This window comes from Sinohyriopsis cumingii, unplaced genomic scaffold (genome assembly GCF_028554795.1).
Source record: "Sinohyriopsis cumingii isolate HCF-2022 unplaced genomic scaffold, ASM2855479v2 utg000127l, whole genome shotgun sequence".
Lineage (NCBI taxonomy): Eukaryota > Metazoa > Mollusca > Bivalvia > Unionida > Unionidae > Sinohyriopsis > Sinohyriopsis cumingii.
In genome coordinates this window covers 940,632-1,192,944 of record NW_028315871.1, presented here as the reverse complement: position 1 = coordinate 1,192,944, position 252,313 = coordinate 940,632, and the positions used below count along the sequence as shown (strand labels likewise).

Sequence of the window (252,313 nt, the reverse complement as noted above, 5' to 3'; positions counted from 1 at the left end):
ATTTCTATGGTATTATTGAATTCTGCATACAGGATGACGTTCACTGTCTCGTCCAGTGGCTTTGCAAACTGAAGTTCCACACGAATCTGGCCAGATTTTATAGGGTGGAAATGTCCCTCGTCGCTGCCTTGGTCTGGAGTGAAATCGAAAGCCCACAAAGCGTAGCCTCCTGCATAATCCTCGTACGTAATGCCGTGACTGGTGTTGGTTCCTAACTGACCCGTGGCTTCGTACAGCGACAAGTACGACCTCAAGTAATTCTTCTTGTCAAAGTTAGGTTCGAAAGGTCGGGTACACAAGGTCTTGCCATCGCGACTGACTTCGATCTTGGACACGCCAAAGTGTTGAAAGTAGAAAGGATTTTTAGCGATAGCTCCGTTGAAGGCTGTATTCTCGACCATACCAACAATCAAACGTTTGGGTAACTGTCCTTGGAACAGATGATCTTCAATCATGGATCGCTGTCCCCTAGGAATGGTGAAGGTTTTCACTTCTACGCGTCGGATCGGATACTTGGCGGTCGTTCTGCTCAACGTCTGACTGATGTCGTTTCCCACTTTAGGTAACACTTCCACACGGCGTACGTAGAGTCTGGCTTCTAGGATTTTGGTTTTGTAATTATCTTCACTATCAGCTATTAAATGGAAAGCGGCACTGCTCCGATTCAGTCTCAGGCGGACATCCACCCCGTTCAGCAAATATTTTTCTTGCAACCACATGTCCAAATGCAAACGATCCATCAGTTCTAAACTGTGTCCGTCTTTGATTCTGTCTCTTCGTTCTACAAATCCCGCATTGTGGTCTTTGGCTGTATCAGTTTTGAATGTTTCAAATTCGCCTGCATCGTCAGCTTCCCATACCACACAGGCATTGAGATGAGTGTTCTTGACGTCTATTCCGTACGTCAAGAGATTTTCCAGGTACGCTCGATGAGGGTAAGTATCCATGCTGCTACTGACTAGTTTGTTATTCAAATACAAGTCCAATCCGCTAAACAAGGAATGCATGAAATTGTTGACGGGAGCTACTGGCTCAGTGTCTATAGCATTTCCATCCTTATCTTGAACTTTGACTTTCAAGTACAAGTAACTGCTATTCAAATCGATGTAATCTTCGGGCTGTCCTATGATTTCAAACTCGATGGGAGCGGAATCGGTCAATGAGGAGACGGGATGAAATTCCACCCATTGGGATTCTTGCATGGTCATCATGGTAGGTGGCATGGCAAACAGATCCAGTTCCGTCTTGGAACAGGCGCAAGACTCTCGGTGCATCATTTTTTTTGTTGCTGTGTCTCAATAATCGAAAACGTCTAAGTCTCGGACGGTTCTTCTTTTCTTGGCCTTTCTAGCTTGAAGTCTGGTGAAAGGGTGTTTTCTTCGTCGTCTCTTTCTGCGTTGTCCTTGCTGAATGCCTGACTTGGTAGCGTGCAGGGCATTTATAGGTGTTTCGCGTCGGCCCAAAAGGTCTTTGCCTGTTTGCAGCAAGACATATTTGCCTGCCCTCATGAAGGCTTCTTTAGGGTTTTGTTTGTCGATGATGACATTTTGGAGAAATTCTTTGCCTTGTATCAGTGCCGCATCTTTCAAGGCGTGCAATCCGCGTGTCACCATCGGTTTCAAGACTGGGGCCACCGAACGAAAGGCCGATTTTAACATATCTCCTAAACCGTGTCCTCGCTGTCGAGCAACCCCTCGATACACTGGATACATGACTTACGAGTCGTGAGAGAACCGTTTTCGAAAATGGAGTTTCACCGTGACTTTTCCTTTGGTGAATGGAATATTTTGTCCCAAATCTCCTTTTATAGCAATGTTGACCGTGTCCAAATACGACTTGCTGACAGGCAAATAATGAGGATGTGCAAATTCCCGGTGGACGTGGTAAGTGTTTCCACCTTCCTGGTCACTGGTTGTGGTACTATCCACTTTGAAAGGAATGGCACGCAGTAACGGCACAGAGGTGTGTCCCACCACGTTATACTCCACCACATCGGAGTACACGAACAACAAATTCAGTCCTTGGTTCAGTTCCACAGGGAATCGAAAAAATTGTAAAATTCCGTATTGCTGTTGATCTTCGGTTTAAAATTTGGAGCCATTTTTGTGTCTCCACCTAAAATATCAAACAAGTCACGATTAAAACTGATGGACAACGTTTGGGTATCCCGAAATTTCATCAGTAAGCGACGAGCCACTTTATGGTACTCCAGGGTGACACTTTTTTTGATTCTGTTCAGGGCTTTGCCAAAGGCTACCTCGAACCTGGAAGTAATGGTGTCCGCCAAATGTTGACCACTAAAATAAAACCCTGCCGGAATTTTCAAGGTGTAGATATTGAAGGGTGAATTGTTGGATGGTCTTGTGTCCCCTGAAAACCCGATGTCATTCTTGACTTCTTGTAATTGTTGGTTCAGGATTTCGACCTCAAAAGTGTTTTGCTTTGGATTTGTGTAGGGTGAATCATTTCTACCAAAGCCACTTCCCAATGGGCTTCGTGATCTAACTGGATGGCTTGAGGTAATTTGGCCGTGTAACAGCACAACGTGTTGTTGGGGAACACCTCCATGGAACTGTCACTGGGTAAGGTCAAGTAAAATTGGTTTTGGTGACTCATAATTCCAGAGTTCTGTGGCTGTCCGAGGGGTTACTGGACGTCAGAGGCGTGTCTCCGCCCAAAATGAGGTTCTTGTTGTGATTGTTGTTGGAGTGGTGACTGGCACTGGCACTGGACACAAGGTTCCCGTGGTTCCCGTTCGAGGAGAATTTCAGGGAGGGATTGGGAAGCAGGTAACCGATGCAGCTGCTCAATAAAATGGTCCACAATTGTTTGTCTCCTTGTTGCAAACTCAAATTGGCGATGGCTGCCCCGATGACACAATACACCACGAAGATTTGGCAGAAAAAGACGATTTGCGTTTTGGGCACACGTTCTCCACACCACACCCACAAGGGTTGTTTTTGTAAATCTTGCACAGAAGAACTACGTGAAGGAGGAGTGGTCGACGTAGCTGCGTCTGTGTGAAAGGGCATGATGGTCACTTCTTTTTATAGTCGATGACTTGCGAAGCGTCGATCCAAGAATCAAAACTGGGTGGATATCCTTTCCAACGTACTTTGACTTCTTTGACACGTCGTTTGCCCACTTTACGGGTTCTGCGTTCGAGAATGATTTCGATGTCGTACACGTCGTCTTCTTTTTTGGTGACACGTTGTAACTCGGGCAAATAAAACGTTCCTTTGAGCACTTCTCCGTTCATGTCTTCCAATTTATAGACGGCAGGATGACGGCCATGCACTCGTCCAGTGACGCGAAACAATTCGGTCGTCCAGTTAGGTAAGTAACCTTTGTCGAAAGTGCATTTGGTTTTGCCAATGCGCACCCAATCTCCTACGGCCAACTCTCCACTTTTCTTGGGGACAGCCCTCGTCGGGGACGTACCAAACAGGCGCTCAAACACCAACACTTCGTTGTCGGGAGTCACGTCTTGCGGGGCACGTCCGATGCTTCGATGGTAAGATTGGTTGTACGCTTGCACCAGGTGCGGTAAGATGTCGATGTACTTCAGAGTGTGGTGATGCGTAAAATATTTCCACATGCGTTCTTTAAAAGTGTGTTGAAAACGTTCCACAATGCTGGCTTTGGTTTCGGGATTCTCGGTGGTAAAAAAATGAATGTCACGTTTCTTTAATTCTTTTTGGAAAGCTTGGTTCAGAAATTCGGTGCCTTTGTCCGTTTGCCATCGAAGAGGGTGACGGCCACTTTGTTTCAACACTCGTTGCAGGGCTCGCACTAACTCGCTGCTCGATTTGGAAGTCAAGGGCACGACCCAGGCAAATTTGGAAAAGACGTCGATGACACAAAACAAATATTTGTAGCCACGATTGTAGCTGGCCAAATGAGAGACATCGGCTAAATCGGCTTGCCATTGATGATCGATGCCTTCCACTCGGGTGCGACTTCTGGCAAACTTGCGTCGAATGGGTTTGTGTAAAGTGTAGGTAGCTTGTTCTTGTAACCACCGTTGCACTTGAGGTAAACGGAGACTTTTCAGTCGCGTTTTGGCAGCACAATACAATTTTTGAACTCCTGCGTAACCTGCAGGATGGGAGGGATCGTAGCAAATGCTGGCTAAGACTTTCTCCATTTTTTGTGTTGGTTGGTGCGTTAATAAGACACCCACTCTTGGATGATGCTACTCTTTTTCTCTTGGGGTATTTTCTTGGATTGCAATGCTTTGCATGTGCGACCGGCAATAGGTGTTGAAGAGGAGGATGTCTGAGCGGGGGATATCGGTTCTTGTTTCACTTCTGTCTTCACTTCTGTCTTCACTTTCTTTTTCTCTTGTGATGAAGAAGGGGTGGCCATCATCTTTTTAATCCATCCAATTCTGGAGGTAGGTGGTGTTGTTAACTTGCGTACTTTTTCTGGTGGAGTTTGAAACCCTTCTTCTTCTTCTCCTTTTTCTGTCTTGGTCACTGGTAGTGGTGGTACTGGTACTGGTACTGGTACTGGTGATGGTGCTGGACTTTTCATCAAGGTCTTAAAATCTTTCAGAGTGGGTAGAGCTGTTTCGTCTAAAGCTTTCTGGTGAAAGAGTTGCAGTCGTTGCAAGAGTTGACCGTACTTTTGCGATTTTTCTGTTTCGGACAAATCTTGGCGATCCATCAAGGACTGCAATTCGTGTTGTAACTGGGACATCTCGCTCAAATGGGAATTGGGAGGTAAATGCGGGGTGCGTTGTTCTTGCCACCGATGGTATTCCATCCATCGTTTGTAAGGCACTAAAGCTAGTTTTCGTCCTTCCATGGGGTTGTCAGGGGTCGATTCTGAAATCTTGGGACTTCCGAGGGCCTTTTTATCTTGCTCCCACCAGTCCTCCCAACATGGTTCCCAAGACTCCTTTCAGTAAGGGGCCTAACAAGAGAGGTAAAACGCCTCCACGTTGGACCAACATCTTCTTTTTTTGACGAATCGGAATTTTCTTTTGAACCATTTGGCGAAGAACGTGACGATGTTTGCTTAAGCATTGTTTCTGGTGTTTGGACAAAGGAATCGTGCCTTTCAAGACGTTCAAACAACATTCGCACACGGTATCGATGACCTCTTTGGAGGCCGATTGAATGAGTTTTTTTCGTAGAGGTGGAGAAGCTTTGGACAGGACAGATAACATGTCCCCATGTTTGAGTAAACGTGGTGGTAGTCCTTTTCTTTTCTTTCCTTGGGGTTTTCTGGAGGGTGACATCTTTGAGTCTTCAGGAGCACCAAAAAACACTGATACCCTACTTGGTCACACACCATTTTTATACTGGAACGCGTCGCCACTGATTGTCTTTACGTCGTATCAATTTGAGGACAGGCATGACACGTCGTGCAGGGGTACGTAACGGACTAAATCGAGCCAGTTCTTGCTTGGACAAATCCAGTAAACTTTGTAACATGCCCGATCTTTCTTGGACTTTGATTTTGGGAGAAGGTACTTTGTGAGCAGCAGCCACTGCCACTAAATTGGAGGGTCCTACCACTGGGGAAGTAATTTTTGGGGTCATCAACGGAGAAGTTCTTGGTGTGATCAACATCTCCAAGTACTCTTCAGTTCTTGGTGTCATCAACGGAGAAGTGGATGAACGTGAGGCTGCCGGAGATGCGGTCACCGCCGTGGCAGGTCGTGGTTTGCGAGTGTAAAGTTGCGTCCTGGCCGAAGTGCCTCTCTTGCGACTAGTTTTCTTCTGTGGACTTTTCTTTTTCTGGGAACTTTTTCTCTGTTTCTTTTTCTGGGGGCTTCTTTTCTTTTTCTGGGGTGGTGTCTGGTCAGAGGAGGGTCCCGCCACTGGAGAAGTTCTTCTTGGGGACCTTGTCTTTTTCTTCTTCTTGGCGCTTCGTTGGACTTTTTTCTTGGGGAGAAGTTTGGGGGCATTAGGATCCCATCTTAAGAGAAAGCGAATGATGACCCCTCCTAGAGTACCGCTCCCTCCAGGTTTCAAAATGATTTGTTTTTTGGTTTGAGTGTCGATGCGGGGATCGGCCAGTTGGACCAAAGCGACTTTGTTTCGATCGAAAAAGCGTTTGGTTTGATGAGGAATCTGAATGATTCCTTGGAGTAATTGACGTGCCGTCACCGTGAACCATCGTAAGACTTCTTTGAGACTAGCTTCTAAGACACGAGCTCGTATTTGTGGATTTTTTTCTCGACTGATGCCATACAAGGCACGAATCAATTTGACGGGAAGATGCGACTGAAGGGACGTCATGTTGACGTTGTGTGAGACAGACGAAAGGGGTTTGAGGTTTTTATAGATTTTTTTGTGGAGTGAAATTAAGTCGAGGACGGAGACGTGTACAGGACAGGCCCTCCGTCTTGGCACCAGTGGTGAAACAAGTGGGTACGAAATCGCAAATCCTCGGGGGTCGTAGGTTTCAAATCGACGAGTAAATAGGCGTGTGGAGTTTGAGTGGCATCGTCGTACGCCTGAGTCAGCCAAGGCGTTCCTAACTGTTTGGCTAAGACTTGCACTTGCGATTTATCTCGAGGACTTTTAAACAAGACCACGTAATGCGCATTGGGTGATGTAAACGACACTGGCATTACGGTGATGCCCTTTGCGCGTGAACCACAGTTTAATTTCTTCTTCGTCTTCTCCTAACATGTCGTCAAAAATGACCAAATGGGTTAGACGGGAGTCAGAGACGATGCCGTCGTCTTCTTTAGGAATGCCTTCCACAAACACGATGGAATCGCCTTGACTTTCTCGCAAGAGGCTGTACGCCGATTGCCACTCTTTGTAACACCACACGATCCGTTGAGGTGGCCGATCGATCAAATGATGTTTATGTTCGATCAAACGTTTGACGAATTCGGTTTTGCCTGAACCGTTAGGTCCAGCAATGAGTATGTTAAAGGGATGGCGAAGATACAAAGCCTCCCAACTGGCACGATCTAAGTGTTCGTCGATGACTTTGACAGTAGAGGAAGAGGGAGCAGAGACAGCAGAGGTAGCCATAGTGTGAGAAATGTCATTTGTGACACGAAAACAAACAAGACAAGAGTTTATATACTTTTTTTCAGAACACGTTTATTGAATGTTTCAAACATGAATACGAAAGACAAAAATACATAAAAGCCAAAGGCTTAAGTATAAGGATAAAAGGCACATGATAACCATTAACGTGGAATAAACACAAATGTCTGTACAACATGTTTTGGGTAATGTTCTAACCAGTTCTATAGTAGGGGGTAAGGTCACACAAGTGTCCTCCCGAAAGGGTCTTTCAGGCCTGTCCACGACAGTCCCGTCCTGGGTGACGGGTTCTTCTGGCACCGTCACTAACACAGGTTGAAAAGTCGCAAGGCTCACAATCGCATTCCACTTCAGAAGCCCCACACTTGAATTGTGCCTGTCTAAACTTGTTTTGTGTTTCTCTGAAAGTATTCATCTTGTTCGCTCGGTCTTGGTAGTCACAATGAACTATCGATCTTGCCTAGGGTTTCTTTTTATATACAGACCAATACCGACGTGTCCATACGGTAAGGTGAAATGATTGGGAAGTCGCACGCGCTACTGGCACGATTTGATAGACTTTTTCCAAGGGTCGACTGACGATGTGGTGAGTGGGTAAACGTACAATTTTGTTCGGTTGATAGGTGGTCACTTTAAAGTTTGCATCCACTCCCGATTGCAAGGCTTCTTTCAATACCCCAAAGTTCACCACACGACTGGTACGATAATTCAGAGTCAATCCTTTCACTTTACACGTCGTGTGCAATTCTCCTTGTGGGTCCCGGTATTCGTAGCCGTAATTTTTGGGACCACCACTGACGAAACTTAGAATCTTGTCGTCGGGATGTTCGTCTGTCCAGGCTCCTGAACGGTCTGCTTCGATGTCAGGGTGCTGTTGACTCGGGTGATGGATGTAAATGCAACTGTCCGTGTCAAAGTACAGGACACGTTCCCCTAACAGTTCTAAAGCTTCGTACAATTTTAAGCGAGCATGAGCTGTCACGTAAGCCGCAATGATAACATTTCCAAAGGGATCGTCTTGTACAAAGTCCAGATCTTCTTCGTAATTGACCAAGATCAAATCCTCGCGAACGACGTCCACGTGTTTCATGTATTTGGTCTTGTCGTGAATCATCTGAAAGTAGCGGGAAGGTTCTGTCAAATATTCCGTCTTGGGTAAACACGGTCGTTGTGCCATTTTACCCCACAAGCAATTTAACATCACTTTGGCAAACGACCGCCTGCCTTCGTTTTTCTCGATATGGTCTAAAGAGATGCCTTCTTGTTCATAGTATTTCTCTTTGAATGTCTTTTCGTCTTCGGAAGTGTGACACCAGGAAGGATAGCCGCTGGCTTCTTGCTTCAGTTTCAAAAAGGCATCCACGTAGTCGGCGAAAATGCCTTTCTGACTGGGGTCACCCTTGTGGTATTGTTGTGTCTTGGGAAAGTGGCAAATTTCGTACACTTCTAGCAGTTGGTATCCCATGTCCAGAGCTTTGAACAATTCTACGCTGATCCAGGGTCCCGTCAAGGCACGTTATTCCTGGGTGTGCTGACAAGGTTGGTCTTGGTTGCACGTTTCGGCACAAGTACGGCACAATGGAAACATCAGTTTGCCTTGACAATGGTGAGGTAAGACGGGATGGTATAGGTTCGTGGGAGGCAAAACTTTACACTTGATCAAGCCTTCGTATTGTCGAATGTTTTTCAGGTCGATGTGTTCCGTGAACAATTGTGGGTGCCCTGCAGGAAAGGGACAATATTTGCACACGTAAGGATACAGCGAACACACGTCCAAGTATTTGATTTCTTCTCCTTTCTCTTCGTCGGCTTGGTACAGCAAACAGGTGGCATTGGTCCTTCCTCCGTACAAACTATCCCTCGGGTTTAGGGGGTCCATCAGCTTGTAACTTTCCACGGCACGTTTAAACTCGGGATCGGTTTTCATACGGTGATCGTACTCGTGTTCCCACATTTCCACCACTTGGTATCCTTGCTGTTCTAACTTTAGGCGTCGCTGACAAGTGTCCCCGTACAAGTCTTCCATGGTTCGTTGTAAAAACTGATTTTTAGTGCTATTATCAGGGTAACAGACGGGACATCCGTGAAATAAGCAACCGTTAAACTCGTACACGATCTTGGGGTTTTCTAAGTCCCAGCCATCGACCGAATACGTTCCGATGGTCTTTTCGCCTCCTCCGTTGCGGGCATGCTGAATCCATTTGTCTTCCTTGTCGCACAAGTAATGTAACCAACGTAGGGCTTTGACCGAGTATTGACGTTTGACATAGTGGGTCGTTTGAGGACTGATGATAGCCACGGTGTTTTCAGGCATGAATCGTTTTCGATACACTAAGGAACACGCTTTGGCAATGGTGCAAGCTTCTTTCAAAGGATCGACCCCTCCGTGTTCCATGAACAGTTCTCGAAATTTTCCACAGCAACGCCGTAAAATGTCCACGTCAAAACGACAATACTTTAGCATTTCTTCCTGAAAGTCGAAAGGGTCGGAGGCGTGAGTCTGGTACCAAGCGTAGAAAGCTTCTCGTTGTTCGGTACGCATGTTGTCGGGGTCGTAATAGTGAGCCTCAGGCAAATGGGGTAGAACGGCGTGTTGATTGGCTTCCGTATTGAAAAAGTGAGGAAAATAACCTTTAACCATTTCTGTCATTCCAAACGTTTTAGGCATTCGACTCAAAGGCATGGCCAAGTAACTCATCGAATCTTTAAACTGCACTTGTCCCACTTCCATGAAAATGATTTTGACTCCTTCAAAGTGACTTTAGGACGTTCGGTGCTATTTTCCGTATAGTACCTCAAAAGAAACTGTCCATCGTATCCGGAGAAATTGTGAGCCATCACCGTGGCATGACGATGACAATCTCCGTAACGTTCGATGTCCTCTTGGCTCCACGTCTTGTCGATGGGATCTAAGACCCATTGGGCAAAATCGGCTAACGTGTTCGGTCCTCGAAAGATTTTTTCACGCCCTCCGGGAATCTTGCTGCAGTGAGGGCAATGACTGAAGATAGGTTCTTGAATGCACTTCTCGCACGCTCGATGAGCCACGCAGAAATTAGGAATGTGAATGCCAGTCTCTTGCATGCATTCGAAATCGAAAAAGATGAAATTGCCTTTCTTTTTGTGACCGTCCTCTTTCTCTGGCGGGGGTTGGTATTTTTGCACGTAGCATTGGTGTTCCAAGTCCACGATGTGGTGACAAATGTGACATTTTTTCTTTCCTGAACATACGTGTGCCTTGGTATTATTGGTACGTAGGCCTTTTCGACACGTAGGGCACAATCTCAGCAGTTGACAAGCACATTTCTGCTGTGAACCTTGCGTCTTCAGATGTTGTTGGTAACAGGCAGGGCTGACAAACGTGCGCAGACAAGCAGGACATTGTACTCTTTCTTGTCCTTCGCTCAGACAGGGTGGAGAGGCCACACATCCTGGGCATTTCCATCCGCAATGTTTGTGTTGCTCTCGATTGTTAAAGCCATAGTCACATTTCTCACAGTAATAACTGTATCCCAGGAATCCAGTGATAGTGGTAATGGTATCGAAATGGTCATCGTGATAATAGACATGAATGTATTTTCCGTCCTTAAAGTCTTTCCCTCGAAACAACAGAGGTCCGCGCATTTCTTGAGGGTGCACTTTCAAGGTGTAGGGTGGAGCTAGGACATCTTGCAATTTCTGCATCTCAGGAATGCCACAGGGTGTGTCTTTGGACAGTCCGGCTTGTTGTAACAGGAGTTCTGCTTCGTTTCGTTGTTTGGCTCGGTCGGATCGTTGAATAGTTTTCCAGGTTCTTTTCCATTCTACCGTGTCGTTCTTGTTGGCATAGGTTCGTCCCACCACGATGGCTCGGGCTAAACACATCTGGTCTTGAGAATTGTGAATTTGGACGAGACTCTTTTGGTGCTGCGAAGGTCGTTCACCAATAACACCTTATTGCGTTGTCCGGTCCCTTGAGGAGGAGAGACGCGGGCCATTTTCAGTGTGGCTTTACCATCGGTGATGTCAAACTGGTCATTAGATTGTTGTACGTGTTGAATCTTGTCCATGACTTTGGAAGGGGTTAGTTCTGCGGGTCTGCTAAACTCGATCCAAACAGGGGATTTTCATGCTGTCGTGATCTATGGATAGTGTCAAGCGATCGTCTTCTTTGGGTTGACATTGTCGCTTGAGTGCGGTGAGCAAAGAATCCCACATCTCGGTGATAAACCCTTCTACTTTCTCCAATGGTACGTCGGACTTGAAATCTTTAAACTTCACTGTGTAGGTGTAAGCCGTGGTTCTAAATTTTCTAGAGGAGCGCTTTTCCGTCTCACGAATGGAATAGTACTTTTCAGGGTTGACTAAGAGTGGTGAACTTTGTTTAGAGGGTTCGGATTCTGGTTCACTCATGTCCTCTTCAAAATCACTGGCATGAATTTGTGCCAAGACTTCAGCTCTGGTACGAGGCGGTAGATCACGTTTCTGCCTCTTACTTTCTTCTTCTTTCTTCTCGAATGAATAGGATCGTTTCATCTTGAGTGCAAAACGTCAAATGACTCAAGTTTAAACAACATAGACTAATTTATAGTCATGGCAAACCAGCGTATACAAAAAGGGTGTGTGTCTTGTCCTTTCACTATTCATTTCACTCTCAAACCGAGCACAACGATGGAAGCGACTACCCAGATGGAACGTTTCATCAGAGCTTTGCGAGGGGTCATTAGAAAATTCTCTTCAGACCAGCCGACGGACTACTCTCCTTCCTTTCGAGATAAAAGTCAAGATACTTGCTATATCTGTCAGAAGAAAGGGCATTGGTCTTCAGAGTGTCCAGACCGTCAAAAAAGAACAAAAACAGGGGCTAGAAAAGACAAAAGTCAAGATACCTGTTCTTATTGTCAAGAAAAAGGACATTGGTCTCCAGATTGCCCAAAAAAGAAACAAGAGGAGTCGGAATAAAAAGAGGGATTCTTCAGAAGAAGAGAGAGATTCTTCAGAGGAAGAAAGCAGCCTGGTGAAGAAAAGAAGAAGGGAAGAAGGTGAGGAGGAAGAGGAGGAAAAGACTGTGACGGTGAAGAAATTGAAAAAAAAGAGAGAGTAAAAAAAGAAACAGAAGAAGTGAATGTAATTTATAAAGTGTTCTGTTGTGAATTGTGAATTGGATTGTAACTATGGAGAAAAGAATACATTAATTATATAAGGTAAGTGTCTTTGAGTTTTGATTTTAAAATAAGAAGCTACATTCACGCACTCATACACAGACATGTACTATAAAGGTAAAATGTTTTTTTTGTTGATTTTTGAGTTATTGGCAAATTGAAAGGCTATCTCTTTTCGAGAGAAGTGGGTGGCCCTGAAAAGGGCCTTTTTTGGTGTAGGGGTGAGTTTAAGCAATCAACTTTAACTGTCTTAAGCCTTTGCCACGGCCGAGGCCTACTTCTGATGATGATGATTGGGTTGAAATCACTAAGGGTGGTACGATAGGCTTAGTCACAGGGTTGGCGTGTTTAGCTCGGGAAGGTCGTATTCTCTTCGGTCGTGATAAAGAAGTCTGATACATTTGTTTCAGACTTCTTAACTCCGCTAAAATGTCCAACAGTACCGTAGCCGTTTGATTTTCACCCTCTTGTTTCTTTGCTGCTACTTCTTGTTGTTGTTGTTTTTTTCTTACCTCTTCTTGTTGCTGTTGCTGTTGCTGTAGGAGAAAAGCTTGTTCCGCTTCCTTTTGTCGTTGCATAAATTTCTCCAATTCTTCTTTCTGTCTCTGTCTAAAATTCTCCACTTGCGGTAATGAAGAATGAGACGAAGGTTCCGGAACAAATTCTTGCGAGGTAAGAAAATCCACAAAATCCCAATTTACCCCTTGTGAAAGTAAGTCCGGGTTCCCTTGGGCGGTCTCCACTGCTGGTGCACCCCAATGGATCGTTTTCTGAGTTTCCGTCATGTTGAATCACTGTCGCATAGATTGACAGCACACAGGCGCTAGCGAATCTATATAGACCACATGACGTCACAGACTGCTCTCTTCGGACTGGATGCGGACTGACTGAATTTTGTAACGCGTGTTCGGATTGGTGAATGAACTCAATCCGTTTCAATCCTTCCTCTACCTATAAATAAGCGCAGTTCACTGCATTGATTCACCTGTTCTCGTCGCCTCACGATGTGGACCACAGTTGAATCATCCAGCCTTGTGTCTTCAATGATGTTTAGGACGGACATGCTCATGTATGTCCGGTCCAAGTGGACTGCTGTTGGTAGGACAGATACTAGTCTATGGATGAGAAGAGTTTACATAGAAAGACAAGGATGCCTCAAGAGGGTACTTGTGTATGGACCTGCAGTTAGAAGGAGTTTAAGAAGAAGAAGATGTGACAGATGCCGTCTATGTTAATATTAATATTAACATAAATCCAAAGGCCCTTTTCAGGGCCACCCACATTTCTCGAAAAGAGATAGCCTTTCGATTGCCTACCACTTTATAAAAATTTAAAAAAAAAAAATCCCGTGTTCAATTCCCCTTGTCCCTAAAGTAGTTTTTTTTTCTAACATGTTCAATTCCCCTTTGTCCCTAGACAAACCCAAACTCTATTTCCATGTTCAATTCCCCTTGTCCCTAGACAGACCCAAACTCTATTCCCCATGTTCAATTGCCTTTGTCCCTAGAATCGATATTTTTTTTTCCATTGTTCGAATGCCTTTGTCGCTAATCTCAATATTTCCTTTTTTTTCCTTTCTCCAATGTTAAATTCCATTGTCGCTAATCTTACCCAGGGTTTTTTGCCCATGTTAAATTTCCATTGTCGCTAATCTTACCCAGGGTGGTTAATGTTAAATTTCCATTGTCGCTAATCTTACCCACGGGGTGTTTTTAATGCTAATTCCCATTGTCGCTAATCTCACCCCTTATACTAGTATGGTCACTTCTTTTTATAGTCGATGACTTGCGAAGCGTCGATCCAAGAATCAAAACTGGGTGGATATCCTTTCCAACGTACTTTGACTTCTTTGACACGTCGTTTGCCCACTTTACGGGTTCTGCGTTCGAGAATGCTTTCGATGTCGTACACGTCGTCTTCTTTTTTGGTCACACGTTGTAACGCGGGCAAGTAAAACGTTCCTTTGAGCACTTCTCCGTTCATGTCTTCCAATTTATAGACGGCAGGATGACGGCCATGCACTCGTCCAGTGACACGAAACAATTCGGTCGTCCAGTTAGGTAAGTAACCTCTGTCGAATGTGCGTTTGGTTTTGCCAAGAAAAGAAGAAGGGAAGAAAGTGAGGAGGAAGAGGAGGTAAAGACTGTGATGGTGAAGAAATTTAAAAAACAGTGAGACTAAACAATGAGACAGAAGAAGTGTATGAACTTTTTAAAGTGCTCTGTTGTGAATTGTGAATTGGATTGTAACTATTGATAAAAGAATACATTAATTATATAAGGTAAGTGTCTTTGAGTTTTGATTTTAACATAAGAATGTACACTCACGCACTCATACACAGACACGTACTATAGGGGTAAAATGTTTTTTTTTTTGTTTTTTTTTGAGTTATTGGCATTTGAAAGTCTATGTCTTTTCGAGATACGTGGGTGGCCCTGAAAAGGGCCTTTGGTTTTCTTCTTCTTGGTGTAGAGGTGAGTTTAAGCAATCAACTTTAACTGTCTTAAGCCTTTGCCACGGCCAAGGCCTACTTCTGGACTGCGTACTGTTGATGATGATTTGGTTGAAATCACTAAGGGTGGTACGGTAGGCTTAGTCACAGGGTTGGAGTGTTTAGCTCGGGAAGGTCGTATTCTCTTCGGTCGTAATAAAGAAGTGTGATACATTTGTTTCACACTTCTTAACTCCGCTAAAATGTCTAACAGTACCGTGACCGTTTGACTTTCACGCTCTTGTTTCTTTGCTGCTAATTCTTGTTGTTGTTGTTTTTTTTTTTCTTACCTCTTCTTGATGTTGTTGCTGTAAAAGAAAAGCTTGTTCCGCTTCCTTTGGTCGTTGTATAAATTTCTCCAATTCTTCTTTCTGTCTCTGTCTAAAATTCTCCACGTGTGGTAATGAAGGTGACGAAGGTTCCGGAACAAATTCTTGCGAGGTAAGAAAATCCACAAAATCCCAATTTACCTCTTGTGAAAGTAAGTCCGGGTTCCCTTGGGCGGTCTCCACTGCTGGTGCACCCCAATGGATCGTTTTCTGAGTATCCGTCATGTTGAATCACTGTCGCATAGATTGACTGCACACAGGCGCTAGCGAATCTATATAGACCACGTGACGTCACAGACTGCTCTCTTCGGATTGGATGCGGGCTAACTGAATTTTGTAACGCGTGTTTGGATTGGTCAATGAACTCAATCCGTTTCAATCCTTCCTGCCCCTATAAATAAGCGCAGTTCACTACATTGATTCACCTGTTCTCGGCGCCTCAAGATGTGGACCACAGTCGAATCATCCACCCTTGTTTCTTCAATGATGTTTAGGACGGACATGCTAATATATGTCCGATCCAAGTGGACAGTTGTCCACAAGTCAGACAACAGTCAGTGGATACGAAGAGTCTATGTGGAGAGACAAGGATGCATCAAGAGGACTCTGATTTATGCCCCTGCAGTAAGACGCAGCTTGAGGACAAGAAGATGCCGCAGATGCCCTTTATGTTAAGGGCATATTAACATAAACACAAAGGCCCTTTTCAGGGCCACCCACATCTCTCGAAAAGAGATCGACTTTCAATTGCCTACCCCCATTTTTTATTTTTTTTTTTATTTTAAAAAAAAAATAGAGACCCATCAGGTCCCGACCCTGTTCCATTTCCCCTAGTCCCTAGACAGACCCCGACTCTATTCCCATGTTCAATTCCCCTGGTCCCTAGAATTGCTTTTTTCTCCCATGTTAAATTTCCCTTGTCCCTAGACAGTCCCACTATTTATTCCCCATGTTAATTCCCCTTGTCCCTATATTGTCCCACGATTTTTCCCCATGTTAAATTTACATAGTCCCTATATTGTCCCAGGGGTGTTTTTAATGATAAGTCCCATTGTCCCTATAATATCCCTCTTAACTACTTGGAAGTTCTCCTAAAATCTTTTTTGTTTGTTTAGATCTTTCTGCTATTTTTTCAGCCTGCGCAGCAGTTCGTTTTAATACTGAAAGAAGACCCTCCTTCTCTTCATCCTTAATATCTCCCCATATAACTTTTTCAGTAACCTTTGTAACGGGTTTAAATAACTGTTCAGTACCTTCTGCGTATTCAACTTGTGCTTCTTGCCGCGCTTGTAGTTTTTTTCTGATTGAGTCTCTAACAGGAAGAAATTTCTTAATTGCTTCTAGTCGCTCTCGGGCTAACCTTGCTATGTGAGATTCAGGATGAACCATATTATGATATAACGTAATGATTTAATTATAACAGCAGAGAGGTCGCGACCTCAAGTTGGTTCGTTTTTTTGTAATATATTTCACCTCCTAGATGAGTTTTCAGTCAGAGAAATAAAATGAACCCCCAAGAGGGACTCTTAGAGAGGGACTCTTGGGGAATCCTCAACGTGATTAGTTATTTTGATTTTTAAGGTCATTAATCCTTTTTTTAGGAAGGCTTATTTCGGCTTTTGGACCCTTCTAAAAAGTGGTCTGTTCAACCTTTCTGCTGCTATATCTCTTGCCATTTATTGCCATTTTTACGTTGAATTTTGTAAAACTAGCTATAAACCTGACCTAATTAATCGACTGAACTGCTGACAGAAACAGTCCAAAGTAATATATTTCATTTCTGTAGCCCAGTGGATAAACATTACATCTTTTCAAAGCGATGCGCAGATTAGGCCGACATATCGCGAGTCAGGAAAACAGGGGGGTTGTATCCAATGTGTCCAAAATTTATATTATTTTGAACAGAATATTCTGGTGACAGTTGCATCTTTTCAAACGTTAAGCATTGCAGTAGTTTATTTTGTCAAACGCTCGAATTCCGTGTGCGTTTGCTTCAATATTGGAAACGAAAACCTTAGGTGCGCAGAAAATACCCGACAGCAGTGTACTTTACAGCATGTAGACAGTAAAATAACAATAGTCGGCGAGGAAGAAGAGCTAGTCACCCATAGCTAGCATAAGCTCTCAAAAACGGCTAGGAAGGCAACTATTTTGAATTGCGTCAATCTGTTTTGTACGAAATGTTTTTCAGAATGATCACCAAGGAAAAAGGCTTGTGGTTTGCTACACAAGGCGTCAAAAATGATCTTCAAGCAAAAATGATTTTGGATGGGATGCATACACTTATTTTAACCAGTGACCTTTAATATTCGGATAATAATATTCTTATGCTTTGGTTTAATTGAGGTATCCCAAAAAATAGACTTCTTAACCTCATTTGCGTATTTTATTATTTATTTTTTAAATACTAGGCAGGTGAATACTGCATTAAATTTGTGCATAAGAACTTTTTTTCACCCTGGCTTCAAATCGTAAAGAGTACGAGATGTTCCGATTGACATTTTTTGGTTCTTCCGGGTTACAATTCGGAGAGATAACCTTACAAACCATCAATCCGTAAGTTGGTAGGTTGGGTCGGGAAAACAGGCACTTGAGAATGGGAACCGTTTAGACTTTATCTAGTGTACGCTAATTTAAAAAAAGCAAAAAATAAATAACACAAAACACCATGTTTTATTTGAAAGCCACAATCATCTGTGCAACGCTCGCATGTGGTAAGTATAAAACTAACTAAAGGGCTAAGATACTTATAATAGAGAACAGGAATTGCACCAAAGATCTTTTAGGTTAAACTATCAAGTTCCATACTTTGCCTGTATTTGATTTTTAATAAAAAAATATAATTTCCAAGGTTTTCCTCACTAGTTATCATGGTTATTTTAAAAAGACATTATTTATCTTGGATAGCTTTTTCTCTTCGTTTTGGTATATGATTAATGCATTTAATTTGGGTTATGGTGTATACATCTTGGCTTTACTTCAGATATGATGTGTATGTCTCAAAAGACTGATGGCTATGCATGGTCAGTTTCACTTCCTTGACTTTAGAGGTAGATTACTGGTAAATGATTCTCAGTATCCACTAATGAGTTGCATTGACTATGATAAAAATTGCCTTTTTATACTTGACCAGATCTGTCATGAAATAAATCAGTTTTAACTTTTAATTCCCTTTATTTTCATGTATGAATGTTGGGTGCAATTTGCATTATCGAGTATATCACTTGACCTTACTTAGATGTGCATCTCTGAAAAGATTGATTGGTCATTTTGACTTCCTTGACATCAGGTAAATCATTAAAAAAAAGAATCAAAGTGCATGTATCTGATCACTTTGTTTTTTTTTTATGTTTATAATTTATTTATGGCACTTTCAGAAATTAATGTCTGCTATGGCAAATTCATTTTCCATATTTTAATATCTGCTTGAGTTTGTATACTCTGGACTAGTTGGGGGCCATTTCTAGAGCAGATGAAAGCAAACAATTTGATTAGCTGATTGTTTTAGAGGGAATGTTGTTTTTCTGACCCCACAAAAATAAATTTTAGTCAGAGTACATGAAAACAGTACAGAGGTATGTCAACAATCTCTTCATTGTTACAAATGCACACAAGTTCACGATATACCTGTCCCTCTGTAAGAAGTAAATACTAACTGTACATCAGAACCTTAAATGCGCAAGGCTTAAAAAAAAGAGGATCAGTTCCCCAAATCTAATGAATGGAAGCAGGTGTGTTTGCATATCAATCTTACACAGTAATTGTTTAAATGTGAAATGAATTAGGAGACCAATCCCTTCGGAGTTAGTATGTACCCATGACAGCTTTTGTACATCTCTGTTCATTTCATTGTCATTAGTTGATTTATCAGTAATTACGATACATTTGGATAATTTTTGTTGTAATTTCAGGAAAAAAAAAGTTTAAAAAAAGTGATTAGTTATGGAAAGCAAACTTCATGAAACTTTTGGAAATGCCCGGTAGCTGCTGTATGTATTGTTCAGGTCAAGGGTTTGACATGTAGAAGTGATCTACTAGTCCAGGCATTGTAAATTTCCAATTGGACTAGTAGTTTTCTTATTTTTGGTGGTCCAGTACCTAGTCTCAGTTATTGCCAGTCACCTAACAAAGAAGGACTAGACTGCATATTATTGAGCAGGACTTGTAAGTTTCTCAACCTCTATCCCTTTTGGCTATGAAGAAATGCATGGTTAATTCAAGACCTCAATTGTCACATTTTTTCATATATGTGTGAAAATGAAGTTAAAGTTATAATAGGTCATGATTTTACATCACCAATATCCACTTTAACATTTCAATTTGCATGCGCAGTTAGCAGTTTCCTGATATGTATGAAATTGATCATATGTGCAGAGTTTGTTTTTGGTCACCACATTAATTACCTTGTTATTTTGAGCTGCAGTTTCAGCTTGAATGTAATAGGATCATGTTGCTAGGTAAAACCATGCTTTCCAAACTCTTGAAATGCATTGCCCTTTTGTGTACATGAACACACTGAATTACAGTAGTGTTTTATGTGTTACCTGGCAACAGATTCACTTTCCTTATTCCAACTTGGATCTTTGCCATATATTTTCTGCATGTGCTCTTGTGACTGGATGTGGTATGTAATGTTGAATATATCACCTTTTCCATCACATGGAATGCAACATTGATGATATATTATGTTGCTCACTGGTTTCCAAATGGCTTAATTTTTAATACACAAAACCGTTTAAAGGTATTACTTTCAGTGCATAGGTTATATTTTCTAGTCTAATGTTTGGAAATGAGCTATACATCCCATAGTAATATATTTGAAAATAAAAACTAAAATGGCATGTGCAATTTACATTTTTTATCACATTTAGGAAATAATGACTTTTGTGTAGATATTTTGCAAACTGTATTTTTGGATGAACTTTTTCATATTATACATGGTGTTATTTTCTGTTTTGTATTATTTTGGATTTTGTTTTCCTGGTTTGGTATGTGCAGAATAACAAATAAACTGAATGGGTTGTTTTCACTGATGTCATGATCATATACACAAATACCCAAAATGCAATGTGTGTGCACCTTGTGCCTCCACTTGGATTCCATAAGAAACCATTATCAACATCAGTCATAATGTATATGCAAGTTAAAAATCTGATTTAAATGTCAGTAAGGCTAATTACTTCATCGAAATGATATGTTGATTAAGTGCTCCTATAGCACAAAACATAACAAAGCTGGATGCTCCCTGGCTTATATCAATAAAAAGTGAAGTTGAACTGCAAGCATGTATATTACTATCACATAGAAATGCAGTTGTCTCTGACAGACAAGGGTGTGATTTTAATTTTTTTTATTTTGTATGATGTCCCCCAGAGTATCATTGTTTACGAACATATCCGGACAATGATCTTCATGATGCAATATCAGTTATGAAATTAAAATTCATAGCATGTGTATTATGACAGAACTTTTATGTACCAATACTTTTTGCGGAACAAGTGCTTAACTGTGAAAGACAGCTGAAAAACCAGTTTTAATTATTATGGTCACCTACATTCATCAATTTCAGACGTGACACGTGACCTCTTTGCTACCATAAACACTTCTTTGTATATGATTAAAAAAGAAATACTTTAGACATACATGCAGAATGTCAACTTTACACCAGAAATTTATTACTCTGATTACATAATACCCATTGTTGCATATATCTCATGCATATACATCTCAACTGCAGACATATAGGAATTAACAAAAAGAGGAGACAAACTAGTAAAATCATATGTAATTGAGAGTCGTGATAAGATTTTTACTTTAAAATCACTGATTCCAATTAAACTGGGGATGGGGGAAAATTAGAGATTTTGTACATCTGATTTGACATCTGTTTTACGTCAACACTGTCTGGTTATGGTAGGTTTGGTATATGGATATGTGGTCTATCCAGTTTTCTGTCTGGTAAATGACTAAGGATCAGCCTGGGTTGGCTACCATGGTGTATCACTTGGCAAGGTACTTTAATCCACTTGGCACTTCTCAAGAGTTCAGAATATATACTGTTATCTAAATGCAACAAATGCCTGATTGATTTCTATAGTGATGCAAGAAAAGTTTGTAGGAAGTGGTAAAGCTTAATCTGTCCTGAAAGCAAAGTGTCTGATTGCAGTTATACCATGGCCTGGGGACAAAATTAGAGACGTTATACATGTGCTATGACATGGCTATGTTACATTAATACTGTTTGGTTATGGTAAATTTCATAAGTTTTGTGTATCAGTATTTGGATAATGCATTTGTCTGCCTAGTGAGACTTTATAAGTCTGTTTACATTAGCCTTGTTATATCAAGTGGATAACAGTCAAAATGTACATAAACTGATATAAGGCAAAATGTATCCAGACTGAAACATACCCAAGTCAACACATACTCAAGTCAAAATGTACCCAAGTCAGAATGTACCCAAATTAAAACATGACCCACACTTGCTTTAAATAATGAGATAATTTTAGTATATATATATATATATATATATATATATATATATATATATATATATATATTACAGACATAAAATATTATTTGTTCCTATAATGACAGATTACAGTATTATTTCATTCATAAACTGATGAAATGGAATATATGCATGTCACACAAAATAAACTTTTTTGTAAGAGAGCAATCAAAAGCGTGTTGATTACAAGTTATGACTGACAGATTTCAAATGATGGTATCACGGTACCAATTGTTTTTCTATGTACCTCAATGCTAATGTTTAGTGAAATAAATATACTTTCTATCCTACCTCAACATGCATGTCACACACTGTCATATAGAACAATGCTAGATTGTCAGTTTGACAAGGACAAAATCAGGTACTCCATTGCATTTAAGAGAGATACCTCTATTGGAACTATACAGGGATAAGAGTTATCTTGTCAAAACATACACATTTTCAGCCATGTGTACCACATTTAAAAAAAATCTTAAAAGATACAAAATATCTAGATATGAATTAACATATTCTCACATGTTGCCATGAGGCTCAACTTTTTTTAAACCTAACAGAAAGTATAACTCTTACATAATGCACCAATCACAGCTAGTTTTGTTATTTCTGAATAAATGTTCCCTACACTTTAAGCTCTGCCCACCCGGGTTTGTTCAGTTGGTACCATTATTCCTGATGATATACATATATATTTATCCACACTTGTCACTTGCCTAAGCATTACATCATTTGGTTCTGGTAAGCCGATTGGTATAAAGTGCTTGCATTTACTGATTACTGTCATCTCTCCTCTATCCATGTGGTTTGAGTCTTGGGCACAGCTAATGTGGGTATTTGATAAAGTATAAAAGTAACTTCCCATGGGCTGAGGGTTCTTCCCAGGGTTTTCACAGTTCTAAGAATTTCCTACACCAATGATGCTGACTGCCATGTATAGCCTATTGTGTGCTGAAGAATGGTGTTAAGCCCATAGCAACAACAATGACAACAAAACCATCATAGATTAAGACCAGGGCAAGACACTATGGGAAATGCTTTGACTTAGCCTAATGGCCAAATTAGGAAAGGGTATAGCCAGGACTTGTTTTCAATAAGAGAGTAAACAATTAATAGCCATGTTGATTGTTCTAATAAAGGTATTAACACTTGTATTATAAAGTCATCGCTATGATTTGCTTTTAATACAGTTATGCATTTTATGAGTAATACTAATGCAGTCATGCAGATTTTGTCAATTATTTGACTTGGGATCTGCTGTATTATCAGTATTATCACTTTTTGAGCATATTGTTAAACACTGAGGACACAAACAAATCATTGGTATTGTGTACATAACTCCATTTGATACGTACAAGTGAAGGAAAGTGAACAAAACTCATCACTTGGAAACTTGCCCATATCATATCGCCATGTTTCAGTTGCTTAATATTTTCATATTAGCCTGGGTCAGCGACACTGGGCAATGCCCCATCAATATCAACAATAATTTGTTATGTTTAAATAATATATGTATCTTTTATTAATTCAATCAAAATATTTAAAAGCCATGTGTCAGAAGTTCTTATTTCCCATTCTGAAAACATCACAGTTTTGCCAGCAATGGAATTTACAGTGTTAATATCCATGGAAAGAAAATCCATAGTAAGCTGGAGGGTATAAGGACCGAGGTATCCATGCTTACAGAAACAGAAATTTATGGCAGCCTCAGCTGCTTCTTTTTCTATGATGGGATCTTATTTGTAATGGTAGATTTTGTTGTTAGAGCATGAACTTGACCAAGTGCATCATGACAAATAGTTTGTATGTAAGCTGTTGGTGAGAAGGCAAAATATGTCACTAGGACACCTTTGATGAGGCATGTTACTCAATTTATTTGTGAGAAAAAGTTTCATTAGGGTGGACATGATTGGAATGCTGGCATTGATTATTTGCATCAGAACTTTTTTGCACTTCAGAGTCAGAAAACTGATTATGGTCTGACGTCATTTTTAATTGTTTCCAGATTTACCTTTGGTACTGTTAAATTCTTATATTTCTGCTCTGATAACTGCTTTATTTTGATATGCATCAGACAATTCACAACAGTAGCCAATTTTTCAGACACTGCTGGCCCTACATGATCCTAGAGCTGATACACGTAGAACTGTGATAATTCTGCTACAGAATGCAATGAAAAGCTTTTTGCAAGTTCATTTGTTTTACTTTCCAAACAAAGCCATTGAATTCATCCCCGGTGTTACCAGAGTGATTGTACCATTTGTTTGGTGGTGATGGGGGATTCATCATCACTATCATTAACTTAGGATGGTAAGATAAGAATAGAAGAGAGAAATATTATTTTGGGACTGCTTGATAGGAAAAAAGGCAAAACATATTTGAAATGCCTGCTTGTGCATGGACTTTCTAGAGGATGATACAGCCAACATTTGGTTTTGATGTGATGTGACATTACTAGAGAGTTTTAGCAAGAGATTAGCATGATTGCTACCACAAATGTAGTGCACTGATTATTTATCAGGTCTTTAAGGGACCATGTTTGTGTCACATGACCGATCATTCTGCTCAGGGCAAAGAGGGCAATACTAGCACGGTTTATTAAAATGACTCAAGATCAATGTTATTAACCACTTTCATACTAGATATTGATGCAGTGGGTTTCCTACAAGAATGTAGCCATTTGTTCTTCTCTACTGATGTTTCTTGCGGCAAGCCCTGTTAAATGAAAACTGTTCTGCAACCCTATGAGCTCCAACAACTTGCTTGAACTCATCATTATGACCTTTACTGATACTAAATTAGATATAGTTGCAGTGGGTTTTCTACAAGAATGAGAACATTTTGGTCATTTATAATCATGCATGGTCAGCCATAGTTTCTTTCAAATATTTATATGCCACTGGAACCTGCTTTTAGTTTTGCAGGCAGCACGTATGTTATCCACCAATGTGGTATTATAATTGCTCTAAGAAAGAATCAATGTAAATGTATGAAGGACACAGTACCAAGTATTATGACTTCTGTTTTACAGGAATCTTGTAAGATGAGAGTGAACCCCCTAATCTTATGGGTAGCTGCGAAACTTCATTAGTAGCTGAAAATGTAAACTGACCTTAAGACTTGCTTACTGACCAGCCATGCAGCCTCTGTGTCATCTCATGGCATCTCTTAGGCAACAAAAGGTTCACTAAAATTTAACTTTTAGACCAGTATCTTTAATTGCATGATTGACTTACAGGAATGCATGAGAAGTCTGTTGGTTTCCCATGATGCAAAAATGTTTGAAAGGAAGTGATTAAATATACCACGTTCTCAAGACAAAGTTCATCTTAGGACCTTTTGATGACTGTTGTCAAATTCTAATGGATGTAGTAATATAGAAGAGTTAAAAATATAAAGTTATGATAAAATATTTAACAGGGTTCCAATTAAAGAAGGCATATGGCTAAAGCATAATACATATTGTTACACAGAAAACATTTTGAAGTCATAACAAAATCCTCAAAATGTGTCAAATGATTTTCAAATTGAGAGACCTTTATTTCCATGTTTAAAATGATTAATCACCTTTGTTATTTAGTGCAAAATATAATGTGAATTTTGCAATTCATGTGTGTTCTTTTATGTAGGTGACAACATATACTTACATTTGGATTAAATTAAGAAAACTTGTTCAAAACATATGTGCATTGATCATTCATTGAAAGTGCCAATATTTATAAATTTCAGAGAGCAATTACATGTAGTTTTAAACAAGTGTCCTAAATTCCTTCGGATCAAGCCAAACAAAATGCAAACAAATAAAGGGGTGGCCAAGTGGTCTAAAGTGCTTTCTGTTACACCATCTCACCTCTGTCTGCGTGGGTTCGAGTCTTGGATTTGGCCAGTGTGGGTATGTGAGAAGGTTTGCCAGTAGCTTCTCATGGGTTGGTGGCTCTTTACGAAGTTTTCCCGGATTCTTCCTCCACCATTAATACTGGCCGCCATGTATTGCCTATCGTGCGCTGAAAAGTGTCCTTAAACCCAAAACCAACAACAACAACAACAAATAAATAATAAAATAAAAATATTAGTTGTGTTGTATTTTATTGAAATTGCAATTAATTGTGATTTCTTTATTTTGGTTTCAGTTGCTGCACTGACTACCCTGGAGCTACATGGTGATGCTGTGTATGGTCAATCCTTTAACTTGGTTTGTTTCACTGTCAGTAATGGATCATACCAAACTGGTGTTTTTTTTAGAAGTTTCAGCGCATCACAACCTGGAACTAGAGTTGCTTCTATTCTTTATATGAATTCCTGCAATACAATACAAGGAAGTTTTGAAAACTACACATACAGTTGTAGCAATGAGGGAAAGAATATGACTCTTACTGTACCTGCTGAAAATGAAGTTGAACACGACACTTTCTGGAGGTGTGCAAATCAAGGATCAATTAATGAAGGAAACAACAATGTCATCCGAGTTTTTGTCAATGGTAAGTGAATGTGAATGCATATCTGTGTGAATTAAGGCATTTATGTTGAGAAATGTTCAAGATATAGAGTATTGGTAGATATGAGAGGATGCCTTGAATAAATATAATCAGAATGCCTCTTTATGTGATTATTATATTTGCAACGTGTTACTGTTTGTGTAAAGCCAGTATGCATTTTCTACTATTTGAGCTGTGCATCAACTAACTCTACTAGTATTTCTAAGCAGGAAGTAAGTAATTCACTGACTTGATAAAACACATGTAAATAGAAATAATCAAGTACACCAATTACATCATTAGAAGTTGTAACCCTAACATAAAGCTCACTATATGCAAATTGTGAAACAACTTGGAAATGTTTCTGGTCTGACAGTAATATATCTGTATTATGGTTGCATCAGACAAGATGCCTGTAGTAGCATACATACGGTTACATATGGTTCCATTGAGGTATACTCCTTCTCTTTTCGTAGAAGTTTGAAATCTCAATTGGGCAGTCTCACAAAATATAACTTTCTAAATCTGCCATATTCTGCACAAAAGGTATTTTGAATTTAAGAGACTGGTATAATACTTATAGCTTTATTGTATTATTTGTACCTTCAAGTTGTAAAAATTTATGTAGGAACCTTTGAGTGAAGATTCCTTTGATAATCTTAGTGTTAATTCTGTTTTTCTTTTCTGGTTACTATATCATTATGGAGGAGAAGGAATGACATGTGTATGGTTCAACATTAGCTATATAAATCAGCTTCTCTTTTTTGGCAGCCTGGGTTACAATCTAAGAATCAGCTACCGGTACCTTCAATAGCACCACTTCCTGTTAAGATCATCAGTCTCAGTGGTATCTGCTCTGGGAAAGATTAAGATAAAATTCGTTGCTCTGAGTTATTTTAGGTGGCGCTCACCAGTTATTATGTACTTTTGAGAGTGCAATGGATGAATTACCAAATATATAGAAAGTAAAAAACGTTATTGGCATTTTTTTATACAATATTCCTCTGATGTAAGACCAAGCTGTATACTCTATAACCCATATTACACCCATCAATCATACACTAAAATATAGGGAATTAAATGTTCTTTGAACAATACCTAAGATATACAAGGTCTTTTTTTAAATAGGCAGTATAACCAATGAAGAAACCCAGAAAAAGTATTTTTCTTTAAAATTCTAACCCCGTGTAATGTATGAAACTGTAGAGTGCCACCATGATACAATTATGAACATTTATTCAATTATTTGTGTTATTTTCATATCATTGTGTGTGATGTTTTGAAGAAAATGATACACTAACATTGATTTTATCCATGAAAATTATGCTTATTTTGTTCTTGCTTACATAATATGTCTTGAGGCAGTATTGTGTGAGTAGTGACCTTAATTATTGGGAAACTAGAAGTCTTAGAATATATGAAAGAAGCCAACTTACATTTAAAGCTGTTACATTAAGTAAAAGAAATATATAGTGAACGTGGTTCTTTTCATTTATTTGCAGTGAAATTAAGTAATAAATGATGATGAAGCCAATTCACTTTCTTCCATATTAAACAATAAGCAAATATTTTAAAATTTGACCTTCATGAACTGCATCTGTTCCATCCCATTTCAAAGTGTGACATTTATTAGTGACATCTCAGGAATAATTCTTGCAAGTTTCATGTTCCTGTCTCTCAGCACATTGACTAAATGTAATGTGCATTTCTAAAAAAGCTCACTTTCATTATGGGGTGGGGGCTGGGCTTGTGTGAGACTCGGACACTATTGAATATTGTTCTGTGGGGGAAAATACAGGAAAATTATTCAAAAGGACTGTTTTGATGCTTGCAACTTAATTTTTTCAGCCATACAATCAAAATTAAATGATACAAGGATAATACCTATGTGCTTTTTAAGTGGGTGCTCATCAGTTATTGTGTACTTTTGAGAGAGTGATGTATGTAAAGTGAAGTTGTTTGCATTTGAAACATGCACATTGGAGAGAATGATGGCATATCTCTATGCTACTTTCATGTAATGTGGCTAACATTTCTTTGGATATTGTACTTGTTGAAACTGTACATGTTCTGAGCACACTGCTAACTCAAATGGCTGCTCCCTTGTGCTAAAACTAAAAAAATCACCCTGAATTAGTCTAAAGTATACTATCTTTAGCATCTACTAAAATTGGGAAAATGAATTTTGTGCAACTGGACATTATCAGACAATAACGTGCAATGGATGAATTACCAAATATATTAAATGTAAAAAAGGTTATTGGCTCTTTCTTTTTTTTACAATGTGCCTCTGAAGTTCAGGATGAGAAAATGACCAAGTGGAGCTAGCAGTTTTTTGAAAGGTGCACATCTGATGTAAGGCCAAGTTGTATACTCTATAACCCATATTACACCCATCAACCATACACCAAAAATAAAGGGAATTAAATGTTCATGGAACAATACCTAAGATATACATGGTCTTTTTTAAATAGCAACTGTAACCAGTGAAGAAAGCTGGGGAAAGTTTTTTCCTAAAGATTCTAAACCTAGGCAAAATATGAAACTGCAGAGCGCCACGTTATTCCTTCAAAGGGAGAAGTAAGGCCAGGATAATAGAATCAATCATTTACATCAGTATAAGATAGGAAAAATAGCACCTGATGGTCCAAATTTTGCCTCAGTCATGAGGTTGTGTTGATAATGATGGAGTCTTTTTTTCATACATTTCTTAATAAAAATTGAGGGCTTGAGCAAAAGTGGTAAATGGTGAATACTGCTGTAACTTTCAGTTGGGAAAACACTCTATTCAAGTTCCTTACCCTAAGACAAGGTGCAAAAATGATTCATTGTAAACTTTCAATAAAGTTTAAACACATTTTAGTGTTGGGAGAAAGAAAAAAATTGGTTGAAATTACTATAGTAATGGTTAAACACAGTGGAGGAGCACTGTATTACCAATATACCAATTTACAACTGTATTCTTTCCCTGTACAGTTATTAAGATTAGTTGCTATCGGTAAGTACTGTAATGTAAAGAACTTACAGTAAATAAGATTAGTATGAATTTTAACAATTGCAACAATTAGTTTTTTATTTCAAGTGGGCTAAACAAATTATACATGTTGCTAGGTTGATCATTCTGAACAGGACTGTTTGTAGGACACTTCTACAACTGCTCATTTTAGTATACAAATGTGATTGCAATAATTATCAGTTATATGGGAAATATGAATGAGTTTTTTCTGAGTAATACTGCACAACAGTATTAGTCCAATAAAGAAAGTTCATATTTTCCCATACAAATGCAGTAGCCTTTTTAATATGCACTCTTTTCATTTTCCTACCTAAGGCTTAACAATAAAGGAATACACAAAAAGAAACAAAGTTATTGAATTTATGCTGTGCTTAAAAAAAAATTCAAAACGTTACAGTAATCAATACACAGTAACAATATTAATGCACACATAGCAGTTGGCGAGTTTTGAACTTCATTGCATGCTCAACATACGTTTCAAAATATTTCTCCTTTCCTTTTTCATAAAATTGAAATGAGTCATATTTTGAATGAATGCGCATGAAAAATCTTTTCCAGTTGGTATGAAATGGATGGATTCTGTTTTTCTATTGCTCCAAATCAGTTTTGCATTTCTGCTTATGATGGACTGGATTTATTGGATCAGTTCAGTGCAGTAAAGAGAATGTGATTTCAGTTGGAAATATAGTCGAATTTCAGTATGTATCAGATCTTCCATGACATGGGTCATTCAGTTTGGATTTGTAGAACTAACAAAGTACATTTTGAGGAAATTCAAGTATAATACTATTGTTACAGTACCATTCTTATTTCTATCTAAAGAATAAATATGTTTATGCCCTGTCACTTGCATGCTCACTTTTGGAAGGACCCGAGCTATGACCTGTATCATGCAGTGTATGCCATCTATTGCTAGCCTAACATTGTATCAGAATAGTTAAATTGGGAAAATTGCAAAGCAGATGTTGTGTGATAGTCCATTTAATACTTTTCCATTGTCTTGGCTTTTTGGCTCAGAGGCTCATAGTTTACTACCAAAAACTGACAATGTAAAGTTAATGGAAGAAAAAAATGAGCTTACAATAAATTGTTATCTATATTGTCCAAGACTCTTCAATTGATGATTTAAATTGGGCAGTTTTTGCTAGTCTCAGTACACTCTGCATAGGTCAAATCATTCCACAAGTCATGATCAAACTATTCCACAAGTTATGATCAAATTGTCATGTGTTAGCCAGGATAGAACTATCATACACTGTGTTCCATACTGGAAAACATAGCCATATTCATACTTGCATGTGATAATCATTACTTTCTGCCTTTTAAGGGTTTCTTTGATATTTTGGTGACCATCGTTTCCAGGTGGATTGACCTCACTCTCAGGAGACCAGCAGTCCATAACCTAGATGGACATTTCCTTCATGATAATTAAAGCCCATAAAATCACAGTTCTTGGGCCTATGTGAATCACTCATCTTTGGATGTTATGAGAGACTCATTCTGGTCCTTTAATCTGTGATAAGTAGTGTTCCAGATTTAGTGATGGCATATAATCCATCTTTCTATCTGCATACTCAAGTTTAACACTGGTACTGTAAGGGTTAGTGTTTTTTATTTCAGTTTTGTGCAGGCAATCAGCCTTCAATATGAAAACTGGTAAATTAGCCATGTAATAGTAGCAGGTACCTATAATGTGTTACTGCTAGTAAATTGCAATAATTCTGTGAAAAACTAATTTTAATTACATAATACTTACCTGCTATTATTTTTGCAGTACTTCCTTCCTTTCACAGTTTATTTTTTCAATTTTTTATTGTGACATCACCGGTGACCAAAAGTTGTGGTAGAGAAACAAAATTTGTTCTTTGCTCTGTGTCCTATACGATAGGTCATAGTCAAAAGAGGATGATATTCTCTATTTTGGCTATAACTAAGGAGTCAGTCCAGGGTCATATTCTAGCTCTCCAGTACTAATTGGAGGAGGGAGTAATTATCTTGGAATGGGAATTTGGAGTCACAGAAAATCCAAGCCATTTAATAATAGCAGGTAAATATTACATAATTAAGATGCTCAGCTCATGCATACATACACCTTTCCATTCAAATTAGTATAAAGATTTACATAACAGTTTCCTTGAAACTAAGATCTCAGTTTGTTGCAACTTAGCTGATAAATTATTCTGCAAATGTAAGCTGTTATATTTGAATTTGTTGTTGGTGTAAAGCCACTATCTTTTCTGACAGTGAAGCTGTGAATCTATACAATGCCATTCCTTACAATATTTTAAACTTGTGAAAATTAATTGACATGATAAATCTTGTTGATACTTGCCATTTTGCTCTCCAAATGAATGGATTCAGCTTTGAAAGTAGTGATAAGTATCTGTGGGGGTGGTTATTCATTGGTGATGGTATTTTTCACTGCACTGACAGTTCCATCAAATGGTTATAGCTGACTTGCCGGTATAGAAACTAATGGGATGGCAGGTATCTGGATTGAAGCATCTCTACCCCAATACGAGGCAATAATCTCATATTTTGTTTAGGGACCACATAGTTCTACCACTGATTGAATTGATAGAACTGAGGAGTAAATTCAAAACACCTTGCCAAAAAAAGATTAAGAAGTTTTCATATTATGGGATATTATCATTAACTACATAAAAACACGTCCATTAAGATGGGTAAGTAGTTTCAATACTTGTAGCTTAAAAAATGATTATCGTCAGTTACAAAATCCAAGTACCACATTTTTACTTTTGCCATACACCGTTATTTCATTCGGAAACCACTGCAGTCAACAGTGATATCACCACTTTGAGGGTGACAATGCCAATACGCATGGATCGGATGGCCCTTGATGCCACTCAGCAGTTATTGCACAGTATTATAGCCATGGATTCTACGTTGGATTTCATCTCAATGACTATATTCCAACAGGCAGAAATAAGCTTGTTTTCTCCCACTCTGTACATATCTGTACATATCAGGGTATGCATGGGAGTTGGTCTCAAGAATGTCCTGGTGCTAAACAGACTCAACACACTTTGACTAATGTTGAAGCTGCAGCTGCAATTTACAGTTGGTGTAATGCGACTCAGTGCTCTCTGCCTGCAGTTTCCTGAATGATCAACATACAGCCAAACTGCAAGTACAACCTTTTCCTTTAACCATCTGTTTAATGTGCAGATTGAAGAAGTCCACAAACAAGCCACGAAAGCACTCTGCATCAGTTTCTACACTCACTCCTTCTCTTCTGTCCAGAGTCCAGACCATTCCAGTGGCATAAGTGGTTAAAGCATCTGCCTTGGATGCAGGGAGATCGCGGATTTGAATCCCGGCCGATTCATACTAAAGACTTATAAAATGATATTTACAGCTGCCTCACTAGGTGCTCAGCACTAAGAGGTTAGTTTTAGGATTGGTTGGCCTGGTGTCAGGATAATGTGACTGAGCGGTACATCATGCTACATGGCTGTGGCATAATTCCCCAGTGCTAGACACCATAAATTGCCACACTGCACACATTGTAGTGATATGACTGAAAAATTGTTAAATCTACATTTAAAAAAAGATCCCCAAAATTACAAATCTGTACAGAGTCCTTACAGTTCTAAACATCCCATCAAACCCATTAAAAATCATGACCTTGTGACAATAAGTAAATTATCTTCTCCAGAAAATGGAGGTAGAACACATTCAAAACACAATTCTCCAGAGATTTATTCCAGGCTTATCTTTGTCCCAAAGGCAAACGGCACCCTACATCTAGTTGTCGACCTCAACCCTCAATCAATTTGTTCACACCCCTTGGTTCTCTGTAGAAGCACCTCAGCACATTTTGAATACTGTCCAAGAAGGAGACTTTACCATCCGTGTGCACTTGAAAGACACATACCTTGATGTTCCTATTCCTATGTCTTACAGAAGTTCCTGTGATTTGCTGACATCACATACTAATTCAGGGCACTCAAAATCAGCTCCTGGGTATTCACTGGTCTCATGAACCAAGTAATGTTCAGATCATTTCTATGGTTGCATCATCAGTTTACCTGGATGACATGATAACCCTTGTGACACTGTTTACTAATCTGGGCTTTCTCTTCGAAAAGTAACAATCGGACCTAGTACCATGTCAGCAATTTTTCGCCTCGGTATGGATTTCAGTACACAGGTAAACATCGAATTTGGCATTGAAAATTAAAGTCCTCATGGACTCTTTACTTTCGAGGAAAACTATCCACACAGGAATTCCTTCACCTACTGGACTTACGCAATGCGGAAGTGAACCTACTTCTCCTATGTTGCCTTTATATGCACCCATTGCAATGATTCTTCTGTCCCACTGGAGGCCCAACGTTTGCCATTGGACATACTCTTTACCATCTGCACACAGCTGAGGCACCATCTGCAGAATTGGGGCAATCCAACTTAGCTCACGGCATGTATACCTTTGCAAGTATAATGACCCAAGGTTTCAAGCTGTATCGATGCAAGTATGGAGGGCTGGGGAGCCTAGTAGGATGTCAGCAGTGCCTGGTCTCCCCTGGAACAACATCTGAATATCAATATTCTGGAGATTACGACCTTTCATTGATGGCAGAAATATTTGCAAGGCAAGGGAGTTATCGTTCTCTCCGATTACTCTACAGTGGTGATCTATCTCAAACGACAGGGAAGAATCAAGTCCCCAGACCTTTGCATCCTGGTATGGGAATTTCTAAAGTAGTGTTGTCAACAACAAGTTCACGTACAAGTTCACCATTATCATGCGATGCCTAATCGTACTAGCCAATTATTTTTCCCCAGAACAATCACCTAATACAAATAAAACGGTTTCTCCTTCCCGTGGTTTTCACTTAGATATGTACCTGATTAGACCAACCGTTGGTGGACATGTTTGTGACAAGGTGGAATAACAAACTTTCAACCTTTGTTTCTCCAGTCTTGGAACAAAGGCCTGGGTAGATGACGCCCTATCGATAGATTGGGATGGCTTGGACGTATTTGCCTATCCTCAGACACCTCTGATTTCAAAAGAAGAAATATTCCAGTTGCTGGTAGATGAAACAAACAGATAAGCCAGGAAACAAACAGACACGCTGGAAACCATTTGGCAAGAAGCCTGATCTCAAGAGGTCACCTACTTCGGCTGCAGAAGTGAAGGCATTTCTTGGAATAAATGTCGTTTTTAGTGTAATGCAAATTCCAGAATATAAGATTGCTTTTAACATGGGTAACTTTTATGGAGTACCGGGTATTACAGATGTAATGACATGAGAAAGATTCAAGAAGTTGTGGAAATATTTTAATTTTAGCGATGTGACTAACAACCCTCCACGGAGATAACCTGGGCATGACAAGTTGTGTCATATTAGACCAGTTCTAAACACTGGCCTTACAAGGTGTCTTGAAAAATATAACCCACCCAAGGATCAAGCTGTTGATGAGGGTATGATATCATTTAAACGTAGATTATCTTTTAAACAGTACTTGCCACCAAAGCCAACCAAATTTGGTATAAAAGTATGGGAGAGGGCCTATCCAGCAGATGGCTATGTTCATGAATTTCAGACGTGGACTTGAAGAAGGTCGATATCCTGAACATGGCCTAGGATCCCAAGTTGTGACAGACTTGACAAGAATACTTGTTGGCAATAACCACCATGTTTACAGGGATAATTATTATAAGTCCAGCCCATTTCGAATCTTTGAAAACCGACAAAATATACTGCTGTAGAACTGTACGTGCAAATAGAAGTGATATTCCTGAAGCCATAAAAATCCCAGAAACTTTTTCAGTGGCCATAATCAGAATAATGCAGAAGGGAACGCTGACAATAACTGCATGGAAAGATGGAAAATTTGTCCATTTGCTTTGTAACAAAATCAGCTCTCGAGAAGAAACTGTAGCTCAGCGATGGCAGCTGTATTGTGTTTGCCAGCAGATAACTACACCTGGTGTGGTCACATTGTACTCCGAGAAGAAAATGGGTTTTTGACTTGGCTGACCAGATTAGAATGCAATATGGTACATGCAGAAAAGCAAAGAAATGGTGGAAGTATCTATTCTGATTTTTATTTGATATAATCCTTTGTAATGCCTACCTGACCATGAAAGAATCCCCAAACCATCTGATTGTCACTCTGAGAGGAAGGACCAAAAAGCAGCATCAGCTTGACTTTTGAAAAAAATCTTGGACAGCAGTTTATTGCAGGCTGCAGGGAAATGAGGAAGCGGTCAGTATCAGCTATAGATACTGAGTTTAACTGCTGCTGGCCAGTCAAATTTGACAAGCAGGGTAAATGCAAACTTTGCAGAATGGCAGCAAACATGAAGACTTTATTGGATGTGAAATATTCATAGTTAAGTTGTGTGTAGATAGAGACTGCTTCATACAGTATCATAAAAAATACCAAATACCAAATAAGCAATAAAATAGTGGACACATTGTTGTGCAGAATAGTGGTGAGAAAAGTAATCTAATATATATTATAAACACAGATATCTTGAGGTATATTTTTTATCATGAATATGTGAATATAAACATTGATTCCTGTGGAGTGTATGTACTTGTTGGTGGAAATGAGTGACACAAAACATTGGTAAGTGTTTCAAAAAATATTTTTCATTAATTACATAGTTTGCATGGGACAAGATTGATATAAGAGAATGTGGACAGCATGTGCATTGACTCAAGAAGCTCTCACTCAGGTAGCCATTTTGATGCTTTGGGGTTCAGCCTACAAACAGCTGCTAGAAGCCAGGTTGCTTATCTGGTTCATGAGGTTAGAGCAGTTGCCACAAGCAAAGCATTGCGACCAGAACTGTTCTGTAGCCGACATCATTCAGGCTGTGGAATGGAGATCAGACTCCACATTTTCTAACTTTTCTTCCTGAGATCTGTCATCCCAAATGGTCAATTTTGTCTGGTGCGACCTATATCCGCAGCTCAACAGGTCAGCCTTCAAGGTCGATCAACAGCTTATTGTGCGACTTCATAACTTTGGCTGGATTTGAAGCCACTCCCTAACAGATGGAATCCCCTCCAGTCAGGTTGTCTTAAAGCTATCTAAGTGGCAGGAGATGGTATCTCAAGGGTTAGGGGATTACCTACTTCCACATCTTACATATTCTCCTAAAGTATTCTGACTGGGTAACATCTTTAACGAGAAACCAATTTTTAATAGTACAATGTGTTTCTTTGAGAGTACTTACATAATCATAATGCACATAGACCCTCCCAACCTCCCTGCTTTTACATCAATAGAGACCGTGCCTTAGGCCTGAGAAGTAACTGACAGGTTCACGTGTTTTGTCCCCAGTCCTAATATCTTAGTCAAGATCACTCTACCTGACTGCCTTCTAGATTGGCAGAAAACTTTTAGCTCCCTTTAGCTGAATGTAGTGTCTGTGGGGTCTGGATTTGTGAGGTAGTAGTAGTTCTATTAAGGTATGATGTAGGTAAGTATTATCAAAGAAACATTTTACTATGAAAAATTAGTTTCCATGTAAGAAGTTTCTTTCCTAAACCACTATTTTCTTGTATACTCTCCAGACATTATGTTTTTTTTTTGTTAGTTATACACCATGCCAGTTTGGATTGTAGCAACTTTTTATGACTTTAAGTAATGACAAAAACAGCTTTCTTTCATGTACAGTCATTTGGCTTTATATTTATACCTGATATATTTTAGAGGCATTTTAGCTATCATGATTATGTGTTACTCCTTGAGAGTCTGGGTTATATCTTTGAATTCTAGTTAAACCTATATGAGCTTTTTCATTAGATTTAGTTATGTGCAGTATTGAACAATGTCATATGTTGCTATTTCCTGAATTTATACCGCAGAAATTAACTGTATATAACTCTGACAATACAGCATTTAAATTAAATAACTACTGACTTTCTCTGTCTCTCTCAGAGAGTCCAGGTTATATATAAAGGGGTTTATGAGCCAAAACCATATTTTGTATAAGGATGATAGCATAATTCTTTCCCCGTCAGACCTACCATGTTAGTCTAAACAAAACACGAAAACAACTTTGTTGAGGCAACAGCGTTGATTTCATTATCGAATTACCAAGTGTTGACCTGTCATTGAATCATCATCGTCGTCAGACAAAATAGGATTGGCTTAGAAACCATCCTGTGGTTTTTACATGAAACACTAGTGTTTTCTATTTGTATTTCACACAAACTTTTACTATACCTAACATTAAACAAATTTTTTCCTATACATAGCACGCAGGGTTCGCCACATCAGGTCATACAACTGACTATGTGCTTTTAATAACTTGCTGGGATTTACAAAAAAATAGATAATTGCTTATATACATTATTGTATCGTATATTCTTAACTAAGACAGTGACCAAAGTGGTAAGGCGTACAGACAAATGTTTGATTGACAAGTGAAAACGAATTCATGTGTTTGAGTCCAAATAAACGCCCCAAAAATGCGATAGACATATTGTCTGTGTTTGGCGACAGATGCTGTTATAATGGGGGGAACCTGTGATGCATAAAAAAGATGATACATACTTCAGTGGAAAATTGTAAAATTATATATAAAAAAATAATCCAGATGCAACCTCTGAACCTCACAAATGGTGTTAATTTTAAAGCACCCAGGGTAAACTTAGGGGTGTGTGTGCTTCATTGCAGGATTTAGCATTTAGCCATCCAGAAAATAAAATGGATAAAGAAAAATACTCTGAATCATAAAAAATGGAAAAATAAAAATATAACAACAAACAAAATATAACAATTACCCAAGATTTAAGAGATATCCAATGTCGTTCAATCTGGTCACAGGTAATTCATTTTGCAGTTTGCTGGCTTCATATAAATTTAAGTTGTTCGCACTGGACTTTTATTATATATACACAACCACTTGTCGATATATTTTTTTTTTAAAGTCTCAACATTTGCTATTATATAACTATCGCCATCATGACAGAACAAGTACAGATTGATCTTAACACTTATGCTAGAGCCAGGTTCTATCATTTTGATAAAATTTCCATGTGATATTTATTGACAGAACAGAACATTTCTTTAGCTCATTATCAGCTGTGATCTGTCTGTATTTGTCTTGTGATTTTGGATTGTAAAGATTATCAATTGCATCAGAAAGTCTGAACCAAAGCAAGCTTACCAAGATAAACTGAAGTTTCTGTGCAAACCAGAGACAGGTTTATTTTATTTTTATTTTAGGAATACCTGCTGTATTTTCATTGTCAAGCATAATTGTCATAAGCTTACATAGGAAAAGAATTATTTTCATCCTTAACGTGCTATCTTCCACTGTAATATCTTCCATATTTCATATTTCACATAAAATTTACTGAGTATCGTTTTTCATATTTCGTAACTCTGTTCAGTATCATATCAAAAAGCAAATCGTCTTTGACACGTAGCTCCTGTATCAGATCTAACATAATAAACTTCTCACCTCATAGATAATCCTGAAATTGATTAAGAATTTAAAAAAGATCGCTATTGTTAATTTACAAGATGTGTTTTTATTCTCGTATTTGTTTTCAATCTTTTTATTTATTGCTGATAATGCAGTACCTGCTGCTGACACTTTCTGGAGTAATGGATTTGCGGTTCCGCCGGCTGATATAATTCTTGATGTTGTTAGTCTCACAGGAATGTAATTCAGCATGCTTATTATTTGACAATAATATTTTCTGCCTTTTCTGATGCAGTAAAGTTTTTTATGGTAATATTTGATAAGCTCGTCCCTGTCATTATCTTGGAGACCAGTTGATATGTGGTTGAAATCAATAATTTCTTTTCTAGTCATTATGAAACTGTTTCAGTAATTATTTAAGTTGTCTTTGTGAAGGTATTTTCGGTGCAAGCCTTATCGACCAGAGCACTAAACTTATTATTAACAGGATTGGCAAGACAATCTCTGTACTTATCATACACTTCACTTGAGATATCATCATATCTGCTATCTGTTAAGACTTTACAATATGAGGATAAAAATCGGGAATTACAATTTATTGGTATTTCAGTAATATCATTGACTCTATCACGGTAAATATCTTCTGTTTCGTCGGTATAACTAACAACATAACATAACTGTCTCAGCTTAAAATGTTTAGTAGTAGATGCTGCCTGAGAATTGCATATATGCATATACTGTTGCATAACTCAAAAGACCATGAATATCTGCTTGCTCTATGACAGGTAGGTTTAGGTATCCAGCAATCCGCTCTTTGATATTTCTGTATTTTGGATCTGTCAGTAACATTCTGTCTTTTTCTATTGGTTTTCAGCGCATTTTTTTTACAGAAATATCTATGTATATTTCATTTGTCTGCGTGGGATCGAGTCTAGGATTCGGCCAATGTGGGTATATGAGAATGCTTGCCAGTAGCTTCTCGGGGGTCAGTGGTTCTTTCCGGGAATTTCCTGGGTTCTTCCTCCAACATTTATACTGGCCGCCATGTATAGCCTATAGTGTGATGAAAAATCGCATGTTATATATGTATAACTTTATCAATACAAGGTCTTACAGTTGTAATTTTGTCAAGCTCCTGATAAAATATATCTCGTTCAACATCATCATATAACTCATTTCTAGATACTGCGTTTACTGCAGCATTAATGTGATATACATCATATTTTGCTTTATCGCTGGTGAGGGAGTCTCTTAGAACTAGATACGCTGTTGTTAGCAGGTTAGTGTCACTACTATCATCTACCATGTCAATCAGCGTCATTTTGTCATAGTATTCATAGTAGTCATAGTAGTCCATGCCTGGCACACAAAATGCTCGCCATTTAGCAACTGTGTCTTTCAGCTTACAATTTTAGAACCCTATATTTTCTTATTTCAGCTAGTTGATCAAGTTTGTCGTGAATCTTTTTCTGTTGCTTTTGCTCTTGCTTTTTACCACCAGGAAAACTTTTTTAAAGTTAGATTTATTGATCGTCAAGATGTTTTCTTCATTTCCCTTAAGCAGCATATTTATCAACAAAAAATTTCAATCTTTAATCACCATTCCTCGCACTCATTTACAGGAAAGTATTTGCTAATTATATCAAAGTCTCTATGCAAACTCAGGTGAGGGCCTCTAATTCCGGCAACTCTAGTAAAGTTGTCACTGTTTTCATTTAAACCGGGTGAACATAAAGCAAATCTTTTCATTTGAGATGTTATATTTACCGCTCTTGCTTCTTCTACAATTACTGGGTTTAGCTGATCAGTATAAGCTATTTCAATCTCCATTTTCAGGTTTAGTATAAAATTATAAAACCTCTTTTGTAACCGTGATCGATGGAGGCTCAATAGAGATTATACATTATAATTACATTAACTCATCAAGTGTATATATCTGAAACAGTGAATATGGACCCTCAGATCTGATCTGACAACCAAAAATGTGGAAATACGAGTACTGGTTTACATTAACTGTATAATCAAGCGTAAATTGCTGAGAAACAAAAACATAAACATTTGATTCCATTTTCAGCACAGTCCATTCTGAATCGTCATTTGATCCTTCTAATTGCCATTAATAAATACGTAAGACATCTGCGTTTGATTGATATTGTGGTTGAAATTTCCAAATTGCTACAGCTACTGGACCCTTTATTTTGTCCCAAAAGTCATTTTATTCTATGTTTGAGATCCACTCTAACCCAAAAAATAGAGGGTTCTTAAAAGCAAACACATAATCTGGATTATCCTCAGAATATTAACTTAACGCAGATGCAACAAAACCCCAACAAGTATTAACAGCATCAGCGAGATGTGGGATGTGACCGACACTATTTTTAACTCGTTTTGTACTACCACCAATCACAAGCGATTGGGTAACATTATCCACTTACTTTTTATTTGCATGATTGAATGCAGAAACAGGCACATACACAGAAGTTATCTTGTTGGCAGCCATATCGATCTCACCTGTAATTGTGCCTCCAGATTTTATTTAAATAAGCAGCATCTGCGGTAGTAATTGTACTTACTGATGCTGCACTTATTTCAGTGTCCACGTATTGTTTACTTGTAAGATCAAATGGGGAGGCTGGATTATATGTCGTTATTCTATTCGAGCCCATATTTAACGTACCTGTCATCGTATCACCGGATTGTGCTACTGTTGGTGCAATATTCTTTGCTATCATATTGTCGACGTAATTTTTTGGGGGGTTAAATCTGATGTTGCTGATGGAATTGCTGTAGTTGTTATTTTATTTGATCCCTTATCCAGATTACCCACTATAGTGTCACCGATTTTTATCACAAAGTTGTCCTTGACAAACTTTATATTTGATAAAAAAAATCGTTACTGGTCAAAGTTGTATTATCAAGTTGAGTATTAAATATTAATTGGCCACCTTTATCTCTATTTCCAGTCATCATTCCACAAGTTATTGACAACTTGCTATTGTTGACAGTGCTAAGCTGTGCAAAACATACCACTTGTGAGTTATTTATGTCATCAGGGGGATTATTCAGTTTCTATATTCACTATCTTGTTTTTACTCATGTTGATATTTCCGGTCATCTTTCCACCAGTTATTGATAACTTACTATTACTGACTGTGCTAAGTTGTGCAAAGCTTACTGTTTATGAGTTATTTACGTTGACAGGTGAATATGTTGTGTCAAGGTCTAGCACTCGCTGATCTGACATGTTTAAGTTACCTGTTAATGTATCTATATATTTGTTGAAATAATGTGTTAAATCTATGCCAGCATTAGTGGTTGTAGCAGTTGTTGTATTTTCTATTGAGCTGTCAATTAATGTACCAAATTTTGTGTAATAGCTCATTATTATTATCGCGAAATAAAATTTAAGAATACTTGGTATAGAATGAGCGTAATCAACTTTGACATGAAGCGATTAATAAAACATAACATAACCATGACCTGCTGAACTGCCATAATCTGATATTAGGACGAACTGGATAGGGCAAAACTAATCTTCATATGTTACTTAATGACCTCTTTAACTACAATTGAATTTATATCGTCACGATCAATTCAAAGCAGGATCATTATAAGCTGCTTAGCGAATAGAATGAAAAGCTAACAAAATGAACTTGGTGCTGGTGATGACATTGTTATCATAAAACAACCTGAAGATTGCCAAGCTAGATTCTGAAGAGCATAAAATACATGGCTTCGATGACAACAGTGAGTAATAGTAGACTGATAAGATGAAATCATATTTCTCATTGTCACACAACAGCAAATATAATTCAGTTTATCTGACATGAGGATCAATTTATCAATCGAAATACAAGATGTTTCATACTATTCGCTGGACTGGATAACGTTGATGTACAAAATATAGCACGAGAACAGTGTGGAGTGTATTAAAAGATAAATTTGTTGAGCTTTATCATAACGCAACTGGCCAGGGAAATCAGAATTTCTTTCTATTTGAAAAGCTAGCACGAGATTAAAATCATATGTTCAGATTTGAAATAGATAAGTTTTTCGACTGTGAAAATTAATCTAACAGATACTTATAAAAATAGACACGAATTGAATAGAAGTTCTAAAAAAATGTGTTGCAACAAGAGTAGCATTTAAAAATATTTAGCAGGAACGAAGAAACTGCTAGTCGTTTAGACCAGTAAATGAAGCTGTACTTGGCAAACAGCCATATATTTCTGCGGTATCACCTAAAGATATTGAAAAGTCAAAAGAAAAAAGACTTCTTGGTATAGTTGAAGAAGGACAAAAAAGCTGCAGAATAAATTGTTGAGCAACTATATGATCCGATTGCTGCAGAACAAAGAATATGATTAGAAAGAAAAAGAATTGATGATATTTTTGATGATGGTCTGAGTAAGATTTTGCAAAATATTATGGATAAAGAGTATGGTGAATTTTACAATAAATATGTTTCAGGGCATTATTGACACTATAATGGCCCAGCAGGGACTTTTAATTAAGATACCACAAGGCGCTTATAACATTACAGAAATAAACAAAGCAATAAAGTTATTGATTACAACTAAGGTTGAATCTTCATCAGACAATTTTGAACTTATTACAAACTAGAACACTGTGTACCAGAATTACTTTGAAAAACAGTTTTCTTCTTGATTTCAGTACTTCCAATAGCATCGGGCCATTGTTAGGTTTTTCTCGAAAACAATACATGGATTTTTTTGTCACTTCTACTCAGTTCCACTGATTATGGACTAGATTATTAGGTGTGTCAATTTCACACAAAGTAGATGTGTCTGATTTGAGCAGGGCGGGATGCATCTTGGCTAGCTGCAAGTGTATTTCTGTTCTGTCATTGAATGTTTGGAATTGTGGGTAAAATATGAAATATTTCGATTGTAATTATGAAAGGACACGGGAATATCACATTCTTGTTATTTTGAGTGCAGTAAGGAGAATGTTATTTCAGTTGGGAATGTACCGTAGTCGAGATTACAGTACAAATTCACTTTCTGTAATCAAGCTTCAGAACTTACATTTTATACTGAATGTATTTTAGCATCTTTACTATTTTTTGTTCCCTTGTATTTATAATAGCTTGTTCATCCTGAGGATCTCTGGAGAGTTGTTGTTGTTGCTGTGGGGTTTAACGCCATTTTTGCAGCACATGATAGGCTATACATGGCGGCCAGTATTATTGGTGGAGGAAGAACCAGAGAAAACCCCGGAAAGAACCATCAACCCACGAGAGATCTCTGGAGAGAATAGTATATATAATGAATTTCATCATGAAAGAAAGTATTTCTTATTATTATTATTATTATTATTATTATTATTATTTATTCACGATATCTGAGGCAACCTTTTATTCTTGCCATGAAAGTCTAGTTTTGGATACCTCGCTTAAATATAGCCTTTAACTACCATGTGAACCATAAATCTATGGTATTTCATTCAAGAAACCGCACTTGAAGCCATTCCTTTAATTCTTGCTGTGGAAGACTCTAAATCTATTGTTGGTTTGAGGACACCTCCCTTGATGACAGCCTATAAATTCTTACCATGGAAGACTCTATCAATCTATTGTGTTTGATTCAAGATATTTCACTTGAAGACCACATCTTCTCTGGATTCTCTAAAGGTGAAGTTGATACTACTCCCACAAATCAGTTGTTACATGACAATAATGATAGTTTGAACAATGCAAGCTCTGTAACTGTTTGTAATATAAAGCTTACATAAAAATGGCAGAACAAGCTGATCTCAAGATATGGTCAAGAAACTGATAACAAACATAATGGGAAGATCTTCACAGTTTCATCAGAAGCTTAGCAATAGTACAAACATTGATTTGTTAGTCCTGCATCATGCAGCCTATTCAGCAAGCAATTTATTGCTTTTAATCACTATCTGCTATCAATGACTCTGTATATTTACACAAACACTTTGCTTACTCAGGGGAATAGCTAAAAGGAATGGACTGAAACTAATTTTCATTCCACGAGCTGCAGAAATTTACTCTGAAACAAGTCACCATTGACAAAATCTGAAATCTCAGCCTTGGCTAACGTCGGTACGTGAGAAAGCCTGCCAGTAGCTTCTTGTGGGTCGGTGGTTCTTCCCGGGGTTTTCCAGGGTTCTTCCATCACCAATTATACTGGCCGCCATGTATATTCTATCTTGTGCTGAAAAATGGTGTTAAACCTTACAACAAAAACATCAACAACAACAACAACAAAATCTGAATATTTTGCATGCTCCTAGAACCCCAAACCAGCCTGTTTTAGCCTCTAGTGGGACTAATGTTCATTATACAATTCAAATATGGAGATAAATATTATTACACCAACTTAATCCAGCAAACTCATCTAAGATCTTCATCCAGTGATGAACCAGAAATTGAAGATGACAGTGGTTATGAATTTTAAGTTGATCTAGCGAAAGAAAACAGCAATGATGAATTCCTCCCCAAAGGCCATCACAATGGCTGATGTTCAGTCAGATAATATAGTTGAACTGTAGGGAGCAGTTAAAGGTAGTGATAAAGACACGAGGAAAACAAATTGCTTCAAAAAGAACTTTCACAAATGGCAGCAAAAACCAATAATTTGTCAAAGGAAAAAAAGAAATACAATTGTCTCCTGATCAGTGGCTTAAGCAAAAAGTATAAAACTCTGCCACTTGAACATTCATAATCTTTATCCAAAATAAATGAAATTAAATTACTTCTTTCTGAAAATCAGTAATTTATACTTTTGCTTTAAGCAAAACCTTTTTTCATGATGATGAATTTAAAATACCTAACTACAATTTCAAAGAAAAGGGAGACTTTTCCAAATTGTGGTGGTGTTCTTGTTTACATTAAGGATGGCATTCCTTTTAAACAATGATGTCATCTTGAGGAAATTTGGTATGGAAATAATTTGGCTAGAAATGAGACATAATATGTTATAGGCCCTGTAATAGATAACTGAACACTTGCAATGCTTGGTATAATGTATTTCAAAATAAACTTGATACTTTGTATATAGAAAACAAAGAAGTCTGTTTATTGGGTGACTTAAATTAAAATTTGATTTATGACACCAATAAAAGCTGAATTTCCTGAATGATGAGCAGCTAGCTCATGTACCCATTAGGATAACAGGTATCTGATTGATCACATGTTTACAAACAATGCTGACAGTATTACTGATGTTGCAGTTCCCCATAAATGATCATGATCCCATATGCTGTACATGAAAACTAAGTCAAAACATCATCATCAGTTATATCATGCATTTAATAATCCAAAAATATTAAGTGAACATCTATTCATTAACAACTAAAAGATCTCCTTTGATCTTTCGATGACCCAACATATGTTCTTGATGTTTGGATAAGTATGTTTCCATCCATCACAATTATTTATAATATAGTGTGTTATGGTTAAACCAGCTGCATGCCGCATCAATCCTATTCATGTTTTTCTCCAGAGCCAGTACACAGTATAACAATAGGAAACAATATGGGGGGCATTTCTATGACTTTTGTCTGTGAGATGTCTCCTTGCCGGTCCAGTTCTAGTGCTATTGTTATTTTATAAATTATCAAATTACTGTAATTCAGTCACATATGAATTCTTTTCACTCTTTTCTCCAGATCCAGTACGCCATGTAGTAATTGGAAACAGCGCAGTAGTTACAGTTACTGAAGGGATTTCTGAAACTTTTATATGTGAGACATATCCTTGCCGGCCGAGTGCTGACATCTACTGGATAAAAAACGGGAACAATATTACAAATCCTCGAGGTAGCAGTAGTATATATAAATCTGGTACAAAGAACATCACATCAGGCTATCTTCAGTTCAATGCAGTAAGGGGAGACAATGGATCGTTACTGGCCTGTGGTGCTTACAATGGTTATGGGACCAGAAAGTTATCAACAAATGTAATCGTTATTGTTCATTGTGAGTAAAATAGCTTGAGTGTAAGTTTTCTTACTGAACCTAACAGAATTAAATTAAAAAAATTATGTCAGTGTAGATGTGACAAATGATTTGTGGGACCAAATATTACTATTACCAGGGTAATTCAGATATTCTTCAAGGTCATAAATTGCTAAAATTCATCTCAAGAGACCAAATAGATGTTGTTTTTTTATTTAGAGAAAGACAGTAGTTGAGTAACCTTTTTCAGATTATTTTGCTGTTTCTTTTTTTTTAATTGAACTTAATTCATAGGTATATCACAGTCTGCTTTTGGGAAAGGTATGTTTAGGTAGAAATTCAGAAAGTATAAGTTACACTATTAAATGTTTGATAAACATTTTGCGGAAAAAATGAAAATTTTCAATTTTAATAGTTAAAATTTAATGTATGTTTCATATTTAGATAATGCTTACAAAGCATTTAAATCTTTATCAGCATGTGGCAAAATAGGTACAAATAAATAACATACTGTAGAAACAGTGTTAGATGACAAATTGTTACATATTAGTTTTAGAGCCTGTAGGCCAGTGGCAACTTGTAGGATCTGTACTAGGTAGGAAAATTGAAACTTTGTAAGTGGCCAGCACACACTGATGCTATGGTCACTCGTTTCGTCCCCACATTGTCAGGCTACCATACCAGTGTAAAGATGGTTAAGGGACACATACAGAGATCCTGTTTAGGAAGTACTTTCTTCCTGAAGATTTCTTGATCAGTAGAGTATATTATATTAAATAAAGCCAGAATGGTAGTATATCAATCAGTGAACATTAATATGAAGCCTGAAATTTCAATTACCGTATATTCGCGTATATAAGACACGTCTTATACAAAATTTTACTTACCCCGCACCCAGGGTACGTCTTATATTAATGGGCGTCTTATCTAAGTATTTTTTAACACGAATGACATTGGAATGTCATCCATATTGATGATGTCATCATCTGCCAACTTCAGTTCACTTATTTCCTTCTGAACAAAGGTATGAAAAACATCCAATTTATTCTCCCAATCGTCCGGAAGCTTCTGTCCAACAGTTGTACGTGACCGGACTGCAAGATTGTTCCGTTTCATGAACTTGTACACCCAGTTGACACTGCCACCAAGAAAGTCTGTGATCTTCATTTCTGTAGCAATAATTCGAGCCTTCAGTTTGATCGCTATCGTTGAAACGGCACGGTTACTGTCACGTTGCGAACGTACCCAGTTGGCTAAATTTTCTTCCAAGTTCGGCCATCTTGCCTTTCTACCTCCACGAGCTCGTTTCCTTGGATTCGTCTTCTTAATCTCCTCTTCCTCCAACCTCCAATCACATACATTCTTCTCGCTGCAGCTAAATTCTCTTCCAGCAGCTCTGTTGCCACGCTCCTTGGCAAACTTGATGACATCTAATTTAAAGTCGGCCGTATATGATTTTCGCTTCGGCATCGTTACAATTTTATAAATTTTAAAAATGCTAAGCAAATTGATCACTCATTTATATATACCGGTAATAAGAGACTGTTCCCGCGTTTACCGGTATATATGCTAACCGCATACATTGGGGATTTATTGGTCTATGTACGGTACTAATCCCACCCGCTGAAGACTTGGCCTAGCAGATCAATGAAGTCGCCTTTACATCTGGCGTTTGTTGTTCTAGAATCTAGATACCAGGTACTCAACCCATCCGCTATTGGCCCAGCGGGAGATAAGAATAAACAATAACTGTTGCGGTCCTGCCTCAGACAATTCTTTGATCTCAACTAAAAATGGTAATGAAGCCTTGTTTACATCCGACGGGTGATGAAACATTGGACAAATTTTCATTTATGATAAAGGAAAGGAAACCACTGGAGATAAATTGCTCAGTGTGGCAGATGGCTAGGCCGCGTGCGTCTTATATTTGTGGGCGTCTTATGTAAAATATTTTTTACACAAATCGTCAAAACCCGCATCTTATATATGGGTGTGTCTTATAATTAGGTGCGTCTTAAATGCGTGAAAATACGGTAATTTCATTGTAGAAGTTAGATTTTCACAAAGCTATGCATCTCAGTGAGCTGATTTTAAAATAGAGCTATGTGGTAGAGTTATGACCTCAAATGAAATCTGTAAAGCGATATTATACCAAGCTACAGTCAAGATTGTAATGCTGACATGGATGCGTGGTCTCACCATTCACAAACAATCTCATTCTATTATATCTTCACTAGCATAAAGCGATATTATACCAAGCTACAGTCAAGATTGTAATGCTGACATGGATCCATGGTCTCACCATTCACAAACAATCTCATTCTACGTAAGTAACAAAACTGATCATCAGCACATACTTTTTTCATATTAGTGATATAGGGAAATTGCAGACTGTCATGGTTGAAGTAATGCTTTTAAAGCAAAATATATTGTATATGAACATTAAGAATGAAAGATTCTACATGCCTAGAATGCAGTGTCTGACAAGAAAAGTAAAGAAAGAAAACATACCATGGCAACATATACAACTGTTAAAAGTTAGTTCTATTTCAGTAAAGATTATGTATCAAGGTCAAAAGGTCAGGACAAAAATAGTGTACTACTGTTGATATGCAATGAACCTTTCGAAGTTAAATATAAAAATAATCAGTGATAGTGTCAAAAATTAGCCTTCCATTAGGTAGCTTTTTACTAGAATTGATTATTTTGTGCCTACTTCGTAAGTATTCATAATGAATCTCTAATTCTTGTAAAGTATAAGCCATGTGCACCCTTTTACAGGTATTTGTCATAATGTGTAGCTCTGCAAGGACAGTTCGTAAAGCAGGATGCATGCTGCAATTACAGCAGTTTATATTATCAGCTATACTTTTGTCTTACAGATTTAGATCATGAGCATAAGATCCACTCAGTGTGTGTAGCTTTCTCAGGTTTTCATTCTTCGAATATATATCAGAATTGAATAATATGGACAGAACGCAAAACAGGCAGCAATTCTATAGTTACTAATGGGAAGACACACCTTGAGGGATGAGAACATCATCAGGTTGTATGCAAAATGTTCAAAACCACAAAAATTACTCGAGTGCAAGATAGAGAGCAACAACAGCATCAGTCACCATTTCACATATTTATGAGAATTATGGACTGGCTACATGGATCAGTATCACGTGCCCTGTCCCAACCTCAAGAACAGGACAATGTCATACCGACCAAGTGTCCCCAGTTCATTTATGAATGGACTTGGCCATATACCTCTGATAGCAAAGGGCCATGACCACAATTGATCATACAGTATCAACAAGAATAATTAATTTTTTCCAGTTCCATTACTCCGTCATATAGCTGTTAGGCACGTCCTGTGTATGATGTTCAGTTTAGAGCCTCAATATCCAAGAACAGTTCATCAACCTATTTTTGCATCTGGCTAACCCGCATGGTGCGGCCAGGCCCTTCCTACGGATGATGTCAAAGTTATACAGGCACTCTCATATATCAGACTTACCTGCATAGTACCACATCCTGCTTACAATGCACATTTGTACAGGCACTCATGGATTAGTCTAACTAGGTACTTCATGTCAATAATATCCTGTTTATATAGGTACTCTCATGGATCAATCAAATCCACTAGGCCTAACTCTGTGCCTTGGTTTCCAGGACATGTCTTGTTACTCATCCTCAAAGGTAGCCTTTACTTAGCGGCAGCTTGGAAGTAATGATCTAACTTATGACCTGCTGCAAGTGTAGCAGGTAACCATCCTTGATATTCTTCTCCAGTTACTTTGCAGGTAGCACAATAGACAAATATTGACTTAACTACCTTTATCCAAAGTTATGAAACCTTTCTTGTAAGTTCCCTTGTTATTAGTTTTTACTATGATGTGTGAAGTCTGAACCTTACAGGCCTGGGCTGAAGAAGTTTTCCACCACTCCTGATGGATTTTTGTCCGCCTCATTCATCTACAACACCTGCCTGGTCTGCAGTTCTGACATCAGGTCATCATTGACTAAGGAAGACCATACTTTCAATTGCTTCCACAATATGACACAAATTTACTGACATTTTGGTCTTCTTATATCATCAGTTACACATACCAAGCAAAAATGGACCTTTTTTTGTTGAATATGTCTTCCCTCAAATTGCTTCAGTGATTCTACACCCCACCCCACCCCACACACCAGTTTTCCAGTTGGATACATGACATCATGGCCATGGGCTCAGTATTGGATATAGCAACCTTTTATTAGGTGGAACACAGCTTACCTTTTAACCCTGAATTTCACTGGACATGCAAAGGAGCCTGTTTATATAATGACCCACTTGTTAAGCATCGAGGCCCAACATACTCTATCCGTGGCCTTGACAGCAGCTGTGAACTTACAGAATCAGTGCTCTATATTTTTACCTTTCTTTAAGACCATCATAAGGCCAATATATGTCCACAACCTTAATCATGTAATCTCCTCTTTAATGATCAGGTTGATGGAATTTGCAAACAAGCCACCAGCTTTACCTTCTTCTCTGCCCTTACATTCTCTGCTACAATGGATGGATTTACAAGGCAACCAAAAAAACCCACAACAATAGTGTTTAACACTCACATTTGGCGAGTATATTTATACATATTTACAATGAAATTTTTGTCTTGTGCTGAATGAAGTACATCTCTTGGATTTGAATCATAGGCATTACTGCACTAACTTTAAGTATCTCTGATTTTACAAAAAAGACATTTCATGCCTTGACAATAATTTGAATAATATAGTTTTAGCTAGCTTTTGAGGTTTCAAGGGTTGTCATTGCCAGGGGTGGATGTGGGAGATAAGCACCCACTTCCCTTGGAAATCTCCCAATGGGTTGCGTCTAATAGAGCCTCTGACAACCAAATCCAGCTCCAGGCCTTCACGAGTGGCGGAACCTGTTTAAACTGACTGGAGACGGGATGACAGGCGAGCTTCTAGCGCCTCAAAACCAGATGCTTCGGGTAGATGGGGCTTGTTAACCTTGGGTGGTCACCCATCTAGGAGAAGGTAAACTCCGATTTCAAACCTTCACTGCCTTGCGACTATAACCTCTAGTGGGAAAGGATAATGGAGTAAACCCCAACAGAAAATCTGGAGACGGAGTCCCTAAAGTGACTTGGCATTGATTTCAGTGTCATCTCGGCAACTCCTACGATGCAGCTGGTGCCATGACGTATCGGCTTGTCCTTTCCCTTGGATCCATCATCTGCATGGGCAACAGCTGATTCTTCATATCACCCTGCCCAGGCTTTCGCCCTGGAGAGGACACTCCAGTTTCGCAACATAGAGTCGACACAACATGGGCATCAGCAGTTTACCGGTTATAAGTCACCGCTCAATTGGCGCAGAGCCAGACGCCAGGGGCTGCTTCTGATGGTGGGAGAGGCCAACATGTTTCACTGGACAGCTACCGCCCGCCTAAAACTGGGCAGCCCCCAGCCAATAAGGTGCCATCCCGCCACAGTTCGCCTGCCTTGCTAGGTGCGTAAGGCTTAAGGTACGTGACTGCACCAAGAAAAAACAAAATCAAAATAAAAAAGAACACTTCAATCCTCTAGCTAGGTACCTGGAATGTCAGGACCATGCTGACTGGGCTTTCAGATGAACTCCAGACAATCAGTGAAGTTCGTAAGACTTCATTCATCAACGATGAACTTGCAAGGCTCCAGGTCGACATCGCCTCACTACAGGAGACACGACTACCAGATTCTGGTAAAGAACTGCACATTCGTCTGGCAAGGAAAGAGTGCAGATGAAGCCAGAGAGTTTGGAGTTTGATTCACTGTCATGGAACACTCTGCTGGGGATGATAGAACCCTCCCAACAAGGAAATGGAAGACTGCTATCCCTCCACCTCCACACCTGAAACGGACCTGTCAACCTGATCAGCGCTTATGCTCCCACACCAAGATCATCCACAGATACCAATGATGAGTTTTATGATGAGTTAAACTCGCTCATCGACAAAATTCCCAAGGAAGAGAACTTGATTTTAATGGGCGACTTCAATGCTAGGGTGGGTGCCGATCATGACTCTTGGCCCTCCTGTCTTGGCAAGTTTGGCGCTGGGAAGATGAATGAGAATGGGCAGCGCCTTCTAGAGATGTGCTCATACGATGAACTCAGCATCACCAGTTCATTCTTTCAGACAAAGCCACAGCACAAAGTGTCTTGGAGGCATCCCCGGTCTAAACACTGGCACCACCTGGACTTGATCATTACAAGACGGTCAGCCATGAAGGGTGTGCTTCTTACCCATACCTTCCACAGTGCTGACTGCGACACCGACCACTCGCTGGTGTGATGCAAAATGAAACTTCAGCCAAAGAACATCCACCGCTCTAGGCAAGAGGGTCAACCACGCATTGATGTGAGCAAGACATCATATCCAGACAAGGCTGAGGAATTCACCTATGCTCTTTCCAAGTTTGACTCAGAACCCCCCACCGGCAGTGCCAAAAAAAGATGGGATCACATCAGAGAGACTGTATACAGCTCAGCCACACGGATCTTTGGTAAGAATCAGTAAAAGAACAATAACTGGTTTGAGGCTAACTCTGCTACACTCATGCCAGCCATAGAAGAGTGTTGCAGTGCTCACCTGCAATACAAGCGATCCCCCTGTCAGAAGACACTACATCATTACAGGTCTACCAGAAGCAAAGTGCAGAGATTAGCACGGCAGTGTGCCAGTGAATAATGGCTTCAGCTCTGTCAGAGTATCCAGTCAGCAGCAGATACTGGAAACATCAGAGGCATGTACGCTGGCATAAAGAAAGCAATGGGTCCCACGAAGAAACTGACAGCACCACTGAAGGCTGCCACAGGCGATACCATCCACAACAAGGGCAAGCAGATGGAGCATTGGGTGGAATACTACTCCGAACTGTACTCCAAAGAGAACCACGTAACCAATGATGCCCTCAATGCCATTGAAAACCTCCCTCTCATGGCTGAACTGGATGAGAAACCTACTGTAGACGAACTAAAGAAGGCCTTAAAGAAACTGTCCCTAGGTAAAGCCCCAGGGAAGGATGGCATCACAGCAGAACTCATCAAATGTGGATGTAACGTGCTGCTCACACACCTGCACAACCTCCTCTGATAGTGCTGAGACGAGAGTGCAGTGCCTCAGGACATGAGAGATGCTAACATCATAACCCTGTACAAGAACAAGGGCAACAGAAGCGACTGCAACAACTACAGGGGCATATCACTTCTCAGCATCGTGGGTAAAGTTTTCGCACGCATCATCCTGAACAGACTGCAGACGCTTGCTGACAGAGTTTACCCAGAGTCGCAGTGCGGGTTCCGCGCAGAGAGGTCTACAATCGACTTGATCTTCTCTGTCAGGCAGCTGCAGGAAAAATGCTGAGAACAACACACACCCCTCTTTCCGGCCTTTATAGACCTCACCAAGGCATTCGATCAGGTCAGCAGAGACGGACTCTTCACAATCCTGGCGAAAATTGGTTGCCTTCCAAAGCTGCTAAGCATGATCCAGTCCTTCCACGATGACATGAAAGGCACAGTGCAGTACAGTGGCTCAACATCCAACACCTTTGACATCCACAGTGGAGTTAAACAGGGCTATGTCCTTGCTCCCACGCTCTTCGGCATCTTCTTCACAGTCCTGCTCAAGCACGTCTTTGGGATGTCCACAGAATTGATTTACCTGCACACAAGATCAGATGGCAGACTGTTCAACCTGGCACGACTGAAGGCAAAGAGCAAAGTGCATGAAGTAACCATCAGGGACATGCTTTTCGCAGACGATGCTGCTCTAGCCACCCACACAGAAACTGAGCTTCAGATCCAGATGGCCCGCTTTGCTAAAGCATGCTATGAGTTTGGGTTAACCATAAGCCTTAAGAAAACAAACATGATGGTTCAGGACTTAGAACCCCCAAGCATCATCATCAACAACTACGAACTTGAGGTGGTGAGTTCATCTACCTCGGCTCCACCATCACCAACAACCTCTCGTTCGATGCTGAGCTCAACAAGCGGATCAGAAAGGCATCAACAACTCTCTCCAGGTTGTCGCAGAGAGTGTGGAACAACAGCATGCTGACTTTGTACACTAAGATCACTGTGTACCGTGCATGCGTGCTAAGCACTCTCATGTACACCATGTGAAACCTGGACTTTCTACGCCTCACATGAGAAAAGACTGAGCGCCTCTTATGTGATGCGTCTTTGGCATACTCGGGATCACCTGGAGCGATCGAGTAACAAACAAGGAAGTGCTCGAGCGTGCCAAGATCCCCAGCATGATCACACTCCTCAGCTAACACCGCATCAGATGGCTGGGCCATGTACATCGGATGGTTGACGAACGGATCCCCAAAGACATTCTTTATTGGGAACTTGCCTCTGGCAAAAGGTCGATCGGACGGCCACATCTCCACTTCAAGGATGTTTGCAAGCAGGGCATGAAAGAACTTGACATCGATGTCAACACCTGGGAAGAGCTCGCTCTAGACAGATCAAGCTGGCGACATGCTTTTATCACTGGTCTGAAAGCCGGAGAGGATAAGCAACGCTTGCTAGCTGATGAAAGACGATCGCAGAGGAAGAAGAAGCAGCTCCAACCAACACCAGACACAACCTTCAAGTGCAGCAAGGATCGCCACTCCACTGTTGGACTACATAGCCACAGCAGACACTGCACAACCACCAACCGGGACATCTCTCATGGGTGCAGTTCCATCGTCTCTCGAGACTAATGGATGCCAACAAAACAAATATATATATATATATATATATATATATATATATATATATATATATATATATATATATATATATATATATATTAGTCAGACCTTTCCTAAAGGTCACCTGAGGACAGTGGCCATTCAAATTTCTCCCTGGCAAATTTCATATATATATATATATATATATATACACAAATTTAATGGACATAAGGGACAACCTTCAAGTGCAGCAAGTACAGCAGGGACTGCCACTCCCGCATTAGACTACTTAGCCACATCAGACGCTGCAAAACCACCAACCGGGACATCTCTCATGGGCGCAGTTCAATCGTCTCTCGAGACTAAGGATGCCAACAACAGTTAGCTTTGATGTTAGCGACCATAACCATTACACAGGTATGGTTATCATGATAATATTATAGACTACAAGGGAACTAAACATTAAAGTAATTTAACACAAGACAAAAATTTACTCTAACACAAACAATCAAGCTTGGATTGCTGCCAGAAATCAAAAGAAATATCTGCCAACCATAAATGAAGGAGACACCAAAATAGCCACCTTGCCAACATATGGGAAATTTTTTTTAAAGTCAAAACACAAAACAAAAATAGATTTCATGATAATCTTTGTCAATGTATATTCAGAATTTTAGCCTTTATTTTGATTAAAAATGTTCATAGTCATTTGGCAGCTATGAAAATAAATGTTGTTTATGTGCCTTATATAAATTAAATGTGTGTGCCTTTTCATAAAGATTACATCAGTTTGTTTGATCAGTTACTCATGAGTGCATGGATCAACTCAAGGTGAAATGTAATCTATACCAATGCAATTTGGTAAAAACAAATGAATAAAGCAAAATCTGAATCTAATATTTTGGGGAATAAATATGGATACAAGTAATGCTAAGACCAATTTGTACTGTGTAAGTACTGTATTGTATCCTGGAGATATTATCTGTTCTCTCAGGTCAAGACTAACTGGTCTAGAATTACAGTCTTTATTTACATTTTCTTAATTTAATATTTGAGAAACTGGAAAATATTCACATGCAAAAAATAATAATGAAACACACATTGTAGTTATAAACAGATTATTTCACTACCATGTTTTCAACAGTGGACAATCCTTTGAGTGTGCCTTGGTACTTGTTCAACTCTCAATGTATTGTTGAGTCCCTTTCATCATACCATGCAGCTGACACATGTTCATTTGTGGCAGGCATTTGAAGAGATTTCCAAGAATGTATGATCAGAGTGTCACAAAATTTGAGTAATGGAAAAGCTCATGCAAATTGGAAGTTGGATTTGAACAAATGGGTTAAAGAGCAGCATCAAAATGTCACCAGAAACGACATGAGATTGAAGGAGCTGTCCACAGACAAGGCAAATGTTATAGCCTTATACCCATGTGTAACATAATTCAATGCATGGATTTATTATATATATGGATTATAACTGTTAAATGTTATGGATTTAATTACATGAAGATGGACAAATTGTAAGTTGTCGATTTATTTGTATATATTCAACTCAACAATACAAAAGTATTTATTCTTCTTTATTTGGTTTTTCTTTGTTTATCCTATTTATCCATCTGCTCAGTTTGACTTGTTTATTTTTCTCCAAGTGTAAGTCTGAATCACTGAACATGTAACTCCTCACAGATGTATTTGGCTTGAAAATAAAAACACCTTGACTTATAGGAAGGTAGTAGCAAATTCTCCTTTAGCAACCTTAAAGTAAAATCGACTTATAAGCTAATATATATGGTAATATACACTATAGAAACCATGGCAGACAATGGTAGAGTAGTGGAGAAAGGCTGGCTGTTGGCTGTTTAGAAAGTAACACTATATGTTGGTAAGACTCCAGGGGGAGGAGTTGAATGCCCGTCAGATGAAATGTTTGGACCTTAAGCAATAATGTTGGTACATCCTGTTATGTATATCTAATTTATATTGTATTCTTTTGTTGATGATTGTAAATTGCAAACAGAATCTTTAGATAGCATTTGAGTTTTCTTTACAATCAAAATAGGCTTTTAGGCTTTTCCATTGGATTGCTTCATTTTCTTTGATAAAATAGGCCAAGTGAAAATGTTTATAAATAATTCATTCCTGTTATAGATCAGTCTATGGCAATCCATTTGTGATCAGACTCCACAGTTGTGTTGTTGAAATCAGATACAATTCGAGAGGAATTATGTATTTAAAATATTCACTAGAATTACTACAGTGTTCATTGACTTTTAGATTCTTACATTACTTTGAATTTCTAGGAAATCATTCAAGGACACATTCTGGATTTCATCACTGTGTTAGATCAGGACATTCAAGGTTATTTGAATATACAGACATGTGATAGGGCATTTAGGATTGTTTGGAATTTAATTCATAATACTGTATGTGTCTCGAGAATACGTTAACTTTTCAAAATTGTTGGGGATGCATTTGATCTGTTTCCAACATCAGCAAGAAGTTGTTTGACACGCAACTGACTGAGTATTGCTAAAATGAAATATCCATCTTACCCTTGTAGATTATGAGTGATCACCATTAGGATGTCTGGATCTTTGGAACATAGATTGCAATAAGCATGAGCGGCTCCTCAATAGCAGCCTGTGACATGGCATTTATCTCAGACTTTTTTTTATCATGCAGCTTAAAGTACTCTTTGCAGATGTGGCATCATTGTGCTGATTTTTGTTGTTGCAGTTGTTGTTGTGTGAGTGGAATCATCATTACTGGATTTTTTCAGATGTCTTTGCGCTTATGCTCAGACACAAGCTGCTCAAAGAATCGCGGAATAAAATCATTGCTGCAATGCTGTCAATATGGCAAAGACAAACTTTCGTCGGCACAATAGGATGTTTATATCCATTTGCGCATATATGTTTTTGTTTCATTTTGGTGAAAGAATGGTCTGGATCAGGTGATGGCTGTATTTTCTGTAATGGCTTTCAAACTGTAGTGTTTCCTCACATGGTTTTTCGTTCTTGACAGTATCCAGATGACACATGATATGCAGTTTTTGCTGCTGAGGGAAGCATTGAAAACAATGATAACAGAACTATCCATTATTTTATGCTGCTTTTATTGTGATTAGCATAGTTGGCTGAAGTCTTTGATATACAGAAAATGGTGTTGGTAATAAAGTATATTGGTACTGTGTTGTGAGGCTGTTTTAGATACCAACATGGGATAGACAGTAAACTGCTTATCGCCAGCTTTCCTATAATCGCGTCCAAACACATTGATGGATACTTCATTGTTGAGTGCTTTATGTTTAGTTACGACTTTGACTGCAGCTGGAAATATGATACTGGTTGTTTTGATGTCCTGCCATTGTTGTGTGTTTAAAGCTCACTGAGGAGTTGTTAGCATTGATAAACCATTGATCATTTCAATGAATATAAATCCGATAATCGATTAGACAACTTGGAAATAAGACCTGATGGATAGCAAAAAAGTTAAGAATACAGTTGCAGGAGAGATCTCCCAGTAAAACTTAGGTGGCTATGGAGACACTGTCATAGGAAACCAAGTTTGCTAAGATAAAAGCATAAATCTGTACATTCACTTGAGGAGCTGATCTCAATGTGTACAAGAGATGCAGTGCTTGAAAATGAGATCTTTACCGTAGATTATTATTTGATTATTTCATTGTCGTAGAGCTCTTGCTGTGTTGTCATGAGCAACAGGAGATTGGTTCCTAACCTGACCACTTCGCTGCGTGTGAGTTCCGGACTAATACCTATATGGAGATGAAGTGCGTTCACAATGGCATCCTCGAGATCTTTTCTATATTCCAGTTTGACATGAGATATTGGGTGTGATCGGCGCATGAGTTACTGGGGTTAACTCTTTGGACCATGCCATCAATTTTAATGACAGAGTCTACCTCATCGTGGACATGCCATGCTTCCTCCATGTTTAGGACTGAGATAATTGTAAGAGCATTTATATTATTTTTTTTTACTCATGTACCTCATGCAGTGCTGTCTAATCGGATCATCATCGTAAAAGATCTTCAATATGTTGTTTCAGGATAACTCTAATCGCTGCCCTCGCATGAGCAAGATTTGCCTGTGTGCCGATTCTTGTGATTTTGTCAATGGCAGTTTTGGCATAACATGGGCATTATTTAGTACCACTGTCACGATGGCTTCTTTGGGAGCTTCTGGTTTGTGTTGGATCACGTAAGTGACAAATACCCCGTCATCAGCAAAAGAGCTGCTACAGCCATACATTTTCTTCTATATCACTACAGAGGATAATCTGTGATAACTTTTTATCATGATATTTCTCGAATTGGCTCAGAGACATTAACCTGCACTGGTTACCCACTATGTCCACCATGAGGCTGTTGAAGGTTCTCATCTTGCAAATCAGCAATGCAGTGTCAAATGGAGCCCCATGCAGATATGATTGGCTCTCATTGATCTTATTGAGAATTTTCTGATATGACAAAACATGGCCTGTTTGGCACTATGTATTTTTAGCTTCCAGTCATTGCTGGATGTGTTTCATCATCGTTTGTTAGGCCAGTCCGGACATATCAGCATCATCAAATTATCCATTGCACTTGTGGAAGTGACAGAGAGCAGTATCACCGAGATAAATCCCATCACACATTTGTATCGTCCGTGGGCATGCTTGTACATGTAGACTTTTTGTTGATAATAGTGTTACGTTTTTAGCTTGTGATGTTACTCCACCGACAAATTCTCGTCAGTGTGATTGCAGTCTATGATGGGCTTCATTTTCTGTGTTCCTGAGTTAATTAAAATATTGAGCATCTTAAGCTGTGGCAGATAAACTTTTACAAGTTGTATGTGAGTTTGATTTACCTTGATTGTTCTGTCATCGAAATTGTTTGTGAGACACAATTAATCAAAATCCTAAATGACAGATCCTTCTTGATTGCAATTATCTGGTTTAATTTCACAAGACCCACTAACATGTTACAAAAGTAACAGTTAAAGAGTGAAAACAACAAGTTTTGTAAAATTTAACAAATAATTTATTTCCCTAGAAAAACAAGGTAAAATGAGAAAAAGAACTTGCAGTTTTACGAATCAGATTCCCAAAAAATTCAAGAATAATCCAAGAATTAATAAAATAGAAGTCATAGTAATGAAAAGTCAGAGTGAAACTGGGTTCAAATCCCAGTGGAATCCAAAATGGAAGGTGGTGATGTATGATGTGGTCAGCATCATACTGATGTGTCAACAGTTCTTTATTGAATCACAGAAAAAATATTCCAGTGTTATAATTCTGTGTAAATTTTGATAACTGTCCTTGTCAAAGAACTAGAATTGGAGTTAAGAGCACAAGTACTTCCAGGGGAAAATGATCTCTTGGAATCCAAATAATTTGAAGAAAAATATTAAAAAAATCAACTCAAACTGGTCACAACAAAACACCTTTAAGTGTCAACGGTTTAAAGTCCAACTCCCCAAATTCTCAATAGAAAGTAGGCATACACTAATTTAAGACGCAAAACAGATTCCCATATGAGGGTCACATGATCACCCTTCTAGAACAACATAGAAGCTCTTTACATGCCTAACTTCACATACTCCTCGTACGGTCTTGATTACACCATATGAATCTTACTCTGAGAAGAAGAAAACAAATTAAAAAAAACAGTTGTTTACTTCAATTCTTACTGGTTCTATATCAAGGTCAAGAACTAGGTCAGCATTAGATACAAAGTTTCTATTATTAGTTGTTTACAAAAAACAGTCAGGTCAAATAGAACTGAATTTCTTAAAAATGTAATATCCAGTAAATAAAGTTAAATTACAATAGCATGTAATGGAATATAAAAAACTAAAACTAACAAACTAACAATTACATTAAATCAAATTTAAATTAAATCAAATATACATAACAATGGCTACATGAAACATTGTAGCTTATTTATCACCTCGTTTATAAAGGTGATCAAGAGCATTAGCTATTTTCTCCATACTTTTATTCACTTTTTTGTAAGCTAATGTTTCTTGAAAAATACTCGGTCCTACTGTCCTACAGAATTTAGGATAAATTCATATTTGGTTTTTCGATCATTTATTTGTTCAAGCACCTCCTGAGAGGCCACTGGAAGATGATTAAATTATCCCTTGGGATCAGAGTCACCATCTTTAAGAACATTGGTCAGCTTGCTCTCAAACTCTTCCTGCTTAACTCTCTCAAGATACCTTTACGCTTTTGGCGGCCAAATTTGTATCCACCTTTCCATGGTCTCCATACATGACTATGTAAAATAAGGTTTCTATGGCTTTAAGGGGATCCAACACAGATGCCTCAGGAACAGACGGTTTTGGAGGATTTTCTGATAATATTGTCGCATGGATGACAGTTTTGTCATATTATTCATCGAGCATCATCACTTCCATGATTGTATATACTTCCACATACTCCAATCCGGCATGCCAAAAGATCTGTTTGTCAATGGCAGTGTGTAGTTTTCTGTTACTGCAAAACTGTTTTCATGATACTACTTTTTCCATGCAGTCATGGTCTTTTTTCAAGCAAATCATTGTCATTTGACATATCCGGTTTTTACAATGGTGTCCCTAATGTTTGGATGCAATTAATTCATATTGTGCATGATGCTCTTGATCATTTTTACCAGTCGCACTTATTCTCTATTGTTACAAAATTTGAACACGGCAAAATACCTATCAATGGCTTCTCTGAGCTGCTGCTAAGACTTGCTCCTCACTGAAATGTGAGACAGTTTCACCTCATCTTGCTTCCATCATTCTTGAGCAGTTTCCATCAATGATTTACTTTCATTTCTCCCCATGTTTGATCTCGGCATGAACTCCCAAGATATGCTTTTGCATGTGATTGGCATTTCCAGCATACAGAGCATCCTGCCTGTAAATATCATAAAACAGCAACTGGTACATATCGATTGCCACTCTGACCATTTCTACTATGGTGACTATGTCAAGTCACATTATATTAATTCATCCATCATAAAAATCTGAAAATAACTTGAGCCTGGATTGTGTGGTTCAGCTGTGGGCGTCATAAACTTAAATTTGGAATACTTAGAGTAAGTGCTGGTGATGTAAAATTCATGTGTGGTTGCTCTGATCACTGCTGTACTGTTGTAAAGCACATCGGTGGTACTGCCAGGTTTGATGCCATTGAGTTTTCACCTGAGAATTCTTTCTGCACAACAGGTTTGTCCATACATGTGAAATTTCCAAAATAGCAACTGCCTGCGATAACAGTATTTGTAGCCAAAGATTGGAGGTGATTCCCGCAGTCACCCACTGATCTCCAGTGGTCATGGATGTGATGAGCAAATACATTTATAAAATTTTAAAGGCATATAAAATTAATTTGACACTGATACGACAATGCTATAATGATTTCCAGTATTTCCTGTGAGTGTTGGAATGTGTCCTGCACTATTTCTGACCTGTCAAGTGTCCATGTACATTTTTGTGGACACTTCATTGTTTGTTGTGGCTGGATAATCTGTCACTGTGATTATAGCCCCAGTCTCCATGGTGAGATTTCCTGTGAGTGCTTCTCCAGTCATTTGATAATGTTGTGCCACCAAACAAGTTCAACTGCTAGTTCGATATTGCCTGAGTGTTATCAGTGATCGGCAACTTTGCCGGATGTCAACTTACAGTATTTCCACCCATGTTTATGTTGCCAGTGTGGGTTCCACCTTTTTTATCATATTTGTTCGCTAGTCCCACATCGAGATCCACTGACGATATGACTTGAGATGTCCAGTCAGTGCTTAAAGCCCACACAAGATCCATGAACACATGTTTAAGCCGCCTGCGAGAGTTCCACTGGTCAGTGACAATTTAGCCTGTGTGAGTCTGTTCATGTGAGACCATCATGTGTCATTGGTATGAGAAAGTGGATAGCTCGGATCTTCAAGATTGGTAATGCTTTTCCCGCTCATGTTGGGATGTCCCTGCATCAAATCTTCAGGATGGTTGACTTTTTTGTCAAGCTCATTCTGATTTGAAGAAGACCTTCTTGATCGAGGGTCTTCCAAATGAAGTGTAATACATCATTTACATCATGATTATATAGAAAATGAACATCAATTATTTCAACACGAAGAATTAAATGAAATTGCACCAGCATGATTTTTTTTATGCCTGATTACATGATTGTAGGTCCAACAGGTCATGGTAAAATAAATCTGAATCACATAGAATGATTGAAATGGTTCATAAATTAAAATATTTCAATAAAAGTCTTCTTGGTAATGTTGAACCAAGAGAAAAAAAGTATAAATGTTTTCTTGAGAAACAGAAAAAGTGACACACTGTACCAAAATTGCAGCAACAACAGGCAAGTGTAACTGGTAGACTTAAATTATGTCTTTCAGGATCAAGGGAAGAGGTTGAACCTGAACAGAAGGACGTGGAATCGGTGGAAGCATCCACTACCATACAAATCCAGTGAAGATCATCTCACGGTTAAAGTTGCTAATTGCCTCCAATTGTGAATATCAGCGTGGAGATCAATAATGAGATGGTGGATATCCTCAGTCATCTTCTGGATCACAAACTTGTGACACCGGATTAGTATCAGATAATGTATGATGACCTGATTTAGTCACATACACTTAAATAGGAAACTGTGCTTTCTGACATGGCTCTCAGTGATACCACTTCCATGGTGAGGTTTAATCCCCCACTGGAATTATACCTGCAGTCATTGTACAAGATCACCTTGATCTCTGCTGAAATACATAATGGCTTCTTTAACGTCACCAGGAACAACGTTTGGTTTTTATACTGGGCCTCAGCTCAGTGGCAAGCAATCACAATCTCACCAGGCAGGTACAACATCAATGACAACGCTAGGGAAATCTCCAAACTGATGACTGCCAACTGAGACAACTTCTCGAACATTAAAATTGAATCCAATTATTCCACACTGTGAACTAGAAGCATGCTGTCTAGTGGTTATCACATGAGATTTGATATTTCCAACTTGATCCCATCCATTCTAGACTTAAGCGCTTGTACCATCTTAAGAGACATTGGAGTACATAAGATCTTCCCTTCAACATCAGTGGTGTGAACATCCTGCTTATCAAATGTTTGATCACTCAGGGATCACTCTCTTCCCTTGGTTCAGCCTCCAACATGATCTGCTCCATGGCGATTAACATGCCTCCATGACTGATCATGCAAATTTGTCCTAAACCCTTCATTTATTATCACATCCTGAACATGTACACAATCTCAGAAATCACCATGTGGCTCATGGATCAGTCTAGAAACAACGTCATGAATAACAACGAAAAACATCACCTATTGTCTGCATGTGCAGAGAAAATCTGCATAGCATCGCAAGGTCTATAGATGTCTACAAAAAATTTTCACAGATAAAATAGAAGCAATGAGATGATCATGTGTACAGCAGTGTATAATTATCCACGCTTTTCCTCAGTATGAGCAGCTCTTTGAGGGATTGCAGTAAATGCAACTCTGATTCCCTCAAAGCGGCCAAAATGGGAGCTACCGGAGCAGCCACTGCTGCTGGAATGGCTGTGGGACAAAAAATAGCCAGCAACAATGTTGCCCACAAGGTCACTGACCGCATCATCAGCAATTACATCAGACAACGTCGCCTGAAATGCAATTTAAGACTGCATAGCTGTCCAGTCTTTCCAAGCAGACGAAACAAGCTCTTAAGAAAATGGCGGCATTTCTTAGCACCAGATCAGAAAAAGATTTTGCAAAATCTTTAGAGAAAGGTTGGTGTACATTAGAAACCCTCTCTTGGCGCCATCAGGTCTGGCTTCAGATTAAAAGATATGTGTTTTAATAACTTAACTTTTGTGGCACACCCTTATAGCATAGCGACATGATGTATGTAAGGTTTACTCCTGATTACCTTCAACTGAATTATGACACCCCATCAATGACTCGATGACTGAGTACGAGTATGTCAAATAACAGGACATGAACATCTCCAACCACAACGCGAGCACACATAGAAAAAAAGAGACGTGTGACAAAGAATTGTACCTGCTTTCCCATAAGGGCTTTCTAGCATGAGGAGACTATGTAGCAGCTGCACAAGTCATGCTGGACAACAAAGGATGGTTGTTATTCAAGTAGGCACAGTAACAACTGAACAATGAGACCATATAAGTAATCAATGGCGACTTTCCTCAGGACAGCATGATCTGGAACCTGATCATGTTCAGTGATGACTAGATGAGGACGTGCTCCTCAACATGTGGTGGTTCAGAGATATAGCTGCTGTAGTTCTCACCGATGCTGGCCATGAGATCTGCACGATGCTTCCTCTCAGCAGAATCTTCAACGTTTGCAGGGATATCCGAAAGGTGTTTAAAGGTGTCAAGCACATGCTGGTGCTGGAAAGAGGTTCTCGCACCCAATACATAGACAGAGCAGGCGGAGCAGCCGATGGACAATTCAACATGACATGGTTGTTGCTGTGGATACCCAGAATCACACCATTGATGGCTCACAAGCTCAAGCTGGAATCGAAACTTGCCAGATTCACCAAGAATCTTTACCTTGAGCAACACCATGTTTACATGCAGCAATTTGCTGCTGTTCAGGTAACCACATTGTGGAGAGTTGCCACCAATCAAGGCAGTTAGTTTCCCAGGCACATGTACATGGGGTTTCTGATGGCAACACAATGCAAAAACCAAGCTAGAAACAAGCATGTGTTTAACCATCTCAATCTGTCTTGTATTCACAGGCAGGTCAACTCCAGGCAATATCCACAGTGAGAGCTCAGGTACAATTTCGTGCTCGCCAACTGAAATTATTCTTGTGCGTACATGATGTTGATGGAAGTCATGCAGAAAAGTCAAGACATGGACACAGACATGCAGGTATTGCTGGGGGATTTCCCTAACCTGGTCCCATTTTCCATTTCAATGTATTGAAACATTCTGAACGTCTCAAAGATTCTCCAGCCAGTATCGAAATCAGGTGGACTATTGGCGAACCAGGTGGTCCATAGGTGTGTTACATACTGGTGACATCAGACTGATTTGTGACTCTGGACATGTTCATTCGAAACAATGATGTGATTGCATAACCAAATAATACATCTCCTTGAATAGACAACACAGAAAAAAGTTGCCTAAACGTTGGGGATCCCAGTGCAAAGAGGGTCATGGAATTTCCAATGCTATAATTCTATTCGCAAAGATGATGGTGCAAAGATATTTGCATCACTTCTTTCACCATTTGGACTACTGAAAACGATTGGCACATGACAGTTGCACAGTCACTTAAACAACATCTAGATTTAGAAAAAAATGACTTAGCAGCCAAGCAAGGGCTTACTTAGTTTCTCACAGAGGTGATAGCAGATGTCACCATGACAGATCTCTGTATTTTGTATTGTTTGAGTATAAGATTAGAAACTTAAACATGAATATATGGTATTTAGATCTTACAGTTATTGAACATGTAGGTATTTGTTAACATTTGTGTTGATATTTTGATGGATTACATTGTTATTTTGTTAAAGTCAATTTTGCAGAATGTATGATTTTATTAACATTTGCAAATCTTATGATTCTGATTGAAACACATTGACACACAGCATTTTAGCTGCTATTTGATTTACAAACTGAGATTTCATTTAAATAAATTCGATATCAAATTTTAAATTTAAATAAATAGGAGCTGTTTTTCTGTTAGAAAAGAAAGGGATGAAAACCTATCATCACATTCAGTGTGGGTTCATGACTGAAAACAATGGAGAGTGGTGTAATTTACAAAGCATAAAATTTGATATTCTAATTTTAACTGAATGGAAATGAGTGATTGAAGTTGTCTGGGAATAAAAGACGTCAAAGTAAGAGAAATCAATTTTAGGAAGATTTTATTTCTAAACTGTTACTAGCCTAAGAATTCACTGTTGTTCTCATACTCCTATGGCAGCTGGTATATCTGTTTTACAGATTCTCCAACTGTAAATCCTTTCACATCACCTGCAAAAGTTATACAAGGTCAACCATTGGAAGTAGTGTGTAGTGCAGATGGAAATCCATCTCCCCAGTTGACATGGAGCCCAGCAGGTGAGGACAGAGTTAACAGGTCCAGACTGTACTACTCTGCTATATCCAGGGATAAGGCAGTTGTCCACACATGTACAGCTACAAACAACATGGTACCCACTACTGGTAGTCAACAGCCAGGGTCAGATTCCAAGGAACTTATCATTGATGTTCTCTGTAAGTGGAATGGCATTGGAAAATTGCAGCTTGATTGTTTAGTTGTTATACCATTTCAACCTGTGAATAGAACACTACCACAACTAACAATACACTACCTCGTTCCAACTTTATCAGTAAAAAAGTAGTGATATATTTCTAAAAATTAAGAAATAAGTAGTTGGACAGCCCAGTTAACAGTTACAAGCATATCTATGTTTTTCTCTGAAAGAAGATGTAGATGAAAGAGTTAAGTTAAAATTTGTATTTGTGAGTATGCATGTTCCTCTTTTTATATTCATGTGCTTGGAATCTTTATTACCATTCTTAAGAAAGTTTCTTGGATTGTAAATTTACCTAATGTAGGCACATTAACAGGTTATGTATTCTTATACCAATCTCCATCATAAATCAAATTTAAAAATTTGGTTGCATCCAAAACATAAGAAATTCTGATGAATGCATGCAAAATACATTGCATCTAAACAAAATACTTCCTGAATGAAAGAACAAATTGTTTGACAAGGGTCTGAAACTTTATAGACATGATATCTCACAGTGGAAAAAGAAAATAATTGAATATTGGACCATCTCTTAGTCCTAATCCTTGAGATAGTAACTCAGAAAATATAAATTTGAAAACAGACACATGCCACACTGGCAAAGCTTTCTTTTTCTAGAACTCTTAATCCTCAGTTAGAGCTAATTATTCCCTTCTACAGTACTAACAAGAGATTCAGAATTGAAAATAATTCTAGTCCAGCTGACTCTTTGGTCACAGTCAACATAACAGAATTCAGCCTTTTTTCCTCGGACATTATACACAGTAAATCTACTATGTTGTACATGTACCGCTCCGGTGGCCTAGTGGTTAGAGCGTCCACCTCAGATGCAGAAGGTCATGGGTTCTAACCCCGGCCGAGTCAAACCAAAGACTTGCAAAAATGGTACAAACAGCTGCCTCACTAGGCGCTCAGTATTACAAAGTTAGTGTTAGGACTGGTCAGCCTGATGTCAGGATAATGTGACTGGGTGGTACATCACGCTACATGAATGCGGCATGATGACATATTGTTAGACATCACTATAAACTGTCAAACTGCAGACATATTAGCGATATGACTGTAATATTGTTAATGCTATGTTCAAAATCCAAAACACACACACCATTGTCATTGAATTCATATTAATTTTTGTATTTAAACATTTTTTGGTCTAATCACACACCATTTTGTATTATTTGAGTGTTTGTCTCCATATTTCATGCTCTATTTCAGGTTTTTTGTTAATTTTGTAAAGTAAATTGTATCCCCTTTCATAGGTACTGTGGTAAGTATTGTCAACTAATTTTGGAATTCTGAATTATTTGTGTGAAAAATTATCTTTTGAATTTTCTTATGTTGCAGGGTATGGGGAAGGATGTTGAATTTATTGTTTCTGATTTGACCAAGACTTAAAGGAAATTTGCTACACATTAAGATAGAGTTGCTATTCATCATTGAGAGATTGATTCTCGGCTTCTCACAATTACATACAAACAGCATTTTCTCAAGTATCCTGTCCTGGTGACAGAGATAAGTGAATAGCACCTTCTTGAAAGGGAAGAGCGGTGGTCCCAATCAGAAAAGATTTATGTATGATCTTTCATCTTTGCTGCAAAACCGGTCTGCTGATTGCTGTGCGATGTGCAACAGGCAGCAGGCAGTAGCACTGGGCTTCAAATATTGGTCATTGGTTTTTTTTATCAGTCTGGAGACGTGGATTGAACTGATACCCTCCAAAACATACAGTTCCCCCATTTACATGCTACACTTTAATCTTGATGGGTAAAGGGAATTTGGTTGTAATTGTCATGCTAGGGAGGGGGTTCAGATTTGCATCCACCCTCCCTATTTTCCAGAAAGTGTCTCCCCCCTACCCTCATGGTGCCATTGCTGTCATTACCTTTGTTTCAATGTAAAGTAGATATGACAGGCTATATATTGGGTCTGTCATCTCTAGACTGGTACAGCAGAAAAGGAAAGGGTACCACTCACCTCCCAGATGTTAGTAGGGATCAGCAGTCCCATTTGCCTTGGAGGACAGCTGACAAGGTTAGTTTTCTTACCGTCATGGTTTTGGGATGCTGGCAACCACATTTACAAGGTTTCCTCACTGGAGATTCTGGAAATGGCAGTACAGTAGAACCTGTCTTGTAAGACCACCTCTTTTGCCAGAAAATTATGGTCTCTCAAGACAGGTGGTCTCTCATAACAGGTCACAGTGCTATATAATGAATAAATTTGTGCACTGAAAATGTGGTCTCTCAAGACAGGTGGTCTCACATAGCAGTGGTCTTTCAAGACAGGTTTTACTGTACTGCATCATCTCAAGAGCAGACTCAGGATGGTTCTAACACAGTCTCCTGCTCTTTCCCACCAATTGAATCAAGAGGAAGATGTTTGGATGCTTGATTTGGCATTGAACTTAAGCCTTCTTGCTCTTTGGAGAGGAAGATTTTATGAAGTTCAGAGAGGTTGTCTGGCATGTCGCCTTGTCAAGATCGGGTGTCAGTCCCACATACATAAAAGTTTTCCTGGGGGCCAAGAGTTCACTAGCAGCAGAAGTGGTGGTCTGTCCCCTCTTCTCTGCTTAGACTGCTGGTTTCTGCCTCCAGTTCTCTATTTACTTTTCCATCTTGGCCTCGTTAATTCCCGTCTCCCAGGCTTAGGGTGTCGCATGTGGGGATTTTGGCTGGGTCCTTGACTCTCCTACTGATTAAGCATTGGAGGCCTTGGAGCTTAAAGACTGTTTGTTTTTTCTTTAAAGTTAGTAATATTGTATTATTTCTGAGGGGTACATCAGTTAATCTTATGATTCAGGGTATACTTTTATTTTTTTAGATGTTTGCATCTGTATCATTTTGTGAAGCTATCTGCAATACACAACTAAGTGGCTTTTATTGACATGACCATAGTTGTTTCAGCCACTGTTCTCTTAAAGCTAAAATGTGTTAAAATGTCACTTATGGTTACTCTTAATTTACTTAATGTTTGCTGTGTAATCCAAATTTTTTACACTGTCTTATGGTAAAACAAATTTAAATGCTGTTTTGCTGTTTGGAAGTTACATCAACATTCACAATACACCATTTTTACTTCTACTACATTTTTCATCCAGAAATGCAAGAAAATAAATCATTCATTATGCTTCAGTATAGGATAGGAAAATTCTACCCTTATGATCGAAAGCAGTAAGTACTGCATGATTCATTTTTGGCCCATAGTTAGATCCAGGTGAAATATATATATATATATATATATATATATATATATATATATATATATATATATATATATATATAGACAAAATTTGACCCTCTCTCTTCCTTAAATACACAGTTATACACAGCATTTTATCTTTGTGAAGCTTGTATATCTGAATTCTTGTACTTCAGCTAAATTAATAATAGGTCTTATGCCATTTAATTTCAAGTTGACATGGCAGAATTTGTTTTTTTGTTAGTATGTGAATGTAGAACTAAATTAAATTATACACTACTTTTATATTAATGGTAGAATGAACATTTAAATAGGAAAATCAGCCAAATTTATGTTGTGAAAAATGTTCAGAATGTGTTATCAATATGGAGTTCGTGCATTATAACAATATAACACATACATGTATCTGGTTATGCGCATGCACACACACACACACAGAGTCCAGGGCAATCATGACTTTTTTAAAGGAGGCTCAGACTGCTGACTTACAACTTTATGATTTGTTGGAAGCAGCTATGCACTTTACTTCTAGATCACTTGGATACCTTAAAAATGAAACAAGCAAATTGTTATATGTAGGGATCAGGGCCCCTTGTGGCCGAGTGGTCTAAAGTGCTCTTCATTACGGATCACTGCCATCTCACCTCTGTCTGCGTGGGTTCAAGTCTCGGATTCAGCCAATGTGGGTATGTGAGAAGGCTTGCCAGTAGCTTCTTGTGGGTCGGTGGTTCTTTCTGGGGTTTTTCCGGGTTCTTCCTCCACCATTAATACTGGCTGCCATGTATAGCCTTTCATGTGCTGAAAAATGGCGTTAACAACAACAACATATATAGGGATCTTGTTGTTGTGTAAGGTTCTTTTGGGTAAGATCAATTTTGTGTCCATTCTATTGAAAATAATATTTTTTACATTTCTTTGCATTACAAGTAGAGTACATTCATAACACTAATATATCCCTTCACAGAATACAGTACTTCTTCAATAACTACTGCATTCACTTTTTTATTCCATTTTATTGTCACCTGGAGACTGAAATCGATGGTCTTCTGCAGAATATACTGTGAAGTTGTGTACTAAAAAACATTCATCAGATAGGAAAGATAGACTGTATTGTTATTTTTATCATCATTCCACTATCTTTTAGACCCTGTTAATACCTTAAACTGCTTTTTGTTCTTTTGTGATTATGAGTCAATTTCATTCATGCACCTCTTATTCAACTTACCCTCAGCTCAATATTTAGAATGTCCGAAAACATGATCAGAAAAAAGACAAAATATTACAAACCATGGGTGACATTTGAATGTCAGTTTTTTTAAATTAAATTGTGGAGTAAAAGGCATTTTGTACTTTGAATGGTATGGCCCATATGGCAAGGGACATAAGTGGTTAGCAGATGTATTAGCTGATTTTAAAACAGTATCCTCTGTCAATAAATAAAACATGTTCTAAATTGTACTGGTAGTTTGTGAGGTCTTTTGGAGATGCAGTAATATGGCAAAATTATGTTGTTTTTTCACAAACAAGTGGACAAACATAAATTTGTTTTTCTGTTTCACTATACCATATGTATACATGTTAAGTTGACATAGTCATTTTGGTATATGTAAAAGTTATTTTGTGCATTCATTGTCGCATAAATGAGTTTAAATGTAGTTAATATTTGATCATTGTAGAGATGCAAGCTACTAATGAATGCTAATGCACTTAAATTATATAATTTTTCACATGGTCCACATGCAAGAACCAAAATAATATTCATGCATACCTTTATGTTCTGTACAATATATGACTTTGATTCCCACATGTGGACCAATTTAATTTTGTTAAAATATCTTCAGTTTTAGCACAAAATGATTATTATATAGCAAAGTGTGGCATCACATTAGCACATGCCTATGACATCATATCAAATAATTTATAAAAATTAATTATAATTTTGAGTTTTTCAAATGTTGATACATTTCTTGCCGTGATGATATCACGTCAACAAGGTTTTTGAAAATTTTGTTAATGTTGGGGCCAAAAAAGAGCCCTTATAGTACCTACACCTTTTGCAAAAAATCGTGTCTGACACAAACGTCTGACACTTGGTGCTATTTCCTTATGCTACACTGAAGTGTATGAAGAATTATATTAATCCCCAACCAAAAAGAAGTTTGATTTCATTCATTCTCAGGACAATGTATATATGGGGATGAACTAAATTTTTTGTCCAGGTAGATTTGACCAAATAATAATTCTTCTGACCAAGACCTTGTTGGCTTCCCTAAGTTACATCTTTCTCAAGTGAACTATGAAGTCAGTTATGGCTTTGGCTTCTAGCAAACTGGAAGCAATTCAAGAACCCTTTGTTAGGTCAGATCCACCTAATGTCTGACTGAGCTGGTGGGTAAAATGTTTCTGATCAGAGTTGCAATAATATTCATATCCCAAACTCTTTTGTATACATCAGTGCATATGACTCAGGAATAGATGCTTTCGTAGTGAAAGAGGGTGTACTTCTGCATTGATTTTGGTTCTGAGAAGAAGGAACTCATCACATAAACAGAACTTGGAAATATTTGCAGTATTATTAGCCCTTTCCGAGGTGAGTAACCTCATAAGGTGTCATTGTGTTATGGTTGCCTCGGAAAGTATATCAGTACTTTTGAGCATATCTCTGGCATCATGGAGGTACACATACACCTTCTCTTTACCTATAAGTCTGGAACCTTACCCAAGGCTGCCCATTGGGTCACACTTTGAATCTGCTCCGGGCAAGAAGAATATCTTGGCAGACAGTCCTTTTTAATTGGGTCCTACTGTCCTCACATAAAGGTTTCTGCAGTAGTCACTAGCAGAATCACCTTTCCAGCAGTAGGGAGATGATTGGTGGACTTATTATTTAAAAGGCTGAACAAAAACTCCACATTTACATCTCCTCAGTACCAGATCAGAGGGTCTGAGTGGTGGACTCTTTCAACCTAAAGTAGGATCATCTGTATGTGTTTGCATCCCACCTTTCAAAACATATTCAGTAATGTTCCACCAAGTCAGGATCTCCATTGCTCAGCTTATTTTGGTGGCCCCTTTGTATCCCCAATGATAATTGTTCAGTGACTTATTCAGCTTGTTGGTAAATGAGGCCAGGAGATTATCACAGAGAAATGACCTGTTGTGGCATCTCATGTGATCTTCACGCACAACAACCTACAGTTATTCCCCCTTCATGCAAGGCTGATCTGAATGGATGAATCCATCAGAACCAGTTTTCAAACAAAGTTGCCAAGTACATTGTAAAGCGGGGAGTCTTCTTTTAATTGATGGATTAGGAAAAAATGATCATGGCTGTCCACCTTTAAATGCAGATGCAGATTAATCTATCCAAATCTGTGATAAATAAAATTTACACTGTTCAGTATTAAGAACTACAGAGTAGCCCTATCACTTGCAAGTTCATAATATTCATTCGGACCATCATTCTTTTATAGACCTGTATCTTGCTTACCAATGCCTAAATTAAATTCTTCCTTGAGTTTGTTGGTCATTGTCAGAAGCACTGCTTCAATCTTTGAGTCAAATTTCCTTTGAGAACCTTACCAGTACGGATTATTTGTTTGTCACTTAATCATTAATGAGGACAAGGAATGAGCACCATGTATTTCTAGAGGGAAAAGGCTGTTTATGGTTCAGTCATGATTACAATTCAGTTTCTTTTATTTACTATCCTGGGCCCCTGACTAATAGAACCATCCATCTTCACTAGTTCCACTTCTTAATGAGAGCCCATATCTTGGTCATATCTGTGTTGTTGATAGTCAATATAGGCTCATTTATTCAATTTGGGCATTAAGGTTCTGCCATCTTTTCTCTAAAATGAGAAGGAAGGGTCAGAATCATCTGCATTGACCTTTCAATGGTTCCTCTAATATTTTGGCAGCCACAATTTCCTGGTGGATTTTCCTCACTATCATCGGAGCATATTAGTCCCTCATTAAGATAGACCTTTCTTCTTCATGAGAACTAAAGCCCATGAATTTAGGATTATTGTCACAAACAGGTTCTTTGGATTACTCTTGAATGGTGTTGTGAGAGCCACCTTCAGATAGTGTCACTATCTTCTCCTTCTCTTACCTTTGATCTTTGGTATATTAGAGTGATGTTATTTTTTTTATAGAGCCCAGTGATAGTACAGTGGAACCCCGCTATAACGCGCCCCGCCATAACGCGAAATCGGATATAACGCGGTCGTAGCATGGCTCCCGAAATTTCCTATATTCATTCACACATGGAGAAAAAAATTTGGAGAAAAGTAAAAAAAAACAAAACAAGAAATTAACTTCATTTTGGGCATGAGATTAGTTGTGACTTTTAAAATAATATGATCGTGGCATGGTTCCTGAAATTTGAAATTCATTTACGTGTATTTTTATCGGACCGTGAAAATATTTGTTTAACGTACGAGAAATAGTGTGTAAAACGTTTATTATAATTTGGTGGAAGAATTCGCGTATGACTTTTAATAATAAACGATCGGAACTTAACAATTTATCCAGGTTCTTTAAGTGATTTTGGAGAAGTGATCGTGTATGAATTCTAAAATAATACGATATATATATAACGTACGAGAAATAGTGTGTACAACGCTTGGCTTCTGAAATTTATCAATTTGAACAGGTTGTGGTGAAGCTCCGTATTCTACTCTAGAAGAGAAAACTGGTTTCATTAGGTTTTTGAATTGTTAAACCGAAGTAAACATTATCGGAAGTGTTACTTATTACGGATCCATGAGTAAAGCCAGTAAATCGTCTTTGTGATTGTCTTCCATGAATTCTGTATACAGTCGTTGCTCAAACAATAGCCGACATGGGCTTCTTATTTAACTGCAATCACAGCCAAGCAGCAGACAAAGCTGTGGTTGATACAAGAGTCGCACAATTTAATAAACATCAAAGGACGAAAGCCGCCAACATGTATGCTGTGCTTGGCGGTGTGATCAAACAACAAACAGTTGAAAGTAAATAATATCCACTTTATTATCTGTAAATTAAAAGGGTATGAAATTGTACATCCGTTCAGCTTAATTTTGTTTTATATAAAAAGTGATTCGTAACCATTGCAGGCCTTCATTACTTAGTTATTGAGCTTTATCTGTGTACGTTGTTTGCTTATATAAAAAAATATTTTACTGTTATGGAAAAGCAAGTTCAAAAACGCAAATCGTTTTCTGCTAAAGAGAAACTGTATGCCCTAGATCAACTAAAGGAGGACAAACAACAAACTCAGCTTGCCAGAGATCTAGGAATCAGCAAGTCCACTTTGCGAGGGTGGAAAACAGACGAAGGAAAGCTCCGTAGTCTACCCAACATTCTTGAAGAGGAAACTGGTTTACAGCGTAAAAGGGTTAAGTTAGCTAATGACAATGTCCTAGATTCAGCTTTGTACCAATGGTTTGTACAAGCTCGCTCAGAAGGTGTTCCAATTTCTGGCCCAATTCTGAAAGCCCAAGCAGAGAAATTTGATCGCCGTATCAATGGAGATGATTCCAAATTTAAGGCGAGTAATGGCTGGCTAGACAGATTCAAGAAAAGGCACGCTATCAGCCAAGTTCTTGTGTCAAAGTTTCGTACCTCCCGAAAAACACTACGTCAGAAATCCAGCCACTTGACCAAGGCATAATTTCCGTATTTAAACAAAATTATCGCCGTGAAATGATAAAGGGAATGGTAGCAGATAATAACGCATCCGTCGACACATCATTGGCATTACTCAACTTAAAAGAAGTATTAATTTAGCAGTTTTCACATGTTTCTTTTGATGTTCACAAAATCTGAAATAAAAGTTATTTGCATGCTGAAATCATGCGTTGATTGTTAATTATTCTTGCAGTTGTCGCATATGATAAAATTTTAGCGGTATGAAATTTGTACAGACACCGTATGTAGACCCGGGAATAGCTGCATGCAATGACCGTACGATATCAGACGGCAAGTAAATGGTTTCAATATTTTGTTCATCTTATATTTTACACGACGAATTCAGACTATTACAAAATTATTGAATATTTTAAATCTGTACGATTTTCAATGAAATTACATCCATTATGGATGAACTGCATGCCACGACGGCACGGTAGCATACGGTGTTGATACACTTTTCATGATATAGCGATAGTCTGGTATTATCGGTCAATCTGTATTATCGTTCAAACAAATAAAAATTAGTAAATGTTTTTAATGCACAGTAATAACCTATAAATATATTAGCCTTCGATTATTTTGAATATATCTTAATTAATGCATTCCAGTTAATATTCATCTGATGATAAGCCGACTTTTGATCATTGTACATGTATACACGTATATGTTCTCGGAAAAAAAGTTAAATATTGTAAAACCCCGCATTAACGCGACCCCGCTTTTAACGCGATCCGATTTTATGGACCCCGATCATCGCGTTATAGCGGGGTTCCACTGTACTAGAATTTAATGTTTTTGTGGCTGTGTTTCTCAGAGGATCAAACATGTTTGATTTCACATGGCAGTGTGAATGTCTGCTGCAACAATGCAATCATAAAGATATTTATTCCCATGTGTATGACCCTGAATATTTTGGTCATGCAGTTAAGCATATATTGACATATCATTGTAAAACACCCCCTCTCTTTGTAAAGGGTGAGGGTTGATTGGCGGACTGTATCTTCTTTCAAGTTGTCCACTTTATTCGGTTCTCGTTATCTAGGAGATGATCATGCTGAGTGTTATTGGCCCGGATCGAGTAAACTTGTAGATAGGATAAATATAGATCTGAGCAGATATATAGGTTCACAGAATGACTCGAGCCCCCGTGTGTAAAATATCAAAATTTAATCAATTACATAAACAATGGTGATAACACAATACATTAGGAAGATACACTTCTTTTGGAATAAATCTTTCACTGAATTTCAAAACACAAAAATATATATAATAATAGCTGATCTGTTTTACTGATAGAGTTAGTTCATCATATGATCAATTGAACAATCGAAGTAGTTGCCTTGTACAATTGCATAACCTGCTTATCTCTGGTTCAGACCAATTCCATTGTAGCTGTTCTCTGTCCTTTCGCCTTTCCTTTTCCTCTTTCTCTCCAACCTTCCAACTCTTTTGCCTCCCTTCCGTCCTCAATCTTTGTATGGGTAGGTGAATATGTAGGCATGTAGATACACAGATACATGGATACATCAGTGCATAGGTACATCTGAGGATACATCTGGGAATATGTCTGAAGAGCTATTTTCCCCTTTTAAAATAAACAGAGAACAACCTAAATTTTATATCGGTTATTCTACTGGGAATAGAACATTACACCCATCTCATTATCAGATCTTACTACCGGTACTGAAACAGATACCAAAGGCTATTTAATTGTGCCAAGCATGGCAGACCAAAACAAACCTAGTTTCATAAGATTATTCTACTTCCTAACAGCTAATTCCTCACTTCGCATTAACACGCGAGACTTCGAAGCTCCGCTCTCGTCTCAATTACACAAATGAATGAATGAAATTCACTACCGGGTTTTACATTATGTTCAACGAATACACACATCCCAGTCTTTAGCATGCATAAAATTACCTAAGATCGGTTAATTCACACAGATTCTTGTAACTTATATTAACTAAAGTAATACATGAAATTCTTAGAACCTAATTCCTATAAAAACAAGACGACAAATTCAAACAGTTCGACAACCTTACATAAAAAAGATTATTGTACGAATTCATATATATATATATAAACTCAACAGAGTTATACTTATATCAGGAGAATTGATCAACAAATTTAAACAAATCATGCACATATCAAATAATCAAATAATTCAAGAAAATCATTATTATGGTATCAACGAATCTTATGAAATTGACGCAAATACCTATATTTTTTAATAACATGAATTAAATGTTGGTAATCCAAATAAAATTAAATCAGTATGTGAAGAACGTTGTTGAGGACAACACATTATTATATTATAGAAACTTCTCCCAGTGTGTTAATATATATTGATAAACTTTGCTACGAGGATGTGTATCTAGTTACTGCAGTTGTGTATGGTATTTTTGTGATAACTTAATGGTGAGATATATTATATATCTCAACATGTTATCAAGCATTTTACAAACATGCATCATGGGCATGGATTAAGTGATAGATTCTATGTACATTTTTACCTTATCAGATATATAGCTTAGCATTTTGTTCAATGAATGGGTTTAGTTTAAGTTATAAAATACATTTAACTTTGTGTTCTTGAGATGGTTTTGCTTAATGTTTGTATGGATAAGAGGGCTGTTATTGAGTATCATAATACAGATAATAATTTCAGTGTCTTTTTAAAATTATCATCTTGAAGTAAAAAAAAGTAAATTTCCTTGTTGCCAACATTAATTTAGTAGGCTTTTAATACCTATTAATCTGAGGAACTCTGCTATCACTAATACCAAGACATCACCTACACTCAGTTTCTCACAAAAACACAAACTGTTAAAGCTTTATTTTTATAATAATAATAATAATAATAATAATAATTATTGGGCAACAATTAGAATATCAGATTATTAGGTTAGATGGAAAATGTTTCAGCTATAGTTTCTGTTAAAAGCATAATTAGTATTGAAAATTTAACTATTATGACTGTAGTTAATGTGTGTAGTTATTAGTCATATTATTAAGTCATATGAGATGTGTATATTTATTTTGTGCTTCTCATGTCATGAAAAGCTGTTTCATGGAATGTGTACTCTGTCAACGTAAGATTTTCTCTAAGCATTCATAGTATATGAAATCTTTTCATCATTATTATTGATAGTCAAAATGTTTAAATAAGTATAAAAAAAAATTAACATGACTTGTATTGCCATGTAACTTTTGAAAAGGTGCAGATTATATCTTCTTGTCTGTCTGTCCCTCCTTTAGTAATGAAAAGTATTTCTAACACCACAACAAAGATGCAGATTTGACACTTTGTGACATGATTCACTGTAGTTTTTAGAAGTGTTAGATATACACAGTGGTTTTAAAATTTTAATTATAACTCTTGGGATGGGATCATTTTCTGGATTTCTTTGAAGTCGTGTAGGTAGAAATCTGAAAGTTGGTTTGTATCATCTTCGTGGCTAGTGCTACAGTATATGCATTCACCCATTTGGTCGAACTCTGGTCTTTCTCTATAAATGGCTCTTGTGGGTACACTTTTCTTGCATCACTACTTGGAAGCTGATGAGAGATCCCTATCTAATAACCATATATAAGTCTGAAAGAGATAAGATGTAATTGGACATATTGGTATATCCAATAGACCACAGGGCTTGCCCCAAAGACATATCTTGGAAACAAGCAAGATCTCATCCTTTTAACCATACATTGTTTGATGGACATGAAAATAAATTAATATGCACACTTCTAATGCAGACCTTGAGGAAGGAGACTTGCTCTTGGGTCATCACATAGAAACTGTTGAGATCACCAACCTATAACTATAACAATATATATATATATATATATATATATATATATATATATATATATATATATATATATATATATATATATATATATATATAATTGTGTGTGTGTGTGTGTGTGTTTATAGAGCATGTGGAAACAGACTGAAACATACGTGTATATCCAGATATTCAGTAGAGATCCTGGGTTGTTCCCCCATGAGTGGGAACTTGACAGTGACTCACAACTAGGAAATAGTTAATACCCCCATTCTAGATTATATATATAGCTATACATACATACATGCATACAAACATTGGTCTCCCTCTTATGTGGCCACCCTTTCTGCACCAGGAAAGTGGCCTTATAATAAGAGTGGCCTTTCCAGAGGGAGATTAAATTTGTTGTGAAAAGTATATGTAATGTATGCATCAAGAAAGCTACGTACTTAGATATCTTTATTTAATATCTTCATTTAAAAGTAACATTAATTATTAAAAGGTTCTACTTATTATAATAATATACTTATTTCAACTGAATATACATTAACAGTTCTTATTCTTGGTGTAAGTTTGATATGCTTGCAGGTATCATTGTCATGCACATTGCAAAACCATTCAAAAACATCATTTAAATCTTGGTACGTACATAATTCTCTTTCCATTTGCTTCATTTTCACACTGCTGCTGAATAACCTCCGTATCGGTTATGACATTGTTTATTCAAGTATTTTCAACATAAAATTGTTTTATTCAAGTCTTGGCAAGTTCCCCCTCCCCACCTGACCTGATGTTGTTGAGTAGAATAAGCGACTTCTAAAATAATACGTCTCCGTTTACGTTAATGTTTGGTAATGACTTATTCAGATATTGCTAACTGCATGCAATTTAATTATGCAGACAAAACTTTTGTCGAGTGGACAAAATGCCTTCTTTTTTAGGAAGCGATAATGTGTTGTCACATGATTTTTTGGTCATTGTCTGGTACCCTGTTTTGTTCAAGGTCAAGGTTAGTTTCTGTGTGTCTGTGTTAATGTACAAAAATCTGTTTTTAGCCTATGCTGACCGTATTATAATCCTGACAACTACATCCGGTTATATTCATCAAAGAGAAGAACTTGACAGATGTGTGAAGCTCAAAACTCTATCATAACCTCACTAAGCCCATTTCCTGTAAATGTCAGCTTGCATAGACAATGATATAATATTAATCTTAGTGCTACATGTACTTAGCCAACACTTCCTTTGGTAATGGAAACTTGACATAGGGAGACATGTATCAACGACAGAGATATCTGATTACTTACCTTTATGTCTCAATATGATATAATTATTGGTTCTGGATACATCTGAGAAAAAAAAAGCAGCTACTCGTGAGGGGAACATTCCATTTTTGTACTAATATGCTGGCCGCTGGTCACATTGGAAGGGTGGCCATACTTGACGGGTACTTTTGAACACAAGTGATTATTGAAGTAAGAAGCAGGTGGCCACCGGTCAAGGGGGCCATTCATGACGGGGACTACTGTATGTGTATATATATATATATATATATATATAGGGTGCAGTGCCTCAGGACATGAGAGACGCTAACATCATAACCCTGTACAAGAACAAGGGCGACAGAAGCGACTGCAACAACTACAGGGGCATATTACTTCTCAACATCATGGGTAAAGTTTTTGCACGCGTCATCCTGAACAGACTGCAGACGCTTGCTGACAATAGTGTACCCAGAGTCGCAGTGCGGGTTCCGCACAGAGAGGTCCACACTCGACATGATCTTCTCCGTCGGGCAACTGCAGGAAAAATGCAGAGACCAACACAGAGCCCTCTTCCTGGCCTTTATAGACCTCAACAAGGCATTCAATCTGGTCAGCAGAGACGGAATCTTCACAATCCTGGCAAAAGCTGGATGCCCTCCAATGCTGCTAAGCATGATCCAGTCTTTCCATGATGACATGAAAGACACAGTGCAGTACAACAGCTCAACATCCAACCTCTTTGACATCCGCAGTGGAGTTGAACAGGGCTGCATCCTTTCCCCCACGCTCTTCGGCATCTTCTTCGCAGTCCTGCTCAAGCACACCTCTGGGATGTCCACAGAAGGGATTTACCTGTACACTTGATCAGATGGCAGACTGTTCAACCTGGCACGACTGAAGGCAAAGAGCAAAGAGCGTGAAGTCACCATCATGGACATGCTTTTCACAGACGATGCTGCTCTAGCCACCGACACAGAACGTGAGCTTCAAATCCGGATGGACCGCTTTGCTAAATTGTGCAATGAGTTTGGGTTAACCATAAGCCTAAAGAAAACAAACGTGATGATTCAGGATGCAGACCCCCCAAGCATCATCATCAACAACTACGAACTTGAGGTGGTCTGTCAGTTCATGTACCTCGGCTCTACTATCACCAACAACCTCTCGCTTGATGCTGAACTCAACAAGCGGATCGGAAGGCATCAACAGCTCTCTCCAGGTTGTCGCAGAGAGTGTGGAACAACAGCGTGCTGACCCTGAACACTAAGATCACCGTGTACCGTGCCTGTGTGCTAAGCACTCTCATGTATGCCAGTGAAACCTGGACTCTGTATGCCTCACAAGAGAAAAGACAGAGCACCTTTCACATGCGATGCCTCCGATGCATACTCAGGATCACCTGGAGTGATCGAGTAACAAACAACGAGGTGCTCGAGTGTGCCAAGATTCCCAGCATGGTCATACTCCTCCGCCAATGTCGCATCAGACGGCTGGGCCATGTACGTCAGATGGATGACCTTTCCTAAAGGTCACCTGAGGTCAGTGGCCATTCAAATTTCTCCCTGGCAAATTTCATATATATATATATATATATATATATATATATATATATATATACATATACACACAAATTTAATAGACATAACGGATTATATAAAGTGTATGTACTTGTACATATTATATATATACATATAATGCGATATATATACACATATTTAATGGACATTAGGGATTATATGCAGTGTATGTACTTGTACATATTATATATATATATATATATATATATATATATATATATATATATATATATATACACACACACACACAAACAAAATTGGGACAAGGGATTATGTATGTACTTGTGCATCCAACCACATATTCTTTGTCATGCCCAGCAGTAATGCACTTGACTTTGACTGTTAACTTGTAAACTGTCAACGTTCCCACTATATATCCATATAAACACTGACTATATGTTAAAGTAGAAATACACATTTACAGTATTTAAATAATTTCCCTCTTGATGCCTTTATGTTGAAAGTTTGATATGCTATAATTATAGGTACATGTATTTTCCTGTATCTCATTTTGGATTACACTGAATTTGATGGTTACTCAAGTAATCATCCAGCTTGAAACTGTACATTGTCAAGTTGAAAATTGTATAGGTGACACCATCCACCTACTTCTTGAAGAAAATGTAGAACCAGAGTACATTGATATTTGCATAATCTTGTATACAATCTTCCAGAACTATTCTGCTTGGAAGGTTTACTGAACTAACCTATTGGCTGAATGATGTTTGTAAATGTGCACACTGGAACTTTTAAAAGAGTGTGTTCTTAAAGGTTATGACCAAAGATTAGGGTTACATTTTGTTTGCTGTTTGTGACTCAGAATTGGATAGAAGTAGTGGTATGAAAATTGTTAAACTTCTCATTTGATGGTCAGAGGTGGACATTACAATATTTGTTTGGAGCAAAGCTTTCAAGCCTTTAAATAAAGTAATGGTCATAAAACTTGGTATTGCTAAATGCCATGACTTGATGTTGTCACTTGACATTTTCAACAACCTATCTGCAAGGCCAAGTTTCTGGTCAGGATCATTTTGTGTGGGTCCAATCTGGAACTCAGAAGTTTTTGTTAAAGATCATGGAAGGAAATGCTTTCCCCATAGCTTGAGGTTGTATCATTTACCTGTCATGTGAATCAATAGCATGGTCCTATCAGCAAGATCAAAGTCATGTGTAAAGTTTGCTCAATTTTTATATTTGGACTTTAACTTTAAAGTCATTGAAGCTTGCATAATCATAGCTTCTGAATATATCAGTTACATTCATGACATTTACATCAAGGTTTAGACATAGATGAACATGATTGGTGTTTGCATCTAGCCCGTAGCTCACAAATTTTCAAGAATAGTCAGATATAAAAGCATTATATTCATGCATCATGACCTACAGTTCTATCACGTAACAATTTTATAATTCAGTTTGAATCAATTTTTTTTCATGATTGCGCTGTAGTTCAGAAGCTGCTCAAGCAATGAAGATAAAATATATTGGATTGTATTTCATGTACCATTTTCTTTAATGATTACAGATTTCATATACTGAACTTTATGTTCAGTTAGGTTATGATTGTTTGCTTAGAATGTAAACATACATATATATAGCCAGAAGGACTTGAAGATTGAAAAATGCAGTAGTCTTCACTAGTTCTTCTTCAATGTCAGATACATATTGAAATTAATTACCATCTGACTATTTACATTATGAAAAATGCTAGTCCATCAGAAATTTAATAGACTGGGTCTAGCAGATTAACAATGATTTCAAGCCTTATATAAGTTCTTTGATATCTCCTTTATCACACATTGACAACATCTGTTGGATATCTTTTATTACATTGTAAAAATTGTTGGACACAGGTGTGTTCTGCTATATCTTTAGCTTAAGCCAACAAAATAATGGATGCCATGGATGTAACATTGAACATGAAAATTTAGGTTATTGTAATTATGAATATTAACCCAGTAAAACAGCAAAAACAAGGATTTAAAAGATTTTGCCAAATTAAGCTCTCTCATGATGATTTAGCTGGCAAATTTTCTATCTGACTCAGCCGGGGCTCAAACATGCATCCTCCCACATCTGAGGCAGATGCTCTAACCACTAGGCCACCAGAGCAGTCTCCAACAGTTGAGTAATATTAGTTCTCATATACTGATGTTAGTGTTTAATGTAGTAAGACTGGTTCTTTGATGTCTTTATTATCACAATTACAAATTAGGTAACTTGGACAATTGTAATGACAATGAGTGTTTTGGGGTAAAAAAATTTGTGATGTAACTTGAATTTCATGATATAAATTGTTTTAGCATATTTTGTTATTTCTTCAGATCCCCCAACTGTGAACCCCTTCACATCACCATTAAAAGTGATACAAGGTAGACCACTGGAGATGGTGTGTAGTGCAGATGGAAACCCATCTCCCCAGGTGACATGGAACCCACCAGGTGAGGACAGAGTGAACAATTCCAGGCTGTACTACTCTGCTATGTCCAGGGATGTTTCAGTCATCCACACATGTACAGCCACAAACATCATGGTTCCTACAACTGGTAATCAACAACTAGGGTCAGATTCTAAGGGATTTCTCATTGATATTCTCTGTAAGTAAAGTTGTGTGTTCAATTGTTTTCTTTAAAAATGTCTCCTTTTTGTGCACTTTGGTAAATATGCAATTCATATATGTGGCTGGGTACTGAAATAATTTACCAGGTGATCTCAGCTCTGACAGGATGATTGAAGATAAAGAGATAGTATTTTGTGATTTTGGATTCTAGATGAAACATTAGTAAATGGGAAATGAATTGGAGGTAAGTGTGAAGACTGATCTTGAAGTACAGGGTGAGAATGACAACTATGTAAACTTTGTGAATGGACTGCATGTCTTGTATTATTTGTTTGAAGTCCAGTTTTCATTTTTGTCTTCATAATTTACATGTATGCTATTGAGTAGATTGTCCAAATTTAAGTGACTTGCATTTCTGTTTCCATATTTTAATGTTAAATAGAATTTGTCCATTGAAGTTATTGACACATGTAGAAAGTTTGTCCACATAATGTTTTGAAAATTCTTCTGGATAATTGGATTATTTTATATTTTTGGGCACATAAAACTATTTAAGTTTCCATAAACTATGATATTAATGATTTGCAACATTATCATACTTTTCTGGTAATTGATATGCAGCCTGGAGCTTGTTTTTGAGAGTGATTTTTTGGGTGTGGTCCCTACTATCAAACTCTGGCCTGGTGAGATCTCCCCAATTACATTCAGTAGTACCTGTGCAGCAGCAGTGATATAAGGAAAATGGATTTAATATTAACACTGCTATTGCATAGGCTGATTCTGTAGCTCATAAAGTTGCTTGTGACCTAAAAGTGCATTCTTGCCATTTGAACATGTCTTTTCTATGTTAGTTTGTATCTAACAATACTGGCTCAAGTACAGTCAAACTTAAAATTCAGCAGAAAAAATGGGAAGTGACAAAGAATGTCTACCATGAGATTTGTTAGTATTTCATTGAAATTTGAATATGAAACTTTGGAATGTATTTTATGCAAAGTAGAGTTTAAGGATGCATGTTACATATGCATAAAGAGCAACAAATAGAACTTGAAGTATATTTCATCAGCAGAATCCTGTTGTACTATATATGTATAACACTTTTTAATTTTCATTTTGGCTGCTTTATATAAACACTTTTTAATGCACCCACCATAAAGTGGGATATATTATGTTTTGATGGTGTCCATCCAGTGATCTATTTCTCTGTGTACCCATACTTATATTACAGTTGTTGCTTCTGCAAAAAAGCTAGAATTCTCCACAATATACAGATACTAATTTTTTTGTGGCTGGTCTGAATATTTAAGAAAAGTTTGCTGATTTAAGGGTTAAAGAGTCAGGGTCACTGTGATTGAAAGAACAAAGGTTTCTACACAATAACACAAGTTTTGCATTATTTGCCCTGACCAATTTTTGTGACTGGCTTGGACTTGGGGTAAGGAAGAAACAGTAGGTCTAAGTCATTGGCACTCATTAGTCAGTAACTTACAGAGTCAGCTATGACCTATTAATGCATTCATAGCGGCATATTACAAATGATTTTCTGTTCATGTTATTACTGTTTAAGATTAATTGTAATTTGCAATTAATACATTATAAATACATGTTGCTTATTATCTCTTTCTATAATTTAAACCTGAACACCTCTCCCTTGATGATTTGCAAGCTATAGATTAATAAACATCATATTCTCTGTAAAGTTGAGTGAGTGAGAAAGTGAGGGATACTCAACTTTTCATTTAATTCAATGTAATTGGATCTATGAAAAAAAACTCTTAATGAAAATTAGTTGTTGTGTACATTACACTGCATTACACAGCCAGTCAATTTAATGATAATAATAATAGAAACTTCTTTAAACTATAGTATTTACCTTAGAAAAGTGTGTCTGTTAAATTAACCTTTCATAGTTTACATAAGCCATTGCTTAATATAGAGAGCTTAAACAATTATGATCTCTGTTGTATATTACACACATATTCATCTAATAGATCTTAATATTTATGTTTGTCAGAAGTGGAGAAATCAACTATAGTCAATATATGGATGAAAGACTTTTAATATAGATCAAGCAACATGCAGAAGCAGTAAATATGGAAATGCTTTCCTTTTAAACTCACACGCTGGAGTCAGACCCATCAGTTTGTTTTGGCACTGACTAATGCCTCAGAATTGTGATCTTAAGTGTTACTTTGTACATTGTACATGAAAATAATAATAATAATGATAATAATAATGGTAATAACAATGATAATACTAATTCATTATTTAATGAGGTTAGCTCAGAACATAATTAGATCTAAGAAAAAGAAAATATTGGTAAAAATTGGTTGTTGTGCACATTACACAACATTACACATCAACTTAATTTACTGATGATTATAATAATAATAATAATAATAACAACTTCCTTAAACTACATTATTTACCTTAGAAAAGGTGTGTCTCTTAACCCTTTACCTCATAGAGCATAGTGACAAAGTGCAGCGCACTATAAATAGAACACCTGTTATCTATTTGACTCCATGCGCATAGGCCTGCCTGTTAACTGTTAAGTAATGTAGTGTATGTTACGTTTAACAGCAATTTTAACCATTTTACATTTTTGGTACACATCTATTATGCGTGGAAAAATTTAATAGTAAAGTCAGATCATTATAGCTGTGTAATTATTTTTCATGGAATAAGTTTTTATGTGCTTTAAAATCTTGAGAGAACTTGTTCACCATCAAGTAAGTAGAGCTGCCATCTCTCATGCTCGAAATTTACAAGTTCTTTGTCTGCATCTACATCACTAACTCATCTGAATTTGATAATTTATAAAAACTAATTGCTACCTACATCAATATCAGAGCCTTTGCCTAAGTTATTGAAGCTTTCATAGTTGTGATTCTAATCGTAAAAAGTATTGAACGAAATCCGCAACCTCCATTGTGGAGAGTGGAGAATACGACCCAGTTACTTTAAATAGCAGATTTCGACCAGAGCATAAATAGCGACCATGTGATCTGACATAATGGTCATTTACAGCAATGACCGAGGTATCAAATAGGGGGTTTTCCCCGAAGTTGGCGCTATGAAAACCCGCTAAAAATTGTTGATGTTCATAGCAGGCGTCAAAAGGCACTTCCATGCGAATGGAGTAAAGGTTTCAAAAGGCGCTTCCATGCGAATAGAGTAAAGGCGTCAACAGGCGCTTCCATGTGAATGGAGTAGAAGCATCCAAAGACGCTTGCATGAGGTAATGGGTTAAATGAAATGATTCAGACATTCACCCTTTGCCCCAACTCAACTGATTAGGTCTGCTGAACTGATGACTGCTGTTATTATGTGCTTATGGTACCTTGTTCAGTTTTGTTTTCCTATGTCTTTTATCTCTCATTATGACAAGATTTTCTTAGCAAGCTCTAATAATTTCAGTAAAATAAATATGATTGATAATGAAAATAATAATTTATAAACTTTTAAAACTGATTTGTTATTTAAATAATATGTCTTATTTTGTTTCATACAAATTTTATTAGTATCAAACATAGATATAGATTGGTAGAAAGGACCTCAAACAAGACAAGTAAGGTTGCACCCTTTAAAAAACTTTCTAAATGTGTATCATTTACAATAATGGAAGCTATATCATTTAGTTTGAAATAGGAGACACTCATCCTTTGCCCCAAGTTGACTGATTAGGTCTGCTGAACTCATAGCTGCCAACCTTCCAGGCTCGCAATTAGTGAAAATAAGGAAACAAATTAGTAAATTTGGACATGAATTAGTGAAAAATACCATGACAATAACTCCATCCACTCTGACCAATTTTGCAGTCTGGGAACATTTGTCAGAACAAATGTTTAGCATAGTCTCCAGCTGATAAAGATAGATTGTGTTCAACAAGAAAACTCACAAATAATGCTTCAGCGTTGTAGCTTGCAGGTCTTCCGCGGATGGCTTAAACTATTCCAGAGCTGAAATCTGCGAATTCTTAATTTTCCCAAGTTCTATGGGTTTTTTTGCAATTGATGTGCTTCCTCACATCGTCTCTGCCACCATGCCCAATACTAAAATTCGTGGCACACTGTGTGCAAAATCATGATGTATATCATGGCCAATTTTTGATATATTCCAAATTGAACTTCACTTTTTGAGCAATACATTTCTTTTTCCTTGGTGGTGAAGACATTTTCAAGATCTTACATGCGATGCTGAATAGTAATTCAAATCAGTGTTGGTGACACATGTGCAGAGCAAAATTCCGGTTAGGCCCCAGTTTCTCTCAAAAGCATTTGTAAAACAAGTCTTATACATATAGATTAAGATAGGCTAAAATACATGCTACCGGGCCAACTGTACCAATCAGCTCTAGTTCTACTAATATCGTGACCAGCAGTACCGGACCATTTCAGGAACTGCCAATATGATAACTAGCGCTTAACCATAAATCGGTTATTTTATTAAAGTTTTTAAATAATTGAGAGTTGGAGAATTCATGAATTTTTAGCTTGCGGCCTGAATCCGTGAATCACTGAAAAAGTCATGAAATTCATGCCAAATTCATGAGGGTTGGCAGCTATGTGAACTGATGACTGCTGTTATCATGTGCTTATTTTACATTGCTTCGCTTAAAACTGTTTCAATTTCATGTCTTTTATCTCTTTTTATGACAAGATTTTGTTAGCAAGCTCAAAAAATTTCAGCAAAATATTTCTAAGATAATTGTTATCTTGTTATCAATTGCTGCATTACATGTATATAATGAAAATGATCAACAATAAAACTGAACATACTGACTAGAACATTCATAGGCGGCTTAGTAAGCTCGATGAGGACTACATAACTAAAAGCATTGGGTTATGTAAACTTGAAACACTGTTTCTGTAAAATAAAATATCTCTCATGAACGGTTTGCTTAAATGGCATAGTTTCCATTATTATATGCTCATTTTTTTTCTCCATTAACTTCACATTTTCACAGTCATTTAGTATTTTACGATATTGCACTCATGTCCACTTCATATTGCAAACACGTGTGCCCAATAGTGTATTAAGAACTACTTTGTAAACAAATCATGTACACTCACATAGTAGACACTTTACATTTTGGTTGATTCAATTTGTTTCTGAATGAACTAAAGCAGATATTTCATGGACTGCCACATACCAGCTGCTTTGGCACATTCCGCGTTAACTTTTTTAATACAATGTTTTGGATTTAGGCTAGCAATAGATGCGAGACAGGGTCCTTACAAATAACATGCAAGTGACGATGCATAAACTGTCTTCTTTAGCTGTTAATAAGAATGGCAAAAATTATACTTGCAGTTTTACATCCTGAATTTCCTCAAGATGTAATTTCTTAGTTAAGCAATTCTGACTTACATGAGCCATGTCATGGGTTCTCAAGCTTGACTGCTCATTTTGAAATTGTTCTGCAAGTGCAATTACATCCTCCTACTGCACTCAAAATGAAATAAACATATTACATTGCGTCTTTTTGATAATTGCAATTTCCCACATTATGATTTCTAACATTCAATGACAGAACAGATTTTATTTCCTTTGTATTCTCTTTTTATTGCATGTTTTAGTCATACCAATCTATAATCGATTGATTACATTCCGCACCAACTAGACTATGTATCACAGTTCTTGTATTAATGGTAAACTGTATACTGTTTTATGTGTGGTCATTTCTCCGTCTTTTAACAACACAACAGCCTTCCAAAAATTGTAAAGGCTTTTATGTATACCTGTATCACCCACAGAAAAACGTATTTAATTGTGTTGATGGGTTGCATTTTATTATTTTATGCTCACAAGGTCCCTGGAGAATTATTGTTCCCTTTGTTTTCCTTCACAGTATATTTTTTTCTTTGACATATTCTTCCCTCCTCAGAAACTAGGTCTTGTGACTGGTTTCTGTATCATGGTTCCTAAATGTTTGTGATCATGGCCAAGGATCAATGTATTGTCCTGTGTGTGTTATATATGTATGAGATATTGTTTCAATCATGCTATATCATATTTGTGATAGGACTGGCCATTTTGTATATTTTAATTTGTATTTTGCTTTGTAATTTAGTTTTTATTTATGTATAATAAAGAAAAAATGGTCTGATGTATAATAGTTGTATAGAAATATGTGATATAATACATATATTTATATATAGAGAGAGAGAGAGACAGACAGACAGACAGACAGACAGTGTGTGTGTGTGTGTGTATGTGTGATTAGGATTTGTATCATAGCTTTAAAAAATTTCAGTCATATCGCTATGATGTTTGCAGTGAGGCAGCTTATAGTGATGTCTGTCACTGGGGCATCATGCCGCTGACATGTAGCTTGATGTCCGACCCAGTCACATTATCCTGACATCAGGCCAACCGGTCCTAACACTAACCTCTTAATGCTGAGCGCCTAGCGAGGCAGTTGTTGGTACCATTTTTGTAAGTCTTGAATATGACTTGGCCAGGGCTCAAACCCATGACTTCCTGCTTCCGAGGTGGACGCTGTAACCACTAGGCCACTGGAGAGAGAGAGAGAGCAGCAGAGAGGGCAAACAGACCATAGAATTCCGACAAACAAATAAAACAAGCAAAATAAAATCATCTGTAGAAAGGTCCAGATTTTTACAAATAAACGTTTCCTTGAGATGATTTTATTTTTTTGTTGAAACCAACCCCATCAATAAAACCTTAGTTCGAAAAGGTAGCTGAAAAATAAAGTATTCTACGTGTTTATTTATTTTTTTGTTTAATTTCCACGGACGACCAGCGTTGGTAGGCGCCCTCTCTGCTGCTATTAATTAAAAGATTTTATCAAGACCCACACGATATCTTGTTCTTGGATCATGTAAATTTATTGTTATAAATCCATGCTGAGTAGCTTGCGCTCGTGAGAAGAAATTTCTGAATTTAATTATATCCATGTCACCACCACACCAAGTTTGATGAATATTTCTAAGTGTGTGTGTGTCTACACCACTAAACACAACTAAAATATTGCAGTTGTCTCTAATCACCTTTGAAATTTGTGTATATCGTTGAGTAACATAGATAACATCTGTATTTTTATGTCTGCCGCGAGAAACTATTCTGGCTGGATTTGTTTGTTTATCTAGCATCACATCGTCGTATACAACTAAATTATTGATAAATCCGTCTAAAACATCTATGGACGGTGCTTCATCAATATCGGTTATAAACTCTATAACATCATTACCTTCATCCAGTAATCTTGCGTTTTCATTGAAATCTTTAAGTACATCATAACATCGTTGATCATCAGCGGATGGTGCTACTAAATATAATTTATCCCATTTCAACCATCTCATTATTAAATTAAGTAATAACTGCGTCTTACCCGATCCAGATGGTCCTATGATAATCATTCTGATGGAATTCGGTAGCGCAGGATGATGCTTAACAGGTTCTCGTTTTCTTGTCGCTGAGAAATCAATTATATCCGTATATATTATAACATGAATTTATATTGCTTACGCTGTAGAGTTAAAACTCCATCTACTGATTTAGCTACAGTTACAACAAAAAATAAAAAAATAGCATATGGTGGAAAATGTTCTGTGTGCGGTAGAAATTTTTTTTCATTTTTACGTAATAAGCGTGGTGGTGATATTGCTAATTTGATGTCAAAGTTTCCTGGTACTCCATGGGCTAAATACAACGGAGAAAAACATCTACCAGGATATAATTATTGCAGTCCTGGTACCAGACTTGATATCAGACTTGATAATCAGGATCAACCAAAACCAGGCGAGGAACCAATAAACGCTATTGATCAAGCTTGTCACGCTCATGATGTAGCTTATAAAAGTAAAAATCTACAAGACAGGCATATTGCGGATGTGAAATTAATTCACGCGCTAGATTCTATAAAAAATAAAAATATCAAAGAAAAATTAGCTAATTGGTTAGAAAGATCCGCAATGAAAAGTAAACTCGTATTAGGGGCTGGTAATATATAATGGAATTAATTTATTATTCACCAAGAGGATACTGGAGAGGCAGAGCAGCAATTGGTAAACTTGCTGATGCAGCGGCGGTTAAACATTCTACTGCTAAAGCGTGGTTATCCAAACAAGCAATATGGCAAATTTACCTACCACAACCGAAACGAATTCAGTACGCTTATTTCAATGTCAGTGTTCCTAATGAAGTTCATCAAGCTGATATTCTGTTTTTACCACATGATACTGTACGCAGAAAAACATACAAATACGCGTTAACTGTAGTTGATGTTGCAAGTAGGTATAAAGAGGCAGAGCCGCTATCAACGAAAACATCATCTGAAGTAGCCGATGCATTTGAACGAATTTATCAACGAGGTGGTCTGCGATGGCCACAATTATTACAGGTTGATCCTGGTAAGGAATTTCTTGGTCCAGTATCATCGTTGATGAAACAACATAATACCAAAATACGACGAGGTCATACTGCAATTCACCGTGATCAGGCAATTGTTGAGCAATTTAATCGAACACTCGCTGAGCGGTTATTTGGATATCAATACGCGAAGGAATTTATTCAAGATAAAAGATCTCGCGAATGGGTTGCAAGATTATCAAGCGTGATAGCTGCATTAAATAATGAGATTACATGAACAACCAACATGAAACCCATTAATGCAATTACAAAAAAAAAGTATACCAACACAACGAAAAGATATTGAAAAACAAAAAATATTGGGTGATGTTACAGTCAGATATTTATATAAACCGGGTGAACTTGAAGGTGGTACAAAAAGAGTGACTGATCCTATTTGGAGTGTTACCACACACAAAATATCCACCGTGACAAGATCCTCAGGTAGACCTGCAATCTACAGATTAGATTCGGCTGCTCCTCAACGTGGATTTACACGAGAACAACTACAAATAATACCCGAGGATACACAACTACCACCGCGATCACTTAACTAGCACCCAAGGCGCTGGCGCCTCTACGTCGATTACACTCAAGACAGGTCAACATGGTATTTTCTCGTGTATGACTGCGACTATTATCTTTTCTATCTACGGTAAATTGTCTTGAATCATTACTCGAATACTGCCATAACATTATACAATTACAACTTGCGCAATGATTATTCTGCTGCTGTTTTAACTCGGTAATAAATTCAACATCAAGATCAAAGTCACACTTATTTTTTTTATCAGATTGTTTGTATCAGATTAATTTTTTTCTTATTATATCATCATCGATGACGTTAAATTTATCAACGATTTCAGGAATTATATTTCTACGTAATTGAGATATTTTTCTGACCCTCGATACCGCTAAATAAACTAAATTTGACCACTCGATGCGATCGTCCACAATCCAAACTCGTGTATCAGAAATAGTTAATCCCTGAGACGAGTGGATCGTCATAGCGTATCCCAACACCCATGGAGATTTGTCAGCGCGTAATACATCTTCGACCACACTGATATCAACAGCGACAATATCATTTAATACGAGATTCTGTTTTTCAGTCTGTCCTGGAATATCAACATTAATATTCTGTTTTCGTGTATCTGCTGGTCTATAACACAACGGTACGGGTAATTCTGAATATTTTTCTTTTTATGTAGCTGAAATAACTGCTGTTGTAAAGCGTCTCTGATTATTTTTCTGCTTGCTACTATCAAATCGTTGGGTCTCCATAAATTAAAAAAATTACTCATTGAGGTCTCTGAGATCACTCCGCGTATTATTTCACACTGAATTTTGTTTGATTGTAATCTGATTAATTTTTTAAATTCCTTTAAATTTGCATCGAGAGCTCTATGATCATCATCTATTTCTTCGTAATAATCAACGAAATTTTTTAACCAATCATGTGGAGATGGTCCAACAAAAGGCGGCGGTTGACCATGATCGCCACACATTATTATAGCGGTATTTTTCGTCAGCAACCAATCAAGAAACGTTTTTAATGTATCCAATGACACCGTGCATATCTCGTCCCAAATAATTATTTTAGGTATATATTTTTCTCCCATTCGTTCAGGAGTCCATGTATCCCCGCGCCATCGAAAGAAACTATGATACGTGCACGATTGTACTTGCCGTTGTTTCATCTCGCGTGCAAGTCTATGTGTGGGTGTCAGCACGATCATATCTGAATTTCTAAAAACATTAATTGCTCGAGTCGTTTTGCCGCATCCACCAGGTCCATTGAGATATACTGTCTTATATCTAGTTATTGGATCACTCAACGATGGCGCTTTCGACATTCCTGATATTTTATTACACTTACGATAAAAATCTCTCATTGGAACATCTGCTGATTCTGTATAATTGTGTACTATTTCCTTTTTTATTCTCCACGAACTCCGTCGTTCATCATTACTTGTAAATTTCATAACAGATTCTAAATATTTACTCGAAATATAAAACGAATCTGTTGCGACTCTGACTGCGGTCTCAGGAAATCTATTAATCATCGATAATAAATTTATAGAAACATAAGCCAGCATGGAAGATCTTAAATGAGTATACTGTGGGGAGACGTCATTTATGTAACTAACGATCATACCCAATTTTGTTCCGTCGGATAAATAAACACTTTCTCGATTTACAAATATATTTCTCGCTGTTGTATAAGCTATTATAAAATCGTACTCGGCATCATCTAGAAATTAATCGTGCGTGATGTCTTTTGTGATCACATGCACCACCTTGAGTAAATTTACCTATAATTTTTCTACCTAGATCTTTTGCGGTTTTGAGTTTAATCTCGAGAATTTTAGGAGCTTCTTTGATAATATCATCTTCGGAAACATTAGGACATTTTTCCTTAAACTCGCTAATAACTTCATCGAGATTGATATAATCTGGCATGGGCAACCAAACTTCGGTCTGCGCGTGATATGATATAATGGCCTCACTAACCACCAACGATGTCAGTATCGCAGAATCTAGCATATATCGTGATAAAACTATAGGCACCCAACGTTTTTCACAAAAATGTCTGCCAAACCAGACATAACAAATCTTGTGAAGATTTTCGTTAAACTCGAATGATTCAACACAAGCAAATCCAGTCAGATCAAAATGAGGTAATGGTCCATTAATTGCCACTCGCGTCATCTCGTTTGTAGGGTGACCAAATCTTTTAAAGTACAAAGAACAATCTCCGTATCCTAGAAAACTTCCCGGATAACATGCAACCATATGAACCAAAATGACATCATTGTAATTATATTTGGTATTCCACAATCCGCCGTGTCCGTATTCGACGCAACTTGCGCGTACATCTTCAAGTAAATCAAATCGTGTTGGTTTCCATGAATTTCTTTCTCTAGCGAAATGAGCCGCAACAGATGGAACGGTAAAGCAATTAGTTAGTAATTTGTCAGTATTTTTCCGCGTGCTTGCACTCTAAAAACTTCTCCGCAAGATTTTTCATCTCGTCATGGAAAGATTCTGTTCGATATATTTCACCATTTGGTCTGACAAACTGATCAAATCCACCTTCCTCATTACTTTTAAATAACCATACCGATACAGGATCATTTTTACTTATTTCGTTGATAAAATCAAACATGCCTCCCCCATATCTGGGGGGTAAAATCTAACAGTTCGATCACGTGGAAATATTGTTACTGCGCTAGTCCATGCGTGCGCGTTATGATCAATAATATTTATTGAAGCTCCTTTTGATTTATATTTAGATTCGTACAATACTTCTCCCGTTATTGTTGATACATTTATTGGAAATTTTAATATTTTTTCCTAGTTCAGCAACATCTTTTATTGTAGCACCGGTATCCTTAACTGAATCAGCCCATGAGTTTATTTTTTTACGTCTTAAATCAGTTAATCCGTTTCCACGTATCGCGTTTGTAAAGTGTTCTATTACTCGTTCGGCTACACAATTTATTTTTGAAAATTTCATGGGTGCCAGTTTATGAACGTTGGGTTTTTTATTTATCTCATAGATTCCATAAATAACTGCTGTTACAGGATACGCTCGCTCATAATACGGTTTATTAATACCCGTCAATAGACCCGGTCTGGAATTTTTGCTTAATATGGCAATTTTATTATTACCAAGGACAGGATCATATTTGTCACAGATAATCCAACTACCTGTTTCTGTTAGTACAATAAATTTTACTCTGAAGAAATATTTTTGATTACCCTCGTTTTCAATGATGTAGTTAATGATAGTTGCCGCTCGCTTGTCATTCATTGTGGCATCCTTGACAGTATTGCGAATAATCTTGAACGTTGACCATGTATGGGATGCACCATCCGTGTAAAATTCTTTCTTGGCGTCGTGAATTTTCGAGATCAAACTTTTTTTTTTCGGATCAACCAAATCTCGTACTGGTAAGTCTGGAGATAATCTGTCGAGGTTGAATTTATATTTAACAGGCCTAGTTTGGGATAATTTCTCAAACTCGTTCATATAATTAAAACAAATATTTAAATAAAAAATATATATACAATGTCTCAATGCAGATGGTTGATGATCGGTTCAGTAAATCGATGCAACAAATCCTGAAAAGGTGAATTTTGTTGAATGCACTTACAAAGTATACAACGAGGAAGTCTAGGACCAATACCGTGTCTGCGATGTGGTGTTGGGGTGCGAGGCAAAACAGAATTATGTGGAAAGTGCGGTGGAAAACGGTTCAGAGAACTTAAAAGATATTATGACAAAAAAAAATAATAATGGTGAAAACGCTATAAAATCCGTGGAGGATTATATATCAAGATTTTAGACAAACAGTGATTTAAACAAATAATATTACTGTATAAATGGAGCAAAATATATCTGTCCCACATCCCACAATAAGAAACTATGAATCAGATATTAATGGTGTCATCAGACACTGCAGGTTGAAGAGACCAGTTGGTAATGTTAGTAATTCTGGTTATCTAAGGTTCACATATGAGGGGGGAGGAAAGAAACATTATCTCTGTCATAGATTTACGTACGAGTGTTTCTTCGGAGTGATCAAAGACGGTCTTGTTATTGATCATGTTGACGGAGATCCTCAAAACAATAATTTATCCAACCTTCGAGTTGTCACGCAAAGCGTGAACTCTGCGTGTGGTAATACTAGAAGATGTAAAACAATTGGAAAGAGGGCGGTAAATTCCACAAACACAGAAACTGGTGAAGTAATTATATTTCGTTCGATATGTTCTGCTGCGAAATATTTTGATATTCACCCGCATTCAGTACAAAAAGTAGCAGAAAATATATATAAAACCGCTTTCTCAAAACAATATAAACAGAGAATCACCTTCCAATATCAATAATTATCATCACCACATAGAATTATTTTTTTGGTCAGAAATTGCTACATACCTGAAGGGGGATAACTCCGTTGAGCATATTCATGTAACTGAGTTACTTCCCCTTGACCGTGTTCATTGTGTAATAGTAGATCCGTTGCAGGGGAAAACCCAAGAAAAATCCCCCCCAATCATGGGTTTTTCCAGGTTTCTCCACTATATATACTGGCCTCATACGCTGTGTTTTGCCTCTAAACTTGCTAGTGTGTGGTGGCAGACTAGGAGTTATGGGGCCGCCTCTAAACTTGCTAGGCTGCGGTGGCAGACTAGGAGTTCTGAGGTTTAATGTTGTGTCTTGCCTCTAAACTTGCTAGGCTGCGGTGGCAGACTAGGAGTTATGAGGTTGTACTGTCTTTATATGTATCCTTGAACTTGCTAGGCTGCGGTGGCAGACTAGGAGTTATAGGATTTCTTGTGCCCGTTGAACTTTGGTAGAATGCGGTGGCAAGCTACGAGTTCTGGGTTGTAAATTATGTTCTGTGTGTCCTCTAAACTTAGTAGAATGCGGTGGCAATCTACGAGCTTAATGAGGATTATCTTTACCCTATTGGGCCTCTAGACCGTTGTTTGACGGGTTAGGGGCTCTCACAGACGGTAGTGTTTCGTATACCCGTTGAACTTGGTAGAATGCGGTCGCAATCTACGAGTTCTTGGTTGTAAATATATGTTGTGTTCTGTGTATCCTCTAAACTTAGTAGAATGCGATGGTAATCTACGAGTTTAATGAGGCTGTTGTTGTGCCATCCCGACGAACTCGCTATGGGATAATTTTTTTTATTTTAAAGATTTATATATTATATAATGAACCATGAAAATATCAAAGACATTATTTCTGCTATTAAAAAACTAGAAGAAAACAAAATTAATATATCTGATGAACTAAATCCTGAAAAAATAATATCTGATTTTGAAACGTTAGAAGAGCTTAAGAATGAAAATAAGTATGTTCTATCATCTCAATATAAATTCATAAAGCGGATTCAGGCAGCTATGTTTCAATCACTGGCTATGGTGAATGATGATCAAGTAAATGAATTTGTTCCTCTTTCTGTCGCAGTAGAAAAGGTCAGATCGGGATTATCCAGTGAGTATCAAACGAAAAAAAAATCAGTACCCGCATAAGATACTTAAGAAAAATTATGTCAGCAGGTAACGACCAAAGCAAACTTGTCTGAATTATTATTTATTTATTCTGGGATTATATTTATTCTGAATTATTTTATTTATTCTGGGATTATATTTATTCTGAATTATTTTATTTATTCTGGGATTATATTTATTCTGAAATATTTTATTTTTTCTGAAATATTTTATTTTTTCTGAGATTATATTTATTCTGAGGTCATATTTATTCTGAGATTATTTTTATTCTGAGATTGATGGGCTAGTTGGTACTCAGAATCATGCAAATCAATCAATGTTGTAATTTTGATGGGTTAGTTGGTACTCAGATTTATGTAAAATGATCAAATTCATAACTCTGATTGGTTAGTTGGTACTCAGATTTATGTAAAATGATCAATTCATAACTCTGATGGGTTAGTTGGTACTCAGATTTATGTAAAATGATCAAATTCATAATTTTGATGGGTTAGTTGGTACTCAGAATCATACAGACCAATCAAATTCATAATTTTGATGGGTTAGTTGGTACTCAGAATTATGTGAAATGATCAAATTCATAATTTTGATGGGTTAGTTGGTACTAAGATTTATTCTGAATTATCATATTTATTCTGAATTATTATTTATTTCTGAAATTGATGGGTTAGTTGGTACTCAGATTTATATAAAATGATCAAATTTATAATTCTGATGGGTTAGTTGGTACTCAGATTTATTCTGAATTATCATATTTATTCTGAATTATTATTTATTTCTGAAATTGATGGGTTAGTTGGTACTCAGATTTATATAAAATGATCAAATTTATAATTCTGATGGGTTAGTTGGTACTCAGATTTATATAAAATGATCAAATTTATAATTCTGATGGGTTAGTTGGTACTCAGATTTATTCTGAATTATTATTTATTTCTGAAATTGATGGGTTAGTTGGTACTCAGATTTATATAAAATGATCAAATTTATAATTCTGATGTGTTAGTTGGTACTCAGATTTATATAAAATGATCAAATTTATAATTCTGATGAGTTAGTTGGTACACAGATTTATATAAAATGATCAAATGTATAATTCTGATGGGTTAGTTGGTACTCAGATTTATTCTGAATTATTTTTGTTCTTCTGAATTATTATTTTTTTCTGAATTATTATTTATTTTTTCTGAATTATTATTATTTTTTCTGAATTTGATGGGTTAGAATCATACAAACCAATCAAATTTATAACTCTGATGGGTTAGTTGGTACTCAGAATCATTCAAACCAATCAAATTTATAACTCTGATGGGTTAGTTGGTACTCAGATTTATTTATTCTGAATATTTTATTTTATTTTCTGAATTTCAGTGAATTACCTATTAGATCGTCGGGTAAAGTTGCCTGATTCTCTAATTGATTTTAATTGAATAAAATATCAAAATCAAAAAATATCGGTAAAAATTACAAAAAATCAGTAAAATTAGCTCACATATCAGTAAAATTACCTCAAATATCAGTAAAATTAGCTCAAAAAATATGAATTTTTTACTGATTTATTGGTTTTTACTGGTTTTGGTATTTTATTCAATTAAAATCAATTAGAGAATCAGGCAACTTTACCCGACGATCTAATGGACAAAATCACCCAAAATGGGTAAAATACCCCTCAAAAACACGAAATTTGTTGATTTTTCACTGAAATTCAGAAAAAATAAAATATTTCTGATAAAATAAAATAAAATAAAATATTTCTGATAAAATAAAATAAAATAAAATATTTCTGATAAAATAAAATAAAATAAAATATTTCTGATAAAATAAAATATAATAAAATATTTCTTAATCCACTCCTTATTTTATTTATTCTGGAATATTATTTTTTTAAGTTGATCGACTTTAATACAGGAGTGTGGATAATTTAGAATCTGATCTCTGCTGCAAATGATCTCGATAATACGTTTTTGACGGAGCTCATCTAACTGTTCTTGTGTTAATAAGAAATCCTCACTTCCATATTCATCAATAACTAAATTAACGTTAAATTGTTCTGTGTTTTGTGAAAACACTGTTCTGATGGCATTTTCAAGTACTTCTTTGTCATGTATAAAAACCCTCACGTGCTGGTACATTATATAATATTTACTTGATTAATTAAGATTTCACATACAGATTTATTACAAGCTCTTCTCCACGTATGTCAATTAAGCGATTAAGGTGGTCTGTGAGCTTAAAATTTATTCGTGTTAACATATTATTGTGACACCGCAGATACACAGGATTAGTTGGTTCTTGCACGATTAAACTTCCAGGGGAAACTTGTGGTGTAAATGTACATAAAATATATCGCTGTTGAGCCTGATTTGATTTTCCAAGATCTATTTGATAGCTACCATCGACTACGTCACAAACCAGATTGACCACGATAGTGCTGGTTATATTAACGATTCCCGGAGATACGTGTCTGCCGCCGCCATGTAGATCATTGTTATATCTTAAAACAGTTGGAGGTGGTGCTATTTTTCTCCATACAGCTAGTATTTCAGAAAAGTTTTTTGCGACAAGATCATTGAGTGATCTTATCAATTCGCCAGTTTCAAATTCTGGTAGTGTAAAATTTAATAAATCTGCTTCAGTTATTTTATAATGATCAATGTGTGCTTGTTTGATACTATTTTTTTTCTCCTGTATCTATTTAATTATTAGCATTTATTACCTCAATAATGGTCTGATTAAAATCTTTAAGATCTAATACAATTTGATTTAAATGTTGTATCGTTGCAATGATGTGATATCTTAGATCGTCATTAGGATATTCCAGGATATAGTTTTTAAACAACTGTGCTAGTGTCGTTAATGTAGTTGTTTATTCAGTTTTAATTCTGTCAGATATTGATCTGAAATCTCTTTCATAAACAATATTAGTTGATGTTTTCACATCAAAATCAGTGATAGAAAATGGTGTTATAGGCTATCTTTTACCATCTTTCAAAATGTAATAATTATCCTTGTCAATCCATGGATACAACAAATTTCGGTATTCTGGAGTTGTTATAAACCTGGCATCGTCTGTGAGAAATTCAATTAATTTTGGTTCTGGTGGTGCTTCATACACCGGGGGAACATCCGGCCAACCTAGTACAGATCTTATCGTGGATTGATAAATATCAATAGCGTAATCGGGAGAATGTATTTCAACCGTCAAGGACAGCATCGGTTCATGAACGTTAATTGATATTTTTGCTTCTTTTCCGGTTATTGATTTTATTCTACGTTGAAATTCCTCATTGATATCTTCAATCTCATAACTACCAGTGGGTATTCCAACATCTATCCAGTCAGGAGTACCATCTGGTTTGTTCTTGTTAGCAAATACAGGCGAATTATTTGCTGGTGTACCATGAAATGACTTTGATCTGATATTTGGCCAGCTGTAATATACCCGTAATTGAGCTAACGCTATTTCTTTTACTGGAATTGCAGTAGGAAAATTAATACTAAATTCAGGATCAGATGAACTTACCGAGATCATTGTTATCTTTGGCAGAGTTGTGTTAGTCACGATCTGCTGGAGTAATTCTGTCATTATTAATACTTGTATCTTTAATACCGATACCTTCATGATATATTTTAGTCATCATTGAAAACTCGAAATCAGATATAATTCCATCACTGAGACTCGCTGATAACAACGAGGATAATTTCGAGTATGCTACCGTCGCTGTGTGTAATTTTATTATGTAATCAGATAATTTTTCGTTCGTGCAAGTACATATTTTTTTTGCGATGATGTTAAGCACACCTGCAATAGTTGTTGCTGCTGAAATACAAATAGTTACGGCTACTGGTGCCATCATTGTCACCGCTGATAATATTACACCGGTTCCAGCAACAACAGCGGATACTGAATAAACAATCACGTCGACGATAACTAATCGTCGTCGATATTTTTTTACTTTTACTGTATATTGGTCGACTTGATCTTTCAACGCTGCCTGCCATTCACGCGCTTGATTGTACCTGTATTGTGCACCGTCCATATATTTTTATGCAGTAACCAATTGAGGTGTTTCAGCTACAAATTCCAAACACCACCAGTAAGATGTTGCGTTTAATGTCTTATCAGCTGCTTCCAAACTAAATATTTCTTCTTTTCCGCTATTTAATATAACAGATACAACCCTGGAAAACCTATCCGTTGAATGACACCATGGAAACATTGTAAATATTTCAAATTTTGCAGCGCTGAACACAGACAGCCTGTACACGCAAGTGACTGTTGCGGTATATTTGATAGTTTTATTTTGCTGCGACCATGTTGCAAATCCAAAGGATACTGTGTATACGATGTTTGTGATATGTCCGGGAGTTATTCCGGTTGGAATTTTAATCAAACTGGTTTTGTTAACGATCTCAGGAATCCCCGCTACGATGTTTTGCTGTGTTTGTTCGATCATGTCAATGTTGGTCTTGATATCTTGCTGTGTTTGTTTGATCGTGTCATTGTTGGTTTTGATATCAGAAAGTTTTATGACAACAGTTTGCGGAGAACCAAAAAAATCTTCAGCGGTTTTTTGATGGTTTCTGCGAAATCTTGAAAATGTACCTATGTGAACATCATACTCAGCCCGTAACATGGATAATTTATTATCTATGGTACCATAGCTAATGTCAACATACCTTTTTGTTGCAGCATCTTCACCGGAGGTTGGATCTCTTAAAACTACTATTTTATTTCCGTTCATGCTGAGTTCACCTATCATTGTGTCGCCGGTGTTTTTCACGCGATTAGCAACGCTTCTTGCAATTTCATCTCTGATGGTTGTAAATGATATGCTTGAATCCCTGATTTTGCCGCTGTCAATAAACACAGGAATATTATCTGTAACTGCACTGAGTACTCGTCGAACTATATCATTCCATCTGATATTGTTCGTTTTTAGTTTACCATATCGATCTTGAAAAATAACAACTTCATCTGGGTCAACTCCAGCCAGGTTCATGATATCAGCAAGTTCATCTTTAGTCGCATACTTCGACAGATCAACATCACCGGATGTTCTCTTAACGCGTGAGGATCTTCTTCCGTAAATATCAACCATTATATTTTGAGATCCAAGATCTGTTTAAAACACTTTACGCGCAACGAATCGGTTGCTTGTATAATCATGCACGACTTTATGTGGCGGTTTGGATGATTTTTATATAGCGTTAAGTACATTAATTACTTCACGGCCACATATTGGCGGATCTGTCATTGTTTGTGTGGGTAGCGTTGAATACCAAACTTGCGCATGAAGTGGTGCGACATACTTGATAAATTCAACGGGTGGAGCTAACCTGTATGAATCAAAATAAACAATTCCACGTGGATCAACCGCGTATGATACCCAATGAGTAGCGGGTCCTGAATTCGAGTCTAGATTAATAATACCTGTTTCAAGTTTATTCGGTTGTTTTGGTAATTGATCTCGCATAAAAACACCTCTAAAGGCTTTTATTTTTAATTTTTTAGCAACATCAAGTAAATCAAAATTTGATGCTGGAATGTCTAACGAGGAAGCCTTAGACCTCTTCCCCAACGAGATCCGGGTAATCTTAGGCCGCGTCCCTTTTTTTGTATCCATTTCCTGTTGCTTTCTTTAGAGCCATTCCAGCAGCTGTTCCAACAGCACCTAACGCGGCTGCTTTTGCTACGGCTGGAGCAGCAGCAGCTATTAACGCTGGAATAGCCGCAAGAAGTGGAAATATACCACCAGTTTTAACCATGTCTTTGATGGCACTCGGAGAAAGATGAAATTGAACTCCGGTTTTTGATTCTAGGGCTTTATTGAAATGTTTAATCTGATTATTTGTCAACGATAATTTGTTTGGACCACCACCAATCTGATCTCGTTTTAGTGATATTTTAGTTCCACATTTGTTGGCGGTTTTTGATTGAAGCTTTTTTACCTGACCAGGAGTCAGAGTAACATTAACATGACCATACGACATTTTTATATAAAATATATTTTTCTAAATAACACGATTAAATATTTTCCACTGGTGCATCAACGACCCTCATTCGACCACTACCAACTTCAAGTAACATGGCTTTATCGCTAAGTATCACTGCGATTGCACTATAATCAACACCACCTGTATTTAATGTTGCTTTAAGATGTATATCAATGACAGATTGTTTTGATAGATCAAGATGCTCCAACGAAAAATAATAAATCGGATATAAAGTTCTGAAATCATATTGTGATATTTGCAATCCAGTATCAACATTTTGATCACGTCCCATGAATGACATCAATTGATGATATACACGTCCTATACTATTTTGATTATAATTTAGTTGTACATTTTCTGTTGGTTCTTGTTGTCCGTTTATCCGCAAAGAAATATCTGTGACACCTAGTTTATCAAATATCATATGAGAGTGAGTTTGTGAGTTTAATCGGTTAGTTTCCTGAAACGCAATAAAAATATGACGCGGTTCAGAAACACTCTGTTGTGATGCTATATGCCATGCAAACTGACCGTTAACGTTAGTTTGCATACTGTCTGTGCTTGTTGTTAACCATGACAACAAGGATTTACCACCAGTGTCCATGAAAGAAATTAATTTTTGTTCTACTGCGATCGTTGGAGTCATTACCGGCATCCACAGTGAAAGTTTCGATAATATTACTTTACCAGCATCACCAAGAGGTCTCCACAGAGCATCGTTATCATCACCTTTTCGCACAAGAACAACCGTGTGTCTAGCTCCAAAAATAACCTTTCTAAAATTTCTACAAAATCCAAAAATATGCGATAGTGGAATTGCACATGAAAATCTTCTATTGTCTCCTAGCAACATATTTCTACGTGCTGCAAATCCCAAGTTGAAATTTTTGCTAGAACCATGAACCACTGGCCCCACATCAGCATCAGCGTTATTGGCAAAATTTCTTGGCCGTCTTATATTATATGGATCGCTTTCAGGGTGAGTGGAATTATCTTTTACAAACATCATTGTAGGACCTGCTGATCTTGTATAATCATCAGAATATCTTGCTAATCCTCTTATTGTTGTAGCAATGTTGACATCTTTCTGAACTGATTCGATATTTTTTCCATCGATCATGTAAGTGGCGCTATCAAACAGTGCCATGATCCCATTGTTGACAAAACCAACTTTTACTGCATTTGCATAATTAGTATCATCCGTTTTTACAATTGTACCTTCTACCTCAAGAAAAGCCTCAGCGGGTAAAAAGTATCTACTTGTATCATGAACTTGTAGTTCAATTCTTCCACATTGATCTGGTATTCGTGCTTCATAAGAGTAAAACTGATAATCACGTACCGATTCATCTTTAACGACAAGTGCCTCCATATCAAATGCTGTGTCTGATTCACGCTTGAACATTTTATTATAATTATTTTTGTTTAACATGTTGATTATCGCGTTCGGGAAATTCCACTCCCTGATATCAAACTTGAAATATTATTCGCTGGTTCACTGAGTCTTTGATCTGCTATCAAATTTCTTTCTGCTTCTTCAGATATCGCCGCTAGTTTTTGATTTGCAGCCTGATTTATTATTTTACTTACGTCTGCTGGCATCACCTCAGTACTTGGTAATTTTACCAGTTGTTGTTTTCGTCGCAATAATTGTGCTAGTCTTTCTTTGATCGCCGAGAACACCTTACCAGCAACATTGACAATTGCACTAGGAGCTTTATCACGAACAATATCGATAGCTTTCATCGATAATTGTTTTGCAACAGGTACTGCTTTTGGAGCTATCCTTGTAAATAATCCCTGAATAACATCACCAAGTCCATTTCCGTAAGTAGCTCTTTAGATTGGTAATCATGAGTTTACAGCTCTGACCTGCACGGGTTTACGATGATTATAATGTATGATCATCTTATTTAATTTGCTATTTATCTAACAACTAGTCATCAACAAGTTCATCGATAAGTTCTCGGTAAACGCCGATATCCATGATACCACCTTGAAATAATCGCCGACAAATATCAGATGCTTCATTAATTATTTCTGGTGAATTATTTCCAGCTCATTTTCCTCCTATGAGAACTTCTAACCGTGATACGTCATTAATGATATTATCAGGACAAATAAAATTATTTCCCAGACCACTGCCAGTAGCTCCTTCTTCTGTTGTGTCTGTGTCTTTCTTAGATAAGGATCTTCTTGCTTTTTTAAGATACTTTTCTTTAAGTTTCGACGAAGAAGACTGTTGTTGTTCTGTTTGTCGCAGAGGTGGAGAAGATTGTTGTTGTTCTATTTGTCGCAGAGGTGGAGAAGATTGTTGTTGTTCTATTTGTCGCATAGGTGGAGGAAGTTGATACTGGGAGAGTTGTTCTTGTTCTAGTTGTTTCAGTCTTCCTCTATAAAGTCTTTTTACTTCTTCTTCAATAATTTTATATTCTCGACCTTTAGCCTGTTTTTTGTTGTGATATATGCGATATATATATCTAATAATATTATCATCACTTACTTTTTCATGACGAGGTTTAAAAATATCAGATTTATTAAATATACTATTTAATGTTACTTCGGGTAATTGTTCTTTATTAGTATTTCTAATTTCTTCAACAACACCTTCCTTAAATTTTGCAATCAATTCTACATTTTTTTCTACTAGTTCGGGTTCAGGTGCATGTTCCTTTTGCACGTCGGTGACTTCAGCACGAAGTTTTCCAATTTCTTCAAGTATTTCCTGACCAACAGGTGGAGGTTGAGCCGCAGCCATTTCCCTGGCTATGCCAGGTGGAAGATCTCGTAAAATCTTTCTTGTCTGTTTAGTTCTTCGTGCTATTTTTTCGGTTTGTTCTGCTGTTTGTTTTGATACCGGAAGAAGATCCTCTTTGATGACTGTTGTAACTTTCTTAGTAGTTGCAGTGACGGGCTTAAACAGTTTTTTAACGTCCTCTTTGTATTCAACTCGTGCTTCTTGCTGCGCTTGTAGATTTTTTCTAAATGAATCTCCATGGGGAAGAAATTTTTTAATTGCTTCTAGTCTCTCTCGTGCTATTCTTGCAGTATGAGATTCTGGATGTACCATTATTTTTAATATAACAATTTTTTAATTAATAGCAGCAGAGAGGGCGCCTACCAACGTTGGTCGTCCGTGGAAATTAAACAAAAAAATAAATAAACACGTAGAATACTTTATTTTTCAGCTACCTTTTCAAACTATGGTTTTATTGATGGGGTTGGTTTCAACAAAAAAATAAAATCATCTCAAGGAAACGTTTATTTGTGAAAATCTGGACCTTTCTACAGATGATTTTATTTTGTTTGTTTTATTTGTTTGTCGGAATTCTATGGTCTGTTTGCCCTCTCTGCTGCTGAGAGAGAGAGAGAGAGAGAGAGAGAGAGAGAGAGAGAGCAATTTTCTGTTTTGAGTCACTGTATACATATATATTATTTGCCCAGTCCTTTCCCCATAGTAATTGCACACTGTGACAGGGTTAGCAATCACTCAGCACTGCATTATGGTGAACATAACTACCTACAAAACACTTGGTCAAGACAGATTCATTAGTGATGATAGCAGTTATCTTCTTGTCCAGCAGCTTAATTACCTACTGTATGTAGTAAATACCTAATGTGAAGGGGAGATAACTAGGTTATCGAGGGCATTTATAGTAGCAACATCTGCAAATAAGTCTGTGTATGCTTGCTCAGTCCATAGACTCAGCTTGAGAGGTAGGTCATTTAAGATACTCAGAGAGAGCAGTGGGCTCAATGTAGACCATTGGGTAACACCATGCATAAGTTCCATTGAGCTACATTATGTATTGCCTTTAACAAAGACAGTGCAGCCCTATATCATTTTGTACTAATGCAAACATTCATCACACAGCAATTGTATTTTCCCAGGACACAACATCGAGACTATAAAAAGATATTGACCAAAAAGAAGAACAAGAAGGGAAAAGATGTATGCATTTTCATTAGAATTTGCAATACTATTTTTCAATGTATCACTGCACTGTTTGAAGAACAATCCACAGATAAGATAAATGGGAACAACTTTGGAGTTGTTTATGATGTAAACATTTAACAAGAAATTACGTTGACCCTACACTAGGATCATACTGCTGGCATTATTCCTTTATTGTAATTGGCTGAGACAATTACTATGTTAAAAGATTGTGTTACAATGCCAAGGGACAATTAAATTCTCAACATTTGTAAATAAATCCTGCTGTTTACTTAGTTAGGTTCTCACAAAAGACCTAGCAGGTATCACCTTGAGAGTTTGATGATTCTCTATGCAGCTTTCATTTTACTAATTTTGATCAGATACTTTTAAATGTTAAATAAATAGGAACTTGTTTTTGCCTGTTCTGTAAGAAAACAATGGAGTCAACACCTGTGTCAGCAACATAAGTGGATTCACAAATTATCAGGGTATACTATAAAGATAAGTTGGTGTATAATTACAGTGTACAAATGTTGAAATTCTAATTAGCCCAAAAATGGATTGCTGATCAAAATAATCAGAGAATGAAAGAAGAAAAAAGTGTTATATCTTGTCAAGGTTTTTTCTTCTAAATTGTTTCTATTCTTCTATTGATGTTATCATACTCCTATGGCTGCCATGTATTTATTTTGTCCAGATTCACCAATTGTGAACCCCTTTGCATTGCCAGAAGAAGTGATAGAAGGTCAACCACTGGTGGTGGTGTGTAGTACAGATGGAAACCCATTACCCCAGTTGACATGGAATCCTGCAGGTGAGGACAAAGTAAACAGGTCCAGACTATACTACTCTGCTATATCCAGGGATAAGGCAGTTACTCATACATGTACAGCTACAAACAACATGGTTCCCACTACTGGTATTCCACAGACAGGGTCAGACTTCAAGGGACTTTTCATTGATGTTCTTTGTAAGTTACGTGGTATAGCATCAGAAAGTTGTATTGTATGTGTTTAATACCACCTGCCTAGTGATGAGATGGAGAGCTTTGTTCTTAAATAATTTTAATCCTGTTAATAGAACACAAACTACAGTAAGACTGGCACAATACCTCATTTGTAAGTCAAAATAAAAGTTGAGAAAAGTATGATTTAATTTTTCATATCATTTCTTTGGTATAACTTTAAAAGTAGTCAATATCTATTAAAACTAAATCAGGAACTGATTAGCTTGTAAGCCTAATTAATACATACAAACATGTATTTACTTTCTGGAAAAGCAGCTTTAGAGAAAAAAGTTTACTTGAATTGTGTATGGGTGTTTCTATATACCTGCATATGAATTTGTTGTTAATGTGCTTTCTAAGTTAATTTTTATATCTGTTCGTCTATGGGTCAATATAGCTCCAAGCTAATTTGCTGTTTCCATCTGTGTCTAATGTTCACCCAAGCATGCAGCATATGTTTGCAGATATATGTTATCATTACTCCTCCTATAGAAAAGTCAACATAGTTTAGTTTCATATTGAGGTCTGGTTGATCCTAAATGTTTGATTTCCAACATGGTCACCATGCTAGTTACGCTGCAGATTTTCTTATTGTTATTCTTCCTGTATGGACAGTCATGGAGCTTTTGCTAAATCACTTCTTATGATATATGGTTGAACTTAGATTAAAATGGTGCTGATACAATCTCCAGCATGCTCACTTAGAAATATTGAAACTTTTATGATTGCTATTCTTACTGACCAGTTGACTATTTATTTCAGATGCTCATTACAATAGTATCTGGTGATCATCTTGAAAATGGTGCTGCTACTACTTATTCTGAACAAATTGTCATATCCTAATGGATTGTTTTTTACTGAAGAACTTCTTATAAACTGATAATAATCTTTGATGAATACAATGAAATTAACTTCCAACATGACCTTATTGGCCTTATTTACAAGTTATATGCTAGTCTTCCATAAAGGATATTTTATGGCAAAGCATTTCACTAAAACATTTGCTGCATATGTCAGGTTTTGGTGTTTGGCATGAAAAGCAATTTTTAATTACCAATTCCACCAAACACAATAGGATTTGGGGAAACAAATTCCTAAAATTATATCCATAGCAATATGACTGGATATATTCCTGAACACTTCTACAGTTGTCTCATATATTGCAATGACACTGATATGGAAAAAAGATTTTAGAGCCTTCATCAAAATATACTCACAAAATTTATTTTGTTAGGATATACATCATTATTGTACTAGATTTTGGAGTTTGTCTTTGAAAACTGAAGAAAAAAATTACTTAGAATAAATACAGTGGAATTAAAAAGCTTAGTGGATGTTATGACTCTGTGGTCTTAATCTAAGTAACAAAAACAACAAATAATAATAATAATGAGAACTTTGTATAGCGCCTAATCTTTAGAAGCTTTAAGCACTTTACAACTTTAGACAACACCTATAAGATAAGAAACATGATAATATTATTACAAAAACAAATAACATGAAATTAGAAAAACATTAAAAAAATAAATAACATGCTAAGAATATTTCAGATAGGAAACATTATTAGGTCTTTAAGTTTGTTCTTGCTGTTGAAATAAGTGAGTTTTGAGAGCCCTTTTGAATGTGATCACTATGTCTTTGTGTCTAAGTTCAGTGGGCAATTCATTCCACATTGCTGGGCCCTGGTATGCAAAAGAACGCTGTCCATATGACTTTGTTTTCATACTGGGAATAATGAGTATACGGTTGTCAGAAGAGGAGCGTAAGTATTTTGCTGGTGTGTACATATGAGTGAGGTCAGATAGGTATGTTGGACTAGAGTCTGACAGTGAAATGTAGCACACAGAACAAATTTTGTGTTTGATTCTGGATCGAATGGATAGCCAGTATAGGATACAGAACAGCGGGTAGGTGTGCTCTGATCTTGGTACTCAAAGCATGATCCAAGCAGCTGTGTTTTGAGCTTTTTGAAGTTTCTGGAGTAGATATAGAGATGAACCAGACAGAATTGAGTTACAATAGTCCAGTCTTGAAAGTACTAATGAACACACAAGTGTTTTAGTGGCATCAACTGAAAGATATTTGCGAATTGAGCTGATGCGTCTCAGTTCAAGATATGCAGCCTTGCATATGTTCATGACATGTTGGTGCAATGTGAGAGTACTGTCCAGAGTAACACCTAGGTTTTGTACTGATTGTGTGAATTTAATGTTGGCATTGCTGATATTTATTCTTTTAGGTAATGGATGTGAATGAGAAAGTATTTGTGTTGTGATCAGAATGGCCTCAGTTTTATCATCATTCGTCTGCAGCTTGTTACAAGTCATCCATGATTTCACATCAGAAATGTAACTCTCTACACCTTGGATGGTAGCATCAACTTCAGTTGGGTGACTAGTTTTTTATATTTGCATGTCATGAGCGTACAATTGATGAGACACTGGATGATGATCTATGACACTTGAGAGTGACTGAGTGTACAGAATGAAGAGAACAGGTCCAAGAACAGACCCCTGTGGAACACCACAACATAGATCAACTGGGTTGGTGTGTATTCCATTTGCAGATACAATTTGTGTCATGTTGACCAAGTAGGACTCGAACAACAGTAAGGCTGTATCATGAATGCCAAAGACATGCTGGAGACGGTGAAGTAATATATCATGGTCTATTGTGTCAAATGCTCAGACAAATCAAGGAGGGTGAGGACTGTAATCTTTCCGCTATCCAATGCAGAGAGAATGTCATTAACTACTTTTAAAAGAGTAGTTTCAGTACTGTGGCAAGGGTGATATGCAGATTGTACATTGCTAAAAAGACTGTTTGAATTTAGATGAGATACAAGCTGGGATAGAACAACCTTTTCTAAGATTTTTGAAATGAATGGGAGATTAGAAACTGGGCGGTAGTTCTTTAATCATTATGGTCTAGTGTTGGTTTCTTCAGCAGAGGCTTTACAATGGCAGTTTTGAAAAATGATGGGAATTCCCCAGATGAGAGAGAGGTATTAATAATATCAGTTAGTGAAGGCAATACTGGATCTAAGCACTCAAGCAGCAGTGATGTTGGAATTGGATCAAGTTCACATGACTTTGGTGCACTCTTCATCATGATTGTACGTACGAAATCCATATAGACATGTTCAAATGCTGCTAATGGTTGCTGCTCAAATTCTGTATCCCATCTGTATGGTGATGATAAGTCAATTTGAAATTGTGGTGTCAAGCTTATCTCTAACGGTTTGTACTTTGTCACAGAAAAAATTTGCAAACATGTACGGAAGGTCGACTGGAGAGAAGGTAGTTGGAAGTGGTGTTGATTTGTTCCTTAACATTAGCTTGTTAGTAATCTCGAAGAGCTCTTTGCAGCTGAAACTTTCCATCATCTTAGTAGTGTAGTGGGCTGATTTCGCTGCATGGACTATATTTGTCACATTCTTCTTAGCGACTTCAAAGATTTGCTTATGAATAGTAAGTCTGGTGGAAAGCCAGAGCCTCTCAGCTTTATGGAGGTCTCTTTTAGCAGTGCGAAGCTGGTCCCTAACACTGCTATACCATGGAGAACACTTTTTAATTGATACTCTGCACTTGGTAGCTGGGTCATGTTTGTCAAGTAATGAACGCAGACAGTTATCGAGTTGTTCTGTGGTAGAAGGAAAGCAAGTTGTTAGGTTAGCTTGGATGTCGTGCATTAATTTGGTTCTGTTTATCATACGGAGGTTTCTCTTATTAGCAGATAAAGGTGGAGGGTTAGGGACTGATACGTCAAGATGGCATAAAATGTAGAGGTGATCTGATGCAAGGTCATGGGATACCAGGGAGGACTGTAGAATGTTATCATCAGGTCTGTGAAGAATCCAGTCTAAAATGTGACCATGTTTATGGATGGGTTGGTTAACTGACTGTTTGAGGTTGAAAACATTAATGGAATCTAGGAGCTTTGATATATTTGAGTTTCCGGGACAGTCAAAGTAAAGTTGAAATCTCCAAGAACAATTAGGTCGCCACCTATCGAGTTTCCATAGTCCAGGAGATTCGGAAACTGCTCCAAAAAGAGAGAGTCAGCCAGCTTGTTTTTTTCTACTAGGAGGAGGGCGGTATAGGCAGAAAAAATGTACTGACCTTCGCTCCAGTGTGAAAGTTTTTGTAAAGATTCAAATAATTCATTTTGTTAGAATACAAAGTGAAAATTTAAAGAGAACTTAGTGTTGTGAACTAAATCCCAAATATTCCTAAAAGTATAGAGTATTCCAAATGAGTTCTTCTGGTGTTCTGAATGAAGTCCAATTTTGAATGTCCTGATGTGCCAAAAGCCTTGAATATAGTTAATATGCTAGCAGTCGTGATGTGCCATAAAGATGTAATCAAAAATGACTTAAGATGAATTCCAAAATAGTTATTTAGTTGTAAATCCATGAGCACTTTGTAATTCTCATGAATAATTGAAATAACAAAATCCTCTCAAATAATAATAGAACACAACTAAAACACTGACGCCACTACAGATGTAAAGATAGGAATTAATAATTATGTTACTCACTACCATATATAGAAAGCTAAAACTCAATTTCAGAACCAGGATGAGTGTCATAAATTCATTTCTAGAACATTCCAACTTGTAAACAAGGTCAGGTCATTTATGAGCTAGCCAATCAGAAATCAGGTAGACCAGGTTTTCCAAGGAGGAAGCCAATGACTTGAACATAGATCTCATCAAGTTCATCAGCAAGATTAAGTCAACACCCTTACAAGGTCAAAAGGCCATGTAAACATATTTACCAAATTGCAACCCATTATCATGAAGCTATGTAATGTGTTTACAAAAGTGACCATTACAATCTAGTCATAACTCAAAGATGAAAAATATATGATATATACACATAACAAGTGACATTGATAGAATTCAAGTCATAAAAGCTTAGCATGCAAAAAGCTACTTGTGACCATTTTGCTATTGTGTAATAACCAGAAAACACTTTTGTACTTGTTTTAATTAATAATTTATATCCATCATTATCCTGTGATTTTATTATATAGTTTTAGTGGTCTAAGACCAAGGAATCTTAAGGATGGCCTGCTGTCCATTGTCCATCTGTTTATTAGCACAATTTTTTGTTATTGCTACTCTTCCTAAACTACCTGCTTTTCTTGGATTATTGCCTCCAAACTAAGCATGTTCATCCCTCTGTCTAGTTGGTCCTAAATGGTATTGGTGCTGCTTGGACATCTTGAAAATAAAATCATAATGTGACTGTTTCAGAATGGATGGTGATATCCGAATTGGATTTTCACTGAAAACTAGTTGCAGTCACTAGTTGTGTCATGCCATTGTTGAATCAAGTATGGTCATTGCGACACTCATCTTGAAACCAAGATGTCATCCCATGTAAAACAGCACCATCGTACCGATGAGAGACCTTCTAAAGATGGAAAGGCCATCAAGTTGATATCTGTATTGATAAGTGTTTTATCGTAGGATGTGTGTCATGAGTTGTATCCACATGTGGCAGAGGTATGTCTTTTTACCCCAAATAATGATACAGAATCCATATTTTTCAGAATTGATATATCAGGCTCATAGTTTCCTTACAAATACAAGATAGGTGGCAGTATTTAATTGAATTTCAAACTCAGAATGAAAGTACAATGATTTTGGAGGCTTTTATATATGACAAGTTTTATCCTTTTGTCCGGTTTGTGGTTTTTTGCCGTTATGCTTTCTGTGATAGTTATTATAATAACTACTAAGATACTTTTCAACATAAAAGTTTCTGAGATAAGCAGTTGTGTGCCCTATCCCCCACCCTCCCAGTTGCAGTTATCAGTTAAATTTGCATAAGATTTCACACCTGGCTAGTATCCTTGGTAGAGGTGTTTTGAATTATATTTACTTATACATTATGATGAACCATTCATTTTAATTATATTCCTCTTTTCAGACAGTGCTTCAGTATCTATGTTCACATCCAAAGATAATATTTCAATGCTAAATGAGTACAGCAGCTTACAACTCATGTGCCAAGTGGACAGTAACCCATATTCAGTTATCTCCCTTTACCTTGAGAATAACTTGAAAATGAAGCTGGAAAATGCAGAGAATCTAAACTATACAAAAACAGCTACATGTCTTGATGCTGGAAAATACACATGCAGTGCCAGAAACAGGATTATGAATGGAGATGCAGTGTCTAGAAGTATGCAGATAAATGTAACATGTAAGTTTATCAAAATCACTTCCCTTTCTATCACAATTTGTTTACAGTAATCCTCGCCTTTAAGAGTTATACATGTTCTTAAAACATTTTGCAAAGTGATAATTTCTAGTAATTTCAGTGTTTTACAGTTTGGATAACAAAATACTTGCATCATCATAATGTCATCCATTTAAACATTTAAATAAACTTTCTTTGTGATCCTGTGAGTTTTAGTTCAGTGATTATAGACCAGAAGAATTTATGTGATGACTTCAAGTCCATTGTCTGTCCCTCTGCTAGTACAAATTTATTATTGTTACCCCACCTAAACTAATTGGAGGATTGCCTCTCTATACTTTCATCATTGCCTGGTCCTGTATGAAAATGGTGCCAATATGACTGCTTTGGTGGCCATCTTGAAAATATTACACTATGGTTGCTACTCATGTATTGATGGTCTTTTCAGCACTGCTGCCACAATGGCCATCTTGAAATTCTTGTTATTACTACTCATCCTGAATGGATGGTCATATCAACATAGGGATTTCACTTGAAGACAAATTATGATGTCTAGTTGTACTTCAACAAAAATGGTGCCAATTTGATGCCCAATATGACCACCATGGCAGCCATCTTGAAAATCTTAATGGTGCTTCTGAATGGAAAGTCATATCAACATGGATTTTTCACCAAAAATTTTACATAATGTCTGGATGGTTTCAGATGACAATGGTTCTGCTTGACCTTCGAGTATTCCAACCAAAGTTGACAGTTGCTGTCTTAAAAAGTTTTGTTATTCCTACTTCTCTAGAATGGAAGTTCATATCAGTTGGGTTTTTCACCAAGAGACTTATCATGCTGTCTAGTTAGTTTAAAATGAAAATGGTTCTGCTTGGCCAACAATCATTTGACCATGGTGGATATCTTGAAAACCTTTGTTATTGCTACTCCTTTGGAATGGAGAGTCATAACAATATGTAGTTTTCACTAAGCTAACTCTTATGATATCTAGTTGGCTGAAAATGAAAATGACCTCTGTTATGACTATGACAGAGGTAAACTTGAAAACTTATTGCTACACTTTCAAGTTATGTGGTCATATGAAACAAACTCCTTGTGATGTCTAGTTGATTTGTTGTCCACTATGGCTAACATGAAAATCTTTTAAAAATGATGCACTGTGGTTTAGTGTTAGTGTACTGGACTTGCAATTTAATGGCTCAGGTTCAGTTTCTACCATGAATCAACTCTGGTCAATTACCATGGTGTGTCCTTGGGCAAGTAACTTTATTTTAATTGCCACAGCACTAAATAACGTAATTGTATTACTCTGTTGTAAACAGCAAACCATACCTAAACAAAATGTCACATTTGTATGGGATTTTCATGAAAATATTTCTATATGGTGTCTGCTTGGACCAAAATGAAAATAGTGATCTGACGTACAATATGACTACCAAGACAGTCAGTTATAAAATCTTTTAATCACTACTAAATAGACACTATTATCATTCTTATCACAGGATCCCCACACTATCAGGAAATTGTACAACAAGACATGTTTGCTCCAGACCAGGAAAGGCTAATTAAGTTGCAAATATTGATCAAAGTAGGAGAAAAATTGGTTTTTTAGCTGCCATTTTATAACAGAGAAATACTGAATTGAATTGTAATTAAACTCATCATGAGTTAAATTTATTGAGTTCTTATCAGAATTTTGGAGGTTGTGGAACTAGTTAATCAGTTGAGAAATTTTGGTACTTGCCCAAAACATATTTGTATTGTCAGTCTAAGCACTTCATTGATTGAATTGGTTTTGTAGAATGGTTACCCCTTAGTCCACTTCATATCAGTATCTGTTCTAATGTAGAACATATAAAAACCAATCTAGCATCACAGTGTACCTTACCTTCCTCAATTCTCAATTTGATACATAAAGTTAATGAAAATGTATGATGATATCATTTTATTGTTTCCACTGGGAACACAGTATTAAGCGTAACTTTAATAGTAACCTTTGCCACCCCCAACTCACCTTTGCAATGAATTTTACTATCAAACCTTTCAACAAACTTGAAATTCAGCCATATGCTGGGGCACATTTTAAGGCAGAATCTCATCTTCCTGGTGTCCATTGATAAAGACTGCAGTTAGTAATATAATCCATAGTTGAATTCTATTGATAGAAGATACCAGGACACCAACCAGACAAGTTTAGCCAAACAACCCCAAAACCTGTACTGTTGTACTCATGGATTGTTTGGGTCTGATGTCACTGATTCATTAAATTATGTGATTAGAGTGGACAAATTGCCCAAAAGATGTCAGTGTTCATTTTAGACTCTTGTGAAAAGTTATCATGGCTCTTGAGATAAGGTCAATAGATTGATCCTTTCTACAGAATATTGTGTTGAATATATCCATATCATATCTTAGTTTGACAACTTGTAAATCCATTTGTGATAATACAGTGTATCTCCTGTGGCCATCTTGAATTTCATGGCTACATGCAGCCATTCCCTGAGATATACAATTAGATGTGTCTTGTTCATGCTGTTTCAGTTGCTTTGGTCATGTGACTTAGTTCCTGGAATCTGACTGTTCTGAACAATGAATGCAGTAAATATACATCACATGGTTTACATTAAAAATAGATGTAAGGGCACCAACCAGACATAAGTGGAGTTTTCAAATATATACAATCAGTTTTGTTTTTTTTGTCAGAGGTTGAAGCTTTTTAGGGCATTTACTCAAAATTTAAAAGAACCCTTTTCTATATGATTATTTTCATACAAGCATATTTGGCTAAGTAGAGTGAATTCAAAAGGAAATTTAAATACTTCTTTCAAGATACACATTCTGTAGTTTATACAACACATTCTGTAGTTTATACATTATCATATCTCTGTAATTCAGATGCCATATCAGAGACTCCAATTAGAAACAGCTCTTGAATTTAAAATGCACATTTTCCAAGCCAAGATGTTTTTAAATCCATTCAGTAAATGGTCAGTACCTAATGTTGATATGGTTTTTTGCAAAGAATAAAATGCTCCCCATTGCAGCTGCATTTCACAAAGTCAGACTTCATCAGCCAGGAGTTCTATTGTTTGGTTTTGCATGAATGACATCGGTGTTGTGACATTTTCCTGTTAAAAAATTAATCACACTTCCACACTATTCCAACTACAGAAATATAGAGTAAAATCCAAAATCAATAAAAACTTTGCCACAGATCACTAAATAGTTTTTAATAAAGCTGACTTAAATATTATTAGACAAAGCAACACAGAATAATTACTAATTTCTGTAAACCAAATCACATTTATTTATTTAACTTCAAATGATTTTGTTTTATTCCACTTCAGTTACTGTAGCTATGCAAATTAGCCAATGGATTCTTCCACTAAGGTTTCTTTGCATAACATGACCCTAGCTATTGTCAGTAAATTATATGATCTGTGCAGTGGTGGTGTTTATCTCTAACAGACTTGCCCTTTAATCCTCTTTATGCCAGTCAACTATATAAACTACCCTTGAGGTGAGTATTTGATGAGTGTTAAGCAGGTTACAGGCATTTATTGTGCTGTCAAGAAAGGCTTATCTCTTTTGTTCTATTTTTTTAGAAATAAGATTTACTGAAATTGTGTTTTTTGAAACATGACAGTGCCAGGGTTGTAGAGAGATTGTTCAAGATTGGTTTCACTAAAACAGCGCAATAACATCATTGGCATGGTTAGGCATCTATTGTTAAAGACCATTATTGTCACTTTATACTCCATAGATGGAATATGTAAAATCATTTTGCAGTAGGTTTGTCGTCCTTTCCAATGCACAATCCTATTAGTTTCTTAACTTTCGATGGATTGTCATGACACTTTGCAAATGTAATTGTCATCACCTTAAGATGCACATATTGATAAACCAGTTTGCTAAGGGTTAGACCTGGAGAAAATATCAAATGAGATGTGTCTGCATCTTTGCTTGCCAAGATTCCAATATATTAACCCTATCTGCACCTTTAAATATGTATTTGAGGGAAAGGCTGTGTTTGTTCAAGGATGGACCAGCAGTGGAAACTTGCTTATTTATGACTGAGCTGAGACTTGAACCTATGTGGACCGAGGCATGGTCTGTAAAGTCAAGCACATTAATCCACTCAGCGATATGTGGCCCTGCTTCTAAACTGCACAATTCTGAACTTTTTTTTATTCGATCCAATTGTAGGATAGATTTATCTTTCATCATATATTGCAGTATTAGGTCAGTAACTTTATGTAACTGTCAGTCCTGATTACTTGCATACAAATTTGTGTGTGTGCGTGTGATTTGGATATCATATCGCTATGATGTATGCAGAGTGGCAGTTTATAGCGATGTCTAGCACTAGGGCATCATGCCATAGACAATATAGCATGATGTCCCACCCAGTCACATTATCCTGACACCAGGCCGACCAATCCCAACACTAACCTCTTATTGCTGAGTGCCTAGCAAGGCAGCTGCTAGTACCATTTTTATAAGTCTTTGTTATGACTCGGCCAGGGTTTGAACCCATGATCTCCCATATCCGAGGCGGATACTCTTTCCACTAGACCACCAGAGCCGTCCATACAAAATTGTCAAGCATTTAATGTTTACAATAAATTCTTCCATTCTATTGTTAGATTATATCATATCATAGCATTGTTCTAGTGTCACTGGAGTATATGTACCTTCATGGTATTATCACAGTGCCATCAGCATATTGCCACTGCATCACCAGACCACTGTTTCCCAAGGCCACTCTTGTTAAAAATAAAAGTTGGCATAGAAACAAAATATTTTTATTTTGTCAGCAAAGACACTAGACAACAAAATATTCTTAATAGATCAGCCATCTAGCACCGTAATGCATCAAGCTAGATTGTTCTCAGATCTGATACATTCTCAAGAAACTGGTAATAATGTACCAGTCTCTTGTCAGATCTAGTAAATAATCCATGAAGAAACTTGCAGCACTGTATTCAGTCATGACATTACAATGAAGATGGATTAGAAAAAGCGCTACATTTCATAAGAAAAAAGAAGTTTTCAAGTTTGTACAAAATGGTGCTGATCCGCAATCTCCTATTACTGCTGTTCAAAGAAAAGAAAACAGTTTAAATTCCTTTCAGTTTTATAGAGATGGTGCTGATTACTGCCATTAAGTATGGCTACAATCTTTAAATAATGTTCTCAACAACATTGAAACAGAATTTAACCAATCTCAACAAAAAGCATTAATATGTTTAAAATTTGTACAAATGGTGCCAATCCCTCATCTAATAAGGGTTTCTGTTAACTGCAAAATGGAATATTTATTAAACCCTTCTTTCAATAACTCAACATATTTTGAACACAGTTGAAAAAAACTATCCCGTTAAATTTGTACAAATGGCAGTACTCCACACTGAACTGTGACTGATATAATCAAATTATAAAAGAGTATGTAAGCTCTTCCCAATATCTTCCCAACAGAATTTCACCCATATTATTACAAATGGTGCATGTTTTAAAATATTGCAACAGAAACAAGAAACCTTAAAGGTTTAATAATCTGTCTTTGGATTTGGACATGACAAATGGCATCAATTAAGCCAACATTTCTTGTTCACCTGTTAGGTGGTGCTCTTATGAAGGTTTTATTTCATTTTCATTCATAAATATAATATTTATGCATCCTGCTTTGCTATCATTCTGTAGTTACCAAAACTAAACCGAGCAATTTCCAGCTGTTTTACATTGCCAAAAAGCTTAATTCATTATTGCAAAGCATGTTGATATAAGCATCTTTAGAGCCATTTACCTCTTGATCCTTTAATTTCAAGGTTACCCAAGGTTAGATCACAGAAGAAATATTTCAACAAAACATTATGGGGTCCTGGGTGACAATGTGACCCTGGAAGTGTATGTGATAGCTTATCCAGAGCCAACAGACATCACATGGTATCACAGAGAAAAAGAGACAGACATGTGGCAGATGGTTCCATATCAGTCTCCATCATCCAGTGGATTGTACTCCAGCATCATGATTCACCTTGCCAGTGAGAGGGAATTTGGATACTATATGGTGAACATGAGTAATGGCTTTGGAATCTACAACAATACATACCGCATCATACCAGGAAGTGAGTATAACTGATGAACCTAGCATGCCCACATAAGATTTTGGCAGAAATTGTATTTGAAATTGTTTGCATGAAAATTTTTAAACGTAGAATATGCTTCACCAGGTAATTCTGGCATAAGAAGAACATCATAACTTTGATCCTACTAGGTTATGTTTTGTGTTAAGATACTCACATATATTCAGCCAAAAAAGAGATGCAAATACAATGATGTAGGCAGAATACAGCATTTGCACTCATGTTTTGAAATGGAAACAACTTGTAGAATCACATCTTTTAGGCTAGAGAAACATTTTGCCAGATTTATGTTTTGGTGAAGATAACAATAAAACCAAACGATAAATGTATAGCTTTAAATTACAATTTTTAGCATATTTACAACGTAGCAGATCTTTAATATGAGAACATTAATGACAAAAAATTTCAGTGATTTACTAGTTGTCAGAAAATATATTCTCTTAGTGTAATTTGTTTAAGCAAATGCAATGGCAATTTCATGCTGTTCTTTGTAAACACAGTCAAAATGAACATTTCTGTCTATATGGTATCCTGAAGTCTTTTGCTATGAAAATTTGTTTCCTTTACATTGAGAACAGTCCAATAATTGTGTTGAATGAAAAAAGTAGGGGTCTGATAGATTTCGACTTGTTTGATCAAGAACACATGCTATATGAAGTATCGGTAATGTTTGTTTACGTGAGTTAGCTAAAGAAATCTATGATCTTCTAAATTTTGATTGGATGCAATCTTCCAATATATAACCGTAGGATAATGGGTCCAAATATAATGCAGTCAGAATGCACTAAATGAACAGCATACTTCAGCAGAAATGTACGCAAGTCAAAACACTTGATTCATGTGCTCAAGCCTAAAGATATTATGAAAAACATAAAAGCATTATCAGATTTGTAGAAAGGGTACAAAGATGCCAGCCATTATGGATTTGTCACAATATTACTACTTTTTAGTGCAAATTATGCATACAGGTTTATTGAAGATATTGCTGAAATCAAATTTTTGTAGGTTATAAATGCTTAACATGAATGTTCTGTCTTCAGTCTTCATATTGACATAAATAAATGCACTTCTTCATGAATATCATGGACTGGTACATATAATGTAAAAAAAAAGTTTATGTATAACAAGAAACCAGTCAGTCAGAGCTTAAATAGGAACAAAATAGCACCTGAGATGAAGAGGAAAGAAAATTGGAGAAGTGAGAGAGACAACCTTTGGCATTTTAGAAAAATATCAAATACAGTGCCTTGTATTGACCGCCATCAATAGTTATTAAATTTTGTGGGTTGCTTGCACTTGTGGAAAAGAAGAACCCATTTGGTGTGAAACTCTAAAAATATAAGGTCACTGCAACTGAAATATACAAAAACTTACTAAATCGAACGGAATACTTTTCGTGGTGTCTGCAAGAAGCCTACTGATTTTGGAGTCATAGTTTGAGGTCACTGTACTTTAAAAAGACATTTTTACCAGTCAGTAACTTGAGATTTTGCCCCATTTTCAGTTACTGAAGTATGTGGATGGCATGCACATGGGAAAGGTAGAAATCCATTAATGTATGGTAAAAGGTCAAGGTCACTGACTGTAGGGAAAAAAAAATGGTTTCCACACAGTAACTAAAGTTCTCCATTTTCTGTGGTTTCCAAACTAGCAGCAGAGAGACTGAGCCCACCAACTATTCCATCCAACAGAACCTTCTATCGAGAACACTTTTGATAGAGGGTCTTATTTCACAAAATAAACCCTCTATTCAGAAAACTATGATAAATAAACCTTCTCTGCTGACTAGAAGAGTTATTTCATGAAAAATAACTAACTATAAAAATACTTCTTGACTCCGGGGTCTACAAGACGAAACATTCGGTGGCTCAGTCTCTCTGCTGCTAGAAATGTAAACATTTTTAATACAAAGTATTCTAAACATCCTAAGATTTCTGTGAATTAAAAAATTATAAAATCAATAATAATGGCAAATATCGGAGAAGCATATAGTGTTAGATTAGCGCGAGAGCGATTAGAAGCAATTACAAAATTTCTTCCTGTCCGCGATAGTTTTAGAGAAAAACTTCAGCAACGACAGCAAGCACAAGTTGAATTTGCTACGGGTACAGAACTTTTATTTAAACCCATTACAACAGCTACTGAAAAGGCTGCGGCGGTCACTGAAAGAGCTTTATTGGGAGATATTACGGAAGAGGAAAGAAAAAAGATATTCTTCCAACGCTAAAACAAACCGCTGAGCAAACTGAAAAAATTGCAAGGAGAACTAAACAAACAAAAAAGATTTTACAAAAACTTCCAGCTGATATAGCTGCAGCTCATCCTCCTGTTGGTGAAGAAATACTTAAAGGGGTCAGTGAAATTCATACTGAAGTAGCTGGAGTAAAAGAAAAACTTCCACCTAAACCAATAAAAGAAAATGTTGCAATGATTAAAAAATTTAGAGAAGGGTTTGTCGAAGATATTAGAAATACTAAAAGTGAGGAACTACCTGAAAAAACATTAATTAGTATATTTAATAAATCCAGTATCTTAAAGCCTGGCTTTGAAAAAATAAGCGATGATAGTCTTATCAAATGGATATACCGTATATATAAAAATAAAAAGCAAGCCAGAGATGATGATTTAGAATTCAGAGGGTTTTTTAAAGAAGTAGATAGACTTTATAATGAGAAAGTGAAACAAGCAGAACAACAACTATCCACTCAGTCACCTCCGCCATCAGTAGAAAGACAGCTACCGCCTTTACTTCAACGTATTCCATCCCTGCAGCCTTTACATCAGCTTGATACATCTCTACCGTCTTAATATCAACTTACTACACCTCGGCCACCATTAGAAAAACGACGGCGTGAGTTAGCCAAGGAATTTGAAGAAGGGGGACCTCCCGGTGCTACTGGTAGTGGTCTTGGTGGTCACATTACTTGTCCTGATAGTGTTCTCAATGATGTATCGCGGTTAGAAGTTCTCATCGGAGGCAGACGAGCTGGCAATAACTCACCGGAAATAATTAATGAAGCAGCTGGTATTTGTCAGTGATTATTTCAGGGTGGTATCATGGATGTTCACGCATATCGAGAACTTATCGATGAAATCATTGACTGAAAGTCATCGAGTTAAATAAAAAATAAATAATAATGATCATACATAACGCTCACCATGGACCCGTCGTGGTCAGTGTAATAAATTCACGACTACCTGTTTATAGAGCAATTTACGGAGATGGACTAGGTGATGTTATTCAAGGTTTATTCAGAAGACTAGCACCCAAGGCAGCGCCGATTGCAAAACAACTATGAATGAAAGCTATTGATGTTATTAAAGATAAAGCTCCTGGTGCTATCGGTAATATTGCCAGCAAGGCATTTACTGCAACCAAGGAAAGATTAGCGCGATTACGCAGACCAGTCAAATTACCAGCCACCGCAGAGATGCCTGCAGATGTCAGTAAAGTAATAAATCAAGCTGCAAATAAAAAACTAGCAGAGGTACTGGATCAACCAATAAATACAAGTATGATATCAGGAAGTGGTTTTCGTTTTAGATGACTATGATTTACTATAAAATGTTTAAACGCGTGTCTGATCCAGCTTTCGATATGGATGCACCAGTACTCAAGGATGAGTCTGTGCGCGATTATCAGTACTATTCTTATGAAGCACGAGAACCAAATCAGCGGGGCAGAATTGAATTACAAGTGCAGGATACAAGTAGATATTTCTTGCCCGCGGAAGCATTTATTGAAGTTACAGGTGAAATCGTAACAAATGCTGTCGATAATGCACCATATGAAGCTGATGTCCAAGTTGGCTTTGTAAATAATGGCATCATGGCACTATTTTCCAGTGCCAGATATCTCATAGACGGCAAAGAAATTGAGACAATTCAAGATAATGTTGATGTTGCTACGACAATTATTGGGCTGGCAAGATATTCAGATGATTACACTAGATCAGCTGGCCCAACTATGATGTTTGCCAAAGACAATTCTAACTTTCCTGATGGAAGACCGTATTTGGAGGTACAAACAGCACGAAATACTGTGGTTGATCCACAACCCGCTGGAATGCCGCCTAGACCAGCTGATGCATTTTCGATATTAAGACCCAGCCCAGAGTACAACTTAGGGTTTGGAATACGAAAATCAATGTTGAAAGGTAATAATAGAGAATTTTCATGTGCGATTCCACTGTCTCACATCTTTGGATTTTGTAGAAATGTCAGAAAGGCCATTTTTGGAGCCAAACACACAGTTGTACTTGTGAGAAAAGGTGATGACAATGATGCTATCTGGCGAGCAGCTGGCGTTGCTGCTGGTAAAGTAAATATAAAAAGACTTGCTCTGTGGATGCCGGTAATGACTCCGTCACTCGCTGAAGAACAGCGGTTAATTTCTTTCATGGATCAAGATGGTAAATCAATACTGTCGTGGCTAACAACAACCACTGACGTTAATCAAAATTATGTTGATGGGCTATTCACGTGGCATATATCATCACAGCAAGGTGTTGCGGCACCAAGTCATGTCTTTGTTGCGTTTCAACTTAATTTACGATTAAACAATCAAGAACGTTCTCATATGATATTTGATCAGCTTGGTATCACTGCAGTATCCTTGCGAATAAACGGACATCAAGAACCATCCGAGGATATAATATTGAATTTTGGCACTAATAATGTAGCACGTGTATATCACCGTTTGATGACATTTATGGGACGTGATCAAAATATTGATACTGGTTTGCAAATATCACAGTTGGATTTTACGAGTATGTATCCGATTTATTACTTTTCGCTGGGGCATCTTGATTTAGCTAAACAATCTGTTGTTGATTTACACTTCAGAGCTAACGTAAACTCAGGTAACCCTTACAGAGCAATCGCGGTCATACTCTCTGATAAAACAATGCTACTTGAAGGTGTTAGTGGACGAATGAGAGTCGTTGATGCCCCAGTGGAAAATATGTAACATTGCTAGCAGCAACGTGTAAAAAATTAGATCAATCTCGTATTAAATAAAATGTCATACAGTCATGTTTATGTCACTCTGACTCCTGGCGAGCACGTGTGGGACAGCGATAACACTAAAACACGATCAGCTAATGGGCGGTCCAAACAAACTGTCATTAACTAAAACCCAACTAAAACATTTCAATAAAGCAATGCAAGCAACGACTGGAACTCAACTTGATTTCTCTCCAGCCGCGGTCAAAGATATGGTTAAAACCGGTGGTATATTTCCTCTTCTCGCCGCGATACCAGCACTGATAGCTGCTGCTGCCCCTGCAGTCGCAAAAGCAGCCACGTTAGGGGCTGTTGGAACAGCTGCTGGAATGGCATTAAAGAAAGCCACAGGGAACGGATACAAAAAAAGGGGAGATCCGCTCGCGGATCAGGGCTAAGACTTCCAGGAACTCCGCCATCGTGGTACCCAAAACGGTTTTGAAAAATGCTAGCATAAAAACACAAAGTGTTTTGAAAAATGCTAGCATTTTTACACCGATGTTGAAGCTTCCATCTTCTGATTTTGATTTGCTTGATGCTGTTAAACAATTAAATATAAAGAACTTCAGAGGCGTCTTTATGCGAGATCAATTACCAGCATGACCGAATAATCCAGAAACCGGAATTATTAATCTTGATAACAGCGATGGTCCAGGAACTCACTGGGTTGCTTACGCGATCGATCCACGTGGAATTATCTATTTTGATTCGTACGGGCTAGCACCGCCAATTGAGTTTCTTCGATATACAAAGAACATCCCCCTGACAGGGGCAAAAGTTTGGTGTTCAACGTTACCAACACAAACACTGACCGATCCTCCGATATGTGGCCGTGAAGTATTAAATGTTCTTGATGCAATCTCGAAATCAAAGATTTCTCGTCACAAAGTCGTGCATGAATACACGTTGAAATCACAGATGTGATTTCCAAATTTAAACAACCCCATAACTAATAATGGTTGATATTTATGGAAGATCAAGCAGAACAAAGGAAGAAAAAAAAGATATCGATTTATCAAAGTATGCGACCAAAGATGAAATTGATAATCTTTTAAGTCTGACCGGGATAGACCCAGATGAGGTTGTAACTTTTCAAGATCAACATGGCAAGCTAAAAGCCAGTAACATTAAGTGGAATGACATAATTCGCAGGGTTATTGGAGCTACCACGGACAACATCGTTGTATTCACTGACAGCGGAAGAATCAGAGATTCACTGATATCAATTGCGATGCTTCGAGATGACACACGAAAAGTTGCAGGGGAACGTGTAGCGAAGACCGGTGATACAATGACTGGTCATCTTGATCTCAGTGGTAACAAGATAACAATGCTGGCAGATCCAACCTCGCCAACCGACGCCACTAACAAACAATATGTAGACATGAGCGTCCACACAAGCGCTAGCGCCGTTGACGGTAAACTAACCACGTTGCGGGCAGAGTATGATGTTCACGTGGGTGCGTTTACAAGACTTCGAAGAAACTTCGCAAAAACTGATGAGGCCGTGGATAAGTTCTTTGGGACTCCTCCAGTCATCGACATGAAACTTTCTGAAATCATACCAAATCTTACTAATAACGCCAACGATATCAATAAGATTAATACCCGGTTAGGTGTAGTCAGAACAGATAAAAGTTTTTCAGATCAAATCGCATTGATACAAAATAGCATTGACACGATCAAACAAACACAGCAAGATATCGTATCGGGAATTCCTGAGATCGTTAGCAAAACCAGTCTGATTAAAGTCCCCACTGGAGTTACCCCGGGGCATATCACCAACATCGTATACACGGTATCTTCGGGATTCGCAACATGGTCCCGACAAAATAATACTATCAAATATACAGCAACAGCCACTGGCGTGTACAGGTTGTCTGTGTTTAGTGCTGCAAAATTTGAAATCTTCACAACATATCCCTGGAGACATTCCACTGACAAATATTCCGGGGTTGTGACTATCATACTAAACAAGGAAACCGAAGAAATATTTATACTTGAAGCCGCAGACAAGAAATTAATTGCAACATCCTACTGGTGGTGTTTGGAATTTGTAGCTGAAACACCTCAATTGGTTACCGCGTAAAATAATAAAATGACAGAGTCATTAAACACTCAACAATACAGATACGATCAAGTACGTGAATACCAGTCAGAGTTAAAAAATATCATCAACGAGTGTACGGTAAAAGTAAAAAAAATATAAACGTTGAGTAACCGTGTTAGATGTGTTAGTGTATTCTGTTTCTGCGGTTGTTGCAACAGCCGGAGTAGTATTATCAGCGTTGACTCCGGTTACAGCAGCAGTCGCCGCTACCATTGCTGTGTCAGCGACAACTACGGTTGCCGGAGTTGCTAGTATCATCGCGAGAAAAATATCATCTTGCGCGAGTAACAAACTCCGTGAATACACAACCAAGTTAGAACTTACTCAGCGGGGTTATTCAAAACTTTCTAACGCATTATCGGAATCCGTCGCTGACAGCAATATTTCAACGGTGGAGTTCACCGAGCTCACCAATATATATGAGGATTTAAAAACATCACTGATAAATAATGACAGAACCACTTAAGCATCGAGCTTTGCTCGACATAGCCGCAAACACAGCTCCGGTAAAAACATCAATGATAACAATATCTTCAACGCAACCAGAGTTTAATATTAATTTTCCAACTGCAATTCCAGTAAAAGAAATCGCGTTGGCACAATTACGAGTATATAACAGTTGGCCCAACATCAGGTCAACATCATTTCACAGACAGTTGCCAAATAATTCATTTGTATTTTCGTATCAGAATAGCACTGACGGTACTCCAGATTGAGATGTCATTCATTTACCAACAGGGTCTTATCAGATAGAAGAAATCAACAAAGAAATACAGCGTCAAATGAAGCGTATCACCGGAAAAGAAGCAAAAATATCAATAACCGCCCACGAGCCAACGTTGTCAGCGATCATCAAAATCGCTTCACCGGGTTACCACGTAGACATTTATAACAGTTCAATCAGAACAGTATTAGGATGGCCTGAAAATCCACCACCGGCACCACCAATACCACCAGAACCAAAAAAGTCTGATTATATGACTGAAACGCAGTCATATCACAGAATTACCCCGTCATACAAACAAGATCTTGATAATATGAAAAGGGCATTATTGGTTACAGGGGACCCCTTCCTTGAAACTGAGAGCGATATTGCGTGGGTCTTTTCTCTCACACCAGGCGAACCATGGAAGTGGGGGCTGTGGGTTAAGGCAGTTAATATTCGTCTAAGCGAAATTATTGAACATATTAAAATTATTAATGTGTCGCATCGAGCGCAACTAGCGCATCTACGGCAACGCTTCCAAGAACATATTTCCGATGTAACAGGTTCACGTGAAGAAATTATTAAACGAATTGAGATATTAAATCAGATTGACGCGGATATGGAAAATATTAACCAGTGAATAATTCAGGCAATAATTGACGGTGGTTCTATTCCTAAAAAAAAATTTCTAAATAAGTACTCGCTGAAAGAAGCTGATCTACCGAATTTTAAATTACCAGGATATGTTTCCCCGGTCATCTTGAGAAAATATGTCACTGATATTGTCGATGAGTACTTCGATGACATACTTGACCAACACAAAAAAATACTGCCACCGCCAACTATCCTCAGACATGACAATTCCACAGCCAGTGATGGCAGACATATTTCTCCGGGAATCGTAAATATCACTGATGTCGTCGCGGTCAGTCTTGTATGTGACGTAATCGATGGTAGTTACAACATAGACACAACAATATCAAATCAAGCCCAGCAAGGGTTTATATTATATTCATTTACTCCTAAAGAACCACCTGGGTTTTTGATTGTACAAGAGCCAATCAATCCAGTATTTCTGCAGTATTTAAATCCAACTCTGACAAGGATGAATTCAATCAAACATAACTCAGTGCTACCAAATTCTGTTCGAATGATTATTATAGGCCCATCTGGGTCGGGTAAGACACAGTTGTTACTTAATTTAATAATGAAGTGGATGAAGTGGGATAAATTATATTTGATAGCACCATCTGTGGACGATCAGCGATGTTATCAGGTATTAAAAGATTTTAACGAAAGTGCAAAATCGATAAGTGAAGAAGATGTTGTTGATTTTATAACTGATATTGATGAAGCACCGAGTATCGATGATATTGATGGGAGTATTAATAATTTAGTTGTGTACGATGATATCATGCTGGACAAACAATCAAACCCTGCCAGGATATTTTCCTGCGGTAGGCACAAAAACGATGTGATTTATGTAACTCAGCGGTATACACAAATTCCGAAAGTGATGAGAGATAACTGTAACATTCTTGCGGTATTTAACGGCGTTGACGCACACATGTTACAAAATATTCATCGGACTTGGTGCAGCGGGGACATGGACATAAATAAATTCAGAAATTTCTTTAGTCGTGCTCAGGCAAAATCACACGGATTTGTAACGATAAATTTACATGATCCTCGGACACGGTATCGAGTTGGGTTAGATACAGTTTTTAATTAGAAATTCTAGGATTAGAAATCCTTTAGGATTAAAAATATTTACATTTCTAGCAGCAGAGAGACTGAGCCACCGAATGTTTCGTCTAGTAGACCCCGGAATCAAGAAGTATTTTTATAGTTAGTTATTTTTCATGAAATAACTCTTCTAGTCAGCAGAGAAGGTTATTTATCATAGTTTTCTGAATAGAGGGTTTATTTTGTGAAATAGGACCCTCTATCAAAAGTGTTCTCGATAGAAGGTTCTGTTGGACGGAATAGTTGGTGGGCTCAGTCTCTCTGCTGCTAAACTTTGTGCATTGCTTGCACTTTAGGTAAAGTCCATCAGTATAGAGGTTACAATTTTATCGACCAACAACAATGAGATTGAAAATATAAAAGTAGTTTTCAAACAAGAGACTAGTTTTACATTGCATACTTAGATCAAATTTAATGGAAGAGCCATTGGAATCAAAGGTCATTATCACTGTACTTTAAAAAAAAATGGTTTCTGGACAATAACTCCATTTCATCATCAATATTTATCAGACGTTGTGGATGGCTTGCATATGGGGTAAGGAAGAAACCATCAGTTTTGGGTGAAAGGTCATAGGTAACTGAATCCAAGAAAAGAAATTGTTCCCACACAATAAATTCAATGGTTACCAAACGTTTTGCATAGTCGGCACTTTGGGTAAGGATGCAGTTCATTAATATAAAGATCAAAATGCCATAAGTCAGGATCACTGACTGAAAAGGTAAAGATGGTTTCTACACAATAGATTGTTTCTTCATCATGTACTTAGAGCAAACTTTGTGGATGGCTTGCACTTAGGTTAAGGACAAAGTAGATGATTTAGTCTCAGGTCACAGAGGTCAAGGTGTCTGTAACTGAAAGAAGAAAATTTGGTATCTGCACAGTAACATTTGTTCTACATCACAGACCTGGAGCAACCCTTGTGGGTGGCTTGCACTTATGATAGGAGAGAAGCCGTATGATTTTGTCATTGAAAGGTAAATTATTACAGTTACTGTGACAGAATGAAGACAGATTTCTGCAGAATTTCATTTACCTGCACATAGTGCTATTAAACAGTGAATATTCATTAATTTTTCCCATTACAGTGCTGTTGCATGATTACATTTTGACTTAATAAGTATGTTTCAGTTTTGAGTATATTATGACTTGCTTATGTATTGAGTTGAAATCATTGTGGTCAATGGAATGTGGTAATGTTAGTATAGCTATGCTGAATCCACCAAGAAATTTAAAACATTGCTATAAACGGCCAAACTGCAGACATCATTGCAATATGACTGAAAATTGTTAAAGCTACATTAAAAATCAAAATCACACACACACACACACACAGATGGAATGGAAGAGTGAAACATTTAGCACAAGGATTTTATTTGAAGGAATGAGTAATTATGGGAACAAAGGGATATTTTTGTGATAAAATAATTTGGTATTAGTAATGATATTAAAAATTGTAATATTTTGGGTAGTAGAAACATACAATGCAGATTTGTACGTTTAATAAAGTGAAACAAATGCCCCAAAAAACGAGTGCATATTTAAGATTTAAGATGATGTTTTAGTGATCTGTGGTGAGATAAAGTCTCTGGAGGGCTTCTAGTGGGCATGAGGGGACCTCAGGGGCACTAAAGGTGGAAAGGAGACAGTAAAGGCAAATGAGAGAGAACTATCCTCTGTTTCCTTCAAGAGGGATTACAGCTTAAATACATGTAACTGTTTTGTGAAACAATGTGTATGTTATGTGTACAAAATCTTAAAGAGCCAGCAACAGTTTCTTAAAGTGTTCTGAATTTTATACCAAAATTGTATAAACTTAAGAGTCCTGCTCATGTAGAACCAATTTTCATACCCATTTTTTGTGTAATTCTATGCATCATGTAATAATTCCTCATTAATGTTCCTTGTAATATATAATTCAGCAGTATAGGAGATAGAGGATAAGCAGAGTTTGCCATTTTTAACTTGATCCAAGCATGACTTGTTATACATCACATCCACAATGCTTTATAATGTATAAACAGGTATTACAGACCATAATCAGACAATGTTTAGTGGTATATTGTTAAATGGCATGAGGATTTGTGACCTACCACTTAAACTGAGTAGTGATTTTTGTAGGAAAATATTTTTATTTAGAGACAAGCAACCCATTTTAAAGCAGTAATGTCTGTATTTATTCTTACTTTAGAATTGGATGAAATCTTACATTTTCTATTTCATTTGTTTGAATTAGATCCTTCACAAACTTTCAGTAGCATTGGTTAACAAATGAATGAGTTTCAAACTGATTTATTTAAGATTTTTAAGATTTCTCAATTATTTCAGTACATTCTGAACCTGCCAAATATGCAGATAAAATCATAGAACCAAATATGCAATTAAAATCGTAGAAAAGTTTACAGTAAACACATTAGTTGGGAACAACAGTGGGATTGCCCATGTCAATAAAGATAAGTTTTGGCATCAAAATGATAGCTTCAGAGCATAATTATTTGTTTTCAGTATAGACTTGTCATTGATGCAGGTATATGAAAATAGTTAATGTAAACAGTCAACAGCTTCAATAATTTGTCAGTAACTGCCTGGTTTACTGAAAAAAATGTATGAGACACAACTGTATAGATTTCATGGAGATTGTGTGAATTACAGAAAAAGTAAGAACTGAAAAATACATACATTGCAACATTAATGTCAATGAATAATGGAAATAATGTTTTATGTTAAAATATCAGCTTTTAGATTCACAAATATAAATCAGAGACTTGTGAGTACACCAATAAGGTACTGAGCTTATAGAGAAATTATTGGATCTTTGTACCTCACTGAGCTTATGAATTCAGTTACTCATATATCTAGAATTGATTTATAACCATATCTTCTACTCAACTGGTTTTCAATTCAGTCCTTTTTTGCACTTCTTTTCAGCTTAATGAGATCAAACCAGTGACAGGATTAGTACCAAAATAACCATTGTGTCACAGATCTACAGTCTACAGTCATCTAATTGTCTGATTCTAGCATGAACAGAGCTTTAGAAAGTAAAGCATATTTACACCCTCACTGAATATTAATTATTCTTTCTTTCTAGTTTACAACTCAAACTAAGTAACAGAGAAGAGCAAAACCAAAATGGTTTGTAAAATTTAACAAATTATTTATTCCCTTGAATACAAAGTGACAATTTAAAAAGAATTTACAGTATTGTGAATTAAATCCTAAATGCTTCAGGAAAAATTTATATCACAAGACCAAATATATGAAGTTCCAATTGAATTTCAGTGGTATTTCAAATAAATTCCAATAATGAATATGTTGTTGTGCCTGTAGTTTCAGCTTAGCTAATGTGCCAGTGGCCTGGATTGTTGTGATGTGCTAATGGTCTTTTATTATATCACAATAATATAATACAAAATATCCCTGATGAATTCACTATAATTACAAATTAATGCTTTAGTCCAAGAATATTATTGTGCACTTAATATTTCCAGTGAATAATTGAAATAAATAAAGGCACCTAAATAAAAAAACTGAACACAACAATAAAACTGATTTTGCTGATGTTAAGGCAAGAATGAATAATCCTAATGGAAACAAGTGTATATATCCCTTTACTTGACCTAGGTTGAAATTACCATTTTCTGAAGTACTCTGTCACCTTAATGGGAAATTTTCTTTCTGGAAGTTTCTAAGGTCAGAATCAAGATTGTATCTTTAATTCAAGCTGAAGTAAACTTGTTTACAATTAAGAATGATCTGAATATTTAATCCATAATCATAGAGAAATATTACCTATGTATTATGTTGTTTTCAAAATAAATGTCACTAGTCAGGTACAACATTATGGGTAAGTGCAGCTTATACTCCACATTTTACTGGCTCAATTTGTTGCATTTAAGTCATGACCACATAATTTTTTTGCATACTGAATACATTCTATCCTTGGCCCCGAGTGGCCGAGTGGTCTAAAGCGCTCTCCATTACAGATCACTGCCATCTCACCTCTGTCTGCGTGGGTTCGAGTCTAGGATTCGGCCAATGTGGGTATATGAGATAGCTTGCCAGTAGCTTCTCGTGGGTCGGTGGTTCTTCCCGGGGTTTTCCTGGGTTCTTCGTCCACCATTAATAATGGCCGCCATGAATAGCCTATCTTGTGCTGAAAAATGGCTTTAAAACCCACAACAACAACAACATTCTATCCTGTATGCAATCATAAAACTTTGGAATGTATATAAGTACTATTCCCTCAAGTGGGTAACATATCAGTATTGACCATATTTAACATTTCAATAATGGGTTGCATTTAGTACTTAGAGTTCATTTTATAGGCAGTGTTTATATTGGATCAGATGATGAGATTCATCTCCATTAATTTTTGTAGTTAGCTCATGACTGCATGAGTTGTTGGCATGCTATAAATTATAATACTCTCTTATAAATTGTAATACTAACCTAGGTTGCATCTTGTACTTAGAGTTCTTTTTGCAGGCACTGTTTATGTTAAAATCATGAAATTCATGATAATATACATTTATGTTACTATCAGACTCTAATGCAACAAAAGTGGTTCAACTTCTATTTTATCTTTTATATGCATACTATCCTGCTTATTATCATAAAACTTGGAAAGTGGATACAGCTTCAAAGCTTTAATATACTTTTGTCGAAAGAGGTCACTTCCATGACTTTGTTTAAAGTTGGTGTTAGAAGTTCATATCTCTGGTGATGTTTGTGTTCTGATCATACAAATTAATAATTGGATGTATCTGTGTTATTACATGTGCCACAACCATTAAAAATAAGGGCCATGGTGAGCTTTGTTTAAATGATTTAATAACATGGGTATTTGTTTCTATGGTTACATTGATTCATCCAATACATACATACATTCTACTATACTTTAAAGGCCCTTTCTAACCAAAGTAGTTGAAAGTAGTACACTTTTTGTATTAGTGATTCTAAGTTGTGTATTGTGATGTGTTACTCTTAGCTTGTTAACTGTATTTTACATGTGAATGACAATAGATGTCAGATGAGTGAACTGCATGCTGCGTGTTTTTCATGAAGGGCATCACCAGTAAATAGTTAATTATATCGTTACTGATGTATGAACTATGTACTGCTGATTGTAAGGGCAAGGTTACTCAAAGTAAGTCTTTCACCCAGTACAATCTGGCTTTTTGGATGGACCATAATACTAGCTTTTCACTCAGATTTTAAGCAGTTTGAACAATATTGGTCTATTCATTTATCAACTGATCGTCTCTACTTTGAAAATTGCTCATATGTATATTTAACTAATATTCTTATTTTTTGTTTGGCTTTAATCAACAGTGCCTTATGTATTTTTTTGTAAATTATCCTTTCCATTTTGTTAAATAATTTACTTTTAACTTCACAGGCATACCAGGTGTTCCCACCAACTTTACTGTTACTGTAAATGGTCCAGACTCTGTAAAACTGGAATGGACACCAGGATTTTGGGGTGGACATCCTCAGTATTTTATATTCCAGTATAGAATACTTCCTGATGGGATCTGGGTGAAATTAGATAAAATTAAGGATAGTGGATCAGCCAAACAAACTGTCACCATAACCGGCCTGCAGCAGAAAACAACATATGGGTTCCATTTATATGCTGAAAATATAAAGGGACACAGCGAAAATACAGATGCCATTGTAACCACTCCAGGTATTTTGATATTCCGATGCTTTCAGGTATAAAGCATAATTTCTGTCATGATTAGTTTCATAATTCTGCATGAACTGTATTCATACTCTCTTCTTGCTGTTGTTGTTGGTTTGCATGGTGTGTTATTTTTTAAATCATGCTTCATGCTTTTCATCTACTCAAAATTGCTGTTTTCAACTTATCTGCAAACTTTCAACAAAATTTAATGTTATAATTGTGCTAACAGAATAGCCAAAACTCTCAGATGTTCTACAGGACGAACTTGTATTTGTAACTTAACAGAACATTTACTTAGAGCTGCATTAGACTGTAATATTCTTTCTCATTTAGTCCTTTTTCAGTATGTTTAATACAGAAGGCGACGTGGGGAAAAAAAAAAAATTTAAAACTTCCAATCAGCGATACAAAACACCTTTACGTGGTACATTGAATTAGCAAATGTATAAACTAAATGATTATGAAGGTGAACCAAGAGAGTGTTGTAACATTAAAGTATATTCTTGTTCATTCATGGCTCCAAAACAAAAAACAAACAACAGAATAAACGGTTTGTAAAAAGGTATTAGACAAGTATCCCCATCCACTAAATTTATGCATACATCTACTCTCATAGAACTCTGTTCTTCACCTCTGCAGTTACTGAACTTTAAAGCATTTTAAGAGGTTTCGAGTCAGTTAACATAGATAAGTTGTTGTTGTTGTCGATGTTTTAGTCTATGATTATTCTTTGTCTTGAGGTTGAGATAAAACATTATACAGATTACAACAGAAATAATCCTCGATTTATTGGTAGCCTGAAAAGTTTAAAAGATGGTGATTCTGAACGTACCTCAATACATCAAGTATATTAAGGACTAGCAGTTTAATGTTGTTGGACAGGGCCTGACATTTTTTGTAAATATCCATCTGTCAATGGTGGAAAAGATATCGTGACCTGATTTATAGTAAAATAACACCATATACTTTTGAAAAAATTAAATTTATATTGAGAAAATAAAATATATCATCTCAAAAGAAGATAGCAGCCACACTGCCCACCAGAAAGGTTAATGATTAGTACCTTATAGTAGAATTTGCTATGTGTATGTTAATGGTTGGATTAAATGTAATCTAAAATCTGTAACTAAAGTGTGATGATTAGTTTTATTCAGTATCTGGCACTTTGTGAAAGACATTGTACTGACAGAACATGTTGATTAAAATAGGAAGCATTGACATTGAAGTCTACAATTTAATAGCTACACTATTGATATAATAAGCAGAGAAATGGTCAAGTCATATGTTACGATATTTATCAGAGATGGCAAGTAAACGTAAAAGGCAATCAATTATCAAGAAAGTATTTAATGAAGCTTGACAAATCGCATTACCATATTTACCCTATATATTGGGACACAACAAAATAATTACTTTTTTCTTGTTTCGGAAACTTATGGTGAAACTCTTTTTCACATAGGTCATATGTCCCAAGACTTAAGAAACAAAATACTTTTGTATTGAATTTGTGCACCCTGCCCCTCCATCACGTTGCAATAAAATAGATGAAATTCTTATTTGAAAATAAAATGAAAAATAACCTTGTAGTGCTATCATTTATTCTTTTTTTTTCATTGTGAGTATTAAAGAATAAAATATATCCCTGAACTCTATATATGTAGCATAGTCTTCCATACTGTAGTGTGTATGGCTTATGTCCGATGACACATGACACCATTGTTCATTGACATGAATAGTGAGAAACAAATCATGTTTAATTGTACTCAAAGGTTTGAATATGTTATCTGACTGAAAACTGGATCCAACAAAATCACAAACAAGAGGGAAATAATCAACCAATTGCTTGTAGACAGCTGTCAATCATGTATGACAACATGTTATGTGCAAAATAATCAAGATTGAACTATATCCAGGTCAACTATATGACAGTATCTCGCAAACAAAAATCATTATTGAAAATCCATTCACATGAGTGCAAGTGACAATCTTTTCCGTAACGCGGGTTGCAAAAAGTATCATTAAAGCAAGTTATTGTTGTGTACACTATATACCCGCAGACATCAATGCCTGTTTGTATTAATTATGACTGCAGATGCCATGCAAATTGAAGTCCAGATGGTGAATAAATACACCTGGGAGCGAGCAGTAAACTCATTATTTTAACAGGACATCAAAGACAAAAGGTTTTTATTATTACAAAGCAAGCCGGCCTTGTTTGGAAGGATATCAATACAAAGTTATTTTATTATAAACCAAGCCGTTCTCAGAAGCTGACTTCGGATTCTTTTAAGTGTGCCAATTCTTTTTTCTTGATTTTTTTTAAAATATACAAAGATGACTGAGATATAGAAGCTAACTTTGTTCCCTTTTCACTGGTATACATTGGAAGTTTGAAATTAAATTGAAGTAATGGAACAATTTTTAAATTAACACAATGTAGTGCTTCATGCATGAACATCAATGACCCAGCATTGCCCAGAAGATTTGGAGAAAATAAAATGATGAATTCGTGAAGGCTTGAAGAGATGCAGATGATTTTATCGACAGTATGATCATTAACATGGATGAAATTCTGATGTACTTTGATCTCATTCCTGGATGGAATTGGGGGTCAGAAGTGTCAGAATTAACATGACTGGTGCAATTTTTTAAAAGATCTGACTTTATTCCTTGCAGTTTTTGCTTCAGGTGATGTGTTGCCTCTAATGATAATTTTTTTATGGCATGAGAAAGCTAAAAAAAATATTCACGCACCAAAAGAATGGATCATAGATGTGCAGGAGAAGGGTTGTGTTGATGAGATGACGCTGCAGTGGATTTAAATAACATTTCAGTTAGAGTGCATTTTCCAACATGTAATTTTTAATGATTGAAAAGGTGTCCCACAACTTACAACTAGAAAAAATAATGTGTCCCAGAACATACAGTGCACAAAAAAAATTACTTTCAAAATTAATTTATGGTGTCCCAACAAATATGGTGTCCCAGCATATACGGTAAATTCAAACAGAAAACAACTACTCTCCTGAAAATCTTTGGATGAAAAGGAATATAGATACTTAACACATTAACAGATGCTAGTAAATAACTACAAAAATGACATTTTTTAAAGGAGTTTAATCCAGCATGTTTCTAAAAGTTGGATTTGGCCAGAATATTATTTATAACATCCCATTTGGCCACCAGATGCCATGTGTCAAACGGATTAGAGAAACATAAATATAATTATATTTCTGATCAAAATTAAGTTTAACAAAATATATTTGTTTATCATAAAACAAACATGTTTTTGAATTATTTTGTGATGAAAACAAAAACTTGCTGTTAATGTCATTCAATTCATAACAGGATTACTTGGCAATTCTCATATGTTCATTACTGACGAAAACTGCCAAAGTACCATTACAATGAAAAAGTACCATGATACATTCCATTGGAGGAAAAATACTTTGGCAAACTAGTATACCAGTAATCAAGGATCCCATGCTACTGGGAGATTGGGTAAAGGTGAGAAAAATGTCCTTGTAGTTTGCAAGTATTGATCACAGTCTGCAAAACTGGATTGGTCGACCAAACTGACACTGCACTAGCTGAGATAACATCATTTTTGTGGGCTAATTCCATTCAGTGCATTTCACTTGCAAATTAAATTAGTGCAGTCATGGCCAAGTTCATTGGAAAACAGGTTGCCTTTTTTCGAGATAGAGCAGTAAATCAAAGTCTTAAATAGGCCACATAAGAAATGGGAGAAGTGTCATGCTTTAAATTATAGTTTTTAGTTAAATTTTAAGCAACAATAGGAGCCTCTCTGAGTATTAGTACAAGTGTTGAAATGGGTTTATCAGATTACAGACAGACATAAGTGAAATTTACAGAAAATTCAATCCTTTATTATAAAGTAGTGTATAATTGTGAAGGTCATTTTGTTAGCATTTAAATCAACACTTTTATAATTATGTCTTTTTAGGTGATGGAATTTTAACCAAATCCTAAATCAGAGTTAAAACTTTTTCCTTTATAAATTAAGGTTATGATACTTTGTTTTGTGTTTGTTGTTTCTTATTCTGTGATAGGAAATGTTTACTTTGTCTTTCATGCATATAGATTTCCATTACCATATTTGACAGCCTATAAGATGATACTTTTTGACCAGAACATATTAGCTTTGTCTTATACTTCGAAGCAACTTCTATATGGATTATGTCATCTGAATCACTTCATCGTATTTTTCATATGGAAAATAATTATCCAAAATTATGCAAAGTAATGTGTAAAAAATATTTCATGTTGGAAATGAGATCATGTATGAAAAAACATAGGATCCCACATTGAGTATTTTAAACAATTACATGATCGTCAGTCATAAAAATTAACATACATATATATAATTGCACTATATCAGCATACACCAGTAATGTACGTTTAAATTTGATTAGTTATATGTGCATTAGAATTGACAAGTTAGAAGTTGAATAACCATGACAAAGACATATTCCATCACAATTTTCTTCTTGCACCTGATGATCAAATAAAACTGTTCCCTCATTGAGAGAGAGGAGCGACACAGATAGACAGACAGATGTCTTCACGATTGTAAATCTATTATTCATGTACCTGATAAATGATCTTACTTGTGTACATGTGCAGTACATGTACTATATTCTATTATCAATTAATACCACTTGGTAAGCAATTCCTTGTTTGTTGCCACTTCCATTATCCAAGAATCACGTGTCTTTGTAGTTGTATTTACATGCTAATTAAATATGCTACAGCTGTATTTAGCCATTCCAAGCTAACAACTGTCTGAGGTCAAGATTTGGCAGACCAAATCAGATTAGTGAGGGTACCAATAGGGAATCGAGGCCACCCATGGGCATTATGAATACCATACCACATATGCCAGGTGGTTACTTGTGTAAATTTCTCAGCCAGTGACATCTTTTGAACTTGCTGGTCAAACTGACAACAATTTAAAGTAACATCTAGCATGAGCAAGGATAAAAAACAGTTGCAAAAGTACAGGGAGAATATATGCACTTTTAAAAAAATCTTATTTGTTGGGAATGGAGAGGTTGTTAAACTTGCAGAGAAAAACAGACAGCATGCAAAATGGTCATTCTTGGGATTTACCCTAAATGGAGTCTATATAGATATAACTATTGTGAATACGTAAACCCTAAAGGACTATGGTATTATTTTCATAGTTACATTTACTGTTTCATTTATTGTTGTTTTCTCTCTTGGACTAAAAATTTTGCTAAACAAGGGCACTAAGGTAAAAAAAAAAAAAAAATCTATGAAGAAAAATGCGATGGAATACATACGCATCCTTCTCTCTTCACCCCAAAATCTGTGGAAAAGGCATTTTAGCATTAATGATGCAATTTCTCTTGCTGGTAATCTGAAATAGCATATGTTGATTCTTTTAATATTTATGAAACCAGAAGTTATTTAATTTACGTTTAATTCCACACAGCATCATAAGTTTTATCCTATTGAAACTCAATACATTTTCTATTCAGCATCATTATAATTATGTAGCTCAAAGTACATAATACATTTAAAATACTTCGTGTGCAAAAATTTACGTACTTTTAGTTACATTCAATGATCCTGACTGGAAAGGTTACTGAGTTACAGATAGGATAAAATTCTGTGTGGAATGAAGTGAAAAAGACAATCCGAGGTATTGATCTGGCCTCATCTTATACTCAGCATCGACTTATGTATGGATGAAGGCTCCAAGGGTCGTTATTGCCTTATGTGGATGTGGGAGATAAGTACACTATTAAGCCCGGCATAACCTGTTTAAACTGACTGGAGAAGGGATGACAGGCGAGTTTCTGGAACCTCAAAACCAGACGTTTCAGGCAGACGGAACTCATTAACATTGTATGGTCATCCATCTAAAAGAAGATAAACTCCGACTTAAAACCTTCACTGCCTTTCGAATATACCCTCTCATGGGAAAGTTTAAGGGAGTAAACACAAACAGCCAATCCAGAGACAGAGTCCCTAAGGCGAGTTGGCATTGCTTTTAGTGTCATCTCAGCAACTCCTGCGATGTCGCTGGTGCCATGATGTATCGGCTTGTCCTTTCCCTTGGATCCATCAGCTGCGTGGAGAGGGGGAATCAGCTGCATGGACAATAGCTGATTCTCCATATCATCCTGCCCAGGCTTGCGTCCTGAAAAGGACACTACAGCTTCGCCTCATAGCATCAACAAAACACCGGAAGCAACCATTTACCATTTATAAATATCACTGCTATATTGGGATAGAGTCAGACACCAGGGGTTGCTCCCAACGGTGGCAGAGACCATCAGGTCTCGCTGGACAGCTACTACCCGCCTCAAGCTGCGCAGCCCCCAGTCAATAAGGTGCCATCCCGCCACAGTTCGCCTGTCTTGTTGGATGCATAGGGCTTAAGGTACATGAGTACCTGACAAGTGGACTGTAACTACTGCAGCAAGAAACAACAAAAGAAAACCAGCAAGGAAACCTCCAATCCTCAAGCTAGGTACCTGGAATGTCCAGACCATGCTGACTGGGCTCTCATATGACCTTCAGGTAATCAGTGATGTTCAAAAGACTTCAGTCATCAACAACGAACTTGCAAGACTCCAGGTTGACATCGCCTCACTAAAAGAGACACGACTACCATAGTCTCGTCCCTCAGAGAAAATAACTACATGTTCTTATGGCAAGGAAAGAGCGTGGATGAAGCCAGAGAGTTTGATGTTTGATTCACTGTCAGGAACTCTCTGCTGGGGATGATAGAACCCTGCCAACAAGGAAACGGAAGACTGCTATCCCTCTGCCTCCACCACAACGGGGCCTGTCAACCTGATCAGTGTTTACACTCCCACACTAAGCACCACCGCAGATACCAAGGATGAGTTCTATGACAAGTTAGACTTGCTCATCGACATAATTCACAAGGAAGAGAATTTTATATTACTGGGCAACTTCAACGCTAGTGTGCGTGCTGACCATGAGTCTGGGCAAGTTTGGCATTAGGAAGATGAATGAGAATGGCAGCGACTCCTAGCTTGTACCACATCCTCAGCATCACAGATTCATTCTTTCAGACAAAGCCACATCACAAAGTGTCTTGGTGGCATCCCGGGTCCAAACACTGACACCAGCTGGATTTGATCATTACGAGGTGGTCTGCCATGAAGGGTGTGCTTCTTACCCGTACCTTTCACAGCACTGACTGTGACACCAGTCACTTGCTGGTGTACAGCAAAATGAAGCATCTGCCGAAAAAGATCTGCTCTAGGCAAGAGGGTAAACCACGCATTGATGTGAGCAAGATGTCATATCCAGGCAAGGCTGAGGAATTCACTTATGCCCTCTCCAAGAAATTCAGTTCAGAACCTCCCTACAGCAGTGCCAAAGAGAGGTGGGATCACATCAGAGAGACTGTGTACAGCACAACCACATGAATCTTTGGTAAGAAGCAGTCAAAGAACAATGACTGGTTTGAGGCCAACTCCACCACACTCATGCCAGCCATAGAAGAGCGTCACAACGCCCACCTGGAATACAAGCCATCCCCCTGCCAGAGGAGGACACTACAGGTGTACGAGTCTACCAGAAGCAAAGTGCAGAGGTTAGCACGACAGTGTGACAATGAATACTGGCTTCAGCTCTGTCAGGGCATCCAGAGGCATGTATGAATGCATAAAGAAAGCAATGTGTCCCATGAAGAAAGTGACAGTACTACTGATGTCTGCCGCAGGTGATACCATCCATGACAAGGGCAAGCAGATGGACCGTGGAGTGGAGTACTACTCTGAACTGTACTTCAGAGAGAATCACGTGACCATCAGTGCCATCAATGCCATTGAAAACCTCCCTCATACGAATCGGACAAGAAACTTACTGTGGCAGAACTAAAGAAGGTCTTAGAGGAACTCTCCTTAGGTAAAGCCCAAGGGAATGATGGCATCCCAGCAGAAGTCATCAAGTGTGGCTGCAGCGTGCTGCTTACAGACTTACACGACCTTATCTGCCAGTGCTGGGATGAAGGTATAGTACCTCAAGACATGAGAGGGGATTTTTTTCAGTTACAGCTTGGATAAGCTCTCAAAGGATTCTTTTTAGTAAAATTGTACTGTTATTATCAACCAATCCTGGCCATCCAAACTCTATTTATCTGCACCCATTTTTAGGCTGGTTCCCATTCTTCAGGACTAATTGTACTGTGAATCCTATATCCACCTTTGATTTACTTGACAGATCTCAAAGTAGCAGTAACATGCAAAAGTACCATTTTTCTATTTCATATCATCACAGTACTAGGTAGATAGGTGGGTAGATAGTTGGTTTGACATGTCAGCACATGCATTGCCACTTAAGAGTTAAAATTTCATTCTTTTTGTTTACAGTTTAGAGGTAAAGCTGAAAGAATGCAAAAAAGAGAGCGGGATCATGGTCACTTTAGTCTTGCATGCACCAACTTCGTTCTCACCATCTCTATCAGCAAGACCGAGGTTCTGCATCAGCCATCTCCTGGAGAAGATTACATGGAACCATCCATCACTGTCAATGGCCAACAGCTCAAAAATGTAGACAGGTTTACATATCTCGGCAGCACCCTCTCACAAGCTGTCCACATAGACAATGAGGTCAACACTAGGATTGCTAAAGCCAGCGTAGCATTTGGCAGACTCCGCTCAAATGTCTGGGATAGGAGAGGCATCAAGCTTGCCACTAAACTCAAAGTCTACGCAGCGGTTGTTCTCCCCACCCTCCTCTATGCTTGTGAGACATAGACCGTGTATAGCCGCCATGTTAAAAAACCGAACCACTTCCATATGAGCTCCTGAGAAAACTACTAAAAATCAGATGGCAGGACAAGGTACTGAACACAGAGGTGCTCACTCAGGCCGGCATGACAAGCATCCACACTATGCTGTACAAGGCACAACTCTGATAGGCTGGCCATGTAGTCTGCATGCCGATAGAATGCCTACCTAAGAATGTCTTCTATGGAGAGCTACAGCAAGGCAAGAGATCTCATAGTGGTCAGAAAAAGAGGTACAAGGACATCCTCAAGACCTCACTGAAGAACTTAGATGTTGATCCTGACAGTTGAGAGAGTGTCACTGCTAATCGATCTGCTTGGTGCAGTCATGTCAATGCTGATGTGGCAGCCTTTGAGCAGAAAAGACTGGTGGACGCAACTGAGAAACCTGTACATCCATGTCCCCACTGCAACAGACTCTTCTGGGCCTGGATTGGATTGATCTGCCATCTCTGCACCCACCCCAAATGAATCGTTGATATTAAATGGTCCTCACTGACACCTATGGATGAACATTATCAATCAAATCATCTAATAAATTTTTAATTGCTTGCAGCAATGGTAACAAATAATCCTGTTGATATTGGGTTTAGTTTATTAAATGTAGATGTCATCACTGAGCCTGAAAGAAAACAAAATTGTTTCTGCATAACTGTTTGAGTTCTCCCCTATCTACAGCTGCATTTCCAGTAATAAAAACTCCTGTGGATTTGAGGTTCAAGTAGTTAATAGTCAGATTCACTATGAACTGAAAGGAAACAATGATTTCTGTACAGTATCTTGATTTGTCCATCACCTATCCATTACACACCATGTGGATAGCTTGCACTTGGTTTGGGAAGAAGTTTATTAATTTTGAAGTAAATAGGTTAAAGTTCAAGGTTGCTGTGAATGAATGAATACAATAGTTTCCATATAACTGCATTATTTCTGCATATTATATCTCAGAAAAACCTTGTGGGTTTCATGCCCTTGACAAAAGCGAGAAGACTATTGATTTTAGAGTCAAAATGTCGAAGGACTGGGTCATTGTGATGGAAAAAAGAAAATGGTGTTGACAAAATAACTTCAGTTCCACATAGCAGGACAAAGAATATAAACAAAAATTAGTGACATATATGCTATGATTATTTCAGATCTTCCTAAAGGAACCAAATCTTCAACAACAATTTTACATAAAGTGGACCATTTCTTTAAATATTCTGATCTCATCTAATGACATGAAGTTTCATATATTTATAGTTGGAGCAATAACAGGTGTATAACTGATAAGAAGAACCTATGCCGTAATTAGATATAATTTAAATGGCTGTTCATATTTACAGAAACTACCTCCAACAGTCCAGGTGTAGAAGTCGCTGGGATAGCTGGAGGCACAAGTGCAGGTCTTCTGGTCATTTTAGTTGTGGGAATGGGCATATTTTTCTGGAGAAGATATAAAAGGCAAACTGATAGTGGTAAGATTCATTGTCATTATCAATTTCTGAAAATGTGAATTTAATACCATATTAAATGGATATGTAATTGAATGGAAACTTATAGACATGTCTTTGATTCTTATAGTCATCCTTGTTAATACAGCAGAACCTGTCTTAAAAGACCACCTTATTTGCCAAAAAAGTATGGTCTCTCAAGACAGGTAGTCTCTCATAACACATCACAATGCAATATGATCAATAAAATTGTGCATTGAGAATGTGGTCTCAAGACAGGTGGTCTCGCATAGCAGTGGTCTTTTAAGACAGGTTTTACTGTATCTGCAATTACTTTAACTTGTGGCAAAGTTTTATTCCAGTTTTTTTTAAATGGTCACTGAGTCTATGCAGAACAAGCATAACTGCACAAATTACTGACCTTTGTTTGTTTCTATAATACATGACCTGCAATTAGTGTTCACTTCACAACTCCTTCATGTCATTATTTTGCAACTTTGTATAAAATTGCCTATCAACCATGTATGTCCTGTACGGTGTATATTACACAATGTATGCCTATCATAGCCATGTATGCACCGTATAGTGTATATTACACAATGTATGTCTATCATAGCCATGTATTTACCGTATGGTGTATATTACACAATGTATGCCTATCATAGCCATGTATTACCATACGGTGTATATTACACAATGTATGCCTATCTTAGCCATGTATGTACAGTATGGTGTATATTACACAATGTATGCCTATCATAGCCATGTATGTACCATATGGTGTATATTGCACAATATATGTCTATCATAGCCATGTATGTACCATATGGTGTATATTACACAATGTATGTCTATCATAGCCATGTATTACCGTACGGTGTATATTACACAATGTATGCCTATCATAGCCATGTATGTACCGTACGGTGTATATTACACAATGTATGCCTATCATAGCCATGTATGTACCGTACGGTGTATATTACACAATGTATGCCTATCATAGCCATGTATGTACCATATAGTGTATATTACATAATGTATGCCTATCATGGCCATGTATGTACCGTACGGTGTATATTACACAATGTATGCCTATCATAGCCATGTATGTACCATATAGTGTATATTACATAATGTATGCCTATCATGGCCATGTATGTACCGTATGGTGTATATTACACAATGTATGCCTATTATAGCCATGTATGTACCATACGGTGTATATTACACAATGTATGCCAGGGCCCTATCATAGCCATGCACAGTTTGAAATCGAAGATACAAGAGACCATAAGTAGTTTTAATTATTCAACTTCAAGCCTGTTCGTATCAAAATATGGGTATCTTTCATTCTATCCGTCAGCATAGGTGTATGTAGTTATTACATGTATGTCTCCTAATATCCACTAATATAAAAAGTTTTTTCTTTGTTAAAATGTTTAGCTAGATTCATTTTATCAACATGAAAACAATACATGTTTTGCAATTTAATAATTAAATATAGATTGTTATAGGGAAATATTAAACTTGCAAACCAATCAACTTTGATAATAATAAGCCCATAGAATACTGTATTTACAATTAAAATTTACATGCATGTCACAGACGGACCATTTGCGACTTTATCACAATTATTTATGACTTCAATAATGTTATTGTGGCTGAGGAGGGTATTATTTATTTCAATTACAGACAAAGATGCAAAGATGGAGAATGAGGAAAGGTAATACTGATGTAATTGTTACTTTATAATAGTTTAGTGATCTTATCAATGCCATTGATGCAGTTGTAATTCTCACTTTCTAATCTTTTTGAGCACATAACTAATTTCCATTGACTTACCTGCTGTGTTAGGATAAACATCTTTTACATTACATTGTATTAGAGTGTCTTGCTTTACTGAATAAATAATTATACAAACCCAAATATAAAAAACATAAATGAACAGGGAAAAAGATTATGAATAGAGATCAGTAATTGAAAAACAGAACATTAAAAGTTTAATATATATATATATATATATATATATATATATATATATATATATATAGATAGATATAGTGGAACCCGCTATAACGCAATAATTGGGGTCCACAAAATTGGATCACGTTAATATCGGGGTTGCGTTAATGCGGGGTTTTGCAGTATTTTTACTTTTTTGAGAGAACAACTCATTGGCACATATACATGTATTCATGTCTACAGTATATCATGAATAGGGTATCAACACTGTTTACTATCATGCCGTCGTGGCATTCAGTTCATGTATAATGCATGGAATTTCACTGAAAAATTGCACACAGTTTTACAATATTCAATAATTTTTTCCCAAATCATTGTATCTGAATTGAACGTCTAATATATAGCATAAACATAGTATCAACACCGTTTACTTGCCGTCTAATATATAGCATAAACATAGTATCAACACCGTTTACTTGCCGCTGATATCGTACAGTCAGGGCTTGAAATTAATCCATAAAATATGTACTTCCATTGCAAAAATTGCATACATATTTAAACTATTGAATAATTTTGTCACACATCATTATGTGTCTGAATTCAATGGAAAAAATTAACAGCAAAATTAGGTTAAGAAAGACGAAGCACGTGTACGGTACATTACGTTACAGGATATATAAACGGTGTCTGTACAAATTTCATGCTGCTAAAATTTTCTCATATGCGTTTCCGTGTACATTTATCTATTGCAAATTTCCAATAATTAACACTAGTATGCCTATTCGTTTGAATGACTAAAACATAATAATTACAAATCAACACATGCTTTCAGCGTACATGTAACTTTTACTTCAGATTCTTTGTGAATATCGAAAGAAACGTGTGATAACTACTATACTAATCATGACACAAAGTGCAGAGAACGATTTGCGTTTGTGAACTTGCCTTTCCATAACGGTAAAATATTTTTATAAAAAATAGGATATTAATAACGAGTTCATAAACAAACTTCATACCCATGTAAAACCCGAGAACTAAGTGCAGTAGGCCTGCATTGGTCATGAGTCACTTTTTAAAGAAAAATGTAACGCTGAACGCCTGTACAATGTCATACCCTTTCAATTTCCAGCTAATAAACCGGGCATTGTTTACTGGTCAACAGATTGCCTCTAATAACACCGACAAGCCCAGCAAACATGTTGGCGACTTTTAGTTTTTTTTAATGTTCATTAAATTGTGAGAATCTTTTATCAACCACGGCATTGTCTGCTGATTGGTTGTGTATGCAGTTAAAGAACACATGTCAGCTATTGTTAGAGCAACGATGGTATACAAAATTAATTGAAGACAAAGATGACTTACTGGCTTTACTCATGGACCAGTAATAAGTAACATTTCCGATGATGTTTATTTTGGCATAAGAATTCAGGAACCTGGTGAAATTGTTACATTTCAGAAGCCAAGCCACGATTGTATTATATTTGAATTCATAAGCGAATTCTTCCACAAAATGATGATAAATGTTTTACACACTATTTCTCATACTTTAAAAAAGTATTTTTTTCCGGGTAAGAGAAAAATACACGTACAGATATTGAAAATTTCAGGAACCACGCCACAATCATATTATATATCGTATTGTATTCAATTTCATACATGATCTCTTCCCTAAAATGATAATCAGTTTTTTTGCACAAAGTGCAGAGAACGAATTGGGTTTGTGAACTTGCTTTTCCATGACGGTAAAATATTTTTAAAAAAATAGGAAATTAATAACGAGTTCATAAGCCAACCCCATGCACACGTAAAACCCGAGAACTAAGTGTAGTAGGCCTGCAAACATCACGAGTTATATATATATATATATATATATATATATATATATATATATATATATATATATATATATTTGTTTAAGCTGAACGCATGTACAATTTCATACCCTTTCAATTTCCAGCTAATAAAGCGGACATTATTTACTGGTCAACTGATTGCATCTAATAACACCACCAGGCCCAGCAAACATGCTGGCATCTTTTTTTACTGGATCAGTAATAAGTAACATTTCCGATGTTTATTTATGGCATAACACTTTAACAACCTGGTGCTATTGTTAAATTTCAGAAGCTACGCCATGATCGTATTATATTAAAATTCATACGCGAACTCTTTCCCGAAAATGATAATAAACGTTTTACACCCTATTTCAGGAACCACGCCATGATCATATTAAATTGGAATCCATACGCGATCTCTCCATAATGATACTAATTTATTTATACACTATTTCATGTACTTTGGATTTTTATTTCTTTCCATGTGTGAATATACGAAATTACGGGAGCGACACCACGACCGCGTTATATCCGAATTCGCGCATATATATATATAGATATATATATATATATATATATATATATAGATATATATATATATATATATATATATATATATATATATATATATATATATATATATATATATATATAAACAAAGGTGGCCAAAGTAGCTAGAGTGTCAAACCCCAGCCGAGTTGTACCAAAGACTAATAAAAATGGTTCTTAAGCGGCTGCCTCACTTAGCGTTCACCATTAAGAGGTTAGTGTTTGGTGCTGGGCTGTCCTGGCTGGCATGATGCTTCAGTGCTAAACATCAATATAAAATTGCATTAAAGATATGTTAAACTTTTAACATACATTCATACATACATACACATATATATATATATATATATATATATATATATATATATATATATATATATATACATGCATACAAGTTGTAAGGGTGAAGTTGGCTCTGAGCTGACTGTGTTTTCATTACAAGAGCCCAGCACTTTTACTGTATGCAGAGATAGCAGACCATGGCCATTTTCCTAATGCGGTGTTGGCATCCATCTCTATCGGCTCAGCCTTGGAAACAAATTTGATCTGTATAATTTTGTTATTGTAATAATCTTGCTAGTAACCATAGAACTGCCTATATTTTTGCTTGCACACAATGATGAAAATGGCAGATGATGATGTTTATATATTATGCAGATTTACATAAATATCGAGACACTTACCAATCAAAATGATGAGACTGAAAGGGGAAGTAGGTCAGTTGCAGTAACAGCTAAATCCATGAATATCTGTGTGTTTAATTCATCATCCATAAAATATCTCTGACCAAAAGGCTACATCATGTTTCTTTTCATGAAGTTTTGACATTATTTTTATGTTTCAATGCAATGCAAGAACTAATTTTGTGATGTGAAAATTTGCTCAGCTAGCAGCCAGATTCAACATGGTAGATTGTGGTTCCTTTGTTCTATGGATATTCGAAAGAACAGGTTTACTCCTTGATGTTGGTGTATTCATTCCAGATTTAAAGGATTAAAGGAGTAATATTATCTTATAAGTCTATGACATTCAGAATCATTAATTATTAGTACTTTTTAGTTTAAATATTTTTTTTTTTTTTAAAGCAATTTAACATCAGAAACTATATCTTGGCTAAAGTTGCAGCTCAACATTCAAGGGATTTTGTGTAATAACTGGTGTACAATAAGATGATGCCTATTGCCATAATGTCAACTTTCTCATACTCTTCTGACTTGGAACAATGTTCATTTGAAGGATTCTCTGATGTAGAGCAAGACCTTCCTGTTAAGGACTATTTAGAGGGTATTATCTACAAATGTAAAATATTTAAATTGAACCAATTTCACAATGACATTTTTAACAACTGGATCTTCCATCAGTTCCTGGAACAAATTAAAAAGGAATTCACATTTGATTCATCCCAGTCCAAGTTTACTATTACAAGACATGCGGTTGGACGAAAATGTGTACTTATTTTTAATTGTGCTGAAAGTCTAATAGAAGTTAGGGGTTTAAGGTCAATGAAATGGAAAGATAAAGATAAGAACTTCATCAGAATGGCTACTAATCTATTTTTAGAATCCCCTACCATTGAGGATAGTTTCAATTCCACATGTTTATCAGATATAGTGGACTGAAATGAGAGTTGTAGTCATAGAAACCAGAAATTATCTGATAAGAGTGCTGACCCTTTTTCTATGGTTAATTCCTGCAATGAATAGCAGTCCAGTGACTATGATCCCTATGCCACCTATATAGGGCCCTACTCGAGATCATAGTCAGCACTCTCCATGTATGTGTAATACTGACCTGCTGCTGACTGTTAAACAAACACTCCAGAAGCATGTGGGCAAGATGCAAAAACAGATTGACAAGCTAATAAATGAGAAGGTTAAATTAGCTGTCCAGAGAGTGAAACCTTTGACTATCAGCATACATTCACAAACCGTTGGTCCTAAACCTATTTCTCTAAGTAAAAGTGTACAGACACATGAAGTATATACAAATATATGATCTCTCCAAGTTTACTAAAATAGTTTTCTATGCTGGAAGGAACAATGCCAGTGAAGGGACCCGATCTATAACTTTTCGAAGAACTATATGACCAATTACTTACACACATCCATAAGCAAAATCAAAGCTGTTAGGTTGCATTGTGTGAAATGGCTCCCAGGGAAGATTGTGAAGACTGGCAAGTGAATGGATGTGTGATATTGTCTACAATTACATGAGTTTCCTGAATGAAGAGGGGCAAGTGAAGCAACATTTATTTGGAAAAAGAGATAATATTCACCTGCCTACCAAAGGGGTGGAAAAACTGGTAAAAAATATAAATGCAGTCATTGGTGTAGTCTGGTCTTACGGCCACATTATAAACTTCATCTGTCCCTATAAATCCAGTGTAGTTCAAAACACCACCAGACAATATGATCAGCCATATCAGTACCGTCAATACACTTTGGGATGTGATTACTGTGGTGAGATCAAAACATTCACCACAGGAATGCAGGCACAGACAGCCAATACAATGCCATCAGTGTGGTAGCTTTGGACACAAAGTCAAAACTCGCACTAGATTTATGGAATATCAAAAGGGCAATGAGGCCATCTCAACTCCACAGAAAGACTCTATTTAGCAGGAGGACCAATACATCTATCAATGACTGTCATATACACCAGGCATCCCTTGTCAAAACAAATTTGATCCCCTTGCTGATAGATGTTCTGAATGTGGAAATTCACCAGCTAATTGTACAGATTCAAAGATGACTGATAGTTCAGATTTATACAATGATTATAAAAGTAGAAAATGCAGTTGTAGAAAAACTAATATTTTATACAGTAATGATAGTTGTAATGATGATCACTGTGTACATAATTTTAATACTGTTAATGTCTCCTTGAGTGCCTCTTATAGCATTGATATTAATCTCATGAATTTAGGAGTTTTTAGTAAGGGTTTACACATAGGTCATTTAAATATTCAGGGTTTTTGTGGAAAGAATTTGATGAAGTGAATTTTCTCCTAACCTCTCCAAATAGTAATACCCATTTATTTGGACTGTTGGAAACAATGTTAACAGAAAATCGGGGTGAAAATTTCTTGTATATCAATTAGACAAACCTTATTGAAAGGATAGGAAAACATGGAGTGGTGGGCTCCTTATGTATGTTAGAACCGATACTATTTGTAAAAGATGGGAAGACTTAGAAATACAGGAAACAGAATCCATTTGGCTACAGATCACTCCAGAAAAAGCTAAGCCCTATTTAGTAGGTTTTGTATACAGACCAACATCATCACATACTGATTGGTGTGAATAGTTTGAACTTCAAGTAGATAAAATTTCAAATGAAGAGAAAGAATTTTAGATTCTAGGCGATATAAATAGAGACCTTCTCAATGATCAATAAAAGTGAATTGGATGAATTTTATTGCTTTATTAGATATGGATTAGCCAGTAAATGAACCAACCAGAGTAACATCTACCTCTAAAACACTTATAGATCATATTTTTTTTTTAATACAAAAGAAAATGTTTTGGCATTAATGGTTTCATAGATTGGTATAAGTGACCACTTTGCAATTTTTCTAACACATAAAGTCAATTGCAAATCAACAAAAACGAATATCCATAAATCCATTACTTATAGATCCTTTCAAAACTTTGATACTGTTAAATTCCTAGAAGATCTGAAACAGATTCCATGGAATACAGTCCAAATCTTTGAAGATATTGATGATGTTTTAGATACTTGGACAGATCTGTTCATCAGTATAGTGAACAAGCATACCAATTTAAAAATACACAGGATAAAGAAAGACCACCAGCCAGGCTGGATCTCCCCAGAAATTTTAGAAGCAATAAAGCAAAGAGACCAACTCAAATCAGTAGGAAATCAAATTAAATATTGAGTTTGGAGGAATAAAGTTAATAAAATGATACATCAAGCTAAACAAGGGCACTATAAAAAAAGTGCTTGATGAAAACCAAAATAATCCCAAAGCTATCTGGAAAGTGTTTACAGGATTTAATGAAGGCAAATGTAAGAGTAAAGCTGAAATGTTATCCTTCAATCATGAGGTCATTTATACTGATAATCCAGCTGATATCTCAAATATTTTTAACAACATTTTTGTTCAACTTGCTGAAAAACTTAAAGAACCCGAACTTCATCTGATCATCTGGAACTCTAGCATTTTTGTGCTAAAAAACTACCAAACAATATAAAGTTTGAAATTCCTGAATTTGTGTTGAAATATGTAACAAAAATGGATGATTGTAAAGCTACAGGACTTGATATGATTGGACCAATGCTACTAAAGGTAGCTGCACCTGCAATTATAGAGAGTATAGCTTTCATTTGCAATGAAAAGTATTAGGTCTAATAATTTCCACAAACATGGAAAACTGCCAAGGTTATATCATTGCATAAAGCAGGAACAAAAGATGATGTAAATAACTACAGACCCATCTCTATCCTTCCTTGTCTCTCCATATAACTAGAAAAACATGTACATGATTCTTTCTCAACTATTTAAACACTTATGATCTTATTCATGATAATCAGTCTGGCTTTCGCCAGAATCGCTCCTGTGAATCTGCACTTGTATCTTTGATTGATAAATGGCTAAAAGCATTAGACCAAGGAGAAATGGTAGGAACTATTATGGTTGATTTTCGTAAAGCTTTTGATCTTGTAGACCATGAAATTTTGCTTGACAAACTAAAAATCTATCAATGCAGTGAAAACTTCCTAAACTGGTTTACTTCTTACTTAACGGAAAGAGTGCAAAAAGTTTATTTAATTGGTCAACTTTCTGACAGTAAAACTATTATTTGTATAGTACCACAAGGCTCTATCCTTGGACCTCTGTCATTCATTCTATTTATGAATGATTTACCTCTTAATATTGGAACTTAAATTTCTTCCACTGACTGAGATTGGTAAAACCAAAATGGTACTTGAACATAACTTACAAGATGTTCTCTACAGACTTCAAGTAAGGAGGAAAATCAAAACATACATTCCTCTTCAGTATAGGGTCATCTTTTATAAAAGTTATATTCAGCCATATCTGGACTACTATTATGTAATTTGGGGTAATACTTCTAATTCAAACATAACAACACTTTTAAGACTCCAAAAGAGGGCTTGCCATTTAATTCTAGATCAAAGTATAGACAATTTTCATGATGCAATGAATAATATAAAGGTTTTAACAATACATGAAAGATTATTTCTTAGAAAGGTCAAATTGATGTGTAAAGTATCCAGAAAAGTCATTCCTTTCTATCTTGTCTATCTAAGCAATATCTTTCACCAAAGAGATGCTGATGGTACTCCAAATTTAAGGGCCATAAGAAGAAAAAATTACATTACACAAAGTTCAAAGAAGGAATTGTTTTTTTTTTTAAAAATTCAATATACTGGTCCACTGGTATGGAACAACATTCCCAGTGACATAAGGCAGGCTCCTAACATTTCATCTTTTCATAATCAGTGTCTTAAATGGATGAAATCTTTAGAAAATTGAAACATTCTAGTGCAAAAAATACATGCTTCTTTTTCTGTAATTTTGCATCAATTTCTTAGTTGAATTTTTCAATGCAGGATGATATGTTATATTTTGTATATGTTTATGTTTTCACTGATGCCTGTGCATGTGTTCCAGGCTTGATACTTTGAATTTTAAAATTACTTTATTATTTAGTGTCAAGCCAGACTCTTTACATCATGTTTTATATACTGTATATATTGTACATAACAGATAGAAGGCCTCAAGGTAGATTAGTTCTAGTATTATTATTATTTAGTTCTGCGGATGAACACTTTGTATAATGATCATGCATACAGATGCTTTCTAATCACGTTTCCAGTTATCACACAGTCTTGAGACACATGACTTACTTTCCCTGATTGCAATGGTACCACAAAATATACACATATGTCAATACCATAAACTGTGAAACATAGTATAGTACTTATTTATATATAATTAAAAGCCTATTTCACTAAGAAAAGGTCAGGATTTACCTGAACTTGGCCACTCTTCGTGACATATGGGGCTTCAATCCTTTTCTTGGATTCTGAATGCACGCGATCACCAAAGGTTATCCAGACTGAAAGCTGGTTCCTGCCCAACCTTGATGGTTTCTAATTTCACGTACGGTTATATTGATTTTCAGCCAGTCTGTCAGTTAAGCTTGCCTTATCTAATTCTGACAAATTGTATATGAATTAGAGAAAAGGAAATAATAGTAATATAATGTATGACTTTGATTCTGATTGAATAATGGCAACATACAAATCTGCATACAATGCTAAAATAGAATTTTTTATAGGCTGGAATGTCAAGGATGTGAGTGGGATGGTGCAAGAAATGAGAGCATTAAATGGTGCTTGCAGGTTTGTTAAGGATGTGTTTACAATCGTTTTCCAGGTGTAAAACACTTGAACACTTTGATTTTATGCTGAGATTCTTATTAAGTCTGAAGGATCTAGGTACATGTTAGGCGATGAATACAACTACCTTGATGGCAAATGATCATTGAACAATTTTGTCAAGACAAGTATCAATTCACCCAGTTATAATTTTAGTCAGTATTAATTTTCTCATCATTGGTTAGAAAACCATAGTTTCTTAGTTCATTTTGAAAGTGGCACTGCATATTTATTTTTGCATATTTATTTTCATATTTGGCAGTTCACATAGGACTTAGTTCCACCAGAATGTTATCCATGATTCTGAATTCCTTGACAATGTCTTCCTTGTTGATTTATTACCATGAAAGCAGGTGCTAATCTGGTTCTGATCATAATTTTTGTGCGACTAACATACTTGCACATAGCGTTTTTGGACAAGTACCATAGTTGATATGTACCTCTGTAAAAAAAATCACCATGGTATACTGGTAATACTGTGCACCTCCAACAATGTCACATTTAGACAGTCTTGACAGCAATGGTATATGCTGAGCAGTTTCTGCAAGTACATAAACAAATCCACATCTTTCTTGTCGCTGACATGTGGCTATACAGTCATCGTAAAGAGAAAATGATCAGATCCTATCAGATACATTGAATCATCATATAGCATGTCTTGGCTGGGATGTGCACTTAAGTCATTCATAGGATGTATCAGTAATTTCATGAATAGCACTGCCCTGAAGTAAATCTCTTTCAGAGGAACATCAGCCATCCTCTGTAGAAAAGCTTGACTTAAAATAATAAGAGATCTGAAATTTATAATAACAATAATTCTTGAGGACACTTTTCATTCCATGATGGAGGCAGGATGAAAATCTCCAGTAGAACAACTTTGGATTGACTGCCTAGTGATGATAGAATGGATTGTTCTGGTGTTCATACAAAGAGGGAAGCAAATTGATTGCTCCATTTAACATATTGTGTTAAATGTATGATACCCAGCAGTGCACTTGAATTATGGAAAGCACTTATTATGGTATATGATGAAAATAAATGCATATCTACCTATTGAAGCACAATAAATGTTTCAAAAAGGGATCAATATGTCTCCATGTTGGAGTGCAATGCAATGTGGTGTTTCTGATCAGGTTTTGCAGAGAAAAATACATGAAATTTTGAATGGCAAAGGATGGCTTGTGGTATGACCATCCCAAATCAGTTGTCATGATGGATTGCATCTTAGAATACCTGCAACATGCCCCCAGATTTTATGAATGCTATGCATAGTTCTGAAGAGCAAAACAATCAAAAGGAAACATCTTCAAGAAAACACACAGAAACAAGTGATGATACTGTCCATAGTAAACTTACATTGAACTTTTTTCCAGTCAGAAATTTTAGGAGTCTATGCGCACAAAAATGGTAACAGAAAAGAGTGAAAGACAACAAGCTTAGTAAAAGTCAATAATTTATTTCCCCAGATTACAAAGTGAAAATGAGATAAAAGAACTTAACGGATTGCAAATTAAAAACTAAAATAATCCAAGAATTACAGACACATGTTCTTATAAGTTGAAGTCCTGAATAAAATTCAGCAAAAGCATTGAAGAAATCCCAAAACTGAAGTCGATGACGTGCTCTATACCAATAAAATTATATCCTATTAACATCTACAGTTTGACATCCAAGTGTGTGTTATGTACAGTTTGACATCCAAGTGTGTGTTATGTACAGTTTGACATCCAAGTGTATGTTATGTATAGTTTGACATCCAAGTGTGTGTTATGTGCAGTTTGACATTCAAGTGTATGTTATGTGCAGTTTGACATCCAAGTGTGTTATGTACAGTCTGACATCCAAGTGTATGATATGTACAGTTTGACATCCAAGTGTATGATATGTACAGTTTGACATCCAAGTGTATGATATGTACAGTTTGACATCCAAGTGTGTGTTATGTACAGTTTGACATCCAAGTGTATGATATGTACAGTTTGACATCCAAGTGTATGATATGTACAGTTTGACATCCAAGTGTATGATATGTACAGTTTGACATCCAAGTGTATGATATGTACAGTTTGACATCCAAGTGTATGATATGTACAGTTTGACATCCAAGTGTATGATATGTACAGTTTGACATCCAAGTGTGTTATGTACAGTCTGACATCCAAGTCTATGATATGTACAGTTTGACATCCAAGTGTATGATATGTACAGTTTGACATCCAAGTGTGTTATGTACAGTCTGACATCCAAGTGTATGATATGTACAGTTTGACATCCAAGTGTATGATATGTACAGTTTGACATCCAAGTGTTTGTTATGTACAGTTTGACATCCAAGTGTATGATATGTACAGTTTGACATCCAAGTGTATGATATGTACAGTTTGACATCCAAGTGTATGATATGTACAGTTTGACATCCAAGTGTATGATATGTACAGTTTGACATCCAAGTGTGTTATGTACAGTCTGACATCCAAGTGTATGATATGTACAGTTTGACATCCAAGTGTATGTTATGTACAATTTGACATCCAAGTGTGTTATGTACAGTCTGACATCCAAGTGTATGATATGTACAGTTTGACATCCAAGTGTATGTTATGTACAGTTTGACATCCAAGTGTATGATATGTACAGTTTGACATCCAGGTGTATGTTATGTACAGTTTGACATCCAAGTTTATGATATGTACAGTTTGACATCCAAGTGTGTGTTATGTACAGTTTGACATCCAAGTGTATGTTATGTATAGTTTGACATCCAAGTGTGTGTTATGTGCAGTTTGACATTCAAGTGTATGTTATGTGCAGTTTGACATCCAAGTGTGTTATGTACAGTCTGACATCCAAGTGTATGATATGTACAGTTTGACATCCAAGTGTATGATATGTACAGTTTGACATCCAAGTGTATGATATGTACAGTTTGACATCCAAGTGTATGATATGTACAGTTTGACATCCAAGTGTGTGTTATGTACAGTTTGACATCCAAGTGTATGATATGTACAGTTTGACATCCAAGTGTATGATATGTACAGTTTGACATCCAAGTTTATGATATGTACAGTTTGACATCCAAGTGTATGATATGTACAGTTTGACATCCAAGTGTATGATATGTACAGTTTGACATCCAAGTGTGTTATGTACAGTCTGACATCCAAGTGTATGATATGTACAGTTTGACATCCAAGTGTATGATATGTACAGTTTGACATCCAAGTGTGTTATGTACAGCCTGACATCCAAGTGTATGATATGTACAGTTTGACATCCAAGTGTATGATATGTACAGTTTGACATCCAAGTGTGTGTTATGTACAGTTTGACATCCAAGTGTATGATATGTACAGTTTGACATCCAAGTGTATGATATGTACAGTTTGACATCCAAGTGTATGGTATGTACAGTTTGACATCCAAGTGTATGGTATGTACAGTTTGACATCCAAGTTTGTTATGTACAGTCTGACATCCAAGTGTATGATATGTACAGTTTGACATCCAAGTGTATGTTATGTACAGTTTGACATCCAAGTGTTATGTACAGTCTGACATCCAAGTGTATGATATGTACAGTTTGACATCCAAGTGTATGTTATCTACAGTTTGACATCCAAGTGTATGATATGTACAGTTTGACATCCAAGTGTATGTTATGTACAGTTTGACATCCAAGTTTATGATATGTACAGTTTGACATCCAAGTGTATGTTATGTACAGTTTGACATCCAAGTGTGTTATGTACAGTCTGACATCCAAGTGTATGATATGTACAGTTTGACATCCAAGTGTATGTTATGTACAGTTTGACATCCAAGTGTATGATATGTACAGTTTGACATCCAAGTGTATGTTATGTACAGTTTGACATCCAAGTTTATGATATGTACAGTTTGACATCCAAGTGTATGATATGTACAATTTGACATCCAAGTGTATGTTATGTACAGTTTGACATCCAAGTGTGTTATGTACAGTCTGACATCCAAGTGTATGATATGTACAGTTTGACATCCAAGTGTATGTTATGTACAGTTTGACATCCAAGTGTATGATATGTACAGTTTGACATCCAAGTGTGTGTTATGTACAGTTTGACATCCAAATGTATGATATGTACAGTTTGACATCCAAGTGTATGATATGTACATTTTGACATCCAAGTGTATGATATGTACAGTTTGACATCCAAGTGTATGATATGTACAGTTTGACATCCAAGTGTATGATATGTACAGTTTGACATCCAAGTGTATGATATGTACAGTTTGACATCCAAGTGTGTTATGTACAGTCTGACATCCAAGTGTATGATATGTACAGTTTGATATCCAAGTGTATGTTATGTACAGTTTGACATCCAAGTGTGTTATGTACAGTCTGACATCCAAGTGTATGATATGTACAGTTTGACATCCAAGTGTATGTTATGTACAGTTTGACATCCAAGTGTATGATATGTACAGTTTAACATCCAAGTGTATGTTATGTACAGTTTGACATCCAAGTTTATGATATGTACAGTTTGACATCCAAGTGTATGTTATGTACAGTTTGACATCCAAGTGTGTTATGTACAGTCTGACATCCAAGTGTATGATATGTACAGTTTGACATCCAAGTGTATGTTACGTACAGTTTGACATCCAAGTGTGTTATGTACAGTCTGACATCCAAGTGTATGATATGTACAGTTTGACATCCAAGTGTATGTTATGTACAGTTTGACATCCAAGTGTATGTTATGTATAGTTTGACATCCAAGTGTGTGTTATGTGCAGTTTGACATTCAAGTGTATGTTATGTACAGTTTGACATCCAAGTTTATGATGTGTACAGTTTGACATCCAAGTGTATGTTATGTACAGTTTGACATCCAAGTGTGTTATGTACAGTCTGACATCCAAGTGTATGATATGTACAGTTTGACATCCAAGTGTATGTTATGTACAGTTTGACATCCAAGTGTATGTTATGTATAGTTTGACATCCAAGTGTGTGTTATGTGCAGTTTGACATTCAAGTGTATGTTATGTGCAGTTTGACATCCAAGTGTGTTATGTACAGTCTGACATCCAAGTGTATGATATGTACAGTTTGACATCCAAGTGTATGATATGTACAGTTTGACATCCAAGTGTATGATATGTACAGTTTGACATCCAAGTGTATGATATGTACAGTTTGACATCCAAGTGTGTGTTATGTACAGTTTGACATCCAAGTGTATGATATGTACAGTTTGACATCCAAGTGTATGATATGTACAGTTTGACATCCAAGTGTATGATATGTACAGTTTGACATCCAAGTGTATGATATGTACAGTTTGACAACCAAGTGTATGATATGTACAGTTTGACATCCAAGTGTATGATATGTACAGTTTGACATCCAAGTGTATGATATGTACAGTTTGACATCCAAGTGTATGATACGTACAGTTTGACATCCAAGTGTATTATGTACAGTCTGACATCCAAGTGTATGATATGTACAGTCTGACATCCAAGTGTATGATATGTACAGTTTGACATCCAAGTGTGTGTTATGTACAGTTTGACATCCAAGTGTATGATATGTACAGTTTGACATCCAAGTGTATGATATGTACAGTTTGACATCCAAGTGTATGATATGTACAGTTTGACATCCAAGTGTATGATATGTACAGTCTGACATCCAAGTGTGTTATGTACAGTCTGACATCCAAGTGTATGATATGTACAGTTTGACATCCAAGTGTATGTTATGTACTATTTGACATCCAAGTGTGTTATATACAGTCTGACATCCAAGTGTATGATATGTACAGTTTGACATCCAAGTGTATGATATGTACAGTTTGACATCCAAGTGTATGATATGTACAGTTTGACATCCAAGTGTATGATATGTACAGTTTGACATCCAAGTGTATGTTATGTACAGTTTGACATCCAAGTGTATGATATGTACAGTTTGACATCCAAGTGTATGATATGTACAGTTTGACATCCAAGTGTATGATATGTACAGTTTGACATCCAAGTGTATGATATGTACAGTTTGACATCCAAGTGTTATGTACAGTCTGACATCCAAGTGTATGATATGTACAGTTTGACATCCAAGTGTATGTTATGTACAGTTTGACATCCAAGTGTATGATATGTACAGTTTGACATCCAAGTGTATGTTATGTACAGTTTGACATCCAAGTTTATGATATGTACAGTTTGACATCCAAGTGTATGTTATGTACAGTTTGACATCCAAGTGTGTTATGTACAGTCTGACATCCAAGTGTATGATATGTACAGTTTGACATCCAAGTGTATGTTATGTACAGTTTGACATCCAAGTGTATGATATGTACAGTTTGACATCCAAGTGTATGTTATGTACAGTTTGACATCCAAGTTTATGATATGTACAGTTTGACATCCAAGTGTATGATATGTACAGTTTGACATCCAAGTGTATGTTATGTACAGTTTGACATCCAAGTGTGTTATGTACAGTCTGACATCCAAGTGTATGATATGTACAGTTTGACATCCAAGTGTATGTTATGTACAGTTTGACATCCAAGTGTATATGTACAGTTTGACATCCAAGTGTATGTTATGTACAGTTTGACATCCAAGTGTATGTTGTGTACAGTTTGACATCCAAGTTTATGATATGTACAGTTTGACATCCAAGTGTATGTTATGTACAGTTTGACATCCAAGTGTGTTATGTACAGTCTGACATCCAAGTGTATGATATGTACAGTTTGACATCCAAGTGTATGTTATGTACAGTTTGACATCCAAGTGTATGATATGTACAGTTTGACATCCAAGTGTATGTTATGTACAGTTTGACATCCAAGTGTATGATATGTACAATTTGACATCCGAGTGTATGTTATGTACAGTTTGACATCCAAGTGTGTTATGTACAGTCTGACATCCAAGTGTATGATATGTACAGTTTGACATCCAAGTGTATGTTATGTACAGTTTGACATCCAAGTGTATGATATGTACAGTTTGACATCCAAGTGTGTGTTATGTACAGTTTGACATCCAAATGTATGATATGTACAGTTTGACATCCAAGTGTATGATATGTACAGTTTGACATCCAAGTGTATGATATGTACAGTTTGACATCCAAGTGTATGATATGTACAGTTTGACATCCAAGTGTATGATATGTACAGTTTGACATCCAAGTGTGTTATGTACAGTCTGACATCCAAGTGTATGATATGTACAGTTTGATATCCAAGTGTATGTTATGTACAGTTTGACATCCAAGTGTGTTATGTACAGTCTGACATCCAAGTGTATGATATGTACAGTTTGACATCCAAGTGTATGTTATGTACAGTTTGACATCCAAGTGTATGATATGTACAGTTTGACATCCAAGTGTATGTTATGTACAGTTTGACATCCAAGTTTATGATATGTACAGTTTGACATCCAAGTGTATGATATGTACAGTTTGACATCCAAGTGTGTTATGTACAGTCTGACATCCAAGTGTATGATATGTACAGTTTGACATCCAAGTGTATGTTATGTACAGTTTGACATCCAAGTGTATGTTATGTACAGTTTGACATCCAAGTGTGTTATGTACAGTCTGACATCCAAGTGTATGATATGTACAGTTTGACATCCAAGTGTATGTTATGTACAGTTTGACATCCAAGTGTATGATATGTACAGTTTGACATCCAAGTGTATGATATGTACAGTTTGACTTCCAAGTGTATGTTATGTACAGTTTGACATCCAAGTGTATGATATGTACAGTTTGACATCCAAGTGTATGATATGTACAGTTTGACTTCCAAGTGTATGTTATGTACAGTTTGACTTCCAAGTGTATGTTTGCTTTCTTTATTAAGATAGAAAAGGTCTTACCCTCTTACAGTTGTGTTGTAAATATATGTGCAATGATTAGTTTGCTTGTTAATTTGTCATAGGCAGCCAATTCTGGGGAGAGTATATATTTTGCTACTTTTTAGTGGTATAATTAAATGGAAAACTTGAGCCATTGCCAACAGAATGGAAGAATAAAGATGTTTAGTTATATTAGCTTGAATAGTCACTGGACTTCAACATAAATAGGAATGCAAAGAAAAGCATGAACAGTATCCAAAAATGTTTTAAAAGTTAAGGGATAAAATTCATAAAGTTTCCCTATGCAGTGAACTAAAGAGATCTTCATTGGGTTACCATAAATCACATACATAAAGACACACAAACAAGGGCTGAGCCATGTATACAACAAATATTTACATGTTATAGTGATACAAAAATATTAAAATAAAGATAATATTTGATGTAAATGGTTAAATTTAGGCCACACAGGGGACAGGACACAAATCTGATATAAATGGTTAAATTTAGGCCACATATGGGACAGGGCACAAATCTGATGTAAATGGTTAAATTTAGGCCACACATGGGACAGGGCACAAATCTGATGTAAATGGTTAAATTTAGGCCACACAGAGGATAGGACACAAATCTGATGTAAATGGTTAAATTTAGGCCACACAGGGGACAGGACTCAAATCTGATGTAAATGGTTAAATTTAGGCCACACATGGGACAGGACACAAATCAGTTGTAGACATGGCAAAATTGCAATACAGTAAGAAAGTGCTAATATCACAGTCTGTAAAGGGATATATTTATTTATTTATTTGAAATCCATCATTAAGTATTTCCATACACTTATGATACAAATATATAACTTGTGGATTGCTTGTGTATTAAAGAGTTTGCACCAAAAACTGCTTAGTATTATAAAATGTTATTAGTCAAAGCTAGAAACGTGTGTTTTATTTTACACATCAAAAGACATTTGATTTCTCAACACAATATTTTATTCCATATCAATCAAGAGTAGAAGTCAAATAAAAGCCAATTCTGTCATACAAGATGCAGGAAGTGGAAAAGTGTATGAAGGACTCCATTTCAGAGAAACTGAAGCAAGCCAATACCTAGAACTTAATGGTAAATTAACTTTTGTTTATTTCTTGCAAAATATTTTATAAGACTACAGTGTCATTTTAACTTGTATGTTTAAAATGACATCTTACTAAGATGACTATATAAAGTTGATGATTCTATTTTGTCCATATATTCTGTATACCAAAACTTATGTCACTGTGTATGCTTTCATTCTCATAGATACATTAAATTACACATAACCTGTGCCAAAGAATTCTAGTTCTTCACCCCTTACTTCACATGACCAATGCCTAGGCTGTGACAGTAAGAATTTTAATTTTAGGAAAGATTCAGGGACCAAATTAATCTTTCATAGCTAGTAATGCTTGGGATCATTAACGATTTAATAGTGGGTATAAAATGGAACATCTTGTCTAACATGTACAAGATGAATTTGAAAATGGTGATTACTTGAAGTGATAACATAGGGTCTTGTACTTTATTAATTCAGTTAGATCAACAGTTAGAAGAAACCTGGGAAATTGAGACAAGATATTTTATTATTTTATTGTGCATTAATTTTGCTGTTAAAGCTCCCAAGTGGTTATTACTTCAGCTTATCTTTTTGAACACTTGACTTATCAAGTAAAAGTTTAAATTGTACCTTTAACTATTCTTGAAAACTAAACAGGATGATCTCATAGATCAACATAGAATTTCAGCCTCTACTTGTAAAAGTTAATTGGTTATTATTGTAGTTCAAGGAAAATAAAAAATATGGAACAATAATATGTTTTCATGATCACAAAAGAGCTCCATTAGTAGTATATGAATGCATGTATCTCTGTGATGTAGTTTATTGATAAAGACATGCAACATGGAAAGATGCAGTAGGCATTTTTATCTCCTCAGATTGAAAGGCTAACAGATGGTTGTAGGACTAACTACAAGCAAATCAATTATTTTCATTTGTTTTGTTCTCTGTTATGTACTTTTTGTTTTCAGATTTAATGCAAATATGTTAGAAGTTGTGAACTAATAACTAATCAAAATTCTTCTTTTAAGAAGGCAGCTTTCAAAACAGTAAAAATACAACTAGTATTATTTAAAAAGTAAGGCTTTCATCGTTTACCTTAAATTTACAGGAATGCTTTGCAGTTCACTTTACCACATAAAAGCAGAATTTATTTATTAAAAGACTGTACTTATCATATAAAACTAAAGCATGTATATATATATATATGTGTGTGTGTGTGTGTGTGTGTGCAGAATCGTAATTATTCTGTTGGAATGGGATTGATTTGTCATTGACAACTCATTTCCATTTCTTTAAAAATTTCTTTTAGGTCAGGAATATTTCCTAACTTGCAGTTTTTCAATTATTTAAGATGCTGTATCTTACACATTTAATTTTTACCCCAGATATCATGTTTGAAGGGAATAGAAACCCCATATATCACATTAGAAGGGAACAAAAAACCCAGCTATCATGTTTGAAGGGAATAAAAACCCAGATATCGCATTAGAAGGGAATAGAAACCCCAGATATCATGTTCGAAGGAATAGAAACCCAGATATCATGTTTGAATTTAATAGAAACCCCACATATCATGTTTGAATGAAATAGAGACCCCACATATCACATTAGAAGGAAATAGAAGCCTCACATATCATGTTGGAAGGGAACAGAAAACCCAGATATCATGTTGGAAGGGAATTGAAACCCCATATATCACTTTAGAAGGGAATAGAAACACCAGATATCACATTAGAAAGGAATAGAAAACCCAGATATCATGTTTGAAGGAATAGAAACCCAGATATCATGTTTGAAGGGAATAGAAACCCCACATATCATGTTTGAATGAAAAAGAGACCCACATATCAGATTAGAAGGGAATAGAAACCCCAGTTATCACATTAGAAGGTAATAGAAACCCCACATATCATGTTTGAATGAAATAGAGACCCCACATATCACATTGGAAGGAAATAGAAACCCCAGATATCATGTTGGAAGGGAACAGAAAACCCAGATAGCATGTTGGAAGGGAATTGAAACCCATATATCACTTTAGAAGGGAATAGAAACCCTATATATCACATTAGAAGGGAATAGAAACCCCAGATATCACATTAGAAGGGAACAGAAAACCCAGATAACATGTTGGAAGGGAATAGATACCCCCGATATCATGTTTGAAGGGAATAGAAACCCCAGATATCACATTAAAAGGGAATAGAAACCCCATATATCAAATTAGAAAGGAATAGAAACCCCAGCTATCACATTAGAAGGGAATAGAAACCCAATATATCAGGTTGGAAGGGAATAGAAACCCCATATATCATGTTGCAAGGGAATAGGAACCCCATATGTCATGTTGCAAGGGGAATAGAAACCCCAATATAATGTACAGAAATATGTGAACATGTAATAAATCATCATTAATTGATATGTACATGTATATATTTATTTTCTTCTAAGTGTGTTATTTACAAATGAAATAAATCAAATTTCCAATCAAGAAATCAATATTCTGAATTTGATAGTGTTTTAATTGTTTTATGATGCTGTATCTTGCACTTTTCATTTTTCACCAGATATTGCATTGGAAGAGAACAGAAATGCCAATTTAAGGTACAGGTGCTTGATAAGAATATTGAATAAAATGTAATGCAGTTGTATTTACAATTATTTAATTTTAATCCACTAAGTGTATTACTGACAATATGAATCAGGTATTCAAATAAGAAATCAACAAATCAGTTTCGTTTCATTTCATTTAATGTTGTCCTAAAACCTATACATGTATATATGTCACTGGAGTATAATCATTGGCAAAAAAGAAGTAATCAGTTGCTGAACCATTTTTTAACAAAATTTAGTGAATTGTACATACAAATAGACATTTTAGAAATTCTTTTTAACTGTTCATTTTCAGCAGTGTTGATATATCTAATAAGTATTCCAATTTCTAATTTAAGGCCTCCAGAAAATGATTCCTATGAAAAATTGCACCCGTATGCAAATAATGACATCCAGATGTATAGCTCACTGAAGATTCCCAAAACATCCAAAGGTAACTTCATCAGAAATGTATTTTCATTTTCTTGAACTGTACTTACTCAAAAATTAAACTGAGTAAATTCAAATCATGTGATTAAGATAATTAATATTATTTGTTGGTGTTTTGACCATGACAAGGAAATCCCCGTCAAGGGGTTATATTATGTGTAGGCCTTTTGACCAAGACCAGGAAATCCCTGTCAGAGGGTTATATTATTTGTCTGCACATGAGGCTCTGCGAGGGGGGGTCTGCAACCCCATTACTGGGATTTCCTTGTCGTGGTTCAAACACTTATTAGTATGATTATTTTTCCTACCTTTTTTAAAAAAAAATATTTAAATTAAAGCAGCCATGCACTTTTGCAATATAGTTCAAATCACAGTATTCATCAGGAACTATTATTGCCACTCACTCTGTATAATGGTCATCAGAGTTTGCACTCTTACGAAAATCTGAATAATTATCTAAGTATAATCTAACTATGTATACCACTCTTAGAAAAGATGCAAATAATCACAAAAACCCAGCTTATACTGATTATGAGTTACAAGTATAGCATCATGAGCATCTCGAGCCATATGCGTTTATTTTGTAAACACGTATTAATATGATTATATTAATGAGGATATAGGGGTGCCCAGTCGACTCTATGTGCACAAATGTTATGCATGAGGAAATATAAACATAAAATCATTTGATAATACTGCATTATCAGATTTAATTGATGGATGTCATGTGAAAATAACAATAAGAAATTAATATCTTTTATACAAATAACTTTTAAATTTCTTCAGGTCAGATTCTGAAAAAGTTACCTTGTAGGCAATGGTAAGGTAAAATACACACCTCAGCCTAACGAAGTTGTAACGGCTATGAGGGGACTTAAATGGATGATATTCGAGGATATATTTTGTTCTGGAAATATGACATGTGTTGTTCTTTTTGGTACTATGATTCGCAACATGCAAATCTTGTGGAAAAGCGTGTGGACTAATGAATGAATCACTCTGATTGTTAAGTGCAGGAATTTTCATTTGTTTACAATGTTTGATTGAACTGGGGCTGGTTGGAAGTGTTTGAACTGGGTCTGCTTGGGAGTGTTTGATTCAGCTGAGACTGGTTGGAAGTGTTCGGTTCAACTGGGACTGGTTGGAAGTGTTTGATTCAACTGGGGCTGGTTGGGAGTGTTTGATTCAACTGGGGCTATTTGGAAATGTTTCAGCTGGGGCTGGTTGTGAGTGTTTGATTCAGCTGGGGTTGGTTGAAAGTGTTCGATTGAACTGGGACTGGTTGGAAGTGTATGATTCAACTGGGACTGGTTGGAAGTGTTTGACAGAGTTTGAAGAATTAGATTCTTTTAGCTACATTTAATGATGCTGACCTGAAAATGTACTAAGTTGCAGATATGATAAAATTCAACATGCTGTGTGTGGTTTCCAGCAGAATACTAATTAAACTTTATGTGCATGTGTCTGTCTGTCTTTCTCCAAATATTTTGTATTGTGTGTTATCAGAGTTGCAGAGACCTTAAGATGCTTTATGATTCAATTTCTTTTTGTTATATATCTGCTTTTGTTTGATTTTATAACAACTCTGTCAGAGGCAGCAGCAGACAACAGTGTTTTTTCTTTTCAAAAGTTGTTCCTAGCTTGTGGAGACTATGACAGAGATGACCTGACTGAGACAACCAGACAGAGATAAGAAAAGAAAGGTTAGCAAATCAGCGAGATTGATTTCTATGTTGCATGGGTGAGATCATGGAGTCCTATATAGTTGTCTCCAGTTGACCTGGAATACATAGTGTTTGATTGCATTCGACATCATTTCACTTGTTTACAGTATTCAGTTATTGTGTGCAGGAGGCATTTTTATCATGCTTTGTCAATCTTCCCAGTTGTCAGTGCTCTATGCTTTCTGTTTCCCTTTAAAGTTAAACAGTGTACTGAAGTTATCTCGATGTATTAGATTTTGGGTTGATCTACCGACTTCCATGGCAGTGTCTAAATTTATACTCAACTTTTTCACTTATTGTGTGTGTGGCAACTGTTTAAAGTAGACATGATTTTAATTGGAATATCAGCAAACAGTGGATAACTTTGCAACACTGTCCACATTGTTCTGATGAATATATACTTCCAGTACGTATTATTAATGTTTATTCAGTCAAGTAAGTTAAGAGTTACAAATGGTTACTGAGTTCAGACATATATATATTCCACATCAGCATAGATGGCTGAAGTTTCCTTTTCAGTCTTTCTGTATTCATTGAAAACTATATTTCTGAAGCTTGCATCGTATTCATGAACTTCAAATTCATATTAAGTTCATTAATGGAAGAAATAGTTTTGGTCAAGTACTAGACAGAAATTATTACATTAATTTACATTAATTTACTTAGATACAAGTTTGATATTAGCCTCATTTCTCTTTCAAACTAAAACATGATGAAATGTATATACAGGACTCTTGATAACATTTGTGTCACTAGTTGCTTTTGCTTAATGATATATATTATCAAAGCATATTTCATTCATGTGTAACACCTTGTATATATACATTTTTGTTTCATATAAATTTTGTTATCTTTTTGTAAATTATTTATTCAGATGCATACAAATATATTTATAGTCATTTATTAATATACTTTTTCCATTACTTGCAGATTCCGATGAGAAATATGAAAATACATGGATAAAATGAAATGACACAACTAATGAGTACCATTAAAATTCAGTGGAGATCTTCAGAAGCAATTATCTCAAGTTTATAGTCTAATTAGCATCATTGGAATATATATTTGTATAAAAATATGTAGTTGTTATTGCATGTATACAGATAATGTTAAAACAAGAACATAATGGATTTTCATTGACAAAGCTAATGCAATATTTGAAATCTTTTAAATGTTTTGTTTTTGCCACATTTATCATATGGTGTTAAACTTTTTCTCACAGGGATTATTGCAGAAGGAAAATATTTTAAAATTTGTTATTTTTTTAAATCTCTTTTTTGCAAATAGTACCATTAAGATTGCTTATATTTATTGACAATTCTAATTCTGACACATCAATACATTCCTAACAACAACAAAAATGATCATTGGTCTAATAAACAGATCACTGGCCTAATAAACAGATCACTGTTATAATAACCATGTCATTGACATAATAACTAGAACCAGAAATGAAGTAAAACCAACAATGTAATTAAAAGTCAGTGTGTTATTTATTTCCACAAAATACAAATAGAAAATTAATGATAAAAAAAATAGAATGCTCTGAATGAATTCCAAAAGTTTCCAGTCCAAAATGTCTTTGAGCTAAAAAAATCCAAATTATAGAATGCTCTGAATGAATTCCAATAGTTTCCAGTCCAACATGACTTTGATCTAAAAAAAAACCAAAGTAATGCTTTAATCCAAAAGTCAATGAGCACTTTAGTAATTCAGTATTAAATTAAATAAATAAATAATTTCATTCTGATTATTTTTTATTTCAACAGCACAACTATAACTTTAGTCACAGATTCCAAGAGACTGATCTAAAACAGGAATTTAATTACGTTTCTATCAGCTTCCTATTTATACACACTTGACCTAGGACATAAAATAAAGTGAAACATTCCAGAGAAAATTCCAGTTTAATTGTAAACAGGATTGAGCCTAGAATGTTCCAAATTAAAATGCTATATAAACATTATATTTACAACTTACACTCGTGGACAAAAGTAAGTTATGTAATCATACTATTCATATTATTTAAAATACAACTTCAAAAACAATGGACAGAAGTTAGGCATATAAGACATACATAACAATAGAGGCATGCTGTTTAAGAATTCATTTTACAAATATAGTATTTATTATTTGTATTCATGCCAATTTAGTATTTATGTACAGAATATGTCTATAAATTTTATATTAAGCATCAAATGTTTGTACACACGGTAACCATGAATGGTAATCTAAAATAGTTTCTATCTTTTTATTCTATAAAAATCCAAGATCATTTTTTCTCGTCCTCTTTGAGGAAGACGTTTAATTTTGGCAGCAGTTATTTGCCTCAATATAGTTTTGGAGCAATGGCTCTGTGGATATATCAGTAGTTGTATGCATTTTCTTATGCAGTGAAATAAAGCACCATGGAGGTACAAACAATGTGGCAATCTGCATGGTCCAATATCAAGGAAATTCATGCACTAAGTCAAACTTTAAAGCCTAATAAAGGATATAATATTTCAGATAAAAATACTCCTGACATACTCTTTTTATTTTATTTACAGATAAAATCATAATACAAAGTGCTATACAACAATTAAAACGATTTTAATCATTAATTAAAAATACATGTTTTACTGACTGATACAAAATCCAGTACAGTTGATTCATTAAACAGTCGATCTTCAATACTATTATCATACTCAAGCATAGCTGTGTTACCTAGTGAATATACATTGAAACATTTTGCAGGATAAAAATTGCTGCTGTTGTATTACATCTAAAAAAAATTAAGTTTTTGTATTTTATTTTTGTAATATTTTCTATCAAATAAAAATGAAAGCTATATTTTGTAATGTTGTAATAATACAATGCTTGTGAAATATATATATATATATATATATATATATATATATATATATATATATATATATATATATATATACACATTCCACTTTTGTGTTGATGGATAGGATATTGTTTCTATTTTATTAATATTGCAAACCTATAATGTGGTTTGCAGTGCATCACAGTGTGACTTTTCTCGGCAGTACTCATGTACTTGAACCAGGGTGGCAAAGTGGTCTGAGGCACTTGCCTTTACAGATCAGTGACATTTTTACCTCTGTCCACATGGGTTTGAGCCTCATCTCAGCCAGTGTGGGTATCTGAGAATGCTTGCCAGTAGCTTCACATTGGTTGGTGGTTCGTTGTTCCCAGGTTCTTCCTTCTCTCAAAGAATATGCTCTGCCATGTATCATATGCTGACAAAACCCACCAAACCAAGTCAACCAGACTAGGCATCTTCATTTCACAAGCCTGATAAACCCATTAGGTGACATTACATTATGGATGCTAGAAGCTACCTATTTTGATTCATCATATTTCATTCACAGATAGTCGGGCCAAGGCATGTAGTGAAATAATGTCTGTCCTAGATTAAATCATAATTAATACTAGAAAGGGGATTATTTGGGTGATAGGGCTTGGAATTAGGTGATGGGATGTTTATTTAACATTAATTCTCAAAGGGCAGCCAAATTATAAAAGACTATCAGCACTGACGCATAGCATATCAACAGGTTCTAAAGAACTGTCGGGTAAAATTTTAGCACATTGGTACCATGGTAAAAGACCTTGACATATACTTTGTCCCTGCTTTTAGTACATTGGTACCATGGTAAAAGACCCTTGACAAATACTTTGTACATCCTTAGCTGTTCCTGTTTTATGGATGTGCAACTTAAAGTTATGTTTGTTTTGTTTCAAACATATCATATTTTCCAAGGTCAGTCTTTACTAAGCATGTTATCTGTGCATTTAGTGTATAATAGGTAAATCAGTTGCATAGTGCTTTAAGGTAGTGATATATTAAAATAACTACTTTCAGGTGGCATTACGTTTATAGCTGAACAGAGATTATGTTCCCTCCACTCACCCATTGCATACATATACAGTTAGAATGCCTTTCAATCTACTAAAGTCATAAAGATAAACAGAGAAAGGCCTACAAATCATCTTGAATGAGGAATATCTACATAAGGAGTGAGTTAAAATCCTGATTTAATAGCTTAGACCTAAAGATAAATCTCAGAGCTGACTATCTACCTGCTACTGGAATTCAGCTAAATGCAATGTCTGGATAAAACGCATCAGACTCTGTGTAGATTACTGTGCTCATAAGGGCACTGAAGTACAAAAATATAAGCAATAACATTTGGCTTGACAACAAGATCATTTATGACTGGTTTTCAAACCTTTTTTTTACAAAATACCAGTAGTTGTGTGGTTAAATGAAACCATTTTTATTTAGAAACAATTACATATTGGTGGAAGTGTTTTGGTGAATACACTCATATCAATACCGTATTGTGTTCTAGAATACTCATACCAACAATGATTTCAATATGTCCACAGTGGTACTATAAATTGTTACTTGTTTAGGCTCTAATAAACAGTAACAAGAAAAGAGTAAAGACAAAAGGCTTTGTAAACTTTAACAAATAATTTATTTACCGAGAAAAACAAGATAAAAATGGAAAAAAGAACTTACAGTTTTAAGAATCAAATCGAAAAATAATCCACGAATAATTCAAGAATTAAAAATTAGAAGTCCTAGTAATAATTTTTTTTTCATGAAATTGAGTTTGAGTCCTGACGAAATTCCAAAATGTAAGGTGATGAAGTATGCTATAGCCAGTGTATTACTGATATGTCTACAATTCTTTGTTGTACCACGAAAAATAATATTCCGGTGATTGAATTCCAAATAAAAGTGCAATAAATGTTTTTGTCCAAAAATTCTGTATGCGCACTTAAATGTTCTCCAGGGAATAGAATTAATCTCTAGAATCCAAAAAATTTGAAAAAAATTAAAATGTAACTCGAACTGGTCACAACAGAGAAAAACCCATTTTGATATCTATATGTTTAGAAGCCAAACTGAGGTTATTTCTTAAAACATTGGTATTAAACCTGACTACTGCGCAACTCTGGTAAAACCAGAATTTTGATATAGAGACTATTGCATGTAAAAACTCGTGTACATCTAGTACAGCCTCGATTCCACCCAAAAATCACATGTTAAGAATGAATAAAAAATGAAGTTGTTTACTCGAACTGTTACTAATTTTTAATCAAGGTCAGGAACTATGTCAGCATAAAGCTACAAAGATCTGTTTTTAGTGTGTTTACGACAAAACACTCAGGTCAAACTAATTTCTGGAAAATGTAAAATTCCAGTAAGCAAATTACAATAACATGTAATAGAATAATATTTTTTTTAAACTAACAAACAATTAAATTAAATCAATATACATAACAAAATGTTTCGATTAGGACAATACCATTCAGAGTCATCTTCATATTGCTGTAGTATTTGAGTGAAAACTCCATATTAATATGATCATCCATTTACAAGAAGTAACCATATGCAGAATTTCTAGATGACATTGAAGTCGGTCACACTGGCTTTGGATCATCCTCAGCATAACATAATACCAGGAATACATTGGAAAAGTAGAATATTTTAGTACAGTAAACTACATTGGTGTGGTAATGTTATCACCATCAGTACAGGATAAGTAGATATAGCTGTACTTAGAGTGTTTACATTTTGCAATGACTCATTGGCATACTTTTCATGTAAGACCAGCTACATATATTAAGAAGTGTACAAAAAGTAATAGCAATGCATCCAATCATGGCCTAGTGATGAAATCATTTTCAACATGGCAACCATGGCCTAGTGATAAAATCATTTTCAACATGACAACCATGGCCTAGTCATTTTCAACATGACAACAATGGCCTAGTGATTAAATCATTTTCAGCATCACAACCATGGCCTAGTGTTTAAATAATTTTCAACATGACAACTATGAACTATTAAGTACATCATTTTCAACATGACAACCATGGCCTGTTAAGTAAATCACTTTCAACATCACAACCATGGCCTAATAATTGAATCATGTTCAACATGAAAATCATGGCTTAGTGATTAAATCATTTTCAACATCACAACCATGGCCTAGAGATAAAATCATTTTCAACATGACAACCATGGCCTAGTGATAAAATCATTTTCATCATCACAACCATGGCCTATTAATTAAATCAATTTCAACATGACAACCATGGCTTAGTGATAAAATCATAATCAACATGACAACCATGGCCTAGTGATGAAATCATGTTCAAAATGACAACCATGTCCTAGTGATTAAATCATTTTCAACATGACAACCATGTCCTAGCAATTAAATCATTTTCAACATAACAACCATGGCATAGTAATTAGATCATTTTCAATATGACAACCATGGCCTAGCAATTAAATCATTTTTAATGTGACAACCATGGCCTAGTAATTATATCATTTTCAACATGACAACCATGGCCTATTAAGTTATTTTCAACATAGGAACCATGGACTAGTAATTAAATCATTTTCAGCATGACATCCATGGCCTAGTAATTAAGTCAATTTCAACACAACCATGGCCTTGTAATTAAATCATTTTCAACATGACAACCATGGCCTAGTGATAAAATCATTTTCAACATCACAACCATGGCTTAGTGATAAAATCATTTTCAACATGACAACCATGGCCTAGTGATAAAATCATTTACAACATAACAACTATAGCCTTGTAATTAAATCATTTTCAACATGACAACCATGGCCTAGTGATAAAATCTTTTTCAACATGACAATCATGGCCTAGTGATAAAATCATTTTCAACATGACAACCATGGCCTAGTGATAAAATCATTTACAACATAACAACTATAGCCTAGTAATTATATCATTTTCAACATGATAACCATGGCCTAGTAATTAAATCATTTTCAACATGACAAAAATGGCTTAGTGATAAAATCATTTTCAACATGACAAAAATGGCTTAGTGATAAAATCATTTTCAACATCACCATCATGGCCTGGTGATGAAATCATTTTCAACATCACCACCATGGCCTAGTGAGATAATCATTTTCAACATCACAACCATGGCCTAGTAATTAAATCATTTTCAACATCACAAACATGGGTTAGTGGTAAAATCATTTTCAACATGACAATCATTGCCTAGTGATGTAATAATTTTCAGCATGATAACATGGCCTAGTGATAAAATCATTTTCAACATAACAACTATGGCCTAATAATTGTAACATTTTCAACTTGACAACCATGGCGTAGTAATTAATTCAGTTTCAATAGGAAAACCATGGCCTAGTAATTAAATCATTTTCAACATGACAACCATGGCCTAGTAAGTATATCATTCTCAGCATAACAACTATGGCCTAGTAAGTATATCATTTTCAGCATAACAACTGTGTCCTAGTAAGTATATCATTTTCAGCATAACAACTATGGCCTAGTAAGTATATCATTTTCAACATGACAACCATGGCATAGTAATTGAAACATTTTCAACATAACAACCATAGCCTAGTAAGTGTATCATTTTCAGCATACATCCTTGACATGAACGAATCATTTTCAAGATGACAACCATGGCCTAGTAATTAAATCATTTTCAACATAACAACCATGGCCTAGTAAGTATATCATTTTCAGCATAACAACTATGGCCTAGTAAGTATATCATTTTCAGCATAACAACTGTGTCCTAGTAAGTATATCATTTTCAGCATAACAACTATGGCCTAGTAAGTATATCATTTTCAACATGACAACCATGGCATAGTAATTGAAACATTTTCAACATAACAACCATAGCCTAGTAAGTGTATCATTTTCAGCATACATCCTTGACATGAACGAATCATTTTCAAGATGACAACCATGGCCTAGTCATTAAATCATTTTCAACATGACAACCATTGCCTTGTAATTAAATCATTGTCAACATCACAGCCATGGCCTAGTGATAAAATTATTTTTCAACATCACAACCATGGCCTAGTAATTGAATCATTTTCAACATCACAATCATGGCTTAGTGGTAAAATCATTTTCAACATTACAATCATGACCTAGTGAAGAAATCATTGTCAGCATGACAACCATGGTCTAGTGATAAAATCATTTTCAACATAACAACTGTGGCCTAGTAATTATATCATTTTCAACATGACAGCCATGGCCTAGTAATTAAATCATTTTCAATGCAACAACCATGGCCTAGTAATTAAATCATTTTCAACATGACATCCAATGCCTAATAATTAAATATCATTTTCATCAGCGCAACCATGGCCTAGTAATTAAATCATTTTCAAGATCACAACCATGGCTTAGTGGTAATATTTTTTTCAACATGATAATCATGGCCTAGTGATGAAATCGTTTTCAGCATGACAACCATGGCCTAGTGATAAAATCATTTTCAACATAACAACCATGGCCTAGTAATTATAACATTTTCAACATGACAACCATGGCCTAGCTATTAAATCATTTTCAACACAACAACTATGGCCTAGTAATTAAATCATTTTCAACATCAGAACCATGGCCTAGTGATTAAATAACTTTCAACATTACAACCATGGCTTAGTGGTAAAATCATTTTCAACATGAAAATCATGCCTAGTGATGAAATCATTTTCAGCATGACAACAATGGCCTGGTGATGAAATCAGTTTCAACATCACAACCATGTCCTAGTGATAAAATAATTTTCAGCATAACAACTCTGGCCTAGTAATTATATCATTTTCATCATTACATCCATGATCTAGCAATTAAAGCATTTTCAACATCACAACCATGGCTTAGTAGTAAAATCATTTTCAGCATGACAATCATGGCCTAGTGATGAAATCATTTTCAACATAACTATAGCCTAGTAATTATATCATTTTCAACATGACAACCATGGCCTAGTAATTGAATCATTGTCAACATGACAACCATGGCCTAGTGATTAAATCATTTTCAATATGACAACCATGGCCTATTGAAAAAGTCTTTTTCAACAAGACAACCATGGCCATAATGTTGGATATCTTATAGTACCTTATTCATTTGAATATCATATTTTGATGAATATCCCGTGTCAATACGACCATATATTTAGGAGAAGCAGCATTATCAAGATTTTCAGGACAGCCACCATGTTGGTAATATATAATGTCAGCTTGATCTCATTATCACTTTGGAAATGTTTTGATGTACAAAATGCAGTGACCATCCATTCAGGAGATGTAGTGGCATCATTTTGGAAGCCAGATTGTCACTGTTTTCAGTGAAGACCATGTCAACCTCAAAAGAAGCACTTTAGTGAGAACTCCATGCTAATCTGACCATCCAGTGTGGAGAAGAAAGTTTGATGATGGCCATGTTGGAGATCATATTGGTACCTTACAAACAGCTGGAACAGGTCATTAGTATCAACCTTTTAGATAGCCTTTATGCTCCCTATTTTGGATGTCACATCAGTACCGATTTGTATTTTAGACCAAAAGACATGATTTAAAGTTTTATAGTTAAAAGTCAATATCAATATGTCTATCCTTTGGGAAGATTCAAAATGGACATTATTGCTGTCATTCATATTGAAAGTCAGATTGTCACCATATTCTTAAGGGCCAAGTATTCATCCAAAAATATTTGTGGCTATAACACCATGATAAAACAAGATAGTCTCCATTTGGGATGCGCCATTTTAATTTAGAACCAGATACTCTAAATGTATTCTAAATGAAAATCCCAAGTCAGTATGAATATACGGTCTGGGGGACCATTCCATTCATGGCCAGCTAGACTTTAGGATGAATGTATTTGTTAAGCTTCAAGTCAGTTTTCTCAGATGTAGGAGTAATAACAATAACATACTTGTTATAACTGACAGACAATGGAAGACATACCTGTGTTCTCATCAGTGACCAATAAATGATAAGCACCTGACTGACAATGAAGGAAATACAGCAATGATATGTTCTCATCAGTGACCAATAAATGATAAGCACCTGACTGACAATGAAGGAAATACAGCAATGATATGTTCTCACCAATGACCAATATATAATAAACACCTGACTGACAATGGAGGACATACATCAATGATGTGTTATCATCAGTGACCAATATGTAAAAAACACCTGACTGACAATGAAGGACATACAGCAATGATGTGGTCTCATCATTGACCAATGGATGATAAACACCTGACTGACAATGAAGAAAATGCAGCAATGATGTGTTCTCACCAGTGACCACTATATAATAAACACCTGACTGACAATGGAGGACATACATCAATGATGTGTTATCATCAATGACCAATATGTAAAAAACACCTGACTGACAATGAAGGACATACAGCAATGATGTGTTCTCACCAGTGACCAATATGTAATAAACACCTGACTGACAATGAAGGACATACAGCAATGATGTGGTCTCATCATTGACCAGTGGATGATAAACACCTGACTGACAATGAAGGACATACAGCAATGATGTGTTCTCATCAGTGACCAATATATAATAAACACCTGACTGACAATGAAGGACATACATCAGTGATGTGTTCTCATCAGTGACCAGTAGATAATAAACACCTGACATTGAAGGACATAAAGCAATGATGTGTTCTCATCAGTGACCAATATATAATAAACACCTGACTGACATTGAAAGACATACAGCAATGATGTGTTCTCATCAGTGACCAATATATAATAAACACCTGACTGACATTGAAGGACATACAGCAATGCTGTGTTCTCATCAGTGACCAATAGATGATAAACACCTGACTGACAATGAAGGACATACAGCAATGATGTGTTCTCATCAGTGACCAATAGATGATAAACACCTGACTGACAATGAAGGACATACAGCAATGATGTGTTCTCATCAGTGACCAATAGATAATAAACACCTGACTGGCAATGAAGGACATACAGCAATGACTTGTTCTCGTCACTGACCAATAGATAATAGACACCTGACTAACAATGGAGGACATTCAGCAATTTATCTGTTCTCATAAAATTAAAATCCAAATCTATATAATAATGTTATCTTAGTTAAAATCCCAAACTATATAATACTGTTATTTTAATTATAATAACAAACTATATAATAATGTCATATTAATTAATGTATCAAAACAATAGGATCATGTTATTGTAAATAAAAATTATTTAGATAAATGTCAACCTTAGGCCCAGTATTCTAAAAATGGGTTTATGTAGACATTTTCAGGGTGTGGAACTAACGATAGCCCATTAGGCAGACTACTTGAGTTCACTACAATAATTAAGTTGTATATAGATCTAAACAGGATTTGGTAAATGTTATTAAAACTTAAATAAGAACTGGCTTAAATTGGTTTAGTGCAAAATAAGATAAAATATAAAACAAATTTTTAGTATAAAACCAATTTCTAAGAGAATTTTTTTATTTGCATGGCTGTTTGTGTGTGTTTATTAAAACTTTTGATGGATAGGTTTATTATTATTATTATTATTGTTATTATTAATGCTCACATTGTTTACTGACAGTACAAGTACATGTAGGCCTACATGACGTGATGCTATTATTCAGACTTTCCAAAGTCGGTCTCTACTTTTAAGTCGATATATAAAAAGACATTCACGCAGCAGTTATAGCCTCGTTTTGATATTTAGTTTTCGATATCAGGAACGGCGACACGTCCAAAACGAATATTATGAAAGGGATCCATTAAGATAATGTGGTAGTATCAAGTCCAGCAACCTTGATCAATGACCTTTGAACTGAAAAGTCAAGTTGGAGCTGCCTTTCTTCCAAAATGTAATGCAACGATTTATTTGATGAAACATGGGTAAGGAAAACAAGATGAAAAATCGAAGTTATCATATTAAACGAAAATTGACAAAATTAACTTCTTTGAACATGACCTTTGAAACCTCTTGTTTGTATTATAATTGGGTGCCATTGCTGAAAGTCATCTTATAACTAAATCGTTCACTGAAATATATTTCACCCTTTCAATCCCTTTTTCTGAATTTTTATTTATAATACTGAATTGTTTCCTACAGTAGTTCTACTACTACTAATAATAATAATAATAATAATATTAATAATGTTGTTGTTATTATTATTATTATTATTATTCATCGGAATTTCCATTTTTTTACTTTTGATATCAGTATGATAATTATCAGTATTATTGGTAGTAATATTATACATCCATTTCTTTGATTGATTTATGCTTTGTTGCATGTTTTGTATTAACTTATTCCCTTGTCTAATTGTGTCGCTTTTTCTGGAGTTTAGCCTGGTACCCTGACCCCCATGATGCTCCACACACGAGATTAGGTCCGCACCATTGACTAAATTCAAGATGATCGAATTAATTCAAAATATAAAAATAAATTTGCGATAACGAAATCGCATTAAATTAGTTATTTGTGGCGCATATCCGGCAGTTTTTTCCTTATATTAGTCACAGTTATGTCAATTAAAGAAGTACTGATTTCTTGCTGAAAGTGTTACTATGCAATACTGTCCTTTACAACCAGTGTGCATTACTTGGGTGGGTGCGAGAATTTAGCTGGAAGTCCCTTATGTTCCCCTATTTCTAAGGACCTCAAGACAACAGTCGCTGCCAACTGGAAGATTCCACAACGCAGAGACTAAAATAATTAATTTTAATCAACCATTGACTTTAAATAACGAAACCTCACATTTGCACGGCTTCTCCTTGTTTCACATTTTCATGGCTTCTCCCTGCTCCACAACTTACGCAACTATAGATGTTTCTGCAGTAACCAAACTTACTACAGCTACATATTCTCTCTCTCTCTCTCTCTCTCTCTCTCTCTCTCTCTCTCTCTCTCTATATATATATATATATATATATATATATATATATATATATATATATATACAGCAACAGCCAATTATCATCTCTATGTGTGTGTGTATATAAGATAAATAAAATCTACAACAACCTAGAGTATTATGATCTGCATACACAATTATACATCTTCCGATTACTACGGTGAATTGAGGCACGATGGAAAATCACATTAAAATGGGAACAATAAAAAATGAAAAGGTTGAACGAAAGGCAGCTTTCCTTGTATGAACGTTGACAAAATGATCCTTTGCAAGGCCTATGAAAGTTGATAAGATTATCCTTTTTAAGTTCATATAAAGTTCATAAGATCATTTTTGTTAGGTCTCGTAGTTATTAAAATGCTATATTTTGTATTGTCTCAGAAAGTTAAAACCTTTTCCTTTGTACGGTCTCAGAAACCTTATCCGTTGTAAGGAAAACATAAAATATCAGTAAGATTCTGGTCATGAGGTCGCCAACCAAATGAAAGCTGACGAGCTGTAAGACACCTAGTCCAATAAATCCACCCCCAATCCTGTATTCATATAATTGGTAGTTGGCCCTTGTACGTTAGGGGTGGGGGTCGATTTATCAGAGTGCAAAACACCGTAGAAAAGGAAACTGTTGGATTACCTTATATTTACTGGATTCTGTTTTTTATGAGTTCATTAAAAATTAATACCAAATATAACGAACAATTTGTAAAATAATTGGTTGAGTTATAAATATTACAAATGAAAGCTCAGATACTTTTGAAAGATATTTTGGGTAATTTTCTAAATGAGATCATTGATATGACCGGTAATAGATTTTATTAAGTTTGTATTACTGCAGGAGATACAGGGGTTAAAGTCTAACCTTGTACATATGGCTCGATTATATTATGGCAATAGGAGGCTCAGCAACAATTTTAAAAAAAGAGCGCCTCCCCCCACCACCACTGGTCAAAGCGACCCTCAACTACCTCCCCCCCCCCCATATAAACTGCATTAAGTCCAAAGTCAAACACTTGTTCCACCTTTAATTCATCTTTTTATTGATGTCTGTACTAGTGTTTTATGATATTTGCATTTTGTTGAGAACATCTGACAAGTAGTGCAATATTACATAGAGATTTTGATGTTGAATTTGCTTATAGATAAATTCCCTCATACTTTATAAAAGGCTATGCCCAGTGACGTGACGTAGTATATCTGAAATTATGGAGGTCGTGGAAGCCATTATATTCTTGTGCACCAGCTAATAAGTTCCACAAACAAGTTATTAATTCTAGCACAAATTATTTCTCAACTTATTATTTCTCATGCTAAGTTTTATTTTCTTTCTTAAGAAGGTGCTATCTCCTTTATGAATTGGTTTCTTAAAAATAGAAATAGATTGCGAATTTGTCTAACTTGTAATATATTGTGAATTTGTCTAACTTGTAATAGATTGTGAATTTGTCTAACTTGTAATAGATAGTTTCATATTTTAATCAGTGAAAAGTAGTTGCTTGTTTATTACATAAAACCGAAAAACATTAAAAATTAATCGATCCGACGTCATCTCTGTCAATGTATTCAGTAGATTATTTATTCCTTAAATATGTCAGTATTCTTGTGAATGGCCATCACAGTGACCACTGACATTGCATGTGCTGTCATAACATGATGTTAAAAAAAATTATAATTTTTATGTGAAATAATGATTGAATTCCTACAACTTTCAAGTTTTATAAACTGGGGCTATGAATGGAACAATCTAACAATAAATTATTCTAAGTACTGCTATCACTGATCATATAAACTTTAAGTTATGATTGTTTTAAATTAGGGCATGAATAGACCGATTTACATGCAAATCTTTTTTTAAAATAGGTTACAGTGTTAAAGGGAAATGTCCTGACATAATTTCTTGAAATTGTTAAAACTGTGTTGTTTTTTTTTTGAGGAATTTTTAGGAAGTGTAATTTTCAGAACTGAAATTTAAATTTGTATAATAAATATAACTAGTGTAATAAAAGAAATGACTGTTATGATTTTTGTATTATTTGATTCTACTATGGTACCGCTAACAAAGTCTATGAGTGTTACATCTGGATCTCATAAAAACAAATCTTCAGTAGATATTACCATTCATCTTGAGGCCTCTACGCCAGCACCATTGTAAAACAACAGCTGTATCATGCAAAAACAAATCTTCAGTAGATGTTGCCATTCACTGTATCTTGAGGCCTCTACGTCATCATCATTGTCAAACAACAGCTATATCTTGTAAAACAAATCTTCAGTAGATGTTACCATTCACTGTATCTTGAGGCCTCTACGTCATCATCATTGTCAAACAACAGCTATATCTTGTAAAACAAATCTTCAGTAGATGTTACCATTCACTGTATCTTGAGGCCTCTACGCCATCATCATCGTCAAACAGCAGCTGTATCATGTAAAACAAATCTTCAGTAGATGTTACCATTCACTGTATCTTGAGGCCTCTACGCCATCATCATCGTCAAACAGCAGCTGTATCATGTAAAACAAATCTTCAGTAGATGTTACCATTCACTGTATCTTGAGGCCTCTACGCCATCATCATCGTCAAACAGCAGCTGTATCATGTAAAACAAATCTTCAGTAGATGTTACCATTCACTGTATCTTGAGGCCTCTACGTCATCATCATTGTCAAACAGCAGCTGTATCATGTAAAACAAATCTTCAGTAGATGTTACCATTCATTGTATCTTGAGGCCTCTACGCCATCATCATCGTCAAACAGCAGCTGTATCATGTAAAACAAATCTTCAGTAGATGTTACCATTCACTGTATCTTGAGGCCTCTACGTCATCATCATTGTCAAACAACAGCTATATCTTGTAAAACAAATCTTCAGTAAATGTTACCATTCACTGTATCTTGAGGCCTCTACGTCATCATCATTGTCAAACAGCAGCTGTATCATGTAAAACAAATCTTCAGTAAAGTCTATGGTTCACACAGAATTCTCAGACATTGGCGTCAAAACCACTTTTGAATTAAGTTGCATATGTAGACAATTCTTGACGAGGTAAAGTTTCACTGGAAAGAGAATACGGCAAAACACGGATGTTCCAAAGATATACAGGCGAGGCTGAGTTACGTTATGCCATGTTATGGCAAAGTTAACGTCTCCCGGAATAGGGAGTACTGTATATATCCCCACTCTCACGGCTTGGTCAAAAATTGCTGTCCCACAGACTGAGATTTTTACTTTCTTCCAGGTAAGAGGAATGTAATTAGCTTTAGTTAAAGATTTTTCTTATGTGTATAATACACTGAGGAATAACATGTTTAGAAATTATTTCACCACTCTCTAAAGAACTTGTAACATATTATTATTATTATTATTATTATTATTAATTTTCAAATATAGCGTGTTTCAGATGGTTTAAATTTGTCTATAACTTATGTCAATTTATAATATTATGTTTAGTTTTTTGTATAAATGGTTTGCTAACAACTTCATCATACAAATTATTTTAGAAATAAAGTACCTTTTAAATTACGAAAAGTATTATTCTAGATTTTCAGAATAAAGATTTAATAAAATACATTGATTGAAAATAACTTTGGTATTAGTTTGTAATATTTTATTCTTAAGCACTATTGACAATTTATTTGGCTTTAATTATAAAATACCGAAATTATAGAATTGCTTGAAGTTGGTTAGCTCTAATTAAAAACAAGATTTTGTTATATATTTTAAATGATTTTTGTGAAACTTTGCCTCTATATCTAGTGTAGGATTGTTTAATTTTTTATAACGAATTGCTTTCCGCAGTATTAGATTCTTGACATCCTTTTTCCAGCTCGATCCCAGTACTTCTTCACACATACTAACTATGTAACATCTACATTGATAGAGTGACACCACTCGCTAAAGGAGGCCAGAATGATATGATGGCTCTCTCTCGATCTCGATCTCTATCTGAGAGTCATCCCATCAATAAAGGAATCAATATTCAATAAATGGACCATACTAACTGGTTTTAAAAAAAAGATTAACAGTTATTCTTTATTCCATTCATGAAAGAAACAGATTAACTGTGGGCTTAATATTAAAAACAATGTGTGATGCAGCCACTCAAACAATGTTCATGTTTGCAAACGTATCGGAAATGTCATAGGAATAAGCCATCTATATTGCTCTCTTTCTCTTCTCCTCCTCCTTTTCGTCCCCCTCCTCCTCCACTGGATTTACTTGTTTTATGTCACACGGCTCCCAACACATGTATGCACTTTCCGACATGGTACCTCTTCCTGGTGGAGCAGCACTTCACCCCGATTAGTAAAGACTTTGGTGCTGGAAGTTGTGTGGTCATGAAATTTTACAATTCTAATTAGCAGATATATTCATGTTGTAACCTGATCCCAGGGACAGGATTTGACATTGTTCTAAGTAGTTATGTTGGATACCCTATGGACAATGGGAATTTCGTGTTAAACTGGGGGGGTGGGGTTGTACCCTGTGGACTATGTAAATTTAACATGGAGAGCACAGAGTTTGTACCCTAGGGACAATGGGAATTTACCATGGTGGTATGGGATGGTCTATGGACAATGGAAATTTAACATGGGAATATATTTTGGGCCTGTATAGCGTCAAAGGAAATTTAACATGGGGAATGGGCCTGTTGAGGGGCAATGGGAATTTAACATAGGGAATTTTAACATGGTGGGACTATATAGCGTCAAGGGAAATTGAACATGGTGGGACCGTCTAGGGACAATGGGGAATTTGTATAGGGCCTGTCTAGGGACAATGATGATAGAGGGCCAAACACAACAGAGACAGAGACAGACATACACTAGTACAAGCCTGAGATTTATATATAAAGCATTACCAAGACCTGAAATTTTGCTGGAGTGTTCAAATTTTTGCATAATTGTAATGATGCTATAAATAGCTAGAATCAATGTAAAGCTCAACGACAAAATGGATGTGACTAAAAGTTACGCTAAAATGAAGAAATTGTCCCAGAATTTAAAGGAGAATAAACATATCCCCGAAAATTAAGTTACAATGGTTTAGACTAAAATGGATAAACCTAGTAACTACTTACAATATCAACTTGTGTGACCATCGTGGATAAACACCCATGTATTAATTTATAGCTATAATCAGCTGAAATTCCTATGAAATCTCACTATCTATTTATAGCTACAACTTGTGGGAAATTCTTTTGGAAAACCCCACTATCTCTTTATAGCCTCAGCTTGAGTGACGTTCCTGTTTATGAACTCTAGTACATACGTATAGCTACATCCTGTGGAAACCCCAAGTCCATATTTACAGTCTCAAAATTTCCAGCATCAGTGACGTTACTGTACTGGACACTAGGGGATACATGGCAACAGTGTTGCAAGTGGCTGACCTGAATACGCGCTACTGTAGGTAGGTAGGTAGAATGCATTTGATAGGGATAAAGTGAGTTTTATAGGGATAAACAGAGACCAATACATAAACACACCCATACACACACACACGTACACGTACGCGCGCAGACATACACACAAACACAGACACACACAACACAGAGGGAAGAAGAAAAAACAAACCCAAAATATACTATTCACACAGAGGGAAGCGGGAAAAAACCAAAATATACTATCCACACGGAAGGGAGGGAAAACAAACCCAAATATACTATCCATACAAACGTACGCGAACGCATACAAACCCCAAATATACTATCCACACAACGTCGCTAACGCGTTCGAACCCCAAATATACTATCCACACACGGGAGGAAGAAGAAGAAGAAACAAAACAACCAAATATACCATCCACACACTGGAGGAAGAAGAAAACAAAACCAAAAACAAATATGCTATCCACACAACGTACGCGAACACACATACAGACAATCACACACACACACACACACACACACACACACACACACACACACACAGGGAAGAGGAGAAAACAAAACCCCAAAGATACTATCAACTCAGAGGGAAGCGGAAAAAACCCAAAATATACTATCCACACGAAATGGCGGGAAAACAAACCCAAATATACTATCCATATAAACGTACGCGAACGCATACAAACCCCAAATATGCTATCCATACAACGTCGCTAACGCGTACAAACCCAAAATATACTATCTACACACGGGAGGAAGAAAACAAACAAACAAACAAAAAATAAATAAATACACAATCCAAACACGAGAGGAAGAAGAAAAAGAAAAAAATAACCAACCAAATATGCTATCTACACAACGTACGCGAACACACACACACACACACACACACTTGCACAGAGGGAAGAGGTGAATAAAAAACCCAAATATACTATCAACACGGAATGGAGGGAAAAAATACCAAATATAGTTTACATACAACGTACGTGAACATACATACAGACACACACACAGAGCGGGGAAAAAACCAAAATATACTCTCCACACCGAAGGGAGGGAAAACAAACCCAAATATACTATCCATACAAACGTACGCGAATGCATACAAACCCCAAATACACTATCCACACACGGGAGGAGGAAGAAAAAGAAGAAAACAACCAAATATACTATCCAAACACTGGAGGAAGAAGAAAACAAAACCAAAAACAAAGATACTATCCACACAACGTACGCGAACACACAGACACATACACACACACATACACACACAGGGGAGAGGAAAACCAAGCCCCCAAAGATAAGATCAACACAGAGGGAAGCGGAGACAAAAAACAAAATATCCTATCCACACGGAAGGGAGGGAAAACAAACCCAAATATACTATCCATACAAACGTACGCGAACGCATACAAACCACAAATATACTATCCACACAACGTACGCTAACGGATGCAAACCCCAAATATACTATCTACACAACGTCGCTAACGCATACAAACCGAAAATATACTATTCACACGGAAGGGATGGAAAACGAACCCAAACATACTATCCATACAAACCTACGCGAACGCATACAAACCCAAACTATACTAACCACACAACGTCGCTAACGCGTACAAACCCCAAATATACTATCCACAAAACGTCGCTAACGCATACAAACCCAAAATATACTATCCACACGGAAGGGAGGGAAAACAAAACCAAACATACTATCCATACAAACGTACCCGAACGCATACAATCCCCAAATATACTATCCACACAACGTCGCTAACGCATAAAAACCCCAAATATATTATCCACACAACGTCGCTAACGCGGAAAACCCTCAAATATAATATCCACACTCGGGATGAAGAAGAAAAAAAAAACAAAACAACCAAATATACGATCTACACAACGTACGCGAATGCACACACACAGACACACGCACACACACACACACACACACACACACACACACACACAGGGAAGAGGAAAAAACAAACCCCATATATACGATCCACACAGAAGGGAGATAATACAAACCCCAAATATACTATCTACACATGGAAGAGGAAGAATACAAATCCCATACCTACTATCCACACGGAGGTGTGATGTAAAAAAATAAACCCCATATCTTCAATCTACGCAGAGGGAAGAATAAATAAATAACCCAATATACACTATCCTCAAAGAGGGAAGAGGAAAAAGCCATAAGATACTAACCACACAGAGGGAAGAAGAAAACCATTATACACTATCCACACGGAGTGAAGAAATAACCCTTTATATATACTATCAACACAGAATGAAGAAAATAACCCATTATATTCCATCAACACAGAGTGAAGAAGAAAATTTTTTTTGAAAGCACCTAACCCCTCACCTGCAATGACCAAACTCTGCAAAACGTCTACACCCCACCCCAACCCCAACACTACAAAACCCATTTAACCCGTTATTTTATGGCATCAGTGTGTGATTTAGGAAACATCAAGACACAAAATGATGTATGAATAGACTGACTATGGTTTACTGACTTGCATGCCTAATGAGCGTGCCTGAAGGAAAACATCCTTTCATTTCAATTCTAACTAAAACATGTTCCAGAGGGATAAAGATAGGTGAAAGTGCACAATTTCATAAAGTGTGAGTAAAAACAAAACACGCCATCCTTATTATAGAATGTCAAGACTAAGAGACAGGTTTTCTTTCTGGTTTATTCTCTTTTAGAAGGTAGTATGAAATTTCACATCAGGGTCAACGCATCGGCTCACATTGTCAATGTTTCCATTTCAATGTCTTCACTGGCACAAGTTCATCATCTTCAATTTCTTCTTCTTCTGAATCCCTCTTCTCTGTATCGTTTTGTTTCTGTTTCTTCTCTTTTCTGTTAGGGCACTCTGAATCCCAGTGTCCTTTCTCCCGACAGCGATATTAGGTATCTTGACTTTTGTCTCTCTTTCTTAGACGAAGCAAGTATTCTGGAGACAAATACCCATTTACCTTTGCAGATATAGCAAACTTCATCAGCACTTACACACTTTTGCATGACTCTCATCAAATCAACGACCAAAAGAGTAAGTTTTGTTGCCAATTTCGCCTGTGAATTATGCTTTCGTATGACTTTTAGCAAATATTTGACCAGCAGGTCGATCTGTGCTCACTCTTTCATCTTCTTGATCGTTTGAGAGTGGAATGAATACTCTGACGCTAAGACACTCTCCTTATATACAGGGACCTGCTGCGTATGAAACCTAGTCAAATGTAATTTTGCAATAAGATGAAACGATTTCATTGAGAAAGTTAAAGGCAATGACGTGCCGTGTCACCACACACAAGAGCTGAAGTGTCAGCAATTTTGAAGACGACATAACTGAGCTTTAATCAATGCCCTCCACTTATGCCACAAAACCACGAGTCCTGCTTCACGCCAAAAGAAATTTCGTTCGGTCCGTAAAGTATAGTATCACAGCTGAGAAACGCAAAAACGAACTTCCAGAAAATTGAGAACGACGACTTACACCTACAACGTAAATTCGAAGAAGAAATCAGACACCAAGCGACAATGGCGATCCGTGTCACACAACACTTTTCAAAATGTATTGTTATATGTATTTTCTAGCGATCTGCACAGTTAAATTAAATGTTGATGTATTTTGCAATAAGACGGACACAATTTCCATGGGATCGCCCATGGTACGATTGTTCGTGCATTAGTTTATTTTTTTAAATATTTTTTTTTTATATAAATCGCCTATAGGATAGAATCAGTAAAGCATGGCCATTCTCGTCACTGTGAATAGCTACTTAAGTCAATTCGAAGTGAATGCGGTAAGAAAATAAGTATAGCCAATGAAATGGATTACAACGGGTGATGCATTGTTTTGTTCTAAGACTGTGTGGCATCATAATCCCTACGCTCTTGCGTTGCTACCATTACAGTGCAGACAGACTGGAATGTGAACTTACAAGCCCTTTTTGTGAATTGTACCATTTCTTCTTACCACATCAAAATACTGAGCGTCACAGTATTGGTTCGCGTTTTCAAGCTGACCATTTTTTTATATCCCATTTAAACATTTTAACATAAACACTCACATTGACATCGGTAGAGTCAGAATAGACGTGTTACAGTATTGAGGGGCATGTTGTCTTATTTTTCTTTTTTTATTCAAACTAATAAATTTGAGGTTTCTATGAAGTAAAGAACCGAAAATACAGTGAACCTCAAGGATGATGACCCAATCTGTCTATTGATGCGTGTATTTACTTAAGAAGAAATATGACCTCTAAAACACAAAGAGATACGGTAAGCATGCTTAGAATGAACACAACGATGTTTTCCTTCACGCCCGTGTAATTTAGAGTTTCAATCGTCTTTGAGGACAAACTTGGTCTCCTTTTGTAGGGCTTGAAATAAAAAAAAACTGAAAAATCTTAAGCACTTTGCTATAGATAATATCATCAACAGACTAAACAACATAAATACCGTTACAACAATAGAAAGCCTTAAATCTTCTATCAAAAAGAAATGCATCAAAAAAATTAAAGATTAACGATAACTAACCATTGAAACCGAATTTAACAAAGCAATGACTTGTGAAGAAACGCCTCTCACTTTGGAAAGGTAGGCTAATGTAATCTGTCATGCACCATCAACTTGAAAAATATTATAAACAGAGAGAAATCTGAATTCAAAATTCAGTGGTTTTAATTCTTCAAGATTGTTTCGTTTCTTTTTTCTTTTTTTTTTTTTGGAACAAATCTAAGCACTAATATAGAGTGGAAAAGGGAAAATGCACATAAAAGCTTTGATATTTCTGAAAAAATGAGGGGATATTCCTAACGTTCATAACCACCTATATATGCTTGGACTTCTCTGTGACTAATCCACAAAACAAGATGTACATATTTCTGGTCAAGCTGCAAGTGTGTGCGTGTTTTTGAAAATGGTAAAAATTAGATATGCAATTTTCTCGTGACACTTATAAAGTGAAGAGTCTGTGCAAGTGTCAAAAGCCGAAGTCATACAAGTTTTGTATTTTGTACGGCTTGTAAAGATTTCCACTTTAGAAAATGTGAAGTGTCACAAGTTATTATCACAAACAGAAGTGGAACATAGAGGCTTGCAAGAAAGAAAATAACCCTGACAGTTGGTGTCATCAAGATTGCTAGAGACGGTACCTTAACTTGCTTGCTTGCTTACTTGAATTAAAGTGATTTTCGCTCCAATGGAGCATGTATCACTGATTTAATCACGCACCGCGTGATTTTTAATTACTCCTAGGGAAGGAAAGAGAGCCTCATCCCCCAGGCTTTTATGTACTCACAGACTACTTTTAAATTTAGCCACTCAGGTGTAGGACTAACTAGTCCTTAACAACCTGACTGAAAGGCTTTAAACATGAGTGGGGATAATCTCACCACACACTCATTTTTCTGTCCGAGCGTGGTAAAGGAGGAAAAAGGTGCTCAGCAATATAGCCATGGATGTTAAGTACTCACCAAAACGCTAGCCCGTACTTATTTCAAATCATGTCGTGTCACCAAAAAAGAAGATGTGTACGACATCGAAGGCATTGTCAAACGCAGAAATCGTAAAGTGGGCAAACGACGTGTCAAATAAGTCAAAGTACGTTGAAAAGGATATCCGCCCAGTTTTGATTCTTGGATCGACGCTTCGCACGTCATCGACTATAAAAAGAAGTGACCATTATTCCCTTTCACACATATTCAGCTACTGCGATCACTCCTTCACCCAGTTCTTCTCTGCAAGATATACAAAAACAACCCTTGTGGGTGTGGTATGGAGAACGTGTGCCTAAAACGCAAAGCGTCTTTTTCTGCCAAACCTTCGTGGTGTATTTTGTCATCGGTGCATCCATTGCCAATTCGAGTTTGCAACAAGGAGACAAACAATTGTGGACCATTTTATTGAGCAGTTACATCGGTTACCTGCTTCCTAATCCCTCCCTGAAATTCTCCTCTAACGGGAACAACGGGAACCTTGTGTCCAGTGTCAGTGCCAGTCACCACTCCAACAACAACCCAATTTTGGGCGGAGACACTCCTCTGACTTCCAGTAACACCTCGGACAACCACAAAACTCTGGAATTATGAGCAATAACAACCAATTTTACTTAGCCTTACCCAGTGACAGTTCCATGGAGGTGTTTCCAAGAACACGTTGTGCTGTTACACGGTTAAATTACCTCAGACCATCCAGTTAGATGACGAAGCCCATTGGGAAGTGGCTTTAGTGGAAATCATTTACCCAACACAAATCAAAATATCACCGAAAAGAAAAACACTTTCCAGGTGGAAATCCTGAATGCACAATTGGAGGAAGAAATCAATAAAATCGGGTTTTTAGGGGACACAAGACCAGCCAGCAATCCGGCCTTCATTATCTACACCTTTTAGTGGTGAAAATTTGGTGGACACTATTGCGGACACGTTCAACTTAGCCTTTGGCAAAGCACTGAACAGAGCCAAAAAAGTGTAAAGATTGAGTACCATAAAGTGGTTCATCGTCTCATGATCAAATTTCAAGATACGGACACATTGTCCCTCAGGTTCAATGGTAGTTTGTTTGAAATTTTGGGTGGGCATGCAGAAATGGTCGCAAACAATTTGAGCCCCAAGATCAACAGTAATATGGATTTTTACAGAGCTTTTTGAAACCCGGTAGAACTGAACCAAGGACTTGATTTGATCTTTGTGTATTCCGATGTGGTGGAGTACAACGTGGTGGGACACACCTCTGTGCCGTTACTGCGTGTCATTCCTTTCAAAGTGGATATTACCACAAACAATGACCAGGAAGGTGCAAACACCTATCACGTACACCGTGACTTTGTACATCCTCACTATTTGCCCGTCAGCAAGTCGTATTTAGACACTGTCAACATTGCTATAAAAGGAGATCTGGGACAAAATATTCCATTCTCCAAAGGGAAAGTTACAGTGAAACTCCATTTTCGAAAACGGTTCTCTAACGAATTGTAAGTCAAGACAGCGAGGAGGGACATTTTCACCCTATAAAATCCGGCCAGATGCGTGTGGAACTTCAGTTTGCAGAAAATCTACGCGCAGATAATACGGTGAACGTCATCCTGTATGCTGAATTTGACAATACGATATAAACCAACAGTTTGAGAGAAGTCATTCTAGACTATTAGAAGTCATGGAAGACTTTTATCAATGTTTATATATTAGGGATTCTTTGGACATGGAATGTGAAGATCCTGAGGAAGGAGAACCCTAAAACAAAGACGAAGAAGTCATCATGATGAAGTCTAGATGGCCAGAACAATAAGCACATTTAGTTTCCTGTTTCGCTATAGTCTTGACAGAAAAAATTAAGGAATTGATCAAGAAAGATTGCTATGGATGTCATAACGATCATCCCAGTCAAATTCAGCACGACAAATGTCTGATGCTGAGTCAAGAACAAAAATTGGACGAATATCTGGACGAAGCTTGGAGTTTCATGTCGGAAGAAGACGTGTTGCAGCAGTGGTATAAAGGCTTGCGTGAACATTATTGTCCTCCATTAACAACTCAAGATGTCCATCGCATCGAAGCTCTCTTGGATCAGAGTTGGGAGACAAGGCGAAGAAACGGTTACTTGTCAGACATTTTCAAGCAAAAAGTCAGGATCGAATTGATCACTTATCATTATCTGTGAAAAAAAACCCCACACAAAACAGGAATACCTGGGAACTTTATTACCTATTGAACCACAGTTCGTACACTGCTTCTTGGAATCCTGTCGTATGTGCTAAAGATGAACTCCCTCACCGCAAACCGCAAGACCATCAAGCTTATGTGATCAACACGGACGACAGTCATCTCCCAGGAACCCACTGGGTAGCCGTCTACTTTCATCAAGAAGGATGTGTGGAATATTTCAATTCGTATGGATTGCTCCCTCTGGAAGACGATATCATTGACTTTATGAGAAGAAATGCTCAGACCACACGATTCAATAATATGAAATTACAAGGCACATATTCCTTGGTGTGTGGACAATATTGTGTGTATTTTCTGCATCATCGTAGTCAGGGCTATTCTTTAGAACATTTAGTGACTTATTTTGATCGCCATTCTTCTAGAAACGATGAGAAAGTAGATCGATGTTTTTTTACCATTATGCTTATATTTTGTCTCTAGTTAGGAAACGTAGTGTCCATCAATGGCATAATGACTTCCAACAGTGGAAATCACAATTTCATTCACAACATTGTCAGCCCTGTCCAAAATAATGTGTTAATTGAAAAAACTATTGGTATCCTGATTCAATGCTCTTTGACTTCTCTGTATCTCTCTCATGACACTCATTAAACGATCCGACTCGAAAACCGTGTAGGGATGTTTTCCTTCACGTCCGCGCTTTGACCATTAAAACGGGGCAGTCTCCAGTCTGCCCATCCATTGTCGACTCATCTTCCTACGAAGATGTGCTCATGATTAGCCAAGTTGAACGAAGCCTATGTGAATTTGCATAGGGTCATGACAAGTTTGATACCGAGATCTGAAGAGATAAACAATATTATAATGTTGAAAGTCACTGAAGACCTGAAAGAAGTTCTCTTCAAAGAGGAAATTAAGAAGGAGAAAGAAGAATAGACGGAGAAGTACAGACTTCATAAACAGCAGAGAGAGCAGCAACATCAGCAGCAGCATGAACTTGACAGAGGCTTTGTTTACTGTCGTATCGACACCATAAGAGTTCTTCTTTTCTTTCCGAAGAAGCAGACCTTATCCTGTGAGAAAGCCTGTCGTCAGAGGAGGCCTCCATCTTATAACCTAAGAGATCGCCATAGCTTCAAGTTCTCAAAAAAAAAATTAAAAAAAAGAAAATTCAGGGCTACCCCATACTCTCGAAAAGATATAACATTCCACTGCCTATGATATGTTAGTCAGTTAGAAGAAAAAAAAACAGAAGTGAGTCTATAAGCACACGATTTCTTTATCTTGGTTAGAAAGTGTGACCCTAAGTCCTTCGTTTCCGTCGCTTATCAAATTTTTAAAATAGTGATGTCCTGTAAAAAGTGAGTGAGTGTTTCTTTTAGGTCTGTGCGTTTTTTTTTTTTGTTGGTGATAATATGGATAATGTAAGTTCGGGTACAACGAAATTAAAAGAATTAGGCCCAGAACTCGGTGTGGAGGGAAGAAATATACGCAACAGCAGCTGGAGCAAGAAATACAGACCCAGCAAGTTAGCACTCCACCCACCTCGAGAACACAAATAACATCTAGTCAACAGCCGACTATACCTAACAAACAACCCGCCCTGGAAAGAATGGTGGCAGAACAAAGGGCCGATTATGTTAGACAAGCGGTATGGCAAACTCAAACTCAATAATCGGAGGCACTACGTTCTTCTCTCACTCCGATACTACAGGCAATCCCAGCTTGAAGAACAACCACAGCGGATTTGAAAATATCTACCTCAAATGAAGAATTAGTATCTGAACCAGAAGAGGAAATAGAGGCGGTTGAGGAGGAGGAGGGGAACACTGACCGTCGTTGAGAGTACATCGAAATGGGACTAGATCAAGCATTGTATGACGTCAACGAAGCAGGGCAGTTTATAAGAGCCATACAATACGTTGCCTACAAATCTCTAGACACCTTTAAACCAAGACCTTCTCAATGGGGATTTGGGGTAAGAGTTCTCCCCCAATTCTACAGACAAGCCTTCACTGGATATCCCTCGTCAATTGGTAGAAGCCGCTGCTTACATTGCCACCCATCATAGCTACGCATTTCCTGATATCAATAATCATCAGACTAGGAGTGCGGAAAAGATCGTGAGGGCGAAAGAGACACGTGGTACCTTCTATCGAAAAAAAAACAGCACGTTTTAGGGCTCCAAAAGATTGCCTATTGTTAAATAGGGAACTATATTTGGCTTGGTATCCCTCCTTGACTAAACTATTCTCGAAACAAACTTGACCCATTGGAACACCGCAACAAACTTAACTAGTTAAACCTAACAGTGACAAAACTTGTTTATGTCGCTTAGACATATTACTTTAAATAAGACCAGTATGGCTATTATTATGTACACTAAGTACTAATATTATATAAATACGTTAGGACCTAGGAAATTTAACAGATTCGTTAGATTTTAACTTATTGCACAGGTGGCTAACACATTGTTGGTACTTTTTATTGTCCATTAGCTAAAATTGGACTTGATTTGAAATAAGTACGGGTTGGCGTTGGGGACTACTTAACATCCAACAATTGTATAACGATGTTGTTGTTTTTTCTATCAGTAAATTGTTGGATGAAGTAAAATCTTGAGTTGACGAGCTTGGACAATTCATGTCTCTTAGCTTTATCCTTATTTTGGCATCGCAATGTGTCACGGAAAAGTTTACAACATTAAGTCTACCGTTTTTCTTTTCTTCTCAGAAAGGTAACAAAGACATGACCTTTTAAAGAATAACGCGGGTGTCATTGCACTGTATAACCCTACCTATGTTTAACTCTGAATTATAAAACCAAAACATGCGTTCAGAAACAAATTTAGCAATGTTCGACCTATTTTCTCTGAGTTTAGACTGTCGAGTAGAAGACACACGTACTAATAGTATGGACAAATGGGAACCAGCCTGCCTAAAATAGAGTATCTATATGGGTTAGGCTGACCAGGATTGGTTAATAATGTAAGTTATGTTGTAGGAAAAAGAGCCTTTTGAGAGGTTATCATAGTTGTAAGTGAACAAAATAGAGACATTGTTTTATTCATGGAATTTCAGTCCTGCAACATTCTTGAGTTTGGAACACTCAATACTAAAATTAGGACCTGATTCTTTGGGGCAGAATTGAAAGCACATGTTTCAAACAAATGCAGGTCCAGAAAATGCCGCGGCTCATATCCTTTCCTCTACACAGAAGTTGACATCCAGGTTTCGTCTATACTGATAAACATAGGTTTGATGATGAGTACTCAAAAGCTGTAAGTTATTGAACTTTGAAGATCATTGGGTTTGCATAGGTTTACTATGGGGAATGAATTAGTACCGTGACTCCTAGAACAAGGCGCGTTTTTGGTGCTGCATTTTTCCCGCCTTGGATTTGTGAAAACTCTTCAACATTGTTAGTCGCGTGTGCTACGAAACACAGGACATCTCTTAAATTTGAGATGTACAGCAAAATGTTAAGCAGTCAGTTGACAATATATATCGCAATACCTTTTTATAAAATTGATGAATGAATGAAAACAATGAACATTTCTCACATATAATATGAGGTTGTCTTAGTTATCTTTGTCTTATGATACCGCAAAAAATAACAAACCAAAAATGGTGTCCTATGTTTTTTCTTTACCATTCTTTCTTTCTCTCTCCAATGTAATGTTAAGTCTGCCATTTCTCAAAACACTCCAGACTAAACTACTACCCGTTCAAACTATTGTCACCCAATGCAGTTACAAGTGTGTGTGTGTGTGTGTTAGCTTTCGCTTTCATACATATCGTTTGTACAAAAATTTAATTACAAATTGAAACCATTGACGTAAACCATTTAATTTAACCGTGCAGATCGCTAGAACAAACCTCTAATAATACATTTTGAAAAGTGTTGTGTGACACGGATCGCCATTGTTACTTGGTGTCTGCTTTCTTCTTCGAAAATAGATCGTTTCGTCTTGACTATACAAATTTAATTTGACTAAGTTTTACGCACTACTTGAACTCATACATTTCACATTGTAGGTGTAAGCCGTCGTTCTCAGTTTTCTGGAAGTTCGTTTTTGCGTTTCTCAAATGTGATACTATTTTTTATGGACCGAACGAAATTTCTTTTGGCGTGAAGCAGGACTCGTGGTTTTGTGGCATAAGTGGAGGGCATTGATTAAAACTCAGTTATGTCGTCTTCGAAATCGCTGACACGGATTTGAGCTAACACTTCAGCTCTTGTGTGAGGCGACAGGGCACGTCATTGCCTTTTACTTTCTCAATGAAATAGTTTCATCTTATTGCAAAATTACATCAGCAGCAGAGAGGGTGAACAGACCATAGAATTCCGACAAAACAAATAAAACAAACAAATAAATCATCTCGTAGAAAGGTCAAGATTTTACAAATGAACTTTCCTTGAGATGTTTATTTCTGCAATGACCGATTGTACTAATAAAACCTCAGTTCGAAATAGTATCTGAAAAAATAAAGTACTCTACGTGTTTATTTATTTCTTGTTTATTTTTTGACGACCAACGTTGGTAGGTACCCTCTCTGCTGCTCCTCTTCTGCTGATATTAATTAAATTATTATGTTATAATAAAATGATACATCCAGAATCTCATACTGCAAGAACAGCACGAGAACGATTAGAAACAATTAAAAAATTTCTTCCTGTCAGAGACTCATTCAGAAAAAATCTGCAAGCGCGGCAAGAAGCAAAAGTTGAGTTTGAAGAAGACACTAAAAAACTGTTTAAGCCCGTCACTGCGGCTACTGAACAAGTTACAACTGTCATCAAAGAAGATCTTCTTCCGGTATCAAAAAAAATAGCAAGAAGAACTAAACAGGCAAGGGAGATTTTACGAGACCTTCCAACTGACATAGCTGCAGCTCAACCTCCACCTGTTGGTGAGGAAATACTTGAAGGTATTGGAGAACTTCGTGCTAAAGTCGCCGATGTGAGAAAAAAACTTGCATCTGAACCCAAAACAGCAGAAGAAAGCTTAAGATTAATTGCAAGATTTAACGAAGGAGTTGTTGAGGAAATTAGAAATATTGAAAGAGAGAGATTACCTGAGATGATATCAAAAAATATATCTAATAAATCTAGTATTTTAAAACCCGGTCATGAAAAAACAAATGATGATAATTTCATTAAATGGATATATCGCGTATATTACAATAAAATACAAGCTAGAGGTCAAGAATTTAAAAGACTTAAAGAAGAAGTAAAAAGACTTTATAGAGAGAGACGGGAACAACCAGAACAAGGAGAGTCCTACCAGTATCAGCTTCCTCCACCTCTGCAACAAATAGAACAACAACAATCTTCTTCGCCACAGCAAAGTTTGATGTCGGAAATTAAAAAGGCTAAAGAGTCACTTAAATCACCCTCCTCGAAGAAAATTCCTTCACCTTTACGTAAAATTTCTGCACCGAAAATGACATTTACACCGACAGATTCACCATCTGGATCACCCCCGGACACCACTGAAGTACCTACTCCGGTAATGCAACCACCACCTCAAGATGAACCTAAAACAGGACGTGGTTTATGTCCTGATAATATCATCAATGACGTGTCACGGTTAGAAGTCCTCATAGGAGGAAAACGAGCTGGAAATAATTCACCAGAAATAACCAATGAAGCAGCTGATATTTGTCGGCGACTATTTCAAGGTGGTATCATGGATATCGGCGTTTACCGAGAACTTATTGATGAGCTCGTTGATGACTAGTTGTTAGATAAATGGTAAATAAAATAAGATGATTGTGCATGATAATCATCGTAAACCCACACAGGTTAGAGCGGTAAACTCACGATTACCAATCTATAGTGTTATTTACGGACATGGACTTGGTGATGTCATTCGAGGATTATTCACGAGGATAGCTCCAAAAGTAGCACCTGTAGCAAAACAATTATCGATGAAGGCTATTGATATTGTTCGTGATAAAGCTCCTGGTGCAATTGTCAATGTTGCTGGTAAGGCGTTCTCGGCGATCAAGGAAAGACTAGCACGATTATTGCGACGAAAACAACAACCACCGGTGAAACTGGCAAGTACTGAGGTGATGCCCGCAGACGTAAGTAAAATAATAAATCAGGCTGCAAATCAAAAACTAGCGGCGATATCTGAAGAAGCAGAAAAAAATATAACAGCAAATTTAATAGCAGGAAGTGGTCTTCGTCGACGATGATCATCATGTGGAAAAATGGTAACTATAATAAAAATGTTCAGGCGCGAATCAGACCCAGCATTTGATATGGAGGCACCTGTCCTTAAGTACGAGTCGGTACGTGATTATCAATTTTATTCCTATGACGCAAGACTACCAAATCAGCGGGGGAGAATCGAATTACAGGTTCATGATACAAGTAGATATTTCTTGCCCGCTGAGGCGTTTATTGAAGTAGAAGGTAGACTTGTAACGAATGTTGTAGCTAATACGCCATATGCTGCTAATTTACGTGTTGGTTTTCTCAACAACGGGATTATGGCACTGTTTGATAGCGCCACATACATGATTGATGGAAAAAATATTGAATCAGTTCAGAAGGATGTTGATGTTGCCACAACAATAATTGGTCTAGCGAGATATTCTGACGACTTTACAAGATCAGCTGGTCCAACAATGATGTTTGCTAAGGATATTACCAACAACGCTGATCATATCAGGTATGCTAAAATACGGACACCGCAAGATACTGCATCTGATCCACAACCGGTTGCTGATGGTCCTGAATACGCAGCCAGACCAGCTGCTGCTTTTGATATTGTAAAAGGTGATAGCGCGACTTTCAACTTAGGATTTGCAACACGCCAAGCAGCGCTGTCAGGAGGTGATAGAAATTTTTCATGTGCAATTCCATTATCTCACATCTTTGGATTCTGCAGAAATGTTAGAAAAGTCATCTTTGGAGTTAAACACACAATTGTGCTCGTAAGAAAAAGTGATGATAATGATGCAATCTGGCGAGGTGCTGGTGTTGCCGAGGGTAAAGTAAATATATCAAAACTTTCACTATGGATGCCAGTAATGACTCCATCTATTACTGAGGAACAAAAATTACTATCTTTTATGGATCAAGGCGGTAAATCATTGCTATCATGGTTAACAGTAACCACAGATGCTGCTCAAAGCAATATTAATGGTTTATTTACATGGCATATAGCATCACAACAGGGTGTTTCTGCACCACGACATATTTTTATTGCACTACAAGATAATGCTCGGACGAATAATCAAGAACGTTCACATATGATATTTGACAACCTTGGAGTTAATGAAGTTTCCTTACGGATAAATGGACATCAAGAACCAGCCGAGGATATACAACTAAATTTTGTTCAAAATCATGTAGCGCGCGCATATCATCGTTTAATGTCATTCATGGGACGTGATCAAAATATAGATACCGGGAGCAGCAGGGGGGGCGAATCCGACATTTTGTCCAAACGTCATTTGGCTTAATTAGCACTTTCTGCACTCAGCGGATCCGGTGTCGTCAGCGCCTGGTAAAAAAAAACGACGTCGTCGTCGAGGGGATCGTCCGGACGTCATTTGGTTTAATTAATACCTTCTGCGCGCCGATCCCCAGCGTCGTCAGCGTCCGGTAAGCACAGCGACGACCGCGTCGATGTCATCGCCCCCCTGCTGCTAAGTGGCTACTTGCAATTTAACCGAATATTTGGTCAAGTCCGATACGATATCGTGTCCGAGGGTCATGTAAATTTATCGTTACAAATCCATGTGGGGTCGACTGAGCATGACTAAAAAAGTTTCGAAAAACATTAAAGTCCATGTCACCGCCGCACCATGTCTGCCAAATATTTCGTAGCGTGTGTGTATCAACGCCGTTGAATACAGCAAGGATATTACAGTTGTCTCTGATTACTTTTGGAATCTGAGTGTATCGTTGAGTGACATATATCACGTCAGTGTTTTTATGCCTGCCTCTGGAAAATATCCTAGCTGGGTTTTTTTGATTGTCTAACATAACATCATCGTACACGACTAGATTGTTAACGTCGCCATCAATATCATCGATACCTGGTGCATCATTGATATCTGTAATAAACTCGATGACATTTTTTTTAGCGATCGCTGATGCATTCTCGTTGAAATCTTTCAACACCTCGTAGCATCGTTGATCATCTACGCTAGGGGCGATTAAATACAACTTATCCCACTTCATCCATCTCATTATTAAATTAAGTAACAATTGCGTCTTGCCGGATCCAGATGGTCCGATGATAATCATCCGGATCGAGTTTGGTAACGCTGCAACATGCTTAACTGGTTCTCTTGTTTTAGTCGCTGAAAAGTCAATTATATTCATGTCTCTATACATAAATTATGGATCTATATTGTGTGAAGTGTAGAGTGCGTACTGGCACAAATGATATGACAACCGCTACAACAAAAAATAACAGATCGGCGCTTACTGGTAAGTGTGTACAATGCGGTACAAAGAAATTTAGATTTATTTCTATTAAACCCGGAGATGTTTTAAAAAAAAGCGAGGAGGTGATATTGCAGCCAAGTTATCAAAACTCCCCGGAACCCCGTGGGCAAAGTATCCAGGAGAAAAACACCTCCCAGGATATAGCTACTGTGGCCCCGGAACACGATTAGATATCAGACTCGATGATCAAAATCAGCCCAAACCCGGTGAGTATCCAATAAACGCTATCGATAATGCGTGCCATGCTCATGATGTTGCTTACAAAAGTAGCGATCTGCAACAGCGTCATATCACGGACGTAAAATTAATTCACGCATTAAATGCTATTCCTGATAAATCCTTCAAGGAAAAATTGGCCTCATGGTTGGTAAAATCGGCTATGAAAGGTAAATTAATGATTGGCGCTGGTAATTAATAACAATCATCCAAGAAAAACGATGGAATCCATCTATTATTCTCCGAGAGGATACTGGAAGGGGAAGGCCGCAATTGGTAAGCTTGCAAGCGCTGCAAAAGTAACGAGGGCCGTTGCGGCTAATTGGTTATCCAGACAGGCTATATGGCAAATCTATCTACCACCGCCTAAACAAATCAACTTCTCGCGCTTTGATGTCAGCGTACCTAATGAAGTTCATCAAGCTGATATACTATTTCTGCCGCATGACAACGGTTACAAATACGCGTTAACTGTAGTTGATGTTGCGAGTCGATACAAACAAGCGGAGCCGTTAAAAACAAAGTCAGCAACTGAAGTAGCAGCTGCGTTTGAAAGAATTTATCGAAGAGGTCCTCTGCACTGGCCAAATCTATTACAAGTTGATCCTGGTAGTGAATTTCGCGGCGCTGTTTTATCAACGCTGAAACATCATAGCGTCACGGTACGACGAGGTCATACTGCGCTACATCGTGATCAGGCAATTGTTGAACGATTCAATCGGACTCTTGCTGAACGGTTATTTGGATATCAATACGCGAAGGAATTCATCCAAGAAAAACGATCTCGTGAATGGGTCAAAAGGTTGCCAGGCGTAATTGCAGCGTTAAATAACGAGATTACCCGAGCAATCAACATGAAGCCCAGCGACGCGATTAAATACGAGTATATACCCGGAAGATCAAAAATAGATAGCGTTTCCAAGCCGATTCTCGGCGATGTTACCTTGAGATATCTATATGAACCAGGAGAGCTTGAAGGCGGTAAAAAAAGAGCTACTGATCCTATCTGGAGTGTTACCACACATAACATATCAACGATAACACGATCAACTGGTAGACCACCGATCTATAGACTGGATTCAACTGCCCCACAGCGAGGGTTTACACGCGAGCAACTACAAGTGATACCTGACGATACTCAATTACCCCCGCGTGGTCTTAACTAGCGCCGTTGCGTCTATTGCACTCAAGACAGGTCAATCTCACATTGTTTTTGACATGACCAAGACTGTTATCGATCCTGTTCACGGTAAATTGGCGAGCGTCTTTATCCGAATAGCGCCAACTCATTATACAATTACAACTCGCGCAGTGATTATTCTGTTGTTGTCGTAACGCAATTATTAATTCGGCATCAATATCAAAACGCCGCTGTTTTTTTTATCCTGTTGGCGGTAACCCGAGAGTTTTCTATCAATGACGCTAGCATCGATGATGTCATTTTCGTTGGTGACTCCGTCACTGACTCCGTCAATAACAATTCTTCGAAGCTGATTTATCCTCCGTACTCGGGACACTGCAAGATAGACTAGATTCGACCATTCGATGCGATTATCAACCATCCAAACAATTGTGTCCGTGATGGTTAGTCCCTGCGAGGAATGTATTGTTGTTGTGTATCCTAGCGTCCACGGGGATTTATCAGCACGTAGCGCGTCCTCGACGACGCTGATATCAACGAGCACAATATCATTCAGCACGAGAATTTGTTTTTCTGTCCGGCCTGGAATTTCAGCTTCAATGTTCTGCCGCCGTGTATCCGCGGGTCTATAGCATAACGGCACTGGACGCGTTGGAAACCTTTCCTTATGCAACGTAAACAACCTCCGCTGAAGTGTGTCCCTGACTATCTTTCTACTCGCTACAATCAAATCGTTTGGTCTCCATGTTTCCCAAAATTCATTTAACGGCGTTTCCGGAATCACCTCGCGGATTATTTCACATTGAATTCTATCCGGCTGTAATCTGATTAATTTTTTAACCCCGCGCAGTTGTTCATCAAGTGCCCGGTAATCAGTATCGGTTTCTTCATAATAGTCCACGAACCCGCTCAACCAATTATGTGGACCCTCGCCGACAAATGGTGGTGGTTGGCCATGGTCGCCACACATGATCACCGCTGTATTCGCGAGCAGCAACCAATCAAGAAACATTTGTAAAACATCTAACGAAACAGTACATATTTCGTCCCAGATGATAACTTCAGGAATAAATTTTTCCCCCATTCGATCAGGAGTCCACTCACCGCCGCTGTATCGAAAAAAGCTGTGATAAGTAATGGCGTCAACATTTCGGTGTTTTATCTCTCGCGCTAGTCTATGGGTCGGTGTAAGCACGATTATACTTGCCCGCGTTCGAAATAATTCAATTGCCCGGGTCGTCTTTCCTGACCCGCCACAGCCGCTTAAATAAACTGTTTTGTGTCTACAAATTGGATCAGAACACGGTGGTGCATTAGACCATTCTGACAATTTATCACCGCGTAAGTAGTTGTTCTCAACGGTGACATCTGCTGACGGGGAATAATCGCGTCGTATTTCATTTTTAATTCTCCATGTACCCCAACTCTCGTCCGGACTAGTAAACCCGGCTACGTTTTCCTTATACTTTACGTCAATATAAAATGAATCAACGGCTACTCTAACCGCGGTGTCGGGAAATCTATTTATCATCGAGAATAAATTGATAGCGGCGTAACCCAGCATAGACGCCCTCAAATGCGGGTATGCTGGGCTGTCTCCATCGCTGTAGGTAACAACTGTACCCAACCTTGTTCCATTGGACAAGAAAGCTGTTTCGCAGTTCACGTATCTATTTTTCGCCACTGCGTCCTTGATTACGAAATCATATTCTGCGTCATCTATAATCAGCCGTGAGCAATATCGTTTGTAGTCGCAGTTTTTTCCACCTTGTGTGAACTTACCAATTATTCTTCTACCGAGATCTTTTGCCTCGCGGTTTCGTTGGTTGAATATCCTCCTGGACCATTCGACGATATATTCCTCGTCGGCATCGATGTGTTTTCTGGACTCGTCAATTATGCTATCTAGACGCTCCGGTTCTGGTAACCAGACTTCAGTCTGCGCTCGGTATGATATAATCGCGTCACTGACAATCAACGAAACTAGCATGCTACAATCAATCATATACCGTAGCAGCGCTATTGGCAACCACTTCTTTTCAGCCATGTGTCTACCGATCCAAATATAGCAACAGCGATGAAGTCCTGCCGCGAACTCAAATGATACTATGCGAGCGAATCCGGTTAAATCAAAATCAGGCAGTGGTCCATTAATAGCAACACGAGTCATTTCATGTCTGGGGTGTCCAAATCGTCTAAAGTACTCAGCGGCGGATCCATACCCGAGAAAACTCGCTGGATAACAGGCAACCATATCAACGGAAATCATAGCGTCGCGGTTGTATTCAGTGTTCCATAGTCCACCGTGATAGTATTCCAAACAACTGGATTGTACATCCGGTAGAAATTCCTTGCGCGTTGGACTCCACGCATTTTTCCTTGCTGCAACATGAGCTACAACCGATGGAATCGTAAAACAATTTGTTAGCAGTTGTTCATCATGCTCCTCAAATTCTATGGCGGTTTTTTTCATCTTGTTGTGAAATGCTTCAGTGCGATATAATTCACCGTTTGGTCTCACAAACTGATCAAAGGTATCAGCGCTGCGAAGTAACCACACTGATACAGGGTCGTTTTTACACAAATAAGCGATAGCATCAAATAGTTTCCTCTCCGCGAGAAACCCGTTCTCTTCCAGGAATTCTTCGGGTATATACTTTACCGTTCTATCCCGTGGAAACACTGTGATCGCGGGCGTCCATGCGTGTTCGTTATGATCAATAATTTTGATTGGGGCCCCATTTGATTTGTACTTTGATTCGTATAATACTTCACCGGTTATCGTTGTAACGGTTATTGGAAATCTCAGCGATGTTTCTAATCTCGCTATGTCGCTGATGGTTGCTCCACGCTCGCGCACTGTCTCCTCCCACTGGTTGATTTTGCTACGTCGTAAATCAGTCAATTTGTTTCCTCGACACGCATTTGTAAAATGCTCTGTTACTCGTTCTGCTACACAATTTATCCCCGTTGACTGTTTCATTGGTTTCAGTTTTCCGATATCAGGTTTCTTATTTAACGGGTATATTCCATAAACAACTGCTGTTTCAGGATACGCCCGTTCATAGTATGGTCTGTCAATTCCGGTTAACAGCCCCGGCTTGGAGTCGCGGCTAACAATGACTGTTTTCTTGTCGCTGAGAACTGGTTCAAATTTATCACGTATGATCCAATCACCTGATTCCACCCGGACAATGAATTTTACTCTGAAGAAATACTTTTTACCGTCAAGTTGTGATATTATCGTTGCTGCGCGGTTGTCGTTCATGGTAGCATCAACAACGCCATCAATTCGAAATGTTGACCAACTATGAGATGCACCATCACGCTTGAATTCATCGATACAATCGCGTATTTTACTCAACAGGGTTCTATCGTTTATTAACGCTTTTGGTGCGTCCTTGAGGACTCTATCGAAATTGAACTTAATATTTTTCCGGGGCTTAATTGCTGCTAATCTCTCGAACTCATCCATATAATTAAAACAAGTATTTAAATGAAAGAATATAGTATAATGAATCACTGCAAATGGTTGATGATTGGGTCGACAACCCCGTGCAATAAATCATGTAGAGGTGAATTCTGCGGGTACCATTTACAAAGCGTTCGTAATGGTTCTCTTGGTCCCCTCCCGTGCTTGGTTTGCCACGTCGGTGTAAGAGGAAAATCTCAGTTGTGTATTAATTGTGGCGGAAAGCGATACAGGGAACTAAAACGCTATTATGACAAGCGAATGAAAAACGCCGTCATTGACCCCACCGCTGACTTCGTCATCAAAACCCCCCAGGACTACGTTGAAAGATTTATAATTAAACCAAATAATAAATTAGACAAATAGTATTATTATATAAATGGACCAAGAATTTCAGCCGCATCCTGTGCTCGTCAATTACGAGGCATCTCGCGACGGCATTGTTAGAAACCGCAAACTGAAGAAGCCGGTTGGTACCGTAAGTAATCAGGGGTATCTGGTGTTTGGTGCCGGAAAGAAGAAGTACCATGTTCATAGGGCGGTATTTGAGGTATTCAACGGATTAATCGAAAATGGACTTGTGATTGATCATATTAATAATAATAAGACTGATAATTCTCTTATAAACTTGCAAGCTGTCTCGCAGAGTCAAAATACCAAAAAAGGCCAAACCGGTAAATACCCAAAGAAAGCAAAACCCGTAAAGTCATTTGATACAACAACTCACGAGGAAAAAATATTTCAGTCGATGAATGAAGCCAGTAGATACTTTGACATTTGTATCGCCTCAATACGAAAAGTAGCAGAACGAGTATATCAAACAGCAATCTCAAAAAAGACCGGGCATAGAATTCGATTTTCATATGTAGATACGAAGTCACCGGCGCCTATGGCGCTGACGAAGTCGCCATGACAATAAATTGTCCATTCCGGAAGAAAACGAATTATTAAACACCTTCGGAATTGATACGCGGAGGTTTCATTTTTTTTTATTTAAAAACAAGATGTTTTATAGGAATAATGAATATCGAAGACATCAATAATATATTAGCCGAGATTTCAAAATTAAAAAATCAGGGAATTGAATTATCTGATGGTCTCGACAGCGAAAAAATATTATCCGATTATGAGATTATTAACGAACAATCGAAACGGGGACGTTTTACCCTGGCCCGCGAGTACTTTTTTGTAAAACGATTACAACATACGATTAATGAAAACTTGTACCACAATGACGCAAATGCATTCATTGGACTATTTACTGCCGTTGAAATAATACGAAAAAAACTCGGACGTGTTTATGAACGACGCCGGGAGATTTCTAGTAAGATCAAAAACATTAGAAGGATTATAGACGAAAACTCCGGCGAGAAATTAGAAATTGCGGAGCAATTGCAATAATGGTAGGCGAATCACTTACTACTCGGCTAGCCAGAGAGCGGCTAGCGGCGCTTAAAAAGTTCATACCGTTACGAGACAGGGTCCGAGAACAACTTCAAACGCGGCAGCAACTACAAACCGATTTTACTGTTGGAAGCGAACAACTGTTTGCCCCGGTAACTAAAGCGACCAAAGATGTTACGGCGGCAACTGTACCCGTTCTCGATGCGCTTGAAAAGATAGCGGCTCAGACCGAACAAACAAAAAGGTCTTTAGAAACACTAGCGGCTGCTACAACACGGAGGCCACCACCACTCGCTATAACCGAACCACAAGAACCTTATGTTACAATGGCCGACGAAGAAGAACTAGGTGCTACCGCAAGAGAACCAGAAGAAGAAATACCGGAAGAAACATCGGAAGAAATACCGGAAGAAAAAGAGAGAGAGAGGAATATACCCAGTAATATACTCAAGAAGGGCATAATAGATCAAATCAGGGCCTTCAGCGATGAAGAATTAATTGATTTTGCCGCCAACAATTTTGCTAAGAATTTACGAGATAGGCATATCAATAGCGGCTACGAGAAAAATATAAAGTCGTTAAGGGATTGGACAAGAATAGTGTATTTAGCGAATAAACACAAGAGTGCATTACTACGTGGTGATGGCCCCGATTACGACGCATTCCACAATAAAGTAAAAAGTAGAATACCAAAAAAAGGAAAAGGATACTCTGTTGGTAAAGAATCCTACGGCGTTACCTGTCCTAACAGTGTTCTCAGTGATATATCACGGCTAGAGGTACTAATCGGAGGAAAACGAGCCGGAAATAACTCTCCGGAAATAATCAATGAGGCCGCTGATATTTGCAAGCGGTTATTTACGGGCGGTATCATGGACGTTAGTGCGTATCGAACGCTCATAGACGAACTCGTGGATGATTAAAAAAATTATCGTTTTTGTTAATTCTGACCGTTTTTGACCGTTTTTGGTCGTTTTTGGTTGGTTTTTGAGGGCAAAATCCCCAGGAAATCATTTAGAGAAAATCGATGTTTTTGCTGAAAAATCGAGAAAAAAACGACTATAGGCAACCAAAAATGACTAGAAATCAAGAAAAAACCGGAAAAAAACCGGATTTTTATCGAGGGCAAAAACCCCAGGAAATTTTGATAAAATTTATTCCGGTTTTCCACACGGCGGTGGGAAGGGTGGTGATCACAATCACTAATTGAAAAACCGGTGTTTTTATAATAAAGATGATCATACACTACAACCACGATAAACCAGTACTCGTCTACGTGGTAAACTCGCGATTGCCTGTTTACCGCGCGTACTATGGAGATGGTCTCGGTAGCACCATTGCGGGGTTATTTACAAGAATGGCTCCAAAAGTAGCGCCGTTAGCCAAACAATTAGGAATGAAGGCTATTGATGTTATTCGTGATAAGGGTATTAGTGCTATTGGAGACGTTGCCGGAAAGGCGCTTTCAGCCGCGCGGGACAAACTAATGTCGTTGGTGAGGAGAAAAAAACAGAAACCACCGGTGATGCCATCAACGACGGTGATGCCTGCAAATGTCAGTAAAGTAATAAATAACGCCGTGGAAGAAAAACTAGAGTCGTTGGCGGCTGAGTCATCCACTAACGCGCTCATGAACGCGATAGCGGGAAGTGGTCTACGACGAAAAAATCGCAATTGAAAATATCAACATGATAAATAATAGAAATGTTTGCGCGAACCGCTGATCCCGCGTTTGATATGGATGCCCCAGTGCGCAGGGATGATTCTGTCCGTGATTATCAATATTATTCTTATTATGCAACGCAACCGAATCTACGATCGCGAATTGAACTTCAAGTCCAAGATACCAGTAGATACTTTCTGCCATGTGAAGCGTTTATCGAAATTGAGGGGGAACTCGTGACAAATGCTGCCGATAATGCACCATACGACAACAACCCGGCTATCCGAGTTGGTTTTGTCAACAACGGCGTAATGGCGTTATTTGAGAGCGCAAAATATCTCATTGACGGGCGAGAAATTGAATCAATAGAACGCGATGTTGATGTTGCAACGACGATAATCGGGCTAGCGAGATACTCAGATGATTATACAAGGTCGGCTGGTCCGTCTATGATGTTTGCGAAGGATACTACCGATAACGCTGAACACAATCAGTTTTCTAGGGTAAAGGCAACACATGTCACCGCGGTTGATCCAGCACCGGCCGGGTATGTAAGACCAGCTGGGAGCTTCGATGTCATAAATGTTATTACTAATTACAATCTAGGGTTTGCAACACGAGTAGGGATGTTGCAAGGACAACGCCGACAGTTTTCATGCGCGATTCCACTGCATCATATATTCGGATTCTGCAGAAACGTCAGAAAAGTCATCTATGGGGCTAAGCATACAGTAGTACTCGTGCGAAAGGGCAATGATAATGATGCAATCTGGCATGATGCTGGTGTTGCCGACGGTAAGGTCAATATAAAGAATATAGTATTGTGGATGCCAGTAATGACCCCATCAATCACCGCAGAACAGCGATTACTCTCATTCATGGAGACAGGTGGTAAATCACTGTTGAGTTGGCTCACAGTAACCACTGATGCTAAAGAGGATAATATGGATGGTATATTTACATGGCACCTGGCATCCAAACAGGGTGTTTCAGCCCCGCGTCATATATTTGTAGCGCTACAGAATAAGGCGCGATTAGGCTCCCAAGAACGCAGCCATATGATATTTGATCAAATCGGTGTCAATGAGGTCTCGTTGAGAATAAACGGACAGCAGGAACCATCCGAGGATATACAACTCAATTACGGTGACAACCATATCGCACGTGTGTATCATCGATTGCTGTCATATATGGGTCGTGATCAAAACGTCGACACTGGTTTGCAAATATCACAACTTGATTTTAAAAACCTGTATCCGATTTATTATTTTTCGTTGGAACATCTCGATTTAACGAGACAATCCGTCGTTGATATACACTTCCGAGCTCGTGTGCAACGTCCTGGTGGTATTGCCGAATATAGAGCGGTTGCTGTCATTCTCAGCGATAAATCAATGCTGTTGGAAGGTGTTGGTGGACGAATGAGAATCATTGATGCACCAGTGGAAAACATGTAATTGAAAGCACAAACGCGTTTACAATAAAATGTCGTATAGTGTCGTCAGTGTAGAGTTGACTGATGGTCAAGTCAAGAAATTACGATCAAAGTCGGCTAAACAATGCGGGACCACAATGACGCTAAAGCCGTCGCAGATGGCAGGTGGTAATCATAAGATATCGTTGACGACGCGTCAAATAAAACATTTCAATGATGCAATGAAGAATAAAAAGGGTATTCAAATAGATTTTTCGGCCGCAGCGATCAAAAACATGGAAAAGACCGGTGGGATATTTCCGCTGTTAGCCGCGATTCCGGCATTGATTGCCGCGGCCGCACCAGCAGTGGCGAAGGCGGCGGCGTTAGGAGCCGTTGGTACCGCGGCGGGAATGGCATTGAAGAAGGCAACCGGGAAAGGCTATAAAATAAAACGATCCGTGGCCGGAAAGGGTCTAAGACTACCGGGAACCCCGTATTCATGGTATTCGGGAAAGGGTCTAAGACTACCGGGAACCGTTTATTGACTCAGGAGTCAATGACTCCCATGTCTAATTTTGATTTAATAGACGCCGCAAACGCGCTAGCGATAAAAAACTTCAGAGGTGTTTTTATGAGGGATCAATTACCGGCGGCACCAAGGAATATTGAAACCGGCATAATTAACCTCGATGGGTCCTCCGGAGCGGGAACTCATTGGGTTGCGTACGCGATTGATCCGCGTGCGATAGTCTATTTTGATTCATACGGGTTAGCTCCGCCAAAAGAGTTTATGCGGTATGTCCGGGCGTGTTCAGCCCGGGCGTGTTCAGCCCGGGTTTTTTATTCCACGCTGCCAACACAGCAGTTAAGCGACCCACCGATATGCGGCCGTGAGGTATTGAACGTACTCGCGACGATTTCATCACCGCGGAAACCACCTCATGTGGTTGTAAACGAATACACTAGTGGAGTCGTAGAGGCCCTGCGGGTTAATTAGAAACGCCGTTTTTTTTTACAATAATAATGATTGATATCTGGGGACGACCGGTTTCGGCGCTGAAAGAATCCACGGAAACGGCCGCCGCCGACATAAAAAAAACTAATCGAGGATGAAATCGCTGATACGTTGAATTTAACAAGTGTTGACCCAGGCGAAATAGTTGTATTTCAAGACCGCCAGGGTAAATTGAAATCCAGTAATGTGTCGCTGGATGACGTTTTAATACGACAGCGTGATGCCGCCGAAGACACTATCGCGTTGTATATCAGCGACGGACGACTCAAACCGGGTGAACATCTATCGACGATAACATTAATCCGAGACGGTTTTACAAGGTTGGATAAATCGGTGACCGAACTTGACGCGCAGGTGAAAAAATCTATCACCGATATACAGCTCACTACCGCTAGTTTTTTCGGGACCCCGACGGTAACCGAACCGAATCTTGCGGGGATAAAAACTACTATTTCGGAGTTTACAACGCTGTCGGGCCAATTTTACACGTTACGAAAAAATGTTAACAGGATCGATAACAACTTTGATAAATTCTTTGGTAAAAGAAATACCAAGCTGGATGAGATTACAACAACTATAAATGACATCACTGCGTATGGACAGGAAATAAAAACAGTCAAAGATGATGTTGCAGCGAACAAGAGGAATATAGACGCGAATGGACAGGAAATAAAAACAGTCAAAGATGATGTTGCAACGAACAAGAGGAATATAGACGCGTATGGAGGGGAAATAGAAACAATCAAAACTGATGTTGCAGCGAACAAAAGAAATATAGACGCGCATACAGGGGAAATAGGAACGATCAAAACTGATGTTGCAGCGAACAAAAGGAATATAGACGCGCATACAGGGGAAATAGAAACAGTCAAAACTGATGTTGCAGCGAACAAGAGGAATATAGACGCGTATGGAGGGGAAATAGGAACGATCAAAACTGATATTGTAGCGAACAAAAAAAGTATAGACGTGCATGAACAGAGAATAGGAACGATCAAAACTGATATTGTGGCGAACAAGAATAATATAGACGCGCATGGATGGAGAATAGAAACAGTCAAAACTGATGTTGCAGCGAACAAAAGAAATATAGACGCGCATACAGGGGAAATAGAAACAATCAAAACTGATGTTGCAGCGAACAAAAGGAATATAGACGCGCATACAGGGGAAATAGAAACAGTCAAAACTGATGTTGCAGCGAACAAAAGGAATATAGACGCGCATACAGGGGAAATAGGAACGATCATTACTAAGGTTGCAGCGAACAAAAGGAATATAGACGCGCATACACAGGAAATAGATACAGTCATTACTAAGGTTGCAGCGAACAAAAAAGATGTGGACGCGCATATACAGGAAATAGATATACTCGTTACTAGGGTTGCAGCGAACAAAAAAAGTATAGACGGGCATACACAGGAAATAGGAACAATCAGAACTGATGTTGAAGCGATTAAAGACGGACTACATAGAGTAGCAGAGCAATTCGAAAAAATAAAAATCCCTCATGAGAACATCATCAACACAGTATACACAATTCGGCATGGATCATTCGATTGGACTCCTACACAGAATACAGTAAATATCACCGCAACTGTTAAGGGCATTTATCGATTGACATTGATTTCGGCGATGCAGTTTAGTATATCATCGTCGAGTTCATTCGGGTTTAACAATACAGTGTCAACAATCATTGACAAGGATACAATTGAACGGTTTATAATTAAGGCCGTTGATAGCAGTCTATTTAGGACAAACATCACATGGTATGTGGAATTTGTAGCGAATCTAATTAATTAAAAACACTAGCTCTTTTAAAATAAAAATGACCACCAGGGTAATTGAATCAGAGGTATCACCGACGTCACATCAATATCGATTCGATACCGCAAAAGAGTTCTCCGCGAACTTGAAAACGCTTTCCGAACAATACCGTGCAAAAATAAAAAAATACCGCAGAAAAATAACCACCATCGACGCGGTCGTGTACTCGGTGTCGGGTATAGTAGCCGGTACCGGTGTTATTTTATCCACGGTGACCACGATAGCCCCGATCGCTGTTCCAATCGCTATCTCCGCGATGACAACAATTGCTGGAGTCGCCAACGCAATCACTAAAAAGATATCATCGTGTTTTCAGAAAAAACTCGACGAGTATACAGTAAAACATCAAATAGTATCCGACGCGTACTCGAAATTATCCGGGTTGATCTCGTTATCGATTGATAATTTGTTCATATCCGATGTTGAATTCTCCACGAATTTTTAACTGGAAGCCGGAACCACCTGGTTGTTGAAATTAGACACTAAAAACAACGAATAATAATAATGTCGCTGAACCCCGAAGGGTTTCAGTTGCTTCAACGGATCGCGGAGAACACCACTCCGGTACAAACAAATATGATATCGATAACGTCAACGAAACCCGAATTCAGTGTGAACTTCCCATCGCCGGTTCCAGTGAAGGAAATAGCGCTGGCAAAATTGCGAATATATCACAGTTGGCCTAATATTCGAGCGGACGCATTTAACGGACAACAACCTAATAACTCGCTGGTTTTTGCACGGACAAATAAACCCGATGGGACCCCAGACTGGGAGGAGGTTACAATACCAACTGGGTCATACCAAATAGAACAAATCAATAAAGAATTTCAACGCAGGATAAAATCGATCACAGGAAAAGAATCAAAAATCGCTATTACGGTTCATGAACCGACGTTATCGTCGACGATTGAAATAAGCACACCGGGGTATATGGTTGATATTTATAACAGTTCAATAAGAACCATACTAGGATGGCCTAAGAATCCACCCGCGGACGCCCCCCCATCAACTATCCTCAGATACGATAACGGAGATGGTGGTAGGCATATTGCTCCATACAACGTAAATATTGCATCGGTGATAGCGATTAATCTAGTGTGCGATGTTATCGAAGGGAGTTACCAGGTGGATACCAAGCAATCAAATCAAGCTCAACAGGGGTATATCCTTTATTCGTTTTCACCAACAGCCCCTCCGGGATTTTTAATCGTTGAGAGTCCAATTAATCCGGTCTATATGCGATGCCATGATCGGTTTTTAACGAGAATTAATTTTAGAATTACCGATCAGTCAAATAACCTAATTGACCTACAAGAGGAGGAGTTAGTGATCACTCTGTTTGTAAGATCATAGCAGCAGGGGGGGCGATGACATCGACGCGGTCGTCGCTGTGCTTACCGGACGCTGACGACGCTGGGGATCGGCGCGCAGAAGGTATTAATTAAACCAAATGACGTCCGGACGATCCCCTCGACAACGACGTCGTTTTATTTTTACCAGGCGCTGACGACACCGGATCCGCTGAGTGCAGAAAGTGCTAATTAAGCCAAATGACGTTTGGACAAAATGTCGGATTCGCCCCCCCTGCTGCTCCGGGTTGCAAATATCACAACTAGATTTTACAGGTCTATATCCGATTTATTATTTTTCACTAGAACATCTTGATTTATCCAAACAATCTGTTGTTGATATACACTTTCGAGCTCATGTTACTAACCCTCCTCCTGATATACCCGGTCCACCAATTGTTCCCGGCTTCTACAGAGCGATCGCGGTCATACTTAGCGACAAAGCCATGTTACTTGATGGTGGCAGTGGTCGAATGAGGGTCGTTGATGCACCGGTGGAAAATCTTTAATCGTGTTATTTAGAAAAATATATTTTATATAAAAATGTCGTATAGTCATGTTAATGTTACTCTGACCCCGGGTCAGGTAAAAAAGCTTCAATCAAAAACCGCCAACAAATGCGGAACTAAAATATCACTAAAACGAGATCATATTAGTGGTGGTCCAAACAAATTATCGCTGACAAATAATCAGATTAAACATTTCAATAAAGCCCTAGAATCAAAAACTGGAGTTCAATTCCATCTCTCCCCGAGCGCCATCAAAGACATGGTTAAAACAGGTGGTATATTTCCACTACTTGCGGCCATTCCGGCATTAATAGCTGCAGCTGCTCCAGCCGTAGCAAAAGCGGCCGCGTTAGGTGCTGTTGGAACAGCCGCTGGAATGGCACTAAAGAAAGCAACAGGAAAGGGATACAAAAAAAAGGGACGCGGTCTAAGATTACCGGGATCTCGTTGGGGGAGAGGCCTAAGGCTTCCAGGATCATTTCGTTAGACGTTCCAGCATCAAATTTTGATTTACTTGATGCTGCTAAAAAATTAAAAATATCTGCCTTTAGAGGTGTTTTTATGCGAGATCAATTACCGAAACAACCAAACAAACTAGAAACAGGTATTATTAATCTTGACAAACGTTCCGGACCCGGTACTCATTGGGTATCATACGCGGTTGATCCGCGTGGAATTGTTTATTTTGATTCGTACGGGTTAGCTCCACCTGTTGAATTTATCAAGTATGTCGCACCACTCCACGCAACAACCAGAGGTTATAAAGTTTGGTATTCAACGCTACCCACACAAACAATGACAGATCCGCCAATATGCGGCCGTGAAGTAATTAATGTACTCGACGCTATATCAAAATCATCCAAGCCGCCACATAAAGTCGTGCACGATTATACAAGCAACCGATTTGTTGCGCGTAAAGCATTTTAAACAACGGATCTTATTATAATGGTTGACATCTACGGAAGATCTTCTACTAGTAAGAAAATAAAATCCGACGTTGATCTGTCAAAGTATGCGACTAAAGATGACCTCGCTGATATCATGAACCTTGCAGGAGTTGATCCAGATGAGGTTGTTATTTTTCAAGATCGATATGGTAAACTAAAAACCAGCAATATCAAATGGAATGATATAGTCCGGCGAGTACTTGGTGCAGTTACAGATAATATTCCCGTGTTTACTGATAGCGGCAAAATCAGAGATTCAAGTATGTCACTTAAAACCATCAGAGATGAAATTGCAAAAAGTGTTGCTAATCGCGTGAGAAACACCGGTGACACAATGACAGGTGAACTTAGCATGAACGGGAACAAAATAGTAGTTTTAAAAGATCCAACATCTGACGAAGACGCAGCAACAAAAAAATACGTCGATGTCAACTATGGCACCGTAGACGGTAAATTATCCACGTTACGGGCTGAGTATGACGTTCACGCAGGAGCTTTTGGAAGATTTCGAAGAAATTTTCAAAAAACCGATGATACCATAGATAAATTCTTCGGTACTCCACGCGCCATTGACATGAAACTCGTTGATATCAAAAATAACCTAGACACGATCAAACAAACACAGCAAGACGTCGTAGCGGGAATTCCTGAGATTGTCAGTAAAACCAATTTGATTAAAATTTCAGCTGGAATAACTCCCGGGCATATTACAAACATCGTATGCACGGTATCATCGGGATTTGCAACATGGTCGCAGCAAAATAATACTATCAAATATACCGCAACAGTCACTGGCGTGTACAGGCTATCTGTGTTTAGTGCTGCAAAATTTGAAATATTTACAACGTTTCCATGGCGTCATTCCACAGACAGGTTTTCCGGGGTTGTATCTGTTGTATTAAATAGCGGAACCGAAGAAATATTTATTCTGGAAGCAGCTGATAAGAAATTAACCGCAACATCCTTCTGGTGGTGTTTGGAATTTGTAGCTGAAACACCTCAATTGGTTACTGCATAAAAATATATATGGACGGTGCACAATACAGATACAATCAAGCACGTGAATGGCAGGCGGCGCTAAAAGATCAAGTCGATCAATATACAGTAAAAGTAAAAAAATATCGACGACGATTGGTTATCGTTGATGTGATTGTTTATTCAGTATCCGCTGTTGTTGCTGGAACCGGTGTAATATTATCAGCGTTGACAACGATGGCACCAGTAGCTGTAACTATCTGTATTTCAGCAGCAACAACTATTGCAGGTGTGCTTGGTATCATCACAAAAAAAATATGTACTTGTACGAACGAAAAGTTATCCGATTACAAAATAAAATTACATACAGCGACGGTAGCATACTCGAAATTATCCTCGTTGTTATCAGCGAGTCTCAGTGATGGAATTATATCTGATTTCGAATTTTCAATGATAACCAAAATATACGACGAAGGTATTAAAGATACAAGTATCAATAATGACAGAATTACTCCAGCAGATCGTGACCAACACAACTCCGCCAAAGATAACGATGATCTCGGTAAGTTCAATTAATCCTGAATTTAGTGTTAATTTTCCTACTGCAATTCCAGTAAAAGAAATAGCACTAGCACAATTACGAGCATATTACAGCTGGCCAAATATCAGATCAAAATCATTTAATGGTACACCAGCAAATAATTCGCTTGTATTTACTAACAAGAACAAACCCGATGGAACACCTGACTGGGTTGTTGTTGGAATACCAACCGGCAGTTATGAGATCGAACAAATCAGTGAGGAATTTGCGCGTAGAATAAAATCAATAACAGGAAAAGAATCAAAAATATCAATTAATGTTCATGAGCCGACGTTGTCCTCGACGATTGAAATAAACTCGCCTGATTATGCCGTTGATATTTATCAATCCACGATAAGATCCGTACTAGGTTGGCCTGAAATATCACCACCGATAACACCGATACCACCAGAACCGAAAAAGTCTGATTATGTCACGGATAGACAATCATATCATGAAATTAATCCATCATACGGGGAAAAACTACGTATTTTAAAAAATAAATCAATGCTTCACAGATTTTCCTTCTTCGGTGAAATTGAGGTATGGGCTTTTAAAAATCCGGGGGAAACAGGAAGTTTTAGTGGTTTTATCGAGAGAATATTATTAAATATTTTCAGGAAATCAATCAAGAATGTAAAAAACAACTAGATCAACTAAATCAATATTTTAACGAACATATTTTTGACATATCAGCGTCATCGCGTGAAAAAATCATCACGCGTGTGGAAATATTAAATCAGCTTATATCAGATATGGAATATATTAATAACCGAATAGTTCAGGCGATGGTTAGTCTTTTAGAATCACCTGAAAATCCTGATGTATATAAATGGTTAGAAAAATATAAATTAACAGAAGCCGATGTACCAGATTATAAATTTCCCGGGTATAGTGTAACCGAGTTAAGAAAATCTATCAATGATGTCATTGATGAGTTTTTTCCTAAACTACTCGATGCATGGAGAAAATTAATTCCACCAGCAGCTGTTCTTAGACATGATAATGATCCACACGGCGGCGGAAGACACGTATCTCCGCGGATCGTTAATATAACACCGACGGTCGCGGTCAATCTGGTTTGTGACGTAATCGATGGCAGCTATCAAATAGATCTCGGAAGATCAAATCAAGCTCAACAAGGATACATCCTGTACACGTTCACACCACAAGTTCCCCCTGGAAATTTAATCGTGCAAGAACCAACTAATCCCGTGTATTTGCGGTGTCACAATAATATGTTAACGCGAATCAATTTTAAACTCACAGACCACCTTAATCGCTTAATTGACATACGTGAAGAAGAGCTTGTAATAAATCTGTATGTAAAGTCGTAAGACTTCCGTCGTAAGGATTTCTGTCTAAGGACTTCCGTCGTAAGGATTTCTGTCTAAGGACTTTTGTCGTAGATCTTCATGTAATGGAGGGTTTTACACGCGAGGATTTCTTAACAGTTAGAAGAACATTTGTAACAGAGATCAGACTCAAATTCGATCAACTTAAAAAAATATTTTATTATTACTAGCACAAATTTGTGTTTGGTACAAATTAATCGGCCCAGGCAACTAAAAAAGCTAGTCGATGAAAGTAAAATTAAAATTTCTATCACAAAAAAAATAATATTTATTAATTTTCCTGATTTTTACTGAAATTGTACAAATTACTTGATTTTGACTACCAACTACCCCCTCAGAAACATAAAAATGCACGAATTACTTGATTTTGACTACCAACTACCCCCTCAGAAACATAAAAATGCACGAATTACTTGATTTTGACTACCAACTACCCCCTCAGAAATAAGAAAGTTCTAACCTTGTCAAATTGTTCCTAACAAATTTTATTTATTATAAATTAATTTTATTTATTAATAATATTATTTTTACTGAGATTTTTATTTTTTTTTACTAAAATACAACGAAATTGCTCAATTTTCCTGATTTTGACTACCAACTACCCCGTCAGAAATCAAGTAATTCGTGCTTTTTTCTTTGATTTTGACTACCAACTACCCCGTCAGAATCAAGTAATTCGTGCATTTTTCTTGATTTTAGTTTAAAAAAAATAAATCCTCAGTAAAAATAATATTATTAATAAATAAAATTTATAATAAATAAAATTTATTAGGAACAATTTGACAAGGTTAGAACTTTCTTGATTTTGACTACCAATACACGTGGTCAGCGTTGACATGGACCCCAGTTACCAAAACTTTCATTTTCATTATCACCAGTAATGAGGTTACTCTGGATCGTTTCACCAGTAACGAGGTTACTCTGGATCGTTTCACCAGTAACGAGGTTACTCTGGATCGTTTCACCAGTAACGAGGTTACCTTCTGACATTATTTTTCTTAATAGTCTTATGCGAGTACTAATCGTTTTCTTTGCCTCATACTCGTGGGATAATAACGACTTAATTCTTTCTACGGCGGTAGAAAGAGGAACGAACTCCTTCACATGATCATCTTCTACGGTAGCTAGCGACTGCAACATTGCCGCCTGAATCCGTTTCATGAGCCTGTATTCAGATGATAGTGTGTGTGTCCCCTGGGTTTTACGTTCTTGTAAAATCTCAAAGTCAGAAACTATTTTTTCAGGATTTAGTTCATCAGATATATTAATTCCATCTTTTTTCAATTTTTTAATAGCAACAATTACATCATTGATATTTTCATGGTTCATTATATAATATATAAATCTTTAAAATAAAAAAAAAATCCCTAGAACACCTATCGAGTGTATTAGCGAGTTCGTCGGGATGTTTCAGGGACAGCACAACCAAGAACTCGTAGCTTGCCACCGCAATCTACCAAGTTCATTAGGCAAATATTCCCTCTACGAGAGCCCCTAACCCGCCAAACAACGGTCTAGAGGCCCAAGAGGGAGGACAGCAAATCCTCATTAAACTCGTAGCTTGCCACCGCAATCTACCAAATTTAGAGGATATACATGTAACATATAACTAACTAAGGACGGCACAGTCCTCATTAAACTCGTAGCTTGCCACCGCAATCTACCAAGTTTAAAGGATATACATATAACTAACTAAGGACGGCATAAACTCGTAGCTTGCCACCGCAATCTACCAAGTTTAGAGGATATACATATAACTAACTAAGGACGGCACAAGGACAGCACAATCCTCATTAAACTCGTAGCTTGCCACCGCAATCTACCAAGTTTAGAGGATATACACATAACATATAACTAACTAAGGACAGCACAATCCTCATTAAACTCGTAGCTTGCCACCGCAATCTACCAAGTTTAGAGGATATACATATAACTAACTAAGGACAGCACTATCCTCATTAAACTCGTAGCTTGCCACCGCAATCTACCAAGTTTAGAGGATATACATGTAACATATAACTAACTAAGGACGGCACAGTCCTCATTAAACTCGTAGCTTGCCACCGCAATCTACCAAGTTTAGAGGATATACATATAACTAACTAAGGACGGCATAAACTCGTAGCTTGCCACCGCAATCTACCAAGTTTAGAGGATATACATATAACTAACTAAGGACGGCACAAGGACAGCACAATCCTCATTAAACTCGTAGCTTGCCACCGCAATCTACCAAGTTTAGAGGATATACACATAACATATAACTAACTAAGGACAGCACAAGGACAGCACAATCCTCATTAAACTCGTAGCTTGCCACCGCAATCTACCAAGTTTAGAGGATATACATATAACATATATACAATGAAATGGTTATATACAATGAATGAAGAGCCCCTATCGAGTGTATTAGCGAGCTCAGATTATGAATGAAACGGCACTAACAAAGGACAGTACAAACATGTACGCTCAGCAAAATCCCACCCACAATAATTAATCCAGTGGGTGATACGAAAATATGTATCAACCACAAGTCAATATTGTGGTTGGGAATTTTGCTGAGCGGGGGGGTTTTTGCGGTTCCCCCCACTATTATATAAATCGCAATTATGCGTACACCACCGACAAATTGTCAGCCATGGGGATTCGATCCTGGACCGCGAGCGTCACAGTCCAATACCATACTGATCGAGCTATCAAACATTGTTACGAACATATGTTTCGGAAGTTAATATATAGCTAGCTATATAGCTAAGGAACCAATATTTACACTAAACAGCGGTTTCTGAATAATAACAGTTTCTGTATTTAACAGTTTCTGTATTTGTAGCGGTTTCTGAATAGTAACAGTTTCTGTATTTGTAGCGGTTTCTGAATAATAACAGTTTCTGTATTTATAACAGTTTCTGAATAATAACAGTTTCTGTATTTGTAGCGGTTTCTGAATAATAACAGTTTCTGTATTTGTAGCGGTTTCTGAATAATAACAGTTTCTGTATTTATAACAGTTTCTGAATAATAGTTTCTGTATTTTTAGCGGGTTTCCCAAGTAGACTGAGAATCAATAACAACAGTTTCTGTATTTGTAGCGGGTTTCCTAAGCAGATTGAGAATCAATAATAACAGTGGCATGAACACACAACTGCAGGTCGATTACAATGACAAACGGTTTCTGTTTCACACACAGCTTCCTACGGATCAATAACATTATCATGATCTCTCGTAATGTTGTATGATGGGGAAATATTTAAAAAACATAAATAATACTTCTACGAGTAATTAGTTACGATGTAATTAGTTAAACTGACTAATTACGATCATAAAAAACCAACCATCTACGAAGAAAACTATATATTACAAAGTAATCTCCCCTTATATAATCAAAAATTCAGTAGTGTATGGAGGACCTACTGTGACATAAATTAAAAAAATTAATTCAATGTGGTGATGATAGTTAATAATGTGGTGATGATAGTTAATAATGTGGTGATGATAGTTATTGATACTTAAAGATAATTTTCTGCTTATATTTTTTCGAGAAAGTGGTTTTATATATATTTTCTGCTACTTTTTGTACTGATTGCAAGTGAATATCAAAATATTTCGCAGCCGCGTTCATAGACTGAAACATAATTACTTTGCCAGTTTCTATGCTTGTGGAAATTACCGCCCTCTTTCCGATTGTCTTACATCTTCCTGTATTACCACGTGTATTATTCTCGCTGTGAGAGATAGCTTGTAAATTGGATAAATTATTGTTTTGAGTGTCCCCGTCAATATGATCAATAACAAGACCGTCATTGATCACTCCGAAGAAACATTCATACGTAAATCTATGACACAGATAATGTTTCTTTTCCCCCCCGCATGTGAACATTAGATAACCAACATTAGTAATATAACCAACTTGTTTCTTCAACTTGCAGTGTCTGATGATGCCATTAATATTTGATTCATAGTTTGTTATGACAGGATGTGGGACAAATATATTTTGCTCCATTATAATAATATTATATGTTTAAATCATTGTTTGTCTGAAATCTTGATATATAATCCCTCACGGATTTTATAGCGTTTTCACCGCTATTATTTTTTTTTGTCATAATATCTTTTGAGTTCTCTGAACCGTTTCCCGCCGCACTTCCCACATAATTCTGTCTTTCCTCGCACTCCAATACCACACCGTAGACATGGTATTGGTCCTAGACTTCCTCGTCGTATGTTTTGTGAGTGCATCCAACAAAATTCCTTTCTACAGGATTTGTTACATCGATTTACTGAGCCGATCATCAACCATCTACATTGAGACATTGTATATATATATATAATTTTCTTTATTTAAATATTTGTTTTAATTATATGAACGAGTTTGAGAGATTATCCCAAACTAGGCCTGTTAAGTATGAATTCAACCTTGACAGATTATCTTCTGACTTGCCAGTACGAGATCTGGTTGATCCGAAAAATAAAAGTTTGATCTCGAAAATTCACGACGCCAAGAAAGAATTTTACACGGATGGTGCATCTCATACATGGTCAACGTTCAAGATTATACGCAACACTGACTTTGTCACGGAAGCTGTCACGGACGCCACAATGAACGACAAGCGAGCGGCAACTATCATTAACTACATCGCTGAATACGAGGGCAATCAAAAATATTTCTTCAGAGTAAAATTTATTGTATTAACAGAAACAGGTAGTTGGATTATCCGTGACAAATATGATCCTGTCCTTGGTAATAATAAAACTATCATATTAAGTAAAAATTCCAGACCGGGTCTACTGACAGGTATTGACAGACCGTATTATGAGCGAGCATATCCTGTAACGGCGGTTATTTATGGAATCTATGAGATAAATAAAAAACCTAACGTTGATAAACTAGCACCGATGAAATTTTCAAGGTTAAATTGTGTAGCTGAACGAGTAATAGAACACTTTACAAACGCGATGCGTGGAAATGGATTAACTGATTTAAGGCGTGAAAAAATAAACTCGTGGGCTGATTCAGTTAAGGATACCGGTGCTACAATAAAAGATGTTGCTGAGTTAGGAAAAATATTAAAATTTCCAATAACTGTGGCGACAATAACGGGAGAAGTACTGTACCAGTCGAAATATAAATCGAAGGGAGCTCCAATAAATATTATCGATCATAACGCGCACGCATGGACTAACGCGGTAACAATATTTCCACGTGATCGAACTGTTAGATTTTACCCCCCAGACAATTCTGGGGCAGATATGTTTGATTTTATTAAAGAAATAAGTAAAACCGATCCTGTATCGGTATGGTTATTTAAAAGTAATGAGGAGGGTGAATTTGATCAGTTTGTCAAACCGAACGGTGAAATATATCGCACAGAATCCCTCCATGACGAGATGAAAAATCTCGCGACGTTTTTACAGTGCAAGCACGCGGAAAATACTGACAAATTACTAACTAATTGTTTTACCGTTCCATCCGTTGCGGCTCATTTCGCCAGAGAAAGAAATTCATGGAAACCAACACGATTTGATTTACTCGAGGACGTACGCGCAAGTTGCGTCGAATATGGACATGGCGGATTATGGAATACCAAATACAATTACAATGATGTTATTTCGGTTGATATGGTTGCATGTTATCCAGGAAGTTTTCTGGGATACGGAGATTGTTCTACGTACTTTGAAAGATTTGGTCACCCAACAAACGAGATGACTCGAGTGGCAATTAATGGACCATTACCTGATTTTGATCTGACTGGATTCGCCTGTATTGAATCGTTCGAGTTTAACGAAAATCTTCACAAGATTTGTTATGTTTGGTTTGGCAGACATTTTTGTGAAAAACGTTGGGCACCTATAGTTTTGTTGCGATATATGCTAGATTGTGCGATACTGACATCGTTGGTGGTCAGTGAGGCAATTATATCATATCATGCACAGACCAAAGTTTGGTTGCCCATGTCAGATTCTGAAGTTATTAGCGAGTTTAAGGATATTTCCGAAGATGATATTCCTAATAAACTCAAAACCGCAAAAGATCTCGGTAGAAAAATTATAGGAAAATTTACTCAAGGTGGTGCATATGATCATAAAAGACATCACGCACGATTAATTCTAGATGATGCCGAGTACGATTTTATAATTGCTGATACAACGGCGAAAAATACGTTTGTAAATCGAGAGAGTGTTTATTTGTCCGACGGAACAAAATTAGGTACGATCGTTAGTTACATAAATGATGTATCCCCGCAATATACTCATCTAAGATCTTCCATGTTGGCTTATGTTTCTATAAATTTATTATCGATGATTAATAGATTTCCTGAGACCGCAGTCAGAGTCGCAACAGATTCGTTTTATATTTCAAGTAAATATTTAGAACCTGTTATGAAATTTACAAGTAATGATGAACGATGGGGTTCGTGGAGAATAAAAAAGGAACTATTACACAATTATGTAGAATCAGCAGATGTTCCAATGAGAGATTTTTATCGTGAGGGTAATAAAATATCAGAAATGTCGAAGGCACCATCGTTGAGTGATCCAATAACTAGATATAAGACAGTATATCTCAATGGACCTGGTGGATGCGGCAAAACAACTCGAACGATTAATGTTTTTAGAAATTCAGATATAATCGTGCTGACACCCACACATAGACTTGCACGTGAGATTAAACAGCGGCAAGTACAATCGTGTACGTATCATAGTTTCTTTCGGTGGCGCGGAGATACATGGACTCCTGAACGGATGGGAGAAAAATATATACCTAAAATAATTATTTGGGATGAGATATGTACGGTCTCATTGGATACATTAAAAACGTTTCTTGATTGGTTGTTGACGAAAAATACCGCCATAATAATGTGTGGCGATCATGGTCAACCGCCGCCCCTTGTTGGACCATCTCCACATGATTGGTTAAAAAATTTCGTTGATTATTACGAAGAAATAGATGATGATCATAGAGCTCTTGATGCAAATTTGAAGGAGTTTAAAAAATTAATCAGATTACAATCAAACAAAATTCAGTGTGAAATAATACGTGGAGTGATCTCAGAGACCTCAATGAGTGATTTTTTGAACTCATGGAGACCCACCGATTTGATCGTAGCAAGTAGAAAAATAATCAGAGACGTTTTACAACAACAGTTATTTCAACTACATAAAGAAAAATATTCAGAACTACCCGTACCGTTGTGTTATAGACCATCAGATACACGAAAACAGAATATTAATGTTGATATTCCAGGACCCTTGACAGAGTCAAGGAAACAGAATCTCGTATTAAATGATATTGTCGCCGTTGATATCAGTGTGGTCGAAGATGCATTACGCGCTGACAAATCTCCATGGGTGTTGGGATACGCCATGACGATCCACTCGTCTCAGGGATTAACTATTTCTGATACACGAGTCTGGATTGTAGACGATCGCATCGAGTGGTCAAATTTAGTTTATTTGGCGGTATCGAGGGTCAGAAATATATCTCAATTACGTAGAATCATAATTCCTGAAATCGTTGATAAATTTAACATCATCGATGATGATATAATAAGAAAAAAATTAATCGGATACAAACAATCTGACAAAAAAAATAAACGTGACTTTGATCTTGATGTTGAATTTATTATTGAGTTAAAACAGCAGCAGAACAATCATTGCACCAGTTGTAATTGTATAATGTTATGGCGGTATTCGAGTAATGATTCAAGACAATTTACCGTAGATAGAAAAGATAATAGTCGCGGTCATACACGAGAAAATACCATGTTAACCTGTCTTGAGTGTAATCGACGTAGAGGCGCTAGTGCTAGTTAAGTGATCGAAATCACCGGAGTGATTTTGGTGGTAGTTGTGTATCCGCGGGAATTATTTGCAGTTGTTCACGTGTAAATCCACGTTGAGGAGCGGCCGAATCTAATCTGTAGATTGCAGGTCTGGAAACGCCTACATTTCTTCCAGTGGATCTTGTCACGGTAGATATTTTGTGTGTGGTAACACTCCAAATAGAATCGGTCGCTCTCGCTTTACCACCTTCAAGTTCACCAGGCTCATATAAATATCTGACTGTGACATCACCTAATATTTTTTGTTTTCCAGCATCTTTTCGTTGTGTTGGTATATTTTTTTTGTGACCGCGCTAATGGGTTTCATGTTGGTTGTTCGTGTGATTTCATTATTTAATGCAGCTATCACGCCTGGTAATCTTGCCACCCATTCGCGAGATCTTTTATCCTGAATAAATTCCCTCGCGTATTGATATCCAAATAACCGTTCAGCAAGTGTTCGATTAAATCGCTCAACAATTGCCTGATCACGGTGAATTGCAGTATGACCTCGTCGTATTTTGGTATTATGTTGTTTCATCAGCGATGATACTGGACCAAGAAATTCCTTACCAGGATCAACCTGTAGTAGCTGTGGCCATCGTAGACCACCTTGTGGTCCACCACCTCGTTGATAAATTCGTTCAAACGCATCGGCTACTTCAGATGATGTTTTCGCTGATAGCGGCTCTGCTTCTTTATATCTACTTGCAACATCAACTACGGTTAGCGCGTATTTGTACGTTTTTCCACGCACAGTATCATGCGGTAAAAACAGAATATCAGCTTGATGAACTTCATTAGGAACACTGACATCGAAATACGCGTACTGAATTTGTTTAGGACGTGGTAGATAAATTTGCCATATTGCCTGCCTGGACAACCACGCTTTAGCAGTAGAATGTTTAACCGCCGCTGCATCAGCGAGTTTACCAATTGCTGCTTTGCCTCTCCAGTATCCTCTCGGTGAATAATAAATTGATTCCATTATTAATTACCAGCCCCAATCGCTAATTTACCTTTCATCGAGGATCTTACTAACCAATTAGCTAATGATTCTCTAATATTTTTATTTTTTATAGAATTTAATGAATGAATTAATTTTACATCTGCAATATGCCTATCTTGTAGATTTTGACTTTTATAAGCTACATCATGAGCATGACAAGCTCGATCAATAGCGTTTACTGGTTCCTCGCCTGGTTTTGGTTGATCTTGATCATCGAGCCTGATATCGAGTCGAGTACCAGGACCGCAATAATTCTATCCTGGTAGATGTTTTTCTCCTGGATATTTAGCCCATGGAGCACCTGGAAACTTTGACATCAAATTAGCAATATCACCACCCCGCTTATTAGGTAAAAACGAAAATTTCTTTCTACCGCATATAGAACATTTTCCACCGTACGCTATTTTTTTGTTTTTTGTTATAACCGTAGCTAAATCAACAGTTGGAGTTTTAACTCTACAGCGTAAACAATATAAATTCATGTTATAATATATATGGATATAATTGATTTCTCAGCAACTCGGCAACGAGAGCCAGTTAAGCATCATCCTGCGCTACCGAACTCCATCAGAATGATTATCATAGGACCATCTGGATCGGGTAAGACGCAATTATTACTTAATCTGATAATGAGATGGTTGAAATGGGATAAATTATATTTAGTAGCACCATCCGTTGATGATCAGCGATGTTATGATGTACTTAAAGATTTCAATGAAAACGCGCGATTACTGGATGAAGATAATGATGTTATAGAGTTTATAACCGATATTGATGAAGCACCATCCGTAGATTCCATAGACGGATTTATTAATAATTTAGTTGTATACGACGATGTGATGCTAGATAAACAATCAAATCCAGCCAGAATATTTTCCCGAGGGAGACATAAAAATACAGACGTGATCTATGTTACTCAACGATATACACAAATTCCGAAGGTGATCAGAGACAACTGCAACATTTTAGTTGTGTTTAATGGCGTAGACACACACACGTTGCGAAATATTCATCAAACTTGGTGTGGTGGTGACATGGATATAATTAAATTCAAAAGTTTCTTCTCACGAGCGCAAGCTACTCCGCATGGATTTATAACAATAAATTTACATGATCCAAGAACAAGATATCGTGTGGGTATTGATAAAATATTTGGGTAACAGGGGGAGCAGCAGAGAGGGTACCTACCAACGTTGGTCGTCAAAAAATAAACAAGAAATAAATAAACATGTAGAGTACTTTATTTTTTCAGATACTATTTCGAACTGAGGTTTTATTAGTACAATCGGTCATTGCAGAAATAAACATCTCAAGGAAAGTTCATTTGTAAAATCTTGACCTTTCTACGAGATGATTTATTTGTTTGTTTTATTTGTTTTGTCGGAATTCTATGGTCTGTTCACCCTCTCTGCTGCTACATCTGACTAGGTTTCATACGAAGCAGGTCCCTGTATATAGGGAGAGTGTCTTAGAGTCAGAGTATTCTTTCCACTCTCAAAAGATCAAGAAGATGGAATAGTCAGCACAGACCCACCTGCTGGTCAAATATTTGCTAAAGGTCATACGAAATCATAATTCACAGACGAATGTGGCAACAAACCTTACTCTTTTGGTCGTTGATTTGATGAGAGTCATACAAAAGTGTAGAAGTGCTGATGAAGTTTGCTATACCTGCAAAGGCAAATGGGTATTTGTCTCCAGAATACCTGCTTCGTCTAAGAAAGAGAGACAAAAGTCAAGATACCTATTATCGTTGTCGGGAGAAAGGACACTGGGATTCAGAGTGCCCTAAGAGAAAAGAGACGAAACAGAAACTTGACGATACAGAGGAGAGGGATTCAGAAGAAGAAGAAATTGAAGATGAGGAAGAACTTGTGCCAGTGAAGACATGGAAATGGAAACAATGACAATGTGAGCCAATGCGTTGGCCCTGATGTGAAATTTTATGCTACCTTCTAAAAGAGATTAAACCAGAAAGAAAACATAAGTGTCTCTTGGTCTTGACATTCTATAATAAGGATGGCGTGTTTTGTTTTTATTCACACTTCATGAAACTGTGCTCTTCCACATCTCTATCCCTTTGGATGATTTTTCAGTTAGAAGTGCATGAAAGTCGGTAAACAATAGTCAGTCTATTCATCCATCATTTTGTGTCTTGATGTTTCCTAAAATCACACGCTGATGCCATGAAATAACGGGCTAAATGGGATTTGTATTATTGAGGGTGGGGTTGGGTGTAGGTGTTTGGCAGAATTGGTCATTGCAGGTGAGGGTTTAGGTGCTTTTAAAGAACCTTTTTCTTCTTCACTCTGTGTTGATGGAATATAATGGGTTATTTTTTTCACTCTATTTTGAAAGTATATATAAAGGGTTATTTCTTCACTCCGTTTAGATAGTGTATAATGGTTTTATTTTTCCCTCTGTGTGATTAGTATATTATGGCTTTTTCCTCTTCCCTCTTTGAGGATAGTGTATATTGGGTTATTTGTTTCTTCTTCCCCTGCTTAATTGTAAATCTGGGTTTTATTTATTTACATCTCACCTCCGTGTGGATAGTAGGTACGGGATTTGTATACTTGCTCTTCCATGTGTAGATAGTATTTTAGGGGTTTGTATTATCTCCCTTCTGTGTTGATACTATATTTGGGGTTTGTTGTTTTCCTATTCCCTCTCTGTGTGTGTGTGTGTGTGTATCTGTTTGTGTGTTCGCGTATACGTTGTGTGGATAGTAGATTTGGCTGTTTTCTTTTCTTCCTCTTCCTCCCGTGTACGGATATTATATTTTTGGTTTGTTCGCGTTAGCGAAGTTGTGTGGATAATATATTTGTGGTTTGTATGAGTTCGAGTACGTTTGTATGGATAGTATATTTGGGTTTGTTTTCCCTCCCTTCCGTGTGGATAATATCTTTAGCAGCAGGGGGGGCGAATCGGACATTTTGTCCAATCGTCATTTGGCTTAATTATTACTTTCTGCACTCAACGATCTAGTGTCGTCAGCGCCTGGTAAAAAAAAAACGACGACGTCGTTGGGGGATCGTCCAATCGTCATTTGGTTTAATTAACACCTTCTGCGCGCCGATCCCAGCGTCGTCAGCGTCCGGTAAGCACATCGACGACCGCGTCGATGTCATCACCCCCCCTGCTGCTAAGTGGTTATTTACAATGAAAATTATTTACAACTAACCGAATATTTGGTCAAGTCCGATACGATATCGTGTCCGAGGATCATGTAAATTTATCGTTACGAATCCATGTGGGGTCGACTGAGCATGACTAAAAAAGTTTCGAAAAACATTAAAGTCCATGTCACCGCCGCACCATGTCTGCCAAATATTTCGTAGCGTGTGTGTATCAACGCCGTTGAACACAGCAAGAATATTACAGTTGTCTCTAATTACTTTTGGAATCTGAGTGTATCGTTGAGTGACATATATCACGTCAGTGTTTTTATGCCTGCCTCTCGAAAATATCCTAGCTGGGTGTTTTTGATTGTCTAACATAACATCATCGTACACGACTAGATTGTTAACGTCGCCATCAATATCATCAATACCCGGTGCATCATTGATATCCGTAATAAACTCAATAACTTTTTTTTAGCGATCGCTGATGCATTCTCGTTGAAATCTTTCAACACCTCGTAGCATCGTTAATCATCTACGCTAGGAGCAACCAAATACAACTTATCCCACTTCATCCATCTCATTATCAAATTGAGTAACAATTGCGTCTTGCCGGATCCAGATGGTCCGATGATAATCATCCGGATCGAGTTTGGTAACGCTGCAACATGCTTAACTGGTTCTCTTGTTTTAGTCGCCGAAAAATCAATTATATTCATATCTCTATACATAAATTATGGATCTATATTGTGTGAAGTGTAGAGTACGTACTGGCACAAATGATATGACAACCGCTACAACAAGAAATAACAGATCGGCCCTTACTGGCAAGTGTGTACAATGCGGTACAAAGAAATTTAGATTTATTTCTATTAGACCCGGAGATGTTTTAAAAAAAAGCGAGGAGGTGACATCGCAGCCAAATTGGCAAAACTCCCCGGAACACCGTGGGCAAAGTATCCAGGAGAAAAACACCTCCCAGGATATAACTACTGTGGCCCCGGAACACGATTAGATATTAGACTCGATGATCAAAATCAGCCCAAACCCGGTGAGTATCCAATAAACGCTATCGATAAGGCGTGTCATGCTCATGATGTTGCTTACAAAAGTAGCGATCTGCAACAGCGTCATATCGCGGATGTAAAATTAATTCACGCATTAAATGCTATTCCTGATAAATCCGTCAAAGAAAAATTGGCCTCATGGTTGGTAAAATCGGCTATGAAAGGTAAATTAATGATTGGAAGCGGAGCTTCTGGCGCTGGTAATTGAAAACGATAGCGTTTATAATAACAACATGGAATCCATCTATTATTCTCCGAGAGGATACTGGAAGGGGAAGGCCGCAATTGGTAAGCTTGCAAGCGCTGCAAAGGTAACAAAGACCACTGCGGCTAATTGGTTATCCAAACAGGCTATATGGCAAATCTATCTACCACCGCCTAAACAAATCAACTTCTCGCGCTTTGATGTCAGCGTACCTAATGAAGTTCATCAGGCTGATATACTATTTTTGCCGCATGACAACGGTTACAAATACGCGCTAACCGTAGTTGATGTTGCGAGTCGATACAAACAAGCGGAGCCGTTAAAAACAAAGTCGGCAACTGAAGTAGCCGCTGCGTTTGAAAGAATTTATCGAAGAGGCCCTCTGCGCTGGCCAAATCTATTACAAGTTGATCCCGGTAGTGAATTTCGCGGCGCTGTTTTATCAACGCTGAAACATCATAGCGTCGCGATACGACGAGGTCATACTGCGCTACATCGTGATCAGGCAATTGTTGAACGATTCAATCGGACTCTCGCTGAACGGTTATTTGGATATCAATACGCGAAGGAATTCATCCAAGAAAAACGATCTCGTGAATGGGTTAAAAGGTTGCCAGGCGTAATTGCAGCGTTAAATAACGAGATTACCCGAGCAATCAACATGAAGCCCAGCGACGCGATTAAATACGAGTATATACCCGGAAAATCAAAAATAAATAGCGTTTCCAAGCCGATTCTTGGCGATGTCACTGTTAGATATCTATATGAACCAGGAGAGCTTGAAGGCGGTAAAAAAAGGGCTACCGATCCTATTTGGAGTGTTACCACACATAACATATCAACGATAACACGATCAACTGGTAGACCACCGATCTACAGACTGGATTCAACTGCTCCTCAGCGCGGATTTACACGCGAGCAACTACAAGTGATACCTAACGATACTCAATTACCCCCACGTGGTCTTAACTAGCGCCGTTGCGTCTATTGCACTCAAGACAGGTCAACCTCACATTGTTTTTGACATGACCGAGACTGTTATCGATCCTATCCACGGTAAATTGGCGAGTGTCTTTATCCGAATAACGCCAACTCATTATACAATTGCAACTCGCGCAGTGATTATTCTGTTGTTGTCGTAGCGAGATTATTAATTCGGCATCAATATCAAAACGCCGTTGTTTTTTTTTATCCTGTTGGCGGTAACCCGAGAGTTTTCTATCAATGACGCTTGCATCGATGGTGACTTTGTCGCCGGCTTCGTCGGTGGCTTCGTCAATAACAATTCTTCGAAGCTGATTTATCCTTCGTACTCTGGACACTGCAAGATAGACTAGATTCGACCATTCGATGCGATTATCAACTATCCAAACAATTGTGTCCGTGATGGTTAGTCCCTGCGAGGAATGTATTGTTGTTGCGTATCCTAGCGTCCACGGGGATTTATCAGCACGTAGCGCGTCCTCGACGACACCGATATCAACGAGCACGATATCATTCAGCACGAGAATTTGTTTTTCTGTCCGGCCTGGAATTTCAACTTCAATGTTCTGCCGCCGTGTGTCCGCGGGTCTATAACATAACGGCACTGGGCGCGTTGGAAACTTTTCCTTATGCAACGTAAACAACTTCCGCTGAAGTGTGTCTCTGACTATCTTTCTACTCGCTACAATCAAATCGTTTGGTCTCCATGTTTCCCAGAATTCATTCAACGGCGTTTCCGGAATCACCTCGCGGATTATTTCACACTGAATTCTATCCGGCTGTAATCTGATTAGTTTTTTAACCTCGCGCAGTTGTTCATCAAGTGCTCGGTAATCAGTATCGGTTTCTTCATAATAGTCCACGAACCCGCTCAACCAATCATGTGGACCCTCGCCGACAAATGGTGGTGGTTGGCCATGGTCGCCACACATGATTACCGCTGTATTCGCGCGCAGCAACCACTCAAGAAACATTTGTAAAGTATCTAACGAAACAGTACATATCTCATCCCAAATGATAATGTCGGGAATAAATTTTTCACCCATTCGATCAGGAGTCCACTCACCGCCGCTGTATCGAAAAAAGCTGTGATAAGTAACGGCGTCAACATTTCGTTGTTTTATCTCTCGCGCTAGTCTATGGGTCGGTGTAAGCACGATTATACTTGCCCGCGTTCGAAATAATTCAATTGCCCGAGTCGTCTTTCCTGACCCGCCACAGCCGCTTAAATAAACCGTCTTGTGTCTACAAATTGGATCAGAACACGATGGTGCATTAGACCATTCTGACAATTTATCACCGCGTAAGTAGTTGTTCTCAACGGTGACATCTGCTGACGGGGAATAATCGCGTCGTATTTCATTTTTAATTCTCCATGTACCCCAACTCTCGTCCGGACTAGTAAACTCGGCTACGTTTCCCTTATACGCTGCGTCAACATAAAACGAATCAACGGCTACTCTAACTGCGGTATCGGGGAATCTATTTATCATCGAGAATAAATTGATAGCGGCATAACCCAGCATAGACGCCCTCAAATGTGGATACGCCGGGCTGTCTCCATCGCTGTAGGTAACAACTGTACCCAACTTTGTTCCATTGGACAAGAAAGCTGTTTTGCAGTTCACGTATCTATTTTTTGCCACTGCGTCCTTGATTACGAAATCATATTCTGCGTCATCTATAATCAGCCGTGAGCAATATCGTTTGTAGTCGTGGTTTTTTCCACCTTGTGTGAACTTACCAATTATTCTTCTACCGAGATCTTTTGCCTCGCGGTTTCGTTGGTTAAATATCCTCCTGGACCATTCGATGATATATTCCTCGTCGGCATCAATGTGCTTTCTGGACTCGTCAATTATGCTATCTAGACGCTCCGGTTCTGGTAACCAGACTTCAGTTTGCGCTCGGTATGATATAATCGCGTCACTGACAATCAACGAAATTAGCATTTTACAATCAATCATATACCGTAGCAGCGCTATTGGCAGCCACTTCTTTTCAGCCATGTGTCTACCGATCCAAATATAGCAACAGCGATGGAGTCCTGCCGCGAATTCAAATGATACTATGCGAGCGAATCCGGTTAAATCAAAATCAGGCAGTGGTCCATTAATAGCAACACGAGTCATTTCATGACTGGGGTGTCCAAATCGTCTAAAGTACTCGGCGGCGGATCCATACCCGAGAAAACTCGCTGGATAACAGGCAACCATATCAACCGAGATCATAGCGTCGCGGTTGTATTCAGTGTTCCATAATCCACCGTGATAATACTCCAAACAACTGGATTGTACATCCGGCAGAAATTCCTTGCGCGTTGGTCTCCACGCATTTTTCCTTGCTGCAACATGAGGTACAACCGATGGAATCGTAAAACAATTTGTTAGCAGTTGTTCATCATGCTCCTCAAATTCTATGGCGGTTTTTTTCATCCTGTTGTGAAATGCTTCAGTGCGATATAATTCACCGTTTGGTCTTACAAACTGATCAAAGGTATCCGCATCGTTTTCAGCGCTGCGAAGTAACCACATTGATACAGGGTCGTTTTTACATAAGTAGGCAATAGCATCAAATAGTTTCCTCTCCGCGAGAAAACCATCCCGGGAGAATTCTTCGGGTATATACTTTACTGTTCTATCCCGTGGAAATATTGTGATCGCGGGCGTCCATGCGTGTTCGTTATGATCAATAATTTTGATTGGGGCTCCCTTCGATTTATACTTCGATTCGTATAATACTTCACCGGTTATCGTTGTAACGGTTATTGGAAATCTCAGCGATGTTTCTAATCTCGCTATGTCGCTGATGGTTGCTCCACGCTCTTTTACGGTTAGTTCCCACTGGTTGATTTTGCTGCGTCGTAAATCAGTCAATTTGTTTCCTCGACATGCATTTGTAAAATGCTCTATTATTCGTTCTGCTACACAATTTATCCCAGTTGACTGTTTCATCGGTTTCAGTTTTCCGATATCAGGTTTCTTATTTAACGGGTATATTCCATAAACAACTGCTGTTTCAGGATACGCTCGTTCATAGTATGGTCTATCAATTCCGGTTAACAACCCCGGCTTGGAGTCGCGGCTGACAATGACTGTTTTCTTGTCGCTGAGAACTGGTTCAAATTTATCACGTATGATCCAATCACCTGATTCCACCCGGACAATGAATTTTACTCTGAAGAAATACTTTTTACCGTCAAGTTGTGATATTATCGTTGCTGCGCGGTTGTCGTTCATGGTAGCATCAACAACACCATCAATTCGAAATGTTGACCAACTATGAGATGCACCATCACGCTTGAATTCATTGATACAATCGCGTATTTTACTCAACAGGGTTTTATCGTTTATTAACGCTTTTGGTGTGTCCTTGAGGACTCTATCGAGATTGAACTTAATATTTTTCCAGGGCTTAATTACTGCTAATCTCTCAAACTCATCCATATAATTAAAACAAGTATTTAAATAAAAGAATATAGTATAATGAATAAATGCAAATGGTTGATGATTGGGTCGACAACCCCGTGCAATAAATCATGCAGAGGTGAATTCTGCGGGTATCATTTACAAAGCGTTCGTAATGGTTCTCTTGGCCCCCTCCCGTGCTTGGTTTGTCACGTCGGTGTAAGAGGAAAATCGCAGTTGTGTATCAATTGTGTCGGAAAGCGATACAGGGAACTAAAACGCTATTACGATAAACGAATAAAAAACGCCGTCATCGACCCCACCGACGACAAAATCATCAAAACTCCTCAAGACTACATTGAAAGGTTTATAATTAAACCAAATAATGAATTAGACAAGTAGTATTATTATACAAATGGACCAAGAGTTCAGACCTCACCCTGTGTTTGTTAATTACGAGGCATCTCGCGACGGCGTTGTTAGAAATTGTAGACTGAAGAAGCCGGTTGGATGGAAAAATAATCAGGGATATTTGATGTTTGGTGCCGGAAAAAAGAAGTATTTTGTTCATAGGGCGGTATTTGAAGCATTTAACGGATTAATCGAGAATGGGCTTGTTATTGATCATATTAATAATAATAAGACTGATAATTCTCTTACAAACTTGCAAGCTATCTCGCAAAGTCAAAATACCAAAAAAGGGGAAACTGGTAAATACTCAAAGAAAGCAAAACCCGTAAAGTCATTTGATACAACAACTCACGAGGAAAAAATATTTCAGTCGATGAATGAGGCAGGAAAATATTTTGACATTTGTATCGCCTCAATACGAAGAGTAGCAGAACGAGTATATCAAACAGCGATCTCAAAAAGGACCGGACACAGAATTCGATTTTCATATATAACATCAAAGGGAGATAACTCGTTTTGTGATAGCGTCGCATGACAAGAGTTATGTCCCTTGAAGTCCAATTAATGTTGCGATTAATTAATCATTTTACGATGAAAACTAATGAAATACACGCTGTTATCTAACAGCTGTATTCTTTTTTTTAATGTTTTATTTGAGTATTTGGTTTCATTTAAATGCCGTGAAACACCATTAATAAGTATTTAAGGGTTTAACGATTCAAGGGAATTCAAATTAACACACACCTTGTGACTGACGCCGCTGTATTAGTCACTTTATATATAAGATGACTCGTTATAAGCCTGGGGCTTTCGAAAGCCAATTCAACTAATCAAAACTAACCCACGCTCTTGACCCGGGCGTGTGGTTGTCTTTTGTTCACAATCATGCAACCGGGTTAATTTAATTGGGTTGCTTTTGATTGGTTGAATTGGCCGTAGAGTTCCGCCCCGCCGTTTTATGTTTGTGCTGTCTTGTGCCGTCCCATCATCCATCGATCATTTCATTGTAAATATATTCATCCTTAATTAAGTACATGTAGTGATGTCCCCCCAAGCATATCTTCTGGGCGGTCTACGATGACGTTTGTCACCCTAGGCCTCCCTCCCGGAGATGTATGCTTTGGGGTTCCAAGATGTGAATGTCCTTAATTAAGTATATGTATATGCCTGCAATCTGCCACAACACTCGAGTGGAGATTTACGGCATTGTACTGTCCATGTATGCCTGCAATCTGCCACAACACTCGAGTGGAGATTTACGGCATTGTACTGTCCATGTATGCCTGCAATCTGCCACAACACTCGAGTGGAGATTTACGGCATTGTACTGTCCATACAAAAAACGGGGTCAAAAATGACCCCCAATAATTTTATTAAACTTTAAACTTAAATTTTATTAAAATTTTTGATATTAGAAATAAGATGTTTATAAGAATATGGATTCCCAAGACATCAATAATATATTAACTGAGATTTCAAAATTAAAAAATCAAGGAATTGAATTATCTGATGGTCTCGACAGCGAAAAAATATTATCCGATTATGAGATTATTAACGAACAGTCGAAACGGGGGCGTTTTACCCTGGCCCGCGAGTACTTTTTTATAAAACGATTACAACATACGATTAATGAGAACCTGTACCACAATGACGCAAATGCATTCATTGGACTATTCACTGCCGTTTAAATAATACGATAAAAACTTGGACGTGTTTATGAACGACGCAGGGAGATTTCTAGTAAGATCAAAAACATTAGAAGGATTATAGACGAAAACTCCGTGGAGCCCCCGATGGTACACTCGGCGGAAAATTAGAAATTTGCGGAGCAATTTGCAATAATGGTAGGTGAATCACTTACTACTCGGCTAGCCAGAGAGCGACTAGCAGCGCTTAGAAAGTTTATACCGTTACGAGACAGAGTGAGAGAGAAACTTCAAACGCGACAACAAATGCAAACTGATTTTGCTGTTGGAAGTGAACAGTTATTTGCCCCGGTAACTAAAGCGACTAAGGATGTTACGGCGGTAACTGTACCCGTTCTTGGTGCGCTTGAAAAGATAGCGGCAGAGACAAAACAAACAAAAAGGTCTTTAGAAACACTCCCTGCAAAAATAGCGGCTGCTACAACACGGAGGCCACCACCACTCGCTATAACCGAACCACAAGAACCTTATGTTACAATGGCCGACGAAGAAGAACTAGGCGCCACCGCAAGAGAACCAGAAGAAGAAATACCCGAAGAAATACCCGAAGAAACACCGAAAGAAAAAAAGAAAGAGGGAAATATACCCCGTAATGTTCTTAAAAAGTCCGCAATAGATCAAATTAGAGACATCGACGACGATGAAGAATTAGTTAATTTTGTTGCTACAACATCAACTAAGAGCATTCGAGATGAGTATATCAATGAAGGTTACAAGAAAAAAATAACCTCGACGGAGAACTGGGCAAGAATAGTGTATTTAGCGAATAAACATAGAGACGCATTACCACATCGTGGTGATCCCGATTACGATGAATTCCTCGAGAAAGTTAAGAGTAGAACACCAAAAAAAGGAAAAGGATACTCTGTTGGTAAAGAATCCTACGGCGTTACCTGCCCTAATAGTGTTCTCAGTGATATATCACGGCTGGAAGTACTAATCGGAGGAAAACGAGCCGGAAATAACTCTACGGAAATAATCAATGAGGCCGCTGATATTTGCAAGCGGTTATTTACAGGCGGTATTATGGACATTAATGCATATCGAACGCTCATAGACGAACTCGTGGATGATTAAAAAAATTATAAAATTATAAAATTATAAAATTATCGTTTTTGTTAATTTTTGACCGTTTTTTGACTGTTTTTGGCCATTTTTTGAATGTTTTTGGCCATTTTTTGACTGTTTTTGGCCATTTTTTGAGGGCAAAAACCCAAGGAAATCATTTAGAGAAAATCGATGTTTTTCTGAAAAATCGAGAAAAAAACGATTATAGGCAACAAAAAACGACCAAAAATGACTAAAAATCAAGAAAAAACCAGAAAAAAAACAGATTTTTATCGAGGGCAAAAACCCAAGGAAATTTTGATAAAATTTTTTCCGGTTTTTGATTCGGGGGGGGGGGGGTAATCAATCACTGGTGATCACAATCACTAATTGGAAAACTGGTGTTTTTATAATAAGGATGATCATACACTACAACCACGATAAACCAGTACTCGTCTACGTGGTAAACTCGCGATTGCCTGTTTACCGCCCGTACTATGGAGATGGTCTCGGTAGTACCATTACGGGGTTATTTACAAGAATGGCTCCAAAAGTAGCGCCGTTAGCCAAACAATTAGGAATGAAGGCTATTGATGTTATTCGTGATAAGGGAATTAGTGCTATTGGAGACGTTGCCGGAAAGGCGCTTTCAGCCGCGCGGAACAAACTAATGTCATTGGTGAAATCCAAGAGATTTTCAAAAAGAAAACAGATGCCATCAACGATAGTGATGCCTGCAAATGTCAGTAAAGTAATAAATAACGCCGTGGAAGAAAAACTAGAGTCGTTGGCGGCGACTCAGTCGTTGGCGACGACTCCGTCGTTGGCGACTTCGCCATCAGCCGATGCGGCAACCAACGCGCTCATGAACGCGATAGCGGGGAGTGGTCTACGACGAAAACGACGTTGATGGATTTCAATTGAAAACACCGACATGAATAATAATAAAATGTTTGCGCGAACCGCTGACCCCGCGTTTGATATGGACGCCCCAGTGCGCAGGGATGATTCTGTCCGTGATTATCAATATTATTCTTATTATGCAGCGCAACCCGACCTACGATCGCGAATTGAACTTCAGGTCCAAGATACCAGTAAATACTTTCTGCCGTGTGAAGCGTTTATCGAAATCGAGGGAGAACTCGTGACAAATGCCGCCGATAATGCGCCATACGCAGATGACCATCGTGTTCGAGTTGGCTTCGTCAACAACGGTATCATGGCGTTATTTGAGAGCGCCAGATATCTTATTGACGGGCGAGAAATTGAATCAATAGAACGCGAGGTTGATGTTGCAACGACGATAATTGGGTTGGCGAGATACTCGGATGATTATACAAGATCGGCGGGCCCATCTATAATGTTCGCAAAGGACACCACTAATAACGCTGATCATCTTCAGTACATCAACGTGCTGGTGGAAAGAGATACCGCAACTGACCCACAGGCTGAAGCAGCCAATCCAGACCGCAGAGTAAGACCAGGCGCTAATTTCAATATTATAAAAAGTCTTAACGATAATTACAATATGGGATTCGCAACACGAGTAGGGATGTTGCAAGGACCACGCCGACAGTTTTCATGCGCGATTCCACTCCATCACATATTTGGATTCTGCAGAAATGTTAGAAAAGTTATCTATGGGGCTAAGCATACAATCGCGCTGACGCGAAGGGGCGATGATAACAATGCAATATGGCGTGCTGCTGGCGTCGCTGCCGGTAAAGTCGTTTTAACTAAAATGGCATTGTGGATGCCGGTGCTGACTCCATCAGTTACCACGGAAGCACGATTGTTAGCATTTATGGAACAGGGAGGGAAATCGTTGTTGAGTTGGCTAGCGGTAACAACTGATGCTAAAGAGGATAACGTCGCCGATACGTTTACATGGCACCTGGCATCAAAACAGGGTGTTTCAGCCCCGCGTCATATATTCATAGCGCTACAGAATAGGGAACGATTGGGCAGTCAAGAACGCAGCCATATGATATTTGATCAATTAGGAGTCAGGGATGTTTCGCTGAGAATAAACGGACAACAGGAACCATCCGAGGACATACAGCTTAATTACGGCGACAACCATATCGCACGTGTGTATCATCGATTGCTGTCGTATATGGGTCGTGATCAAAACGTCGACACTGGTTTGCAAATATCACAACTTGATTTTAAAAACCTGTATCCGATTTATTATTTTTCGCTGGAACATCTTGATTTAACGAGACAATCCGTCGTTGATATACACTTCCGAGCTCGTATAGCCCCGGGTGGTGTTAATTATAGAGCGGTTGCTGTCATTCTCAGCGATAAATCAATGCTGCTAGAAGGTGTTGGTGGACGAATGAGAATCGTTGATGCGCCAGTGGAAAACATGTAATTGAAAGCACAAAACGCGTTTACAATAAATGTCGTATAGTGTCGTCAGTGTAGAGTTGACTGATGGTCAAGTCAAGAAATTACGATCAAAGTCGGCTAAACAATGCGGAACCACAATAACGCTGAAGCCGTCGCAGATGGCGGGTGGTAATCATAAGATATCGTTGACGGCGCGTCAAATAAAACATTTCAATGATGCGATGAAGAATAAAAAGGGAGTTCAAATAGATTTTTCAGCCGCAGCAATTAAAAACATGGAAAAGACCGGTGGGATATTTCCGCTGTTAGCTGCGATTCCAGCGTTGATTGCCGCGGCGGCCCCAGCAGTGGCTAAGGCGGCGGCGTTAGGAGCCGTTGGTACCGCGGCGGGGATGGCATTGAAGAAGACAACCGGGAAAGGCTACAAAAAAAAACCACCCGTGGCCGGAAAGGGTCTAAGACTACCGGGAACCCCGTATTCATGGTACTCGGGAAAGGGCCTAAGACTACCGGGAACCGTTTATTAACGCAGGAGTCAATGACTCCCATGTCTAATTTTGATTTAATAGACGCCGCAAACGCGCTAGCGATAAAAAACTTCAGAGGTGTTTTTATGAGGGATCAATTACCGGCGGCCCCAAGGAATATTGAAACCGGCATAATTAACCTCGATGGGTCCTCCGGAGCGGGAACTCATTGGGTTGCATACGCGATTGATCCGCGTGCGATCGTCTATTTTGATTCATACGGGTTAGCCCCGCCGAAAGAGTTCATGCGGTATATCCGGGGGTGTTCAGCCCGGGCGTGTTCAGCCCGGGTTTTTTATTCCACGCTGCCAACACAGCAGTTAAGTGACCCACCGATATGTGGCCGTGAGGTATTGAACGTACTCGCGGCTATTTCATCATCGCGGAAACCACCTCATGTGGTTGTAAACGAATACACTAGTGGGAAATTTAGAGACAATTACATTAGATAATAATGATTGATATTTGGGGACGACCGGTTTCGGCGCTGAAAAAGCCCACGGAAACGCCTACCACCGATGACATAAAAAAACTAATCGAGGATGAAATCGCTGATACGTTGAATTTAACAAGTGTTGACCCAGGTGAAATAGTTGTATTTCAAGACCGCCAGGGTAAATTGAAATCCAGTAATGTGTCGCTGGATGACGTTTTAATGCGACATCCTAATGTCGCCAATGGCACTATCGCGTTGTATACCGGCGACGGACGACTCAAACCGGGTAAACATATATCGGAGGTGACGAATGAGATAACATCCGTTCGAGACAGACTTACATCGTTGAATATATCTATGATCGAATTCGACGCGCGGGTGAAAAAATCTGTCACCGATATACAACTCACTACCGCTAGTTTTTTTGGGACCCCGACGGTAACCGAACCAAATCTTGCAACAATAAAGAATACTATTTCGGAGTTTACGACGCTGTCGGGCCAATTTTACACGTTACGAAAAAATGTTAACAGGATCGATGACAACTTTGATAAATTCTTTGGTAAAAAAAATACCAGGCCGGATGAAATCACAATAACTATAAATGATATCATTGCGTATAGACAGGAAATAGAAACAATCAAAACTAATGTTGCAACGAGCAAAGGGAATGTAGACGCGCATGAACGAGAAATAGGAATAATCGGCGCTAATGTTGCAACGATCATAAATAATGTAGACTCGCATGGACGGAAAATAGAAACAATCAAAACTGATGTTACAACGATCATAAATAATATGGACGCGCATACACAGGAAATAGGAACAATCAAAACTGATATTGAAGCGAACAAAAAGGGTGTGGACGCGCATACACAGGAAATAGGAACAATCAAAACCGATATTGAAGCGAACAAAAAAAATGTAGACGCGTATTGGCGGGGAATAGGATTAATCAAAACTGATGTTGCAGCGAACAAAAAAGGTATAGACGTACATAAATATGAAATAGGAACAATCAAACTTGATGTTGCAGCGAACAAAAAAAGTATGACCGAGAATACACGGGAAATAGAAACAATCAAAACTAATGTTGTAACGATCATAAATAATGTAGACGCGCATGGACAGAGAATAGAAACAATTAACACTAATGCTATAGCGAGCAAAAAAAGTATAGACGTGCATGAAGGGGAAATAGAAGTACTCAAAATTAATGTTATAGCGAACAAAAAAAGTATAGACACGCATATACAGGAAATAAATACACTCATTACTAGGGTTGCAGCGAACAAAAAAGATGTGGACACGCATATACAGGAAATAGGAACGATTAAAACTGATGTTGAAGCGATTAAAGACGGACTACCGAGAGTAGCAGAGCAATTCGAAAAAATAAAAATCCCTCATGAGAACATCATCAACACAGTATACACAATTCGGCATGGATCATTCGATTGGACTCCTACACAGAATACAGTAAATACTACCGCAACTGTTAAGGGCATTTATCGATTGACACTGGTTTCAATGATGCAGTTTAATATATTATCGTCGAGTTCATCCGGGTTTAACAATACAATATCAACAATTATAGACAGGAACGCAACTGAACAGTTTACAATTTATGCCGTTGATAGAAATCTAGCCCGGGCAAACATTACATGGTATGTGGAATTTGCAGCGAATCTAAGTAATTAAAAACACTAGCTCTTTTAAAATAAAAATGACCACCAAGGAAGTTGAATCAGAGGTATCACCGACGTCACATCAATATCGATTCGATACCGCAAAAGAATTTTCCGCAAACTTGAAAACGCTTTCCGAACAATACCGTGTAAAAATAAAAAAATACCGTCGTAAAATAACCGCCATCGACGCGGTCGTGTACTCGGTGTCGGGTATAGTAGCTGGCGCCGGTGTTATTTTATCCACGGTGACCACGATAGCCCCGATCGCTGTTCCAATCGCCGTCTCCGCGATGACAACAGTTGCTGGAGTTGCCAACGCAATCACTAGGAAGATATCATCGTGTTTTCAGAAAAAACTCAACGAGTATACAGTAAAACATCAAATAGTATCCGACGCATACTCGAAATTATCCGGGTTGATCTCGTTATCGATTGATAATTTGTTCGTATCCGATGTTGAATTCTCCACGATGGTCCAGTTGTATAGCTCCGCGATGTCAAAAATCGAGGATTTTCAACTGGAAGCCGGAACCACCTGGTTGTTGAAATTAGACACTAAAGACAACGAATAATAATAATGTCGCTGAACCCCGAAGGGTTTCAATTACTTCAGCGGATCGCGGAGAACACCACTCCGGTACAAACAAATATGATATCAATAACGTCAACGAAACCCGAATTCAGTGTGAACTTCCCGTCGCCGGTTCCAGTGAAGGAAATAGCGCTGGCAAAATTGCGAGTATATCACAGTTGGCCTAATATTCGAGCGGACGCATTTAACGGACAACAACCTAATAACTCGCTGGTTTTTGCACGGACAAATAAACCCGATGGGACCCCAGACTGGGAGGAGGTTACAATACCAACTGGGTCATACCAAATAGAGCAAATCAATAAAGAATTTCAACGCAGGATAAAATCGATCACAGGAAAGGAATCAAAAATCGCTATTACGGTTCATGAACCGACGTTATCGTCGACGATTGAAATAAGCACACCGGGGTATATGGTTGATATCTATAACAGTTCAATAAGAACCATACTAGGATGGCCTAAGAATCCACCTCATGAAATCCCCGCGGACTCACACACGAATGCGCAATCGTATCATAAGA

General features: G+C 37.3%; 1 protein-coding gene across 2 annotated transcripts; it reads left to right on the top strand.

Moving 5' to 3' along the window:
* Positions 1–17,524: 17,524 nt before the first annotated feature.
* Positions 17,525–175,966, top strand: LOC149774834 (neural cell adhesion molecule 2-like). Of its 2 annotated transcripts, XM_089944700.1 has the most exons (16): positions 17,525–17,694; positions 25,616–25,963; positions 46,051–46,359; positions 67,056–67,328; positions 85,200–85,472; positions 110,476–110,748; positions 116,723–116,998; positions 122,827–123,126; positions 138,110–138,400; positions 148,541–148,672; positions 150,344–150,374; positions 168,332–168,438; positions 170,980–171,016; positions 171,364–171,458; positions 173,085–173,157; positions 174,109–175,966. In XM_089944700.1, the coding sequence occupies exons 1-15, from the start codon at positions 17,649–17,651 to the stop codon at positions 173,108–173,110; spliced, it is 2,817 nt and encodes a 938-aa protein (XP_089800826.1). In that variant the 5' UTR covers positions 17,525–17,648; the 3' UTR covers positions 173,111–173,157; positions 174,109–175,966. The 2 variants fall into 2 exon arrangements, with proteins under 2 accessions (XP_089800826.1, XP_089800825.1); XM_089944699.1 differs by lacking the exon at positions 173,085–173,157.
* Positions 175,967–252,313: the final 76,347 nt, after the last annotated feature.

Coding starts and splice junctions, on each gene's coding strand:
- LOC149774834 (XM_089944699.1), top strand. CDS start 17,649: ATGTTTTATTTGAAAGCCACAATCATCTGTGCAACGCTCGCATGTG. Junction 46,360..67,055: donor TGTAATCGTTATTGTTCATT/GTGAGTAAAATA, acceptor TCTGTTTTACAG/ATTCTCCAACTGTAAATCCT. Junction 168,439..170,979: donor CCAATACCTAGAACTTAATG/GTAAATTAACTT, acceptor ATTTTTCACCAG/ATATTGCATTGGAAGAGAAC.